Source organism: Somniosus microcephalus, chromosome 10, assembly GCF_052327205.1.
Source record: "Somniosus microcephalus isolate GS21.2 chromosome 10, FLI_Smic_1.0, whole genome shotgun sequence".
NCBI classification, from domain to species: domain Eukaryota; kingdom Metazoa; phylum Chordata; class Chondrichthyes; order Squaliformes; family Somniosidae; genus Somniosus; species Somniosus microcephalus.
The window spans coordinates 67597283-67885640 of NC_140996.1; the positions used below are offsets into that span (position 1 = coordinate 67597283).

Genomic DNA, 288358 nt, shown 5'->3' on the forward strand with positions numbered 1-288358 from the left:
GGTGGGGGAGGAGAGAGAGAGAGGGTGGGGAGGAGAGAGAGGGGGAGGGGAGGAGAGAGAGAGAGGGTGGGGGAGGAGAGAGAGAGGGGTGGGGAGGAGAGAGAGAGGGTGGGGGAGGAGAGAGAGAGGGAGGGGGAGGGGAGGAGAGAGAGGGAGGGGAGAGGGTGGGGGGAGGGGAGAGAGGGTGGGGGGAGCGAGAGGGTGGGGGAGCGAGGGAGGGTGGGGGGAGAGGGTGGGGGGAGGGGAGAGAGGGTGGGGGGAGCGAGGGTGGGGGAGCGAGGGAGGGTGGGGGGGAGGGGAGAGGGTGGGGGGAGGGGAGAGAGGGTGGGGGGAGCGAGAGGGTGGGGGAGCGAGAGGGTGGGGGAGCGAGGGAGGGTGGGGGGGGGGAGCGAGTGGGGGGAGGGCAGGGAGAGGGGGGGAGGGAGGGAGAGAGTGTAAAGCAGGGAGAGACGGGGAGGGAGAGAGGGGGAGGGAGGGAGAGCGTGAGGAGAGGGGGAGGGAGAGTAAAGCAGGGAGAGACGGGGGAGGGAGAGAGGGGGAGGGAGGGAAAGAGTGAAGGGGTGGGAGAGCTTACCTTCTTCCTTCGCAGGGGTCCATCGGGCCACCTTCCCCCCCCCCCGTCGCGCTCTCTCTCTTCCCCCCCGTCGCGCTCTCCCCTCTTGCCCCCCGTCGCGCGCTCTCTCTTCCCCCCCGTCACGCTCTCTCTTCCCCCCGTCACGCTCTCTCTTCCCCCCCATCGCGCTCTCTCTCTTCCCCCGTCACGCTCTCTCTCTTCCCCCCGTCGCGCTCTCTCTCTTCCCCCCCGTCGCGCTCTCTCTCTTCCCCCCGTCGCGCGCTCTCTTCCCCCGTCGCGCTCTCTCTCTTCCCCCCGTAGCGCGCTCCTCTCTTCCCCCCCGTCGCGCTCTCTCTCTTCCCCCCGTCGCGCTCTCTCTCTTCCCCCCGTCGCGCTCTCTCTCTTCCCCCCCGTCCCGTCGCGCTCTCTTCCCCCGTCGCGCTCTCTCTCTTCCCCCCGTCGCGCTCTCTCTTCCCCCGTCGCGCTCTCTCTCTTCCCCCCGTCGCGCTCTCGCTCTTCCCCCCCGTCGCGCTCTCTCTCTTCCCCCCGTCGCGCTCTCTTCCCCCGTCGCGCTCTCTTCCCCCCGTCGCGCTCTCTTCCCCCCGTCGCGCTCTCTTCCCCCCGTCGCGCTCTCTTCCCCCCGTCGCGCTCTCTCTCTTCCCCCCGTCGCGCTCTCTTCCCCCCCGTCGCGCTCTCTCTCTTCCCCCCGTCGCGCTCTCTCTCTTCCCCCCGTCGCGCTCTCTCTCTTCCCCCCCGTCGCTCTCTCTCTTCCCCCCCCAGTCGCTCTCTCTCTTCCCCCCCAGTCGCTCTCTTTCTTCCCCCCCAGTCGCTCTCTCTCTTCCCCCCAGTCGCTCTCTCTCTCCCCCCAGTCGCTCTCTCTTCCCCCCAGTCGCTCTCTCGCTTCCCCCCCCAGTCGTTCTCTCGCTTCCCCCCCAGTCGTTCTCTCTCTTCTCCCCCCAGTCGCTCCCTCTCTCTCTTCCAACAACATGCCCTCAAAAAAGCCTCTGCACCGCCCCCCCCCACTCGCTCTCTCTCTCTCTCTTCCCCCCCCCACTCGCTCTCTCTCTTCCAACAACAACATGCCCTCGAAAAAGTCTCTCTCCTCTCTCTCCCCCGTCTCTCTCTCTCTCCCCCATATCTCTCTCTCTCCCCCAGTCTCCCTCTCTCTCTCCCTCAGTCGCTCTGTCTCTCCCCCCTCAGTCTCTCTCTCTCTCCCCCCTCAGTCTCTCTATCTCCCCAGTCTCTCCCTCTCTCTCTCTCCACATCTCTCTCTCTCTCACCCCTCAGTCGCTCTCTCTCTCCCCCTCAGTCGCTCTCTCTCTATCTCCCCATTCTCTCTCTCTCTCCCCAGTCTCTCTCTCTCACACTCCCAATCTCTCTCTCTCACACTCCCAGTCTCTCTCTCACACTCCCAATCTCTGTCTCTCACACTCCCAATCTCTCTCTCACTCCCAATCTCTCTCTCTCTCTCTCTCTATCTCCCCCCCAGTCTCTCTCTCTCACACTCCCAATCTCTCTCTCTCTCACACTCCCAGTCTCTCTCTCTCACACTCCCAATCTCTCTCTCTCACACACTCCCAATCTCTCTCTCACACTCCCAGTCTCTCTCTCACACTCCCAATCTCTCTCTCTCACACACTCCCAATCTCTCTCTCTCTCACACTCCCAATCTCTCTCTCACACTCCCAGTCTCTCTCTCTCACACTCCCAATCTCTCTCTCTCACACTCCCAATCTCTCTCTCTCACACTCCCAGTCTCTCTCTCTCTCTCACATTCCCAATCTCTCTCTCTCACACTCCCAATCTCTCTCTCTCTCACACTCCCAATCTCTCTCTCTCTCTCTCACACTCCCAATCTCTCTCTCACTCCCAATCTCTCTCTCTCTCACTCCCAATCTCTCTCTCTCTCACTCCCAATCTCTCTCACACTCCCAATCTCTCTCTCTCTCACACTCCCAATCTCTCTCTCCTTCCCTCTCTCTCTCTCTCTCTCTCCTTCCCTCTCTCTGTCTCTCCTTCCCTCTCTTTCTCCTTCCCTCTCTCTCCTTCCCTCTCTCTCTCCTTCCATCTCTCTCTCTTTCCTTCCATCTCTCTCTCTCTCCTTCCCCCTCTCTCTCTCTCTCTCCTTCCCCCCCTCTCTCTCTCTCCTTCCCTCTCTCTCTCTCTCCTTCCCTCTCTCCTTCCCTCTCTCTCATTCCCTCTCTCTCTCTCTCCTTCCCTCTCTCTCTTCCCCCCAGTCGCTCCCTCTCTCTCTTCCAACAACAACATGCCCTCGAGAAAGCCTCGGCACCGCCGGGCTCCCCCAGCTAGTATCTTTATGTAAGGGATAACCAGTGGTACTGCCACATGGGCCCCCCCAGAATTCGCTTTAACGAAAGTCCAAGGATGAGATGGTCTGACGAGCTGGTGGTCACGGCGGTCGTGCTGTCTCGGCTTGGCGAGCAAGGTCCGAAGATGCTGCTCGTGAGGAGATCCGTACGCGCGTCGTGGCGAATAAAATGTATCCGTCAGGCGAAGGACCGTGCAGACGTGCGAAACAGCAGGCCTTGTCAGCGTGACGGGCAGGTTGGGCGAACGCGGGCGATGACTCTGTTGACGTTGGAGCAAGTCCTTGTTACGACGAACTCTGCAGGAACGCCAAACGAACGTTCCAGAAGGACTTGACAGGCGAGGTGAGTGAACTCGCCGACAGGTGAGCGAAACCTTCAGGAGGCTGGAACATGCGGAACGGTGCGCGCCATAGTGCTACGACGATAACACAACAGAGGGTGAAGAGTTGCTGCGTTGATCAGTGATCGGTGAGGCCAGCAACTTTCACGTGGCTGATCGTGGCCGCAGGATGCCCGTTGGACCCGTCCTCGATGTGTGCAGCGTCAGTAGAGGTTTGTGTTTGTTAAAGGGAAAACTGGAGAAAGGGCGGCAACGTTCCAGGTTGTTGTTGCTTTCAGGGGGTCAACTCTGCCTGGAGGGCAGCAACACTTGTAACTGTTGTAAATTTAGGAGAACACAGCCGGGAGGGCGGCACGCTTTTTGTTCACGCCAAATCATGTAGTAGGTAACACAACCAGCAGGCTGAAGGGCTGGTGCGTCATCGGCGGAGAAGGAGTTGTTGTTTTTCACGAGGAATAGGTCCTCGTGGTTCGCGAGGGACGGGTCCTCGTGCGCGAGGAGTGCGTCTTCGTGTGTTTCATGGGGGTGAGTCCGCGTGGGATCCCCGCAGGGCGCGCTCCGATTTTGTGGGCCCGAACATGCTGTACCCCGCGCTTGGAGAGATGTATACTTGCTGTTGCTTTGGACATAGAGGCGGACGATCCGTGTGGTGGTAGGAAAGACGAGTACGGGGACCGTAAGCAAGTGCGTGGTCGGCGCCGCATCGATGTTCTCGTCAAACGGGGCTTCCAACTTTATAAAGCACGAGGGAGACTGTGGCTCCCTGGATTGCAGTAGCGACAGCAAAACGGCTGGTGCTTCCATGGAATTGATGAGCTCCCGTACTCACGTCGTTGGGTCACCAATGTAGCGGTTCGTGTTCGTCGGTCGTCTTCTGTGAAGACGAGGGTCAGGCTGCGCGTTGCTTCCGTGAAAATCGTTCACGGATACGGGGTCACCAATTGTAGTGTAGGAATTGATGAGCTCCCGTACTCACGTCGTTGGGTCACCAATGTAGCGGTTCGTGTAGATCGCCACTAAATAAGAGAGTTTGACTTCAACGAACTATTAACAAGTTATTTATTTACAGGAACAGACTAATTACATCAGGTAAGATGGCAAGTAAGATGGCTGACTGTAGGAGCACCATGGTATAGGTCTTGTCCCAGCGGGGACTCCACGAGGACTAACTAGAAGTTTCCCAGCTCAACTGGCAGCAGGTTCCGAGCTCAACTGCCAGCAGGTTCCGAGCTCTGACATCATGATGTCATGACGCAGAGTATAGGAGAGAAGCCTGAGTATAGTAACAGACACATACAGTAAGGTGTGGCGGATCGCCACCTAAACGGGCGCAATCCACTTTTCCGTCCGTGGACAATAAATCGGGCACCTTGCCTTTAAGAAGCATGCTGCCTTTAAGGCATGACAAAGGAGCGGGCGTCGCCCTCAGTGTGTACTCAAAAGCGCGGGTGTCGCCCTCAGTCTTTTTTCGGGTTTAGCAGAGAGAGGAGCTGGGGCAGCCATCTCTCAAGAGAATGTAATAAAAGCCATGTGTTCCTCAGATCGGTTCGGCCTCCATTCGTGTTCCGCGGCAGCCGCAACATTAGTGACCCCGACGCTCAGAACGTATTCCGAGCACTGCAATGGCGGACACGAACGCAGTTTCCGTGAAACTGCCGGAGTTTTGGGAAAACCAGCCCGAAGCCTGGTTCCTCCAAGCTGAGTCCCGATTCCGGCTGCGACACATCACCACAGATGGGACGAAGTATGACTACCTTGTCGCATCACTCGGTAGCTCCACAGTCACGAAGGTCTGGATAGCGCTGCAGAACTCACCAGAGGAGGGCAAGTACGCACATCTTAAGGCCGCGCTCCTTAAAAAATTTACGACCTCGACATACCAGCGAAACTGCCGCCTCCTCGACCTTCCAGGCCTCGGTGACGCCTCACTGTCAGACCTCCTCTCCCACATGCTCTCACTCACCGACGAGAGCCCACCCGGGTCCCTCTTCCGCACGCTGTTCATCCACCAGCTACCTCCCAGCATCCGCCCAGCGATCGTGGCGTCCGGCCTCACGGACCTAGAAGCCCTGGCCGACGAGGCCGACAAGCTGCTGTCTGCTCACTCCAGCCACGACGTTGCTCCGGACCTGGCAGCCACAGCCTGGGCGCGCCCCTCACCGGCCACCACGCGGCCACAAGGCCCAGCCACGGGGCCCACGGGGCCTTCGCGCCCCACAAACCCGGGCTACTGTTACTACCACGCACGGTTCGGCGCCAGGGCACAACGGTGCACACCTCCCTGCTCCTTCAAGTCCGCCCCCGTACCAGCCCCCGCGATGGCCGTGGGCCCCGCGGGCTCCCTGCTGTACGTCACGGATGACAAAACCGGCCGCCGGTTCCTGTGCGACACTGGAGCTCAGCACAGCATCATCCCGGCCTCCGCCCTCGACATCCAAAAGGGCGAACGAGGACAGGCGCTGGCTGCCGCTAACGGCTCGGACATCCAGACGTACGGCACCCGCACAGTCACCCTCGACCTCGCTGGTCGCCGCTACCGATGGGAGTTCATCACTGCCAAGGTACTCTCCCCTCTCATCGGCGCAGACTTCCTGTGCGCCCACGGCCTACTGGTAGACATCCCTCGACACCGCCTCGTGGACATGAACACCATGTCCCCCATCCTGGACGCCATGGCCCCCCGTCAACCCGCCGACATGGCGTCACAGTGCCACGCCCGGGCCACGGATGACTACTCGGCATTCCTGGCCGAATTCCCGGCCCTCACCAACCCGACCTTCTCCGCGGAGGTCGCCAAACACGGGGTGGAACACTTCATCCCCACCACAGGCCCCCCAGTGTACGCCCACGCCCGCAGGCTGGACCCGGCCAAACTGGAGATCGCGCGGACCGAGTTTGCCACTATGGAACAGCTTGGCATCATCCGCCGCTCCAACAGTCCCTGGGCCTCCCCACTCCACATTGCCCCCAAACCAGGCGGGGGTTGGCGCCCCTGCGGGGATTACCGCCGCCTCAACGATGCCACCACCCCTGATCGGTACCCCGTGCCGCACATTCAGGACTTCTCGGCTAGACTGGCCGGCCGCTCAGTCTTTTCCAAAGTCGACCTGGTGCACGGCTACCACCAAGTCCCCGTCCACCCCGCGGACGTCCCCAAGACGGCCGTAATCACCCCCTTCGGGCTTTTCGAGTTCCTGCGGATGCCCTTCGGCCTCAAAAATGCGGCCCAGGCATTCCAACGGCTCATGGACTCGGTCCTTCGGGACCTGAAGTTCCTGTTTGTCTACCTGGACGACATCCTGGTAGCCAGTTCCTCCAAGCAGGAACACCTCGAACACCTTCGCATCCTGTTCAGGCGCCTCAGCGACCACGGGCTCATCCTCAGCCCAGCCAAGTGCCAGTTCGGCCTGGACAAGATCGACTTCCTCGGCCACCACATCACCCATGCTGGGGCCATTCCCCTGCCCACCAAGGTGCAGGCCGTCCAGCAATTTCCCCGCCCCACCACCATCAAAGGACTCCAGGAGTTCCTCGGGATGGTGAATTTCTACAACCGCTTCATCCCCAAAGCGGCGTCCCTCATGAGGCCCCTGTATGAAGCCCTCCGGGGCAGGAGCGGCAAGGTGGCGGTCGAATGGACGGCAGACGTATCAGCCGCCTTCAACTCCACCAAGACCGCGCTCACCGACGCCACCCTGCTCGCGCACCCACGGCCCAATGCCAGAGTAGCGCTCACCACAGACGCCTCCGACCACGCGGTCGGCGCCGTGTACGAGCAGTGGGTCGACGGCGCCTGGCAACCACTTGCCTTCTTCAGCCGCCAACTACGCCCCCTGGAGGTCAAGTACAGCACCTTCGACCGCGAGCTCCTCGCGCTGTACCTGGCGGTCCGCCATTTTCGGTTTTTGCTGGAGGGCCACCCCTTCACTGCGTTTGTCGACCACAAACCCCTGACATTCGCAATGGCAAAGACAACCGACCCCTGGTCCGCCAGGCAGCAGCGCCAGCTCGCGGCAGTGTCCGAGTTCACCACGGACATCCAACACGTCTCCGGCCGAGACAACGTGGTAGCCGACTGCCTCTCCCGCCCCGCCATCCACGCCGCACACCTGGCAGTCGACTACGCTCAACTCGCAGCAGACCAGCTCACGGACCCTGATCTGCTCTCCGCACCTACCAACCTACCAGGGCTACGCCTGGCCGACGTCGCCTGCGGCCCGACCGCAGTCACGGTCAAGTGCGACATATCCCTATCTCAACCTTGGCCCGTCGTCCCAGCGTCGCCGCCGGGTATTCGAGATTCTCCACAACCTCTCCCACCCCGGCGCCCGCGCATCCATCAAATTGGTAGCCAACCGCTTTGTCTGGCGCGGCCTTCGCAAGGATGTGCGTACTTGGGCCAACTCCTGCCTAGCCTGCCAATGGGCCAAGGTGCAACAACACACGAAAGCACCCCTTGAGGAGTTCACTGTCCCTTCACGTAGATTCGACCACATCCACGTGGACATCGTCGGGCCCCTGCCGCCGTCGCAAGGCCACACGCACTTGCTGACGATCGTCGACCGCACCACGCGCTGGCCCGAGGCAATTCCACTGACCTCTACCACCACCGCCGACATCGCCAGAGCTTTCGTCAGCACCTGGGTCGCACGGTTCGGCGTCCCCTCCGACATGACGTCGGACAGAGGTCCGCAATTTACCTCTGAACTCTGGACCGCCATCGCACGCAATCCCGGGGTGACCATTCACCGCACCACAGCGTACCACCCCCAAGCCAACGGACTGTGTGAGCGGTTCCACAGATCCTTGAAGGCATCTCTTCGAGTCAGCCTCCAGGACGGCGCCTGGACCGACCGACTCCCGTGGGTCCTCCTCGGCCTGCGCTCCGCGGTTAAAGAAGACCTCCACGCATCGGCAGCAGAGCTCGTGTACGGCCAGCCGCTGCGCGTACCCGGCGGGTTCCTGCCCACCGCCACGACACCCTGGTCAGCCGACCAGCAACGCCACGACTTCGCCTCACCGGTGCTACAGTTCGCCCCGGTGCCCATTGCCCGGCACGGCGAATCCACCTCACACATCCCGCTAAGCCTGCACCAGGCACGGTTCGTTTTCGTCCGGCACGATGCCCACCGCGGACCCCTTCAACCCCCGTACGACGGGCCCTACAAAGTACTACAGGCTGGGGACAAATTTTTCGACCTACAAGTGGGCGACAGGACTGAAAAAGTGTCGGTTGACCGACTCAAGCCAGCACACTCGGAGCCCAGTGAGCAGGTCCCAGTAGCTCGTCCACCGCCATGCGGCCGACCTGCCCTCAAGCCAGTACACCCGGCTGCTCCACGCCCGGCCGTTCCACGTCCACCGGCGTCCTACAAGAGCCGCTCCGGCCGGCCCATCAGACCGCCGCACCGTCTCGTCCACACCTCCTAAGCGGATTCTGGGGGGAGCTGTGTGGCGGATCGCCACCTAAACGGGCGCAATCCACTTTTCCGTCCGTGGACAATAAATCGGGCACCTTGCCTTTAAGAAGCATGCTGCCTTTAAGGCATGACAAAGGAGCGGGCGTCGCCCTCAGTGTGTACTCAAAAGCGCGGGTGTCGCCCTCAGTCTTTTTTCGGGTTTAGCAGAGAGAGGAGCTGGGGCAGCCATCTCTCAAGAGAATGCAATAAAAGCCATGTGTTCCTCAGATCGGTTCGGCCTCCATTCGTGTTCCGCGGCAGCCGCAACAAAGGTAAGTTAAAGGGAATTATGTATATCTTTATGTAAGGGACAACTGGTGGTACCGCCACAACATCCTTGTTTTCAAATCCCTCCATGGCCTCGCTCTTCCCTATCTCTGTAACCTCCTCCAGCCTTACAACTCTTTGAGATCTCTGCGCTCCTCCAATTCTGGCCTCTTGCGCATCCCTCGTTTTCATCAGTCCACTATTGGTGGTCATGCCTTCAGCTGCCTAGGCCCTAAGCTCTGGAATTTCCTCCCTAAACCTCTCCACCTTTCTCTCCTCCTTTAAGACGCTCCTTAAAACCTACCTCTTTGACCAAGTTTTTGGTCACCTGCCCTAATATCTCCTTATATGGCTCGGTACGTTCCTGTGAAGCGCTTTGGGATATTAAACGCACTATATAATTACAGGTTGTTGTTGTTGCTCCATGTAACTGAGGAGCATTCGCGGGAAACTAAGCGGGTGACTTCCCCTCCGGAGCACCAGGAACAGGCAATGAGAGGGACAGGCTGCGGCCTTGCAGCTGTGATGATCGCAGAGCAGGGGCCGCCAAGGAATCATGGGCTTAGAACTCATTCTGGAAATGGAAACGCTTTTACAACATGTTCAAGAGAATGGTGGAATTAAAACCTGACTCCAATGAGAGAGTGAAGGTCATACTTGGCTTACATGCCCATAATTCATCTTGTATCAGCCGTGGCTCGGTGGGCAGCACTCTCGCCTCTGAGCCAGAAGGTCATGGGTTCAAATCCCACTCCAGAGACTTGAGCATAAAAATCTAGGCTGACGCTCCAGTGAAAAACTGAGGGAGCACTGCACTGTTGGAAGTGCCATCTTTTGGATGAGACATTAAACCGAGGCCCGGTCTGCCCTCTCAGGTGGACGTAAAAAATTCCATGGCATTATTTCAAAGAAGGTAATTACAGACCTGTAAGCCTTACATCAGTTGTGGGCAAAATGCTGGAGTCCATCATTAAGGATGAAATAGCGGAGCACTTAGCAAATGGGGACAGGATAGGACAGAGTCAACATGGATTTACAAAGGGTAAATCGTGCTTGACTAATCTATTGGAATTTTTTGAGGGAGTAACTGGTAGAATAGATGGGGGAGAGCCAGTAGATGTGGTGTACCTGGACTTCCAAAAGGCCTTCGATAAGGTCCCACATAAAAGATTAGCATGGAAAATTGAGGCTCATGGGATAAAGGGGAAAGTTTTGGCGTGGATAGGGAACTGGCTGTCAGATAGAAAACAGAGAGTTGGAATAAACGGCTCATTTTCTGAATGGCAGGCAGTAACAAGTGGGGTACCACAGGGATCTGTCCTGGGCCCCCAGCTGTTCACAATTTACATTAATGACCTGGATCAGGGAGTCGGATGCAGCATTTCCAAATTTGCAGACGACACTAAACTAGGAGGGGGGGTGGGCTCAGAGGAAGAGACCAGGAAGCTCCAGAGCGATTTGGACAGACTGGGCGATTGGGCGGATAAATGGCAGATGCACTATAATGTGGACAAGTGCGAAGTTATCCACCTTGGGTGCAGGAACGGGAGGGCAAATTATTATTTAAATGGCAATAGATTGGGAGAGGGGGAAGTACAGAGAGACCTGGGTGTTCTTGTACACCAGTCACTGAAGGCGAGCATGCAGGTGCAACAGGCGGTCAAGAAGGCAAACGGTATGCTGGCCTTCATAGCAAAAGGGTTAGAATACAGGAACAGGGATACCTTGCTGCAGCTGTACAGGGCACTGGTGAGACCACACCTCGAGTACTGTGTACAGTTTTGGTCGCCTCATCTGAGGAAGGATGTTCTTGCCATGGAGGGGGTGCAGCGGCGATTCACCAGGCTGATACCAGGAATGGCGGGAATGACCTATGAGGAGAGACTATGTAGCTTAGGGATGTACACACTGGAGTTTAGAAGATTGAGAGGGGACCTCATAGAAGTGTATAAAATTCTGACAGGTCTAGACAGACTGGATGCAGAAGGAATGTTTCCCTTGGCGGGTGAGAACAGAACTAGAGGACATAATTTAAGGATAAGGGCTAAACCATTTAGGACAGAGATGAGGGGGAATTTCTTCACTCAGAGAGTGGTGAACCTGTGGAACTCATTGCCACAGAGGGCAGTGTATGCCAGCTCATTAAATATATTTAAGAGGGAATTAGATATATTTCTACGGGCAAAAGGGGTTAAGGGTTACGGAGAGAAGGCGGGGACGGGATACTGAATTAAAGGATCAGCCATGATCTCATTAAATGGCGGAGCAGGCACGAAGGGCCGAATGGCCTACTCCTGCTCCTATCTTCTATGTATCTATCTATGTAAGAACAGGGGAGTCCTCCCCGGTGTCAATGTTTATCCCTCAATCAACATCAGAGTATCTGATCATTATCACATTGCTGTCTGTGGGAACTTGCTGTGCACAAATTGGCTGCTGCGTTTCCTACATTAAGAACATAAGAACATAAGAAATAGGAGCAGGAGTAGGCCATACGGCCCCTCAGGCCTGCTCCGCCATTCAATAGGATCATGGCTGATCTGAATCTAGACTCACGTCCACTTCCCTGCCCTCTCCCCGTAACCCCTAATTCCCTTATCTGCTAGGAAAATGTCTATCTCCATTTTAAATTTATTTAATGTTGCAGCTTCCACAGCTCTCTGGGGTAGCAAATTCCATAGATTTACTACCCTCTGAGTGAAGAAGTTTCTCCTCATCTCAGTTTTGAAAGGGCAGCCCCTTATTCTAAGATTATGCCCCCTAGTTCTAGTCTCACCCATCAGTGGAAACATCCTCCCCGCATCCACCCGATCAAGCCCCCTCATAATCTTATATGTTTCGATAAGATCGCCTCTCATTCTTCTGAACTCCAATGAGTAGAGTCCCAACCTACTCAACCTTTCCTCATACGTCAACACTTCACATTTTTCTGCATTAAATTTCATCTGCCACATGTCCGCCCATTTCACCAGCCTGTTTATGTCTTCCTGAAGTCTATCACAATTCTCCTCACTGTTGAGTATACTTCCAAGTTTCGTGTCATCTATAACTTTTGAATTTGTGCCCTGTACACCCACGTCCAAGTCATTAATATATATCAAGAAAAGCAGTGGTCCTAGAACCGACCCCTGGGGAAGACCACTTGGTGTATCATAAGTGTGTGGGTCAGGTTGGATGGAGCAGAGGGTCTTTTCCTGTCCGTCATTGTTCATATGTTCAAAGGACGGCCTCCCCGTTCTCAGAACTTCTCGCGTGACAGCTTGTGGCACAAAACCATGAACAAAGACATTCAACTACAGGGGACCCAACCTTAGAAACATAGAAAAATAGGAGCAGGAGTAGGCCATTCGGCCCTTCGAGCCTGCTCCGCCATTCAATATGATCATGGCTAATCCTCTATCTCAATACCATATTCCCGCTCTCTCCCCATACCCCTTGATGCCTTTTGTGTCTAGAAATCTATCTATCTCCTTCTTAAATATATTCAGTGACTTGGCCTCCACAGCCTTCTGTGGTAGAGAATTCCACAGGTTCACCACCCTCTGAGTGAAGAAATTTCTCCTCATCTCAATCCTAAATGTCCTACCCCGTATCCTGAGACTGTGATCCCTCGTTCTAGACCCCCCAGCCAGGGGAAACATCCCCCTGCATCCAGTCTGTCTAGCCCTGTCAGAATTGTATTCGTTTCATTGAGATCCCCTCTCATTCTTCTAAACTCTAGTGAATACAGGCCTAGTCGACCCAATCTCTCCTCAGACGACAGTCCTGCCATCCCAGGAATCAGTCTGGTGAACCTTCGCTGCACTCCCTCTATGGCAAGTATATCCTTTCTTAGGTAAGGAGACCAAAACTGCACACACTACTCCAGGTGTGATCTCACCAAGGCCCTGTAGAACTGTAGTAAGACATCCTTGCTCCTGTACTCAAATCCTCTTGCAATGAAGGCCAACATACCATTTGCCTTCCTAACTGCTTGCTACACCTGCATGTTTGCTTTCAGTGACTGGTGTACAAGGACACTCAGATCCCTTTGTACATCAACATTTCCCAATCTACCTTTATAAGATATATGCAGTAACATTTGCAAACTGTGGGTGTAAAGTCTGTGGGTTGTTTAGTTAATTAATGCACAGACTCCAAGAGTAACTTAAAACAGGACTTTACTATTCGAAGGTGTGGTAAACCACTTTTGTCGTTCACTATCGTTACACTATAGTTATCACTGTTATATCGTTATCACTGTTCACACTGTTGTATCACTATACGAGGTCGCCTCTTGTCACGCTGTTATACCTGGGCTGAACACTGCTGACTCCGCCCATGGCTCCACCTACCTGCCCAGGTATAAAGGTGGTCGACTGGCTGGTATTCCTCCTTGTTGGATCCGATCACCCACGAGGGTGGGCTCTGTTATTTAGCCAATAAAAACCTATAGTTACTTTCTTAACTCGTCGCTTTTCATTGGATGAATTGATAGGTATATCAATTTTATTGGCTAAATTTTAAAATGTCGACACTTGAGCAGTCAAACGACCAGCCAAGCGACCAGCCAGACGCCCAGCTACAACAGCCACAGCAGCCGGCCTGGCTGCGAGCCCTCAGACCACCGTACCTGGACCTAAACCCACAGGCAGCAAACTCAGCCCTCGACTTCGAACACTGGCTGAGCTGCTTCGAAGCCTACCTGGGAGAATCCGGCGTGCCTCAGAAATCCATGCTAAGAGTTCTGAACGCCCAAGTGAGCCCTAAAGTATTCGCACTCATCCGGGACCTTAAAACATACGAGGACGCCATCAACCGGCTGAAAAGACAGTACCAAACCCCGGTAAATTCCATGTATGCCAGACACCTCCTAAGATCCTGCCCGCAACAGCCAGGAGAGCCCGTGGAGGAATTTTTACGGGTGCTACAAGCACTCGGCAGAGACTGTAACTTTAAAGCGGTAACGGCGGCAGAAAATACTGAAGACAATGTCCGCGATGCCTTCGTGAAAGGCCTGCGGTCCGACTACCCACGGCAAAGACTACTGGAAGCAAGGGACCTAGACCTGGACAAAGCTGCAGCCCTCGCTCTCTCTCTAGAAGTGGCCCATCGGGACCTCGAGGCATACTCAAGGTACTGTAACTCGCGACCCTGGGACTTGGGACCGACCCCGACCGCGATACCCCCCGCAGCAACCCCCCTGGGACCTACCTCAGCGTCCCGGACCCGATCGAGACCGCCACCCCCGGTACCGGCTCCGACATCGGACCCCCGCGATCGGGCCGCCGGCTGCTTCTTCTGCGGCCAGGCGAAACACCCGAGGTCGCGCTGCCCAGCCAGGAACTCTACCTGCTCAAACTGCATGAAGAAAGGCCACTTCGCTAAGGCCTGCAGAGGTGGATCATCAGAGGCCAGCAGTGCCTCATGCGAGCTGTGGGGGCGGCCATCTTCCTTCAAGGCAACAGAGGCCAGCATCCCCACATGTGAGTCATGGGGGTGGCCATCTTTGATACAGGCAACCGACACCAGCAGTGCCTCATGTGAGTTACGAGGGCAGCCATCTTCTCCGCCATTTTGTCCAACCTCGTGGGAGACGCCATTTTACCCACCACGCTCGACCACCACCGTGCCTCTAGACCCGACTACCGCCTCACCCGCAGACTACAGCAACTTGCTCAGCTATACACTAGCCTCCGTCTCACTGGACCAAGCCCGCCCGCATCACCTGTCCAAGTCAATGATGGACATCAGAGTAAACGGCCACGCCACGACCTACCTGTTCGACAGCGGAAGCACGGAGAGTTTCATCCACCCAGACACGGTGAGCCACTACTCCCTCCCTGTCCTGCCAACGCGCAACCGGATCTCGATGGCATCGAGATCCCACGCCACAGACATCAGCGGCTACTGTGTTGTGACCCTATCGGTTAAGGGTACGGAGTATAAAAATTTTAAACTCCTCGTCCTCCCCCAGCTATGCGCCGCCGTCCTACTAGGGCTAGACTTCCAATCCCACCTCCAAAGCGTCACGCTAGCATACGGCGGACCCCTCCCCCCACTCACAGTCGACAACCAACAGATTTTAAACCGCCCACCGCGTAACACCTGCGGCCTATCCACCCTCAAGGTCCTGCCACCTTCCCTGTTCACTAACCTCACCCCCGACTGCAAACCCATCGCGACCAAGAGCAGGCGGTACAGCGCCGGGGACAGAGCTTTCATTAGCTCTGAGGTGCAGCGTCTCCTGAAGGAGGGCATCATCGAAGGGAGCACCAGCCCCTGGCGTGCCCAGGTCGTGGTAGTTAAGACGGGCAATAAGAACCGCCTGGTCATCGACTACAGCCAGACCATAAACAGGTACACCCAGCTGGACGCATACCCCCTTCCCCGCATATCTGATATGGTCAATCAGATCGCACAATACCGAGTATTCTCTACCATCGACCTTAAGTCGGCCTACCACCAACTCCCTATCCGCCCTGAGGACCGCCAGTATACCGCCTTCGAGGCGAATGGCCGCCTCTACCACTTCCTTAGGGTTCCCTTCGGCGTCACCAACGGGGTTTCGGTCTTCCAAAGGGAGATGGACCGGATGGTTGACCAGAACGGGCTGCACGCCACGTTCCCCTACCTAGATAACATCACCATCTGCGGCCGCGACCGGCAGGACCATGACGTTAATCTGGAGAGATTCCTCCGTACGGCCCAACGGCTGAACCTCACCTACAATAAGGAGAAATGTGTGTTTAACACCTCGCGCCTTGCCATCCTCGGCTGTGTAGTAGAGAACGGAGTCATCGGCCCCGACCCCGAAAGAATGCGTCCGCTCATGGAGCTACCCCTCCCCCACTGTCCAAAGGCTCTGAAGAGAACCCTGGGGCTCTTCGCCTACTATGCCCAATGGGTGCCCAATTATGCAGACAAAGCCAGACCCCTCATGAAGTCCACATCCTTCCCCCTTATGGAGGAAGCGTGCGCAGCCTTCTCCCTCATTAAGGGAGACATCGCCAAGGCCACAATGCACGCAGTGGACGAGTCCATCCCCTTCCAAGTGGAGAGCGATGCATCCGACTTCGCCCTAGCCGCTACCCTTAACCAGGAGGGGAGACCAGTGGCCTTCTTCTCAAGGACCCTACAGGGCCCTGAGATCTGACACTCGTCGGTCGAGAAGGAGGCCCAAGCGATTGTGGAGGCGGTACGACGCTGGAGGCATTACCTGGCAGGCAAACGATTTACCCTCCTCACCGACCAGCGTTCGGTCGCCTTTATGTTTAATAACAAGCTGAGGGGCAAAATCAAGAATGACAAGATATTGAGGTGGAGAATCGAACTATCCACCTATGATTATGATATCTTGTACCAGCCAGGTAAGCTGAACGATCCCCCTGATGCTCTGTCACGAATTACATGCGCCAGCGCGCAAAGTGATAGACTTCAGACCCTCCACAACGACCTCTGCCACCCCGGGGTCACCAGACTTTACCACTTCATTAAGGCCCGCAACCTGCCATACTCCATCGAGGAGGTCAGGACCATGGCCAGGAACTGCCAGACCTGTGCCGAGTGCAAACCGCACTTCTTTAGGCCGGACAGAGCAAGCCTGATCAAGGCCACCCGCCCCTTCGAGCGCCTGAGCATCGACTTTAAGGGGCCCCTCCCGTCCTCTGACCGTAATGTGTACTTCCTCAACATTGTTGATGAGTACTCCCGTTTCCCCTTTGCCTTCCCCTGCCCAGACATGACCAGTACCACGGTCATTAAATGCCTGAACGACCTCTTCGCCTTGTTCGGGTTCCCAAACTATATACATAGTGACCGGGGCTCCTCCTTCATGAGCGAGGAACTCCGTCAGTTCCTACTAGCGAGAGGTATTGCTGCAAGCAGGACCACCAGCTACAACCCCCGAGGGAACGGCCAGGTGGAAAGAGAGAACGCGACGGTATGGAAGGCCGTCCTCTTAGCCTTAAAGTCTAAGGGCCTCCCAGCCTCCCGCTGGCAGGAAGTCCTCCCGGCAGCGCTGCATTCCATCCGGTCACTACTCTGCACTGCCATTAATGCCACCCCCCATAAACGAATGTTTGTTTTCCCCAGGAAGTCGACTACGGGAACCACACTACCAACCTGGCTGACCTCCCCGGGGCCCGTCCTGCTGCGAAAGCACGTGAGGGCCCATAAAACGGACCCCCTGGTCGAGAAGGTGAACCTCCTGCACGCCAACCCCCAGTACGCCTATGTGGCTTACCCAGACGGGCGGGAGGACACAGTCTCCTTACGGGACCTCGCACCCTCGGGCATTCCGGAGACACCACCTTTACCCCCCCCCACACCCCCCCCCCAATTCCAGCTCAGGTAGACGGCACGCCGGAACCCCACGAGCCTTCGCCGACCACGCAGACACCAGCATCAACACCGGAGAATGCAACACCGCCGCTGCGACGATCAGAAAGGCTTACGAGGCCTCCGGACAGACTGACTTACCAGAACTGGTAGTACACTTCACCCCGCCGGACTCAAATCTAAACAAGGGGTGAATATGGTAAACCACTTTTGTCGTTCACTATCGTTACACTATAGTTATCACTGTTATATCGTTATCACTGTTCACACTGTTGTATCACTATACGAGGTCGCCTCTTGTCACGCTGTTATACCTGGGCTGAACACTGCTGACTCCGCCCATGGCTCCACCTACCTGCCCAGGTATAAAGGTGGTCGACTGGCTGGTATTCCTCCTTGTTGGATCCGATCACCCACGAGGGTGGGCTCTGTTATTTAGCCAATAAAAACCTATAGTTACTTTCTTAACTCGTCGCTTTTCATTGGATGAATTGATAGGTATATCAGAAGGTCAGGGCGAATCTGCCAAATAATCCTGACACAGCACTTATATACCGGTGTGGTCACCGTCGGTATTACAGCATACAGAAGCCAACAAAGTAGTGCCACACCTAAAATAGTTCTCTTAAAGGTGAACGGTTACATAAAATGGTTTTCTTAAAGGTAGACGGATACATACACTACAGTGGGCAAATGTCATGTGATTGGAAGACACATCATCAAACCTACAGGAATACATCCAACGAGAGTTGGCAGTCCCATCAGGTTCCCTGTTTGAATTTTCAGATTTAGAAAAGGCTTTTGTGAGTTCTGTTTGCTCCCCAAGATCTGTTAGTGTTAGCAGGTCAAGGGCCCTGTTAACCACAATGGAGGGGAATCCTTGGCTGAGGGAAAAGGAAGACATTTCAGAACAGATGCGATGGAGACGGAGAAACTGTGAAAATGAAATAGAGTGCTTACAGGAAACGGGGATGAAGTATAATCAAGATAGCTGTGGGAGTCGGTGGGCTTGTAGTAGACATTGGTCGGCAACCTATCTCTAGAACGATAGCAAAATACTGCAGATGCTGGAAATCCGAAATAACAACAGAAAATGCTGGAAAAACTCAGCAGGCCAGGCAACATCCGTGGAGAGAAATTAGAGTCAACGTTTCGGGTCAAAACCCTTTATCAAGACTAAAGAGACACAGGGAATGAAATAGAGTAAGAGGCCGGGCTGGGAGAGAACAAAAGAGAAGAGACATTAAGAGGTATTCAAAACGAGACGAGATGGTGATAGGACTAGTGGAGTCAAAAGACAGCTCTAGATTAGGTGTGAAATGCGCTGGCAGAATGGGAGACAGCTGCCATGTGGGAGAGAGAAAAAAAAGGAAATGGGGGTGGGGGGGGCTAACAAAACAAAGGTGTGGATGAAAAATATAAGTAAAAATGTAATGGGGCCGAGGTTATGATCTGAAATTGTTGAACTCGATATTGAGTCCGGAAGGCTGTAAAGTGCCTAATTGGAAGATGAGGTGCTGTTCCTCGAGTTTACGTTGAGCTTCCGTGGAACAATGCAAGAGGCCACGGACGGTGAGGTCCGAGTGGGAATGGGGCGATGAATTAAAATGACAGGCGACCGGAAGCTTGGGGTCACCCTTACGGACTGAACGGAGGTGTTCCGCAAAGCGGTCACCCAATCTGCGTTTGGTCTCCCCAATGTAGAGGCGACCACATCGTGAGCAGCGAATACAGTATACTAGATTGCAAGAAGTACAAGTAAATCGCTGTATCACCTGGAAGGGGTGTTTGGGGCCCTGGACAGTGGGAAGGGGGGAGGTATAAGGGCAGGTGTTACATTTCCTGCGCTTGCACGGGAAGGTGCCAGGCGAAGGGGAAGGGGTGCTGGGGGCGATAGAGGAGTGGACTAGGGTGTCTCGGAGGGAGCGGTCCCTACGGAATGCTAAAAGGGGAGGGGAGGGGAAGATGCGTTTGGTGGTGGGATCACTTTGGAGGTGGCGGAAATGGCGGAGGATGATCCGTTGAATGTGGAGGCTGGTGGGGTGAAAGGTGAGGACAAGGGAACCCTATCGTGGTTCCGGGAGGGAGGGGCAGGGGTGAGGGCAGAAGTGCGGGAGATAGAACGGACACGGTCGAGGGCCGTGTCAACCATGGTAGAGGGGAATCCTCGGTTGAGGAAAAAGGAAGACATGTCGGAAGCACTGGTGTGGAAGGTGGCATCGTCAGAGCAGATGCGGCAGAGACGGAGAAACTGGGAGCATGGAATAGAGTCCTTACAGGAGACGGGGTGGGAGGAAGTGTAGTCCAGGTAGCTGTGGGAGTCAGTGGGCTTGTAGTGAATATTGGTCGATAACCTATCCCCAGAGATGGAGACGGAGAAGTCGAGGAAGGGAAGGGAAGAGTCAGAGATGGACTTTGTGAAGGTGAGGGAAGGGTAGAAATTGGAGGCAAAGTGAATGAAATTGTCTAGTTCAGGGCGAGAGCAGGAAACGGCACCGATACAGTCATCAATGTATCGGAAAAAGAGGTGAGGGAGGGGACCCGAGTAGGACTGGAACAAAGAGTGTTCCACATATCCCACGAAAAGGCAGGCACAGTTGGGACCCATGCGGGTACCCATAGCAACACCTTTGATTTGGAGGAAATGAGTGGAGTTAAAGGAGAAGTTGTTCAATGTGAGAACAAGTTCAGCCAGGCGGAGGAGGGTAGTGGTGGATGGGGACTGGTCGGGCCTCTGTTCAAGGAAGAAGCGGAGCACCCTCAGGCCACCCTGGTGGGGGATGGAGGTATAGAGGGATTCTATCCCTAGACATGGAGATAGAGAAGTTGAGTGTTATGTTCATTAATAACTAGACATTCTTATTATGAACACAGCTAGCTTCTAAGCTAGTCATTTATTCAGTACACGTTCTCTAGGTACAGCATCTGTAGAGATTCAGCATATGTACTTCTGTGTGCAGGCCGCCATCTTGACTACTGCCTTGTGGGTAGCCTAGTGCATTGTGGTTAATGTAGTCTTAATATACATACAGCTGGGTAGTGTAGTCTTGTATACATACAGCTATATACAGCTCTACACAGCTCTACGGCTCCACCTAGTGTCCACTATAGAATGACATGTTATTGATCATTACATTGAGGAAGGGTTAACATTGAATTTAACAACTTTAGATCTTAACCACTGCTCCCATTCTCTCTCAGACAGCATGGTACTGTTAATGGAGGATGGCTGCACCAGAGCCACTGGGAGTGGAGGAGGTGTGGGCTGGTGCTTGGGGTGGGGATCCCCTATTGATACACGGCCTGCGGGGTGGTTCGCACCCCTGGGGTCTACCTGCCTTTCTTCCACCCATTCCAGGGCCACAGCGACCCTGTTTTCCCAGATTGTCCATGCTTCCCTCCTCCTCTGTTGTTTTTATACTTGTCCCATTACCACCCCTTTTGCCTTGCACTGTCATCCCTTTTGTCATATAATCTCTCTTGTCCTCCATCGTATCATAGACCTTTCCTTTGTTTTTTTTCTGCCCTCCCCCTTTTTCCTGGCTCTGCATTTGCTTGAAAACTGTTCATCTCTAACATTTTCCAGTTCTGATGAAAGGGAATCAACCTGAAACCTTAACTCAGTTTCTCTCTACAGCATTTTTGTTTTAATTTTATCTATGATCCCATAGGCTCTGCAGCCCATGAAGACAAAATACTGAAGGACCCTTGGCGTCAAGATTATTTTTGCCAATGTATAGAAATTGTGCCTTTATAACAACAAGTTGCATTTATTTAGCACCTTTAATGTAGTAAAACATCTCAAGGCGCTTCACGGGAGCGTTATCAGACAAAAATTTGACATCAAGCCACATACGGGGATATTAGAAATAAAAACATAAAATACTGGAAATACTCAGTAGGTCAGGCAGCATCTGTGGAGAGAGAAACAGAATTAACGTTTCAGTTCTGTGACCTTTCATTAGAACTGGAAAATGTTACCTTTTTAAGCAAGTGCAGGGGCAGGGAAAGGGGGGAGGGGGGAAGTACAAAAGGGAAGGTCTGTGATCGGGTGGAAGGCAGGAGTGATTAAATGACAAAAGGGATTATGGTGAAAGGCAAAAGGGGGAACAAGTAAAGGAACAAAAGATGGATCTAGGGGAGGTGTAAATGGCAACAGCAGAACCATTACCAGCACCTGCAGTCCGAAAAAATGGAAGCAGTGGTTAAGATCTGAAATTGTTGAACTCAACACTGAGGTTGTAAAGTGCCTGATCGAAAGATGAGATGCTGTTCCTCGAGCTTATGTTGAGCTTCATTAGTACAGTGTAAGAGGCCGAGGACGGAGAGGTCAGATTGGGAGTGTGACTGAGTATTTTGCTTTTGTGCAAGGGGATATTAGGACAGGTGACCAAAATCTTTGTCAGAGAGGTAGGTTTTAAGGAGGGGCGGAGAGGGAACTCCTGAGCTTTGGGACTCGGCAGCTGAAGGCACGGCTGGTGGGGCGATTAAAATTGGGGATGCTCAAGAAGCCAGAATTGGAGGAGCACGAAGATCTCGAGGGTTGTGGGGCTGGAGGAGGTTACAGAGATAGGGAGGGGCGAGGTCATGGAGGGATTTGAAAACAAGGATGGTAATTTTAATATCGAGGCGTTGCTGGACCGGGAGCCAATGGGTGATGGGCGAATGGGACTTGGTGCGAGTTAGGACATGGGTAGCCGAGTTTTGCCTGGGTGGCCCTGGAGATGGAGCATGCGGTGTCCGCCGGCACGCTCCAGGCCTTCCGCGACCGGTGGGCACCGCAGGGACTGGAGTGCATCATCACCCCACCGGCAACCACATTTTAATTTAATTTGTTAAGTTTAATTTAATGTGTTTTTGCTAAGTTACAGTTTATTATTTACACCAAAGAGTACACCAAGAAATGTATTTTTAAATCCCTCATTGATTATTTTGTGTCCCGAGCCGGCGCCGAAGGGGTTACACAGCCTTTGCCCCCGGCCCTGATTGGTCGGCCCGCACAGGCGCCGCGGGACGGGGAAGCGCATGCGCACGGCCAGCGAGCGCAATGGCGGCGGGAAGGCGGCGCACCGTCCCGCTCCAGTTACTGATCGCCGCGCTCCTGGCGCACGCCGCTACCTGCCAAAAAGGCACCAAGAGCGGGGAGCAGCAGCAGGAGGAGGAGTGTCACCACTACGCGGGAGGCCATGTGTATCCAGGGGAGGCTTTCAGAGTGCCGGGCTCCGACCACTCGCTGCACCTCAGCAAATCCAAGAGTGAGTAGTCAATGGCCGTGTTCTCTCTGTCACTGGAGCGCGCGCTGACCCGCGGCTCGCGCTCTGCAATGCCGGGCTGCATTTGAATTGCAACCGTCGCGCGGCACCGCCGCACGTGAGCGGAAGGAGGCGCGCCCCCGTCCGTCCCCTGCCCGCCCGTCCCCCTGCTCGCGCGCCCCCGCCCGGGGTTGGGCTGGAGTTGCTGCTGTTTTTGAGGTTTATGAGCGGGCGGGGGAGATTAAGACCTAAAGAAAAGGGGAAACAATGGCTGGGGTGTGAGCAGCTCGGGGCCCGGTGCTGGCCGTTAGTTTTAGTTTGCGCTTGTTTGCCGAGGCGGGGCTGTGCCCGCCCACTGAGTAACGGCGCTGCCAAGGACACGTTGCACATTGTTCAGTGGTCGCCTCCCTCCCAGCCAGCGGCTCTGCAGCACAGCTCCAGGTCCAGTCCATGCCGGTGCCTCTGCTCCGCCCGAGCCTCCACCCGGCCTACTTCATCTCACCCTGTCAGCATATCCTATTCCTTTCTCCCTCATGCACTTATCTAGCTTCTCCTTAAAGGCATCCCTCTAAGGTTCCCCTTGTCCTCACCTTTCACCCCACCAGCCTCCACATTCAACGGATCATCCTCTGCCATTTCTGCCACCTCCAGCGTGATCCCACCACCAAACGCATCTTCCCCTCCCCTTTCAGCATTCCGTAGGGACTGCTCCCTCCGCGACGCCCTGGTCCACTCCTCAATCACTCCCAGCACCCCTTCCCCTTCGCCCGGCACCTTCCTGTGCAAGCGCAGAAGATGCAACACATGCCCCTATACCTCCCCCCCCCCCCCCCTTCCCACTGTCCAGGGCCCCAAACACCCCTTCCAGGTCAAACAGCGATTTACTTGTTGTACTTGTAATCTAGTATACTGTATTCGCTGCTCACGATGTGGTCTCCATTGGAGAGACCAAACGCAGATTGGTGACCGCTTTGCTGAACACCTCCGTTCAGTCCTTAAGGGTGACCCGGTCGCCTGTCATTTCAATTCACCGCTCCATTCCCACTCAGACCTCACCGTCCGCGGCCTCTTGCATTGTTCCACGTAAGCTCGAGGAACAGCACCTCATCTTCCGATTAGGCACTTTACAGCCTTCCGGACTCAATATCGAGTTCAATAATTTCAGATCGTAACCTCGGTCCCTATCATTTTTATACATTTTTTTATCCACCCCTTTGGTTTGTGCCTTTTCCTTTTTTTTCTCTCCCACATGGCAACTGTCTCATTCTGCCAGCGCATTTCACACTTCATCTAGAGCCATCTTTTGTCTCTTTACCTGTCCTATTACCATCTCGTCTCTTCTTGAATATCTCTTAATGTCTCTTCACCTCTCAGACCTTCCCTTTTGTTCTTTCATTCCCCTCCCCCATTTCCCAGCCCCCAAACTGGCCTTTTAATCTGTTTCATTTCCCGCTTTTTTCTCAGTTCTGAAGAAGGGTTTCAACCTGAAACTTTGGCCCAGTAATTCCGGGCACAACGCGCGAGTACGGACGGGGTACTCACGCGTGTGCCCGGAGGAATTGCCGGTTTTCAGCATGCGCTGAAAACCGGCATTTCCTGTCCTCTGACCCAAGGGGTTAAGAGGCAGAACGTGTGCGACTGCACAGGCAGCGCGTGCGCAGTAAAATTCCTTTTTTTTCCCCAGAGTTGCGCGCGTGTAAAGGCCTCCGGTCTTTACGCGTGGAAAAACAAGACGTAAGTATTTCGTTTTTCAGGTAAGTGGGCTTTTAGTACAATGTAGAATTTTTTTTTCCACAGGTTTGTTATTTTTAAAGAATTTACAGGATGGTAAGTTTAGTTTTAGACCCTATTTTTTTTTTTTTTTCCCAAAAAATTGATTGTTTAAAACATTGTATTAACTATAAATAAGTTTTTTTAAATCAGTGGGATGTTTTTTAAAATTTTATTTAAAGTTAAAGTAGTGTTTTGGCAGCCCATACTTTTCATGAGTTTGACAGCTCTTACTGTCAAACTCATGAATGAGTTTCCCCTCCCCTGATTGGCTGCACAGTGCTCACCTGATCCCAGCCGGCACATCGCACTAACTACGCCGTTGGATCAGGTAAGCACATCACGCCGACATCGGAACCGGGCCTGTGACAGGAAATGCAAGCAGGCCCGGGCTTCAGATGTCGGCGCGCAGGGTGAGTGCAGATCGGGGGCTTGCACACGCGGCAAGCCCCCGATCCTAATTTCTGGGCCGTTAACTCTGTTTCTCTCTCCACCGATGTTGCCTGGCCTGCTGAGTTTTTCCAGCGTTTTCTGTTGTTGTTTCGGATTTCCAGCATCTGCAGTATTTTGCTATCCTCTAAGGTTTAAAATTGGCCAACTTCAGACTTTTTCAACCAGAGACTGGGCTCTTGGAAAAATTGATTTTTTTTAATTCCTGGGATGTGGGCATCGCTGGTGAGGCCGGCATTTATTGGTGGTCATAGAGTCATAACGGCACAGAAGGATGCCATTTGGCCCATCGAGTCTGTGCCGGCTCTCTAGAGCAATCCAGTCAGTCCCATTCCCCTGCTCTATCCCCGTAGCCCTGCAAGTTTATTTCCCTCAAGTGCCTATCCAGTCTCCCCTTGAAAACATTGAGTGTCTCCGCTTCCACCACTTCCGTCGGCAGCGAATTCCAGGTCCTCACCACTCGCTGCGTAAAAATATTTTTCCTCACATCCCCCCTGTATCTCTTGCCCAAAACCTTGAATCTGTGTCCTCTAGCCCTTGTAACATCAACTAGTGGGAACAGCCTTTCCCCGTATAGCCTATCCAGTGAGCCGCCGCCTTGAACCGCTGGTATGGTGAAGGTACTCCCACAGTGCTGTTAGGGAGGGAATTCCAGGATTTTGACCCAGCGATGATGAAAGAACAGCAATATATTTCCAAGTCAGGATGGTGTGTAACTTGGTGGTGGTGGTGTTCCCATGCGCCTGCTGCCCATGTCCTTTTAGGTGGAAGAGTTCGTGGGTTTGGGAGGTGTTGCTGAAGTAGCCTTGGTGAGTTGCTGCAGTACATCTTGTGGATGGTATACACTGCAGCCACAGTATGCCGGTGGTGGAGGGAGTGAATGTTTAAGGTGGTGAATGGGGTGCCAATCAAGTGGGCTGCTTTGTCCAGGATGGTGTCAAGCTTCATGAGTTGTTGAAGCTGCACTCATCCAGGCAAGTGGAGAGTATTCCATCACACTCCTGACTTGTAGATGGTGGAAAGGCTTTGGGGAGTCAGGAGGTGAGACTCTCGCCACAGAATACCCAGCCTCTGACCTGCTCTTGTAGCCACAGTATTTATGTGGCTGGTCCAGTTAAGTTTCTGGTCAATGGTGACTCCACAGGATGTTGATGGTGTGGGATTCGAAGATAGTAATGGCATGTATACATTGTGTTCAAATCTCTCGTCATCATCCCCTGCTCAAAAACCCACCCTTGATCCCTCTGACCTTGCAATCTCTCGCTCGTCTCCAACCTCCCTTTCCTCGCCAAAGTCCTTGAACATGTTGTCACTTCCCAAATCAGTTCCCCTCTTTCCCGCAATTCCATGTTTGAATGTCTCCAATCAGGTTTCCACCTCTGCCACAGTACTGAAACGGCCCATTTCAAAGTCACAAATGACATCCTATGTGACTGTGACCAAGGTAAACTATCCCTCCTTGTCCTTTTCGATCTGTATGCAACCTAATGACACGGTTGACCACACCGTCCTCCTCCAACGCCTCTCCATCGTCGGCCAGCTGGGTGGAACTGCACTTGCCTGGTTCAATTCTTATCTATCCAGTCATAGCCAGAGAATCACCTGCAATGGCTTCTCTTCCCGCTCCTGCATCGTTACCTCTGGTGTCCCCCAGGGATTTATCCTTGGCCCCCTCCTATTTCTCATCTACATGCTGCCCCTTGGCAACATCATTCAAAAACACAGCGTCAGTTTCCACATGTACGCTGACAATACCCAGGTCTACCTCACCACCACCTCCTCTGTCAACCCCTCCACTGTCTGATTTGTCATGCTGCTTGTCTGACATCCAGTACTGGATGTGTGTTTCCAACATTTTATGTTTTTATTTCAGATTTCCAGCATCTGCAGTATTTTTTTTAACTATCATCTAGCAACCAGGGTTGACATGGCAGAAATACCCATGAACTCTCAGCTCATCTTTGATTGCATTTATGTTGTTTTTTTGGTTCATTGAAGACTATACTGCTGCCAGCTGGATCTAAAAAGATTTGCACACTTGCATTGCACTTTATCACATCTGTAAAACATCTCAAAGACTTCATACACAATGAATTCTTTTAGTGTAGTGACTGCTACATAGATGATGTGGCAACGATGTTGACACGATCACAATGTGCACTAAGAATGCCCTGAAGTCTGTCTGAACTCCTTTTTCCTGAATAACGACCTTGAATCTAATTGTCTCTTGGAGAGTTCAGTGACCCTGCTTCAACCATTCATTCTGGCAACACATTCTGGTTGTTGATTCTGCCCCCGATCTCTTCCGATCTGTTGCTGATGCCTCATCCATGCCTTTGTCACGTCCAGACTAAATTATTCCATTGCTTTTCTGGCCAACCTTCCGTCCTCCACCTTTGGATAAACTTCAGCTCATCCAAAACTCTACTACTCGTATCCTATCCCATACCAAGCCCCATTTACTGATCACCCTTGTCCTTGTTAACCTATGTTGGCTCCTAGTCCTCAATGCCTCAAATTTTAAATCCTTGTCTGTGTTTAGATCCCTTTTATGCCCTTGCCCTTCCCTATCTCTAACACCCAGCTCCATAATTTCCCCCCTCCCACCGCCAAACTTTCTCTACCTCCTACTCTGGCCTTTTGCCCATCCATTCCCCTTTTTTTCTCTGCCGCCCCCCCCCCCTTTTTGCCCCACCATTGGATGCCATGCCTACAGCTGCCTCGGCCCCATACCCTGGAATTGCCTGTCAAAGCCTCTTCACCTCCCTCTTCTCCATTGAGTCTCCTTATTGTCACCTGTTTGACCAGCTTTTGGTTAATTCTCCTTTTGAATGGCATTCATTTATTTCTGATTACGGTTCTGAAGCGCATTGGGACCTTTTTCTACACTATAGGTCACTATATAAATGCAAGTTGCTGTTCATCACCCTCTGTAAAGATGGTGTGGAGATGCCGGAGTTGGACTGGGGTGGACAAATGTAAGAAATCACACAACACCAGGTTATAGTCCAACAGCTTTATTTGAAATCACAAGCTTTCGGAGCGCTGCTCCTTCAGGTGAAGTGGAGAAATGCATAAAGACACAGCTTATATAGTCAGAGAATCATGTCAGATGTTTACAGGTAACCTTTCCAACTGCCATTTATCGCACCTCGGCAGAGAGATAATCACAGCAGTCAAAGGTGTGAATGGTGTCCAAACAGGTCAGTCAGGGAAACATTACATCAAAGAACAATGAGGTGGGGTCACAAGGGGTCAAATATTGCAGATGCTGGGGTCTGTATGAAAAACAAAAAAAGACAAAAAACATTTTTTTTGGCTGGAAATCACAGCAGGTCCAGCCGCATCTGTGTAGAGAGAACAAGCCAATGTCGACTCGAGTCTGGATGACCCTGCATCAGGTGGGGTTACATGTAGCGTGACATGAACCCAAGGTCTCGGTTAAGGCCGTCCTCATGGGTGCGGAACTTGGCTATCAGTTTCTGCTCGACGATTTTGCGTTGTCGTGTGTCTCGAAGGCCACCTTGGAGAATGCTTACCCGAAGATCGGAGGCTGAATGTCCTTGACTGCTGAAGTGTTCCCCGACTGGGAGGGAACACTCCTGCCTGGTGATTGTTGCGCGGTGTCCGTTCATCCGTTGTCGCAGTGTCTGCATGGTCTCGCCGATGTACCATGCTCCGGGGCATCCTTTCCTGCAACGTATGAGGTAGACAACGTTGGCCGAGTCACATGAGTATGTACCATGTACCTGGTGGGTGGTGTCCTCACGTGTGATGATGGTATCTGTGTTGATGATCTGGCATGTCTTGCAGAGGTTGCTGTGGCAGGGTTGTGTGGTGTCGTGGTCGCTGTTCTCCTGGAAGCTGGGTAATTTGCTACGAACGATGGTCTGTTTGAGGTTAGGCGGCTGATTGAAAGCGAGTAGTGGAGGCGTGGGGATGGCCTTAGCGAGGTGTTCGTCGTCATCGATGACATGTTGAAGGCTGCGAAGAACATGGCGTAGTTTCTCCGCTCCGGGGAAGTACTGGACGACGAAGGGTACTCTGTTGGTTGTGTCCCGTGTTTGTCTTCTGAGGAGGTCTATGCGATTTTTCGCTGTGGCCCGTCGGAACTGTCGATCGACGAGTCGAGCGTCATATCCCGTTCTTACAAGGGCGTCTTTCAGTGTCTGTAGGTGTCCATCGCGTTCCTCCTCCTCTGAGCAGATCCTGTGTATTCGCAGGGCATGTCCATAGGGGATGGCTTCTTTAATGTGGTTAGGGTGGAAGCTGGAGAAGTGAAGCATCGTGAGGTTGTCCGTGGGCTTGCGGTAGAGTGAAGTGCTGAGGTGTCCGTCTTTGATGGAGATTCGTGTATGCTCAAGCTGTCAGGAGATGCATCAACGCCAGATTCATCAGCCGCACTCACAAGACAGTCCAGAATGTCACCCGAGCACAACGCAACGCCATCCACGCTCTCAAGACCAACCGCAACATCGTCATCAAACCAGCAGACAAAGGAGGTGCCATCGTCATACAGAACAGAACGGACTATTGCAAAGAAGTATACCGACAACTGGACAACCAGGAACACTACAGACAGTTACCCACAGATCCGACCAAAGAACACACCCGCCAACTCAACAGACTGATCAAAACCTTCGATCCAGACCTTCAAAGCATCCTACATGCTCTCATCCCACGTACTCCCCGCGTGGGAGACTTCTACTGCCTCCCAAAGATACACAAAGCCAACACACCTGGACGTCCTATCGCATCAGGCAACGGAACCCTATGTGAGAACCTCTCTGGATATGTCGAGGGCATCCTGAAACCCATCGTACAGGGAACCCCCAGCTTCTGTCGCGACACTACAGACTTCTTACAGAAGCTCAGCACCCACGGACCAGTTGAACCAGGAACACTCCTCGCCACGATGGACGTCTCGGCACTCTACACCAGTATCCCCCACGATGACGGCATCGCTGCGACAGCCTCAGTACTCAACACCAACAACAGCCAATCTCCAGACGCCATCCTACAACTCATCCGCTTCATCCTTGACCACAATGTCTTCACCTTCGACAACCAGTTCTTTACCCAAACACACGGAACAGCCATGGGGACCAAATTCGCACCCCAATACGCAAACATCTTCATGCACAAGTTCGAGCAAGACTTCTTCGCTGCACAGGATCTCCAACCAACGCTATACACCAGATACATCGACGACATTTTCTTCCTATGGACCCACGGCGAAGAATCACTGAAAAGACTACATGATAACATCAACAAGTTCCATCCAACCATCAAACTCACCATGGACTACTCCTCAGAATCAGTCTCATTCCTGGACACACGAATCTCCATCAAAGACAGACACCTCAGCACTTCACTCTACCGCAAGCCCACGGACAACCTCACAATGCTTCACTTCTCCAGCTTCCACCCTAACCACGTTAAAGAAGCCATCCCCTATGGACAAGCCCTGCGAATACACAGGATCTGCTCAGAGGAGGAGGAACGCGATGGACACCTACAGACACTGAAAGACGCCCTTGTAAGAACGGGATATGACGCTCGACTCGTCGATCGACAGTTCCGACGGGCCACAGCGAAAAATCGCATAGACCTCCTCCGAAGACAAACACGGGACACAACCAACAGAGTACCCTTCGTCGTCCAGTACTTCCCCGGAGCGGAGAAACTACGCCATGTTCTTCGCAGCCTTCAACATGTCATCGATGACGACGAACACCTCGCTAAGGCCATCCCCACGCCTCCACTACTCGCTTTCAAACAGCCGCCTAACCTCAAACAGACCATCGTTCGCAGCAAATTACCCAGCTTCCAGGAGAACAGCGACCACAACACCACACAACCCTGCCACAGCAACCTCTGCAAGACATGCCAGATCATCAACACAGATACCATCATCACACGTGAGGACACCACCCACCAGGTACATGGTACATACTCATGTGACTCGGCCAACGTTGTCTACCTCATACGTTGCAGGAAAGGATGCCCCGGAGCATGGTACATCGGCGAGACCATGCAGACACTGCGACAACGGATGAACGGACACCGCGCAACAATCACCAGGCAGGAGTGTTCCCTCCCAGTCGGGGAACACTTCAGCAGTCAAGGACATTCAGCCTCCGATCTTCGGGTAAGCATTCTCCAAGGTGGCCTTCGAGACACACGACAACGCAAAATCGTCGAGCAGAAACTGATAGCCAAGTTCCGCACCCATGAGGACGGCCTTAACCGAGACCTTGGGTTCATGTCACGCTACATGTAACCCCACCTGATGCAGGGTCATCCAGACTCGAGTCGACATTGGCTTGTTCTCTCTACACAGATGCGGCTGAACCTGCTGTGATTTCCAGCCAAAAAAAATGTTTTTTGTCTTTTTGTTTTTCATACAGACCCCAGCATCTGCAATATTTGACCCCTTGTGACCCCACCTCATTGTTCTTTGATGTAATGTTTCCCTGACTGACCTGTTTGGACACCATTCACACCTTTGACTGCTGTGATTATCTCTCTGCCGAGGTGCGATAAATGGCAGTTGGAAAGGTTACCTGTAAACATCTGACATGATTCTCTGACTATATAAGCTGTGTCTTTATGCATTTCTCCACTTCACCTGAAGAAGGAGCAGCGCTCCGAAAGCTTGTGATTTCAAATAAAGCTGTTGGACTATAACCTGGTGTTGTGTGATTTCTTACATTTGTCCACCCTCTAAAGGAATACTTCCTGACATCTGCCCTAGATTTGATCAGATTCCTCACTTGCTTCATCACGTGCAAGTTTGACTGGCTGTTCTTTGGGTTTTTCTGCAAAGAAGTTAGAATTGGGGATGTGAAGAAGTTCTTGATCAGCCATATTCTTCCATTGCTGTCAAACTGAGACAAAGTGTTCCTGTAGGAATTGCAGATGCCAAGTGATGGTGCTTTCACTAGTAAAACAAAGGCTACACTACTGGATGATGTCTTGGGAATATTTTGATGCCATTAATAAACACGTAAGGAAGTAACAGCTTTTGCCAGAAGGACGCTGCTTGTTTGCTGAGGCATATTAAGTCAAGGCATTGCAAAAGGGTATTCAGTTGTTCAAAGGAAGTCCACCATATAGGAAAGTTTAGCCAACAAGGTTGCCTTTTTAAAAACAATCATTCTCGGGAAATGGGTATGACTGGCATTTATTGCCCATCACTAATTGCCCTCGAGGATGTGGTAGTGAGCCGCCTTAAACCGCTGCAGTCCACGTGGCAAGGTACTCCCATGGTGCTGTTTGGTAGAGAGTACCAGGATTTTAACACGGTGACGTTGAAAGAACAGCGATATATGTCTAAGTCAGGATGGTACGTGACTTGGAGGGGAAGTTGGAGGTGATGGTATTTCCATGCACCTGCTGCCCTTGTCCTAAGTGGTGGAAGTCGTGGGTTTGGGGAATGCTGTCAAAGAAGCCTTGGCGAGTTTTTTGAGAGTACTGCTGCATAACTGCAAGTATGGAATGATAGCAAAATACTGCGGATGCTGGAAATCTGAAATAACATTTCATCTGTCTGAATCATAGCCTTCACACTTTCGCAGGCAGCCCATTAGCTGATTCTGGATTTCTCTCGATGTGGTTTTAATCCTGCGTGAGATGGCATTGTTGAGTGGATGCTACTTGATTTGAAGCACAGGCTGCTGTGTTGAAGCTTGGAAGCAAACCGCTCCAGAAGATTGGTCCCAACAGTAGTACTGATAAAGTGGTTAGCTTCTTTCTGATCACAATACATGGAAGTCGAGCACTCAATGGAGCAGGTTGCCTTGCAACAACCATTTAACCTAGATGTGATGCAGGAGTCTTTGCTGCTGCCTCTATACGCCATGTCTGTAGATAAGGTCATCAGTGTGCTTAGCATAGTGTGTACCTTGCACCAATGGCAGGGACATGCTGCATTGGCATGAAGTTCAGAATAACCAGGGGGAAGAAGAGAGGGGAAGGAACCGCAAGCTGCCAGTGGTATGTTCCAGATTTTGACTTGGTTGAACTCCATGCCAGTGACCTGGTCAATCCCAGTTTGGAAACATGTGCTGTATATTAACCGTTTTATGACTGATTCAACTCTCGAATTTGATGTACCATTATCTGTAGTAAAGGAGAATTGTGTTGAAAAACCTAATCTGAAGCTCTCGTGGCATTATATAACTTGGGGTTAATGGATAGTAAGTGTAAAACATAACTCCATTCAAGTTTCCATGCATCCCACTTTGAAACTGAGATGTTTCTGCACAAAGCAGTCTTGTCCAAATGCCAGCAGCTTATAGGCCATCGGTCAGTTGAAGTGAGACAATAAAGAGAGCGCCTGATGGACACTAACCAGAAAGGTCCCTTGGAATACCGAATTATATGAAAATAAAGTCTGATTGGTGATGACCATCATTTGTAAGAAATCACACAACACCAGGTTATAGTCCAACAGCTTTATTTGAAATCACAAGCTTTCGGAGCGCTGCTCCTTCGTCGGGTGAAGTGGAGAGATGCATAAAGACACAGCTTATATAGTCAGAGAATAATGTCAGATGTTTACAGGTAATTTTTCTAACTGCCATTTATCACACCTCGGCAGAGAGATAATCACAGCAATCAAATGTGTGAATGGTGTCCAAACAGGTCAGTCAGGAAAACATTACATCAAAGAACAATGAGGTGGGGTCACAAGGGATCAAATGTTGCAGATGCTGGGGTCTGTATGAAAAACAAAAAAAGACAAAAAACATTTTTTTTGCTGGAAATCACAGCAGGTCCGGCCCCATCTGTGTGGAGAGAACAAGCCAACGACGACTCGAGTCTGGATGACCCTACGTCAGGTGGGGTTACATGTAGCGTGACATGAACCCAAGATCTCGGTTGAGGCCGTCCTCATGGGTGCGGAACTTGGCTATCAGTTTCTTCTCGACGATTTTGCGTTGTCATGTGTCTCGAAGGCCGCCTTGGAGAATGCTTACCCGAAGATCGGAGGCTGAATGCCCTTGATAAATGGCAGTTAGAAAGATTACCTGTAAACATCTGACATTATTCTCTGACTATATAAGCTGTGTTTTTATGCCTCTCTCCACTTCACCTGACGAAGGAGCAGCGCTCCGAAAGCTTGTGATTTCAAATAAAGCTGTTGGACTGTAACCTGGTGTGTGATTTCTTACATTTGTCCACCCCAGTCCAACACCGGCATCTCCACACCATGACCATCATTTGGATTGCTGTTTGTGCAAACATCCACTGTCCCTACAAATCCCATCTCTGACTGTTTGGGAGTAATTTTGAATTTGTGCGATGGTGTAAAATGGATAAACTGGATTCAGCCACCTGTTCTACATCTCTCCCGATTTTAATTTCTATTGTATAACTGGCAGCTGAATCAATATTACCCGTTTTACACTGTTGCCCAAAGTCAAAATTCCCCCTTGTCTTGAGGAACAGGGGTTTTACTCTAAACCCATGTTTTATAAAATGTCATATGTACCTGGGCCCACTGCCTTTATGCAGTTTGACATCCACATGTCACAGGTCAGTGTCCTCTCAAATCTCTTTTGCCCAAACCTGGGTAGACTGATTCCTCCCAAAATGGAACAAGATGACTTTGGAAGATCCCCAAGAAGTTAAATTCTTACGGTAAGGCATAGCTGAAAGATTTTGACTGTACACCAGCTCAGACCAGTCCAACAGGGACTGAGGCTGAGATCTGAGTCTGGAATTAGATGTATTTCTTACCTCTGTGATTCTTGAACTTTTTCTGGGTACGTCCCACGAAATGGTTCTCGTGTGCCTACACGATAGGTCAGCGAGGGATGGCATCAGAATATGAACAGAGTCGAGGAGGAATACAAACTTCTACTCTTTTCCCCCCTTCTTTCAATATAGCCACATGTCGTGGATGATCAACCCCAGACCTAACAAATTGATTGCAGAGCTTCAGCCATTGGAGGAGGACAGGCATCCTGTTATTTTGATAATTCCAAAAAATTGTACGTGATCAATTCTTGCATCCCCTCTGTATTTCTTGCCCAAAACCTTAAATCTGTGTCCCCTAGTCCTTGTACCATCAGCTAATGGGAACAACCTGTCTAGCCTATCCAAACCTGTCATAATCTTGTACACCTCTGTCAAATCTCCCCTCAACCTCCTTTGCTCCAAAGAGAACAACCCCAGCTTCTCCAACCTAACCTTGTAGCTAAAATCCTTCATAAGAACATAAGAAATAGGAGCAGGAGTAGGCCAATCGGCCCCTCGAGCCTGCTCCGCCATTCAATAAGATCATGGCTGATCTGATCCTAACCGCCAATCCACTATCACAGAACCATCTCCTGAATCTAACAGAATTAGACACACGAAATAGGAGCAGGATCAGGCTACACGGCCCCTGGGCCCGCTCCGCTACCCACCGGGCCATGACCGATCCGAACCTAGACTCGTCCAAATTCCTGCCCGCTCCCTGTAACCCTTAATTCCTTTTACTTCTAGGAAACTGTCTATTTCTGTTTTAAATTTATGTAATGATGTAGCTTCTACAGCTTTTTGGGGCAGCATATTCCATGGACCTACCACCCTCTGAGTGAAGTAGTTCCTCATCTCAGTTTTGAAAGAGCAGCCCCTTATTCTAAGACTATGACCCCTAGTTCTAGTTTCACCCATCATCGGGAACATCTTCCCTGCATCCACCCGATCCAACCCCTTCACAATCTTTTATGTTTCAATAAGATCGCCTCTCATTCTTCTGAACTCCAATGAGTAGAGTCCCAATCTACTCAACCTCTCCTCATATGTCCATCCCCTCATCCCCGGGATTAACCGAGTGAACCTTCTTTGTACTGACTCGAGAGCAAGTATGTCCTTTCTTAAGTATGGACACCAAAACTGTACGCAGTATTCCAGGTGCGGTCTCACCAATACCTTGTACAACTGAAGCAATACCTCCCTATTTTTATATTCTATCCCCCTAGCAATGAAAGCCAACATTCCATTGGCCGCCTTAATCACTTGCTGCACCTGCATACTAACCTTTTGAGTTTCGTGCACCAGGACCCCCAGATCCCTTTGTACTTCAGTACTTTCCAGTTTCTTGCCATTAAGATAATAACTTGCTCTACGATTTTTCCTGCCAAAGTGCATAACCTCACACTTTCCAGTATTGTATTCCATCTGCCAAATCTCTGCCCACTTACTTAGCCTGTCTATGTCCCCTTGCAGGTTTTTTATGTCCTCCTCACTCACTACTTTCCCCCCCCCATCTTAGTATCATCTGCAAACTTTGACATGTTACACTCGGTCCCCTCCTCCAAATCGTTAATATAGATTGTAAAGAGTTGGGGACCCAGCACTGACCCCTGCGGAACACCACTAGTTACTGATTGCCAGTCTGAGAATGAACCATTTATCCCAACTCTCTGCCTTCTGTTAGATAGCCAATCCTCTATCCATGCCAGAATATTACCCCCAATCCCGTGATTTTTTATCTTAAGCAATAATCTTTTGTGTGGCACCTTGTCAGATGCCTTTTGGAAGTCTAAATACACTACGTCCACTGGTTCCCCTTTATCCACCCTATATGTTACTTCCTCAAAGAACTCCAGCAAATTTGTCAAACATGACTTCCCCTTCATAAAACCATGCTGACTTTGTCCTATTAAATTATGATTATCCAAATGTCCTGTTACTGTCTCCTTAATAATGGACTCCAAAATTTTACCTACCACAGATGTCCAGCCTTCTGTCTACTGCCCTTTTTAAATAAGGGTGTTACATTAGCAGTTTTCCAGTCTACCGGGACCTTTGCCGAGTCCAGGGAGTTTTGGAAAATTATTACCAATGCATCCACAATCCCTACCGCCACTTCCCTCAAGACCCTAGGATGTAAGCCATCAGGTCCAGGTGATTTATCCGCCTTGAGTCCCATTATTTTACCGAGTACCACTTCCTTAGTGATTTTGACCGTGTTTAGCTCCTTCCCCCCCCCTTTAGCCCCCTGTTTGTCCAGTGTTGGGATATTCTTAGTGTCTTCTACTGTAAAGACTGATGTAAAATATTCATTCAGTGTTTTTACCATCTCCATATTTCCCACCATTAATTTCCCGGTCTCATCCTCTAAGGGACCAACATTTACTTTAGCCACCCTTTTTCTTTTTATATAACTATAAAAACTCTTACTATCTGTTTTTATATTTTTTGCTAATTTACTTTCATAATCTATCTTCCCTTTCTTAATCTTTTTGTTACTTTTTGCTGTCTTTTAAAGTTTTCCCAATCCTCTATCCTCCCACTAGATTTGGCTACCTTATATGCCCTTGTTTTTAGTCGAATACTATCCTTAATTTCTTTACTTAGCCACGGATGGCTGTCTTTTCTTTTACACCCTTTTCTTCTCAGTGGAATATATTTTTTTTGGAAGTTGTAAAATAACTCCTTAAATGTACACCACTGATCATGTATCGTCTTACCCTTTAATCTATTTTCCCAGTCCACTCTACTCAATTCCGCTCTCATACCTTCATAGTCTCCTTTATTCAAGCTTAGCACACTTGTTTGAGAGCCAAGCTTCTCACCCTCTAATTGAATATGGAATTCAACCATGTTATGGTCACTCATTCCAAGGGGATCCTTTACTAGGACATTTTTAATTAATCCCGTCTCGTTACACAGGACCAGATCTAAGGTTGCTTGCCCCCTGGTCGGTTCAGTTACATACTGCTCAAGAAACCCATCCCTAATACACTCAATGAACTCATCCTCAAGGCAGCCCTGCCCAATTTGATTTGTCCAATTAATATGATAGTTAAAATCCCCCATAATTATAGATGTTCCCTTATTACAAGCCTCAACTATTTCCTGATTGATACTCCGTCCAACAGAGTTGCCACTGTTCGGAGGCCTATAGACTACGCCCACTAGTGTTTTTTTCCCCTTTATTATTCCTTACCTCCACCCAAACTGTTTCATTATCCTGATCTTTTGACCCAATATCATTTCTCTGTATTACAGTGATTCCTTCCTTTATTAACATAGCCACCCCACCTCCCCTTCCTTCCTGCCTGTCCTTCCTGATCGTTAAATAACCTGGTATGTTTAATTCCCAGGCATTGTCACCCTGCAGCCATGTTTCTGTAATGGCCACAAGATCATACCCATATGTAGTTATTTGTGCCATTAACTCGTCTATTTTGTTACGAATGCTACGTGCATTCAGATAGAGAACTTTCAAATATGTTTTGTGACACTTAGTTCCTGCTTTTGCCCTTTTTATTATTTTACCTTTTACTCCATACCTTCTGCCCCTTCCTGACACGCTCTGGTTTTTAATTTCCCCACTGCTACCTAAGTCTATGACCTTCTCTGTTGTCATTTTTATTATTTGCTCTCTAGGAACCTCCCCCCCCCCACTAGTTAGTTTAAAGCCCTCTCTACAGCCCTAGTTATATGATCCGCCAGGACTCTAGTCCCTGGAACAGTTCTGGTAAATCTTCTCTGCACCCTCTCAACGGCCTTCACATCCTTCCTAAAGTGTGGTGACCAGAACTGGAAGCAATATTCTAGTTGTGGCCTAACCAGAGCTTTATAAAGGTTCAGCATAACTTCCCTGCTTTTGTACTCAATACCTCTATTTATGAAGCCCAAGAACTTTGCTAACTAATCTCAATATGTCCTGCCAAAGATCTATGCACATGATCTGTCCCTGCACACTCTTTAGAACTGTGCCATTAAGTCTATATTGCCTCTCCCTATCCCTTCTGCCAAAATGCATCACCTCACACTTCTCTGTTTTAAATTCCATCTGCCACTTGTCTGCCCATCCTGCTAGCCTATCTGTCCTGTTGCAGTTGATTGGTATCCTCCTCACTGTTTGCCACACCTCCAAGTTTGGTATCATTAGCAAATTTTGAAATGTTATTCTCTATTCCAATATTCAAGTCATATAATATATATATAAAAAGCAGTGGTCCCAGCACTGACCCTTGGGGAACACCACTGTCTACCATCCTTCAGTCTGAAAAACAATCATTTACCATGACTCGCTGTTTTCTATCCTTAAGCCAATTTCTTATTCAAGCTGACACTGACCCTCCTATTCCATGAGCCTCAATTTTGTCAACCAGCCTTTTATGTGGTACTTTGTCAAACGCTTTCTTAAAATCCATATAGGCAACATCCACTGCATTCCCTTCATCACCCTTCTCTGTTACTTCATCAAAAAATTCAATTAGATTAGTCAAACGCGATCTGTCTTTTACAAATCTGTGTTGGCTCTACTTAAACCTCATCAAGTGCCTGTTAATTTTTTCCCTGATTTATTGTTTCTAAAACCTTACCCGCCAGTGATGTTAAACTGATCGGCCTGTAGTTACTAGGCTTGTCCTTACACCCTTTCTTGAACAAGGTTGGCACATTTGCCACTTTCCAATCCTCTGGCATCTCCCATACAGCCATTTTTATAGTGATTTTCTAGGAGACAGAACAAGAAGCAGTTTAAAGAAGACGTCTATGAAGAATTAACCCCTCAGTCTCCCAGAAGAAAGGAGTGAACAGCCTTGTTTCTGAGTCGTATTCCTGGATACTGCAAGCACTTTTATCTGTAAAACTATTGCGTCTTAATGGCAATAAAACCAATTATTTAAAAAAAAAAAAAAAAAAAAATTCGGCTTTGGTTGATTCATAACCTCTCATACCCTGCTTTGGCTGAGATTCTCTTTCCCCTCCTCCTTTAGTCAAATTGCCTGTCCCCTTGGTCCATTGAGGTTCAAACATGGTTCATGGCCACTCTAAATGAGATACCAGAGGACCCTGGGCACACATGGAACTATTTTAGCCAGGCATCAAAGCAAAGAGGAAATTGAGGCATTCTTTGTGTACATTGCATTGGATTCTGTAAGTTCATTTCTGGGGGAACAAAAGTTGAATGTGAATTTTCCACTGAAGTGCAACATAATGACTATAAATTGTGTGTTGAATTTTTGAAATTCCACTAAAGCGGTTAACCTGTGCAAAATGTAGCAATTTTTTTTTTAATTTCAGTTTCAAAACCAGCACCAGACTGGGAAGGGACAGCAGTAATAAATGGAGAATTCAAAGAGCTGAAGCTTACAGATTATCGCAGCAAATACCTTGTCTTCTTTTTCTACCCGCTTGATTTGTAAGTATCAAAATTAATACTCAAGGTAAGTGAATCGGTGATAACTGTAGCGAAGGGACATTCTGATCATGTCATTGGTTAAGTACAGTTTATAGCAGGGGTTCGCAACCTTTTTGCTTCTGAGGCACCCCTCCTCTGTTCTAAAAATTCCATGGACCCCTGTGTAAAAATTCTCTATGTGCCATTCCCACTCACCATGTTGTTGCTGCTGCTATCCCGGCACCGCAGAAAGTACTGGTCCCCACGCCCATCCCACTCCCTCTTTTCCCTCCACAAGAGCCCAATCACCTGACCCTCTCTCCTGTCCCCAGTCTCCCTCTTTCCCCTGCAACCCCTGACTCCCTCACCGAGTGTTCCTGACACATAAGCTGGTCCTGATTCTCTGCTTGATTGTCAGTCAAACAGCCTTTCTCCCCAGCTCCAATATTTTCATAACTAAGGCACAAAAGTGTACAATGAAAATGAAGAAAAAATTTAAGGCCCATATGATTTTTCCCAAATTGCTCGCAGCAGTGTCCAGATTAATGTTTTATTTCTGGTGACACCAACAGAATCCTGGAAGGTTGAAATCCAAGCTGGAGGCCAACATGGGGGGTGAACAATCGGGTCTGCCTGTGATGCCCTCCTTGGTAGTGCAAGACTGCTAAAACTCAAGTTATAGGCGCATAGGCGAAGAATGAATGAGGTTAGGCACCAAAGGGCAGCCAGCACCCTTGTAACTATACTACAGTGTGAGTCAACACTCTTGCTAAAATCTATCGGCTAACCGGGAGGTTCTGATACTGCTCAGAATAAGTTAAGGGTGCAGTCGGGCGCTTTTGGTCGTGAGTCTAGAAGTCGAATCGGTTGGGCACGCAGGTGGTTCCGGAAGTTGTACTGCAACTGTTCGGCCAGCAGGCCTATCCATCTGTATATACAGCAGGGTCTGGCGAGAGGAGAGAGGAGGACAAAGAGCTTGTACTGGGAAATATGTGCTCAGTGACCTGTGACCGTTGTCTCTCTTCCTTCTCAGCTAGCAAGGGCCTGGGCTCTGTGGCAGCTGCCACTGTCATCGCACAGACGTTTGGGAGGGGGGAAACAAGGTCCTAGTTGGGGCCAGAGGCCCCCAGTTTGCTCAGCTCGATTCCACCTTTACGTGTGGTGTATTTTTCTTTTTTTTTTAATCCCGGAGGTTATTTATGGCGGAACCCTGAAACCTGCTCGTGGATACCCGGTTGAGAACCCCTGGTTTAGAGCTCAGTCCATACTGCTGTCTTGTACGGTCTTAATCCAGCAGTGATGTCACTTTTTCTGCCTGGCTTGTAATTGTTTGGAGTGAGTACTTGACTGTGTATTTTCAATTCCCAAGCATTTTTGCCAGCTTGTACAAATGGTTCCTGGGCTTGAGCAGTCACTCATGCTGTTTTTCTGAGGTTTCTCAGATATACTTGGATGTTTTCTGTTCTTGATGCCATCAGAGCAGCCCAGTAGGGAAGGAGAGTGACGCCTGAGGAGGATAGTTATTTGTTTTTTTTTAAAAAGGGGGTGCAGAAGAAAGGAGATACTTTGAAGCACTCCTCTCCTCTTCCTCCCCATCTCCCTCGGGCCTGCCTTCCACTTTATGATCTGCTGATTGGTGGTGACAGACAAAAATAGAAACCCATGTTCCCTCTGATTTTTTGGGGTACGCGGTCCCTTTAAGTGGCTGCACAGCCCATTCAAATTTTCGCACATGTGTGGTTTCTCTCATTTAAAAGCACGGGACCTCCAGACCGCTGCGCAGCTTAGCGAGAACATTGGTCACCACTCCAGCCATCAGTATTTAGAAACTCTGGTTCAGAAAGCTTTGCTGTTCACACTGGAGTTTTAACCCCACCAGCCCCCCTGAGAGCGACTACAAGGTAGGAATCAATCAAGGTCTTGGATTTTATAACCCTATGCCTCCTCTTGCATGTCCTCAAGCATGAGAAAAGATTTTCTTTCCCCTTCTCATAACCCACCTCCATCCAGTTGCCAACACTTTTACTTAAATTCTTCTGGGCAGCGGGGGAGTTGGGAGGTGCGGAGATGGTGGAGTGATGTGGGTGATTTTCCCAAACTCTCCAGTTTCTTAGTTAGGTTTTAGTCTGTAGCTGAGTCATTACCTGGAAGGCTACTTTTCTGGTCTATGCACGGATTTGTGTGTAAAAGTCAGAAGTGTGTATCTCGGGTGTTTTTTTGTGTGTGGATATTTACTTGGGTATGGGGAACACAATCTCAGTTTGCTGATGGAATGAAAGTTGGAGGTTTGACGAGGACTGTAAAGGATTTAAGATGTAGACACGTTAATGGAGTGGGCAGACTCTTGGCAAATGCAACTTATTGTGAGTAAGTGTCAGGGAATAGATTTTAACAGAAAAAAATATGGAATGGGAGTATGCACTTAATGGAAAGATATTGAATGGTGTGGATTAACAAAGGGACCCAAAGATTCAAATACATCATTCTGGATGTGTTGAGTGCAAGTAGACAAAAGCTTTTTAAATAAGGACACCATGTAAAGAAGCAATGATGAACGTACATAGAAATTACAATACAGAAACAGGCTCTGACCTCGGCCTCGTACACTGTTCCAACGTAGCATTTGAAAGGGAGAAACGCGAAACAGCTACTAAGATTCTAGATTTAGGTACGGCTGACTTCAACGGGATGAGGCAGAGACTGTCCACAGTAAACTGGGTAAATCTGTTGATGGGTAAAACGACAGAAGATCAGTGGGAGATGTTTAAAAAATAATTTAATTGATACAGACCTGTTTATACCCCTGAGGGGCAAGAGCTCGACTTGCCAAAAAAACAGCCACAGACAACTAAAGAGGTAAGTGACAGCATAAAACTAAAGGAAAGGACATACAACAATTCAAAAAATAGCACAGATCCTGGCAAATGAGAAAGATACAAAGAACAACAAAGGGTCACAAAACAGATAGGAAGAGCTACAAAAAGGGAGTATGAAATAAAACTTGCAAAGGACATCAGAATCAATATGAAGAATTTTTAGTTACATTAGGAAAAAGAGGGTGGTCAGGAACAATGTTGGCACCTTAAAAAGTGAAAGTGGTGATATTGTCAATGACGGGAAATGGTGGACATGTTGAATAATTACTTTGCGTCAGTATTTACAGTAGAAGAGGATAGCATGCCGGAAATCCCAAAGAAACTAATATTGAATCGGGGACATGGACTCAATAAAATTAACGTAAGTAATATAACAGTAATGAAGAAAACTAAAGAGTGACAAATCCCCAGGGCCAGATGGTTTCCATCCCAAGGATTTAAAGGAAGTAAGTGAGCACATTGCAGATGCCCCAACTATAATCTTCCAAAGTTCTCTCGATTCAGGAACCGTCCCTTTAGATTGGAAAATTGCGCATGTCACTCTGCTTTTTAAGAATGGCGAGAGGGGGAAACCAGGGAATTATAGACCAGTTAGCCTAGCATTTGTTGTCGGGGAAATTGCTGGAGTCTATAATTAAGGATTGGGTGACTGAGCACCTCGCAAATTTTCAGTTGATCAGAGAGAGCCAACATGGATTTGTGAAAGGTAGGTCATGCCTGACAAAGCAGATTGAATTTTTTGAAGAGGTGACTAAAGTAGTGGACATGGGAATGTTATTTATATGGACTTATAAAGGTAGAAGCCCATGGAATTGAGGGCAAATTACTGACCTGGTTAGGAAATTGGCTGAGCCACAGGAGACAGAGTGTAGAGATAACGGGTAGGTACTCAAATTGGTAGGATGTGACTTGTGGTGTCCCGCAGGAATCTGTGTTGGGGCCTTAACTATTCACATTATTTATTAATGTTGGGGTGGTGTGGGGTAATCAAAAAGGATAATGGAATGCTGGCCTTTATTGTAGTGTCCGTGTGTAGATAAAGACACTGAAGACAGGAGTTGGTTCATAGGTATTTACTAAGCAAGTCTGGGGGGGGGGGGTTCTAAAGGATATACACAATACACAGGCTTATATAGCCCAAGTGGCAATTACCGGCATTACGCACACCTGGGGCTCTTAAAGGCACATACACCATAATTGCTCTTAAAGGCACATACACCACAATTCCTCCCCTTCTAGCTAACTAGTACATCATATTTTAAGTAATTATTAATTACATGTTATATGCAAAATAATATACATTGCTGTATTAATTAATTATAAGTTAGTCTCTCGGGAGGCTTCCTGACTCGGTCCGGATAACGCCTCGGGGGTGTAGTAGTTTCTGGTGGTGTAGTAGGTTCTTCTGGCAAGGCTGATTCGGCTTGAAGGCCAGTGTCGGGTTCATCGGGCTCCAGTATCACCGGATCGGAGGTAGATACGGGTATCTCTACTTCATCGTTAGATGTATAGAGTGGTGGTGTAGGTTGTCCCTTTTCGGATGACTTGATGATTTGGTCAGCATGGCGCCTTATTATGCTGTCTCCGATGTCCACGGTATACATCGGTGGTCCTAATCGTGTGCAGATAGTTCCAGGCTGCCATTTCTCGGTACGGTAGTCCCGGGCCAAAACCGGTTGGCCTATCTGGAAGGCCCTAGTTGGCCTTTCATTCATGCCCTGAAACTGCCGGTTCTCCACGTCCCTTCGGATGTTGGGCTTGACCAAATCCAGCCGGCATCTTCGGTTTCTATTGTAGAACATCATGGCGGGAGTTTGGTTAGTAACCATATGCGTTGCATTCCTATATGCAAATAAGAAGTTATCCACCTTGTGCTGAAGTTTTATGTCTTCATTACCCATGGCCTTGATGGCCTTCTTGAAGGTCTGGACAAACCTTTCAGCCAATCCATTGGTGGCGGGATGGTATGGGGCGGACGTGTAGTGCTTTACCCCATTGTTCTTTAAGAACTTTCTGAATTCTTCGGACACAAATTGCGGTCCATTATCAGAACATATCTGCTCCGGCAGCCCATTCCTGGCAAATATGGTCCTTAATACTGTGATGGTTTTTTCCGTGGTGGTGGAGGACATCTTTATTACCTCCGGCCACTTGGAGTGTGCATCAACTGCGATTAAGAACATTGAGTCCATAAATGGACCAGCAAAGTCGATGTGCACCCTTTGCCAGGGAGATGAGGGCCACTCCCATGGATGTAGAGGGGCCTGTGGCGGAGCATTTTGGACCTTCTGGCATCCTAGGCAGCTCTTGGTCATGTCTTCGATGTCTCCATCGATACCTGGCCACCATACAAACGCCCTAGCTAGGTTCTTCATTTTCACTCCACCCAGATGCCCCTCGTGAAGCTCCTTTAGCACTTTATCCTGGAGTTTGGGTGGAATCACCACTCTGGATCCACACATCAAGGTTCCTCGGCACACTGACAGCTGTTCTCTTCTTTGCGAGAATGCTGGCAACAGTGGTTCGCCATGTGCTGGCCATCCCTTCACTGTTAAATCGTAGACCCGTGAGAGAGTAGGGTCATTTCTTGTCTCCCTTTCAATGGCAGAATTTGTCACCGGTAGACATTCCACTATGGTAGAGTGGAATATCTCTACTGGGTCTACTGTAGGTGCCTCTTCTATCGTTGGCAACGGTAGGCGTGATAAACCGTCAGCATTCCCATGCTGTTTTGACCCTTTGTATTCAATGTTGTATTGGTGTGCCCCTAGAAAAAGGGACCACCTCTGTAGTCTTTGTGCCGTCATAATGGGGACACCTTTTTTAGGGTTGAATATGGAGATGAGGGGTTGATGGTCAGTCAGCAAGGTAAATTTTTGTCTGTGTAGGTAATGGTTGAATTTCTTCACTCCCCATACCAGGCTGAGTGCTTCCCTGTCTATCTGGGCATAGTTACGCTCAGCTGAGTTCAATGAGCGTGACGCAAAAGCTATTGGCCGTTCCGAGCCATCAGGGAATCTATGGGACAATACCGCTCCTATGCCGTAAGGGGATGCATCGCATGCCAGTCTGATTGGTAGTGATGGGTTGTAATGAGCCAAAATTTTCTCGGATGTGATTAAGTCTTTACATTTATGGAAGGCACGTTTACAGTCTTCGTTCCATTTCCAAATCACTCCTGTCTGTAGAAGATCATTAAGAGGGCGTAGAATAGTTGATAAGTTCGGTAAAAATTTATGATAGTAATTTATTAATCCCAGGAATGACCTTAATTGTGAAACATTTTCAGGTGCTGGGGTTTTTATAACTGCTTCAATTTTTTCAGGTGACTTATGCAACCCTTCCTTATTAATTATGTGGCCACAATATGATATCTGATTTTGGAAAAATTCGCACTTGGGGCGATTTGCTCGTAGGCCCCGTTCTTTCAGCCTAGTGAGCACCTGCTCCAAATTGGCAAGGTGCTCGTTGTCGTTTTCTCCTGTTATAAGGATGTCGTCTAGGTAGCATTGAGTCCCCGGAATCCCTTGCAGGACTTGCTCCATAGCTCTTTGCCAGATAGCTGGAGCTGATGCTATTCCAAAAAGAAGAGGATACTGTACCGTGTGAAGGACCGGGTTTACAGTCACCTTAAAGTCCCCACAGATGCGAATTTTTTCCTGTTCCTCAGAGTTATTTTTCAATGTTTTTTTCATGACTGGAACGATGGGTGTTGCCCATTCGCTCCAATCTATTTTGGATAATACGCCTGCCTTTTCCAAATTCTTCAGCTCTGCCTCGACTGCCGGACGTATTGCGTATGGCACCGGTCTTGCCTTAAAAAATTTTGGAATTGCTGTATCTTCCACTTTTATTGAGGCGGTGATGCCTTTCAAGGTTCCTAGTTTCTCTTGAAACACTTCTTTGGCGTTGGCCAAGATGACTTTTAATCGTTCAGGTATGATGTCATCATTGTTTTTTTCCTTACTGGTCACCGTCAGTGCCTGAATGGAGTGCCAGTCTAAACGTATCTTCCTTATCCATTCACGTCCCAACAACGGTGGACCACCATCTTGTAGAATGTATAAATACAACTTTTGTATTTCTTTGCCGTTGTATACCACAGGCACCCTTATTTTTCCTTTGGGGTAGACTTTCTGCCCCGTATATGTTTTTAAGATAATGGATGTGTCTTTTGGAGGTATATGCGAAAATAGCCTCTCGTAATCTCGTCGATTTATTACGGTTAGAGCTGATCCTGTATCTAGCTCCATTTTAACTGGGGACCCTGCTATTGTGAGGGTAACCCAAATGGTTTGGTAATCCTCTTTGGCAAGTACATTATGTAATTTGAGACAGCTTAGTCTCTTGTTTCCGGAGTCGCTATCGCTATTCTGGTCTTCGGAGCTATTGTCCGTCGTCATTTGTACCTTCCTGTACTTTTCTTTATTGATTTTTTGTTTTTTGTCAGTGGATTTATTTTGTCCAGATTGGCATACCCGTGCAATGTGTCCAATCTTACCACATTGCCTGCATGCTTTGCCCTTGAACCAGCAGTCCCTCTGGTTATGGGTGGATCTGCCGCAGCGATAACATCTTCCGAACTCCTGTGTCATTTTATGGGTGCCGAAGTCCTGTGTCTCTTGTTGTATCTCTGCAGCTCCTTTTGCTGCTGCTTCGTATGATACAGCCATACTGAAAGCTTTGTCCAATGTTAAATCTTTTTCAGAAAGCAGTCTTTTTTGTGTTCCTTCACTTAAGAGACCGCAAACAAATTTGTCTCGAAGATAATCCGATAGTCCTGCTCCGAATTGGCAGTACTTTGATAGCTTTCTTAATTCGGTTAGGTAATCAGCGTTACTTTCATTCTTGTGTTGATTTCTCGAAGAACTTGAATCGTTCCGCTATCAGCAGCGGTGTTGGGTTTAAATGCTCCTGCAGGGTATCAACAATTTCTTTAAAAGTCTTGTCCTTTGGTTTGGCTGGAGTGATTAAATTTCGTAACAGCCCGTATGTCTTCGCGCCCATTAAGTTCAGAAGTACTGAAGCTTTTTTTTCATCTGTTATTCCATTTGCAGTGCAATAAACCTCTACTCTTTCCACGCATGTGGTCCAATCTTCTATTTCGCCATCAAAAGCCTCAATATTACCAGATTTAGGCATTTCAGAAAAGATATGGCGCTTCCCGCGCTTTTTTTTTCTCTGTAGCAACGATATGGCGCTTTCCCGCCGCTGCTACCGATAACAACGCTGTTTTACTGTGGTTTCCGTTTATTCACTGTTGGAGACTCGTTCCCGACGGAGGTCTAAACGCTGACCTGCTTGCCGCGCCGGCCGTCTCTCGAGTGCACCCTCCCAGTCCGTTATTGCTTGCCTCCGATTTCGCTGCCTGTCTCAGCTGTAGAGCCCGCCGCTGGAGCTCCAGCCTGACGCCCAGGAAGGATTAGCGCAGTACCTGTCACCAGCTTGGCCAGCTGGTGAAACCACAGTTTCTCTTACTTCCTTGAGTCTTCTGGACGCTGGAGGAATCGATGTCCTTGAGGTGCTGCCGAATTGCAGGTAAGTCCGTTTCCACTTCGTCGCCACTGTAGTGTCCGTGTGTAGGTAAAGACACTGAAGACAGGAGTTGGTTCATAGGTATTTACTAAGCAAGTCTGGGGGGGGGTTTCTAAAGGATATACACAATACACAGGCTTATATAGCCCAAGTGGCAATTACCGGCATTACGCACACCCGGGGCTATTAAAGGCACATACACCATAATTGCTCTTAAAGGCACATACACCACAATTATATCTAGAGGACTAGAATACAAGGGGGCAGAAGTTATGCTGCAGCTGTACAAAGCCTTGGTTAGACCACACCTGGAGTACTGTGAGCAGTTCTGGGCACCACACCTTAGGGAGGCTATATTGGCCTTGGAGGGAGTGCAGCGTAGGTTTACCAGAATGATACCTGGACTTCAAGGGCTAAGTTACGAGGAGAGATTACACAAATTAGGGTTGTATTCCCTAGAATTTAGAAGGTTAAGGGGCGCTCTGGTCAAAGTTTTCAGGATATTAAGGAAAACAGATAGTTTCTCTCTACCCTATCTCCACAGAGGCTGCTTGACCGGCTGGGTATTTCTAGCATTTTCTGTTTTTATTACAGAAACAGGTCGACCTAAGTGGTCCATTTTGTTATTTATCCTCCATGAACAGTAGTACTAATTTGATGTGTTTGCCCTGTACCCGTATCTCTTTATTCCCTTCTCCTTCAATCACCTATTTAACATTCTTAAATATTGACCGTCTCTGGATCAATCACTAACTCTGGTAGTGTTCCACAGCCTCACAACCCTCTTGGAAAAAAAAAAATGCATTTTTCTAGCTCTCTGTCCAAAACCTTACGTTTAATCTTGTATCAATACCCCCTTGTGCTAGACCTCTCAAATCACTGGAAATAGTCTGTTTATATTCACTCAGTTCCATACCTTCATAATTCTTAATCAACCTCTATCAAATTGCCCCATATCTCCTCTGTTCTAAAGAAAACAGTCCCAGTTTTTCAATTCTTTGTATTTGTATTTCCTCAAACTAGGCAGTATCCTAGTGAATCTGTGCTGTACCCTCTATTGCTTCAACATCCTTCCTATAGTGCAGAGCCCAAAACTGCATGCAGTACTCCAACTGTGGTTAGCCATTGCATCTCGACTTTTATATTCTATACCTCTTGCCATAAAACACTATTCCAATAGCTTTATTATGGCCTTATCCATTTATCGCGCTACTTTTAAGGTGTTGTGAACATGAACTCCCAAATCCCTCTGCTCTTGCACATCAACCAACTTTCCCTCATTCAGTGTATAATTATTTATTTAACCAAAATATACCATCTCACATTTACTGACATTGAATTCCATTTGCCTCTTTTTTGCTCATTCCACCATCTTATCAATATCCCTTTGTAGCTTCCTTTTGGTCCTCAGAATAATTCACTATGCCTCCTATTTTAGTATTGTCTGAATATTTGGACACCACTCCCACTAGACGTAATATCCGAATCATTGATGCACAGAGAGCAGAAGTGATCCCAGAACAGAACCCCATTGGGGATCTCTACTCACTTCCAAACATTGAGAAACTGCCCTTAACGCCAATGGTTAGGCAGTTTTAGGAGCCCCATACAGAAAGGATGTTTAAACCAGAGAATGTACAGTGTAGATTCACCGGAATGATGCCAGGGATGGAAATCTATCTATAGTTATGCGCTGAGACTGAATACTGGAACTGTGTCTACTGGAACAGAGAAGGCTAAGAGGAGAATTTGGTTTTTTAAATTTATGATAGGTTACCCACAATATTTTTTTGAAAATGAAATTTACTGTACATGTTTTGTCAGCTGGCAATTTTGTCGTCAAATTGAGAATGCAGTACTATATTCTTGCCAGCAAAGTGTGCTGTTGCATTTTGTAGCTGTTTTACTGAGTTACCAATAATGCCAATGCAGATTTCTGATTCTGTTTTTAAATGCTGTAACATGACATACTGATTTGGTAAACTTGTCAAGGCTTTTAAAACATGCCTCCTTTGAGTTGGCACTGTGATGCCAACCAAAATAAACTCAATGCAATAGTAGTTTTCTTTTTGCCCAGTAATTGAGTGCTTTTCACATGGAGTGTTTTTCAAAGCCTTGTCTCCCTTTTTTGTATTTTTTTTTGCAAAAGGTAATTGGCTGCTGTGGATACACCTTGGGTGCAGTATTCTTAAGTTGCTGTCTGTGACATCTTGCCATTTAGGTGTGTTTCTTAAGCAAAGGTCTGAATCTATAACTGATCCATTATTCACAACTGCTTTGTTTCTTTTATTTACAGCACATTCGTTTGTCCCACTGAGATAATAGCTTTCAGCGACAGAATTAAAGAGTTCAGATCTATTAATACCGAAGTAGTGGCCTGTTCAGTTGACTCTCAATTTACACACTTGGCATGGTAAGTAGGGCAGTACTTGATACAATATAAACTTCATGCTTTTAGAACGACATTAACTCAATTCGTCAAATGAATTGTTTTACTTTTTTTTACAATAAGTAATCAGCTAGATTCTTGTCTTTTCATTTCAGTAAATTTACATTCATCAGCTAATACAGCTGATTTTATTACATACCCATTTTATTATTCGTTTATGGGATGTGGGCGTTTATTGCCCATCCCTAATTGCTCTCGAAGGTGGTGGTGAGCCGCCTTCTTGAACTGCTGCATTCTGTGTGGTGGAGGTACTCCCACAGTGCTGTTAAGGAGGGAGTTCCAGGATTTTGACCCAGCGACGATATACTTCCAAGTCAGGATGGTGTGTGACTTGGAGGTGGTGGTGTTCCCATGCGCCTACTGCCCTTGACCACCTAGGTGGAAGAGGTCACGGGTTTAGGAGGTGCTGCTGAAGAAGCCTTGGTGATTTGCTGCAGTGCATCTTGTAGATGGTACACACTGCAGCCACGGTACGCCGGTGGTGGATGGGGTGCTAATTAAGCGGGCTGTATTGTCCTGGATGGTGTTGAGCTTCTTGAGTGTTGTTGGCGCTGCACTCATCCAGGCAAGTGGAGAGTATTCCATCACACTCCTTACTTGTACCTTGTAGATGGTGGAAAGGCTTTGGGGAGTCAGGAGGTGAGACACTCACCGCAGAATACCCAGCCTCTGATCTGCTCTTGTTGCCACAGTATTTATGTGGCTGGTCCAGTTAAATTTCTGATTAATGGTGACCCCCAAGATGTTGATGGTGGGGGATTCGGTGATGGTAATACCGTTGAATGTCAAGGGGCGGTGGCTAGACTCACGCTTGTTGGAGATAGTCATTGCCTGGCACTTCTGTGGCGTGAATGTTACCTGCCACTTATCAGCCCAAGCCTGAGCGCCGTCCAGGTTTTGTTGCATGCGGGCATGGACTGCTTCATTATCTGAGGAACTGTGAATGCCGCTGAACACTGCAGTCATCAGCAAACATCCTCATTTCTGACCTTATGTTGGAGGGAAGGTCATTGGTGAAGCAGCTGAAGATGGTTGGGCTTAGGACACTGCTCTGAGGAACTCCTGCAGCGATGTCCTGGGGCTGTGATGATTGACCTTCAACCACCACAACCATCTTCCTTTGTGCTAGGTATGACTCCAGCCAGTGGAGCGTTTCTCCTCCGATTCCCATTGACTTCAGTTTTACTAGGGCTCCTTGATGCCACGGTCAAATGCTGCCTTGATGTCAAGGGCGGTCACTCTCAGCTCACCTCTGGAATTCAGCTCCTTTGTCCATGTTTGGACCAAGGCTGTAATGAGGTCGGGAGCCGAGTGGTCTTGGCAGAACCCAAACTGGGCATCAGTGAGCAGGTTATTGGTGAGTAAGTGCCGCTTGATAGCACTGTTGATGACCCCTTCCATCACTTTGCTGATGATTGAGAGTAGACTGATGGGGCGGTAATTGGCTGGATTGGATTTGTCCTTTTTGTGGACAGTAACAGAAACAGGCTATTCAGCCCAACAAGTCTATGCCAGTGTTTATGCTCCACTTGAGCCTCCTCCTACCTTCATCTAACCCTATCAATATCCTTTTTTCTTCATCAGGTACTTATCTAGCGTCCCCTTAAATGCATCTAAGCTCTTCGCCTCGACCACTCCATGTGGTCGTGAATTCCACTTTCCTACCACCAACCTTAGCTGAACTTGTTCCACCTCCCTTTTTGAATATTGAAATAACCTTAGCTGTCCCTGGTATTTAAGTTTGTCTAGTTTATCAGTTATCTCCCTCCTATCTATATAATGATTTTAATGATCCCTAATTATCCTACACTACCTGTCGGGCAGGCTCACCAACGTTCCTGTCCAGGAGTAAGCTCTGTGTGTGGTTTGGTACATGCCTGCACAGAGCTCATTTCTGCTTTTTGAAGTTAACTGCGGTAGGTTTAAAAAGAGATCCCCGAGTACCTCTTAAACCTGGTTTGACACTTAAGGGAGTCCACGCAGGTCAAATAGAAGTGGAGTGAGATTTTATCCCCTTCAGAGAATCTCATTTCATTTCTCCAATCCGTAGTTGAGTCTCTACTTCATAATTCTAGGTGCTTATCTGCAGATATAAACCATTTGTGTAAATGTTTGTTCAATCTTGTCATGTAAGTAGAGTACACTTCTTAAGGAGATCCTTTTGTTTTATAAAGGATAAATACACCAAGAAAACAAGGTGGACTAGGACCAATGAAGATCCCGCTACTCTCAGATCTTACACACCAAATTGCAAAGGATTATGGTGTGTATTTGGAGGACCAAGGGCATACACTTAGGTAATGCAGAAAACCCATGCTCGAAAACATAGCATCAATTTGCCATTTATAGCTATAGGTGTGAAAACTGCAAATCAGAATGGATCTGAAAAATACCTGTAAATGCAATAAAACTTCAAATATTTTTATTGTATTGTGGTGCAGGTATGTTAGAGATTTGTTGTGCAGTTTTGAATTTTTTTTTGCTTGTAGTACATGAATATCTTTGGTTTTCTTTTGCTAAAGTGTTTCCATTTTGCTTACCTTTTCAACTTCTTAACATTTAACCCAGGACTTCAGTGATTAATTTGTTAATGGATTTGGTAATAACATTACTGTGATTTTAATTGCAACATGTAAGATCATTCTCTTCAGCCTGTATAACTGATGTTTGTCTATTCAATGTCAGCAGGTTTGCAGGGAGACAGGTGAAATAGACTCTACAAATTCTGACTATGCAGCAAGTTGTATTTATATTACACCTTTAACATAAGGTAATGTCCAAGACGCTTCATAAATAGGCTTTAGGAGATGTGACCAAAAGCTTGATTGAAGAGATTGGTTTTAAGAAGATTTTTAAAGGTAGAAAGAAGTGGCGAGGTTAAGGAGGGCAGTTCCAGACGGTCAACAGAGGCAGCTGAAAGCTTAGCCACCATCAGTGGTGGGGTGATCGGAAGGGAGCATTGGACTGGGTACTGATGAATGGGGTGACTGGAGGAGATTGCCGAGGTCGGGTGAAGTGAGGTCATGGAGGTTTTATAAACTAGAATGAGGATTTTAAGTTGAATACATTGAGGACAGGGCACCATGTAGGCCAGTGAGGGTGATGGGCGCGCAGGACTTGGTGAGAGACAGGATATGTGTGGCAATTTTAGACAAGTTGAGTTTATGGAGGGAGGAGTTTGGGAGACCAGGGTTTGAATAGTTGAATCTGGCAGTGACCAAGGCATTTATAACCGTTTCATTGGTGGAGGACTGAGGTAAGGGTGGAGGTGGGTAATATTGTGAAAAAATGTTTTTTAATTCATTCATGGGATGTGGGCGTCACTGGCAAGGCCAGCATTTATTGCCCATCCCTAATTGCCCTTGAGAAGGTGGTGGTGAGCCGCCGCCTTGAACCGCTGCAGTCCCGTGTGGTGAAGGTGTTCCCACAGTGCTATTGAGGGAGTTCCAGGATTTTGACCCAGCGACGATGAAACTAAGCGATCTTGGTGATGGTTAGGATGTGAGATTTAAAGCTCAGCTCAGGGTAAAACAGGATGCCAAAATTGAGAGACCAGAGTGTGGCCAGGGAGGGAGATGGGGTCAGTGGTGAGTGGAGTTGTGGTGGGGCCCAAGACACTGGCTTTAGTCTTAAGCTGGAGGAAGTTGTGACTCAACCAAGACTTGATGCTGTCAGCCTGCTGGTCAGACAAGGCGGCAGTCGAGGGCTCGAGAACTGCAATGGAGTGATAGAGCTTGGTATCATCGGCATCTATGTGGAAGCTAGCCCTGTCCCTGCAGATGATGTCATTGAGGGGGGCAGCATGTAACCAAGAATTGTAAAGGTGTTGAGTGAAAATGTATGAGCAGGAAGAGCATGAGTTACGACTATCATCAGTGGCAGTTTAATTTAGTCAAAATATGAGATTTTCCTTTAGTGTGCTGGTTCTGATCGTTGGGGTATGCCATTGGCAGTTACTTGTAGTCTTCTACAAACTTCTATTTACAAATTTCTTCCTCCTTCAAGCTTCTACAGTATAAAGCAAAAATCTTCCCTTTTAAGGTAGTTTAATAAGTACCTTATCTAGATTAAAACACTATTTTATGAAATTTGTCATCAGTAGGCATTTCCATTAAAACTGCAAATACCCGCCCACACTATCACTGTATTTTACTCCTGAAAGTTACCATCGTACCTATTAATAAAAACAATGTCCAAAATCTCCATTATCAGCTCGGGTTCTTTGTTTCATCATAAAGCAGAGGTACTTAAATTCTTACCCAATCAGTTTTCCAAGATTTGCATCTTGTATGAAGAAGGGCTTTTAGAAAATTAATTTAACCATTTGCTTCTTATAGTTTCCAAATTGAGGTCTCTACCATTTTAGGGAGCCCACTTCTGTCTGGGACGAGGAAAATATTTTGCTACTTTGAAGAAAGGACAGGGATTCTCGGGAGTGTCGCTCTTTGCAGGGGATCCCCCCGCAGAAAGGTTTGAAAACCCCTCTTTTTTTGGCAGGGGAAAGGAGAGCGATAAGGAATGTAATATTTCTATGCTGATTCAATGGGTCTGTCATCGGTTAAGTGGAAGTCTGTTAGCAGTTTTATCTTCCAACTTTGCAGAAATATTGAGCCTATGATTTATGGCTTCCTACAGTTCCTGCTATACATTTGTGTTAGGCATGAAGCTTTGCCCAGGTGTAGCATATGCAGATGAGTTGATCGAGCTATACACTAGCATACAGTGTGTATAAGTTACTATTGCCTGCAAATCTGCTGAGTATTGCCATTTCAAATGCATTCCTATGCCTTCAAACCAATTGGCTAACTGAACAAAATTCAAGAATTCAGAATTTTAAGATTTTTGCTTTATACTCAATTTTAATATTTGCATCTGGTGAGTTTCATTTCTAGCCCGTAGTAACCCTTTGTGTGAATATTCAATCAAAAATGTAAAACTAAACAGGTTAAATGTTACGCAGGTGTTGTAGCCACTAGTTTGCGAGGAATGTGTGATGTTCTCGCTTGCTCTACTATCTATGCATACTGGATCACAACTGTTGTTTGATCCTGTGCTAACAGCACTAGATGATCAAAAAGAACTTTTTTTTAGCAGCAATTATACATTTACGCTTGCCCATCTACTCTGATTAGAATTTATAGTGCTATATTTACTTCTGAAAGAAATTCAACATGTCAGGACTAAAGCTACATTTTGCCTTGCGATGTTTTTATGTTGCTATTGGGATAGCAGGAGAGGGTGTTGAGCTGAGACCCATTACTGGGCTCCTCTTCCAGCATGCTTGTAGAATCCCGGTGTTCCTAATGTTGGCTCATTGGAGGCTCATGTTTTGTGCCTTTGATGGCTGCTCTCGGAACCCATGAAAATTCAAATCTAGGGTTCAGTTGGAGGTATGGAGTTAAAGTTCATTTATGCTTTGGAAGTGGTTCATAATTAAGGTGTTTGTTCTGTTGCCAAATCTGCCCCATGGATAACGCCCTAGTGTCTAGATGGAGCACATCTAATGGTATAATTGGAACTGCTTGGGTGCAAGAGGAGCTGTGAAATGGTGAGCTGAATAGGTTATGGAGGATTTTAATGCCAAAACACCTGATCGCTACCGGAGAGATTTTGCCCAATTTTATAATTGAATTTGGAAGAATTTGTCCCAATATCTCCTTATGTGGCTGTCAAATTTTGTCTGACGCTCCTATGAAGTGCCTTGAGATGTGTTACTATGTTAAAGGTGCTATATAAATGCAAATTGTTGTTGAAGTAGTATACTGAGAATGGCACTTTTATAGTTTACCACTGCCTTTTCTCAAACCTATTTTGTATATGTAAATTACATTAAACATGCAGCCTCTTCCATCATGGAGAATAAAGTTGACACTAAGAAAAACAGTGTGTGTATTTCAGAGGCCTTTTTATTATTGATGACAAAGGAGTACTGAGACAAATTACAATGAATGATCTCCCAGTGGGCCGGTCAGTGGATGAAACACTTCGTTTAGTTCAAGCATTCCAGTATACTGACACACATGGTGAAGGTACGTATGAATATTATTTGAGCTAAGTGCATGAGACTTATTTCAGTCATCATTTCAGTTAAATTGGCAAAAATAAATAACTTGGAATAAAATAAAATAGTGCCGAGTGAATAGTGACACTTTATTGCTCAGCTGCAGCCCGAATTCATGCGCATTGTTTTGATGTTTGGTCTTCGGTTTTTATAGTTTGCCCGGCTGGTTGGAAACCTGGAAGCGATACGGTAAGACTGTCATTTAACTTAAAACCTTTCCTGACCTCGTCTTTATGAAAAAGATTTCATTTAACATACATTTGCTACAACTATTAAATTACACTAAAATATTAACGTCCCTTTATGTTGCCTTTATCAAATCTATGGTGTTATCGACTTTAGATATAGCCCAATTTGAAACTTAAAAAAAAAGTCAAAGCACATTAACATCTGTAATCATGCTGCTGATATATTTTAATCAGATCAAACCAGAAGATGTCATGAAAAAGTGGTGGCCACGAGAAGACTTGTAAGTAAACTCACTGGCAACAGGTGTGATTACAGGTGTTAAATTGCTGTGGACTTTAAAATTGATGGTTTGTAAAGTGAGTATGTACCCAATAACAGAAAATGCTATTGTGCTGATGTAGCTAATAGCTTATCCTTTTAACGTTATCCTTACTGTCAGCAGATTCCTCCACACTGAACTAAGCAGAGCTGACAACTTTTAAATATGCTGCTTAGATTCTCTAGTAAAGTGGGCAGTTCCTGTCCTATCAGCTCTGCAGACTAGATCACTGGAAGCAAGCTACCCTCTAACTGAGACTTCCTGTTGGAATTGGGAATGATTTGGGCAGGTTGTTCTGCATCTGACAGGTCAGGTGGTTGGAGTCACAGGAGGGTGCATAGAGGATCTGTGAGCAAGATTTAAACTTATTAACTGAACATCATCATTTTGATGGCAATCACAAGTAAATATCTCTAATAGTTTTTCCAAACTAACAGTATATCAACTGGCTTGATGTTTATTTCGGCATACAGTGCTCAATCTACTGGATGGAGTTATTACTTTCTTAGATCTTTTACAAGATATTCATTCTACAACTTCACAATGTTGCCCCAGCGTTCAACCAGATACTTGCTTTCAGGATGTGTGTTCCCTTTTAAAGTTTGGGCTTTCATTAATTAAAAATTGCCAAAATCAAAACTTTGAGCTTTCGTTACAAAATTACATGGAATGTGAAGCATGCTGCTTGGCTCAAATATCCAGATCAAAAAACAATAATTTGCTAACTTATCTTTCCATTCACTAAAGAGCAACTGCCATAAAATCAAAGAAAAAAAGTCAAACTTATTTGTAATAGCCATGTTCGTTCCCCAACCACCTCACTGCATGCCCTAAAATTTATACCTGACACTTAAATCTGAAATAACTTTAGAGCTGATCATCCCATATTGCAAATCCATCGGAAAACTCCCGTGTGGTCTCTCTGGCCTCAACCTGGTGTGTTGATGCACTCTTGGAACTACCTTTTTTCCAGTAAAAGCAGAGTATTTCATGATGGGCAGTGTTGCATGCATGCCTTTTGGATGCTTAATGCCTCTATTTTAAGGTGTCCTGCACATGCTTGTTTGTGCATGTGAATGTCTGTACTCCAACTCTCCCTTCACAAGTGTCCCCAAACTACGTGAACACTCCCAAGCCCCAACCATCTCTGCTTGGTGTGTCCCACAACTTTCTTTTTTTGTTTATCTTTTGTTCCATTAGTTCCCACAAAGAATCTCTTTCCCCCCCCCCCCCCATACACATTGGGTGACATCTTGCTGAATATCTTGGGTTTGTGTGTTTTATTTATTTTTTATTAAAATTTATAACATCACTAAAGTAATGCATCAAAGCACTAGAGATTGAGACATCCAAAGAGAGAGGAAATGGGGAGAAAATGACAAGATAGGTTCAGATAAAGGCCCTTTTGTTCACGCATCCTGGACAAGGAAAGGCTATTGTGCCCATATGCCCCTGTCTCCCCCTAGCGCGCCCCCCCCCCCCCCCCTGTCCTGGTCCCCCATCCCTACGTTTTTGTATCCTGTACATTAACATCCCTGATCCCCTTCCTCAGCACTCAATGTCCTAGAAGAGTCTTGCAAAATACCAGAGATCTGTGGCTCGTTCAAGTCCTCTGACAGAAATTCCTCCTGTTCCCACGTGAGCGATCAGGAGGTCCTGGAGCCATTATTTTATTCATTCAGGAATGATTTACTATTGACTTTCATGTAACGTGATGTCCTCATTGTGCAAACATTCATATAAGGCATTCTTGAAGGACTGTATTGAATCAGTATTTAATACATCCTCCAGTATCTTGTTCCACAGATCAATCACACTCTGGCGATAAAATTCCCCATGATGTATGTACCTTTTTAATAGTCTTACATTCCTGGATTAGATCTCTCTCCAGTACATACAAACCCAAGGCATAAAGTCTATCTTAGCTTAGGGGGGTGGGGGTCACCCTTGTTTTTTCTGTACCTTCTTCAGTGTTATCCTATCCATTCTGATGTGGGAAGAACCAAAATTGGACGCAGTATTCCAAATGTAGTTATGACAAAGTCTTGTATATCCCTATTATTGTGGTCCTAGTTTTGTAATGAATAATCTGGGTAACTTGGCAAGTTGGCTTTGGCTGAAGCTTCCTGACTGACCACTCCCAAATCTTTTTCCAAGTGTATCTTTAACCAATACCTACTCTTGTCATTGTGTGTTCTTATTTTGTGTACTTATGTGAATAGCCACACACTTATCCATATTGGAGGACACTTGCCACTCTTGTGCCCACTTCCCCAATCTATCTAAATCCAGTTGCAATCTAACTTTGCCACATAATTTTGTCATTCACTGGCAGGAGGGTCAGTATCCAGAGGGCACAAATTTAAGGAATGAACTGCCTGAAAAGTTGGTGAATGCAGAATTCAATAGTAACTTTCAAAAGGGAATTGGATAAATAGTTGAAAAGGAGAAATTTGCAGGGCCCTGGGGAAAGAGCAGGGGAGTGGGACTAATTGGAGAGCTCGTTCAAAGAGCCGGCACAGGCACGATGGGCTGAATGACCATCTCCTGTGCTACTGTATATGATTTTACAATTTTAATGTGTTTATGTCCTCCTAGATCATTAATAAATATATTTAACAGAAGGGACACATATTGATTGGACTACCCAAATTAGTAAAAATTCTGAGGAGGAGGAATTCCTGGAATGTTTTCGGGACGGTTATCTGGACCAATATGTCGAGGAGCCGACTCGAGATCAGGCCATTTTAGACTGGGTATTGTGCAATGAGAAGGGACTTATCAGCAATCTTCTTATACGAGGCCCCTTGGGTCAGAGCGATCATAATATGATCGAGCTCTCAGTCGAGATGGAGAGTGAGGAAATTGAATCAGAGACTAAGGTCCAGAACTTAAATAAAGGGAATTACGAGGGTATGAGACGGGAATTGGGTAAGATTGATTGGGTGGTGTTTCTGGGGGGATTGACAGTGGATAGACAATGGCAAGCATTCAAAGATAGAATGGAAGAATTCCAGAACATGTTTATACCGGTTTGGCATAAAAATAAACCTAAAAAGGTGACTCAACCGTGGATAACGAGGGAAATTAGGGACAGCATAAAATCAAAAAAAAGGGCATATCAACTGGCAAAAAAAAGCACCAGACCGGAAGATTGGGGGCAGTACAGGATACAGCAAAAGAGGACAAAGGGATTAATCAGGAAGGGGAAAATAGAATACGAAAGTAAACTTGCAGCAAACATAAAGACAGACTGCAAAAGCTTTTATCGGTATATCAGGAGGAAAAGACTGGTAAAATCCCAAGTCGGTCCCTTGCAGTCCGATTCGGGAGAATATATAATGGAGAATAAGGAAATGGCAGACCAATTAAACTCATACTTTGGTTCTGTATTCACAAAGGAGGACACAAATAACCTCCCAGGAATATCGGCAAACATAGGAACTAATGAGAGGGAGGAGCTGACAGAAATTAGTATCTCTAGGGATATGGTGTTGGGTAAGTTGAGGGGACTGAAGGCCGACAAATCCCCGGGGCCTGATAAACTACATCCTAGGGTACTTAAGGAGGTGGCCCTGGAGATAGCAGATGCTCTAAGGATCATCTTCCGGAACTCCATTGACTCGGGAACAGTACCCGTGGATTGGAGGGTAGCTAATGTTACCCCAATATTTAAAAAGGGGGGTAGAGAGAAAGCAGGGAATTATAGACCAGTAAGCCTTACATCGGTTGTGGGCAAAATGCTAGAGTCCATTATTAAGGATAAAATAGCGGAGCACTTGACAAATGGGGAAAGGATCGGACAGAGTCAACATGGATTTACAAAGGGTAAATCGTGTTTGACTAATCTGCTGGAATTTTTTGAGGAAGTAACTGGTAAAATAGATGGGGGAGAGCCAGTGGATGTGGTGTACCTTGACTTCCAGAAAGCCTTCGATAAGGTTCCACACAAAAGATTATCATGCAAAATTAAGGCTCATGGGATTGGGGGCAAAGTATTAACGTGGATAGAGAACTGGCTGGCGGATAGAAAACAGAGAGTTGGAATAAACGGCTCGTTTTCGGAGTGGCAGGCAGTGACCAGCGGGGTGCCGCAAGGATCTGTCCTGGGACCCCAGCTGTTCACAATATATATAAATGATCTGGATCAGGGAATTGGATGCAATATTTCCAAATTCGCTGACGACACTAAACTAGGAGGAGGGGTGGGCTCTGATGAGGATGTCAGGAGGCTACAGTGCGATTTGGACAGGTTGGGGGAATGGGCGGATACGTGGCAGATGCACTATAATGTGGATAAATGCGAGGTTATCCACTTTGGGGGTAAAAACAGGAGGGTAGATTATTATCTAAATGGCAATAGATTGGGAGATGGGGAAGTGCAGAGGGACCTGGGTGTTCTTGTGCACCAGTCACTGAAGGAGAGCATGCAGGTGCAACAGGCGATTAAGAAGGCAAATGGTATGTTGGCCTTCGTATCAAGGGGGTTCGAGTATAGGAATAGGGATACCTTACTACAGCTGTACAAGGTGCTGGTGAGACCGCATCTGGAGTATTGTGTACAGTTTTGGTCGCCCCATCTGCGGAAGGATGTTCTTGCCATGGAAAGAGTGCAACGGCGATTCACCAGGCTGATACCTGGAATGGCGGGAATGACCTACGAAGAGAGATTAAATAGTTTGGGCTTGTACTCACTGGAGTTTAGAAGATTGAGAGGGGATCTCATCGAAACATATAAAATTATGGCAGGCCTGGACAGGCTGAATTCAGAGAGAATGTTTCCAATGGCCGGGGAGCACAGAACCAGGGGCCACAGTCTAAAAATAGCGGGCAAATCATTTAAAACAGAAATGAGGAAGAATTTCTTCACTCAAAGAGTGGTGAGCCTGTGGAATTCCCTGCCACAGAGGGCTGTGAAGGCTAATTCAATAAATATTTTCAAGAGAGAATTGGATATATTTCTGAAGGCTAAGGGGATTAAGGGTTACGGAGAAAAGGCGGGGACGGGGTACTGAACTGGTAAGATCAGCTATGATCTCAGACGAAGATCAGCCATGATCTCATTGAATGGCGGAGCAGGCTCGAAGGGCCGAATGGCCTACTCCTGTTCCTATCTCTATGTTTCTATGTTTCTATCACTGACCCTTGGGGCACACTACTTGTTACCAGACTCATTGGGAAGCTATTCCATTTAAAATCACCCTTTTAACTCCCTCCCTGTACTCCATTTGCCAATTTCTAATCCATCTTCCCATTTCTTTGCCCCCTTCCCTCAAACACAATGAGACCTAATTTGCTCAGACAATTTCTCTGTGGATGTTTATCGAGGTTTTTTTAAAAATCCAATTAGGTATCTACTGTTCCAGTTACCTCTTTAAATTGGATCAGGTTTGTGAAACACTTTATTCCTGAAGCTGTGCCAGGTATCCCCTATGCCTTCATTTTATAGCATCACGATATTTTCCATCACTTCCCCACCAGAGGTTAGACTCATTGGTCTATAATTCCTGGGATCAGACTTTTGTCCTTTTCTGAATAGGGGAACCACATGTTGTTTTCCTCCAATCATCTGGCGCTACACCAGTTTTGAGCTATTGAAATATCCCCATGGAATCAGATAAAATGGCAGAGACTTCTGCTATTCCGTTAAGCACCCTGGGATATATGACGTCTGGCCTTGCTTTTCCCACCTTGAGTCCTTTTTAATTTAGCTAGCACCATTTTCCTTGTGATCTTTATTGACTAGTCAAGGAGCAGGTGCAACCTTCTGTTTAAAAAAACTAAAAAAAAAAACTATCTGTTCAGCAGTTGTACCATGCCTTTTCGTCACTTCTAATCCTCCCCAGTTTATCCTGCAATGGTCCTCTTTATTCCCTAACTGACTATAGCATGCCATTGTCCTGAATACGTTCTACTATTCTCTTTAGATTCTTTTTCACTTACCTAATACTTTGTGAAAACTGTTTGTTGTACCTTTCTTTACCTAAGGCACTAATACTTTATTTATAAAGCTTAAAATATCTCTTGTGCCGGTGCTGAATTACTTCCATCTAATCATTGTGGCCTCCTCTCATCGTATGTTTCCCTTTTCATAAGGCTATAGATGTATACTTATTTCCTCTAAAGAATTAGGTCCTATGGGTTTCCCCTCTCAACTTGGGATGTTGCTTTTTTATTTGGGGGGAAAAAGAAGCAAGGTTAGACAAGATCTACCACTTCTAACGTTGTGTGGGCTGTCATTTATTAGGTATTTTCCTACATGTACTCATTAATTTTTGTTTCTAAATATAGATTCAATTTTTCTAATGATTGAAATTGGGCTAATGGGTCTGTAGATGCCAGGTATGGCTCCTGTCATTTTTTAAATATGGGAACTATAATTACCTGTGTTCAGTCTCTGGCCTTCCCAGTGGTCATTGACTCCTTCAAATGACAGTCAGTGCTTCACAAATCTTCTCCCTTGTGTGTCTACCCTCCTGTATAATTCATCCATCCAAAGAGATATGTTAGGTTCTAGATAGACTGAAACTTACTACAAGAAAAAGGTCTGCCAACAGCAGTCTTGATTTATGAATGGTGTGCTATTGTCTTTTTTAAATTAAACGGAAAAAAACCCCACTTCCAATAGTCAGTTAGCATGTTAACTATTAGGCACTTTACAACCTTCCGGACTCAATATCAAGTTCAACAATTTCAGATCATAACCTCAGCTCCATCATATTTTTTATCCACACTTTTGGTTTGTGCCTTTTCCTTTTTTTTTCTCTCCCACATGGCAGCTGTCTTTCATTCTGCCAGCGCACTTCACACTTCATCTAGAGCCGTCCTTTGTTTCTTTACCATCTCGTCTCGCCTTGAATATCTCTTAACCTCTCCCAGTCCTTCCCTTTTGTTCTTTCATCCCCTCCCCCATTTCCCAGCCCCCAAACTTGCTTGTTAATGTTTCATTTCCTGCTTTTTTCTCAGTTCTGACGAAGGGTCTTCGACCTGAAACGTTAACCCTGTTTCTCTCCACGGATGTTGCCTGGCCTGCTGAGTTTTTCCAGTGTTTTCTGATATTAACTATCCTGTTCAGCTCTATTTTGTCTTGGGATTTCCTGTTCAGCTGTTTGAAATTTTTTGCCATTCTATTTTGTATCTGCACCTTCCAGGTTTCTCTTGACCCCTGACCTTTTTTTGACTTGCACCCAGTTCTATATAATTTTGTACATGGCCACTCTTGCCAACAAGCTTTGTATGTCTTTTTCCTAATCTCTCCTTTGCTACACTGAGACTGTTGATTCTATCTCTGACTTTCTGCTTCTTTTACATTGTTAGGGGCCATCTTTGTCCACTAAAAATCTGCTTGTGCCACTGTGCTCCAGACCTTTCAAATCTGGCAATAATTATTTCTCTCAAATGACACGCTTTACAGTTGAGTGTTATAATTTATCAGTTAAGTAACAGCTTGAAATGTTAAAAGGATCATTTGCAGGTGTGTTGTGATTAGCAATTTTTCCCCATTTAAAAAATAATTCTCAGGCATTGCATCTCTAAACCATGGTCTGTTTTGTATAAAACAGGAAATAAATGCTCCCAAGATTTTTTTTTAAAGGAAACCCTTTCATTTACTGGGTGAATATGAAGTCAAATTGTGATTAGGGGAATAATGGTATCACTTAAACATGAAGCCAACTGTTGCCTTTAGGTTTAGTAGTTTGCACACCTGTTTATCAGCAGCTAACCCGAAGTTGCTAATACTTAGCAGTTGTTTTTGCTAAATACCTTAAATTTGATTTCTGCTTTTTATGCTCTTTCCTTCAGATAATTCCGGATCCAGCTGGAAAACTGAAGTATTTTGATAGAGAACATCATCAAACCTAATTACATTGGTGTTTTATAATATCTGGCTATTGACTCAAACAATAAACTGAATTCTTTGTGTGTGGTATGTTTTCCAGCAGTTATTATTACAACTGGATTTGATAACTTTTTAAAAAAACATTTTTTCCCTAGCACAGGAGAGCAAGAAATGTGACTAAGTTGTTCCCCATTGCTGGAGATGGCATTATATTGATGCTGTACATTCTACCAGGCCAGCAAATTATAACCTTGTCAGTTTGGCTTTGAACCTTTTTTAGTTTTCATAAAAATGCTGATTCTATTGACATAGCAACAATATTTTTCTTTGCTGAAGCAATTATCAAATGCCTTCTGAAAAGCCACTAAATTATATCTATTGGATAACCCTTGTGCACTAGTTTAATTCTTAAAAATGTTCAGTGAATTTGTGAAGCATGACTTCAGTTTCTAAATCTATGCTGACCATCTTATTGGCTCTATGCTGTTTAAATGAGCATTACTGTCACCTAAAATGTTCTTGAGCATTTCCCCCAATATTGATGTGGGTTAACTAATCTCATGGTGTTGGCAAGGTGTCGCACTCTGGCACCTGGAGTTAAGAGTTTTACTTTTTCTTTGGAGCTCATTCTGATTCTTCCCTGCTGATATGCCTTGCACTCTACAATTTCATAAGATCAGTGGCCCTCAATTCCTCTTGCACAGAGCACCAGTATGCACACTGGCACAACTGTCAGGGTGGTGAAGTGTTCCTGATTAAAACTTATCCTTGGTTTCTAGTACTGTATATTCATCAACTAGCATTTATATAGCACCTTTTAATGTAATAAAAACAGCACCTGGTGCTTCACAGGAGTGTAGACACAAAATTTGACCTAGATTAGGACAGACGATCAGAAGCTTGGTTTAAAGTGGTAGATTTTAAGGAATGTCTTAAGGAGGCAAGCAGTTTAGGGAGAGAATTTCAAAGCTTCAGGTCTAAGCAGCTGCAGGCATAGCCACCAATGTTCGTGAAGGAAAGCACATGGGCAAGACACCAGAATTGGAGGAACGCAGAGAGAGGGTTATAGCAATGTTGCCTGTATTTTGGGGGGGGGGGGGGGGGGGGGGGCGCGCGCGTGCATGTGGTTCCTTTAACAGGCTGTGCAGCCTATTGAAAAGTCTGCACGTGTTTTTTCCCAAGTTAAAAGCCAGCTGTGCAGGAGCCTAGGTCAGTTTAAAGGAACATTGATTGTAAGCAATGTTCCCTTTAATTTTTTTTGGTTGTGTGGCCCAATCAAAATCCTGTGTATTTTTCCTATTTAAAAGCCGCTGTGCAGCTGCTTAAAGGGAGTATTGGTTGCAAGGCTGGAGGAGGTTAGAGGTGGGAGCCCCTGGAGAGATTTGAAAACAAGGATGAGAATTTTTAAATCATGGCATAGACAGACCAGGAGCCAATGTAGGTCAGTGAGCACAGGAATGAATAGACCCAAACAGAGCCCCAATCAGATCCACTCTTAATAACCACCTGCTTACATGATTTCATGCAACTGTCCTATAATCCTGAGAACTCACTTTTACAAACAGCCACTGTTATCAAATGCAGCTTTATGGACAGCTCAACAGCTTCTGTAACTCCTTCACTTACCACCAGCCAAGAGGTCAGTGCCTACAAATCAAAGAATAGAGGCAAGAGTTGCATTACAATATAGGGTCCAAGTCACATTATCCCTTGCAGAATGGTTTAGCAGCTAGTCTGTTATTTTTAGGTTTCAGAGAAGTTGTGTGATTTGTGATGATCTAGCTGTTTACATAGCCCACAGATCTTGAGCCTGATCAACTACATTTAGTTCTCATGAATAGGGAATTTAAGAAATCATTAGGCAGTAGATTACTCAACATTGAGCTCTCAATTTCAAAAAACTGGGAGGTTAATCTTGTACTTGTTAAGATCAGACATCTACTGTTAGTATGTGTGGTTATAGGTCCCAATGAGTGCTCAGATGGATAATTGGAATATGGGATAATGTTTTGGATTTAAGAGAACATTTTGTAAACAGTTGCAATGTAACTATTGACCTAGAAAAATCAAATCAGATTTTATGCATGTCACTCTTCCATGATGGAATAACACCTTTATTCATTCAAGTTCCATATACAAAAAGATAAACCATTGTCCCTCTTCTGACACCATACAGAAACCCTTAACTATTAAAAGGCACCAAGTTCTAGCTTTGGAAACTAAACCAGGGCTCTGGTAAAATGTGCATACGGCAAGATTGGGTTCTACTCAAAGGCACCAGTCATCACATCTGACAATGAGAACTGAGGTTTGTGAAAATACGACAATTGGCATCTACATTTTTTATGTGCTTGGCAGGTTATGGGATAGGGAATGCACCAATATAGTGGGCTGTAAGATCAGGTGCTATACAGAGGCAGAGTAAACTTCACTTTGATCTCTCCAACCTCCTGATCTCAGAAGAGCACTTTCTGCTGTACCAATCGTTCCTCCAGCCATCTCAATTTAGTGTTTTGTGGGATGTTTTGCATCAATCACCAAGTTGAGAGGGCCCTTACACATTTTTATTTGACTGGATTCAAACCCAGATCCCAGAAATGAAAATAGTTTAAAAAAAATCTAATTTAAGTGAAAAGACAGAACCCTAGAAACTTTCACTAATTCATGGGAGCAGCACAGAAGCAACTAATAATTTAAACTTGATTTCCTTACAGAATCATTAAGTTGTGACTGAAGAGCACAAAATCTTTTAAGGGCAGGTTTGTAGGACAGCCTGCATTACTCAACCCAAGTAGGTTTACAGTGGAAACGTTTAGGTGAATTTCACAATCTACAACACAATGTATTGCATTTTACACAGGGACGTTTGAAGCTATTGTAGGTGCTATAGGCAGTGTTTCAAACCATTAAGACAGGTAACCCTAAATATCCCAGTCAGCATTACTTTGACACTGGAGACAACCCATTCATTTTAAACGGGTTATTGTGGCACTAATATAACACCAATCTCTTTTTAAACTCTACCTGTGCAGGGAACTTCTTTTTCCCATGACACCTGTACAAAGCTAGCAAAGAAAATATTTCATGCAAATATATTTGGATACAAAGAGAAGAGCAAAAAAACCCCAGCAAGCTTATATTTCAGTTCCTATGCATTAATTCACTCCGGCTAAACACAAACTAAAGTTTTTACAACAAATACATTTTTGATACATGGGTTTGATTTTCAATAAAATAAAAAACAATTCTTGTCCATTTTGCCCATGCACATTTAACAGACATTTAATGAAACTAAATAGTGCACTGGTATCACACGTGACACGGCTTCTCCCACACCCAGCAGTGGCCCACGCAGCCCAATGGTACCTGGACGAATAAACTTGGCCAAGGGACTGAAAGGACTAAAACATTACTGTTACAGATATTGGGTGAACAGATACCTAATGTGTTCATACTGCAGTCCTCTCATACAAACACATTAGGCTCTCATGCACTGTGATCACCAACAATCATTTCTACTCTTAAGCGACACTCTAATGGAGGTTTAGTCACAGAACTATGTAGTTAAATGCATATGTCTACTATAAATTGTATACAGCAAATAAAAACAATGTTAAGTATTGTCGTACAATTAAAGCTAGTGGAGTAACTGACACTAGAAGTTCTTTGAATATTTTTAGAAAAGTATAAAAGCACATCTTTATCACCAAATACGCAGAAACCAAATAACTTTAATATTCACGGACATCTGACGTTTCAGAATGACACTATTTTATGTCTAATTGGCTGCAGGTAGGTTGACCAGACTTTGGTCCATGCTGAGTCTTGCTTTAAAGTGTCGTTTTCCATCCAAGTAAAGCATAGATTCTGTAAGTAGAAACCAGAACATCAGACTACTGGGTATATTTTTAATAACAGATGCTCAACATCTTCACATCTTTATAAAAACAATTGAACAGGAAAGAAAAGTTACAGCCACAGGAACCTTTTTGTTGGTAGCTGGATGACATCACTATAAGGTCAGTCCTTTATTCATTATTATTTTAGAATAAACTCCATGTATTTTCCTGCTCTGGTCACACAACCCAACGTTGCGAGTGCAGTTGAAGTGATTGGTAGCCAGTGCTGCCCTGGACTGCACATTCTGTTGTGCATGAGAGCAAGCCCGGGGTTACTCTTCTGCTGCTGTGTGAGGAAGCTCCTGGTTTTTTTGTTCATTACCTTCCAGCAGGCACCCATCAGTGTGGTGGAATTCCTGATATTTGAATCCTGCGTGGTACATGTAAAGCCCTTCTCATGCCATCTGAACCCTCTGGAGCTGAATACTTCTGGGAGCATCAGACTATGCAAGTCCAGACAGACTTTGGGGGTGGGGGTGTCTTGGTGTGGTCTTTTTTGAGAGGTGGGGGGGGTGGGGGGTGGTGGAGTCTATGAAGGGTAGATTTTGTATAGAAGCTGGCAGAGAAATGCTGGGTCATAGCCTGGAACCTGGCCTCCCCAGAAAACCTATGATCTGTTCCCTCTACTGCCCGGTAATAATGTCAGGAGATTCAGGAAGTCAAGTTTCCCTTCCTATGTTGGCAGCTGTAAGCATTCAAGATGTATTCAGGCCCACTAGTCAGTTCAGAGGAACACAAAGGTTGCTTCAGTCCCATACTATGTTGTTGACTCAATGCCCTCTGAAGTGGCCTAGGAAGCACAATGTTGTTAAGGATGGGGAATAAACATGGTCTTGCCAGTTTCACCTATGACCAGACATCAGGAAAAGACTTTATATAATTATAATAATGAATATAAAGTCACTTAACACCATTTATTTTATTTATAAAGGAAATTGATGATGCATTACTCATGAGGTATACTGTCCCAACCCATTTCAGAAAAAAAAGTATTTAATTCCATGTCTGGTATTTCCTGAATATTCTCTCACTACTAGATAGCACACTGATGTACATGCAGCATGGATTATACCCTGAAGTAAAGTCCCCACCGTTTATAGCGGGCGTGTTGGTGCTAATGCAATTTGCCTGCTATTCGCAGTGGGCGGTAAAACCTAAACATGTAAGTAACCAACATATTTAATAAACAGGAAATCTCACTTGGCAACTGCCTCCTAATTGTGAGCAGTCGGGTCGAGAATCGCATCACTAAGGTAATCGCACTTTAACCAGGTGCGAACAGCTGAGCTTCTAGACCGAACCCTGGCTGAAATCGGAAACTCTAGAAATGTGTTACCTCCGTAGGTCTTTGGGATAACCTGCCCCACATTTTTCTCTGAGCCAAAGGTGAAATGGAAGATATTGGTGGTGCTGTGCTCTTTTGTGAGTGGGTCCACAACCTCACTGTGCACTCTGACCTGGATATAGTTGCCTTCAGTGTAACAAACCTGTAGTGAAAGGAAAGGATGCTGTTAATAAAACACAAAACAGTTGGTTCATCTTGTAAGGCTTTAAATTCCTTAATCTTAAAAGTTACTAAATCATTTCATCAGATCGCTGGAGTAGGTAATACAAAGAGACTACAGCACAATAAGGAAACGAGCAGCACAAGTTGACAACTAAGTACACTGCTTCAGTGCAGAGACGGCCCTCTTAGATGTGCAATCAAGCACGTTTTTCTATTGCTCGATTATGAAATGGATACCCAAGGGACAACTTTATGGATGCATTGCTGCCAGCCATGCATATCTGGAGATGGTAGAAGTGCTGCCAGCGTGTTTCTGCCCATTCTGGATACAAGCGGCCAGAGGCAGCATACATTTGTAAAAAAAAAATCAGCCCTCCAGCTTACATTCCTTCAGAATTTTCAATAACAAAATGTTATGAACAACCAGCAGCTCTCTTGTGGTGTTGCTCACTGGTAGTCTGGAACACAACCTCGGACCAGATCAGCTGGGTGGGAAAGGTCACATCGTTTTACAGCAAAACTGAGCAATCACAGAACGTGCCAGGACTTACAGCTTGTAAGTGCTGCAAGGGAGAGGGTGGGTGAGGGCGGGCGGGCGGGCAGGGGAGCACAGTGGTCGAGTAGGAAACGCAACACAGGGCTAGAGAGCAAAGCAGCTATGTCCATGTCGAAGCACTGATGGAATAAACTCAGTGTCCTGTTACTTGGCAACTGGGAGTGACAAAGTGGAGGGCCTGAAGCAGGCAGAGGCTGGAATGGGACTAGAGGGTGGGTAAGAGCTGCATTATTGTTCATCAAGCATTATAAGCCTTATGCATGGTCAGTTACAGTATATGGTTTTACTGTCAATTTTACCCCAGTTACCACTTCTGCTTTACAGCTCCCTTCAAAGGAGATAAACTGCTCCCAATGGTGGCTCGTGCTGTATTAATTACACTCGGGGAGGGAAGGCAGCCAAACTCTGCAGCTGGGGAGCTTTAGTCCACACAGCGTTTGCACAGGAGGACAGTGATGCCCTTGGAAGTTGTAGCCTACATCCTGGTCGAGGCTGGTCATTTAGGGTAGCTGGTAGCTGACCGTTATAACTGTGGGAAGCCTGGAGAACAGAGTCCCAGCACCCGAGATGGAGTGCGGTCACCACAGGGAAACAATGTAGGCGAGATTTCAAATACAAATAGAGCACTGATTGGGAAAGTTTAATCATTTGGTTGTGAATTATGTATTTAAAAAAATACATATTTATTTTATTGCAACACTTATTTTAGCATTACGAGCTCTGGTTACTGGCAAAACAAGACGGTAGACAAAAGCATTTTCAAAATATACATCAAGTCATTTCATTGATTCTTCACCTCCTTGCTCTTTTTTGGTAGCTGTTTTCTGACTGGATTTTTGATGCATTGGTTTTCTACTTCCACTATTTGCTTCTCAGAGTTTAACCGTTATTTAGTCAGGAGACTGCTGCAGATTGGCTTGCACTCGCTAGTTTCAGGCCCAGTAGCTCCGAACATTTTTTTACGTCATCTGGTGTCTGCTAGATGTACCTTTTAAAATATATTAGTGGATCTCCCATGTCATTGTGTGAAAGGAGGAGAGGGGAGGATAGGAAAGGAAAGACTTGCATTTCTATAGCGCCTCAGGGTGTCCCAAAGTGCTTTGCAGCCAAAATGCAGCAGCCAATCTGCACACAGCAAGCTCCCACAGTGATGTGATAATGGCCAGTTAATCAGACAAAATAATAAGAATGAAACCAGATGGGCCACTTGGCATCAACCTCGGCACCGGCACACCCAGTCCAGTCGACCCTGCAAAGTCCTCCTCACCAACATCTGGGGACTTGTACCAAAATTGGGAGAGCTGTCACACAGACTAGTCAAGCAACAGCCTGGCAGTCATACTCTCAGAATCATACCTTTCAGCCAAAGTCCCAAACTTCTCCATCACCATCCCTCGGTACGTCCTGTCCCAGCGGCAGGACAGACCCACCAGGGGCGGCGGCAGAGTGGTATACAGTTGGGAAGGAGTGGCCCTGGGAGTCCTCAACATTGACTCTGGACCCCATGAAGTCTCATGGCTTCAGTCAAGCATGGGCAAGGAAACCTCATGCTGATTACCATCTACACCCTCCCTCAGCTGATGAATCAGTACTCCTCCATGCTGAGCACCACTTGGAAGAAGCACGGAGAGTAGCAATGGCACAGAATGTACTCTGGGTGGGGGACTTCAATGTCCATCACGAAGAGTGGCTCAGTAGCACCACTACTGACCGAGCTGGCCGAGTCCTGAAGGACATAACTGCCAGTCTGGGCCTGTGACAGGTGGTGAGAGAACCAACACAAGGGAAAAAAACCTACTTGACCTCGTCCTCACCAATCTACCTGTCGCAGATGCATCAGTTCATGACAGCATTGGTAGCAGTGACCACCGCACAGTCATTGTGGAGAAGAAGTCCAGTCTTCACACTGAGGACACCCTCCATCGTGTTGTGTGGCACTGCCACCGTGCTAAATGGGATAGATTCAGAACAGATCTAGCAGCTCAAAACTGGGCATCCATGAGGCGCTGTGGGCCATCACCAGCAGCAGAATTGTATTCCACCACAATCTCTAACCTCATGGCCCAGCATATCCCTCACTCTACCATTACCACCAAGCCAGGGGACCAACCCTGGTTCACTAAGAGCATGCCGGGAGCAACACCAGGCGTACCTAAAAATGAGGTGCCAACCTGGAGAAGCTGCAACACAGGACTACATGCATGCTAAAAAGCGGAAGCAGCATGCTATAGACAGAGCTAAGCGATCCCACAATCAACGGATCAAATCAAAGCTCTGCAGTCCTGCCACATCCAGTCATGAATGGTGGTGGATCATTAAACATCTAATGGGAGGAGGAGGCTCCATGAATATCCCCATCGTTTGCAAACATCTTCAGCCAGAAGTGCCGAGTGGATGATCTATATCGGCCTACTCCAGAGGTCGCCACCATCACAGAAGCCAGTCTTCAGGCAATTTGATTCACTCCACGTGATATCAAGAAACGGCTGAGCGCACTGGGTACAGCAAAGACTGTGGGCCCCGACAACATCCCGGCTATCGTGTTGAAGACTTGTGCTCCAGAAGTAGCTGCGCCTCTAGCCAAGCTGTTCCAGTACAGCTACAACGCTGGCATCTATTCGACAATGTGGAAAGCTGCCCAGGTATGTCCTGTCCACAAAAAGTAGGACAAATCCAATCTGGCCAATTACCACCCCATCAGTCTACTCTCAATCATCAGCAAAGTGATGGAAGGTGTCAGCAACAGGGCTATCAAGCGGCACTTACCAATAACCTGCTCACTGATGCCCAGTTTGGGTTCCGCCAAGACCACTCGGCTCCCGACCTCATTACAGCCTTGGTCCAAATATGGGCAAAGGAGCTGAATTCCAGCGGTGAGGTGAGAGTGACTGCCGTTGACATCAAGGCAGCATTTCGACCGAGTGTGCCATCAAGGAGCCCTAGTAAAACTGAAGTCAATGGGAATCAGGGGGAAAATGCTCCACTGGCTGGAGCCATACCTAGCACATTCTGGAGGGGGAGGGTGAACAACCAGTTGTCGTGGTGCATATAGGTACAAAACGGGATAGATCCTAAAAGCTGAATATAGGGAGTTAGGAGGTAAATTAAAACATAGGACCTCAAAGGTAGTAATCTCAGGATTGTTACCAGTGCCGCGTGCTAGTCAGAGTAGAAATAGAAGGATATTTCAGATGAATACGTGGCTACAGGAATGGTGCAAGGGGGAGGGATTCAAATTCCTGGGACATTGGAACCGGTTCTGGGGGAGGTGGGACCAGTACAAACTGGACGGTTTGCACCTGGGCGGGACCGGGACCGATGTCCTAGGGGGAGTGTTCGCTAGTGCTGTTGGGGAGGGTTTAAACTAAAATGGCAGGGGGTTGGGAACCTGTGCAGGGAGACAGAGGAAAGGGAAGCAAGGATAGAAACAAAAGACAGGAAGGAGAAAAGCAAAAGTGGAAGGCAGAGAAATCAAGGGTGTAAATCAAACAGGGCTACAGTAAGTAATAATTCTAAAAGGACTAAGAGTGTTAAAAAACAAACCTGAAGGCTTTGTTTCTTAATGCGAGGAGCATTCGTAATAAAGTGGATGAATTAGCTGCGCAAATAGATGTAATTGGAACTACGGAGACATGGCTCCAGGGTGACCAAGGCTGGGAATTCAACATCCAGGGGTATTCAATATTCAGGAAGGACAGGCAAAAAGGAAAAGGAGGTGGGGTAGCATTGCTGGTTAAAGAGGAGATTAACACAATAGTAAGGAAGGATATTAGCTCTGATGTGGAATCTGTATAGGTAGAGCTGAGAAATACCATGGGGCAGAAAACGTTAGTGGGAGTTGTATACAGACTCCCAGACAGTAATGCTGAGGTTGGGGATGACATTAAACGGGAAATTAGAGATGTGTGCAATAAGGCCACAGCAGTTATCATGGGTGACTTTAATCTACATATAAATTGGGCTAACCAAATTAGTAACAATACTGTGGAGCAGAAATTCCTAGAGTGTATACGGGATGGTTTCCTGGACCAATATGTCGAGGAACCAACTAGAGATCAGGCCATCTTAGACTGGGTATTATGTAATGAGAAAGGATTAATTAGCAATGTTGTTGTGCGAGGCCCCTTGGGGAGGAGCGATCATATGATGATAGAATTCTTCATTAAGATGGAGAGTGAAGTAGTTGACTCAGAGACTAGGGTCCTGAATTTAAATAAAGGAAACTACGATGGTATGAGGCGCGAGTTGGCTAGGATGGATTGGGGAATGTTACTTAAAGGGTTGACGGTAGATAGGCAATGGCAAACATTTAAAGATCGCATGGATGAACTACAGAATTTGTTCATCCCTGTTTGGCATAAAAATAAAACAAAAAAGGTGACTCAGCTGTGGCTAACAAGGGAAATTAGGGATAGCATAAGATCCAAGGAGAGGACATATAAATTGGCCAGAAAAAGCAGCAAACCTGAGGATTGGGAGCAGTTTAGGGTTCAGCAAAGGAGGGCAAAGGGATTAATTAAGAGGGGGAAAATAGAGTAAGCTTGCAGGGAACATAAAAACTGACTGTAAAAACTTCTATAGATATGTGAAGAGAAAAAGATTGGTGAAGTCAAGCGTAGGTCCCTTGCAGTCAGAATCAGGGGAATTTATAATGGGGAACAAAGAAATGGCCAAACAATTAAATACATACTTTGGTTCTGTCATCACAAAGGAGGACACAAATAACCTTCCAGAGATGGCGAGGAACATAGGGCTAAAAATTCAGTTTGGGGCGCCAAGCTCGCCTGGGCGCCGGAATTACCGCTGCGTGCGGAGCCACTTGCGCCATCGGGATATTCAGTTTCTGCGCCCCAAATGGAAGCGGGCCGCTAAACGAGGCTTCCTGCGCCCCGCTTGGGGCGCTGAAACTGAATATCGGCGCGCAAAGTGCCGCAGCGCCACCCGCTGCGGCACGGCACGCTGCGGTACTGCAGGCCTTCCTCCCACCGTTAAGGGGGAGGTGCCTGCAACAGCGCGATCCCCGCTCGCGAGTGCCGGCAAATGAGCCCGGCACCAAGGAGAAGTGCCGGGCTCTCGGGAAACAGCCGGCAATGCCGCGGGGGGGGGGGGGGGGGGGTGTCGGAGGCCAGGGACGGAGGTGCGGGCAGGCGGCTGCCGAAAAAGCGGCCGGCCGCACCTCCACCTTAACTAGCGCCACTACCGCCACAGGTTGGCCCATGTACCGGTCGCTATTTGCGGCCGGCGCGGAAGAGGCGGGCGCGACCTAATATGGCGTTCGGGGCGGTAGCGGGGCGCTGCGCACACCGATGACGTCATCGGTGGCGGCGCAGCGCTACAGGCTAACGCCGCCATTAGCGCCCCGCTAAATATCGCGGTGGTTGTGGCCAGTGGCGCTAAAGCCTCTGAGTGGCCTCTTTGGGCGCAAACTGGTGGCGCAAGCAACTGAATTTCTAGGCCATAGTGTCTAATGAGAGGGAGGAATTGAATGAAATCAGTCTTTGTAGGGAAATGGTGTTAGGGAAATTGACGGCATTGAAGGCCGATAAGTCCCCAGGGCCTGATAATCTACATCCTAGGGTACTTAAGGAAGTGGCCCTAGGAATAGTAGATGCATTGCTGGTCATCTTCCAAAATTCTATAGACTCTGGAACAGTTCCCATGGATTGGAGGGTAGCTAATGTAAAACCACTATTTTAAAAAGGTGGTAGAGAGAAAACGGGGAATTATAGAGCGGTAAGCCTGACATCGGTAGTGGGGAAAATGCTAGAGTCCATTATAAAAGATGTACTTGCAGAGCACTTGGAAAACAGTGACAGGATTGGACAAAGTCAACATGGATTTACAAAAGGTAAATCATGCTCAACTAATCTACTGGAATTTTTTGAGGATGTAACTGGTAGAATAGATAGGGGAGAACCAGTGGATGTGGTGTATTTGGACTTTCAGAAGGCTTTCGATAAGGTCCCGCATAAGAGATTGGCGTGCAAAGTTAAAGCACATGGGATTGGGGGTAAGGTACTGTCTTGGAGAGAGAACTGGTTGGCAGACAGGAAGCAAAGAGTTGGAATAAACGGGTCTTTTTCCGAGTGGCAGGCAGTGACTAGTGGGGTACTGCAGGGATCGGTGCTAGGACCCCAGCTATTCACAATATATATTAATGATCTAGACGAGGGAACTAGATGTAATATCTCCAAGTTTGCAGACGACACAAAGCTGGGTGGGCGTGTGTGCTGTGAGGAGGATGCAGAGAAACTCCAGTATGATTTGGACAGGTTGGGTGATTGGGCAGATGCAGGCGGTTAAGGCAGCAAATGGTATGCTGGCCTTCATAGCGAGAGGATTCGAGTACAGGAACAAGGATGTCTTGCTGCATTTGTACAGGGCCTTGGTGAGACCACACCTTGAGTATTGTGTGCAGTTTTGGTCACCTTATCTGAGGAAGGATGTTCTTGCCATGGAGGGAGTGCAGCGAAGATTCACCAGACTGATACCTGGGATGGCAGGAATGACTTTTGAAGAGAGATTGGGTCGATTAGGCTTATATTCGCTAGAGTTTAGAAGAATGAGAGGGGATCTCATTGAAACTTATAAAATTCTAACAGGACTAGACAGACTAGATGCAGGAAGGATGTTTCCGATGGCGGAGGAGTCCAGAACCAGGGGTCACAGTCTAAGGATAAGGGGTAAGCCATTTAGGACTGAGATGAGGAGGAATTTCTTCACCCACAGTGTGGTGAACCTGTGGAATTCTCTACCACAGAAGACAGTTGAGGCCAACTTATTAAATATATTCAAGAAGGAGTTAGATATATTTCTTAAGGCTAAAGGGATCAAGGGATATGGGGAGAAAGCAGGGACAAGGTACTGAATTTGGATGATCAGCCATGATCTCATTAAATGGCGGAACAGGCTCGAGGGGCCGAATGGCCGACTCCTGCTCCTATCTTCTGTGTTTCTATAAGATGGTTGTGGTGATTGAAGGTCAATCATGACAGCCCCAGGACATCGCTGCAGGGGTTCCTCAGGGCAGTGTCCTCGGCCCAACCATCTTCAGCTGCTTCATCAATGACCTTCCCTCCAACATAAGGTCAGAAATGGGGATGTTCACTGATGACTACACAGTGTTCAGTGCCATTCAAATCTCCTCAAATAATGAAGCAGTCCATGCCCGCATGGAACAAGACCTGGACGATGTTCAGGCTTGGGTTGCTAAGTGGCAGGCAACATTCGCACCAGAGGTGCCAGGCAATGACTATCTCCAACAAGCGAGAGTCTAACCACCTCCCCTCGACATTCAACGGTATTACCATCACCGAATCCCCCACCATCAACATCCTGGGGGTCACCATTGAACAGAAACTTAACTGGACCAGCCACATAAATACTGTGGCAACAAGAGTAGGTCAGAGGCTAGGTATTCTGCGGTGAGTGTCTCACCTCCTGACTCCCCAAAGCCTTTCCACCATCTACAAGGCACAAGTAAGGAGTGTGATGGAATACTCTCCACTTGCCTGGATGAGTGCAGCTGCAACAACACTCAAGAAGCTCGGCACCATCCAGGACAAAGCAGCCCATTTGATTGGCACCACATCCAGCACCTTAAACATTCACTCCCTCCACCACCGGCGTACCATGGCTGCAGTGTGTACCATCTACAAGATGCACTGCAGCAACTCGCCAAAGCTTCTTCTCCCAAACCCGCAACCTCTTCCACCTAGAAAGACAAGGGCAGCAGGCGCAAGTGTTAACACCACCACCTCCAAGTTCCCCTCCAAGTCACACACCATCCTGACTTAGAAATATATCGTCGATCCTTCATCATCACTGGGTCAAAATCCTGAAACTCCCGACCTAACAACACTGTGGGAGTACCTTCACCACACGGACATCAGTGGTTCAAGAAGGCAGCTCACCACCACCTTCGAGGGCAGCTAGGGATGGGCAATAAATGCTGGCCTTGCCAGCGACGCCCACATCCCATAAGTGAATAAATGAAAAAAAAAAATCTGTTTTAGAGCTGTTGATTGAGGATGAAATGCTGCTTTATAATTAAAAAGGAATATTACACCCCATAATACCTAATGTATTATTTTGGTGCTAAGGTGTTTACACTGACCTGTCCAATTAAGGCCAGAAAGTTTTCATTGTTAAACGTAAAAACAGCCTGAAGTCACTCAGAGTTTAACTGTTTGGTCAGGCACAAATGCTATTAGTATACTCAGTGCTGTGTGGATCCAGGGTACACCTTGGGAAAGGATAAAAAATTGGCTGAAGGGTAGAAAACAAGTATTATGTCGGAGTGGGAAGGGGGAGGGTACCTAGTGAGGTGCACCAGAGCTCAGTCTTTCTAGCTGCATCAACTAAAATGAGCTGAATTATGTTGCGATCAGCAAGACACATTGGGCCAGAAATTCAGATCGGGGGCTTACCGCGCGTGCAAGCCCGATATGCACTTACCCGACGCGCTGGCCGTTGACCTCCAGGGACGCCTGGAATTCGATTTTGAAAAAGAAGAATCCGGGGCAGCGTATGACGTGACGCTGCCCAGGAGTGCAGCCAGCGCGAAGCCTGTAGCGCGCTGTGCAACTGAGACACGCCCCTTGAGGTCTCAGTTTAACAAGACATGCCCCCAATATTTCTGCCAAGCTGCTAAGCATTTTTACATGCAAAGCAGCAGTTTAAATAGGTTTTTGGAAGTTTTTTGAAGATTTTGGTAACTTTTATAAACTTTTAAAAACGTTTACATTATTTTGAAGAATCTGAAGTAGTTTTAAAGAGAATTAAAGCAATTTAAAGACTTTTAAAAGCCCTAAAAGAATTTTTTAAATTCCATTTATTTATTTAGCAATGTCGTCGTCATACGTGTCTTCACACTGTTCCCTTTGGGGAACTGTATGAAGTGGTGGAAGGATTTATGGCCATGATTAACGCTCATTCCGTGACCGTAACCATCTTTGAACCAGCCATTAGGGCGGTTAGTCCTATGGCGGGAGGGTTTTACGGGCTCCCACAAGCTATACAAGGAGGGGGGGGCCACCCACACCCACGGACGCAAACATCCCACTGGATGTCAACCCAGAATTTAGAGCCGGAGCTCCGACTCCACTTGCCGGGACTGTCTGGAGCGGGGTTCGAAACCCTACCCTGATCTGGCAACAGCGGCGGGGATCCTACCGCTATGCCAAAGGCCCAATCCGATTAGCAAAGTGAAATGGCTGGAATGAGCACAATTCACGGCATTAAAAGAACTCACAATTGAACTGATGATGACCTCAGCAATCTCCTCAAGGAGGTGGAGGCGCAGCGCCTGCTCATCATTGGTAATGAGAAGTCAAAGGCGCCGCAAAAAGGGCAGATGATAGCTTGGTCTTTCAAGTGGCAGCATAGGGCTCCAGTCACGGGGAGGGAAAAGGCGCAGGAAACGTATGGGTGTCACCTTTTGTGCGGAGTGGGCCTTTTGCGTAGCAGTAAGCATCCCTGCCGCTGGGCCAGAAGGAGTAGGGTTTCGAACCCCACTCCAGACAGTCCCGGCAAGTGGAGTCGGAGCTCCAACTATAAATTCTGGGTGGATATCCAGCGGGATACTTGCGTCCGTGGGTGTGGGTGGCCCCCCGCCTCAGATGGGTTGTGGGAGCCCGTAAAACCCTCACGCCATAGGACTAACCACCCTAATGGCTGGTTCAAAGATGGTTACGGTCACGGAATGAGCGTTAATCACGGCCATAAATCCTTCCACCACTTCATACAGTTCCCGAAAGGGAACAGTGTGAGGATACGTACGACGATGACCTCTTGCGCAATGCACCTCCTTGGACCCTCAGTCGCAGATGCGAGGGGGCAAATCGTGCAATTGTTAAATTTTTCATTTTATTGACATGTAAAATGTTGGCCCAGTAATTCCCTTCCAAATGCGCGAGTACGGTCGGGGTACTTACGCGTCTGGCCGGAGGAAATGCCGGTTTTCAGCATGCACAGTGCATGTGGGGAAAACCGGCATTTCCTGTCCTCTGAACGAAGGGGTTCAGAGGCAGAACGCATGCGACTGCACAGGCAGCGCGTGCGCAGTAAAATTCGCCGCTTTCATTCATGCTTTCAGTGAGGTCAAGTCCTTACAACTTACACATGAAAAAAAGCATGGGTACAGTTGCTCCAGAGGCTGCGGAGGAAGATATTTCTTATCGTGGAGCTTCTGAAAGTATGTATGTCTGTATATATTCCTTTGCGTGTTATGTATATATTCCTTTACTTATGTGTATGAATGTATTATTTAATTATGACTTTCAGAGAAAGTAACTTATTGGAAAATCATAATTAAAAACATACATTCATACACATAAGTAAAGGAATATAAAACATACATACATATACGTAAAGGAATATATGCGGACATACATACATAATTACTTATTACTGATGAAAAGTTTCTTTCTTAAAAGTGCTGGAAATGTTACATTACTCATTTTAGAACACTCATTTTCACATTCCATTCACACAGCCACAATTGCTCCTTCTACCTACCGTTCTGAAAACCCGTTTAAAAAAAAAAAAAAATTTAAACTTTAAAACTTACTTAAAATTTCTTAAAATAACTTCCCTCCCTTTCCCAAACAAAAATATTGCCTTTCAGAAGCTCCACGATAAAATATATCTTCCTCCGCAGCCTTGGAACAACTTTACACATGCTTTTTTCAAGTGTAACTTGTAAGGACTTACCCTCACTGAATCCATGAATGAAATCGACGAAGTTCACTGCGCAAGCGCTGCCTGTGCAGTCGCACGCGCTGTGCCTCTGAACCCCTTCGTTCAGAGGACTGGAAATGCCGGCGTTCCCCGCATGCGCTGTGCATGCTGAACGCCGGCATTTCCACCGGCCAGATGCGTGAGTACCCAGACCGTACTCACGCATTTGGACCCGAATTTCTGGCCCATTAAACTAATACTGACACTTCATACTGTAAATGCATACATTACCTGTGATGAAAGGTACAGCAAGGAACCAATCTCAACTGGTTTCTGAAACAGGATGTCATCTACAGCGATCACGTAAGGCCTTGAACCCCTGAAAGCAATCAACAAGGATTTGAGAAAGTTCCAGATATAAAACAGAGGACTTCAGCAACAATGTATTTAAAAATCGAATTAAAGACATATTAACCCGTTATGTTCATACATGCTCCCTTAATTTCTTCCCTGCCCTAGTTTCTCCGTTGCCACACACTATGTGGTCAAGGGGGCGAGCTATTCCCAGGCCTCGTTCAAGATCACACTGAACCAACTGTTTGGAGAAACACAACTGCGATGGCACTGAGCCAGCGAGCATGGACACCTGAAACATTAGATACCAAGAGGGGTGTGTTGTGTATGTAATGTGTGTGCTACTTTGAACCTATGGACAGGACTGCACTACTTGTAGGGCGTAGTGATACGCAGTACCACTCCTGGCCATGGGGTATAAGTAGTACTGTGGGTACTGATCTCCCCTCAGTTCCCGCCTGTGGGCATGAAGTAAAGACCTACGTGCAGTCCCTACCTCCAACCAGTAAAGACCTGTTTGAGTTATACGTTTAAGTCTTTGTGTTAATTGTTCAATACAATACACATACTTAACACTGGCGACGAGTCGGTTCGAACCCTGCGGCAGTTATTCCACGGCGGCTTCGTCCAAAGACAGGACGTTGAAGAGAGGTTTCAATCCTCAACACCCCACTCAAAACTGAAGGGCAGCAGAAATCCTGACAGCTTCCAGCGACTGGAAGCAACAGGCATTAGGACCCTGAAGCCTCCATAACCTCGTGGGTAAGCCAGAGCCCGGGAGGGAGCGAGCAAGAGCCGCGCGAGCGGGTGAGCCAGAGGCCGGGAGCCGCTTCAAGTGCGAGGCGCAGCGCGGGCCAGCGATCGGGACCAAAGGGCCGCACTCGGGCGATCGCGGCGAAGATAAGGGCCGCACTCGGGGGCTGAAGGGAGACGGCGTCGGGGACGGGTGAAGACCGCCAAGCGCGGGAAAACCGCCATTTTGTGGGCGGAGGACGACGGCAAGAGCGGGAAGCCGCCATCTTTGATAACAAGTAAAGAAAATAAAATCTGAGAAATTGCAAATCTACAATGCCTAAACACGGGAATATTAGCACCTTTGATAGTGACCTCGAAGATTGGGCCATATATGTTGAAAGAGTAAAAAATTATTGTAAGGCCAATAAAATTCGTGACCAAGATAAAGCTCTAACATTATTAAATTTAATGGGTGCGAAGACATACGGGCAATTGAAACACCTGTTATCACCAGATGAACCGGCGGATAAGACGTTCGATGAGATTGTTACTGTCCTGAAAGATCATCTAAACCCCACGCCGCTGATGCTAGCGGAACGATTTAAATTTTACGACAGAAGGCAGCTACAGCATGAAAGCAATGCTGAATATTTGCTGGAATTGCGTAAATTAGCGAAATATTGCCAGTTTGGAACGGGACTGACAGATGCACTACGAGACAAATTTGTGTGTGGTTTATTTAAACAGGATACACAAAAGCGACTGCTCGAGGAGAATGAGCTGACGCTTGAGAAGGCGGTCACTATGGCAGCAGCACACGAAGCCGCAGCGAGAGGCACGGCAGTAATGCAGCTACGGTCACCGGAGCTCAGTGCACACAAATTGGGTGTGAGTTTTGGCAAATGTTATCGTTGTGGAAAGACAACGCATGATCAGAACCAGTGTTGGTTTAAAAACCAAGAATGTAGAACTTGTGGTAGGCTTGGACATATAGCTAGAGTATGCAGGTCAGGGAAGAAGACCAGCAACAAGAAGTCACCGCAAGGAAAATACGCAAAGGTACACAAGGTGACCGAACAGGAGTCCGATTCAGACGCTAGCAGTAATGAACTGGCTAGCTTAAGAGTACTCAACGCTGGTAAGGGTGCAGACCTCCAGACAATTTGGGTCACTCTTCAGATAGAAGGAGTCCAAGTAAAACTGGAATTGGACACTGGATCGGCATTGACGGTCATAAATAAGAAAGATTACGGAAAGTTATTCCAACATATTCCCCTACAGGATACGGGGATTATATTGAAAACATACACGGGGCAAAGAGTGTACCCCATCGGGAAAATAGAGGTTGCAGTGGTCCACAAGGGCGAAGACAGTCAAATAATGGACTTATATGTGATATCTGAAGGAGGTCCTCCACTACTAGGACGGGAGTGGATTAGGAAAATGAATATGGACTGGCATTTCCTACAAACAATAACGAGTGAGAACTCGGTGAAGATAGTCGGCCCAGACTCTGGAACGGATGATGGTAAGCCCAACTCAGGTGCAAAAGACAAAGTTTCAGCACAGAATTCCACTGAGCAACAACAACATAGTTTAACTGTGGATTCTGAGTCTGGCAAGTCTACTGATGTGCCCATTTCTGAGGGACACCGGGCTCGAACTCAACTCCATTTCAAACTACAACAGCAATTAGAACAAATGCTTCGCCGTTTTGAGCAAGAGTTGAATGCAACGAGAGTTCTTTGATATAGAGTTGGAGAGTCTGGAAAGACAACAGAAGCAGCTGATGGAGAAAATGGAGCAGGAGCACACAAAACGTCTGATGTCAGAGGAGTTAACGGTCAGCCAACTCCTGCATATGCTGAAGGACAGGACTCTGAAATGGGAAAAACTTGAACACGAACTTCAATATTCAAACGAAAGGGGTTCGGAGCTCTCAAAGGTTATTGGAAGAGCTGAGGTGGCAACACAGACTGAGATGACTGCAACAGAGCAGCCCTTGGATGCCAAAAGTACGCTGACTCACGTCAACGTAGAACAACAGACCATTGAAACAGCTGCTCCGGTAGAGGGATTGAATAGTCCGATCAATCAATCTCCAAAAGAAGTTGAAGTAGTAAAATCTCAAATGAGGTCATTAGTAAACGACTTGCTGAAAGCCCAGAAAAAGCTGGATGAAGAGGTACGCATGAAGAAGTCTCTTCAGGAAAGATGTCTGGACTTGGAACAAAAGCTGGCTAACGCCCAGCTGGGTATGGAGGAAATAGAAGACCCTCTCGCTGGCCTAGATCAGGACGACACCGAATATTACTATGTCCTGTCCTGCCCAACTTGTAACTTCGACTCCCACCATACAGAAATCATGGAGGAGCACCGAAAGTCTACGGAACATCGGGAGAAGGTGGCTCTACTACGGAAAAAGGAGGAAGAGAAGGAGGAACTGCGCATGCAGCTGGCAGCTGACAGTGGAGCCCAGAGAGTCTCCAAGAAGCAGAAAAGGAAAAGTCGAAACAGAAGATGACCCATCTGAACCATTATTACCTCTACCAGATCACACACGTGGTCCCTCCGAACGGAGCCAATTCAGTTCGGAAGTTCAAACTGTTAAATCCATGGAAGGACTATTGAATGAGTCACTCCAGCAACGTGAACCGACTACACCACAGAGATTGAATCTGTGAACTGTTTTCCGCAGAGACTGAATCTGTGATCTGTTTTGACATGAAGTTATCTATGTATCTATGTTATTCTGTTATGTAAACCTGAAGTTATATATGTATATAGGTTATTACGTTATGTTAAATGGGGAGATGACTGTAAAGCTAAGAAGGGAGGAATGTTGTGTATGTAATATGTGTGCTACTTTGAACCTATGGACAGGACTGCACTACTTGTAGGGCGTAGTGATACGCAGTACCACTCCTGGCCATGGGGTATAAGTAGTACTGTGGGTACTGATCTCCCCTCAGTTCCCGCCTGTGGGCATGAAGTAAAGACCTACGTGCAGTCCCTACCTCCAACCAGTAAAGACCTGTTTGAGTTATACGTTTAAGTCTTTGTGTTAATTGTTCAATACAATACACATACTTAACAGGGTGCACTAGTTATCCTGGCACCAGTGGACAGGCCCTTTTCACTTGGCACTGTAAGCTTCTGGAGATGCAGACGGGCAAACAGAGCCAATGAGTGAAATCTGCCCATAACATTTCCTAGATTACAACAGTGACTCCACTTCAAAAGTACCTCATTGTCTGTAAAGCACTTTGGGACATCCAGTGGTCGTAAAAGCTATATAAATGCAAGTCTTTCTTTTTTAACTTTCATAAAGACGGATTACCTACCCAGGGTTAGACTTTTTGAAAGACTACTGATAATGTAGGGTCAAGGTTAAATGAGTAGAGGGAAAGCAGGCAAATCTGGGCTGCCTGGAAGCACTTGAATTACAGCAACCCATTTAATTGTCTGTCTAAAGCCTGGGAGCAAGGTTTTGGAGAAACAAGGTCAAAATCAGTCGAAACTATCAATGAAGGAGAAGTGCAACTAGAGAGTTCTAATTCCCAAACTCTATCAGTACATATGCACAATATACACAAAATATAAGGTTCTTACCCATAGACACAAGCATTTGCCCATGCCAAATCAAAGGCTTTCCTCATCAGAAACCCACCAAAGATTTTGTTGAAAATATTACGTTCCTGATGTTAAAAAAAAGACAAGTTACTGTACTGTTCACCTATAAAGTGCACCAACAGTTCAATCATAGATCTGCACCGCTTTAATAAGCATACACTTCAATGTAAAGAGAAACATCTTCACTTTCAAATGAGCGGAAAGGAAATTTAATAAAAACTTTATTAAAAAAAAATTGGTTGAGACATTTAGTGTTCCTCAATAAATGGCTGAATAAGAACATGACTCAAACACCGCCAGAGATAAAAACAGAATTATTAGTAATATATTAAGGGCGTTATCTAAAGGAATGGCATTGAAAAATTAAGCAAAAATATCAAGCTAGGGTTGGAAATTATGAGAAATTTGGGTACAGTTCACAAAATCCCTCTATTTGAGAAAATTGTGTAAATCATTCCAAAAGCAAGAAGCATGTAAGCACAGAGCTGCAACTAATACAGTAGACTTAAAGGGCTTACTATCTTTGTAATGCTAAATTTGATGACTTCCTCCTCCACCCCCCAGTTTGCGAAATAGTAAGAGCTGGCTTCCGCCCTGTGTGCAGATGTAAAGGCCTTTTGACAAGCAAACCACAGTTATAGTGGAGCCTTAAAAATACTCGATTACTTTCATAGTTCAGCCCCCATTTACAACACCCCATTCTGTCCTGTAGTTTCTCACCCTAATCAGCACCACTTGAAGCTCATCACTTATTGTCTGTGCACTTATCCATTTTTGCTCAGCCTCCACTACCTCCTCCTTCAATAGGACTGAGGTATAGTTCTAAAAGGGAGGCCTCAAATACAGTGTGTGCTGGAAGAAACAAAGTGGCTCATATAACAGCTTACATTTATATAGCGCCTTTAACGTAGTAAAACGTCCCAAGGCCGTTCACAGGAGCATTTTCAAACAAAATTTGACACCGAGCCACATAAGGAGATATTAGGACAGGTGACGAGGTGGGTTTTAAGGAGCGTCTTAAAAGGAGGAAAGAGAGGTAGAGGGGTTTAGGGAGGGAATTCCAGAGCTTAGCGCCTTGGCAGCTGAAGGCACGGCCACCAATGGTGGAGCAATTAAAATCGGGGATGTGCAAGAGACTTGTAGGACTGGAGGAGGTTACAGAGATAGGGAGGTGCGAGGCTATGCAGATTTGAAAACAAGGATGAGAATTTTAAAATTGAGGTGTTGCTTAACTGGGAGCCATTGTAGGTCAGTGAGCACAAGGGTGATGGATGAACGGGACATGGAACAAATTTGGATACAAGCAGAGTTTTGGATGAGCTTAAGTTTATGGACGGTAGAAGATGGAGGGGCAGGCCAGGAGTGCGTTGGAATCGTCACGTCTAGAAGTAACAAAGGCATGGATGAGGGTTTTAGCAGCAGATGAGCTGAGGCAGGAGCGAAGTCGGGTGATGTAATGCAGGTATAAATAGACGATCTTAATAATGGCGTGGATATGTGGTCGGAAGCTCACCTTGGGGTCAAATACGACTCCAAGGTTGCGAACAGTCTGGTTCATCCTTAGCTGCCTGGGAGAGAGATGGAGTCGGTGACTAGGGAACAGAGTTTGTGGCGGTCTTCCCAATATTTAGTTGGAGGAAATTACTGCTCATCCAATACTGATGTCGGACAAGCAGCCTGACAAATCAGTCAGTGGAGAGATTGAGAGAGGTGGAGCTGAATGTCGCCAGAGTACATGTGGAACCTGATGATGTGTTTTCAGATGATGTCGCCGAGGGGCAGCATGTAGATGAGAAATAGGAGGGGGCCAAGGATAAATCCCTGGGGGCCACCAGAGGTAACAGTGCAGGAGCAGGAAGAGAAGCCATTGCAGGTGATTCTCTGGCTACAACTGGATAGACAAGAATGGAACCAGGCGAGTGCAGTCCCACCCAGCTGGACGACGGTGGTGAGGCGTTGGAGGAGGATGGCGTGGTCAATTGTGTCAAAGACTGCAGACAGGTTGAGAAGGAAGAGGAGGGATAGTTTACCATTGTCAGTCACATAGGGTGTCATTTGCAATTTTGATAAGAACCGTTTTGGTACTGTGGCAGGAGCAGAAGCCTGATTGGAGAGATTCAAACATGGATTTCCAGGAAAGATGGGCATGGATTTGGGAGGCGACAGCACGTTCAAGGACTTGAGAGGAAAGAGAGGTTGGAGATGGGGTGGTCGTTTGCAAGGATAGAAGGGTTAAGGGTTGGTTTTTTGAGAGTAGTGATGACGGCAGATTTGAAGGGGAGGGGACAGTGCCTGAGGAGAGAGAACCATTAACATTAAAAGTTCAAGTCTGCGTTCCTTGGACTTAAGGATGAGGGCTGTACCAGGGAGGCTGACCAGGATGAGAGTAATGGTTTTAATGGGGGCAAGGGCATCTAAGGTGGAGGTGATTGGTGCGATTGAGTAGAACTGTTGTAGTGAATGGAGTACGAAAGGCTAGACAGTGGGATTTTGAAAGTGCTGTTGTAAGTGACTTGAGGCAGAGTTTTTTCCAGGGGTGGACACAGATGGAAGTGGGGTTGAGAAGAGGAAGGGGATGTGGGTGGACAGCGATACAAGGAAATGATCAGAGATATCATGGATATCCTCTTTGGTAAAAGGTTGCAGTTAACATTGGGATCGCGGACTGCAGAGAATGGCTGAATGCTTATACGGTTTCCTACCTGTGGCATGCAGCTTGGATGTTGAATGGTGTACTCCTGCTTTTTCTAGCTCTATGTCCCTGCCTTGAGCTGCTATTTTACAACCTCTCCTAGCTTACAAAGCTTTCTTGGATCAAGACTCACTGGATTATATCTACACTAGAGGGCTGACAAATTTCACTTCAATCCCTTTCAGAAACATAGAATAGTACAGCGCAGGAGGCCATTCAGCCCATCGAGTCTGCGCCGGCTCTTTCAATGAGCAATCCAGTCAGTCCCACTCCCCCACCCTTTCTCCATATCTCTGCAATTTTTTCTCCTTCAAGTATTTGCCCAATTCCCTTTTGAAGGCTACTATTGAATCTGTACCCACCGCCCTATCACTCAGTGCATTCCAAATCCTAAACACTCGTTGCGTAAAAAAGTTTTTCCTCGTGTCGCTTCTGGTTCTTTATCCAATCACATTAAATCTGTGTCCTCTGGTTATCGATCCTTCAGCCATTGGAAACAGTTTCTCTTTATTTACTCTATCAAAACCCTTCATGATTTTAAACACTTCTATCAAATCTCCTCTTAGCCTTCTCTGCTCGAAGGAGAACAATCCCAGCTTCTCCAGTCTATCCACATAACTGTAATCCCTCATCCCTGGAACCATTCTCGTAAATCTCTTCTGTACCCTTTTCAAAGCCTTCACATCCTTAACAGGTGTCTGAGCAAAGATTTTCTCCCAATTAAATATTGGGAAGACGGAAGCCATTGTTTTCGGTCCCCACCACAAACTCCGTTCCCTAGCCACTGACTCCATCTCTCTCCCTAACATCTGTCTGAGGCTGAACCACACTGTTCGCAACCTTGGTGTCATATTTGACCCTGAATTGAGCTTCCGACCACATATCCGCAGCATAACAAAGACTGTCTATTTCCACCTCTGTAACATCGCCCATCTCCGCCCTTGCCTCAGCTCATCCGCTGCTGACACCCTCATCCATGCCTTTGTTACCTCTAGACTTGACTATTGCAACGCACTCCTGGCTGGCCTCCCACATTCCACCCTACGCAAACTTGAGGTCATCCAAAACTCGACTGCCCGTGTCCTAACTCGCTCCAAGTCCCCTGTGCTCGCTGACCTACATTGGCTCCCAGTTAAGCAGCGCCTCGATTTCAAAATTCTCATCCTTGTTTTCAAATCTATCCACAGCCTCACCCCTTCCCATTTCTAATCCCCTTCAACCCCACAACCTCCACCCCCCAATCAATGACTATACTAAAGGAGTCTCCAGGGCTTTCGCCTAAAATATCGCTGTGATCATCCACGCAAACATTTTTGCGGCCTTGAGAGAGAGAGAGAGGGAGAGGGAGGATCGGAGGGGAGAGGTGGTCAGGAACACAGGTTTTTTGGGGGGGGGGGGGAAAAGAGAAGAGGAACGAGCATGGAGGGCACAGTGGGGATGGGGGAAGAACGTGATCCAGGTCTAAGGGGGGGGGGGGGGGGGTGGGAAATGAGAGTGAGAACGTGATCCAGATAGTAAGATGTATCGCGTTCTTCCAACCCCACCCCCTTTACACACGCACCACGTTCTCCCTCTCCTGCCCCCAGGCCTGGTTGATTTCCCGGAATGTAGTCACTATTCACTTCATACTCCATAAACCTGTTAGCAATCCGTGACCCACGCACAATGTCCCTTCTATGGGGGTGGTGGGGGAAAGTCAGGAACTTGTTGGGGGGAGGTCAGAAAATTGGATGGGGGGAGGTCAGGAACTCGGTGGGCGGGGGCAGGTCAGGCCCTTGGGCAGGGGGGAGAATGGCAGAAACTTGGGGGGAGGTCAGGAACTTGGGACGGTGGGGGCAGGATCTTGTTCGGGGGTGGGAGAAGGTCTTAACCCACGAGGGTGAGCCCCGTTTGTTCCAAGTGAGCTCTGTTCTGTCTCCTGGAGTAGGCAGTCAGAATGGCTCGAATTACACTTTGCAAATTAACTGATGTCGGCAGGGAAGATTAATTACACATTCCAGAAAAAGTGCTGGGTGTGTCTTGCCCTCCAAGGGGACCAATCAGTAATCAGGCCTGGTCATCCAAGGGGACCAATCAGAACTTTGGTGTCCATTTAAATACCACAACACCAGAGGGAGCAAGAACATGCAGCTGACAGCAACAATTACTGAGAAAGAACAGAGAAAAGGTGGGGGGGGGGGGGGAGGAAGAATTTCAACCTGCTGCTCTTCGAAATAGTACCATGGGATCTTTTACATCCACCTGAGAGCGCAGACGGGGCCTCGGTTTAACGTCTCATCTGAAAGACGGCACTTCTGATAGTGCAGCACTCCCTCAGCACTGCACTGGAGTGTCAGCCTAGATTTTTGTGCTCAAGTCTCTGGAGTGGGACTTGAACCCACAACCTTCTGAGGGTGCTGCCCACTGAGCCACGGCTGACACACGAGCAATGCAGATAAATTGAAGTCTTAAATTCTACAAAGAAAATGAGTTGAATTTCTCCCATCGATAGGTCACCTTGTAAATGCACCAGTTCTGGCGAAAGGTCATTGACCTGAAACGTTAACTCTGTTTCTCTCTCCACTGATGCTGCCTGACCTGCTGAGTATTTCCAGCATTTTCTGTTTTTATTTCAGATTTCCAGCATCCGCCGTATTTTGCTTTTGTAAATGCACCACATTGGTAGTGAGCCATAGAAACAAGGAAGGTTCAATCCTTGGTTTGAACAAGAGTCTGCTGGTGCAATCAGCAGAGCACTTGGAGCAATACTGACAGGGAAAAGAAGCATCAGCTTGGGTACTCGACACTGATCAGAAAACCCTGTAGGGAGGTGTACATTTCTGGATGCCTGGTAAAGGTTGGGTTTAACGATTGTGGCCCTCATGCTCATACATGAAGAATATGATTACCTGGGTGAAATATTGGAGGGATACCAACACCCATTGAACTTTACCTAGTATGAGTCACTGCTTTCAGAAGGGACATAAAGGGGAAAAACCAGGGAGAGGGAAAAGAATTATAAGGAAAGGGGTCATTTTTTCTATTAGCTTTTAACTTATGCCAGTCAAGTAAATTTCTGTTAGAAGGCTGGAAATGTCACATTTCAGTTTCATTTCCAGTGAAATGAAAAGCAAAGACAGGAACATGCAGCTGATAAGATAAATACCACAGATACTGTGGCTACAAGAGCAGGTCAGAGGCTGGGTATTCTGCGGCGAGTGTCTCACCTCCCGACTCCCCAGAGCCTTTCCACCATCTACAAGGCACAAGTCAGTAGTGTGATGGAATAATTTCCACTTACCTGGATGAGTGCAGCTCCAACAACACAAGAAGCTCAGCACCATCCAGAACAAAGCAGCCCGTGTGATTGGCACCCCATCCACCACCTTAAACATTCACTCTGTCCACCGGCACACCATGGCTGCAGTGTGTACCATCTACAAGATGCACTGCAGCAACTCACCAAGGCTTCTACGACAGTGCCTCAGACCCGCGATCTCCACTGAGGAGGACAAGGGCAGCAGGAACTCCACCACCTCCAAGTTCCACTGCAAGTCACATACCATCCTGACTTGGACATTTCTCGCCATTCCTTCATTGTCGCTGGTTCAAAACCCTGGAGCTCCCTCCGTAACAGCAATGTGGGAGCATCTTCACCACACTGATTGCAGCAGTTCAAGGCGGCCCACCACCACCTTAAACATTCACTCCCTCCACCACCGGCGTACCGTGGCTGCAGTGTGTACCATCTACAAGATGTACTGCAGCACTCGCTAAGGCTTCTTCGGCAGCACCTCCCAAACCCGCGACCTCTTCCACCGAGAAGGACAAGGGCAGCAGACGCATGGGAACACCACCACCTCCAAGTTCCCCTCCAAGTCACACACCATCCTGACTTGGAAGTCTATCGCCGATCCTTCATCGTCGCTGGGTCAAATTCCTGGAACTCCCTCCCTAACAGCACTGTGGGAGTACCTTCACCACACGGACTGCAGCGGTTCAAGAAGGCAGCTCACCACCACCTTCTCGAGGGCAATAAATGCTGACCATGCCAGCGACGCCCAGATCCCATAAACGAATTTAAAAAAAAAGTTAATTGGATGAGGTAATGTGGAAACCTCCAGAGTGAAAGAATGGTTTAAAAGGTGGATGTTTAGAATAAATACTTCAGAATTCAAGTAAGGTCTGACCAACCAACTGCACCGATATCAGCGCTGCAAGTGTGCTGTTAAGTGTAGTATGAGTAATTACTATCAATAACAGTTTGCACTCTATGCTTAATACTCTGTAAACATCAATAAATGCCTTTGAACAGTACTATTTTGAGGAGCAACTTATAAACTTCTAAGAACAACCATTCCCCAACAGAATCAGCAAACCAAAGTGAGAGTAAAAGCATCAGAGTATTTTTCAATAAACAATGAAACTGCCTAAAAGATCATTCTGAGCATTCATCACTCTGCATAAAGAGGGGTGTCATCATTTTTGGGTTTCGTGCTAGATATTCTGTCTGATTCAGCTTCACCTGCAACTCCTAGAAACATTCCATGTGTCCCCCATTATCTGGAGTGGTTCTTCACTGCCCAATATCTGGTTAAAAAGTATAGTTCCTGGGGATTATAACGGAACACTTGCTCCCCATACCCGCAACTGGAACACTGCATGTGCAATCTCCTCTTTTTACAGACGGAAACCGTGCTCCACTTTTGGCACTTCGCTGCACAATGGAAATACCTCAGCCAATTTTCCTTGCCCTCTGTGAAGAGACACTACCTGTCTCCTTAACCTCCTGAGACCCCAAAACCCAGTCTAAGGGGGGGGCCTCAGACTCTGGCCCTTCCACTCCATACAACTAAGAAATGGCTCAACAGCTAACGAGGGAGAATGATTTTCGGTATCTAGCTGTCTCAGGCCCAGGGTAATCACATCCAGAGAAACATAGAAGATAGGAGCAGGAGTAGGCCGTTCGGCCCCTCGAGCCTGCTCCGCCATTCAATGAGATCATGGCTGATCATCCAAATTCAGTACCCCGTTCCTGCCTTCTCCCCATATCCCTTGATCCCTTTAGCCTTAAGAAATATATCCAACTCCTTCTTGAATATATTTAATGAATTGGCCTCCACTGCCTTCTGTGGTAGAGAATTCCACAGGTTCACCACTCTCTGGGTGAAGAAATTCCTCCTCATCTCAGTCCTAAATGGCTTACCCCTCATCCTTAGACTATGACCCCCTAGTTCTGGACTCCCCGGCCATCAGGAACATCCTTCCTGCATCTAGTCTGTCCAGGCTTGACAGAATTTTATAGGTTTCGATGAGATCCCCTCTCAATCTTCTAAACTCCAGTGAGTACAAGCCCAATCAACCGAATCTCTCCTCATACGTCATTCCTGCCATCCCAGGTATTAGCCTGGTGAATCTTCACTGCACTCCTTCCATGGCAAGAACGTCCTTCCTCAGATAAGGTGACCAAAACTGCACACAATACTCAAGGTGCGGTCTCACCAGGCCCTGTACAACTGCAGCAAGACATCCTTGTTCCTGTACTCGAACCCTCTTGCTACGAAGGCCAACATACCATTTGCCTTCTTAACCGCCTGCTGCACCTGCATGCTTACCTTCAGCGACTGGTGCACAAGAACACCCAGGTCTCTTTGCACTTCCCCTTCTCCCAATCTATTGCCATTCAAATAATAATCTGCCTTCCTGTTTTTGCCACCAAAGTGGATAACCTCACATTTATCCACATTATAGTGCATTTGCCATGTTTCTGCCCAATCACCCAACCTGTCCAAATCGTACTGGAGTTTCACAACATCCTCCTCACAGCATACCCTCCCACCCAGCTTTGTGTCGTCTGCAAATTTGGAGATACTACATCCAAGTCCCTCGTCCAGATCATTAATATATATTGTGAACAGCTGGGGTCCAAGGACCGATCCTTGCGGTACCCCACTAGTCACTGCCTGCCACTTGGAAAACGACCCGTTTATTCCAACTCTTTGCTTTCTATCTGCCAACCAGTTCTCTATCCAAGTCAATACCTTGCCCCCAATCCCAAGTGCCTTAATTTTACAAGCTAATCTCTTATGCAGGACCTTATCGAAAGCCTTCTGAAAGTCCAAATACACCACATCCACTGGTTCTCCCTTATCTATTTTACCAGTTACATCCTCAAATAATTCCAGTAGATTAGTCAAGCATGATTTACCTTTTGTAAATCCATGTTGACTTTGTCCGATCCTGTCACTGCTTTCCAAATGCTCTGCTATTACATCTTTTATAATGTACTCTAGCATTTCCCCCACTACCGATATCAGGCTTACCGGTCTATAATTCCCCACTTTTTCTCTACCACCTTTTTTTGAATAGTGGGGTAACATTAGCTACCCTCCAATCCATGGGTACTGTTCCAGAGTCTATCGAGTTCTGGAAGATGACCAACAATGCATCTACTATTTCTAGGGCCACTTCCTTAAGTACCCTAGGATGTAGATTATCAGGCCCTGGGGATTTATCGGCCTTCAATCCCGTCAACTTCCCCAACACCATTTCCCTACAAATACTGATTTCTTTCATTACCTCTAGCTGGTTGGTTCTTGTAATGACAAAAACTCTCATTCCTCAGCTAAAACTAGTTCAGGAACACTTTCATTTCTAGAGTACCTTTAATGTAGATAAACACCCCAAGACATTTTACAGAGAGGGAGAAAATGGAAATAGATGAATAGAATGGACCTGTAAGCAGCACTCGGGATAGCTATAGTTCATTGAGCAGATTTAACAGATGTCTTAACAAGAAATAAGTTTTAATATCCATAAAATGATCACATTGAATTCTTACAGTTGTCACATACCTGTGGATGACATATCTCCAGACTTTTAAGCTTTGTTTGTTCCATCCACACTGAATTCTCTGGTAAGATCCGACTGCGGAAGCTTACTGTCCTAAAAAAATATCAGTTAGTGGCTAGTTTGTGAAGAGGAGCAACTAAATATTTGAGTTCTTTCTTCTTTCAATCACCCATCTCCACATCAGTCTGCTATGCTTCCAAAGTCAGTGCCACGCTAAACTCAGCACAATAATGGTGGCCTAGGCTAATGGATGCTTAGCTTTGGATACCCCATTCAAATTTAAAAGCCAGCAAAAAATTGCTACAGAATTTATCCCAGAACAGGCATCAGCCTTGGCTCAGTGTCGCAAGGTCTTGGATTCAAACCCACACCAGGACTTGAGCACAATCAAGACTGACTGTAGGTTTCAGGGATAATTAGAAAAATGACTTACATTAGGATAACGTGATAGGAGCAGAAAGCTTCACGGGTTAACTAGTATAGAGGGTATAGCATGTTGTCGAAAACATCTCTTTTGTATTCCTTCAGGCACTAGACCCTTAGATGAGAATTGTATTACATGACTTTAGGAGTGTATAAATTTAGTTAGCAAGGTTATCATGGATACAGAAGTATAATGGAGAAAGTGCTGAACAGAGAAACCTTAAATGAGTTTAATGACGAGGTCTACTTTCTGAAGTACAGAGCCAGACAAAACCAGTTTCTACCATTTTTCAAACAAAGAGAATCAATCGCACGTGGTGCTGTGGTTACATCATATCCGGTGACCAGAAGTAAAGGTGCTGGGGGAGAAGTATAAAGGTTGGTGTATTCTAGTAGCCTGGTGGATGCAGCTTGGACTTGAGACACTGGAGATCAACCTCAAGGCATCTAAAGTTCCATCCAATGAGCTGACCTGATGTAAGTTACTGTCAACATGCAGGAATTGCATGTTTACTATGATTAATATATAAATGCAAAGATAAGGCAGAAGCTAAGTCTTGTATTTCCTAATAACTATAGACTAGTCAGCTTAACATCAGTGGTAGGAAAAAATAATGGAATCCCTACTAAAGGAGAAAATTAAAGAACATCTAGAAACCAAAAATATAATAAATAGTCAGCATGCATTTCAAAAGGGGAAGTCTTGCTTGACCAGCCGAATTGAATTTTTGAAGAGGTAACAGAGAGTAGACACGGGTAATGTAGTAGATGTAATTTGTCTAGATTTTCAAAAGGCCTTCAATAAGGTACCACATACAGGAAACTTTGTGATATCCGGCACCAACGGGACCGGCGTGTTGCCGATCTATCAAAACTGCCGAACATACAAAGTTAACGTTGAAGCATACGGAGGTTTTCATCTCCGTATCTGACAACAAACACTGTTGCTTAGCAACAGCTTCTAAAGAGTCGGCTGCAGCTGCAAGCGTCTCTAGCTGAAGCTGTTGCTATAGCTACAGACCTTGCAGTGGCTGACTGGGAAAAAAAAAGAACGAGATCTAAAAAAACTTACAGAAAACGGCTCCTGATTTTTGCCGTTAGATCGAGTATTCCGGACATACAACCTCCGGATAAACCAAAGTTTCCTGTAATAGACTAATGAATGAGGTCAGAGAACGCAGAGTCAGGGGACAAGTAGAATGGATAGTTAGTTGGCTTCAGGACAGAAAGCAGAGAGTAGGGGTAAAGGGTACATAAGAACATAAGAAATAGGAGCAGGAATAGGCCACGAGGCCACTCTAGCCTGCTCCGCCATTCAATAAAATCATGGCTGATCTTGGGCTCAAAGCCACTTCCCTGCCCGCTCCCCATAACCCTTCACTCCCTTATCTTGCAAAAATCTGTCTATCTCCACCTTAAATGTATTTAATGACCCAGCCTCCACGGCTTTCTGGGGCAGAGAATTCCACAGATTTACAACCTTCTGAGAGAAGAAATTCCTCCTCATCTCAGTTCTAAAAGGGAGATCCTTTATTGTGAAACTATGCCCCCGAGTTCTAGATTTCCCCACGAGGGGAAACATCCTCTCTGCATCTACCTTGTCGAGCCCCCTCAGTATCTTATATGCTTCAATAAGATCACCTCTCATTCTTCTAAATTCCAATGAGTATAGGCCCAACCGGCTCAACCTATCTTCATAAGCCAACCCCCTTATCTCTGGAATTAACCTAGTGAATCGTCTCTGAACCGCCTCCAATGCAAGTATATCCTTCCTTAAATAAGGAGACCAAAACTGTACGCAGTACTCCAGGTGTGGTCTCACCAATACCCTGTACAGTTGTAGCAGGACTTCCCTGCTTTTATACTCCAACCCCCTTGTAATAAAGGCCAACATTCCATTTGCCTTTTTAATTACTTGCTGTACCTGCATGCTAACTTTTTGTGTTTCATGCACAAGGACCCCGAGGTCCCTCTGAGCTGTAGCATTTTGTAATCTCTCTCCATTTAAATAATAATTTGCTTTTTTTATTTTTCCTGCCAAAGTGGATAACCTTGCACTTTCCCACATTATACGCCATCTGCCAAATGTTTGCCCACTCACTTAGCCTGTCTATATCCCTTTGCAGATTCTTTGAGTCCTCTGCACAACTTGCTTTCCCACCCATCTTCGTATCATCCGCAAACTTGGCTACATTACACCCTTCATCCAAGTCATTAATGTAGATTGTAAATAGTTGAGGCCCCAGCACTGATCCCTGTGGCACCCCACTAGTTACCGTTTGCCAACCGGAAAATGACCCATTTATCCCGACTCTCTGCTTTCTGCTAGCTAGCCAATTCTCTATCCATGCTAATATATTATCCCCAATTCCGTGAGCTCTTATCTTATGCAGTAACCTTTTATGCGGCACCTTATCGAATGCCTTCTGGAAATCCAAATACACCACATCCACTGGCTCACCCTTGTCCACCCGGTTCGTTACATCCTCAAAGAACTCCAGCAAATTTGTTCAACATGATTTCCCTTTCATAAAACCATGAATGCAGTCTGCTTGACTGCATTATGATTTTCCAAATGCCCTGCTACTGCTTCCTTAATGAAGGACTCCAGCATTTTCCCAATGACAGATGTTAGGCTAACTGGTCTATAGTTTCCTGCTTCCTGTCTCCCTCCTTTCTTAAATAGGGGTGTTACATTTGCGGTTTTCCAATCCGCTGGGACCTCTCCAGGGTCCAGGGAATTTTGGTATATTGCAACCAATGCATCCACTATCTCTGCAGCCACTTCTTTTAAGACCCTGGGATGCAGGCCATCTGGTCCAGGGGACTTGTCGTCTTTTAGTCCCATTATTTTACCAAGTACTTTTTCCTTAGTGATAATGATTGTTTTTAGTTCCTCCCTCCCTGTGGCCCCTTGATTATCCATTATTGGGTTGTTAGTGTCTTCTACCGTGAAGACAGATACAAAATGATTTAAGAAAACTACTAGGCACTTGGTCTAAGCGTTAAACAAAGCTTTAATCAACTGTTTTACAACATGGCGGTCTAGTTGTGTCCTTCACTAGTTCCTGTTAAGAATGTCCTGCGCAAGCTGGGCCCGTGCCCGAGTATTTATACTCTCCCTGGACAGCGCCACCTGTAGGCCGCTCAGTATTATTTCATAAGTCTTTCTTTCATGAATGACTGATTCATGTCACAAAATATTTGTTCAGAATCTCTGCCATTTCCCCGTTCCCCATTATTAATTCCCCAGTCTCATCCTCTAAGGGACCAACGTTTACTTTAGCTACTCTCTTCCTTTTTATATACCTGTAGAAGCTCTTACTATCTGTTTTAATATTTCTTGCTAGTTTACTCTCATAATTCATCTTCTTTCTCTTTTTTGTCATCCTTTGCTGTTTTTTTTTAAATTTCCCAATCCTCTGGCCTCCTACCAATCTTGGCAACATTGTATGCCTTGGTTTTCAATTTGATACCATCCTTTACTTCCTTAGTTAGCCACAGATGGTGCTCCCTTCTCTTAAAATCTTTCTTTCTCACTGGGATATATTTTTGTTGAGAGTTATGAAATTCAGAGTAGCAGAAGATGGGAAGTGGTGTTCCACAAGGATCAATGCTGGGACCACTGTTGCTCACAATTTATATTAACGATTTAGACTTTGGAATCAAAAACACAATTTGCAGACGACATCAAATTGCGGGGGGGGGGGGAAAGATAGTCAATACTGAGGAGGACTGCAACAAATTACAAGACATTAATAAACTTGCAGAATGAGCATATAATTGGCAAATGAAATTCAACACAAACTTGAGGTATTACATTTTGGTAAGAAAAATAGGGAGGTCATATATCACTTGGAAAATAAGAATCTAAATAGGGTAGAGGAGCAAAGGGACCTGGGAGTACAAATACACAAATCACTAAAAGTTGCGACACAGGTTAGCAAGGCCATAAAAAATAGCAAACCAAGCACTAGGGTTTATTTCTAGAGGGATTGAATTGAAAAGTAGGGAAGTTATGCTAAACTTGTATCAAACCTTGGATAGACCACACTTGGGAGTACTGCGTACAATTCTGGTCGCCATATTATAAAAAGGATATAGAGGCACAGGAGAGGGTTCAGAGAAGACTTACAAGGATGATACCAGAAATGCGAGGGTATACCTATCAGGAAAGGATGAACAGGTTGGGTCTTTTCTTTTCAAAAGAGAAGGCTGAGGGGTGACCTAATAGAGGTCTTTAAAATCATGAAAGGTTTTGATAGACAGAGAGAGTGTTTCCACTTGTGGGGAAGAGCAAAACTAGAGGCCATCAATACAAGATAGTCACCAAGAAATCAAATAGGGAATTCAGAAGAAACTTCTTTACGCAAAGAGTGGTGACAATGTGGAACTTGCTACCAGAGGGAGTGGCTGAAGTGAATAGTATCGATGCATTTAAGGGGCGGTTAGATAAGCATATGAGGGAGAAGGGAATAGAGAGTTATGCTGATAGAGTTAGATGAGCAAAGACGGGAGGAGGGTCAAGTAGAGCATAAACGCCGGCATTCGGTTAGGCCGAATGGCCCGTTTCTGTGCTGTATACCCTATATAATAAAATATTAAAGCTGCTGACATGAGACTCTTGGACCCAATGTGTATATGGACTTTCAAAAGACGTTTGATAAAGTACCACATATTAGGCTTGTTAGCAAAATTGAAGCCCATGGGATAAAAGGGGCAGTAGCAACATGGCTACAAAATTGGCTAAAGGATAGAAAACAGAGTTGTGGTGAATGGCTGTTTTTACGACTGGAGGGAGGTATACAGTGGTGTTCCCCAAGGTTCAGTACTAGGACCACTGCTGTTTTTCATATACATTAATGACTTGGATGGACTTAGGGGTTACAGGGCACAATTTTGAAATTTGCAGATGACACAAAACTTGGAAATGTAGTAAACGATGAGGAAGATAGTAATAAACTTCAAAAAGACAGACAGGATGGTGGAATATGCGGACACATGGAAGATGAAATTCACTGCAGCAAAGTGTGAGGTGATACATTTTGGTAGGAAGAATGAGGAGTGACAATACAAGCTAAACGGTACAATTTTACAGGGGGTGCAAGAACAGAGACACCTGGGGGTGTTTGTGCACAAATCTTTGAAGGCGGCAGGACAGGTTAACAAATCATTTAATAAAGCAGATGGGATCCTGGGCTTTATAAATAGAGGCATAGAGTACAAAAGCAAAGTTGTTATGATGAACCTTTATAAAACACTAGTTTGGCCTCAACTGGAGTATTGTGTCCAATTCTGAGCACCACACTTTAGGAAGGACGTGAAGGCTTTGGAGAGGATACAGAAGAGATTTACTCCAATGGTTCCAGGGATGAGGGATTAGTTACATGGATAGACTGGAGAAGCTGGGGTTGTTCTCCTTCGAGCAGAGAAGGCCAAGAGGAGATTTGATAGAGGTATTTAAAATCATGAGGGATTTAGATAGAGTAAATAAAGAGAAACTGTTTCCAATGGCTGAAGAGTCGGTAACCAGAGGGCACAGATTTAAGGTGATTGGCAAAAGAACCAGAGGCGACATGAGGAAAAGCTTTATGCAACTTGTGGTTAGTATTTGGAATGCACAGCCCGATAGGGTGGTGGATCCAGATTCAATATTAGCCTTCAAAAGGGAATTGGAAAAATACTTGGAGAAAAAAATTGCAGGGATATGGGGAAAAAGCATAAGAACATAAGAAATAGGAGCAGGAGTAGGCCATTCGGCTCTTCGAGCCTGCTCCGCCATTCAATGAGATCATGGCTGATCTTCTGCCTCAACTCCATTCACCGGCCCTATCGCCATATCCCTTGATGCCCTTACTAGTCAGAAATCTACCGACTTCTGTTTTGAATATACCCAATGACTGAGCCTCCACAGCCCTCTGGGGTAGAGAATTCCAAAGATTCACCACCCTCTGTGTGAAGACATTTCATCTCATCTCCGTCCTGAATGGCCTACCCTTTATCCTGAGGCTGTGGCCCCTGATTCTAGACTCCCAAGTCATGGGAAACATTCTCCTGGCATCCACCCTATCAAGCCCTGTAATAATTTTGTATGCTTCAATGAGATCCCCTCTCATTCTTCTGAATTCAAAAGAATACAGGCCTAGTTTACTCAATCTCTTCTCATACGACAGTCCCGCCATCCCAGGAATCAATCTCGTGAACCTTCGTTGCACTCCCTCTGTGGCAAGTATATCCTTCCTTAGGTAAGGAAGCAGAGGAGTGGAACTAACTGGATTGCTCTTTGAAAGAGCCGGCATAGATTCGATGGGCCGAATGGCCTTCTTCTGTGCTTTACCATTCTATGAATCTATAACAACTTGTATTTGTCCCATTTTTTTCGTCTTAGAACACTCCTGTGAATCACCTTGGGACGTTTTACTATGTTAAAGGCGCTATATAAATGCAAGTTTGATTGATCAATAAGATTAGTCCGAGTGGCTAAAATCTGACAAAAATGGTGAGTGAAGCCAGGAGTCTAAAAGTGACTCTAAGTGTTCTGTACCTGTTTCAGGAAGATCATCCTTGGTAGACAGAAGATTAATCACAAGTAATTATTGCTGCTATTAACTATCGACTAAAATGTAAGATCTGGGAACAAGTCAGCAAGTATTTCGGTCGACATTGGGGGAAATCGGTCCTAAAAGCAGAGGAACTACTAGGATCAGCAAACCCAACTGACGCCATGATGGAGGAATGCCTGCTCAGTGACAAAGTCCGCTATGATTTGGGGTCTATTCTTGGTGCTGCAGAGGGCAAACAATGGAAAATACAGTGTGACCAAGGAAAATAGCGAACTTAAATCTCAGTGTAGAGAGCATTAGCACAGGGTTAAACAGCTGCCGGAAATGAAATGCAGGAACTTGGGGACTGGTCAGAAGATCTACTTAAAAGTTCCTGTAGAAAAGGACCCTCTCATACATTCTGTGAGGGGAAGGGGAACAGCTAGAAGTCGTGGTTCATGTTGGAACCAATGACATAGGTAGAAAAAAAAGTGTAAAGGTCCTTCAGGCAGAGTTCCAGGAGCTAGGAAAAAGATTAAAAAACAGGACCTCAAAAAGGTAGTAATCTCAGGATTATTCCCAGTGCCACATGCTAGTGAGTATAAAAACAGCAAGATAGTGCAGGTAAATGCATGGCTGGAGAGGTGGTGCAGGGGGGAAAGTTTCAGATTCTTGTACAGGTGCCCCATCCCCCAGAACAAGATGGATGGGTTGCACCTGAACAAAGTCGGGACCAATGTTCTCACCGAGAGGTTAACTAGTACTGTTGGGGAGGGTTTAAACTAATTTGGCAGGGGGAGGGGAACCAGAAAATAGCAGAAAGGAGCAGAAATTAGATTGGAGGACAGAAAGATATAAACAGCAGTAAAATTAGAAATATCCCAAAAATTGCAGGGACCAGATTGAGGAAAATAGCAAACGTGACGAAGGAGGTAGTAAATTGTACTTTTTTTTTTAAACTTCGTTTATGGGATGTGGGAGTCGCTGGCAAGGCCGGCATTTATTGCTCATCCCTAATTGCCCTCGAGAAGGTGGCGGTGAGCCGCCCTCTTGAACCGCTGCAGTCCATGTGGTGAAGGTACTTCCACAGTGCTGTTAGGGAGGGTGTTCCAGGATTTTGACCCAGCGATGATGAAGGATCTGCAATATACTTCTAAGCCAGGATGGTGTATGACTTGGAGGTGGTGGTGTTCCCATGTGCCTGCTGCCCTTGTCCTTCTAGGTGGAAGAGGTCGCGGGTTTGGGAGGTGCTGCCGAAGAAGCCTTGGCGAGTTGCTGCAGTGCATCTTGTAGATGGTACACACTGCAGCCACGGTACGTCGGTGGTGGAGGGAGTGAATGTTTAAGGTGGTGGATGGGGTGCCAATCAAACGGGCTGCTTTGTCCTGGATGGTGTTGAGCTTCTTGAGTGTTGTTGGAGCTGCACTCATCCAGGCAAGTGGAGAGTATTCCATCACACTCCTTACTTGTGCCTTGTAGATGGTGGAAAAGCTTTGGGGAATCAGGAGGTGAGACACTCACCGCAGAATACCCAGCCTCTGACCTGCTCTTGTTGCCACAGTATTTATGTGGCTGGTCCAGTTAAGTTCCTGGTCAATGGTGGCCCCCAGGATGTTGATGGTGGGGGATTCGGTGATGGTAATACCGTTGAATTACAAGGGGAGGTGGTTAGACTCACTTGTTGGAGATAGTCATTGCCTGGCACTTCTGTGGCACAAATGTTACCTGCCACTTATCAGCCCAAGCCTGAACGTCGTCCAGGTCTTGTTGCTTGCAGGCATGGACTGCTTCATTATCTGAGGAGTTGTGAATGGCGCTGAACACTGTGCAGTCATCAGTGAACATCCCTATTTCTGACCTTATGTTGGAGGGAAGGTCATTGATGAAGCAGCTGAAGATGGTTGGGCCTAGGACACTGCCCTGAGGAACTCCTGCAGCGATGTCCTGGGGCTGTCATGATTGACCATCAACCACCACAACCATCTTCCTTTATGCTAGGTATGACTCCAGCCACTGGAGCGTTTCCCCCCCCCCCGATTCCCACTGACTTCAGTTTTACTGGGGCTCCTTGATGCCAGACTCGGTCAAATGCTGCCTTGATGTCAAGGGCAGTCACTCTCACCTCACCTCTGGAATTCAGCTTCTTTGTTCTTGTTTGGACCAAGGCAGTAATGAGGTCAGGAGCTGGAACCCAAACTGGGCATCTGTGAGCAGGTTATTGGTGAGTAAAATTGTATGTATGTCCACAGTGGAACTAATAAGGTTGGTGAGCTGCAGGGACAAGTTGCCACATGGAATTATGACGTGGCTACATTAACAGAGTCATGGTTTAAACCGGGTCTGGAATGAGTTCTTAATATTCGTGGTTACCAAGTATTCAGAAATGATAGAGAAGGAGAGAGGAGGGGTTGTGGCAGTATTGATTGAGGATGATGTTGCAATTCTAAATAGAAAGGATATACTAGATGGTTCTCGGACTGAATTTATTTGGCTTGAGTTAAGGAACAGAGAGGGAGCAGTTACATTGCTGGGAGGTTTTTTTTTTTTTTTTAAAAAGAGCTCCAAACACTGAAGATAGATGAGCAAATTTCAAAGGCACGTAACAAAAAATTTGTAATATTAGGAGACTTTAATTACCCTAATATTGACTGGGAAAAACTAAGGGTAGGGACATGTACACAGGAGAACTTTCTTGATCAATAAGTCTCCAGTCCAATAAGGACGGAAGCAGTGTTGGATCTGGTTCTGGGAAATGAAGTACGGCAAGTGGAGGGTGTTACAGTAGGAGATCATCTAGCTAACAGTGACCACAACATAATTTGGTTTAGAGAAATTATATAAAAAGAGACCAAAAAATATCGAAGGTAAAAATGCTCAACTAAGGAAGAATTAATTTCAGTGATTTAAGAAGGGACCTGGCACAGGTAGACTGGAAAAGGCGATTGCAGGGTAAAGCAGCAACGGAGCAATGGAAGGCATTCAGGGAAGAGATAGATCAGGTAAAAACTAGGCAAATTTCTTTGAAGGGAAAAGGTAGGGCATCCAAAGCTAATGCGCTCTAGATGACAAAGGAAATAAAAATCAAAATAAAACAGAAAAAGAAGCCTTCTGACAAATGTCAGGAGCAAGATTCAGTTAATAACCAGGAAGATTATGGAAAGTACAGGAGTGAATTGAAAAAGTTAATATGGAGGCAAAGAGAGGTTACTAGAAAAGATTAGTAGGCAACATTAAATTGAACCCCAAGACATTTTGGGGCAGAATTTATGGTCAGTGTGAAATACTGCCCTTGAAATTGACTGCAAGTTTGGGATTTCTGCATGAGCTAAATCCCGAACTTGCGATGTCACGTTCCAAATAGGAAAATTATCTGCTGCGACTTTCAAATCCTCATTGCTGGCGATAAGTTGGGCTAATTGCCCACCAACTGCGCATCAATTACGCTGGAAATGTTACGGGTGGTGCAAACAGGCGCAGAAGTCTGTTTGCACAGTGTAAGGTGGTGCTGGGGGGGTGGGGGGGGGAGGAAATGAGAAAATTGTACAAATAATTAAAAACGAACACATAACAGCGAAGCTTATTAACTTACCAGGCCGCTGTAAAGGATCGGTTTGAGGGATGAAATCGTTTAAAATATATATTTTTTAAGTCTTTCAGTAAATCACTACTTACCCCAAAGTATTCCCTGTGCTTTTTAAAGCCAAGTATTGTACTTGTCAAATAAATATTATCACCGTTTAATTTACAATTTGATTGATGTCGGGCATCGGAGATTTCTGTTTCCTGATTGGCTAGCGAAAGGAGCACCGGCCCACGTGATCCCAGGTATGCTTACGCACAACGGTGCACCCCTGGGATCCGTGGGTCACTACGCCGCGCATAACTCCGCAGCATTTCAAAGCAAGTTTTCATTTGGGGCCTCGCACCAGGTAAGTGCGGATTTCGTTCGGAGGTCGGCGGCGAATTCCTTAGCTACGCCGCTGACCACATTTCAAATGAACATATAAAGTGTAAGTGGTTAGCTAGAGAAAAAGTTGGGCCTATTAAGGACCAAAAGGGAAATCTTCATGTAGAGGCAGAGGACATAGCTAAAGTATTAAATGAGTGCTTTGCATCTGTCTGTACAAAGGAAGCAGATGATGTTAAGGTTATACTAATGGAGGAGGGGGAAGTTATGGACAGGATAGTAACAGAAGATGTACTAAAAAGATCAGCATTACTGAAAGTTGGTAAGTCACCTGGTCTGGACAGAATACATCCTGTGTTGCTGAAAGAAGCAAAGGTAGAAACAGCAGAGGCTCTGGTCACAATCTTTCAATCCTCATTGGATACAGGAGTAGTGCCGGAGGACTGGGGGGATGCTAATGCTATACTATTCAATGAAGCGGAGAGGGATAAACCAGGAAACTACCGGCCAGTCAGCCTCACATCGGTGGTGGGAAGTTATTGGAAACCGTTATCAGGGATAAAATAAGCTTTCTTTTGGAAAGGCATGGGTTAATCATGGAGAGCCAGCATGGATTTGTTAAAGACAAATTGTGTCTGACGAACTTGATTGAATTCTTTGATGAGGTAACAGAGAAGGTTGATCAAGGTAGTGCAGTAGATGTTGTATATGTGGACTTTCGGAAGGCATTCGACAAAGTGCCAGAGGAAGCTTGTTAAGAAGATGGAAGCCCATGGAATTAAAGGAAAAGTGATGATATGGATATGGAATTGGCTCAGTGACAGGAAGCAGAGGGTGGCGATGGATGGATGTTTTTCAGACTGGGAGGTGGCTTGCCGTGGTGTTCCCCATGGGTCAGTTTTGGGTCCATTACTGTTATTTTTTATATAAACGACCTAGACTCGGGTGTAGGGAGCGACTTTATAAAGTTTGCAGATGATACAAAACTTGGCAATGTAGTAGTGATAAGGATAGTTGTAGACTTCAAGATGACAGACAGGATGGTGAAATGGGCAGAAGCATGACAGATGGAGTTCAATGCAGAGAAGTATGAAGTGATTCACTTTGGAAGGACTAATATGGAAAGACAGTTTACTATAAATGGCACTATTCTGAAAAGTGTAGATGAGCAGAGAGACCTTGGTGTCCACATACACATATCCTTAAAGGTGGCAGGGCAAGGTGATACGGTGGTTAAACAAGCATATGGGTTACTGGGGTTTATAAATAGAGACATAGAATATAAAAGCAGAGAGATCATGTCAGAACTTTATAAATCACTGGTTAGGCCTCAGCTGGAGTATTGTGGATAATTCTTTGCCCCAAACTTCAGGAAAGATGTAAAGGCCTTAGAAAGATGTAAAGGCCTTAGAACGGGTGCAGAGGAGGTTTACCAGGATGGTACCAGGGGTGAGGAGAGGTTGAAAAAGTTGTGACTTTTCTCCTTCGAACAGAGAAGTTTAAGAGATGACTTAATAGAGGTTTTCAATATGATGGAGGTTTGATAGAGTAGAAAGAGAAAGGCTGTTCCCTCCGGCAAGTGGGTCAATAACCAGAGGTCATAGATTTAAAATAATCGGAAACAGATCTAGAGGGGCGATGAGGAGAAATGTTTTCACTCTGTTGTCGGGATCTGGAAGGCTCTACCTGAAGAGGTGGTGGAAGCCGATTCCATAAATAATTTTAAAAGGGAGTAGGAGAGGTAGTTGAGGATGAGGAACCGACAGGGTTACAGACACAAAGCAGGGATGTGGGACTGAGCATGACTGCGCTTTCAAAGAGGCAGCACCGGCACGACGGGACGAATGGCCTCATTCTGTGCTGTAAGTTTCTATGATTTCAAAATGAATTTTAAACTTGAAAATGTTTTGTTTCTGATGGACTGCTAAAGACAGGTCAAGTTAATTGCATTATTAACACATCACTGTAGTAAAACAAATATATTCTGAAAGAAAACCACTGCACGTAAATTGGAAAAGTTAAACAGGAAGAATATTTTTCTGTACAGAATTTGATATCTAGCTGTACCAAGCCCAAGGTAATCACCTTTTGCTGGAAGTTTTCATCATAATGAAAATCACTTTCATCCTTCCATTACAACGACTTGTATTTATATAGTGCCTTTAAAGTAGGAAAGCCACTACGGCATTTTACAAATAAGGGAGCAAAAAGATGAAAAGGATGAATGCCAAGCCACGGTAAGGAGAGCTTAGGAGGGGGTCACCAAAACCTTACCTGAAAACATGGATTCTCAGATGGTTCTTAAAAAGGTGGAGAAGGAAGTTGAGAACCAAAGAGATTTTACAGAGGAAGCTCCAAAGAGCGGGACCAAAGCAGCTGAATGGTGTGGTGATAAGGTGGGGAATGCACACAAGATCAGAATTGGAAGACTGAAGGGTGTGGGAGGGAATACAAGGCTGTTGGGATTGTGAAAACAGGGCGACAGGAGGCTGTAAAGGAGGCTGGCAGTTTACCTGGCTAGAAACTCCACTTACTTGCTATCCAGAGTCTCCAGGAACATTTCATGTATAATTTTTCTTTCTTCTTCATTTGGCGCAGTCTTCAATAACGAGATCTCCTTCAGCTTAGCTCGTTTTGTTTTGTTCACTGGAATTTTAACATAAAAAATTTGATTTTGGTAAATTCACTGCCAACTTTAAAAGATGAGAACATAAAAATAACCTTTTCCCCTTAAACAAGCAGACGATAAGTCTTCTCCAGATAATGGAAGGTGAGGGAGAAAACTTGTACATCACGATGAGAAATCAAATTTTGTTTGCTAATGCTTCTGTGAAGCACCTTGGGACGTTTTACTATGTTAAAGGTGCTATATCAATGCAAGTTGTTGTTGAGAACATGGGGTGGGGGTTAGTAACTTAATGTGGAAATAGAAAGAGTTCACCCCAGGCAATGAGCAACGAACATCAGAAAATAACCCAGATGAATGATGAGCAATGCCACACGAGATTAACAAGTTTATTTTTGCCAAAACCGGACAAGAGGTTGTGGTAAACCACTGTTTGTATTCCACTGTGTACATGCCTGGACATGCCTCGGCTGACTCCTCCCACAAGTCCTAGTATAAAGGTGACTGCTCCCCAGCCCTTTGTATTTCTGGACCGGTCGACCACTCGAGGCAGACCTTCATTCTTTTGTTAATAAAAGCCTTTAGTTACTCTCTTAACTCTCAGTCTTTTATGAGTAATTGATAGCGCATCAGAGGTGAAATTGATCCACGAAATGTGTTAAACTACAAAAAAAGGATTGGTTTAAACAAAGTTTAAAAACAGAGATAACTTCTAACTATATTTCTCACCATAAATGTGTTGTACAAATAGAAGACAAAGAACACATGCACAACCACTGGACTGCTCTGTTCTTATTTTCCATTTAAACCACGATAAAACAAGCTTCATTTGAAATAAAATCCAATTGCCATGACAGATTTGTATTCCAACAAGTACAAAGACATAACAGAAATCTGTCACACAGTTTGCTCTTGAATCTCACACACAGGCACAAGGCACAAAACACAAAACAAACTGTGTAGACAAATTTTTACTCAAAGTTTACCTGGCATTGGGACAAATACAGAGATTTCAAAATTAGTCATAGAGTCATAGGCCTAGAAATTCGGTGGCACCCAGCTCACCTGGGCACCGGAATTACCGCTCCAGATGGAGGCGCTTGCGCCAGCCCGATATTCAGTTTCAGCGCCCCAAACGGAAGCGGGGCGCTGCTCGAGGCGCCCCACGTCCCTCTTGGGGCGCTGCAACTGAAAATCGCAGCGCTAGGTGCCGCAGCGCCACACGCTGCAGCACGGCGCGCTGCGGTACTGCAGGCCTTCCTCCCCTTCTTAAAGGGGAGGGGCCTGCTGCAGCGCGATCGGAGATCGCGAGTGCCGGCAAAAGAGCCCAGCACCGAGAAGTGCCGGGCTCTTGGGACACAGGCGGCACTACCCGGGAGGGGGCTCAGGAGGCCGGGGACGGCAGCGCGGAGAGGTGCTGGCAAGCGGCCAACAACAAAAATGGCCGCCCCGCACCTCTCCTTTAATTTGCGCCTCTACCGCCGCAGGTAGGCCCCCCTGAACCGGTCGCAAATTGTGACCGGCGCTACAGCGGGGGGCGCAACCAAATATCGCGTTTGGAGCGGTACACACACCGATGACGTCATCGGTGGCGACGCAGCGCTACAGGCTAACGCCGCCATTAGCGCCCACCTGAATTTCGCGGGAGGCGTGGCCAGTGGCGCTAAAGCCACTAAGTGCCCTCTTTGGGCGCTAACTGGTGGCACAGCCCACCGAATTTCTAGGCCATAGAGTTACACAGCACAGAAAGAGGCCCTTCGGCCCATCGTGTCCGTGCCGGCCATCAAGCCCTGTCTATTCTAATCCCATTTTCCAGTACTTGGTCCGTAGCCTTGTATGCTATGGCGTTTCAAGTGCTCATCTAAATGCTTCTTGAATGTTGTGAGGGTTCCTGCCTCTACCACCCTTTCAGGCAGTGAGTTCCAGATTCTAACCACCCTCTGGGTGAATTTTTTTTTCCTCAAATCCCCTCTAAACCTCCTGCCCCTTACCATGAAACTATGCCTCCTGGTTATTGACCCCTCTACTAAAGGGGAAAAGTTCCTTTCTATCTATCCTATCTATGCCCCTCATAATTTTGTACACCTCAATCAGGTCCCCCCTCAGCCTTCTCTGCTCTAAGGAAAACAATCCCAGCCTGTCCAGTCTTTCTTCATAGCTGAAGCGCTCCGGCCCAGGTAACATCCTGGTGAATCTCCTCTGCACCCTCTCCAATGCAATCACATTCCTCCTACAGTGTGGTGACCAGAACTGCACACAGTATTCCAACTGTGGCCTAACTAGCGTTTTGTACAGCTCCATCATAACCTCCCTGCTCTTATATTCTATGCCTCGGCTAATGAAGGCAAGTATCCCATATGCCTTTTTAACCACCTTATCTACCTGTCCTGTTGCCTTCAGGGATCTATGTACATGCACACCAAGGTTCCTCTGATCCTCTGTCCTTCCTAGGATCCTACCATTCATTGTATATTTCCTTGCCTTGTTTGTACTCCCAAAATGCATCACCTCACACTTTTCAGGGTTAAATTCCATTTGCCACGGTTCTGCCCATCTAACCATTCTGTCTATATCGTCCTGTAGCCTGAGGCTTCCCTCCTCGCTATTTACCACTCCACCAATTTTCATGTCATCTGCGAACTTACTGATCATACCTCCTACATTCATATCTAAATCATTAATGTACCCTACAAACAGCAAAGGACCCAGCACCGATCCCTGTGGTACACCACTGGACACAGGCTTCCATTCACAAAAACAACCTTCGACCATCACCCTCTGCCTCCTACCACTAAGCCAATTTTGGATCCAATGTGCCAAATTGCCCTGGATCCCATGGGCTCTTACCTTCTTGACCAGTCTCCCATGTGGGACTTTGTCAAATGCCTTGCTGAAGTTCATGTAGACTACATCAACTGCACTACCCTCATCCACACACCTAGTCACCCCCTCGAAAAATTCAATCAACTTGGTCAGACATGATCGCCCCCTGACAAAGCCATGCTGACTATCCCTGATGAATCCCTGCCTCTCCAAGGGAGCCTAATTCTGTCCCTCAGAATTTTTTCCAATAATTTCCCTACCACTGATGTTAGGCTCACTGGCTTGTAATTCCCTGGTTTATCCCTTCTACCCTTCTTGAACAATGGTACTACGTTAGCTGTCCTCCAGTCCTCTGGCACATCCCCTGTGGCCAGAGAGGTTCTGAAAATTTGTGTCAGAGCCCCTGCAATCTCCTCCCATGCCTCACACAGCAGCCTGGGATACATCCCATCAGGGCCTGGGGATTTATCCACTTTTAAGCCCGCTAAAAATGCTAGTACCTCCTCCTTCTCAATACTAAATTGTTCAAGTATATCACAATCCCCCTGCCTGATTTCTATGCCTACATCGTCCTTCTCCATAGTGAACACAGATGCAAAATATTCATTTAAAACCTCACCTACATCTTCCGGCTCTACACACAGATTGCCACTTTGGTCCCTAATGGGCCCTATTCTTTCCCTGGTTATCCTCTTGCCCTTAATATACTTATAAAACACCTTGGGATTTTCCTTTATTTTGCCCACCAGTATTTTTTCATGCCCCCTTTTCGCTCTCCTAATTTCTTTTTTAAGTAGCCCCCTGCACTTTCTATACTCCTCTAGGGCTTTCACTGTTTTTAGTCCTTTGTATCTGCCAAAAGCCTCCCTTTTTTTCCTAATCCATTCTTGTATATCCCTTGACATCCAGGGTTCCCTGAGCTTGTTGGTCCCACCCTTGACCTTCACAGGAACGTGTTGGCATTGTACTCTCTCTATTTCCTTTCTGAAAGACTCCCACTGCTCTGATGTGGATTTTCCTACAAGCAGCCGATCCCAGTCCACTTTGGCCAGATCCTGCCTCATCATATTAAAATTGGCCTTCCCCCAATTTAGAACCTTTATTTCCGGTCCATCTTTGTCCTTTGCCATGACTACCTTAAATCTCACCGAATTATGGTCACGGTCACCAAAATGCTCTCCTACTGACATTTACCACTTGATCGGCTACATTCCCTAGAATTAGGTCCAGTACCGCCCCCTCTCATGTAGGACTTTCTACATGCTGGCTCAAAAAGCTCTCCTGGATGCACTTTAAGAATTCCGCACCTTCTAAGCCTTTCACACTCTGACTTGCCAAGTTAGTTTAAACCCTCCCCAACAGTACTAGCAACCCTCCCCGCAAGGATGTTGGTCCCGTTCCGGTTCAGAATTACAGAAACTAAAACTATTCTAACTGTCTTTGGCCCTTCCGGTGACTGTAACAATGGTAGAAATAGGAGTTGTTAAACCATGAACAAATTACTGGGCTTACTTTGGCATAACGCCATCTGCACATTTAATTTTGTCAATTTCTACCCCCAAGGAAAGTCAGAAAATGCAGTTTTCAGTGTTCTACCCCTACTCAAGAGAAGAACTACACCCACTGGTTGCCTTCTCTACACCCAGCAATTCATAATCTAGGCTGACTCTTCAATGCAGTCACTTCAATCTTTTGAATGAGATGTTAAACCAAGGCCATGTTTGCTGATGAGGTGAATGTAAAAGATTTCACATCACTATTTATCCCTCAACCAAACAATTAAAAAAATTAACTGGTCATTTATTTCATTTCTGTCTCTTGGACCTTGCTGTGGACAAATTGGGTGTGTTTGGCTACAAAATAGCAGCGAGTACACTTCAAAATAATGCATTGGCTGGGAAATGCTTTGGGCAGCTTAAGGACATGAAAGGCACTGTATAAATGCAATTTCTTTCTTCCATTGGGATAGTTTAGGTAGTGATTGCTCGTCACGACTTACAGTTTCCTTGTTCAAAGAGTTTCTCCTCCTCTGGACCTTCAGGTTTCAATGGATTAATAAAAGCTGCACTGTGAGAAAAAACACAATTAACTATGGCTTTCATCTATTAGCAGCACTTTTTATGCCTATATTACATAGGATATATGGCACAGAAACAGGCCATTCGGCCCAACCAGTTCATGCCGGCCTTTATGCTCCACTTGAGCCTCCTCCCATCTTTCTTCATCTAAATATCAGCATAACCCTCTATTCCCTTCTCCCGCATATGCTTATCTAGCCTACCCTTAAATGCATCTATACTATTCACCTCAACCACTCCCTGTGATAGTGAGTTCCACATTCTCACCACTCTCTGGGTAAAGAAGTTTCTTCTGAATTCCCTATTTGATTTCTTGATGAATTTCTTGATATATTGATGGCCTCTAGTTATGCTCTTCCCCACAAGGGGAAACATTCTCTCTGTATCTACTCTATCAAAACCTTTCATAATTTTAAAGACCTTTATGAGGTCACCCCTCAGCCTTCTCTTTTCAAAAGAGACGCAGCCTGCTCATCCTTTCCTGATTAGTACCAGAAATGCGAAGTTATATCTATGTTCCCTTTATCTGGAGCTCCTGCGAAACCAGCCCATTGAATTTTAAATGGGAAACGCTGCACATGCGCAGTATTTTGAATGGGCCACACAGCCCCTTAAAGGGGCCGCACACCCCCAAAAAAATTAAAAAGGGAACATTTCTGGTATCATCTGTGTAAATTTTCTCTGCACCCTCTCTAGTGCCTCTATATCCTTTTTATAATATGGCAACCAGAACTGTACACAGTACTCCAAGTGTGGTCTAACCAAGGTTCTACACATGTTTAGCAAAACTTCTCTACTTTTGAATTCTATCCCCCTAGAAATAAACCCTAGTGCTTGGTTTGCTTTTTTATTGCCTTATTAATCTGCATCACTACTTTTAGTGATTTGTGTACTTGTACTCCCAGATCCTTTTGCTCCTCTACCCCATTTAGATTCTTATTTTCCAAGTAATATGTGACCTCCTTATTTTTCTTACCAAAATATAATGCTTCACACTTATCTATGTTGAAATGCAGTTGCTAATTATATGCCCATTCTGCAAGTTTATTAATGTCTTCTTGTAATTTGTTGCATTCTTCCTCAGTATTGACCATTCCCCCCAATTTGGTGCAGTCCGCAAATTTAGAAATTGTGTTTTTGATTCCAAAGTCTAAATCGTTAATATAAATTATGAACTACAGTGGTCCCAGCACTGATCCTTGTGGAACACCACTTCCCACCTTCTGCCACTCTGAATAGCTACCCTTTACCCCTACTCTCTGCTTTCTGTCCTTCAGTTAGCTATCCATTCTGCTACTTGTCCCCTGACTCACATTCCCTGACCTTATTCATTAGTCTATTATGTGGTTCGTTATCGAAGGCATTTTGGAAATTTAGATATATTACATCTACTGCATTAACCTTGTCTATTTTCTTGACAAAGGCTTAGTGGGCGAGTTTCAAAGCAAAGGCTGTTAAAGAAGGTTGCAGTGCTACTTAGAGGCATGGGAAGAATGAGCAGCAAAAAAGATTTGAATGAGTGGTCAATAAACTTGTGTATGCAGATAGTAATTGAGTTTACAGATAACAGGAATTTTCAGTGAAGAGAAACTTGTACAGGAAGTTAGGTCTGCATATAACTAGAAAGGGAGCTAAGATGTTGGGATAAAACAGAGTAACTGGGATTCATTTGAACTAGAAGAGCATTTTTAAAATCCTGTACCAGGAGCTCCTCCAGCTTCCATCACTTCCTCCATTGATCCTCTTGGGTCCCTCGCTATGGATCTCACTGAATAGTACTTACTAAATCCACCATCTATAATCAACACGAAGGGACAGATTTCCCATCCTGGGCAGGAAGTCATTCTAACCTTGGTGGAGGGAACCGCTGCCTGACCCAATGGCCCACCTCTGACCCTGGCTGATTGCTTGTGGTCGTTTAAGTATTTTTGGTGGGCGGCCAGCAGAATAACTTCCTCTGTTGGAGAGACTGCCTCAGGGGGTGGCGGAGGAAGGAAAATTGTTGGGCAGGCCTCAGGTCTCTACTTGTATCCTCCAAATACCAGGCCAGTACTAAGCAACAGGAATGCACCAAGGTCTTTGCATCCAGCAGTGCTAAGAAAGAAAGACCGAAAGACAGACTTGCATTTATATAGCGCCTTTCATGACCACTGGACATCTAAAAGCGCTTTACAGCCAATGAAGTACTTTTGGAGTGTAGTCACTGTTGTAATGTGGGAAACGCAGCAGCCAATTTGCACACAGCAAGCTCCCACAAACAGCAATGTGATAATAACCAGACAATCTATTTTTGTTATGTTAATTGAGGGATAAATATTGGCCAGGACACCGGGGAGAACTCCCCTGCTCTACTTCGAAATAGTGCCATGGGATCTTTTACGTCCACCCGAGAGCAGACGGGACCTCAGTGTAAGGCACAAAGGTTGCCTAATTAACATTGCTTGTGTCTAATTAAAATAAGTACACCCATTCCACCCACATCTGAGTAAACATATTGCAGGCCTGAAGTCATTTCTAGCTGGGTGCCCCCTGCCTAATTTTCCTCTCCTGCCTGCCTCAAAGCAGCCCAAAGTCAGGTGGAATGACTAAACAAAATTCTGCCCCTGTCTAGGACTGCATTCCATAAGCAAAAGCCAAGCTCAACTACACTGAACGTTGCAGAAATTACCTATTTTGCTTTAAATTGGAATTGGGTGGGGGAGACACCCATGATGCAATGTAAATAACTGCGAGTTTTAAGGGTTAATCTCTTTTAAAATCTAGTGTTAATTGCTAGTAGCTCTTAAGTAAGATCAACTGTTTAAGTTAAAATTTAAACTTAAAATTTTTAAGTTCCTTCAGGCTTAAGCAGAGATCTCCTGCTAGAGAGCTGCTGTAGTTAGTTAATTAGCTAACTGGATTAAACTGGTTCCTGAAACAGTAGCAGAGCAGTGGTGACTCATCTGAGTCACAAACAGTATAAATACAGGGGCCTGAGTGCAGCAGCAGAGAGTGAACAACTGGGAGTTTGGCAAGTGTGGGAAGGAAGTGCTTGCTTTTCTTAACTTCTCCCGCAGAGCGGCGGCGGTCGTAGACCGAGGCCCAAGAGCGGGGATAAAAGCAGCATCAACAAGAGAAAATGGCAGTGTGACCTTACAGGTAAGGCAGGTAAGTGATTGGTAGTGACTGTGGGCTAAGTGTTAAGATAGTTTTAAGTTAACATATAACATAACTAAATTTTAAAAACTAAACTTAATTTAATTAATTTAATAAACTAAATGAGGTAAATCATTTGATTAATACTAAATTAATTAAACAAATAAAATAATGGGAGAACAGGAGATGTGTTGCTGCTGCAATATGTGGGAGCTTGTGGACATTTTTGTCCAGGGCGACTACATCTGCGATAAGTGTCTGCGGCTCGAGGAACTTCTGCTCCGAGATGAGGAGCTGGAGTCCGAGCTGCAGACATTGCAAGACATCAGGGAGGGAGAAGGTTACCTGGACCTTTTGCTCCAGGAGACAGCCACACCCCTTAGATTAAATACTTTAGAACTGACATGTGGTCAGGGACAGGAGGGTGTGACTGCGAGTGAGGCAGGTACGGGGATCCAGGAGGTAGTATTGCAGGAGCCTCAGTCCCTGCACTTGTCCAATAGATACGAGGTTCTTGCAACCCTTGTGGACCAGTGTGGGGACTTGCGGGGAGGATGAGTAAACTGACAATGGCACTGTGGTACAGGAAGCCGTTGAAGTGGGGGGAAGTAAAAAGGAAGGTGGTTTAGTAGTGGACAACATAGTTAGGGGGATAGACACTGTTCTCTGCAGCCAGGAGCGTGAGTCCCGAAGGCTATGTTGCCTACCCGGTGCCAGGGGAAAGGACATCTCCGGGCTGGAGAAGAACCTGGAGTGGGAGGGGGAGGATCCAGTTGTCATGGTCCACATAGGTACCAACGACAAAGAAAGAGGTTCTGCTGAGAGAGTTTGAGCAGCTAGGGACTAAATTAAAAAGCAGAACCACAATGGTCATAATCTCTGGATTATTACCAGAGTCACGAGCAAATTGGGATAGGGTCAATAGGATCAGGGAGATGAATGCGTGGCTCAAAGATTGGTGTGGGAGAAGTGGGTTTCGATTCGTGGGGCACTGGTGGGAGTTGTCTATAGGCCTCCAAACAGTAGTGGTAATGTAGGGGACGGCATCAAACAGGAAATTAGAGATGCATGTAACAAGGGTACTACAGTAATCATGGGTGACTTTAATCTACATATAGACTGGCCAAACCAAATTAGCAATAATACTGTGGAAGATGAATTCCTGGAGTGCGTACGAGATGGGTTTTTAGACCAGTATGTTGAGGAGCCAACTAGGGAACAGGCTATCCTAGATTGGGTATTGTGCAATGAGAAGGGGTTAATTAATAATCTGGTTGTGCGGGGTCCTTTCGGGAAGAGTGACCATAACATGATAGAATTCTTCATTAAGATGGAAAGTGAAGAAGTCCAATCTGAATCTAGGGTCCTAAATCTAAACAAAGGAAACTACGAAGATATGAGGAGTGAGTTGGCTATGATAGATTGGGGAGCTTCATTAAAAGGCATGACGGTGGATAGGCAATGGCTAACATTTAAGGAATGAATGCATGAATTGCAACAGTTATACATTCCCTTCTGGTGCAAAAACACAAAAGGAAAAGCGGCCCAACCTTGGCTAACAAAAGAAATTAAGGATAGTATTAGATCCAAAGAGGATTCATATAAAGTTGCCAGAAAAAGTAGCAAGCCTGAGGATTGGGAGCAGTTTAGAGTTCAGCAAAAAAGGACCAAGAGATTGATTAAGAGGGGAAATATTGAGTATGAGAGTAAACTTGCAAGGAACATAAAAGCAGATAGTAAAAGCTTCTACAAGTATGTCAAAAGAAAAAGATTAGTGAAGACAAATGTAGGTCCCTTACAGTCAGAAACGGGAGAATTTATAATGGGGAACAAGGAAATGGCTGAGTAATTAAACAAATACTTTGGTTCTGTCTTCACGGAAGAGATCACAAATAACTTCCCAGAAATGCTAAGGAACCAAGGGTCTAGTGAGAAGGAGGAATTAAAGGAAATTAGTATCAGTAAAAAATAGTGCTGGAGAAATTAATGGGACTGAAAGCTGATAAATCCCCAGGGCCTGATAATCTGCATCCCAGAGTACTAAGAGGTAGCCATGGAAATAGTGGATGCATTGGTTGTCATCTTCAAAAATTCTATAGATTATGGAACAACTCCTGCAGATTGGAGGGTGGCAAATGTAACCCCACTATTTAAAAAAAGGAGGGAGAGAAAACAGGGAACTACAGGCCGGTTAGCCTAACATTAGTATGGAAAATGCTAGTCTATTACAAAGGATGTGATAACAGGACACTTAGAAAATATCAACAGGATTAGACAAAGTCAACATGAATTTATGAAAGGGAAATCATCTTTGACAAACCGACTCGAGATTTTTGAGGGTGTAACTGGTAGAATAGATAAGGGAGAACCAGTGGATGTGGTGTATTTGGATTTTCAGAAGGCCTTTGGTAAAGTCCCACATAAGAGGTTAGTGTGCAAAATTAAAGCACATGGGATTGGGGGTAATATACTGGCATGGATTGAAAATTGGTTAACAGACAGGAAACAGAGAGTAGGAATAAATGGGTCTTTTTCGGGGTGGCAGGCGGTGACTAGTGGGGTAACCACAGGGATCAGTGCTTGGGCCCCTGCTATTCACAGCATATATAATGATTTGGGTGAGGGAACCAAATGTAATATTTCCAAGTTTGCTGACGACACGAAACTAGGTGGGATTGTGAGTTGTGAGGAGGATGCAAAGAGGCTTCAAGGTGACTTAGACAAGTTGAGTGAGTGGGCAAATACATGGCAGATGCAGTATAATGTGGATAAATGTGAAGTTATCCACTTCGGTAGGAAAAACAGAAAGGTAGAATATTATTTAAATGGTGATAGATTGGGAAATGCTGATGTACAAAGGGACCTGGGTGTCCTTGTACACCAGTCACTGAAAGCAAACATGCAGGCGCAGCAAGCAGTTAGGAAGGCAAATGGTATGTTGGCCTTCATTGCAAGAGGATGAGTGTTCAGGAGCAAGGATGTCTTACTACAGTTGTACAGGGCCTTGGTGAGACCACACCTGGAGTAGTGTGCGCAGTTTTGGTCTCCTTACCTAAGAAAGGATATACTTGCCATAGAGGGAGTGCAACGAAGGTTCACCAGACTGATTCCTGGGATGGCAGGACTGTCATATGAAGAGATATTGGGTTGGCTAGGCCTGTATTCACTAGAGTTTAGAAGAATGAGGGGAGATCTCATTGAAACGTATAAAATTCTGACAGGGCTAGACAGACTGGATGCAGGGAGGATGTTTCCCCTGGCTGGGGAGTCTAGAACGAGGGGTAGGACATTTAGGACTGAGATGAGAAATTTCTTCACTCAGAGGGTGGTGAACCTGTGGAATTCTCTACCACAGAAGGCTGTGGAGACCAAGTCACTGAATATATTTAAGGAGGAGAGATAGATTTCTAGACACAAAAGGCATCAAGGGGTGTGGGGAGAGAGCAGGAATATGGTATTGAGATAGAGGATCAGCCATGATCATATTGAATGGTGGCGCAGGCTCGAAGGGCAGAATGGCCTACTCCTGCTCCTATGTTTCTATGTTCTAGAAGGGTTAGAGTTTTCTACCGGACAGACAAACCTATTTTTTGCTTCGATACATAAGTAAGCTTAGAGGCACATCCAACATTCAAAGTTTAGAAAACGCGTTTCTCCACAGCCTACCTTTCGTGAACCACATCACTCAATTCCCATCTTCTCCCAAATAAACATTAGGATACAAAGAATATCCAAATGGTGGCAGTATTTGGTACTACTTTCATAAATGTGCAAGACCTTTAATTTGTGAATTGTGTTTTACATAAGTAAATGAAAGCTTTTCATATACTGGTGAAATATTCTTTGGATAAACAGCAAAATCCCAAGCTTATATCGGTCCAACATTCTATGCCTTACTTTAAACCCTGAATTTCGAGTAATTTGTGATTTTGATATGTATGAAGAAACGGAATTGCTCTTGCACATGGTGACACTATAAAGTATGGCCACAAATTAAATAAAATAAATTTGCTCAATGTACATTCAGAAATCAATTCCAACATTGGTTACCTTTTATTTCCAGCATCTCGTGCTACCATCACAAAAGTAGCCTTTAAGACGGGAGTGTAGATGCCATCATGATACTTGAAAGTCAAAATTCACAGTTAAATTAAATGCACTATACAAGCTCATGCTACTGAACCAATTTAATTCATGGCAAGATTTCTTTAGTTTTTGGACTCAGGAAATGTGAGGTTAAATTAATATCCCTGCTGTGAATCATGCTGAACCTTGTACAAACCAGTGAATGAGAACCTTTTTGCAGCAGTGTTCAGCCACTATCATACTGTTGGATGGTTGCCCATTTGCCTTCAGTGAAAAATCAGTCAACTTGTGATGTCCCAGAACAATTGTCTTAGTGCATAATAACACGGGACCAATAACCATTGTTTCCTGCACCTCCAATGTAGTGGGGGGGGGGGGGGGGTGGGTGTGTGTGACATTCCAGTTTTGTTGAGAAGTTTTTTTTTTAAATGTATTCGTTTTTATGGGATGTGGGCGTTGCTGGCAAGGCCAGCATTTATTGCCCATCCCTAATTGCCCTAAGGTGGTGGTGAGCCGCCTTCTTGAACTGCTGAAGTCCATGTGGTGAAGGTACTCCCACTGTGCTGTTAGGTAGGGAGTTCCAGGATTTTGACCCAGTGACGATGAAGGATCGGCAATATACTTCCAAGTCAGGATGGTGAGTGACTTGGAGGGGAACATGGAGGTGGTGGTGTTCCCACGCATTTGCTGCCCTTGTCTTTCTAGGTGGAAGAGGTCGCAGGTTTGGGAGGTGTTGCCGAAGAAGCCTTGGCGAGTTGCTGCAGTGCATCTTGTAGATGGTACACACTGCAGCCACGGTACGCCGGTGGTGGAGGGAGTGAATGTTTAAGGTGCTAGAGGGGGTGCCAATCAAGCAGGCTGCTTTGTCCTGGATGTCGTCGAGTTGGTCTCACCACTTATCTTGTCAGTTGGTAAACAGAGCACATTTTTTTTGGAGGAAATTTAGGGACAAATCATCGTCTTTAGCGCTTGGGGTGAAGCAGCACATGGGAGGGGTATACATAGGAAAATCCGACGGCGATTACACGTCCGTAACACAGTCCACCCTAAAATGGACAAAAGATTGGGCAGGCTGCATTACAGGCGTGTAATCCTTCATACCACACTTTCCAATATGTGTTCCACCCATACAAAGCTTTACACCCAAGTACTGAAGAGGTAAATCTGCCCCTACATCTGATCATGACAAATCGATATTCATCATACCATTCAACACTAGGGCCTAGGACCCTATAAAATCTCAGTTTTGTGGCACATATTGTCCACAATGATGTTCCAAGATTGTTAAATCCCCATCCAAGGGGCAAGAAGTGAACAATCACTGCCCTAAGACCAATATTATCTACATTTGCATGCAGACAAATGATAATGGCACTTTCAGGGTTGAGAAAACGAAATCACCAACTCTCTTATTACCCACCATTTTTATACAAGGGTATCAGATGCTCTTCAGTCACATATTTAACTCCTTGGCTTAGTAATCACATAAATTGGCATGTGAATCATCAAGAAACTTCAACTTCAGTTGTCTACAAAGCGAAGGATTACATCAGCCTTGTTTTGACAGGCTGTAGAGAAACCTCTCGCGTCCAGTATAGTCAAAGCCATATTGACTATTGCAATTTAGAAGAATGACCTACTCCATACTAAAGTCCATCTTGAACAACAGAAATGGAACCTGGCTGCCATGACTTCTACATCAGGAACAAAGCAGCACGAGAATTGCTTGCAGTCAAGCCAGGATTCCATGTTTCCACTAGGAACACAATAGATGTTGCGTTGCACCATTACTTTCCTCATCAATCCAAAAACTGCATGGAATATCAGCAAGTAAACTCCAACTTCTGCCTGTGTCATCAGCTCCCAGATACTTTTACTGCCTGGCATCCCATCCCTTGTTTATAAAACTTCCAGTGCAGAAAGAGCCATTACTTGCTGAACTCTAGCATTGGTTGGGCCAATTCATCAGACAGTGAGAAATCTTGAGTTGTGCTAGGATAATCAAAGGCAATTTCAAAACTTTGTGCTCCCAACAACCATCAGAGTGAATTTCATGAGGCATTTGTGTATTAGCTTCTGTTGGCTGCACCCTCCGATCAGGCCATTTCAAAGATACAATTCAGAAACATGAACAGAATGACCTAGAAAATCCGCACAGTTGGGACACAAGAACTTCCAATTTAGAGTCCGCCGCCTACATCGATGGTCTTGTAGGGGCAGGCAGAGACTCCACCCTACTGGGGGTGGGGGGGAGATAGCTTGGGAAGAGAGAAACTGAAAATCTCACCCTGTGGCTGGGGCCTTGCATGTCTGGGTCCCAGCAGAGTTTGTGGCCATTCCAAAGCTACAACAGGAGTTTGCCAGAACAATTTTATTATTATACATCTAGCAGCTAAAGGTAAATTAAATTAACTCTTCTAAATAAACTCGTCAACTACCAATGGGGCAATTGACACATTTTTAAGAGTGATCTAACCTGAGCTATGTGCATCTGGACTTCCATGGAACTTTTTCCTACCCAGGTGACATTACCAGTGAATTTCAGGTCACAGTCCGGCCGTATCATCTTTTTGACCAGATCTAGAGAGAAAAAAAATGATTTTACCAGACAACACGAGATCCCTGACAACACTCACTGAACCTTCCACATGCCCATTACACACACGATCACGTTAATGTTTTGGCATATACTTCATTACATTAATCTCTAAACAATTAATATTAATTACCACTGGTAGAAGTGTCATGGCAGACTATGATGGACAGCTATGATCAAATGCTGTGATTTGAAAAGGAGTCATGTTTTGCCCTGTTGTTTGAACTGCACTGATGAGAGGTTTATTTCAATGTATGTCCCAGGGTAATACGAAGACTTCTAATTATTATAACACTATTCACTGCAGATTTACTCTCATTCAGGAATATCTAACAGAATATGATAGTACAAGAAAAGTTGTTAAGACAGCCTGTACATAAACTAGGTTCACCATCGCCAGACTGACCATAACAAGACTCTCCTCTTCCAGCTCCCACAGCTATCTGCCGGTTACTCTTGCATTTAGATCTGCTGGAATCTCAGCTTTTATATTCCACATGGTCTCACCTGGGACTCATTCCATCAACTTTCAACAGCACCAACCTTTAGCCAAACAGCACGCCCTCTCAATCCTCTCACAGTAACAGCCTTCTTCGGCAACACCTCCCAAACCTGCGATCTCTACCACCTAGAAGCACAAAGGCAGCAGGTGCATGGGAACACCACCACCTGCAAGTTCCACTCCAAGCCATCCTTAATTGGAAATATATCGCCGTTCCTTCATCGTCGCTGGGTCAAAATCCTGGAATTCTCCCCAACAGCACTGTACCTTCACCACATGGACTGCAGCGCACCACCATCTTCTCAAGGGCAATTAGGGATAGGCAATAAATGCTGGCCTTGCCAGCAACACCCACATCTCAGGAATGAATTTTAAAAATGCTCTGTTGCTGCACACAAGTCATTCTCTCTCATTACTTTAGGATGGTCACTTTCCTTCCAGCTGATACTGAGTGAGCTCCCAGCACCATACACGAGTGTTGTGAGCTAGATCTAAAGCCAACTGCTAGTCTAGTCTCAGCAAATCAGATACTCTGCAGCAATATGCAAGCCATAAGGAGAGAAAATGCAGTTACAAAGATCTTATGAAATTTGCATCATTGGGGGGTGGGGCTGGTTGTGCACCCAAATTCCTGATGTGTCATTAGGCCTGTCGAAGCTCATCATTTGTGCTTTTCACATCTCATCTCTTCCCTTAGGCAGCGACCTAAAGGAGGAGAGAGAGTTGGAGAGGCAGAGGGGTTTTGGGGGGAATTCCAGAGTTTATCGCCTTGACAGCTGAAGGCACGGCCGCAAATGGTGGAGCAAAGGAAATCAGGGATGCACAAGAGGCCAGAAATGGAGAAGCCCAGAGATTTGTGGGTTGTAGGACTGGAGGATGTTACAAAGAAAGGGAGGGAATGAGGCCATGTGGAGGGGATTTGAAGATAAGAATGAGAATTTTTTAAAATCGAGGCGCAGCCGGACTGGGAGCCAATGTAGGTCAGCGAGCACAGGGGTGATGGGTAAATGGGACTTGGTGCACAGAAACATTTAGGGTTAAAGCATTCCATGCAGCCCAATGGACAGGCTGGTGTTATACAACATGAGCTACAAAACATAAGGAGTGTGCAATTCACTACCTGTTGGAAATGGTCTCAATTCAGCACTTAACATACTCAGCAGTCAGATCCCCAACCTGACTCTTGAGTTCGACTATCACTGACACAGTATGTCAAAAGTGACTTTGTATCATTGTGAAAGCTGTAGGACAACATGGTAGGGTGATCTAATAGGGGTGCACCAGCTCCCCGCCAACCCGTATCATTTATTTTGGGAAAAGGTGAAGATTTTTATTTTCTCCCAAGTGGAGAAGTCGGTGCTGACTACAGTACATTATATTACAGAAAACATGTTGGTGCAATGAAAACATTTCTGGACACCATAAGACTTCTACAAACAGTATTCATACTTCCACAATTTTGAGAAAAATGTAAACGTACCTATTTCATCAACAAGTGCAGTAACAATAGAAAAAGGGTTTCTTGGACCATCAGTTTTGGCATGGGTATAACTAATTAAAACTGCAAAACAAAAAGGAAATGTTAATTATACCACACTGACTTTTCAACAATTAACACTCTCAAACATTAACTTTATTGAAATGGGAACTATTTCTAGTCCTCTGCACAAAACACAGCGGCACTGCTACAAGTCCATACTTGCTGATGTAAGAAAAAGGAGACTTACCATCAAGTAACTTTAAAGTAAGCTTTAAGTAGCTTATAAACACACTATATACACAAGAGAGGTCTTTACCATGCTTCTGGTAGAAGCCTCTTACAATACTGAACAGACCAGTATTTATACCAGTCCAACAGGAAGTGACATATGACAGGAAGTGAGGTATGTACACAGTTCATAGTTCATAGTTCACAGGAAGTGATGACATAACTTCCCAGATGTTATCATTTTTATCACATTCTTCCCTCCTGCAGGATTAGGAGGCTGTGGTCTACCTTTTGGTCCGCAGCCGCCGAACAAGGAAGAGTCGCACCCGTTTGGATTCCCGTCGTAGAGGGTCGCTGGTCCGCTTACATGCGGTTGGCCATTGGTCAGAGTCTGTGTGGCCTGGATTGCCCTGTGAAGGGTCGGGGAGATCATGGCTTCGAGTACGAGCCCCAATAGGTTCAAAGTCGGACTGCCTCTGTTCAGAGGGAGGTGCAGAGCTGGTCTGTGGCGGATCAGTACTTTCATGCGCGGTACTGGGAGGGTCGCAACCTTGAGCACGGGGTTCTACCGGCACCAAGCTAGTTGGTGTCCGATCAGGATCCTGGAGAGGGGTACCCGATAGGTCCCAAGAGTTTCCTGGTGAAATGCCATCACCCGATGTCCCACTAGGTCCTGGTGGGCAGGGAGCCAGATCCCGTAATGATACGGTAGATTCTCGGCCGTCGGAATATCGTATGTTTGCATAGGTGGGGTTGGCATCGGTTAGTTCGACCTCGTCTACAAGAGGGTCATTTTTAGACGTCCGAACGTATCTTCGGAGTAATACAGGTCCAGGAGTAGTTAGCCATGACGGGAGTGATGTCCCATGAGATGAGCGACGCTGGAATCCAAAGAACCGCTCATGAGGTGTAGTATTTGTGGCTGTAGAAAGCAGGGACCGTATAGAGTGCAATGCATCCGGAAGCACTGTTTCCCATTGCTGGTCTGGTAGGCCCCGAGATCTTAAAGCGAGACGTACGGAATTCCAGATGATACCGTTATACCTCTCTACCTGCCCATTTCCGATGGGATGGTATGGTGTTGTTTTGCTTGTAGCAATTCCCCGTTCTGAGAGGTAGTCCTTGAGTTTCCTTGACATAAAGGATGGACCCCGATCTGAGTGAATATAAGCCGGCATGCCACAGAGAGAAAATACCTGCTCAAGGCAGCAGATTACTGTGGACGCCAGCATATTGGAGCAGGGGAAGGCAAACGGAAAACGTGAATATTCGTCGATCATGGTGAGCAAATATGTGTTCCGAGTTGAAGAGGGCACTGGGCCCTTAAAATCGATGCTAAGTCGTTGCATCGGTTGGGTTGCATGTATGAGTATACCATCTGAGGGGCGGAAGAACTGAGGTTTTAATTCCGCACAAAGCCGGCATTCTGAGCATATTTTCTTTACATCTCCAGTGGAAAAAGGGAGATTCCGTGATCGTACGAAATGTAGCATGCGCGTAACGCCAGGATGACACAAACCATTGTGGACATCCATGAGAGTGGAGGATGACATAGTGGAGCAGAATGCCCGTGTGAGGGTGTCCGGGGCCACATTCTCCTTGCCAGGCCGATAGAGAATGGTATAACCAAAAGAGGCCAGTTCCATCCTCCAAAGTTGTATTTTATTATTCTTAATTTTGGTTCGTTTTCGATTATCGAGCATGAAGGCGACTGATCGTTGGTCCGTGATCAATGTAAAGTGCTGGCGAGCTAGAAAATGGTTCCACTTCTGTACTGCCTCTATGATGGCTGTGGCTTCTTTCTCAACCGGAGGATAATGTAGCTCGGCACCTTGTAAGGTCCTGGACATAAATGCTACAGGACGACCTTCCTGATTCAGAGTAGCCGAGATCGCCACCTCCGAGGCATCACATTCAACCACGAAAGGGAGATTCTCATCAATGGAGTGAAGAGCCGCTTTCTCCAACTGTTTTTTGAGAAGGTTAAAGGCTGCAACAGCCGCTGTTCCCAGTGGAAATGATCTAGCATGCAGCAAGGGTTGGATTTCGTCCGAAAAATGAGGAATCCATTTAGCGTAGTATGCAAACAGACCGAGAGCCCGACGTAAAGAAGCCGGAGGTGACGGGAGCTCTTGGAGCGGGCGAAGTCTTTCTGGGTCTGGCTTAATGATACCATTGCCTACGCAGTAGCCAAGGATGTTGATGGTCGGTTGCGACTCAACAGATTTGGATTCATTCAGGGTCAAATTACGGCGATGGAGGGCATCCCGAAATTTTTGGAGGTTGGAGTCGTGTTCCTGTTGATCGTGACCTGCAATGGTAATGTTATCAAGATAGGGAAAAGTGTCCCTTAGGTTTTCCTGCTTAACCAGGCCATCCATTGCCCGTTGAAAGACAGCCACTCCATTAGTAACCCCGAATGGGAGGCGACGAAATTGGTACAGCCGTCCATTAGCCTCAAAGGCTGTGTACTGCTTATCTGAGACCTTCAAGGGTAACTGATGATAGGCACTTTTTAAATCGTAAGTTGAGAACACTTTGTATTCGGCCAGTTTATTAACCATATCATCAATGCGTGGCAATGGGTAGGCGTCCAAGTCGGTATATTGATTGATGGTTTGCGAATAATCGATGCATAGTCGCTGTTTGTGAGGTTTTAGAGGGTTCTTGACAATGACGACTTGAGCCCGCCAGGGCGACGAACATGGTTCAATGATATCCTCTGCTAGAAGTCGAGAGATTTCAGCCGCAATAAAAGATTGGTCTTCCTGATTAAAGCGCCGCGATTTCGTTATTATCGGTTGGCATTGAGGCGGAATACTGGCAAATAATGAGGGTTCATCAAGTGAAGCTGCTGATAATGCACAAAATGGTAATTTAGATGGTATATTAGAAATAGTAAGTCCGGGTTTGGATCCACCAAACTCAATGGTGAGTTTCTTATGCTGTTTTTGGAAGTCCAGCCCTAAGAGGAGATCACTACATAAGTCTTTGAGCACCGAAAGTCGGGTGGAGGGATACATACGACCATGAAGTGTCATATCAACAACACAAAAGCCGGAGATTCTGGTATTAAGTGATGACTGGGCCATCGCAATTGCCTGGTCCGATGGGAAGACATGTAGTTTCAATTTCGCAACAATCTGTTCCTTAATGAAACTATCAGTACTTCCTGAGTCAATTAAGGCATCTAAGGTATGCCCTTTAATTGAAATTTTTGTGGCTGCCTGAGACAGGTTCTGTGGGCAAGCAGCTGTAATTGGTGTCGTTGCACAGAGAGTGGCTAAAACTCTCGGTGTGCTTCTTCGGGAGAGAGCTCGAGAGGAAGCTTGATAGGTCCTAGCTGGAGCATCTTGATAGGCCCTAATTGGGGCAGTTCGGTAGGCCTTAGCTGGATTGGCCCTCGTAGAGGCCCTTGATAGGCAAACTTTAGCAAAGTGTCCTTTTTTCCCGCAATAACTGCAGATTGCATTGCGAGCAGGGCAGGTTTTCCTAGGGTGAAAAGCATCTCCACAAAAGAAGCATTCCTTCCTAGATTGCCAAGAGGCTGCTAAAGTGGGGTCGTCCTCCTCTTCTTCATCAGAATTATCAGAATTAGATTCCCCCATGATAGGGTTCACCTGAGACCGCTTGAATTGTCTGGTTGCAGCTACAGCAGCAGATCGAGATCTGGGCAGCTGATAGAGGTCTGCATTTCTCTTTGCCAAATCCAGTGAACAAGCTAGGTCAAAAGCTTTTTGTAGCTCAAGTGTTTTACTTTCTAGTAGACGCTGGCGTATAAATGGAGAGGCAATCCCGCAGATGAAAGCATCACGAATCATTTCTTGGCGGTACAGCTCAGCTGAGGCTGCCTGAAAGTTACAATCTACGCTGAGCCTGCGAAGTTCTTGCAGGAATTCGTCAATTGATTCCCCTGGCCCTTGTCGGGCTGTGGCCAGTAGATGTCTAGCATAGACCTCATTTGGGGTCTTCGCATACAGTTTCTTAAGTGCCCGAATCACCTCTTCGTAACTATCCCAGTCATCAACATATTCGAACGCTTTTGGGGTCACATAATTGACAAGTATCTTCAATTTAGCAGGAGCATCCGCTTTACATTCATCCAGAAAATTCTCAAAAGTACGATACCAATGCTTCCATACCCTGCCAGCTGCTGGTGTATTCGGGTCCAAGTCCAGACGAATAGGTCTAAGGATTTTCTCCATGATGGGTGGTTCCCTGGATCCTTAACTTCCGAGTTTGTCTGAAGGTCTAGTATTTGTCAGTGTAAATACTAAGTTACTTAAATTGATGTAAGAAAAAGGAGACTTACCATCAAGTAACTTTAAAGTAAGCTTTAAGTAACTTATAAACACACTATATACACAAGAGAGGTCTTTACCATGCCTCTGGTAGAAGCCTCTTACAATACTGAACAGACCAGTATTTATACCAGTCCAACAGGAAGTGACATATGACAGGAAGTGAGGTATGTACACAGTTCATAGTTCACAGGAAGTGATGACATAACTTCCCGGATGTTATCATTTTTATCACACTTGCCTTTCCATTATTAGCCACTCACCTTTTGCTCCTTTGTTTATCTTTCACCTTCTCTTAAAATGCCTGCTCCACCTATGGATCGCTCGCTCTCCAGGCACATTCTCCACCCAAATGTCAGTCGTCTCCTCCTAACCCCATTTCTCCAAATTTTCCCAACCTTCCAAACTATTAAAACCTACAACTGGCAAAATGTTTTGTACTTCACTGAACCCTCCACCCTGAGATATGGAAGCACATAAATTAAACTATTCTGGGAACCTCGCTACCAAAGATGCTTCCAACAAGCTCTTTTTTGCCAAATGCATCATCTCCCACCAAGAGTCTCAACTCTTTGTAATGCCCAAGCTCACCTAAAAATCCAATATAGCAATGGGCTCATTGATACTTCCATCACATTCCTTGACTGGAGACATGAAAAGCTCGTCTCCAGCTAGCCTCCAACTAATAACACTCTTCATCCCAACACTTCTCGTTTCTCACTCTACTTTCTCAATACTGCTATGGTCAGTGCTCCTCTGAACCTTGACCACCTGATCCTCCAAAGCTGCAAAAAGGTTTCCTACTGTAATTCATTCTATCCCAGGACTTTGAAACTTACTTCCTTCAGTCTTGCCTTCCTCCAACAACAATCCCAAACTTTGTCACCCAATCATTGTGTCCTGATATACCTCATCATCTACTCATTTCAACCTGGGCCTTGGCCTCTCATACATTCCACACTGACTAGATAGAACTGTGGTGTTTCTGCATTCAGAATCAACATCCCCCAATACTGCTCTACACACACCTCCCGTGTAGTGTTCAGTATATTTCCAAGTTTGCCAATTTAAAAAATGACCATCATGGAGCAGGATAACAAGCCAATAATTGGGATTTAGGATCTGAAGATACAGTATAGGATGCCATGTACCCTCGACTTCTGTATTATCTTCTTCATTTGTCATCACCTTTACTACCCTTTCATACATTTCACACAATCTTTGCCGTTCTTGGTATGCCTCTTGCTTAAGCCAAAAAAAGTTCAATAGCTTTTTAAACTGTTGTATACTGGAGTTTTACCTCCAAATGAGTCAAGGTCTTCAAGGATCCTGCCAAATCTGCGTAAGGAAGAATACACCGAGATTCAATATAAAAATATTGTATATAATTTGAGAAAGTTTGATGCCAAAGTTAAAAGGTAATTGAAACTATAAATCATAATTGATCAGCTGTTGTACCTTACATAATTATGTACATTCAGGTACTTTTCTCTTAAGTGGCGCTGGCTTCCCAATGGTAGATATGCTTCCAGATAACTGTCCTTCATTCGTCGATATGGCAAGTCGTCCTGGTGGGTTACCATTATAAGACTTAATGAAGCTCTTTCCTTTAGAGATTGGAGATGTTCACTGGAAAAGTGTTAAGAGAAACCTAGAAATGTAACCAGTGTGGGATATCCAATGAAGGCTGAATGGAAAGACATGGGGATAAGAGTGTGGGAGACAAGGGAAAGGTTTAAAAATAGAGGGGGAACTGGAGCAATAGTGGGGGGAGGGACGGGGATGGGAGAATATCTCCCCTCAGAACCCACAGCTATCAAATCCCCTTCTTTCCTCCATTCTCAATTGGGCCTTTCACCAGATGCAACTGCTCTTGCACTGGTTGGTGGTTGTGGGGGAGGAAGGGTAATGGGACAGGGATTGAGGGAATGGGACAGGGAATGGGAGAGGTGATAGAGGGGAGGATCTAGGCCTGGAGGGGTGGTGCAAAGTGGCAGGGATAAGGAAGGCAATGGGCCGGGATATGGAGGAAGCTGCGTGGATGGGACGGTAGGTGAGAGGGAGAGGAGGAGACAAGGGAGCAAGGGGCAGAGGAAGCAAGTTAGGATGGAGAGGAGATGGGGTGCGTGGCTTCTGAAGCAGATACGGGGCAAGGGGACGGGGTACTGCCTGAGTTGCATTGCGTTCCAATGTTGCCTTGTAGACCTCTTACCCATCAACCCCAGCCTGTGCCCTGGGCAGATCCCTCTCCAACTGCAATTAGAAACCAGCCTACAGCTCTGAGCAGCTTTCCTCTTCCCATCAATGAAAAGAAAATGAAAAGAGAGAGAGGGGGCAACAGGACAGAGAGCATGAAAATTGGGTCAGAAAGGGTCTCTTCCACCCATGCACCCCCCCACCTCTTTCTCCCCCCCCACACCCATCCTCCATCTCACCCTCCACCCCACCAGCCTCCGTCTCCCTCCATCTCACCCTCCACTCCACCAGCCTGTCTCCCTCACTCTCCCTTCTCCCCCACCGTCCTCCCTCACCCTACCGTCCTCCCTCTTCCCCCCCCCCACCGTCCTCCCTCTCTTCCCCTCTTAACCCACCCCCACCCACCCTCCCTCCCTTCTCCACCGTCGTCCCTCACCCCCCCACCAGCCTCCCTCCCTCCCCTCTTAAATAGTTGAGGCTATCATCATACCTCCAGTGTTTAGACGCACCAACGATATTCCGTAGTTCCACTCGTACTGAACAAAGAGGGACTTAGTTAATGTCAAATCAGATTTGCACTTTATTTTGAAAATGTATTTTTCCTTCAAATACATTTTGCTATTTGCTATTGCTGAACAGACAACTGCGAAAACAGACAAAAAAAAGTAACATCTTGAAACTAATTTCTTAGATAAAAGAAAGCAAAATACTGCAGATGCTGAAAATCTGAGCAGAAAATGCTGGAAACACTTAACAGGCCAGGCAGCATCTGTGGAGAGAGAGAGAGAGTTAACGTTTCAGGTCGATGTGTTCTGATGGTCATCGACCTGAAACGTTAATACTGTTCTCTCTCCACAGATGCTGCCTGACCTGTTGAGTACTCCCAGCATTTTGTTCTTATTTCTATAGATAAGAGGCTCATTCGCTCTAAAGATACAGGTACAATATAAATGAATGCACTAAATATTAAGAACCTGCATTAGCAGATATGGTGCTCTTGGTAACTTTAAGTCATTGTATTCTACCGATCTTCAAGCTGTGCCACTCACCATCATTCATTAACTTTTTGGAATGTCCTGTGGAGGGAAAATACAAAGAAGCACTGAGCTTTGCAGCAGGTTTCTAAAAGGCCCCTGATCACAGTTTTACAACTAAAACTGAATACAAGCTAAATGTTGTAATACAACTAAACACTAACCAAATATTTTAATCTGCCTTTTAACACATTAGAGAGTTTATTTTATAAAGTAAATGTTGACAAAAACTATGTTATCAGCAGTGTGCAACTTATGGCTGAAGGTGATGTGTCCAATTATCACCTATGGTCTGTTTAATGCCACATTCTCAGAGAAGCCCAGTAGTACTGACTTCAGCTACTTCCATTCTTCCTCAGGAAATAAAGCCCAAAAGCAGGCACTGAGCAAGAACAGTGTGAATAGACTTTGTTATGGGTTATGTCTTCTTCAGACTGAACATCTTTGGTGCTTCACAATCTAAGTTGGTCAATGACACAACTGAAACGGTCTCATTGGAGACATCCAATGGCAGCTCTCCAACAGAAGATGAATTTAAAACAGGATTTTTAAATATATAATTACACTTTTTCTTTAAATGTAGACATTGAGAAATTACAAAAACAAAATACTGCAGATGCTGGAAATCTGAAATAAATTGCTGGAAATACTCAGCAGGTCAGGCAGAAACTGTGGAGAAAGAAACAAAGTTAACGTTTCAGGTTAATGACCCTTCGTCAGAACTGGATAAAGTTGGAGATAGAACAGGTTTTTAAGCAAGTGTAGGGGCAGGGAAAGGGGGGGAGGGGAGGAAAGAACAAAAGGGAAGGTCTGTGATAGGATGGAAGGCAGGAGAGATTAAGAGACAAAAGGGATGATGGTGCAAGGCAAAAGGAGATGGTAATGGGACAAGTTAAGAAACAAAAGATGACTAGATGAAGTGTAAATGGCAATGGCAGAATGATCAGACAGCTGCCATGTGAGAGAGAAAAAAATGAAAAAAGATAGGGTCAGAGGTTATGGTCTGAAATTGTTGAACTCGATGTTGAGTCTAGAAGGCTGTAATCGAAAGATGAGGTGCTGTTCCTCGAGCTTGTGTTGAGCTTCATTGAAACAGTGTAAGAGACCGAGGACAGAGAGCTGAGTGGGAGTGGAGCAGAGAATTAAAGTGACAGGCGACCGGAAGCTCGGGGTCACCCTTACGGACTGAACGGAGGTGTTCCGCAAAATTACTTTGAACAAAAAGCCTTTCTTTCCCCTGTAAGAACTCGTTGATATTTGGGTTTTGGACTTCCCCTCTCATTAGCTTGTGGAAATGAGTCATGCCTCAAGATATTCCCGTATAGCTACAGTAGGCTGGCTGGTTGTTATAATCTTGAATGCATCAAGAATTAAGTCATCTGTGACAGTTTAAAAAAAACTGCTGATGCAGAAGGGTCGGTAACCAGAGGACACAGATTTAAAGTCATTGGCAAAACAGCCAGAGGCGAGGAGAATTTTTTTTTTTTTTTTTTTTTTAACACAGCAAGTTATGATGATCTGGAATGCGCTGCCTGAAAGGGTGGTGGAAGCAGATCAATAGTAACTTTCAAAAGGGAATTGGATAAATACTTGAAGGGGAGAAAATTGCAGGACTATGGGGGAAAGGGAAAAGGAATGGGACTAATTGGATAGCTCCGCAAATAGCTGGAACAGACACAATGGGCTGAGTGGCCTTCTTCTGTGCTGTAAGATTCTATTCTATGATGCTGTTATCCCCCCACAGCTACTCATGACGCAAGATAAACCTTTTTAGCAGTGGCCGGTGTCAAACTAAATCACCCTCCCCTCCACCATGCACGCCATTACTTTGACTGAATAATGGTTCTGCCAGTTACTTGATGAATGGATGGATGGATACAACGGTTTTCTAGAACTGTAAGGGGCACAGTATGCTCTTACATTAACAAGCAATGTGACGGAAGCTGGCGGTAGGTGAGAATGCTACCAAGAAAGCCAAGGCAACACCTCAGCTCTAGTGCCAAAATAGCTTTGCAATAGGGAAGAAAAAGGCCCATCATCTACCAGCTCTACAACCTGTTGCCATTTTTAATGCTGGCAAAAATGCCTCAAATGTCCTCCACACTGCCACTTTCCCCCACCTGGCCTGCATTTACCAGGATTGTCCCAGAGTTCTTGTCAATCAAAATAAGAATAATCAGGTTGGTCATGTGCTTATCAGCAACCAATAAAATTGCTAGAAAGTGGCATGAATAGAACGGTCACGTGACAACAGTTGGCAGAGGTCACATGATCTTTACTGGCCCACAAGATGACTGAAAAAGGAAAGATATCAATGTTTATTACACAAGACGATGAGACATTTAATTATTAATCTCACAGAAAACCTCTGTGGTAGTTCAATACCTTCAGTCAGTTCTGGGGAACATCCCTCAGAATGCAAACGGGCAGAGAGCGAGGGACATTGTCTGACAAGAATGGAAGAAATACTCCGGAGCAGCCAATACCTTTCAAAACAAAAAGAGCATTTTGCAGTTTTAGAAAAATCTGAAGTTTTAACTTCACTCCTTAAAAGTCCTACATTACCTGTCCTAATGTCTCCTCCTTTGGCTCGGTGTCAGTTTTTGGTCCGATTACATTCCTGTGACGCACTTTGGAACGTTTTACTACGTTAAAGACACTATATGAAGGTAAACTGTTATTTTTTTGGGTATACATTGCAATTGGCATTGTAAGATACCCTAGTTGTGTATACATATATGCGTAGGGTTAGGATTTGGTTTACACTCACGATTAAGGTTTTTACTTTCGTTTTACTTATAAATGGCTTGTGGATTTGTACTGTAGCTGGAAATAATGAGTGTTAAAGTTGGGCATTCCCAGGATTCTTTAGGGTTTAACGCGTCAGTAGCTGAATGTGCGGTTTAGCTTCTACCGACATGCAGGATGTGGGTTGCAGGATGTGATTTGTGCCTGTTGACATATTTGTGGCTGCATTGTGAAACGAGATAACCAAGGCAGTTGAGACAGGGAGTGAGACAATGGAGCTCAAGGTGATTGGTTACATTCCAGATGGTAAACAAGTTTACATCTGGTGTTTTGAAGGAACTCTCATATTTCTGGGGGTCTTGTTCACAATACTTGTTAGGCCATAATAAAACAGTGTGCGTGACTAGGGGCCTATAAAGATCTTGAGCTTTCCTTAGCAATTTGTAGAGTCAGGGTCAGAAGGATTGATGAAGGTTACATCTCTACCCAGGGAAAAACGGGGTAAGTGCATTTATTTCTCTATGTCTACTGCTCAAAAACACTGCGTGTGTCTGTACTTGATTTTGTTGCAATCATTATGGTGTCTGATTCGAATTTTCTTACAGCATCACAGTACTGGATATCAATCTTCGCCAAAATCCTGAAAAGGTGTACGGCATTTTATGAGATCAATCTCACCCTCCAAAAAAAAGGGAGTTGTATATAGGTCATTTACCCTGCCTGGCTTCAAATACTGACCGAAGACACCACAATATAAAAAGCAAAGACTTGCATTTATTTATTGCTTTTCATGACCTCCGGACATTTCAAAGTGCTTTACAGCCAATGAAGTACCTTTTGAAGTGCAGTCACTGTTGTAATGTAGGAAACACAGCAGCCAAAAATGCACACAGCAAGTTCCCACAAACAGCAATGTGATAATGACCAGATAATCTGATTTTTTAGTGATGTTGGTTGAGGGATAAATATTGGTCAGGACACTGGGGAGAGCTCCCCTGTTCTTCTTTGAAATAGTGCCATGGGATCTTTTACATGCACCTGAGGGGGCAGATGGGACCTCGGTTTAACGTCTCATCCAAAAGATGGCACCTTCGGCAGTGCAGCAGTCCCTCAGCACTGCACTGGAATGTCAGCCTGGATTTTGGGCTGAAGTCAAGATCTTAAGTGGGACTTGAACCCACAACCTTCTGACACCATCTGAGCCACAGCTGATAATATATGCAGGAACTATCTACAGCACGAAAGAATTTCTGTCCAAGCATCTGAAGATTGGTACAAAATGGAAGTTAGTTGCCTGGCAAAGTAATACCTCCAGCAAAAGCTGAAAGGAAAAACTAAAAAAAGACATTTAAAAACAGATAGCGTCTGCATCTGGACTACTGTAGTCAGGGGATGGCTCCCCACACCATATAAAATGAGCACCGAGGCCCTCCAAAAAAAAAAGTTAAAAAAAATAGGGTCCTTGTGACCACAAATGAAGTCAGCACAGTAACAGACTCCACCCGCTTTGATCACTCAAATATTTGTGTGTCTCAACGCAATGCCAGTGTGTGGTAAACACAAGAAACTGGCCTGATACCAAGGCTAAGGCAAGCGTGCCAAAGAAAAAGGAGCAACAGCCAAAACAAACAGCATAAACAAAAAGCAACTGCAGATGCTGGAAATAAGTTTTTTTTTAAAAACAGAAAATGTTGAAAACACTCAGCAGGCCAAGCAGTATCTGTGGAGAGAAACAACATGCATTTATAAAGAGCCTTTTACAACGTTCCAAAGCGCTTCACAGACAATGAAGTATTTTAAGTGTAATCACTGATGCAATGTAGGGAAATACAGCAGCCAAATTGCACACAACCAGGTTCCATAAATATGAGACAAATGACCAGATAATCTATTTTAGTGATGACAGATAAATATTGGCCAGGGCACCAGGCGCTCTTTTGGTTGAACCAAACATAAACAAATAGACTGTAACTAATTAAACTTTAAATAAACCTTAACAAATCAAATTAAAATTTGGTTGTCCAAATCAATTATGCACTCCAGTCCCCCCGGCGCCCACCGGTCACGGAAGTACTCGAGCGAGCCGGCGGACACCGCGTGCTCCATCTCCAGGGCCACCCGGGCGCGAACATGGCCGCGGAAGAGAGGGAGGCAATCTGGCTGGACGACCTCCTCAACCGCCCGCTGCCTGGACCAATTGATGGTTTTTTTAGCCAGGCCCAGGAGCAGACCCACAAGGAGGTCCTCCAACCTGCCCGCTCCCCTCCGCACCGGGTGACCGTAGATCAAGAGCGTGGGACTGAAGTGCAACCAAAAATCGAGGAGCAGCCCCTTCAAATAATGGAAGAGGGGCTGCAACCTCTCACACTCCGTGTATAAGGGCACCAGGCAAACTCCCCGTTCTTTGTAGTGTCATGGGATCTTTTACATCCACCTGAGGCAGATTTGGTTTAACGTCTCATCCACAAGACGGCAGCTCAAATAGCGCAGCATTTCCTCAGTACTGCACTGGTGTATGTGCTCAAGTCCTGGAGTGGGGCTTGAACCTATGACCTTCTGACTCAGAGGTGAGCGTGCTACCCATCACTATCAAAACTCAAGAGGGTCTACACACAACATAGTTACCTCATCTGTTCGCTCCACAAATGTTCCCAGACTTGCCGAGTGTTTCCAGTATTTTCTGTTTCAACAAAATCATGTTTGATTACTCTTTCCAGGTTTGCCTAGGACTAATCATGCACTCTAATTTTTCTAAGTGGAGGCTGTTGCAAAACTGGCTGTATACTGCGTGATATGCATTGCGAGTGCCTGTGTCTCTGGAATGGGTACTGATCCATTGGCTGTGGACAAAAACAGCCTGCCTCTGTGTCTGGACATTATTTAGGAGAACCCTGCAAACTCAACAGTAACCGCACCCAGTTTAGATTACGAGCCAATGCACAATCCAAAAAATGTTGAGAATCAAGTATTTATTTTGACTCATTTGTTGACTGCAGAGTGCCAAACGCAAATAGATTTTTGCTTGAAAAAGAGGAACGTTAAAGGTATAGGGAGCCAGCAGGAAAGTGGGAATAGACTAGGTGGCTTATGGTGAAACACTGGCACAGACTTGATGAGTTGAATGACCCATTTCTGTGCTGCAGCATGAAGTACTGGGCCAGTTATTGCTGTCAAAAAAATGGTGAGGTCAATGGCGATTGCTGTTATTTATGCGCAAATGGTACAGTAACTTCAGGCGAGAAGCAGATGTGCGGTTAAACACAGATATTCAAAAGTTTCTGTCCGAGTTGCACTGCTCCTCCATTAGCTTTGTGAAAACGGCATCTTGCTGTCTGACTCACCATTGAAATGCATTGAACGCGAAGTTGCTGTATTTGCATAGTAGTGAAGAGATTAAAATTGAGCGTAACAGGACACGTTTAGTAGAACGCAATTGCAGCCACAGAATGTTTAAAGATGAAATGTACTAATTATTCGTATGTTTAATTGCAGAAATGACCATACCAGTTTAGAAAGATGAAACTTACAAAAAGAGACACTGACATAACCCTTTTCTGGAAAAACGAAACTTAGTAGTGGTCAAGAGAGAGAATGACTCGTTTCTCAGAAATCACATGTCCTGGATGACTCATTTCCAAGAAATCAGAGGGTCTACAGGCCCCTTCAGTGAAAAGTGAAACTTATGTTATAGGCTACTTTGTAGGGGGGATTGACAGTGGATAGACAATGGCAAGCATTCAAAGATAGAATGGAAGAATTCCAGAACATGTTTATACCGGTTTGGCATAAAAATAAACCTAAAAAGGTGACTCAACCGTGGATAACGAGGGAAATTAGGGACAGCATAAAATCAAAAAAAAGGGCATATCAACTGGCAAAAAAAAGCACCAGACCGGAAGATTGGGGGCAGTACAGGATACAGCAAAAGAGGACAAAGGGATTAATCAGGAAGGGGAAAATAGAATACGAAAGTAAACTTGCAGCAAACATAAAGACAGACTGCAAAAGCTTTTATCGGTATATCAGGAGGAAAAGACTGGTAAAATCCCAAGTCGGTCCCTTGCAGTCCGATTCGGGAGAATATATAATGGAGAATAAGGAAATGGCAGACCAATTAAACTCATACTTTGGTTCTGTATTCACAAAGGAGGACACAAATAACCTCCCAGGAATATCGACAAACATAGGGACTAATGAGAGGGAGGAGCTGACAGAAATTAGTGTCTCTAGGGATATGGTGTTGGGTAAGTTGAGGGGACTGAAGGCCGACAAATCCCCGGGGCCTGATAAACTACATCCTAGGGTACTTAAGGAGGTGGCCCTGGAGATAGCAGATGCTCTAAGGATCATCTTCCGGAACTCCATTGACTCGGGAACAGTACCCGTGGATTGGAGGGTAGCTAATGTTACCCCAATATTTAAAAAGGGGGGTAGAGAGAAAGCAGGGAATTATAGACCAGTAAGCCTTACATCGGTTGTGGGCAAAATGCTAGAGTCCATTATTAAGGATAAAATAGCGGAGCACTTGACAAATGGGGAAAGGATCGGACAGAGTCAACATGGATTTACAAAGGGTAAATCGTGTTTGACTAATCTGCTGGAATTTTTTGAGGAAGTAACTGGTAAAATAGATGGGGGAGAGCCAGTGGATGTGGTGTACCTTGACTTCCAGAAAGCCTTCGATAAGGTTCCACACAAAAGATTATCATGCAAAATTAAGGCTCATGGGATTGGGGGCAAAGTATTAACGTGGATAGAGAACTGGCTGGCGGATAGAAAACAGAGAGTTGGAATAAACGGCTCGTTTTCGGAGTGGCAGGCAGTGACCAGCGGGGTGCCGCAAGGATCTGTCCTGGGACCCCAGCTGTTCACAATATATATAAATGATCTGGATCAGGGAATTGGATGCAATATTTCCAAATTCGCCGACGACACTAAACTAGGAGGAGGGGTGGGCTCTGATGAGGATGTCAGGAGGCTACAGTGCGATTTGGACAGGTTGGGGGAATGGGCGGATACGTGGCAGATGCACTATAATGTGGATAAATGCGAGGTTATCCACTTTGGGGGTAAAAACAGGAGGGTGGATTATTATCTAAATGGCAATAGATTGGGAGATGGGGAAGTGCAGAGGGACCTGGGTGTTCTTGTGCACCAGTCACTGAAGGAGAGCATGCAGGTGCAACAGGCGATTAAGAAGGCAAATGGTATGTTGGCCTTCATATCAAGGGGGTTCGAGTATAGGAATAGGGATACCTTACTACAGCTGTACAAGGTGCTGGTGAGACCGCATCTGGAGTATTGTGTACAGTTTTGGTCGCCCCATCTGCGGAAGGATGTTCTTGCCATGGAAAGAGTGCAGCGGCGATTCACCAGGCTGATACCTGGAATGGCGGGAATGACCTACGAGGAGAGATTGAATAATTTGGGCTTGTACTCACTGGAGTTTAGAAGATTGAGAGGGGATCTCATCGAAACATATAAAATTATGGCAGGCCTGGACAGGCTGAATTCAGAGAGAATGCTTCCAATGGCAGGGGAGCACAGAACCAGGGGCCACAGTCTAAAAATAGCGGGCAAATCATTTAAAACAGAGATGAGGAAGAATTTCTTCACTCAAAGAGTGGTGAGCCTGTGGAATTCCCTGCCACAGAGGGCTGTGAAGGCTAATTCAATAAATATTTTCAAGAGAGAATTGGATATATTTCTGAAGGCTAAGGGGATTAAGGGTTACGGAGAAAAGGCGGGGACGGGGTACTGAACTGGTAAGATCAGCTATGATCTCAGACGAAGATCAGCCATGATCTCATTGAATGGCGGAGCAGGCTCGAAGGGCCGAATGGCCTACTCCTGTTCCTATCTCTATGTTTCTATGTTTCTATGTATAAGTTAGACACACCTAGGTAGTGATTAATGTATAGACTTTTAAATCGATTGGACCTCTGGAGTAGGAGGTCTTGGAAAATGTGTATAACTGTGTGAATCTCAAGAGATTCGGTGGAGTCGGAGCCTTGTGTTGGGACGCAAGAGCCATAGCTCCCCAGGCCTGAATAAACCGTTTTGACTTCAATTATTGGGTCTGTCTTTCTTACAACAAGCCGGTATCGTCGACCTTGTATGTCACTTGGTCCGCACTTTGGGGGTTTACATCAGTAGTCACAAACTAAACTCGCCACAGAAAGTTAAGTCTTGTCCATTCCAGTCCAAGTACCCTTAACGATGTGATAGGTGTTATTTATCACAGAAATCACAGAAACACCACAGTGCAGATAGAGGCCATTTCGGCCCATCGAGCCTGCACCGACACATATCCCACCCGATCTCCGTAACACCTACACCAACACATATCCCACCCTATCTCCGTAACCCCACATATTTTAATCCCCTAACACTAAGGGTCAATTTATCATAGCCAATCAACCTAACCCGCACATCTTTGGACTGCCAGTCAATCTCACTGGCACTGAAAATTAACTATTACAAGTGTGGAGTTGCACTCCTTCAGGTTATAATTGTGTTGGAGATTTAAAAAATGGAAAATTTTAAAAGTAAAACGTTTTTAATACTTTTAATGTGTCTTTTTTTTCTCTCTCTGAATCTAATCTTTCTTCCCCTCTCTTTCTCTTCCTGTACCTGATTTGACATTGAATTGACCCACTAATTTACACTTCCTTCTCAAGTCCTTGCGCTGTTTATTTCACAATCATTCCATCTGCTTGGTTAATGAGAAACCCTGTTGCTTCCCCTTTTTCACTCGGGTCCCAGATGTCCTATTTCCCTCACTGCAACATTACCAGCTTGCACTTTCAGCAACTTGCCACGCAAGAATTGTAAAAACCCAAGTCTAACTAAGGGTGTTGATGCAATGCTACTGCAAATTATGGCCCATAAACTATTTTTTGCTCATTAATCTGAGTATACTTTAATGTTCTCATATCTTCCTCTTACAGGTACTATTATAGTACTGGAAAAACTTATTGTGCTTACCGCCTGCAGCGATTCTCAATTCCAGGCTGCTCTTGTTTTTTGACATGCTTTTGAGCTCCGTGCATTCTTTGCAGTGGGCTCTCACCTTTCTGCCTCATGCTTTTCTTATTTTATATCGTCTTGTAAATTCATTTAGGGGCCTGTTCTTTTAAAGGCTGGGCTCACTAGTTCTAAATCTATGTTGATCCTTTATGCATTTGAAGCCATTTGTCCTCAAATGGAAGATTTAGTTCTCCCCTTGCACACACAAAACTGAACAAAGTCTTACAAAGTTGCATCTGTTTTCATTAGAACAGAGGAGATTTGATAGACGTGTTTAAAATGATAAAGGAATGAGACAAGGTAGAGAGAAACAGACTGTTTCCAGTGGTTCAGGGGTCGAGAACATAGATATAAGGTTAAATGCAAGAGATTTAGAACAGAAAACAGGAGAAACCTTTTTATACAGTGCGTTGAGAGACTGTGGAATGCAATCAGTTAGTGATTGAAGCAGACACCTTGGACTGCAAATGGATGGCAAATTGCCACAAGTTGCTGGACGATTTGCCATCGTTAGCTCCATGAAAACAGCATCTGCACTTAACCTCCCCATGAGTTTCATGAAGTTGCTGCATTTGCACATTTATTGCTCATTAAACTCCTCACAGAAAGGCCAACTCTAGTAAATAACAGCCCAAGTACCCTTTCAATTATGAGATAATTGTTAATGACTGCCAGTCAATCTCTCTGCCCCAGAATAATTGAAAGTATAGAGTCTCATTCCTTCAGGCAGTGAATTGTTGGAAATTTTAAAAATGTCAAATTTTAATGTTCCGTTTACTTTTCTGTCTTTTTTTTCTCTCTTTCTGTACCTGATTTGACATGAAATTCACCCACTGTCATTCCTGTTTATTTCTCAATCCTTGAACATCACTGGTTAAGGAGATACACTGTTGGTCCCGCCGTTCACCAAGGTCCCAGATGCCCCAATGCCCTGTTATCAGCTCGCACTTCCAGCAAATTACAGGGCAAAAATATTGAGCTGAAGGGTGCAGTCAAATTAATCGGGCACGCCACAAGATACCCCGCTAAAGCATATTCCGGCCCCATGACAACAATGATCGCGGTAATGGTGTAAAGTAACTGATAAACCTCTCCACAAGCAGGGCATGGAGGGGGTGCAGCAGAGATTCACCAGAGACTAAAACCAGGGCTAAAAGGGTTAAATCATGAGGACAGATTCCATAGACTAGACTTGTGTTCCCTTGAGTACAGAAGATTATGGGGTGAACTAATTGGTGTTTAAGATGATTAAAGGAGCTGATAGGGTAGAGAGAGATAAACTATTTCCTCTGGTAGGGTAGAGAGAGATAAACTATTTCCTCTGGTAGGGTAGAGAGAGATAAACTATTTCCTCTGGTAGGGTAGAGAGAGATAAACTATTTCCTCTGATAGGGTAGATAGAGATAAACTATTTCCTCTGGTAGGGTAGAGAGAGATAAACTATTTCCTCTGATAGGGTAGAGAGAGATAAACTATCAGAGGAAATAGTTTATCTCTCTCTACCCTACCAGAGGAAATAGTTTATCTCTATCTACCCTACCAGAGGAAATAGTTTATCTCTCTCTACCCTATCAGAGGAAATAGTTTATCTCTCTCTACCCTATTTCCTCTGGTAGGGTAGAGAGAGATAAACTATTTCCTCTGGTAGGGTAGAGAGAGATAAACTATTTCCTCTGATAGGGTAGAGAGAGATAAACTATTTCCTCTGGTAGGGTAGAGAGAGATAAACTATTTCCTCTGATAGGGTAGAGAGAGATAAACTATTTCCTCTGGTAGGGTAGAGAGAGATAAACTATTTCCTCTGGTAGGGTAGAGAGAGATAAACTATTTCCTCTGGTAGGGTAGAGAGAGATAAACTATTTCCTCTGATAGGGTAGAGAGAGATAAACTATTTCCTCTGGTAGGGTAGAGAGAGATAAACTATTTCCTCTGGTGGGGTAGATAGAGATAAACTATTTCCTCTGGTAGGGTAGAGAGAGATAAACTATTTCCTCTGGTGGGGTAGATAGAGATAAACTATTTCCTCTGGTAGGGTAGATAGAGATAAACTATTTCCTCTGGTAGGGTAGAGAGAGATAAACTATTTCCTCTGGTAGGGTAGAGAGAGATAAACTATTTCCTCTGGTAGGGTAGAGAGAGATAAACTATTTCCTCTGGTAGGGTAGAGAGAGATAAACTATTTCCTCTGGTAGGGTAGATAGAGATAAACTATTTCCTCTGGTAGGGTAGAGAGAGATAAACTATTTCCTCTGATAGGGTAGAGAGAGATAAACTATTTCCTCTGGTAGGGTAGAGAGAGATAAACTATTTCCTCTGGTAGGGTAGAGAGAGATAAACTATTTCCTCTGGTAGGGTAGATAGAGATAAACTATTTCCTCTGGTAGGGTAGATAGAGATAAACTATTTCCTCTGGTAGGGTAGAGAGAGATAAACTATTTCCTCTGGTAGGGTAGATAGAGATAAACTATTTCCTCTGGTAGGGTAGAGAGAGATAAACTATTTCCTCTGATAGGGTAGAGAGAGATAAACTATTTCCTCTGGTAGGGTAGATAGAGATAAACTATTTCCTCTGGTAGGGTAGAGAGAGATAAACTATTTCCTCTGGTAGGGTAGATAGAGATAAACTATTTCCTCTGGTAGGGTAGATAGAGATAAACTATTTCCTCTGGTAGGGTAGATAGAGATAAACTATTTCCTCTGGTAGGGTAGATAGAGATAAACTATTTCCTCTGGTAGGGTAGATAGAGATAAACTATTTCCTCTGGTAGGGTAGAGAGAGATAAACTATTTCCTCTGATAGGGTAGAGAGAGATAAACTATTTCCTCTGGTAGGGTAGAGAGAGATAAACTATTTCCTCTGATAGGGTAGAGAGAGATAAACTATTTCCTCTGGTAGGGTAGAGAGAGATAAACTATTTCCTCTGGTGGGGTAGATAGAGATAAACTATTTCCTCTGGTAGGGTAGAGAGAGATAAACTATTTCCTCTGGTAGGGTAGATAGAGATAAACTATTTCCTCTGGTAGGGTAGATAGAGATAAACTATTTCCTCTGGTAGGGTAGAGAGAGATAAACTATTTCCTCTGATAGGGTAGAGAGAGATAAACTATTTCCTCTGGTAGGGTAGAGAGAGATAAACTATTTCCTCTGATAGGGTAGAGAGAGATAAACTATTTCCTCTGGTAGGGTAGAGAGAGATAAACTATTTCCTCTGATAGGGTAGAGAGAGATAAACTATTTCCTCTGGTAGGGTAGATAGAGATAAACTATTTCCTCTGGTAGGGTAGATAGAGATAAACTATTTCCTCTGGTAGGGTAGATAGAGATAAACTATTTCCTCTGATAGGGTAGAGAGAGATAAACTATTTCCTCTGGTAGGGTAGATAGAGATAAACTATTTCCTCTGGTAGGGTAGAGAGAGATAAACTATTTCCTCTGGTAGGGTAGATAGAGATAAACTATTTCCTCTGGTAGGGTAGATAGAGATAAACTATTTCCTCTGGTAGGGTAGAGAGAGATAAACTATTTCCTCTGATAGGGTAGAGAGAGATAAACTATTTCCTCTGGTAGGGTAGAGAGAGATAAACTATTTCCTCTGATAGGGTAGAGAGAGATAAACTATTTCCTCTGGTAGGGTAGAGAGAGATAAACTATTTCCTCTGGTAGGGTAGAGAGAGATAAACTATTTCCTCTGATAGGGTAGAGAGAGATAAACTATTTCCTCTGGTAGGGTAGAGAGAGATAAACTATTTCCTCTGGTAGGGTAGAGAGAGATAAACTATTTCCTCTGATAGGGTAGAGAGAGATAAACTATTTCCTCTGGTAGGGTAGATAGAGATAAACTATTTCCTCTGGTAGGGTAGATAGAGATAAACTATTTCCTCTGGTAGGGTAGATAGAGATAAACTATTTCCTCTGGTAGGGTAGAGAGAGATAAACTATTTCCTCTGATAGGGTAGAGAGAGATAAACTATTTCCTCTGGTAGGGTAGAGAGAGATAAACTATTTCCTCTGGTAGGGTAGAGAGAGATAAACTATTTCCTCTGATAGGGTAGATAGAGATAAACTATTTCCTCTGGTAGGGTAGATAGAGATAAACTATTTCCTCTGATAGGGTAGAGAGAGATAAACTATTTCCTCTGGTAGGGTAGATAGAGATAAACTATTTCCTCTGGTAGGGTAGAGAGAGATAAACTATTTCCTCTGATAGGGTAGAGAGAGATAAACTATTTCCTCTGGTAGGGTAGAGAGAGATAAACTATTTCCTCTGGTAGGGTAGAGAGAGATAAACTATTTCCTCTGGTAGGGTAGATAGAGATAAACTATTTCCTCTGGTAGGGTAGATAGAGATAAACTATTTCCTCTGGTAGGGTAGAGAGAGATAAACTATTTCCTCTGGTAGGGTAGATAGAGATAAACTATTTCCTCTGGTAGGGTAGAGAGAGATAAACTATTTCCTCTGGTGGGGTAGAGAGAGATAAACTATTTCCTCTGGTAGGGTAGAGAGAGATAAACTATTTCCTCTGATAGGGTAGAGAGAGATAAACTATTTCCTCTGGTAGGGTAGAGAGAGATAAACTATTTCCTCTGGTAGGGTAGAGAGAGATAAACTATTTCCTCTGGTAGGGTAGAGAGAGATAAACTATTTCCTCTGGTAGGGTAGAGAGAGATAAACTATTTCCTCTGGTGGGGTAGATAGAGATAAACTATTTCCTCTGGTAGGGTAGATAGAGATAAACTATTTCCTCTGATAGGGTAGATAGAGATAAACTATTTCCTCTGATAGGGTAGAGAGAGATAAACTATTTCCTCTGATAGGGTAGATAGAGATAAACTATTTCCTCTGGTAGGGTAGATAGAGATAAACTATTTCCTCTGGTGGGGTAGAGAGAGATAAACTATTTCCTCTGATAGGGTAGAGAGAGATAAACTATTTCCTCTGGTGGGGTAGAGAGAGATCAACTATTTCCTCTGGTAGGGTAGAGAGAGATAAACTATTTCCTCTGGTAGGGTAGATAGAGATAAACTATTTCCTCTGGTAGGGTAGAGAGAGATAAACTATTTCCTCTGGTGGGGTAGAGAGAGATAAACTATTTCCTCTGGTAGGGTAGAGAGAGATAAACTATTTCCTCTGGTGGGGTAGAGAGAGATAAACTATTTCCTCTGGTGGGGGAAAGTCCAGAACAAGGTGTCCTAACCTTAAAAAGTTAGAGCTAGGCCGTTCAGGGGTGCTGTTGAGGTTAGGGGTCTTGAAAATTTAAAAACTGAGATTGATAGATTTTTGTTAGGCAAGGGTATTAAGGGATATGGAACCATGGTGGGTAGATGGAGTTAAGGTACAGATCAGCCATAATCCTAATTAAGAACATAACCTAAGAAATAGGAGCAGGAGTCGGCCATTCAGCCCTTTGAGCCTGTTCCACCATTCAATGAGATCATGGCTGATCTTCTGCCTCAACTCCATTCACCGGCCCTATCGCCATATCCCTTGATGCCCTTACTATCGACTTCTGTTTTGAATATACCCAACGACTGAGCCTCCACAGCCCTCTGGGGTAGAGAATTCCAAAGATTCACCACCCTCTGTGTGAAGACATTTCTCTCATCTCAGTCCTGAATGGCCTACCCTTTATCCTGAGGCTGTGGCCCCTGGTTCTAGACTCCCAAGTCATGGGAAACATTCTCCCAGCATCCACCCAATCAAGCCCTGTAATAATTTTGTATGCTTCAATGAGATCCCCTCTCATTCTTCTGAATTCAAGAGAATGCAGGCCTAGCTTACTCAATCTCTTCTCATACGACAGTTCCGCCATCCCAGGAATCAATCTCGTGAACCTTCGTTGCACTCCTTCTATGACAAGTATATCCTTCCTTAGGTAAGGAGACCAAAATTGTACACAGTACTCCAGGTGTGGTCTCACCAAGGCCCTATATAATTGGAGTAAGACTTCTTTACTCCTGTACTCAAATCCTCTTGTAATGAAGGCGGGATTGGATAGCTCTTTCAAAGAGCGGGCACAGGCATGCTGGGCCGAATGGCAACTTCCGTGCTGTATGATTCTCTGAACATTCTCTGAACAGGCTCGAGCGGCTGAATGGCCTACTCCTCTGCCTAAAATAGAAACAGAAAATGCTGGAAACACTCAGCAGGTCAGGCAGCATCTGTGGAGAGAGAAACAGAGTTAACGGTTCAGGTCGATGACCTTTCACCAGAACCGGTGCCTAAGCACAGATTGAAAGGCAAAAAAGCTGCCAGTTTGGAACCATCACTTATACCTGGGTTTACAACCGTGAAAGGTTGCAGTGATGTCAACCCACTGGTCCCCAACCAGACAGAGAATGGGTCAGGACAGGACCGAAAGAAAGACTTACATTTATGCAGCTCCTTTCACGACTACTGGACGTCCCAAAGCGCTTTACAGCCAATGAAGTATTTTTTGAAGTGTAAACACTGTTGTAATGTAGGAAACACAAACTGCACACAGCAAGCTCCCACAAACTGCAGTGTGACATTGACCAGATAATCTGCTTTAGTGATGTTGGCTGAAGGATGAATATTGGCCAGGACACCGGGGATAACTCCCCTGCTCTTCTTCAAAATAGTACCATGGGATCTTTTATATTCACCCGAGAGGGCAGACAGGTTCTCGGTTTAACATCTCATCCGAAAGACGACACCACCAACAGTGCAGCACTCCCTCAGTATTGCACTGGAATGTCAGCCTAGATATTCTATAGACTCTGGCACAGTTCCCATGGATTGGAGGGTAGCTAATGTAACCCCACTATTTAAAAAAGGTGGTAGAAAGAAAGCAGGGAATTATAGACCAGTAAGTCTGACATCGGTAGTGGGGAAAATGCTAGAGTCCATTATAAAGGATGTAATAGCAGAGCACTTGGAAAACAGTGACAGGATCGGACAAAGTCAACATGGAATACAAAAGGTAAATCGACCTTGACTAATCTGCTGGAATTTTTTGAGGATATAACTTGTAGAATAGATAAGGGAGAACCAGTGGATGTGGTGTATTTGGACTTTCAGAAGGCTTTCGATAAGGTCCAGCATAAGAGATTAGCATGTAAAGTTAAAGGACATAGGATTGGGAGTAAGGTACTGACTTGGATAAGAACTGGTTGGCAGACAGGAAGCAAAGAGTTGGAATAAACGGCTCTTTTTCCAAGTGGCAGGCAGTGACTAGTGGGGTACCGCAGGGATCGGTCCTTGGACCCCAGCTATTCACAATATATATTAATGATCTAGACGAGGGAACTAGATGTAATATCTCCAAGTTTGCAGGCGACACAAAGCTGGGTGTGCTGTGAGAATGCCGAGAAACACCAGTATGATTTGGAAAGGTTGGGTGATTTGGCAGATGCAGTATAATGTGGATAAATGTGAGGTTATCCATTTTGGTGGCAAAAACAGGAAGGCAGATTATTATCTGAACGGCAATAGATTGGGAGAAGGGCAAGTGCAACGAGACCTGGCTGTCCTTGTGCACCAGTCGCTGAAGGCAAGCATGCAGGTGCAGCAGGCGGTTAAGAAGGCAAATTGTATGTTGGCCTTCATAGCGAGAGGATTCAAGTACAGGAGCAAGGATGTCTTGCTGCAGTTGTACAGGGTCTTGGTGAGACCACACAGAATCACAACAGTGCAGATAGAGGCCATTTCGGCCCATCGAGCCTGCACCGACACATATCCCACCCGTTCCCCATAACCCCTACACCAACACCAACACATATCCCACCCTATCCCTGTAACCGCACGTATTTAATCCCCCTAACACTAAGGGTCAATTTATCATAGCCAATCAACCTAACCCGCACATCTTTGGACTGTGGGAGGAAACCGGAGCACCCGGAGAAAACCCACGCAAACACGGGGAGAATGTGCAAACTCCACACAGACAGTCGCCCGAGGCCGGATTCGAACCCGGGTCTCTGGCGCTGTGAGGCAACAGTGCTAACCACTATGCCACCGTGCTGCCCACCTTGAGTATTGTGTGCAGTTTTGTTCGCCTTATCTGAGGAAGGATGTTCTTGCCATGGAGGGAGTGCAGCGACGATTCACCAGACTGATACTTGGGATGGCAGGAATGATGTATAAGGAGAGATTAGGTTGATTGGGCTTATATTCCCTGGAGTTTAGAAGAATGAGAGGGGTTCCCATTGAAACTTATAAAATTCTAACAGGACTAGACAGACTAGATGCAGGAAGGCTGTTCCTGATGGCGGGGGAGTCCAGAACCAGGGGTCACAGTCTAAGGATAAGGGGTAAGCCATTTAGGACTGAGATGAGGAGGAATTTCTTCACCCAGAGAATGATGAACCTGTGGAATTCTCTACCACAGAAGGCAGTTGAGGCCAATTCATTAAATATATTCAAGAAGGAGTTCGACATATTTCTTAAGGCTAAAGTGATCAAGTGGTATGGGGAGAAAGCAGGAACAGGGTACTGAATTTTGACGATCAGCCATGATCTCATTAAATGGCGGAGCAGGTTCGAGGGGCCGAATGGCCTACTCCTGCTCCTATCTTCTATGTTTGTGCTCAAGTCTCTGGAGTGGGACTTGAACCCACAACCGTCAGACTCGGAGGCGAGGGTGGTGCCCACTCAGCCACAAAAACAGGACGGTCAGGTCCATTCCCCCACTCACTCAGCCCTGTGCAGATTGCTCGCCCCACCTCACCTGACAGGGAGCTCGGGGCCTGTCACCCATCCACCGCCACCGGCCTGGGCACAGCACCGCTGACCGGCTCCCGCCTCCTGGAATGGGGAGGGAGGGCCCCATCCATCCAGGCCTCGGCCTCCCAAGGCACCCACCTGTGTCTCAGAAACATGCTGCCGGCCACACTCCGGCTCTCTCTCCCCGGTCTCCACGACTACCAGGCCGGGTGGGCGGAGCGCCGGACCTGCGTGCTGACGTCAGCGCGCAGCCCGGGAGGCTGTCAATCATGGCTCAGGGGAGGAGGCTCAGGAGCAAAGCTGCTGTCCTGTCCTGTCCCGGACAAAGCTGTTGTCCTGTCCTGTCCCGGCCAAAGCTGCTGTCCTGTCCTGTCCCGGACAAAGCTGCTGTCCTGTCCTGTCCCGGACAAAGCTGCTGTCCTGTCCCGGACAAAGCTGTTGTCCTGTCCTGTCCCGGACAAAGCTGTTGTCCTGTCCTGTCCCGGCCAAAGCTGCTGTCCTGTCCTGTCCCGGCCAAAGCTGCTGTCCTGTCCTGTCCCGGCCAAAGCTGCTGTCCTGTCCTGTCCTGTCCTGTCCCGGCCAAAGCTGCTGTCCTGTCCTGTCCCGGCCAAAGCTGCTGTCCTGTCCTGTCCCGGCCAAAGCTGCTGTCCTGTCCTGTCCTGTCCCGGCCAAAGCTGCTGTCCTGTCCTGTCCCGGCCAAAGCTGCTGTCCTGTCCTGTCCCGGCCAAAGCTGCTGTCCTGTCCTGTCCCGGCCAAAGCTGCTCTCCTGTCCTGTCCCGGCCAAAGCTGCTGTCCTGTCCTGTCCTGTCCCGGCCAAAGCTGCTGTCCTGTCCTGTCCTGTCCCGGCCAAAGCTGCTGTCCTGTCCTGTCCCGGCCAAAGCTGCTGCCCTGTCCTGTCCTGTCCCGGCCAAAGCTGCTGTCCTGTCCTGTCCCGGCCAAAGCTGCTGTCCTGTCCTGTTCCGTCCCGTCCCGGCCAAAGCTGCTGTCCTGTCCCGGCCCGGCCAAAGCTGCTGTCCTGTCCTGTCCTGTCCCGGCCAAAGCTGCTGTCCTGTCCTGTCCTGTCCTGTCCCGGCCAAAGCTGCTGTCCTGTCCTGTCCCGGCCAAAGCTGCTGTCCTGTCCTGTCCCGGCCAAAGCTGCTGTCCTGTCCCGGCCCGGCCAAAGCTGCTGTCCTGTCCTGTCCTGTCCCGGCCAAAGCTGCTGTCCTGTCCTGTCCTGTCCCGGCCAAAGCTGCTGTCCTGTCCTGTCCTGTCCCGGCCAAAGCTGCTGTCCTGTCCTGGCCAAAGCTGCTGTCCTGTCCTGTCCCGGCCAAAGCTGCTGTCCTGTCCTGTCCCGGCCAAAGCTGCTGTGCTGTCCTGTCCCGGCCCGGCCAAAGCTGCTGTCCTATCCTGTCCCGGCCAAAGCTGCTGTCCTGTCCTGTCCCGGCCAAAGCTGCTGTCCTGTCCTGTCCTGTCCCGGCCAAAGCTGCTGTCCTATCCTGTCCCGGCCCAAGCTGCTGTCCTGTCCCGGCCAACATGCATCCATCCCTCCAGCCAACTGCTTCGTGGTTCACTCACCTCCCTCTCTGTGTAACTTGCATTTGCCTGCACATCATCACCAGCTGCGCTTCCAAAAAATAAACTCATTCATTGGCTGTCTATGGCTGGTTGCACTTCCTGAGGACCCGAAAGCCGCTAAACCAACAGGACTTTTCCATTCCTCCACTTTATTCTGCTTTTAAAATTTGTATTTTAAATGCTATATTTTATTGATGGGACCCCCGAGGGACAGGATAAATCTTCATTTAGAAAGCCACGGATTAATCCGTAATAACAACAGAAAATGCTGGAAAAACTCAGCAGGCCAGGCAACATCCGTGGAGAGAAATTAGAGTCGACGTTTCGGGTGAACCCTTTTTCAAAACTGGAAAGGAAATGTTGTGTCGGTACCTTTCTACCTAGACACAATTTAGGACTCAGAACTCAGAGATTCAAACATGAAGTGCTTTATTGGAAGGAAAGGAAGTTCTGGCAAGTTCCGAACAAACAGAGCTAAACTTAACCAAAGAGAACACCCCACCATTTATCTGCTGTGACAGCGCCACCACAGGTGGGCGGAGAACACACAATACATAACATATTCCTCCCCTCTTAAATGAAAGGTCCACATTATTCCTCAACAGGTAAGTTACTTTCAATGCACTCACTAACCAAGGGTAGAGGTAGACTGCCTCAAACCCTGACTTTACCCTGGGGTTTGTTCGGCCCCAGTCTTGTGGGTAAGTCACTAAGCCTACAGATCCAAGCGTCTTGGAGGCCGCCGCTCCCTGACAGGATACCGGCGGTCATCGCTGGCTTCCACAGCAGTAGGCATTGACACAGGCCTGGATGGAGAAGGTGCCTGTGTCAGTCGAAAGTCAGGAGTTTGCACAGGTGGAACAGTTTCTATGACTTCCTGTGTTGGAGAAGAGCACTGTGGCAAAGGATGCTGGTTTGCAGTATCATCCGTAAACAGTTCAGGCCAACCAGCCGTTGGAGCCTCTGTGGCTGTCTCTGCTCCTAGCAACAGTTGATCTGTGTGTCTTCTCCAGACGACGTCCTCGGCAGTCTCAACCGTGTAAGACACAGGGCCTGTCTGCGCGATCACCATAGCAGGAACCCATTTCGGTCCAGTGTTGAAGTTTCGAGCTAGGACGTGCTCTCCAGGGTGAAACCATCTCTCCTTGGCTCTTTTCTCTCTCTTTTCAACTTGAGCTTGTTGTTGACAATGGACAACCTGTTCTGCCCTTGGAGGTTTGAGTAAGTCAAAACTTGTCCGCAACTGCCTCTTCATCATGAGCGAAGCGGGGGAAGTTTTGGTTGTGGCATGCGGCTCGTTCCTGTAGGACAACAGGAAGCTGTTCAGACGTTGGTGGATTGAGCCCTGACCTTGCGATGCCTTCAAGGCATGCTTCAAAGTTTGCACGAACCTTTCTGCCTGGCCGTTAGTAGAGGGATGATAGGGTGCAGACCTGATGTGTTGGACACCATTCACATGCAGGAAGGTTGCAAACTCCTGTGATACAAATTGTGGACCGTTGTCACTTACGAGTTGTTCCGGTGAGCCATAACGGCTGAACATCTCACCAAGTTTCTCAATTGTTTTCTCTGCCGTGGTAGACCTCATCACAGCGATCTCCGGCCACTTGCTACGAGCATCCACAACCACCATAAACATCTTCTCTTCAAAAGGACCGGCGAAGTCCACATGTACTCGCTGCCACACTTCTGCAGGCCAATCCCAGGGGTGTAGGGTTGCCAGCTGTGGAACATTCTGGACCCTTTGACATGGGGAACATGTTTTGGCTTTCTCCTCAATATTCCCATCGAGACCTGGCCACCAGAAGTAGCTTCTTGCCATTTCCTTCATCCGAACCATCCCACTGTGGCCTGTATGAAGTTGTTGCAGTATAGGCTCCCTCAGAGGTGGCGGAATGATGACACGGCGTCCCCAAAGAAGACAACCTGCCTGGACGGAGAGCTCATTTCTTTTTGAAACGTAAAGTTTCAAACTAGGAGAATCTCCTATAGCTCTCCCTCGAATGACATTGTCCATTACCTCAGACAGGACTGGATCGTTGCGGGTGTACCTTCGCACCTGAACTGCCGTGACAGGTGCTCCCTCCACTTGTCTAAAGTAGAAGATGCCTATCTGACGAGGCTCTGGGGGAGTAACAGGCAAGGGTAGCCTCGAGAGACCGTCTGCGTTGCCGTGCAAGCCTGATTTGCGATATTTGATGTCATATGTGTGTCCTGACAACAGTAAAGCCCACCTTTGCATCCTGCTTGCAGCAAGAGATGGAATTCCGATGTGGGGCCCGAAGATTGAAGTCAATGGACGGTGGTCCGTCAGGAGTGTGAACCTTCTCCCATACAGGTACTGATGAAATTTTCGAATTCCAAAAACGATTCCCAAGGCCTCGCGCTCAATCTGTGCATAGTTACTCTCGGCCTTGTTCAAGGTGCGTGATGCGAAGGCGATAGGTTTCTCTTCACCAGAAGGCATGATGTGGGATATGACTGCTCCCACACCATATGGTGACGCATCACATGCTAGCTGCATGGGTAGCTTTGGGTCGAAGTGTGTCAGGACCTCCGATTTCAGCAATGCTTTCTTTGCTTGGGCGAAAGCTTCGTTGCACAGTTCAGTCCATTTCCATGTTTTGCCTTGACATAGCAATTGATGTAACAGCTTCAGCAATGTTGCTAAGTCTGGAATAAACTTCCCATCGTAGTTAAGCCCAGAAATGAACGTAACTGGCTCACATTCTGGGGTGCTGGGGCCTCCACGATCGCCTTGACCTTTGACGGTGCCTTATGCAGGCCAGTAGCGTCAATCACATGCCCCAGGTACTCAACTGAAGACTGAAAGAATTCACATTTGTCCTTACGAACTCTGAGTCCATACTCTTTCAATCGTTGTAGTGTCGCATCCAAGTTCAGAAGATGATCCTCCTCATTTGTCCCAGTGACAAGGATGTCGTCCAGGTAGCACTGGACTCCTGGCAGTCCACTCAAAATCTGATCCATTGCCCTTTGGAATAGAGCAGGGGCCGACGTAATTCCAAACGGAAGGCGGCAGTACCTGTATAGCCCCTTGTGTGTCACAATTGTCAGCAGCTCCTTTGATTTGTCATCGACATGCATTTGTAGATAAGCCTGGCATAAGTCTATTTTGCTGAACTTTTGCCCTCCGGCCAGGCCCATAAAGAGATCATCAATGAGGGGAAGAGGGTACTGTTCCGCAGACAGCACCGGGTTAATAGTCACTTTAAAATCCCCGCAGATTCGAATAGATCCATACTTTTTCAGGACGGGAACAATGGGTGTGGCCCATTTGCTCACGCTCACAGTCTCCAGGACTCCATTCTCGACTAAGGCCTCCAAGTTAGCCTCAACTTTTGGCCTAATTGCATAGGGTACAGGTCGGGCTTTGTGAAACTTCGGCTTGCTGTCAGGTTCAATGTCCAGTCTCACACCGATCTTTTTCATGCTCCCAAGTTCCCCATTGAAGAGTTCTGCATGTTTGTTTAACACTGCAGTCAGACCTGACTCCCCTTTTGACATCATGCGGACTGCAGGCCAGTCCAGTGTGATTTTCTCTAGCCACGCACGTCCCAGTAGCGATGGGTAATTTCCCTTTACCACATATAGCGCCAGTTTCGCAGTCTGTCCGTTCAATTTAACTGTCACCTCAATGGCGCCTCTCATGGCCACAGGTTCGCCGGTATACGTCTTTAACACAATGTTTGTTGGCTGAAGGGTAAGATGCTTTAGCATTTTGTTGTAGACAGTGTCTGAAACAAGGGACACAGCCACGCCTGTGTCCACCTCCATCCGCACTGATTGTCCCTCCACCAGTGGTGATACCCAGTAGCCGTTTGAACCACCTGCAACCGTCAGTATGTGCACCTCTTCCTCCTCAGAGGTGTCGCTCCCCTCCGTTTTGCTTGTTCCATCATACTGCACTGAATGAACACTCCTTTTCCTCTCTTGTCCAAATACAGACATTTTGCTTTCATGCTTCCCAGCTCTGTCTGTTCTTTTTTTACCTCTACAGGCGCGTTCAATGTGACCCTTTTTGCCACAATTTCGGCATTCCAGCCCCGTACACCAGCAGTCATTAGCGTGATGGCCCGTTTTCCCACAACGGTAACACGTGCCGTTCCGCGCACCTTTAGGCTCAGACGACACCTTGTGAACTCTCCCTGTTGAACTCAACTGGTGAGCCTCCTTTTCTGCCATCTCCATGGAGACACTAACTTCAATGGCCTTTTCAAGAGTAAGGTTGTCCTCAGTAAGAAGGCGCTTCTGTGTGGCTGCATTTTGCAGACCACACACCAGTCTGTCTCTAATGGTGTCCTTCAGCACCTCCTTGAACTGGCAGTGTTCTGACAACCTTTTTAAAGCAGCAATAAACATCGTCACTGATTCCCCCTCCTCTTGATTCCGTTTGTGAAATCTAAATCTCTCAGCAATAACCAGAGGTTTTGGTGAAAAATGTGCTCCAAGAATTTCCACTAGTTGCTTATATGTTTTAGTTCCTGGCTTATCTGGCTGCACGAGGCTGCGAAGTAAATTAAATGTTTTTGGCCCGATTACACTCAAAAAGGTAGGCACGAGCTTTTCATTTGCCACCGCATTCGCCAATACAAAATAGTCAAAACGTTCCGTATATGCGCTCCATTGCTCCACATTTTCATCAAAATCACCGATGTTTCCTAATATAGTAGCCATCTGTTTCAAATTAAAATTTCTGTTTACTCACTGCCGTAACGTTAATGTGATGCTGCAATCTCTGTTCCAAGTGTTTTGTAGTCGAAAACAAGAAAGTTCCCACAACACAGATTCATCCGATCCTCGTCGCCACTTGTTGTATCGGTACCTTTCTACCCAGACACAATTTAGGACTCAGAACTCAGAGATTCAAACATGAAGTGCTTTATTGGAAGGAAAGGAAGTTCTGGCAAGTTCCGAACAAAGAGAGCTAAACTTAACCAAAGAGAACACCCCACCATTTATCTGCTGTGACAGTGCCACCACAGGTGGGAGGAGAACACACAATACATAACAGGAAATGAAATAGATTGAAAGGCAGGGCTGCGATAGAACAAAAGAAGTAAAGAGACATTAAGAGGTATTCAAAACCAGACGAGATGGTAATAGGACAAGTGGAGACAAAAGACGGCTATAGATTACGTGTGAAGTGTACTGGCAGAGAGAGAGATAGCTGCCATGTGGGAGAGAGAGGAAAAAAAAGGAAAGTGGGGGGAGGGAAAACCCAAAACAAAGGGATGGGAAAAAAAATAAGTAAAAATGTAATAGGGGCCGAGGTTATGATCTGAAATTGTTGAACTCGATATTGAGTCCGGAAGGCTGCAAAGTGCCTAATCGGAAGATGAGGTGCTGTTCCTCGAGTTTACGTTAAGCTTCCGTGGAACAATGCAAGAGGCCAAGGGCGGTGAGGTCCGAGTGGGAATGGAGCGGTGAATTAAAATGACAGGCGACCGGAAGCTCGGGGTCACCCTTACGGACTGAACGGAAGCTCAACGTAAACTCGAGGAACAGCACCTCATCTTCCGATTAGGCACTTTGCAGCCTTCCGGACTAATATCGAGTTCAACAATTTCAGATCATAACCTCGGCCCCTATTACATTTTTACTTATTTTTTTTTCCACCCCTTTGTTTTGGGTTTTCCCTCCCCCCCACTTTTTTTTCTCTCTCTCCCACATGGCAGCTGTCTCCCATCCTGCCAGTACACTTCACACCTAATCTGAGCCGTCTTTTGTCTCCACTTGTCCTATTACCATCTCGTCTGGTTTTGAATACCTCTTAATGTCTCTTTACTTCTTTTGTTCTATCGCAGCCCTGCCTTCGATCTATTTCATTTCCTTTCCAGTTTTGAAAAAGGGTTCACCCGAAACGTCGACTCTAATTTCTCTCCACGGATGTTGCCTGGCCTGCTGAGTTTTTCCAGCATTTTCTGTTGTTATTACGGATTAATCAGGGACAGTCAGCATGGATTTGTTAATGTTAGGTTGTTTCTGATTAACTTGATTGAATTTTTTGAGGAGGTAGCAAGGAGGGTCGATGAGGGTAGTGCGTTTGATGTAGTCTATATGGATTTTAGCAAGACTTTTGATAAGGTCCCGCATGGTAGACTGGTCATGAAAGTAAAAGCCCATGGGATCCAAGGCAAAGTGGCAAATTGGATCCAAAATTGGCTCAGAGGCAGGAAACAAAGGGTAATGGTCAGAGTGTTTTTGTGACTGGAAGGCTGTTTCCAGTGGGGTTCCGCAGGGCTCAGTACTGGGTCCTTTGCTTTTTGTAGTATACATCAATGATTTGGACTTGAATTTAGGAAGTTTGCAGATGATACAAAAATTGGCAGTGTGGTTGATAATGAAGAAGAAAGTTATAGACCGCAGGAAAATATCAGTGGACTGGTCAGGTGGGCAGAACAGTGGCAAATGGAATTCAATCCAGAGAAGTGTGAGGTAATGCATTTGGGGAGGGCTAACAAGACAAGGGAATACACAATAAATGGTAGGACATTGAGAAGTGCAGAGGATCAGAGGGACCTTGGAGTGCATGTCCACAGATCCCTGAAGGTAGCAGGACAGGTAGATAAGGTGGTTAAGACAGCATACGGGATACTTGCCTTTATTAGCTGAGGCATGGAATATAAGAGCAGAGAAGTTAGGCTGGAACTGTATAAAACACTAGTTAGGCCACAGCTAGAATACTGCGTGCAGTTCTGGTCACCACATTACAGGAAGGATGTGATTGCACTAGAGAGGGTGCAGAGGAGATTTACAAGGATGTTGCCTGGGCTTGGGAATTTTAGCTATGAGGAAAGATTGGATAGGCTGGGGTTGTTTTCTTTGGAACAGAGGAGGCTGAAGGGAGACATAATTGAGGTGTGTAAGATTATGAGGGGCCGAGATAGAGTGGATAGAAAGGACCTATTTCCCTTAGCAGAAGGATCAATAACCAGGGGACATAGATTTAAAGTAATTGGTCAGAGGTTTAGAGGGGATTTGAGGAGAAATTTTTTCATCCAGAGGGTGGTGGGGTCTGGAACTCACTGCCTGAAAGGGTGGTAGAGGCAGAAACCCTCATCACATTTAAAAAGTACTTGGATATGCACTTGAAGTGCCGTAACCTACAGGGCTACAGACCAAGAGCTGGAAAGTGGGATTAGGGTGGATAACTCTTTGTCGGCCGGCATGGACAAGATGGGCCGAATGGCCTCCTTCTGTGCTGTAAATTTCTATGATTCTATGATTCATAAGTTCAAGGTGATTCTCTGCACTGCTGTAAGCAGAACCAGATTTCATTTACTCTACTAAATCTTTCTACCAAAATGCAGGACAACTACGAAAGCCGTAGCAAATCATCAGGTCTCAGGGCCATCTCAAAGCAATTCACATTCTCGAATTCCTTTCATAGTGAAGCAATTTTGCACACAGCAAGGAGATTAACAGAGTGAGATTAAACAAAGTTAAATGGGCGAATTTGCACAAAGGTTCTCTTGCTCGTCTCCCATCATTTCTTCGGAAGAACCCTCACGGAAATTTAGCCCATATCTGCTTTAGTGGTGTTAGTTGAGGGAAGAAATGTTACCATGCTCTTCAAATTATGCTATAGGGTCTTTTAACCAAAAAAGACAGACAGGTCCTCAGTTTAACACTCATTACTCCTTTAGAGTGTCAGCCTAAATGATGCATTGAAACTCTAGGGTGAGGCTTGAACCCACAACCTTCTGAGGCAAGAGAGCTACCAGCTGAGCCAAGCAGGCAACCATAAATGAACTATTGGTATATGTGAGTTTCTTTCTCAACATTGTATAGCATTACTGGGTTTCCAGATTAGAATTCTCTAATATAAGAACAATGAACTAAGGAAACAGCAATGAGATGAGTGACTAGTTAATCTATTTTTGGTGTTGGTTGAAGGATAAATTTTGGCCAGTGCACCTCCCTGCTCTTTTCTAGAAGCTTGAGCACAAAAATCTAGGCTGACACTGCAGTGCTGAGGGAGTGCTGCACTGTCAGAGGTGCCATCTTTTGGATGAGACATTAAACCAAGGCCCCGTCTGCCCTCTCAGGTGCTCGTAAAAGATCCCATGGCACTATTTTGAAGAAGAGCAGGGGAGTTCTTCCTGGTGTCCTGGCCCATATTTAAGCCTCAACTTACACCATTAAAACAGATTATCTGTTCATTATCACATTACTGTTTGTGGGAGCTTGCTGTGTCCAAATTGGCTGCTACGTTTCCTATATTATATTATTATTTCCTATATCTGATATAAGTGACTACACTTCAAAAAGTATTTCATTAGCAGTAAGGCACTTTGGGATGTCCTAGGGTCATGAAAGGCGCTATATAAATGCAAGTCTTTCTTTCTACTGGTGGAGATGCTGTTGCTATGCTCAGATAGATAAGCATGGAACCAAGCAAGGGCAGTCCCAAAGAACTGAACAACAGAGCAGAGGCACTGGGGGAAGATGGTGCAGTCAATCATGACAAAGGCTGCAGAAAGATCAAGGAGGAGGAGGAAGGATAATGTACCATAGTCATAGTCACACAGATTGTTGTTTGTAACTTTGGTTAGGGCCATTTCAGTGCCGTGAGAAGGATGAAAACCTGTTGGAGAGATTCAAACAGGGAGTTACAGGAAGGATGAGCATGGTTTTGGGAGGCGCTGGTGGAGGTCTCTATCTCTGTAACCTCCTCCAGCCCTACAACTCTCTGAGATCTCTGTGCTCCTCCAAGCCTGGCCACTTGCGCATCCCCGATTTTAATCGCTCCACTATTGGCGGCCGTGCCTTCAGCTGCCTACCCCTGAAATTCTTGAATTCCCTCCCTAAACCTATCAGCCTCTCTACCCTCCTTTAAGACGCTTCTTAAAACTTACCCCTCTGTCCTAATATCTCATGTGGCTCGGTGTCAAATTTTGTTTGATAACGTTCCTGTGACATGCCTTTTGATGTTTTACTATATTAAAGTTGCTATATAAATGCACATTGTTGTTGTTGTTGAGATTGCCCAAGGCGCCAAGAAGAAGTGACGTGGAAATGTGCAAGTGTGACACTAAAATTGTGACAGAAAAAAATGCAAGCTAAACACAAAAAGAAGCTTTGAGTGATTTAACTGGTTTAATTTCAGATTTTGCTTACTGGTGTAAGAATTTCTCCTAGTACCATTTGGATCCCGAGAATTACAAATAAGCGTAATAATGACAGATAAGTTTGTTATCAATAAAAATGGTCTTTATTCACACTACAGTTTACTAATTCATGCGTACATACAAGTACCCCAGCAATATATATGTTCTATGTCTGACTTTCATACATACATTCCTTCTCAGGTGATCAGTCTGAGTTGGTTGTAGGCTTCGACAGTCAACTGGCTGGTCAAGCACCTCCCTTTGTTCTGTTTTTTCACGCCATTTTCTCTTCTCTTTATAGTGTTCCCTGAATGGGCTGTGAGGGAATAAGCCATGTTTCAGACAGATACACCATAATATGAACAGAATACTGATATTATTAATACAGGATATACTGGGTTTAAAAGTCTGGAAAGCCTCGGAGACACAGGCTGCAAACAGAATACAGGCTCCTGAGATAAAGATCAGTTGTTAAACAAAGTTGTAAACAAGCTTTGAAATGGGAATTAGTTAAATATACTAAAACAATGAAAGATTGAAGCAAACCATTGGTGCTTCTGAAAGGTCTACGGTTTGCAACCAACACAATGAGAATGCCCAACTTAAGGTGTTACAAGCTAACACGTGAAACAGAAACACAAACATTAAAAGAGGCAAGTGCCTTTGAAAGAATGGCATCAAGTAAAAGAAACACCTACTGGTCAAATAGTTTTTATGTTAAACTTGGAAGACAGGAAACACGATTAAATATGCAACCAATTGAGATAGCTAGAAATGCATGAAACCACTCTGGTCAAAGTGTCTTTAATTTATAGGCATAATAAATATGATACCAACAAGGACACTTTGAAGATATAACTTCAATAGAGACACCAAGCAATTACTTTGTGTTTGTATTGAACTTGGAGCAGCACGGAGTCACAATGTCTGCTAAAAACCAGTAAAGCCAATATTAAGAATTGAATGAAAGAATCTTCGATAAGAATGATATCAAACAGAAACCATTGCTGTCATTGTTTTAATGATGGTTTTTGGAACACCTAAAGGTAGAGAAATAATTATGCATGCAATAGTTGAATTGATAGTAAGATAGAAAGCATTCAAAAAGAGGAATCAATAAAGACAATTAGCTGACATCAGCAGAGAACATCAAAGAAGAAACCAATGCAAAAAGAGTATAAAACATAGACCTTTTCAACAGAAAGGCAGAACTCACTGAACGGGCAAAGCGTTTCTCAACTCTTCAGAGGCATCTCTGTAAGTTTTTAACTGAGTCTCGGGAAGTCAAAGTAATTGATTTTGGTGGATGTTCTGGATTTAGAAATAAGTAAGAAATGTAACGAAGTAAAGATTTGAGAATAAGGATCACTGAGAAATAAGAAATGTAAGCTAATTGTATTTTGAATTGTTAATGTTGCGACTGATTCAACAGATGTTAACTGAATGTCGGCTCTTAAATAAAACTATATATTTTTAGAATTGTCTCAAAGAGTAATTCTGTATAAACTCGCGAACCCAAATTCTGTACACTCTTTGTAAGGAGTTGCAGAATTCTGGGGGAGTATTCCGGACCCTCATAATATCCGGAAGGTTACAGTCTAGTTCAACTTATTAAAAGTACTATCTGGAGGACGGTAACATCTTCAGTCATTCCTTTCCTTTAGGGAGAGATAGCCTGAACCTTTAGACCCATTTAAGCGTCTTATGGAATTCGGCTATCTCTAACTTAAGTTGAGGGTGAACATCTGGGGAATACACCTGATCTGGGATAGCCCAAAAGGGCAAGAACTTGTAATTATCCCTTCAGGGCCCCCTCATATTTTCTTCAGCTGCCGCCCTCTGATAGGTCAGTTTCACTTCCAACTTCCCCTGATTGTTCTTCCTGCATGATACACTCATGTTCCTGTGATGTGTGTGTGTGGGGGGGAGGAGGGCAGGACTTCCTCTTCACCCTCTGTGTTTCCCCCTGTCCATGTGGTTTTACAAACAAAGGATTACACACTGACCTCCTCTATTTTGAATCCATCCGTTAACATCTCAAAATTTGTTCGCAATTTTGATCTCCACACAGTAGCAGCAACTTTTATTACGTGTATAGCAGCTTACACTGGTTATAGCTGGAGTTTGCTGTTTAGGAACATGAAATTTGAGCTGAAATTTCAAATGCAAATTACATACAATATTTTCAAGTAGAAAAGTGTCGTGGACTAACCATGCATATAATATACTGTTTTTTATAATAGTTGATCTCTCATGGTATTACTTAGGTGGAGTCAGAGGAATTATGTCTTATATGAGGGTGTATCTTCTCTGCCATTGCTCACTGTAAGTGAGATGCTACGTTGTTTGGGAGAGGGGTGCTGGCTTTTGTAAGGATTTGGGAACAGTCAAACGGCCTGGGAAAGTTAACAGTTGTAGAGGGCTAGTGAGGAGTTGGAGAAGGAAAGTAGTGAGAATTTTGGGTTAGTGGGTACTTTGGGGCAGAGGGATGAACAGTGAAAGGGTAGTGAGGGGGCAGTAAGTAATTCAGGGAAATTGGGGTAGAAAGTACTTGGGGTTGGTTGCATAAGTGATGCGCTATCAATAACCCAAAAGACTGAGATTAAGTGAGTAACTAACAGGCTTTTATTAACAAGAGAATGAAGGTGTGCCTCGAGTGGTCGACCGGTCCAGAATACAGAGGGACTGTGGAGCAGTCACCTTTATGCCTGGACTCATGGGAGGAGTCAGCCGAGACATGTACAGGCATGTACACAGTGGAATACAAACAGTGGTTTACCACATTCACCCCTTGTTTAAAATTGAGTCCGGCGGGGTGAAGTGCATTAAAAGTTAGTGTATTGGAGTCTCTCCGGAGGTCGTGTCTGTCGCTGTGATCGACGTGGCGATGGCAGGGGTAGTGAAGCTTCCGGCGTCGAGTCCCGCGTAGGCTGGGGCACTGGCGTGTAGTCCTCGTAGGTGTCGAGCGGGTCGCGGGGCCCAGGCCTGCCGTCTGCTGGGGCTGGATATCGGATCGTGGGGGGGGGTGGTAGTGGGTAGTGGGTTACTGCGGCCCCCGAGGGTGCGAGGTCTCGTATGGCAACTGTGTCCTCCCGCCCGTCCGGGTACGCAATGTAAGCATACTGGGGGTTGGCGTGGAGGAGGTCGACCCTCTCGACCAGGGGGTCCGTTTTATGGGTCCTCACGTGTCTTCTCAGTAGGACCGGCCCTGGGGACGTCAGCCATGGCGGTAGTGATGTCCCCGATGTGGACTTCCTTGGGAAGACAAACATTTTCTCGTGAGGGGTGGCGTTAGTGGCAGTGCAGAGCAGTGACCGAATAGAGTGGAGCGCATCGGGGAGCACATCCTGCCAGCGGGAGGTTGGAAGGCCCCTAGACTTTAAGGCTAGCAGGGCGGCCTTCCAAACTGTCGCATTCTCTCTTTCCACCTGTCCGTTCCACCGGGGGTTGTAACTGGTGGTCCTGCTTGTGGCAATACCCCTAGCGAGCAGGTACTGACGGAGTTCGTCGCTCATAAACGATGAGCCCTGGTCACTATGGATATAGCTGGGGAAACCGAACAGGGTGAAGAGGTCGTTCAGACATTTAATGACCGTGGCACTGGTCATGTCCGGGCAGGGGATGGCGAACGGGAAACGGGAGTACTCATCAATAATGTTGAGGAAGTACACATTGCGGTCGGAGGAGGGGAGAGGCCCTTTAAAATCAACGCTCAGGCGCTCGAAGGGGCGAGTGGCTTTTATCAGGTGAGCCCTGTCTGGTCTATAAAAGTGCGGTTTGCACTCAGCGCAGACTTGGCAGTTCCTGGTCATGGTCCTGACCTCCTCAATGGAGTAAGGCAGGTTGCGGGCCTTGATGAAGTGGAAGAACCTGGTGACCCCCGGGTGGCAGAGGTCATTGTGGAGGGCCCGCAGTCTATCGATCTGCGCGCTGGCGCAGGTGCCACGCGATAGAGCATCCGGGGGTTCATTGAGCTTCCCGGGCCGGTACAAGATCTCGTAATTGTAGGTGGAAAGTTCGATTCTCCACCTCAAGATCTTGTCGTTTTTGATTTTGCCCCTCTGCTTGTTGTTAAACATAAAAGCAACTGAACGCTGGTCAGTGAGCAGGGTAAATCGTTTTCCGGCCAGGTAGTGCCTCCAATGACGCACAGCCTCCACAATAGCCTGGGCCTCCTTCTCAACAGCGGAGTGTCTGGTCTCCAGGCCCTGGAGGGTTCGTGAAAAGGCGGCCACGGGTCTCCCCGCCTGATTGAGGGTAGCGGCCAGGGCAAAGTCGGACGCGTCGCTTTCCACCTGGAAGGGGATGGATTCGTCCACTGCGTGCATGGTGGCTTTGGCAATGTCTTCCTTGATGCGGTGGAAGGCTAAGCGAGCCTCTGCCGTCACGGGAAAAGAGGTGGACTTGATCAGCGGACGGGCCTTGTCCGCATAGTAGGGGACCCACTGGGCGTAATAAGAGAAAAACCCTAGGCACCTCTTCAGGGCCTTGAGGCAGTGGGGCAGTGGGAGTTCCATAAGGGGACGCATCCGGTCGGGGTCGGGACCGATGACTCCGTGTTCCACAACACAGCCAAGGATGGCGAGGCGGGTTGTGCGGAATATGCACGTCTCCTTGTTATACGTCAGGTTGAGGAGTTTGGCGGTGCAGAGGAATTTTTCGAGGTTTGCGTCATGGTCCTGCAAGTCATGGCCGCAGATGGTCACATTGTCCAGATATGGGAAAGTGGCCTGCAACGCATTTTGATCGACCATCCGATCCATCTCCCTTTGGAAGACGGAGACCCCGTTGGTGACGCCAAAGGGAACCCTAAGGAAGTGATAGAGGCGGCCGTTTGCCTCAAAGGCAGTATACTGGCGGTCCTCAGGGCGGATAGGGAGCTGGTGGTACGCTGATTTCAGGTCAATGGTCGAGAAGATGCGGTACTGCACGATCTGGTTGACCATATCAGCTATGCGGGGGAGTGGGTAAGCGTCCAGCAGGGTGTAGCGATTTATTGTCTGGCTGTAGTCGATGACCAGGCGCTGCTTCTCGCCGGTCTTAACGACCACAACCTGGGCTCGCCAGGGGCTGGTGCTGCCCTCAATAATCCCTTCCTTCAGGAGCCGCTCCACTTCGGTTTTAATGAAAACCCTGTCCCCGGCACTGTATCGCCTGCTCTTTGTGGCGATGGGCTTACAGTCGGGGGTGAGGTTAGCAAACAGTGGGGGGGGGGGGTGACTCTGAGTGTGGAGAGGTTGCACCTGGTGCGCGGCTGGCAATTTGGAAGCTGCTGGCTGCGGACTGTGAGTGGGGGGAGGGGTCCACCGTACGCCATCGTAACACTTTTAAGGTGGCACTAAAAATCTAACCCCAGTAGAACGGCAGCGCAGAGGTGGGGCAGGACCAGAAGTTTAAAATTATCGTACACAGTCCCGTCTACTACGAGTGTCACCACGCAGTAGCCGCCAATGTCCGCCGACTGGGACTCGGAGGCCATAGAAATCTGCTGGTGCGCAGGCAGGACTGGGAGAGAGCAACGCCGCACCGTGTTGGGGTGGATGAAGCTCTCCGTGCTCCCAGAGTCAAAAAGGCAGATTGTTTTGTGACCATTTACCTTAATGTCCATTGTGGACCGGGCCAGCTGGTGCGGTCTCGCTTGGTCCAGCGTAACGGAGGCCAGCGTAGGGGTTGGTGTGTCGCTGCGGGTATCAGATGAGGCGGTGTTGGGGGCCTGCTGCATCCCGGCTGTCGTCCAAGATGGCAGCGTCCATGATCCCCATGTGGCTGGAGGCGTCCAAAATGGCTGCTGTTCCGGTGGTTCGCACATGGCTGGGGAGGCCCAAGATGGCGGCCCGCACGGCCCACACGTGGCGCTGCTGGGGTTCGGGGTGGCTTTGGCCCTGCAGACGCTGGCGTAGTGTCCCTTCTTCCCGCAGCCCGAGCAGATCGCATTTTTCACCGGGCAGCGCGCTCTGGGGTGTTTGGCCTGGCCACAGAAGTAGCATTTCTGGCCTTGGGGCACTGCTGTCTGGCCTTGGGACACTGCTGCGGTAGTTGGGCCGTTGCTGGGATGTGGCTGGGGTGGCACGGCACTATGAGACGGTCCTACCGTGTCCCAGGCTGTCGTTCCCCGCGGTGTCCACGGTGCAGAGGAGTAGGCATCCATGCCCCGGTAGGCTGCGTCCAATGATAGTGCGAGTTCAGAGGCCTTGTTGAGGTCGAGGTCACTCTGCTCCAACAGTCGCTGTCGGGTGTAATTGGACCTGTGGCCCGCTACAAAAGTGTCCCGGATAAGTTCCTCTGTGTACACGGCGGCCTTTACATCCTTACAACCACAGGCCCGGCCAAGCACGGACAGTGCCTGAAGGTATTCCTCGGTCGATTCCCCAGGTTGTTGTTTACGACTCCCCAGAAGGTGCCTGGCGTACACTTCGTTCACTGGGCGCGTGTACTGGTCCTTGAGGAGCTTGATAGCATCCGCGTACGAGGTCGCGTCCTGGATGACCGAGTACACTCGGTGGTTCACTTTGGAGGTCAGGATATCCAGTTTGTCCTCATCCGATTTGACTGTTGCAGCGGAGGCGATCAGGAATTTTTCAAAGCACCTCAGCCAGTGAGTAAACTTGGTGGATACGTCCGCCTCCCGATGGTCTAAGTCCAGGCATGCTGGTGTGAGGATCTTCTCCATTATAAAAATCTTGTTAATAAAATTGATGCGCTATCAATAACTCAAAAGACTGAGATTAAGCGAGTAACTAACAGGCTTTTATTAACAAGAGAATGAAGGTGTGCCTCGAGTGGTCGACCGGTCCAGAATACAGAGGGACTGTGGAGCAGTCACCTTTATACCTGGACTCGTGGGAGGAGTCAGCCGAGACATGTACAGGCATGTACACAGTGGAATACAAACAGTGGTTTACCACAATAAGCTGGTGAGAATTTGGGTTGGTGGCTTGGACAAGGAACACAGGAACAAGAGTAAATAGGAACAGGAGTAGGCCATTCAACCCTCGAGCCTGTTCTGGCATTCAATGAGATCATGGCTGATCTGTATCCTAACTCCATCTACCCGCCTTGGCTCCATATCCCTTAATACCCTTGGCTAGCAAAAATCTATCGATCTCAGATTTTAAATTATTATTTGAGCATCTACCGCTTTTTGTGGGAGAGAGTGCCACACTTCTACCACCCTTTGCATGAAGAAGTGTTTCCTAATTTCTCTCCTGAATGGCCTGGCTCTGATTTTAAGGTTATGTCCCCTTGTCCTCGACTCCCCCACCAGTGGAAAAGGTTTTTCTCTATCTACCCTATCAGTTCATTTCAAAATCTGAAAAACTTCAATCAAATCATTCCTTAACCTTTTACATTCCAGGGAATACAAGCCTAGTTTATGTAACCCTTGAAGCCCTGGTAACATTCTGGTGAATCTGCGCTGCACTCCTTCCAAGGCCAAAAAATCCTTTCTAAGGTGTGGTGCTCAGAACTGTACACAGTGCTCCAAAGGTGGTCTAACCAGGGCCTTGTATAGATGTAGCAAATCTTCCTCCTCTTTATATTCTAGCCCTCTAGATTAAAAGGCTAATATTCCATTAGCCTTTTAATTATTTTTTGTACCTGATTTTGGTGATCTGTGTACCTGAATCCCTAAATCTTTTTGGACCTCCACTGTTCCTAGCTTTTCACCATTTAAAAAAATACTCGTATCTATCCTTTTTTGTTCCAAAATGGATGACTTCGCAATTACCTGCTTTGAAATCCATCTGCCACTGTTTCGCCCACTCTCTTAATCTATCAATGTCTCTTTGTAATTTTAGGCTGTCTACACTACTTACTGTGCCAACAATCTTAGGCTGCGATTTCCCCTACCTCGGCGGGTTCATGGCGGCCGGGATCGGTGGCGGGTCCCAACCCCGCTGCTGGCTCCAGCCCACTGTGTAGAATGAATTTACCTTGATTGGGCTTGTTAAGCCTGCCCAGCGCATTTGCTAGCCAATTGAAGGAAGCGGGTCTGATGACATCACCCATCATCAGCCGGCTTTCTTAAAGAGACCATGTACAAATTGATTTTGACAGTTGTGCCATCAGTGTTCTACAGACTGAGGTGCTGCAAACACTGACAAGCGCTGCACAGAGGTGCACGGCTGCACCCATGGCTCCCTCCATATGCTTATGGAGGGAGTCACAGCACACAAGGAGGTCCTCTTCCCTTCCAATGGGCGGAAGAGACCTCTCCAGGAGACCAACATGCATTGCACAGGAGGGCACAAGCAGAGATGTCAGGAGGACCAGGCCGCAGTGGCGCAAACCTATCAATGATCTCAGTAGATCACAAAATGTTACTGCAAAGCCACATTCAACCTCATCCTGCTGTGCCACTCATCACATCCCTATCACTCTGCTTTCCCTACCCTACTCCTGCACATCCTTACTCACATCAACTTAGCTTGCACCTCCACCCATCCCTCTCTATCTACATTATCACTTCCCCATCTCACTAGCCACCCCTCGCACTCACCCTCATCCTAGTCCAATCATACCAAATAACAACACACAAGGGTAGGCACTTGGGTGTTTTATGCAATGTTCATGTAAAGTTTCTGTTAATGTGGTGTCAAACATTGAAACCTTTATTTTGAACACTTTGCGTCAGTGGATAGATCTGTGTACACCTTTGGAAGTGGCTCAGTGAGTTGCAGTGAATGGTGAGGCATTACAGTACCCCCACAATGGTGATGAGTGTGAAAGGAATGGCTTGGGCATTGTAGGGATGCTTTATGGTGTTGGTGTGGGGTGGTGCCAAGCTCGTGCATCATGTGGCAGCCAGGGTGTACAGCGTCAAGTGAAGTAAATCTGGCCATGGTGAAGCCATTCCCTGGCATCCCGGGCAGCAATGTGGTCGGGTGCTGATGCCCTGTGTCCTGTGCAGCATCAGGTGATTGCAGAGAAGGTCGGAGTGGTTGTTGGTGCTGCTGGTGTTGGGGTTCATCGTGGTCAGATTCTGAGGGCCAAGGTGACAGAGTGTAAATGGTTCCCATCCTGATGGAATAGATACCAGTTGAAGGTGAGATGACAGAAGCAGTCTGTCAATGGTGAGAGAGGTTGTTGCAATGAGGTGAGCCTGGCTGGAGAGTTTGCTACAAAGACTTGCAGCCTGCATAAAGCACAATCTGTCTTCTAAGGGGAGAAACCAAAGATTTTTAACTAAGTTTTAACACTGTCACCAATCATCTGCTTCAATGGCCACTCAACCTCCGCCTCAGATGAACAGACAGGGTCCAGGAGTAGCGTGAAATCGGTGGGCGACCTGGTAAAGTTAAAAGGTGAGTAAAATATCACTGTTAAGGGCTTCTAAACAAGCCAATAATTGGCTCAATTGCCTCCCCCGCCACTGCGTGTCGGGTCTGCTCAGCGCTGACAGACCCGGCATTTGGGAAAGGCGCGTGGCGGCGGGTTGACAGCAGGGTCCCGACCCGCTGTCAAAAAAACATTTTCCCACCCGACCCGCCACCAAACGCGGCTGCTGATCCGCCGAAAAATTCCCCCCTTAGTATCACCAGCAAACTTGGATATATAGCTCTATATTGCATTATCAGGAATTTTGAATGGCCCGCACAGCCCGTTAAAGGGGTCGCGTGGGCCAAAAATACATTAGAGGGAACATTGATCCCTGTCCCCTGGATCTACACAATTCTTAGCACTTTTATATGCTTTTTCCTTTAGTTTATGTTATCTCTCACCTCTTTTGTTGACCATGGCTGTTTTATTTGGTAAATTGCGCTTTTGCCCCTTAGGGTATTATACTGGTCATTTATTAAGCTCAATTATTTTTTTTAACACCTCCCACCAATGTTCTCTAATTTTGTTTGGGTGTCCAGCCCCTTTAACGGGCTGTGCTGTCCATTGAAAGTTTCACACATGTGCAAAATTTCAAATAGGAAAAGCCGGTCACGGGCTGCACAGGACCGGCAGACATCTGCACGGGACCGGCAGACATCTGCACGGCCGCATGGCTGCACAGGACCGGCAGACAGCTGCACGGGACCGGCAGACATCTGCACGGGACCGGCAGACATCTGCACGGCCGCATGGCTGCACAGGACCGGCAGACAGCTGCACGGGACCGGCAGACATCTGCACGGGACCGGCAGACATCTGCACGGCCGCATGGCTGCACAGGACCGGCAGACAGCTGCACGGGACCGGCAGACATCTGCACGGCCGCATGGCTGCACAGGACCGGCAGACATCTGCACGGCCGCATGGCTGCACAGGACCAGCAGACAGCTGCACGGGACCGGCAGACATCTGCACGGCCGCATGGCTGCACAGGACTGGCAGACAGCTGCATGAGACCGGCAGACAGCTGCACGGCCGCATGGCTGCGCAGCTTCAAGGGAACATTGCCTCCCACGTCATTCAGCCCCTCAAACCAGTTCCGCCATTCAATTAGATCTTGGCTGATCTGTATCTTAACTCTATTTACCCGCCTTGGTTCCATAACCCTTAATACCCTTGCTTTTCAAAAACCTATCAGTCTCAGTTTTGAAATTTTCAAATGACCCCCAACCTCTACAACTTTTTGGTTGCGAGAGTTCCAGATTTCCACTACCCTTTGTGTGAAGAAGTGCTTCCTGACATCACCCCTGAACGACCTAGCTCTAATTTTAAGGTTATGTCCCCTCTTTCTGGACTCCCCCCACCAGAGGAAATAGTTTCTCACTATTTACCCTATCAAATCCTTTAATCATCTTAAACACCTCGAAGGAAATGTCATTCAACTTTCCTATTGCTCCCCTTTGCTAGTATGCCATTGAAAAAACAATTCCCCCTTTAAGCTGCAATTTGCCATCCAGAAAGGACAAGCTCCAAATCAGAGGCATTGTTGAGCTGGGAGCTAGCCCAGTCTATTGGGATATTGTCAGAAATCTGGCTGGAGTCAGTACACCAATGATCAGGAACATGCTAACTGCACATCACCTATTTGGGTGGCCAATTTGAAAATCCACACTGATGCACAGTGGAGCCCTGCCTTCCTTTCTGATTGGTCTAGCCCATCCACATGGTCATGTGGTTAGGAGCCACCAATTAAATTTCAAAACCAAAAACAGAAAGCAGCCATGAGAGCTCACAAGGAACTTTATCTTCAAGAAGAACTTGCATTTATAAAGATCCTTTAACATAGAAAAATACTTCACAGAGGTATAAGGAAAAAATGGACGTCGAGCCAAAGAAGAAGATATTAGAAGGGTTGACCAAAAGCTTTGTCAAAGAAGTGGGTTTTAAGGAGGGTCTTAAAGGGCAAAAGAGAGATGGTGATGTGAGGTTGGTGGGGGTGGTGGGAGGGAGGAGGAGGTGCATTAAGGGAGGGAATTCCAGAAAATGTGGTCTAGACAGCTGAAACATAAACATAGAAGATAGGAGCAGGAGTAGGCCATTCGAGCCTGCTCCGCCATTCAACGAGATCATGGCTGATCATCCAAACCCTAGCACCCGGTCCCTACACCGACAGCCATCCCACCCAAGCCCTAGCCCCATAACCCCGTAACCCCACGTATTTAATCCCCCCTAACACTAAGGGCCAATTTTTTTATCATGGCCAATCAACCTAACCCGCACATCTTTGGACTGTGGGAGGAAACCCACGCAAACACGGGGAGAATGTGCAAACTCCACACAGACAGTCACCCGAGGCCGGATTTGAACCCGGGTCCCTGGTGCTGTGAGGCAACAGTGCTAACCACTATGCCACCGTGCTGAAGGAATGGCTGCCAATGGTGGAATTGATGGAGGGGGTTACACAAGAGGCTGATGTCAGAGGAACAAAAGGTTCAGAGGTTGGAAGCCAATCGGTTGTAGGGTTGCAGAAGATACAAAGATTAGAAGGGGCAAGGCCATGGAGGGATTTAAACATAAGGATGAAAATTTTAAATTTCAGGTGTTGGGGGACTGGGAGCCAATGTAGGTGAGGAAATATGGGGTGATGGGTGACATGCTAGGATACGGGCATTAGGGTATTGGACAAGCTGAAGTTTATGGAGGGTAAAGGATGGGAAGTTGGTCAGGAGAGCATTGGAATAGTTGAATCTGAAGATAAAGTAATGAATAGGCGTTTCAGCAGCAGATGGGCTGAGGTAGGGGCAAAAGCGTGCAATGTTACTGAGATGGAAGTAGGTGGTCTATGTGATCGAGAGGAATAGGGTGTCGGAAGCTCAGCTCATGGTTTGATAGGACACTGAGTTTGCAAACAGTTTGGTTCAGCCTGAGACAGCGGCCAGGGAGGGCACTGGAGTTGGTGGTTAGGATATGGATCTTGCAGCAGAGGATGAATATGATGACTTCAGTCTTCTCAATGTTTAACTGGAGGAAATAGCACCTCATCCAAGACTGGATGTCAGACAGATAGTTCAACAGCATAGCAGTAGTGGAGGGGTTGAGAGAGGCGGTGGAGAGGCCGAGATGGGTATCATCACCAAACATGGAAGCTGAGCCCATGTCTGTGGCTGTTGTCACCAAGGGGCAGCATGTAGATGAGGAAGAGGAGGAGACCAAGGAGAGATCATTGGGGGACTCCTTAGGTGGTGCAGGGGTAGGAAGAAAAGCTATTGTGGGAGATTCTCTGGCTATACCAGGATAGATAAGAGTCAAACCAAATGGGGGCAGTCACACTGAATTGGACAACAGAAGAAAAGTGCTGGAGGAAGATGATGTGGTCAACCATGTCAAAGATTTCAGAGAGGTTTCTACAGCTCTGCAGTAGCCCAAGAACCAAAGGTTGGGATATTTCTGACCATACTTCCACAGAAATGATTTGGAAAAAAGTTATTTCTAAATGTTGGATTCTTAATCCAAAATCCAAAATGTAAGAACTGAAATGAAAGGTGGTTAATATACTAATGGGGCTGGACATTGAAGCTATTTCCCCCAAAAATTGAAAATTACAAATAATTGTTTGTCTATCTCAGTAATTGGTGAATACTTTGCCCATTGTTTTGGGAAGTCTTCAATCCCGGAGTGATCAGGCAGGACTTCCCTTCTGACTATGAATTCAGAATGATAAAAACAGAGACGGAGACACAGGAATTCAGTCAGATATTAAAAACAGCGGCAAGGCTTAGAAGGAGAATGCAGGAGCGCAGTTAGCAATTATTTTAAGTCAAGAAGGTGACCCATGGGTGTAGGGAAGCATAGCATGTTTATTATTTTGTACATGCCTGATTTATGCTATCATATAAATAGTTTTTGGGCATTGTGACACCACTGAATACTTCCCTCCTGTCTGACAATCAACCGTTCACCACTACTCTGCTTTCTGTCCTTTAGCCAATTTCGTAGCCACGCTGCCACTGCCCCTTTAATCCCATGGAGTTCAATTTTGCTAACATGTCTAATATATGGCACTTTATCAAACATCTTCTAAAAGTCCATAATCAGAACATCAACTGCACTTACAGATGTGATTGACACCACTGAAACTGAAAAATTATCTATGACATACCCAAGTTTGTAAGGTATAAAATGGCTCACCCACCAGTTTAGTCTTCCACCAAACTGACAGTGGCCTCCGTGCAAGCTGGATGTCCACTAGCCATGCCCTCATTCCCTACCTACTCCCACCCACTCCCTTTATTCTTCCTTCTGTACATTACTCACACCAAGTCCCGCTCACCCATCACCAACGTTCCCTTTAAGCTGCATGGCCTCTGCAGTTCCCATGCAGCTGGCTTTTCAATAGGAAAAACTGTGCATGCGCAGAATTTTGAATGGGCCCGCAGCCACTTAAACGGGCCGCGCACCCAAAAAAATTAAAGGGAACATTTCCCATCACCCTTGTGCTCGCTGACCAAATTGGCTCCTGTCTGGTCTGGCAACACCTCAGTTTTAAAATTCTCATCCTTGTTTTCAAATCCTTCCATGGCCTCGCCCCTCCCTATCTCTGTAATCTCCTCCAGCCCTACAACCTTCCAAGATCTCTGCACTCCTCCAAATATGGCCTCTTGCCCTTCCCCCATTTTCATTACTTCACCATTGGCGGCCGTGCCTTCAGCTGCCTAGGCCCTAAGCTCTGGAATTCCCGCCCTAAGACTCACCGCCTCTCTAATTCTCTCTCCTCCTTTAAGATGGTCCTTAAAACCTACCTCTTTGCCCTGTCCTAATGTGGCTCAGTGTCAAATTTTTTCTGATAACATTCCTGTGAAGTGCCTTGGGACATTTTGCCACGTTAACGGTGCTATATCAATGCAAGTTGTTGGACAGAAAACTGGTCGAAAGCCTGCAGGCACAAAGTGGTTGTAAATGGATCTGGATCTGCTCAGAGACCAGTCACTAGTGGTGTCCCGCAGGGATCAGTGTTAGGACTGTTGCTGTTCACTATTTTTATTAATGATCTAGATCAGGGTGTTGAGGGAACGCTCTGCAAATTTTCAGACAATACTAAGATATAGAATCATAGAATCATAGAAAGTTACAGCACGGAAGGAGGCCATTTCGGCCCATCGTGTCCGCGCCGGCCAACAAAGAGCTATCCAGCCTAATCCCACTTCCCAGCTCTTGGTCCATAGCCCTGCAGGTTAGAGCATCCCAAGTGCACATCCAAGTACTTTTTAAATGTGGTTAGAGTTCCTGCCTCTACCACCCTTTCAGGCATGTGCGATATTCAGGACTGCAGAGGATGCTCAACTACTACAGGCAGATCTTGATGCGCTGGGGGATTGGGCTGGTGACTGGTAAATTATGTTTAACTTAGAAAGTGCAGTCAACCAGAAGCTGTTTTCCTAGAAGGGAAACAGGCTGTCAAAGTTATTGGTATACCAGTTGAATTTTTTTTAATGATTGTAGATGCACCTCCTCAATGGTAAAAGGAAACCACTGGTAGTAAACTGTAATCCCTTAAGCACTACCCAACTCTTTGAAGCGTGCAAACAAAATCAATACTGTTTACAGGCAAAGGAAACTCATTCAGCCTGGCTAAATTGTTTGGGAAAGTGTACAATTTTGTTTTTACTTAATTTTACTATTCCTGTGCAATGTAACAATCTGTCACGAGGTCAATCTTGAACATGCTTTTTATCCATTTAAATAAGGAGAACTGCCAAAGGAGTATACTTATAGAGTCATAGAGTCATAGAGTTATACAGCACAGAAAGAGGCCCTTCGGCCCATTGTGTCCGCGCCGGCCATCAAGCCCTGTCTATTCTAATCCCATTTTCCAGTACTTGGTCCATAGCCTTGTATGCTATGGTGTTTCAAGTGCTCATCTAAATGCTTCTTGAATGTTGTGAAGGTTCCTGCCTCTACCACCGTTTCAGGCAGTGAGTTCCAGATTCCAACCGCCCTCTGGGTGAAAAAGTTTTTCCTCAAATCCCCTCTAAACCTCCTGCCCCTTACCTTGAAACTATGCCTCCTGGTTATTGACCCTCTACTAAGGGGAAAAGTTCCTTTCTATCTACCCTATCTATGCCCCTCATAATTTTGTACACCTCAATCAGGTCCCCCCTCAGCCTTCTCTGCTCTAAGGAAAACAACCCCAGCCTGTCCAGTCTCTCTTCATACCTGAAGCGCTCCAGCCCAGGTAACATCCTGGTGAATCTCCTCTGCACCCTCTCCAATGCAATCACATCCCTCCTATAGTGTGGTGACCAGAACTGCACACAGTATTCCAGCTGTGGCCTAACTAGCATTTTGTACATCCCCATTATAACCTCCCTGCTCTTATATTCTATGCCTCGGCTAATGAAGGCAAGTATCCCATATGTCTTTTTAACCACCTTATCTACCTGTCCTGTTGACTTCAGGGATCTATGTACATGCACACCAAGGTCCCTCTGATCCTTTGTCCTTCCTAGGATCCTACCATTCATTGTGTATTCCCTTGCCTTGTTTGTACTCCCAAAATGCATCACCTCACACTTTTCAGGGTTAAATTCCATTTGCCATGGTTCTGCCCATCTAACCATCCTGTCTATATCGTCCTGTAGCTTGGGGCTTCCCTCCTCGCTATTTACCACTCCACCAATTTTCGTGTCATCTGCAAACTTACTGATCATACCTCCTACATTCATATCTAAATCATTAATGTACACTATAAACAGCAAAGGACCCAGCACCGATCCCTGCGGTACACCACTGAACACAGGCTTCCAGTCACAAAAACAACCTTCGACCATCACCCTCTGCCTCCTGGCACTAAGCCAATTTTGGATCCAATGTGCCAAATTGCCCTGGATCACATTGGCTCTTACCTTCTTGACCAGTCTCCCATGTGGGACTTTGTCAGAAGCCTTACCAAAGTCCATGTAGACTACATCAACTGCACTACCCTCATCCACACACCTAGTCACCCCCCTCGAAAAATTCAATCAAATTGGTCAGACATGATCTCCTCCTGACAAAGCCATGCTGACTATCCCTGACTCTCCAAGTGGAGATTAATTCTGTCCCTCAGAATTTTTTCCAATAATTTCCCTACCACTGATGTTAGGCTCACTGGCCTGTAATTCCCTGGTTTATCCCTACTACCCTTCTTGAACAATGGTACTACGTTAGCTGTTCTCCAGTCCTCTGGCACCTCCCCTGTGGCTAGAGAGGTTCTGAAAATTTGTGTCAGAGCCCCTGCAATCTCCTCCCTTGCCTCACACAGCAGTCTGGGATACAGCCCATCAGGGCCTGGGGATTTATCCACTTTTAAGCCCGTTAAAACCACTAGTACCTCCTCCCACTCAATACTAATTTGTTCAAGTATATCACAATCTCCCTGCCTGATTTCTATGCCTACATCGTCCTTCTCCATAGTGAACACAGATGCAAAATATTCATTTAAAACCTCACTTACATCTTCCGGCTCTGCACACAGATTGCCACTTTGGTCCCTAATGTGCTCTACTCTTTCCCTGGTTATCCTCTTGCCCTTAATATACTTATAAAACACCTTGGGACTTTCCTTTATTTTGCCCACCAGTGTTTTTTCATGCCCCCTCTTCGCTCTCCTAATTTCTTTTTTAAGTACCTCCCTGCAATTTCTATACTCCTCTAGGGCTTCCACTGTTTTTAGTCCTTTGTACCTGCCAAAAGCCTCCCTTTTTTTCCTAATCCATTCTTGTATATCCCTTGACATCCAGGGTTCCCTGGGTTTGTTGGTCCCACCCTTGACCTTTACGGGAACATGTTGGCGTTGTACTCTCTCTATTTCCTTTCTGAAAGACTCCCACTGCTCTGATGTGGATTTTCCTACAAGTAGCTGATCCCAGTCCACTTTGACCAGATCCTGCCTTATCTTATTAAAATCGGCCTTCCCCCAATTTAGAACCTTTATTTCCGGTCCATCTCTGTCCTTTTCCATGACTACCTTAAATCTCACCGAATTATGGTCACTGTCACCAAAATGCTCTCCTACTGACACTTCTACCACTTGCCCGGCTACATTCCCTAGAATTAGGTCCAGTACCGCCCCCTCTCTTGTAGAACCTTCTACATGCTGGCTCAAAAAGCTCTCCTGGATGCACTTTAAGAAATCCGCACCCTCTAAGCCTTTCACACTCTGACTATCCCAGTTAATATTGGGGAAGATGAAATCCCCTACTATTATTACCCTATTATTTCTACACTTCTCTGAGATTTGCCTACATATCTGTTCCTCTATCTCCCCCTGACTGTTTGGGGACCTATAGTACACTCCCAGCAAAGTGCTTGCCCCCTTTTTGTTTTTAAGTTCTACCCATATGGCCTCATTAGAGGAACCTGCTAAGATATCATCCCTCCTTACAGCAGTAATTGACTCCTTGATTAATATTGCAACGCCCCCTCCTCTTTTACACCCCCCTCTGTCTCGCCTGAAGATTCTATACCCCGGAATATTGAGCTGCCAGTCCTGCTCCTCCCTCAACCATGTCTCTGTGATAGCAACAATATCATACTCCCATGTGTTCATCAACACCTTCAATTCATCTGCCTTACTCGCAAGACTCCTTGCATTAAAATAAATGCCATCCAGCCTTGCCATACTCCCTTGTGCCATTACATATTTGCTCTGCCTTCCAGGCTGACTTGTTTTTTCCTCTATATTTGGCTGTGCATCACCCCCTACTATAGCTCCACTCCATATCCCATCCTCCTGCCAAGTTAGTTTAAACCCCCCGCAACAGTACTAGCAAACCTCCCTGCAAGGATGTTGGTCCGTTCCGGTTCAGGTGCAACCCGTCCGAATTGTACAGGTCCCACCTTCCCCAGAAGCAGATCCAGTGATCCAGGAAAATAAAGCCCTCCCTCCTGCACCAACTCTTTAGCCACGCATTCATCTGCTCTATCTTCCTATTCCTATACTCACTAGTACGTGGCACTGGGAGTAATCCAGAGATTACCACCTTTGAGTTCCTGCTTTTAATCTGCTACCTAGCTCCCTAAATTCTTGTTGCAGGACCTCATCCTTCTTTCTACCCATGTCGTTGGTACCAATATGAGCCACGACCTCTGACTGTTTGCCCTCCCCCTTCAGAATGCCCTGCAGCCGTTCAGTGACATCCTTGACCCTGGCACCAGGGAGGCAACATACCATCCTGGAGTCACGTCTGTGGCCACAGAAATGTCTATCTGTTCCCCTTACGATAGAATCCCCTATCACTATTGCTCTCCCACTCTTTTTCCTCCCCTCCTGTGCAGCTGAGCCACTCGTAGTACCACGGACTTGGCTCTTGCTGCATTCCCCTGAGAAACTATCTCCCCCAGCAGTATCCAAAACGGAATATCTGTTGGAGCAGGAGATGGACCCAGGGGACTCCTGCACTACCTTCCCAGTTCTTTTACTCTGTCTGGCGGTCACCCATTTCCTGTCTGCCTGTGCACTCTTTACCTGCAGTGTGACCACCTCGTTAAATGTGCTATCCATGAAGATCTCAGCTTCGCGGATGCTCCACAGTGATCCAGCCGCAGCTCCAGCTCCAAAATGCGGACTTCAAGTAGCTGCAGCTGGAGACACTTCCTGTATATGTGTTCATTCTGGACACCTAAAGTGTCCCTGACTTCCCACATAGCACAGGAGGAGCACTCCATGCAGCCAAGCTGCCCTGCCATGTCCTACCCTTAATTTACTCCCTTTACTTTCTTTAAATTAAAGAATATTAAATACACTGGGGACCCTACTTCCCTTTAAACACTACTTACTCTAAACTAGAGACCTTACTTTGACTTTAATGACTGGACTGTAGAAATACTCACCAGGTCCTACTTACCAATCAGCTCCTTCCCTGGTTGTGACATCACTTTAGTGGTTTTGCAGTTGTTGTTGTTTGACTGTTCCCGTTTGATGCGCCTCAATAACTTCAAGACTCAAAGTTAACTGAATAAAACAAGGCTTTTATTAGCAAAGAAAGATGCCTGTGTCTTCACCTAGCGTTCTGCTGTTCTGCTGCAAGACAAGCCTGGGCTTGTCTTAAGTAGGGCCAGGTATGGGCGGAGCCGACACATCCAATGGGGAGAAAGGGGGCGGTGCACTATATACAATACAAGGTGAAACACAGGAGCAGGCAATACAATATATGTAGTTAAATACAGAGTCTGATGAATGACATATTTCATCACATTCACCCCTTCTACAGATTTAGTCTGTCCGGGGGTGTGATAGTCCTCTGTGACCGACGTAACGGTTGCGGTGCCGCGGGTGCCGGCTGGGTGTCCCAGGTGACCTCCTGGGTCTCTGCCGGGGGCGCCACCGGGGTTGTTGAAGGAGTAGGTGGTGGGGGTACCGTTGGCTGGTGTTCTTCCGTGGGTGATGAAAGAATAGTGGGTGGAGTGGGTGGGTAGTAGTTGATGTGGTTGTTGTCGTTGTTGCTGTTGTTGTTGTAGTCGTTGTCGTTGTTGCTGTTGTTACCGGCTGGGGCGAGGTCTTTTATGGACACAGTGTCCTCCCGTCCGTCGGCGTGCCGGACATACGCATATTGTGGGTTGGCGTGGAGCAGGTGCACTGGCTCCACGAGAGGGTCTGTCTTGTGGCCCCTCACATGCTTCCGCAAAAGTACCGGACCTGGGGTGGAGAGCCATGACGGTATGGATACGCCTGAGGTGGATTTCCGGGGAAACACAAACATTAGCTCATGAGGCGTGGCATTAGTGGCGGTACACAATAGTGACCGTATTGAGTGGAGCACATCTGGGAGGACTTCCTGCCAGCGGGAGATAGGGAGGCCCTTGGTCCGTAGAGTTAGGGTGACTGCCCTCCATACTGTCCCGTTCTCTCGCTCCACCTGACCGTTACCCCGGGGGTTGTAGCTGGTGGTACGGTTCGTGGCAATCCCCTTGGACAGCATGTACTGGCGTAGCTCTTCACTCATGAAGGACGCCCCCCTATCCGTGTGGATATAGCTTGGCATACCGAACAGGCAGAACAGGCTGTTGAGGCATTTAATGACCGTGGCGTTGGTCATGTCTGGGCAGGGGAAGGCGAATGGGAAACAGGAGTATTCGTCCACAATGTTCAGGAAGTAGACATTGCGGTCGACGGACGGGAGGGGGCCCTTGAAATCTAAGCTAAGCCACTCAAAGGGCCGTGTAGCTTTGATTAGGTGGGCTCTATCAGGGCGGTAGAACTGAGGCTTGCACTCAGCGCAAGTGCGGCAGTTCCTGGTCAGGGACCGAACTTCCTCAATCGAGTAGGGTAAGTTGCGGGACTTTATGAAGTGGAACAGCCGTGTGACCCCTGGGTGGCAGAAGTCGTTGTGGAGGGTCTGTAGCCGATCCCCGGTGACGTTGGCACACATCCCTCGTGAGAGGGCGTCGGGGGATTCGTTAAGGGCCCCCGGCCGGTATATGATGTCGTACTCGAAGGTGGAGAGCTCGATCCGCCACCTAAGAATCTTATCATTTTTAATCTTCCCCCTCTGTTTATTATTGAACATAAACGCTACCGACCGCTGGTCGGTAAGTAGGGTGAAGCGTTTGCCGGCTAGGTAGTGGCGCCAGTGGCGCACTGCCTCCACGATGGCTTGGGCCTCCTTTTCTACGGAGGAGTGTCTGATCTCGGGCCCCTGGAGGGTCCTTGAGAAGAAAGCTACGGGCCGCCCCGCCTGGTTGAGGGTGGCCGCCAAGGCAAAGTCAGACGCATCACTTTCCACTTGAAAGGGAGTGTTCTCGTCCATTGCCTGTAGCGTGGCCCGCTCAATATCCTGCTTAATGCTTTTGAAGGCAGCATGGGCCTCAGCAGAGAGCGGGAAAGAGGATGCTTTCAAGAGGGGGCGGGCTTTATCGGAGTAGCTGGGGACCCATTGGGCATAATACGAGAATAACCCCAGGCACCTTTTCAGGGCTTTGGGAGTGTTGGGCAGGGGCAGCTCCCGTAGGGGGCGCAATCAGTCGGGGTCTGGTCCGATTTCCCCATTCTCCACCACGCTGCCTAGTATGCAGAGGCGCGTGGTGTTGAAAACGCACTTGTCCTCGTTGTAGGTGAGGTTGAGTTTTTGTGCGGTTTTCAGAAACCTCGCGAGGTTTGAGTCGTGGTCCTGTTGGTTGTGGCCGCAGATGGTGACGTTGTCGAGATAGGGGAAGGTTGCCTGCAAGTGGTGGTCATCGACCATGCGGTCCATCTCCCTCTGAAAGACTGAGACCCCATTCGTCACCCCAAAGGGGACTCTGAGGAACTGGTAGAGGCGTCCATTTGCCTCGAAGGCGGTGTACGAACGGTCCTCTGGTCTGATAGGGAGCTGGTGGTACGCTGACTTGAGGTCGATGGTGGAGAACACCCGGTATTGGGCGATTTGGTTCACCATCTCGGATATGCGGGGTAGCGGGTAGGCGTCTAGTTGGGTATAGATGTTGACTGTTTGACTATAGTCAATCACCATCCGCTTCTTCTCGCTACCCCTCACCACCACCACTTGGGCGCGCCACGGGCTGTTGCTGCGTTCAATAATGCGCTCCTTCAGGAGCCTGTCTACCTCGGTCGCGATAAACCGCCTGTCCTCCCAGCTGTACCTCCTGCTTTTGGTCGCTATTGGCCGGCAGTTAGGGGTAAGGTTCGCGAATAGCGAAGGCGGCTTTACCTTCAGGGTAGCCAGACCGCACACTGTGAGGGGCGGCTGGGTCCCACCGAAATTGAGCGTGATGCTTTGGTGGTGGCACTGAAAATCCAGGCCCAAGATCACGCTCACACATAAATCCTTCATAATTAACAGTTTAAAATTATTATATACAGTGCCTTTAACGGACAATCGTACCGCACAGTAACCCGCAATAGTCGATATCTGGGTTTTGTCGGCCATAGAGATCGTGCCCTGAGTAGGGACTATAGTTAGAGAGAGTCGTTGTACCAGATCAGGGTGAATGAAGCTCTCCGTGCTCCCGCTGTCAATTAAACATTTAACCTTGCACCCGTTTACCTCGATGTCCGCCATCGATTTGGATAGTGGGTGCGGTCTGGACTGGTCCACTGTGATCGACGCCACTGTAGGGCCCTGATCGGGACAAGATGGTGGGCCCCACGAGGCCGGGTAAGATGGCGTCCACGATGTCTGCTTGCGAGATGGCGGACCCCACGAGGTCGGACAAGATGGCGTCCAAGATGGCCGCTCCCACAGCGCGCATGCGGCGGTGGCAGTTTTGCCTGCGGGGTTCCCTCTGCACACCTTCCCAAAGTGCCCCTTCTTACCGCACTTACAGCAGGTGGTGCCTTTCGCCGGGCACAGGTTCCTGGTGTGCTTCAGCTGCCCGCAGAAGTAGCATTTGGGGCCCCGATGCGTCGCGGCGGTCGTAGGGCTTCTGGGGGGAGAGCAGGGCCCCGACGGTGTTGGGCTACCGGGCGGGGAAGCAGAGGCGGCGTGGGCCGCGCGGCCTGATGAGTAGGAGTCAGAGTTCTTCTGAGCCACATCCAGCGATTGCGCTGTGTCCACAGCCTGTGTCAGATCTAGGCCCGTTTTCTCTAGCAGTCTCTGCCGGATGTAATTAGAGCTAAGGCCTGCGATAAAGGCATCCCGAATAAGCTCGTCTGTGTATACCGTGGCTTTCACGTCTTTGCATTTGCAGTCTTTGCCAAGCACTTTTAGGGTGACTAGAAAGTCCTCTAGCGACTCTCCGGGTCGCTGTGTGCAGGTAGCAAGCAGGTGCCTGGCGTACACCTCGTTGGTAGGCCGCTGATAGTGGGCCTTTAGAATGTTGCAGGCATCCAGGTAGGTGGCGGCGTCTTGGATGAGTGGAAAAACCCGGTGGCTTACCCGATTCTGCAGGATCCCGAGTTTCACATCTCCGGTGGCTTTAGAGGCTGTGACGGCTTCGGAGTTGGCCATAAAAAATTCCAAGCACTGGAACCAGTGTCCAAACCGTGCCGATGCATCCGAAGCATGCGGGTCCAAATCCAAGCGTTCCGGTTTCAAAAGTTGATCCATCGTTAAAAGTTTGCTAATAAAATTGATGCGCCTCAATAACTTCAAGACTCAAAGTTAACTGAATAAAACAAGGCTTTTATTAGCAAAGAAAGATGCCTGTGTCTTCACCTAGCTTCACCTAGCGTTCTGCTGCTCTGCTGCAAGACAAGCCTGGGCTTGTCTTAAGTAGGGCCAGGTATGGGCGGAGCCGACACATCCAATGGGGAGAAAGGGGGCGGTGCACTATATACAATACAAGGTAAAACACAGGAGCAGGCAATACAATATATGTAGTTAAATACAGAGTCTGATGAATGACATATTTCATCACACCGTTCTCGGACTTTTTCCTTGGTGTAAAGTAAGAACCAATTCCTACAGGGTGAAAAGTTAGGAAAAACAAAGGCGAAGCAAGGGAGACCCTCCTTCCACTCCTCACCTAACTCCCTGACTCACCCAACTTGCAGCACTCTGTTTAAACCGCACTGCCCGCTTCCCCTCTGGCAGTCCACAATTCAGACAAGTAAACACATCCATTTCACTTGCAAATGATATTACATTTTACATTTACATGCAGTCACATAGTGCAATGAAAGTGGTTTAAAAAGCACTGCACATAAATTGTACTTCATACACTGTTTCATAAGCCTTTAAAATCTCTAATCTGCGTATAGAAATTCCTGGCAAATGAATTTCAACAGATAAATGTGAGGCATTACATTTTGATAAGAAAAATAAGGAGGTCACATATTACTTGGAAAATAAAAATCTGAATAGGGTAGAGGAGCAAAGGGATCTTGAAGTACAAATACACAAATCACTAAAAGGAGTGCGTAGGTTAATACGGCCATAAAAAAAAAACAAGCACTCGAGTTTATTTCTAATGGGATAGAATTAAAAAGGAGAGAAGTTTTGCTAAACTTGTATTGAACCTTGGTTAGACCACACTTGGAGTACTGTGTACAGTTCTGGTTGCCATATTATAAAACGGATATAGAAGCACTGGAGAGGATGCAAAAAAGATTTACACAGATGATACCAGATCTGCAAGGTTATACATATCAGGAAAGGATGAACAGGCTGGGTCTCTTTTCTTTTGAAAAGAAAAGGCCTAAGGGTGACCTAATAGAGGTCTTTAAAATTATGAAAGGTTTTGATAGAGTAGACACAAAGGCCAGAATTTTCTGGGGTCCGTGCGGGCACGACTGGAGGCGGATCGGGTGGGAAATCTAAAATATCTTCCAGCGGGTCAGGAACCCGCAATCATCCCGTCCCAAGTGCCTTTCCCCTGAGCGTGGCAGCGCCTTGAACAGCAGAGGCAGGCGAGCTAATTTAAATCATTATGAGGTACTCGTCAGACCCTTAAGCACCTTTTTCACCCTACCTTTCAAATTTCCCTAGATGAGCACGGGAATTACGCAGCTTGGGAACCACGTCTGTGAACCTGAGGTGGAAGTTTAGTGGCCATTGAGCCAACTCATTAGTGCACAGCATGAAAAGTACAATAAAATCTCCCACCTCACAGCTGACCACTTTCATAAGGCAGATGCTGTTGCTGACTGCATTGTCAACACAGATTTACCTTTCTACAGGCTGCAAGTGTTTCCAGCAACATCGGCATCAGGTGTTACCTCACTGATAGAACCTATCACACCATTGCCAGAATGCTTCCGTCATTTCTACTTGACCTGCCATCTATTCCATCAGCATGGGTGCCGTTTATACTGTCTCACCTTGGTCCTCAGAATCAGAGCACGATGAGCCCCAACACCAGCAGCACTAACAACACCACCAATCTTCTCCTCAACCACCTGATACTGCACAGGACAGAGGGCATCAGTGCCAGAGGCAATACCCCTAACACAGGGTATACAGGCAGAGGATGAGCTTCCTCAACATGACTGAGCAGCAGTGCCACAGGAGGCTCAGGCTATCGCGCCAGGTCATCGCAGACATTTGCACATTGCTGGAGGAAGACCTGCAGCCCAGAGGAGCGGGTGGATATGCCTTACCAGTGGCTGTCAAAGTCACCAGTGCCCTCAACTTCTTCACCTCAGGCTCCTTCCATGGATCTGCAGCAGACATTTGCGGCATCTCGCAGTTGGCCGCCCACAGATGCATCACACAGGTCACCGATGCCCTGTTTGACAAGTCAGCCAATTATATTAACTTTGCCACTGATGAGGCCAGTGTTACTGAGCGGGCGCTCAGCTTTGCCGCTCTGGCTGGCTTCCCACGGGTGCAGAGCTTCATCGACTGCACACATGTGGCCATCAGGGCACCCCATCAGAACCCAGGAGTCTTTGTCAACCGCAAGGGCTTCCACTCCCTCAATGTGCAGCTGGTCTGCAACCATAGGAAGATCATCATGCATGTGTGCGCAAAATTCCCTGGCAGCTGCCATGACTCTCGTCCTACACCAGGCCATCCTCCCTCAGCTCGACTCCTCCAAACAGACTTGCTGGCTGCTTTGAGACAAGGGCTATCCACTGAAGATGTGGCTCATGACACACTTGAGGAGGCCAAGTACTGAGGCCCAAGAGAGAAAAGAAAGAGACTTGCATTTATATAGCGCCGTTCATGACCACAGGACATCCCAAAGTGCTTTACAGCCAATGAAGTATTTTTGAAGTGGAGTCACTGTTGTAATGTGGGAAACGTGGCAGCCAATTTGCGCACAGCAAGCTCCCACAAACAGCAATGCAATAATGACCAGATAATCTGTTTTTGTTATGTTGGCTGAGGGATAAATATTGGCCAGGACACCGGGGAGAACTCCCTTGTTCTTCTTCAAAATAGTGCCATGGGATCTTTTACGTCCACCTGAGAAAGCAGACGGGGCCTCGGTTTAACATCTCATCCGAAAGACTGCACCTCCGACAGTGCAGCACTCCCTCAGTACTGCACTGGAGTGTCAGCCTAACTTTATGTGCTTAAGTCCCTGGAGTGGGAATTGAACCCACAACCTTCTGACTCAGAGGTGAGTGTGCTACCCACTTTTTTTTAATTTTTTTATTCTACTTTATTGAACATTAAGAACATTTACAACATCGTGATCATTACATTGTATGATACAAATCAATTCCACCGCCCTGCACAGCCATTCCGCCACCACATTTTAACATCAAAACCTGAAGTTTAATTTATCACCTGTAACATATATTAATCGATTGTACTTTAAAAATTGGTTGTAAAATACTGTCCTTAAATTCCTTTCTGAATAAAACATCCACAGAGCCTTATAATGGTCTTTTAGCTTATATTTAAAATACTCTTTTAGATTGATTCTCCTCCCCTTAAAAAACAGAGCATTCCTTCTTTGCACAATCACGAATCTAGCCAAACAGAACATTAAATTAATTGCCGCTCCGCTAGACTCTGGCAGACTCTCCTGCAATCCCCATCTCAAAATTGAGTCCCACGGGATTCCCATTCTCGCTGTTCGGTCCCCACCCAGCAAAAAAGCTTCACACAACTGTCGAACATAGTACTTAAAGTCATTTAACTGCGGACATAACACCAGTAAATGGGACAAAGTCTCATCCTGTGTCCCACACATTGGGCAAGTTGCCGCCTCCACTCGTCCAATCTTGCACAAGACCGTCATGGTAAAAATCCGGTTATGAGCCAATTTGAAATCCAGTTCAATCCATTCTGGGCATTTAAAATTCGCCCACACTCCCTTCCAAATCCTGTTGAAGTCCAGCTGTGGGTATATACTCTGCCAAAACTCCTGACCTGCAGGTGTCTTGAATCTCCATTCTCTGAATACCTCATAGAAATCTCGAGTATTACAGTTGTCAAATTGGACCAACTCTCCCCCTTTCTCCAGTACAAAGCTTGGAAAAGCAGGACACATTTTACTTCCTTTGGAGATTTCCGCATTTATTTCTTCCATCCAATCCTGTGGCATTGCCCTCACAATCTTCTCATACATGATTCCTATTGCTTTTCCTTCTACCTCTTGATCCTCCTCCCACACCATGTCCCTCACTATCGCTTCCGGCAACCAACCTGGAATCACCTCGTATAATACATCTTTCACAGATATAATCCCAGCTTTTATAAAAGCTTGATTAAATAAAACCTCTCCTTCGATGTTGATCCACCTGTTCAAAAATAAGGGCTGTTCTAAAAATTCCTCAGCCCCCTTGGGCATAAACTGCACACTTTTTAAAAATTGAGCCCAAGTCTCTACAACCCCCTTATAAAACCTAGGGAGAAGCTTAATCGATTTCAAAAACATATTATTGTATTCCATATACAATATCCCCTGCCCTCCTATCCCACTTCGTTTAAAAAAATGCTCAAAACTCTTCCAAAAACTTGAATTTGACTTCTGAAGAAATTTCTTCACCCATTTGATTCTAAAGGATTTTTTCTTCAAATCAATATCACAGAATCACAGAAACCCCACAGTGCAGATAGAGGCCATTTCGGCCCATCGAGCCTGCACCGACACATATCCCACCCGATCCCCGTAACCCCTACACCAACACATATCCCACCCTATCCCTGTAACCCCACGTATTTAATCCCCCTAACACTAAGGGTCAATTTATCATAGCCAATCAACCTAACCCGCACATCTTTGGACTGTGGGAGGAAACCGGAGCACCCGGAGAAAACCCACGCAAACACGGGGAGAATGTGCAAACTCCACACAGACAGTCGCCCGAGGCCGGATTCGAACCCGGGTCTCTGGCGCTGTGAGGCAACAGTGCTAACCACTATGCCACCGTGCTGCCCTGGGAAGTTGAGTCCTCCCTGATTTCTCCGTCCAATGATGGTATTGTAAGCCACCAAGGCTGGTTTCCCTTCCCATAAAAACCTCACACAAGCCTCTCGGATGGACTTTTCTGCCCACTCAGGAATATCCTCCACCGTCAATAAGTACCATAGCTTAGATAGCAGGAGAGCAGACACCACTGTCGCTCTTCCTTGCACTTTCAACCACCTTCTTTCCCATCTTCCCAAAATCTTTTTAATTTTCATAACCTTCGGTTCCCAATTTAATCGATCCACTTCTTCCCTGTCTTTCTTGCACCCCATATGCACCCCCAGAACTTCCAAAACCTCCACCACCTTAAAGGGACATTCCCCCAACCATTCCCCCCTACCCCTCCCTGCAACCAGGCATTGGGACTTACTATAATTCACTCTGGCACCTGAAGCTCTACAATATTCCTCCACTACCTCCATAGCTTTCCTCACTGACTCCCCATTTCTCAATGTTAAGGTTGTGTCATCTGCATATTGGTGTATCACCGACACCAGCCTGGAACTGGGTACCACAATCCCAACTACACCTTGTTTCTTTTGCATCATGTAACCTAATGGTTCTGCTACCAATGTGTACAGCAGTGGGGACAGGGGACAACCCTGTCTCACTGATCTCTGTATCGGAAAATACTTAGATAAAAAACCATTACATTTAACACAGCTAAATATGTTTGAATAAAAAATTCTTATCCACTGAATGAAATTTTTCTTGAAACCAAATGCTTCCAAAACCTTCAATAAAAACTCATGAGAGACCCTATCAAAGGCTTTCTCTTGATCTATCTTTAATACATAAGCCTCCCTCCCACTCTCTTCCATGAGCTCTATCGCATCTCGGATTGAGACCACAGAGTCTGCGATGTCCCGGCCTATGACTCCATAGGACTGAGAGGGCCAAACTATCTCCGGTAACACCTCCTTCAAACGATTTGCCATAACCCTCGCCAAGATCTCATAATCCACATTTAATAGTGCGATGGGCCTCCAATTCTTCAGATCCCGTCTATCCCCTTTAATTTTATAAGCTAAGCTTATGATACCTCTCCTCATAGATGGGGCCAGGCTTCCCTCAATTTTAATTTCCTTAAAAACTTCTAAGAGCAATGGACTTAAAATCTCAAAAAATTCCTTATAAAATTCTGCACTTAGTCCATCGGACCCTGGGCTTTTCCCCCCCTTCATTCCACTTATTGCTATTTTTATTTCCGCTAATCCTACTTCTTTATCACACATGCTTCTCTCATCCTCCTTTAAACCCCTTTCAATAAAAGCAGTAACCTTCTCCATCTCCAAATTGGAAATGTCTTCTTTTGTATATAGCTCTTGATAAAAGCTGCTAGCCGCCTCCAAAATCTCCTCACTTTCATGAATGATCTTCTCCCCAACCTTCAACTCCTCAATTAACGGTAATCTCTGTCGCAGCTTCTCTTGCTCTAGAAAATATCTAGTGCATCTTTCGCCCTCCAATGCATCTCTAGCCTTTGCACGGAGAATGGCCCCCTTGCATTTTTCAGCTTGCAATAATTCCCACTCTTCCTTTAGCACCCGGAACTTAGTCTCAGCTCCCTTATCCCCTCCGTCAACTGCTTTACAGACATCCGTAAACCTTTTGTTTATATTCTCTTCTCGATGCCGGTTAGCTGCTGCCCTCTTTTTCCCATAACGTACCGAAAAAACTTTTACCTCATATTTGAAATTGTCCCACCAAACTCTTCTTTCTTTCAAGAATAAAAGTTCCTTCCGAGCATTCTTTATTATATTTATAATCCCTTCTTTATAAGCACTTTCCTTCAGCTATTGATTGTTTAAAATCCACACCCCTGAACCGATCTGAACTCTGCTGTTCCTAATTCTAAGAACCAAAGCCGAGTGATCACTAAAAAATACTTTTTTATAATAAATCTCCATCACCTCCGAACTTAGCCCTTCCCGCATTAACACAAAATCTATTCGGCTCTGTTTTAAAACATCACCCACCCAACCTGCTCTGGAGAACTCCCTTTTTATGGGGTTCCGGTCCCTCCATAAGTCTCTCAAATTTAAATTTGCCATCATTTTTATAATCATCCCTCTGGAGTTATCATCCTTAAAGGTCATCTGGGCTGAAATGTCCATCCAAGATAAAAATACATTAAAATCCCCCACTATACAAGGATTTTCCACCTCTGCCACTTCAGTGAATAACCCCCGAAAAAACTCGCGACGCTTGCAATGGTCGTTCGGTGCATAGATATTAAAAAGATCACAATTAAATCCCTCCAATTTTACCCTTAGCCGTAAAAATCTCCCCTCAGTGTCCATGTCCACCAAGGCAACGTTCTCTTCTATGGATGGACTCACCAAAACAGCCACCCCTCTACGGTTATTGTTTGCACAACTTGCAAACACCTCTCCCTTCCAAACCTTCTGAACTCTTTCTAGAATATCCTCATCCCAAAAGGTTTCTTGCAGATACAACAAGTCCGTGCCTTTAAAACCCTGCAACAACTGCTGCAATTTCTTCTCACCCCTCAGTCCGTTCACATTGATCGAGACCAATGTAATCATGGCTCCAAAGAAGGGAAGTATGCCCAATAATCTCCCCATCATTTAATCTCTGGCTCTTCCCTCCTCTCATGCTCCTTCTCAACTTTTCGGGCAGCTGTTGCTTTTTCCTGCAGCCTCCGGCTCTTTTTCCCCCTCCTGTTTGACCCCTCCCTGCTGTTTCAGCCTCTTCCTTGCCTTAAGTTTGGACCCAGGAGCTGCCCTTTCTCCCTCCTTCTGCCCCTCACTAACCTTTCCCTTTCCACATGATGCCACCCCATCCCCGACTTCCATGTCTCTGTCCCCCTCTAATTCCTCACACTCAAGCTCTTCTGCAACCCCCTGTGCCTGCTCCGTCAGATACATAATCCTGCTCCCCGTCAGATACTTCATCTCCCATAGAGAGTCTTCCTGCTATCGCAGTTTCTCCCACTGTGCCGCCCCCTTCGACCCCGTCTCTACCTCTGACCCTTGCACCTTGTTCCCTCACTCCATGGGACAATGGCGCACCTAAATTGTTCCGTTCTGACATCTCTATCTCACCGATCCCATTCTGCTATCCTTTTAAGGCTCCTGCCTCTTGCACCCTCTCCCCACCCTGCCCCCTCCCGCTCACCAAAATATCCGACTCCCCGCCTCTCCCCGGAGCACTCACTTCCACCACACACCCCGCTCCTGCCTCCTCTCCCCCCCGCAGACACCAGACTCCCCAGGGGGAGCCGAACTGCACTAAGGCTCGAGTCTGCACTCGACCCTTGCTGCCCGCTGCTGTCTTTGTTCCCCTCCATAGCACTCGCCGTGTTTTGTGCCATCTCCATCTCCGCTCCGCCAACCTCTGCCTCTTCCTGTGCTCCTTTTTCCTTCATTTTACCGGCTGTGTCCTCCGACTGCACCGCACCTCCGGCCGTTCCACACTCCTCTCCTGCCCCTTCTCCCATCTCCTCATCGCTCATTTCGCTCCCTTCTGCCACACACTCACAGCGGGCGGGGCCTTTACGACACACCCCACAGCTCTCCGCCTTGCAGCTCCGCGCGATATGTCCCGACTCACCGCAATTGTAACAATGCAAATAAGGACAGTTTCTTACGAGATGGTCATGTCCCAGACAATAGTAACACACCTTTACTTGGTTATCGTGCAGCACACGAAAGTACTGTACTCCTTCCAGTGTCTCGAACTTCATACTGTAAGGCAAAGACCTCACCCCCTCTGGGAACCGCACCTTTACATACCGGGTTCCATCTGCTACCCGTGTTCCCGGATAGTACCTCCTCTTTATTTCGGAACAGATTTTAATGTCCCACGACTCCAACTTTTTGCTCAGCACCTCGTCCTCGATGTACACAGGCAAGTTCAAAAATGAAACCACCACCTCCTCTGAATATAGCAGAGTCACCTCCAAAAATTTCTCCCCAACTTTCAGACTGAGCAGCAGTTTTTCCACCTCCTCACGGCCACTGACCGTCACCTCAAATCCCACATTTGGTTTTGGTCGGCAGGCAAAACAGCTTCCCTCACCGCAGTCCTCACGAACCGCCTGGATTATATCCCAGGCTCGAATCTTCTTATCTTCACATTGCACCACCACCGTATTTTCTTACCAAACCTCCTGAGGTCCCTGCCCAAATCTTTGGGCCCTTTTTTTCCCCTTCCCACCACAGTTTCTTCCCTAATAAAATTCCTCTTGGGAATATTGTCCTCTGAGGGGCCCAGCACTCCGGACCCCTCAGCAGCCATCTGGCTGTTTTTTGTGGGCCAAAAAGCCCCTAAAACCTGAAAACAACACCCTAAAACCCACCACCAACTTTTTACAAAACTTCCTCCAACACCCAGCTGCAATTAGGCAACCAGTAACACCTGGCTCACTCCTAGCCCCTCCCACCTAGAGAGTGCTGCCCACTGAGCCACAGCTGACACTGGAAAGATATAATGAAAGCCACATTTCCACCAGATGTGTCATAGAGCAGATAATAGACATGCTGAAAATGCGCTTCAGATGTCTTGACAGATCTGGAGGAGCCCTTCAGTACGCGTCAGCCAGGGTCTCCAGAATCGTCGTGGTCTGCTGCGCCCTGCAGAACAAAGCACAGCAGTGAGGATTAGTGCTGCATGAGGAGCAAGGCACTGAGCGCACAGCCTCTTCAGAGGAGGAGGAGCATCAGTTGGAAGACGAGGAGGAGGAGGTGCAGCAGGAACCTGCGGTTCAGATCCCAACAGCACCAGAGCACATTGCTGCCTGGGAGGCCAGGGATGGCCTCGTCATGGCCAGATTTATTTAACTTAGCACCGTACTGCACAGTAGTACACACATATGGCTGCCACATGCTGCGCCAAGTTGGCACCACCCCACAGCAACACCATAAAGGATCCCTACAATGACCAAGCCATTCCTTTCACACTGACCACCATTGCTGGAGGTAACGTTACGCATCACCATTCACTCCAACTCACTAAGTCACTTCCAAAGGTGCACACAAATTTGTCCATGACCGCAAAGTTATGAAAATAAAGATTATTATGTGACATCACAGTAATGGAAACTTTACAGAAACATTTAATGGAACACCCAAGTGGCTATCCTTGTTAATCTACTTATGCTTCATCTTTCTCGTAAGCGTGCTTCTATGAAGTGCTACCCCTGTGGCTTCAGCAGAGGTAGAGGCAGCCTGCTCACTTCCCTGCTGCAACTGCAGACCCTTTTGGCGGACGTCCTCGGGGTTTTGGAGCCTGTGATGGCCCCACCAAAGTCTGTTCCTCCTGTGATTGTGCAGGGGAAGACTTGGCCATCGTGATCCGAGGAGGCACCTGGGGCTCTGACTGAGTGGGGACAATGGGAGAGAAGTGTGAGCACATTAAGAGGAGCCCCCACTTTCATGTCCCCTCTCACCATCATCCCTCTCATGGGCCACCCGCATTTCCCTGCTAGCAAGGAGCTGGCGAGCACCTTACTGCACAGTAGTGGGGCCATGAGGACCCACTTCTATGTTGACATCCCTCCTAGAGAGAACATCTATGAGTCTCTCCTATCTATTCTCCATAAATAGCCATCTATTCTCCATAGAGACCATGTGCTCCTGTGAGTGGCGCATTAGCTGCTCCATGCAGGTGGCCATCCTATCCATGGAAGAGCCTATAGACGCCATCGCCTGCGACACCGTGGTGCTCATGTTGGAGATGGACTCCTCCATTCTCTGGACATTTGCAGACATCGCGGTCGCAAAACTTGTCAGAGCTCCCTGCACTTCTTGCTGCACCTCTGGGATCGCCCTCTTTCTGGATGGCCCCCAAGGCTCAGCGTCTGCATGCAGCTGAGCAAAGCTGGGAGCGTCCTGCGCCCTCTGGCGAGGTGTCTCCACTGCTGTCCTCGTCTCCACCATCTGCTCTTGCTCACTTGTGAGTTGTGAGACACCAGGTGACAACACTACTCTATCTCGCCACTGAGGTGTGCATATCTGTGCTGGTGCTGGGTGCGCTTATTTCTGGTGACGGTGCACCCTCAGAGGCTGGAAGCTCCTCCGAGGAGTCGTCTTCGTCTTCCTCCTGGATGGTGGGGGGGGGGCGGGGGGGGGGGTGCGGGTGGGGCAAAATGATCGGCCTGTGAGAGAGTAAAGAGATGAGTTATATGTCATATGAAGAATGGGTACAGATACCATTATGCACATGATGAACATTCACTGGCTTCTGACATCAGCCCCCATATGAGTGACTGCTGTATGCCATGTGGCTGTATGATATGTAATTCTGTCACCAGGTTGCTGAGATGTCTCCCTTTCTCCATCTCCCACCTCCAGCTGCTCAGCGACTCCAGAGACTTCCAAGGCAGCCTCCTCTGCTGATGTTAGGGTGGCCAACGATGGAGTACCACCTCCGGTTCTCTTCCTCTCCCTCTTATTGTGGACTCTCTTTTCCTGCAAGGAGGGAAAGAGAAGTTTGAGTGAGAGTGATGGAATGAGTGTAAGGAATGAATGGGTTCTTTAGAGGGTGACTATGATGAAGTGGGGTGGCAATGCCAAGTGGCCCCCTTGTTAGTTGGTATGATTGCATTAAGATGAGGGTGAGTGAGAGAGGTGGCTAGTCAGATGTGATAATGTAGATAGAGAGGGATGGGTGGATGTGCAAGGTGTATTGGTGTGAGTAAAGATGTGCAGGAGTAGGATTGAGAAGGCAGAGTGATGGGGATGTGATGAGAGGCACAGCAGCATGAAGTTGAATGTGGCTTTGCACTCACCATTCTTGATCTAATGAGATCATTTAAATGTTTCTGGCATAGCACCAGGCCCTCTTGACCACATGCTATTTGGAGCCAGGCTCCTTTTGTCTCCTGGGGAGGTCTCTTGTGACCATTAGAAGGGAAGAGGACCTCCCTGTGTGCTCTCACTCCCTCCACAAGCGTATGGAGGGAGTCGTCGGAGAACCTTGGTGCAGCCCTCTGCCTCTGTGCTGTCATGTTTGGCACTCTTTGTAGCAGTCCAATTCTGCAGTGTGCTGCCTGCACACTCCTAGATGAGCCTTCAAATGCAGTGTGGCCATCAGACCTGCACCATTTAATTGGGCTGGGAAACGCACAGGGCGGCCTTAATAAAAGTCGATCTCAGGAGCGGCATGGTATGAAGAATGGGGTCGCAACCTGCCACGGCAACCGCCCGCACCCAACCCGCCCAGGTACAGAAAATTCCGGCCAGAGTGCTTCCACTTGTGGGGGAAGAGCAAAACTTGAGGCCATCAATATAAGATAGTCACCAAGAAATCAAATAGGGAATTCAGAAGGAACTTCTTTACCCAGAGTGGTGAGAATGTGAAACTCGCTACCACAGGGAATGGTTGAGGTGAATAGTATCGATGCATTTAAGGGGCGGCTAGATAAGCATATGAGGGAGAAGGGAATAGAGGGTTATGTTGATAGAGTTAGATGAGGAAGGACGGGAGGAGGCTAGAGTAGAGCATAAATGCCGGCATGGACTGGTTGGGCCGAATAGCCTGTTTCTGTGCCGTATATTCTATGTAATTCTATGTAAAACTTCTTTATTGCAATAGTCCATAGTTGAATGCAGCCTTTTCTTTGAAAGTAGCACCTACAAACTTCTTACTCCAGTTAAAGAAAGAAAAGCTTGCATTTATATGGCGCCTTTCACAAGCTCAGGACATCCCAAAGTGCTTTACAGCCAATGAAGTACTTTTTGAAGTGTAATCACTGTTGTAATGTAGGAAACACAGCAGCCAATTTGCAAACAGCAAGTTCCCACAAGCAGCAATTAATTAAATGACCAGATAATCTGTCTTTTAGTGATGATAGCAAAATACTGCGGATGCTGGAAATCCGAAATAACAACAGAAAATGCTGGAAAAACTCAGTAGGCCAGGCAACATCCATGGAGAGAGAAATAGAGTCAACGTTTCGGGTCGAAATCCTTCGTCAGGACTGCCGAAGGGTTTCGACCTGAAACGTTGACTCTATTTCTCTCTCCATGGATGTTGCCTGGCCTGCTGAGTTTTTCCAGCATTTTCTGTTGTCTTTTAGTGATGTTGGTTGAGGGATAAATATTGTCTAGAAATCCCCTGCTCTTCTTCAAAATAATGCCATGGGATCTTTTACGTCCACCTGAGAGGGCAGACGGGGCCTCGGTTTAACGTTTCATCCAAAAAACTCCCTCAGTACTGCACTGGACTGCCAGCCTAGGTTATGGGCTGAAGGCTCTTGCGTGGGATTACTGTATGAGTAATGTACGATTGCACATTGTTTTCAAATTGTCCTCTTTATCTTCACAAATAAGCCACCAGCAGCTTCTACCACCACTCCAGAGACTGTAACCATTTCTGATGGTAACAAGAGGCCCCAAGCAGCAAACCCACTGTTGAGACGTTGTGCAAACACTCAGTAGTATACTCCTACACTATTTGCTGTTGAGCAGTAGGAAGACCAATCGGCTGTTGCTAGACATAGATCTTCTTTGGGAACTTCTCTTCCAGCAGATGAGTGGACACAATCACAGGCGTCAGTTCTTTCACCCTCCTTAGCAACACCCCAGAGCCATGGAGAGGAGAGATGCAGTACCGAAGAGGACCATGGACTAGGTCATGTTTGTGTACCGCCTGGAAACATCCAATGCCACACTCACAAGAATCACCTCTTGTGCATCCCCGGGGTGTTATGATCGAGGTGTTTAAAATGTTAAAAAGTTTTGATAGGGTAGATACAGAGAAGCTATTTCCTCTGGTGGGGGAATCCAGAACAAGGGGCCATCATTTTAAAATTAAAGCTAGGCCATTCAGGAGTGTTCCAAGGCCCACTCCAGAGAGTTGAGCACATAATCTAGGGTGACACTCCACTGCAGTCATGAGGGAATGCTGCACTGTCCAAGGTAGCGTCTTTCAGACATTAAACTGAGGTCCTTTGTGCTCTATCAGGTTGATGTAAAAGATCCCATGACAATTCAAAGAAGAGAAGGAGAGTTCTCCCAGTCCTTAACCAACACTCCAAAAGGGTTCTAAAAGAGGTGGCTGCAGAGATAGTGGATGCATTGGTTGTGATCTTCCAAAATTCTCTAGATTCAGGAAAGGTCCCAGTGGATTGGAAGGTGGCAAAAGCAACCCTGCTATTCAAGAAAGAAGGGAGAGAGAAAACCGGGAACTACAAGCCAGTTAGCCTGACATCAGTCATCGGGAAAATGCTGGAATCCATTATTAAGGAAGTGGTAACGGGGCACTTAGAAAATCGTAATATGATTAGGCAGAGTCAGCATGGTTTTATGAAAGGGAAATAGTGATTGACAAACTTATTAGAGTTTTTTGAAGATGTAACTAGGAGAGTAGATAAAGGGGAACCAGTGGATATAGTATATTTGGATTTTCAAAAGGCATTCGATAAGGTGCCTCATAAAAGGTTGTTAAGCAATATAAGGGCACATGGGATTGTGTGTACGGTATTAGCATGGATAAGAACATAAGAAATAGGAACAGGAGTAGGACATTTGGCCCTTCGAGCCTGCTCCACCATGCAATAAGATCATGGCTGATCTTCTACCTCAACTCCACTTTCCTGCACAATCCCCATGTCCCTTGATTCCCTTAATATCCAAAAATCTATCGATCTCTGCCTTCAATATACTCAACGACTGATCCTCCACAGCACTCTGGGGTAGAGAATTCCAAAGATTCACCACCCTCTGAGTGAAGAAATTTCTCTTCATCTCAGTCCTAAATGGCTGACCCCTTATTCCGAGACTGTGACCCCTGGTTCTAGACTCCCCAGCCAGGGGAAACATCCTCCCTGCATTTACCCTGTCAAGCCCTGTAAGAATGTTGTATGTTTCAATGAGATCACCTCTCATTCTTTTAAACTCTAGAGAATATAGGCCTAGTCTACTCAATCTCTCCTCATAGGACAATCCCCCCATCCCAAGAATCAGTCTGGTGAATCTTCGTTGCATTCCCTCTATGGCAAGTATATCTTTCCTTAGGTAAGGAGACCAAAACTGTACACAATACTCCAGGTGTGGTCTCACCAGGGCCCTATATAATTGCAGTAAGACGTCTTTACCCTTATGCTCAAATCTTCTTGTAATAAAGACCAACATCCCATTTACTTTCCTAATTGCTTGCTGTACCTGCATGTTAACTTTCAGTGATTCATGTACAAGGACGCCCAGGTCCCTCTGAACACCAACATTTCCCAATCTCTCACCATTTAAAAAATACTCTGCTTTTCCACTTTTCCTACCAAAGTGGATAACTTCACATTTGCCATGTTCTTGTCCACTCACTTAGCTTGTCTCTATCCCCTTGAAGCCTCTTTGCATCCTCCTCACAACTTACATTCCCACCCAGCTTTGTATCATTAGCAAACTTGGATATATTACATTTGGTCCCCTCATCCAAATCATTGATATACATTGTGAATAGCTGAGGCCCAAGCACTGATCCTTGCGGCAACCCACTAGTTACAGCCTGTCAACCTGAAAATAACCCATTTATTCCTACTCTCTGTTTTCTGTCCATTAACCAATCCTCAATCCATGCTAGTATATTACCACCCATCCCATGAGCCCGAATTTTGTTTAATAACCTCTTGTGTGGCACCTCATCGAATGCCTTCTGAAAATCCAAATACACCACATCCACTGGTTCCCCCTTATCTATTCTGCTAGTTACAACCTCAAAAATCTCTAACAGATTTGTCAAACACGATTTCCCTTTCATAAATCCATGTTGACTCTGCCCAATCCTATTATTATTTTCTAAGTGCCCTGTTACCACGTCCTTAATAATATTCTAGCATTTTCCCTACTACTGATGTCAGGCTAACTGGTCTGTAGTTCCCCCTTTTCTCTCTCACTCCTTTCTTAAATAGTGGGGTTACATTTGCTACCTTCCAATCCGCGGGAACCATTCTAGAATCTGTGGAATTTTGGAAAATGACAACCAATGCATCCACTATCTCTATAGCCACCTCTTTCAAAACCCTAGGATGTAGGCCATCCGGTCCAGGGGATTTATTGGCTTTCAGTCCCATTAATTTCTCCAGTACTATTTTTTTACTAATACTAATTTTTTTCAGTTCCTCATTCTCACTAGACCCTTGGTTCGCCACTATTTCCAGGAAGTTTTTTGCGTCTTCTTCCGTGAAGACAGACACAAAGGGCTCGATTTTCCAAGCCCCAAGGAGACGGGTTTGGAGGCGGGAGTGGTGGAAAAATTGCAGAATCGGGGGCAGGAACCCATCCCGCCTCCGTGCCAATGTCCCAGGAGGCGGGTAGCTGACCTGTGCTGGGAGCTGCCTCCCCAAGGCGGGAAGGGGATTAGTGCCAATTAACTGCCTGTTAACAGGTAGTTAACAGGCAGTTTTTCGCCTAATCCCTATTTTTAGCCCTGAAGTGTGGGCTTCCCGACGGCTCCGAACCACGCCAAGTTAGCGAGGCGGACTGCCGGTCTGCAGGGGTTGGAGGGATCGAGATGTCCGTTGTGCAGGTGAGTGATGGGTGCATGCGTGCAGAGGTAAGTGTGTGAGGTAAGTGTAAAGTGTTTTAATAAATTTTACTTACCTTTACTTTCTCCTGCAGGCTTCCTTCCTTCAGTTCTCGGGAGTCCCTCATCTCATCGGCACAGAAAGCAGAATGGCCGCTGAAATGTCAAAAGCTGCAGCCTCTGCTTTCTGGTCTGGAGAGATCTCTAACTGAGTCTGAGTAGAAGGACTCAAGTTAGAAGACAGATTTGTCTGTGTTTGACAGCTTCACAGAGCTGTCAAACACTGATTTTTCATCTGTCAAAAGCTCTTGACAGATGAAATGTCAATCACTGACGTCACCAGTAACCAGGTGTCCCTTAATTGGCCTGCTGAGCCGGCTGGGCGGGCTTAACAAGGTCAATCAAGGGAAAGTAGCGTGGGTTGGCCACAAGTCGATGGAAGCGGGACTACAACCCAAAAAGTGGGAGTCCCGCCTCCAAAAGCTCCCCATTGACAAAATCCAGCCCAAAGTATTTGTTTAATTTCTCTGCCATTTCCTTATTCCCATTATAATTTCTCCTGTCTCAGCCTGTAAGGGACCCACATTGGGATGGCAGGACTGTCGTACAAGGAGAGATTGGGTTGACTAGGCCTGTATTCACTAGAGTTTAGAAGAATGAGAGGGGATCTCATTGAAACGTATAAAATTCTGACAAGGCTAGACAGACTGGATGCGGGGAGGATGTTTCCCCTGGCTGGGGGGTCTAGAATTAGGGGGTCACAGTCTCAGGATACGGGGTAGGACATTTAGGACTGAGATGAGGAGAAATTTCTTCACTCAGAGGGTGGTGAACCTGTGGAATTCTCTACCACAGAAGGCTGTGGAGGCTAAGTCACTGAATATATTTGAGAAGGAGATAGATAGATTTCTAGACACAAAAGGCATCAAAGGGTATGGGGAGAGAGCGGGAATATGGTATTGAGATAGAGGATCAGCCATGATCATATTGAATAGCGGAACTGGCTCGAAGGACCGAATGGCCTACTCCTGCTCCTATTTTTCTATGTTTCTATTTACTTTCGCTAATCCTTTCCATTTTACATACCTATAGAAGCTTTTACAGTCTGTTTTTATGTCTCTCGCTAGTTTACTCTCATATTCTATTTTTCCTCTTTTTCAATTTCTTGATCCTCCTTTGCTGAATTCTAAAATCCTCCCAATCCTCAGGCTTAATACTCTTTTTGGCAACATTATAAGCTTTTTCCTTTGATCTAATACTATCTTTAACTTTTCTTGTTAACCACGGTTGGACCACTTTTCCTGTGGGGTTTTTGTGAATTAAAGGAATGTATATTTGCTGTAAATTATGTATTAATTCTTTAAATGCTAGCCATTGCTTCTCTACCATCATACCTTTTAATGTAGTTTCCCAATCTACCTTAGCCAAATCGCCCCTCATACCTACGTAGTTTGCTTTGCTTAAGTTTAAGACCCTAGTTTCGGATTTAACTAAATCACTTTCAAACTCAATATAAAATTCCATCATATTATGGTCACTCTTCCCTAAAGGCCCCTTTACTACAAGGTTATTAATTAACCCTTTCTCGTTGCACAATACTAGATCTAAAATAGCCTGTTCCCTAGTTGTTTCCTCAACATACTGATCTAGAAAACTATCTTGCATACCTTCCATGAATTCATCCTCCACACTATTACTACAAATTTGGTTTGCTCAGTCTATATGTAGATTAAAGTCCGCCATGATTACTGTATTACCCTTGTTACATGCGCCTCTAATTTCCTGATTTATACTCTGCCCTACATTACAACTACTGTTTGGGGGCCTATAAACAACTCCCACCAACGTTTTCTGCTCCTTGCTGTTTCTTAGCTCCACCCAAACTGATTCTTGATTTTCGGAGCTAAGATCCTTTCTCTCTACTGTCTTTATCCCATTCCTTTATTATCAGGGCTACCCCTCCTCCTTTTCCATTTTGCCTATCTCTTCTAAAAGTTAAGTATCCTGAAATATTTAGTTCCTAACCATGGCCACATTGCAACCACGTCTCGGTAATGGCTATTCGATCAAACCTATTAAGTTCTATCTGCGCTAATAATTCATCTATTTTGTTGTGAATGTTTCGCGCATTCAGATATAGTGCCTTTAGCTTTGACTTATTTCTATTTTTCCCTGATGTCACCTTAGTCACGGATGCCTTATTACCTTTGTTACTCTCTCTGTCCAAAACTCTACACTGCTCTAGAGCCTTGACATTTCTCTCGCTGCGTTTAAATTTACTCTTTCCTGAATCCTCCCACCCCTGCTTCATTATTTAAGAGCCCTGTTACTGCACTAGTTATTCGGTTCGCCAGGACACTGGTCCCAGCCTGGTTTAAGTGGAGCCCGTCCCAATGGAACAACTCCCTCTTTCCCCAGTACTGGTGCCAGTGCCCCATGAACTGAAACCCCTTCCTCCCACACCACTCTTTGAACCACGCATTTAAACCTCTAATCTGTTTGTCCCTATGCCAATCCAGAAATTATTACCTTTGAGGTTCTGCTTTTTAATTTGGATCCTAGCTCCTCAAACTGCCTCAGCAGAACCTCATTCCTAGTTCTACCTATGTTGTTGGTTCCTACGACGACCATGACAACTGGATCCTCCCCCTCCCACTCCAAGTTCTCCTCCAGCCACCAGGAGATGTCTTTAACGCTGGCACTGGGCAGGCAACACAACCTTCGGAACTCTCGGTCGCGGTTGCAGAGAACAGAATCTATCCCCCTGACTATACTGTCCTCTACCACAACTACATTCCCTTTCACTCCCCCCACTTGAGTGGCCTCTTGCACCATGGTGCCATTATCAGCTTGCTCATCCATCCTGCAGGCTTTTCCCTCATCCACACAGGCAGCAAGAACCTCATACCTGTTGAACAAGGGCAAAGGCTGAGGCTCCTCCAGCACTGCACCTGGGGTCTCCTTACCTGCCTGAGTTGCAGTCACACCCTCCTGTCTCTGACCACTAACCAGACCTGTACCACTACCTAACCTAAGGGGTGTAACTGCCTCCTGGATCAAAGTGTCCAGGTAACTCTCCCTATCCCTGATGCCCCGCAATGTCTGCACCTCAGACTCCAGCTCAAAAGCTCTGAGCTGAAGTTCCTCAAGATTCAGGCACTTACTGAAAACGTGGTTGTCTGGGATCACAATGCTCTGCACAAACTCCCACATGCTGCGGTTGTGGCACACCACCTGTACTGCCATCCCTATATGACCTTGTTTTATTTAATTTAATTTAATTTAATTTGTAATTAGGTTACAGTGTAGTTTCTTAACTACTTACTTGATCTAGATTAAGTTATGGCTACTGAAATTAAATATCTGCCTGTAACACAAGCACTACAAGTAGTGTCGGCAAAAAGCAGCAACTCCTTCCCCCTCTTCTCTGAATTCCCAAATAAAACACTCTGTTTAAATACACTCCGTCTTAATCCCGCTCTGGTTAACAGACAGAAAACAGAGGGTAGAGATAAATGGGTCATTTTCAGATTGGCAGGCTGTAACTAGTGGGGTGCCTCAAGGATCAGTGCTTGGGCCTCAGCTATTTACAACCTATATTAATGACTTGGATGAAGGGACCGAGTGCAATGTATCGAAGTTTAATGACGATACAAAGGTAGGTGGAAAAGTAAGATGTGAGGAGGACGCAAAGAGTCTGCAAAGGGATATAGACAGGTTAAGTGAGTGGGCAATAAGGTGGCAGATGGAGTATAATTTGGGGAAATGTGAGGTTATTCACTTTGGTAGGCAGAATAGAAAAACAGATTCTTTTTTAAATGGTGAGAAACTATTAAATGTTAGTGTTCAGAGAGATTTAAATGTCCTCGTACAGGAAACACAGAGAGTTAGCATACAGGTACAGCAAGCAATTAGAAAGGCAAATGGCATGTTGGCCTTTATTGCTAGAGAGCTGGAGTACAACTGTAAGGAAGTCTTGCTACAATTGTACAGGGCTCTGGTGAGGCCACACATGGAGTATTGTGCAGAGTTTTGGTCTCTTTATTTAAGGAAGGATATACTTGCCTTAGAGGCAGTGTAACGAAGGTTCACTAGATTGAACCCTGGATTGAGAGGGTTGTCCTATGAGGAGAGATTGAGTAGATTGAGCCTATATACTCTCTGGAGTTTAGAAGAATGAGAAGTGATCTCATTGAAACATATAAGATTCTGAGGGGGATTGACAGGGTAGATGCTGAAACATAGAAGATAGGAGCAGGAGTAGGCCATTCGGCCCCTCGAGCCTGTTCCGCCATTTAATGAGATCATGGCTGATCATCCAAATTCAGTACCCTGTCCCTGCTTTCTCCCCATATCCCTTGATCCCTTTAGCCTTAAGAAATATATCTAACTCCTTCTTGAATATATTTAATAAGTTGGCCTCAACTGCCTTCTGTGGTAGAGAATTCCACAGGTTCACCACTCTTTGGGTGAAGAAATTCCTCCTCATCTCAGTCCTAAATGGCTTACCCCTTATCCTTAGACTGTGACCCCTGGTTCTGGACTCCTCCGCCATCGGGAACATCCTTCCTGCATCTAGTCTGTCTAGTCCTGTTAGAATTTTATAAGTTTCAATGAGATCCCCTCTCATTCTTCTAAACTCTAGAAAATATAAGCCTAATAGACTCAATCTCTCTTCATACGTCATTCCTGCCATTCCAGGTATCAGTCTGGTGAATCTTCGCTGCACTCCCTCCATGGCAAGAACATCCTTCCTCAGATAAGGTGACCAAAACTGCACACAATACTCAAGGTGTGGTCTCACCAAGGCCCTGTACAACTGCAGCAAGACATCCTTGCTCCTGTACTTGAATCCTCTCGCTATGAAGGCCAACATACCATTTGCCTTCTTAACCGCCTGCTGCACCTGCGTGCTTACCTTTAGCGACTGGTGCACAAGGACACCCAGGTCTCGTTGCACTTCCCCTTTTCCCAATCTATTGCCGTTCAGATAATAATCTGTCTTCCTGTTTTTGCCACCAAAGTGGATAACCTTGCACTTATCCACATTATACTGTATCTGCCATGCATCTGCCCAATCACCCAACCTGTCCAAATCATACTGGAGTTTCTCTGCATCCTCCTCACAGCACACACGCCCACCCAGCTTTGTGTCATCTGCAAACTTGGAGATATTACATCTAGTTCCCTCATCTAGATCATTAATATATATTGTGAATAGCTGGGGTCCTAGTACCGATCCCTGCGGTACCCCACTAGTCACTGCCTGCCACTCGGAAAAAGACCCGTTTATTCCAACTCTTTGCTTCCTGTCTGCCAACCAGTTCTCTATCCAAGTCAGTACCTTGCCCCCAATCCCATGTGCTTTAACTTTGCACGCCAATCTCTTATGCGGGACCTTATCGAAAGCCTTCTGAAAGTCCAAATACACCACATCCACTGGTTCTCCCTTATCTATTCTACCAGTTACATCCTCAAAAAATTCCAGTAGATTAGTCAAGCATGATTTACCTTTTGTAAATCCATGTTGACTTTGTCTGATCCTGTCACTGTTTTCCAAGTGCTCTGCTATTACATCTTTTATAATGGATTCTAGCATTTTCCCCACTACCGATGTCAGACTTACAGGTCCATAATTCCCCGTTTTCTCTCTACCACCTTTTTTAAATAGTGGAGTTACATTAGCTACCCTCCAATCCATGGGAACTATTCCAGAGTCTCTAGAATTTTGGAAGATGACCAGCAATGCATCTACTATTTCTAGGGCCACTTCCTTAAGTAGATTATCAGGTCCTGGGGATTTATCGGCCTTCAATCCCGTCAATTTCCCTAACACCATTTCCCTACAAATACTGATTCCATACTGAGAGATTGTTTCCCCTGGAATCTAGAACTAGGGGGCATAGTCTCAGGATAAGGGGCCAGCCTTTTAAGACTGAGATGAAGAGGAATTTCTTAGAGGGTTGTGAATCTTTGGAATTCTCTGCCCCAAAGTGCTCAGTCATTGAGTATATTCAAGGCTGAGATAGATAGATTTTTGGACTCAAGAGGAACTAAGCGATATGGGGATAGTGCAGGAAAGTGGAGTTGAGGTTGAAGATCAGCCATGATCTTATTTGTAGTGTATGTAACCGTTCCACCTTTAAGAGAAACGTTCCACCTTTAAGAGAACTATTTTAAGAGTTGCACTACTTTATCTTGGCTGCTGTATACTGTAATACCGGTGGTGACCACACCGGTATACAAGTGCTGTGTAAGGATTTATTGGGCAGTTCCGCCCTGACCTTCAACCAGTAAAGACCTGTTAAAGTTTACTCTTGTGGTCTGTGTAGTAATTCTCAATATAACACACAGACTTAACATTATTGAATTGCAGAGCAGGCTCAAGGGGCCATATGGCCTACTCCTGCTTCTAATTCTTATGTTCTTACAATATCAGGTCACTTATCTCATTGCTGTTTGTGAGACCACACTGTGTTAAAATTGGCTACTTTACAACTACATTTCAAAAGTACTTCATTGGATGTGAAGCGCTTTGGGATGTTCTGAGGTTGTGAAAGGTGCAAGTGTTTCTTTCTTTCATAGTACTTTGCACACAGCAAGCTCTCATAAACAGCAATGAGATAACCAATAAATTGTTTCAGTGGTGCTGATTGAGGGATATTGGGCAGGACACTGGGTGATAATTCTCCTGCTCGTCTTCAAAATAGTGCGATGGGACCACTTACGTCTCATCCGGAAGACGGCACCTTTGACAGTGCAGCACTGCACTGGAGTGTCAGCCTCGATTTATGTGCTCACAACCTTCTGACTGTGCTACCAACTGAGCCACGGCTAGAAGTGGAACATAAATGCAAGTGCTTTCGGTTATTGAATGATTGATGGGCTGAGGTTGCCGCCTGCACAGTGTCTTGTCTTGGTGTGGTGGGAGTGTTGGAGCAGACGCTGTGTGGAGGGAGGAGCCGCTCGGTGGCTGCCGCTGTTTATAAGCAGCGGGGCGGCGGCGGCGCTCACACCCGGAGCGGAGCGGGAGCAGAGCCGGACCCGGAGGCAAGCTGACTCGCGGGACGCGGATGAAGAAAAGCCTGCTCCTACTTTACAAGTACCGGGGCCTCCACAGAAAGGGAAAGAAGAGCAAGAGGCGAAAATGGCCAGTTTCACTATCCGGCCGGCCGCTCCGCGGGACTGTGCCGACATCCTTCGCCTCATAAAGGTGCCGCCCTCCGCCGGGTCCCCGACCCCCGCCCTGACCCTTGACCTCCGACCCACGGCCGGGTCCTCTCCCTGACCCCCAACCCACCTCCGGCTCGCGGTGCTGTAACCACCTTGATCCGGTTCGGTTCAGTCCAGTCCTGTTGGAGCCGCTCTAAACCGGGCCAGGGCGGCCTGAGCTCGGTGCCCAGAACACCGCTCGGCCCTTCAGTATACCCGACTGGAGAGACCCCGACTCTCGACATCAGAGACAGAGGGGGAGAGACAGACAGACACCCGAGACAGAGGGGGCGAGACAGACAGACGGACACCCGAGACAGAGGGGGCGAGACAGACAGACGGACACCCGAGACAGAGGGGGCGAGACAGACAGACGGACACCCGAGACAGAGGGGGCGAGACAGACAGACGGACACGCGAGACAGACAGACGGACACCCGAGACAGAGGGGGCGAGACAGACAGACGGACACCCGAGACAGAGGGGGCGAGACAGACAGACGGACACCCGAGACAGAGGGGGCGAGACAGACAGACGGACACTCGAGACAGAGGGGGCGAGACAGACAGACGGACACCCGAGACAGAGGGGGCGAGACAGACAGACGGACACCCGAGACAGAGGGGGCGAGACAGACAGACGGACACCCGAGACAGAGGGGGCGAGACAGACAGACGGACACCCGAGACAGAGGGGGCGAGACAGACAGACGGACACCCGAGACAGAGGGGGCGAGACAGACAGACGGACACCCGAGACAGAGGGGGCGAGACAGACAGACGGACACCCGAGACAGAGGGGGCGAGACAGACAGACGGACACCCGAGACAGAGGGGGCGAGACAGACAGACGGACACCCGAGACAGAGGGGGCGAGACAGACAGACGGACACCCGAGACAGAGGGGGCGAGACAGACAGACGGACACCCGAGACAGAGGGGGCGAGACAGACAGACGGACACCCGAGACAGAGGGGGCGAGACAGACAGACGGACACCCGAGACAGAGGGGGCGAGACAGACAGACGGACACCCGAGACAGAGGGGGCGAGACAGACAGACGGACACCCGAGACAGAGGGGGCGAGACAGACAGACGGACACCCGAGACAGAGGGGGCGAGACAGACAGACGGACACCCGAGACAGAGGGGGCGAGACAGACAGACGGACACCCGAGACAGAGGGGGCGAGACAGACAGACGGACACCCGAGACAGAGGGGGCGAGACAGACAGACGGACACCCGAGACAGAGGGGGCGAGACAGACAGACGGACACCCGAGACAGAGGGGGCGAGACAGACAGACGGACACCCGAGACAGAGGGGGCGAGACAGACAGACGGACACCCGAGACAGAGGGGGCGAGACAGACGGACAGACAGCCGACACCCGAGACGGGGGGGGGGGCAGAGACAGACGGACAGACAGCCGACACCCGAGACAGAGGGGGAGAGACAGACAGACTCCCGTTTTATGAAGGGGAAGTCATGTTTGACAAATTTGCTGGAGTTCTTTGAGGAAGTAACATATAGGGTGGATAAAGGGGAACCAGTGGACGTAGTGTATTTAGACTTCCAAAAGGCATTTGACAAGGTGCCACACAAAAGATTATTGCTCAAGATAAAAAATCACGGGATTGGGGGTAATATTCTGGCATGGATAGAGGATTGGCTATCTAACAGAAGGCAGAGAGTTGGGATAAATGGTTCATTCTCAGACTGGCAATCAGTAACTAGTGGTGTTCTGCAGGGGTCAGTGCTGGGTCCCCAACTCTTTACAATCTATATTAACGATTTGGAGGAGGGGACCGAGTGTAACATATCAAAGTTTGCAGATGATACTAAGATGGGAGGGAAGTAGTGAGTGAGGAGGACATAAAAAACCTGCAAGGGGACATAGACAGGCTAAGTAAGTGGGCAGAGATTTGGCAGATGGAATACAATACTGGAAAGTGTGAGGTTATGCACTTTGGCAGGAAAAATCGTAGAGCAAGTTATTATCTTAATGGCAAGAAACTGGAAAGTACTGAAGTACAAAGGGATCTGGGGGTCCTGGTGCACGAAACTCAAAAGGTTAGTATGCAGGTGCAGCAAGTGATTAAGAAGGCCAATGGAATGTTGGCTTTCATTGCTAGGGGGATAGAATATAAAAATAGGGAGGTATTGCTTCAGTTGTACAAGGTATTGGTGAGACCGCACCTGGAATACTGCATACAGTTTTGGTGTCCATACTTAAGAAAGGACATACTTGCACTCGAGTCAGTACAAAGAAGGTTCACTCGGTTAATCCCAGGGATGAGGGGATGGACATATGAGGAGAGGTTGAGTAGATTGGGACTCTACTCATTGGAGTTCAGAAGAATGAGAGGCGATCTTATTGAAACATATAAGATTGTGAAGGGGTTGGATCGGGTGGATGCGGGGAAGATGTTCCCGATGATGGGTGAAACTAGAACTAGGGGGCATAGTCTTAGAATAAGGGGCTGCTCTTTCAAAACTGAGATGAGGAGGAACCACTTCACTCAGAGGGTGGCAGGTCCATGGAATATGCTGCCCCAAAAAGCTGTAGAAGCTACATCATTACATAAATTTAAAACAGAAATAGACAGTTTCCTAGAAGTAAAGGGAATTAAGGGTTACGGGGAGCGGGCAGGAATTTGGACATGAGTCTAGGTTCGGATCGGTCATGGCCCTGTGGGTAGCGGAGCGGGCCCAGGGGCCGTGTAGCCTGATCCTGCTCCTATTTCGTGTGTCTAATTCTGTTCGATTCAGGAGATGGTTCTGTGATAGTGGATTGGCGGTTAGGATCAGATCAGCCATGATCTTATTGAATGGCGGAGCAGGCTCGAGGGGCCGATTGGCCTACTCCTGCTCCTATTTCTTATGTTCTTATGACATCAGAGACAGAGGGGGAGACAGACAGACAGACAGACACCCGAGACAGAGGGGGAGACACAGACAGACACCCGACATCAGAGACAGAGGGGGAGAGATGGACAGATAAACACCGACATCCGAGACAGTTCCTCCTCATTTCAGTACTTTTAATTATCGTTGGAGATTAAAAAAAATTTTTTTTTTACTTTTTCTTTCTGTCTCTTATCTTTTAATCCCATCTTTCTCTTTTTGTTTTGCTTTCTGTACATGATTTTACATTGACTTAAATATTTGAACTTACTCTTCCTCATTTGGACTCTGTCTCAGTGAGGATTCTTCAGTCTGATTGGTTGAAGAGTCATTCTGTTGCTGGAAATGATCTGTAATTCCTGTAAGTTGCCATGCAAAAGCCCCTAAAAGTCTGTGGGCAGCTGTAAGCATGATGAACGGCGAGCGGCCGTTCCTTTGCTGCTGACTGCAAAATCCAGGCCAATATATGCAAGTGGGCAACACTATAGCAGATAAAATTCAAAACAGATAAGTGAAAAATGTTACATTGTGGAAGAAAAAATTGAGGGCGTATAATATAATATATGGTGTTGAGAGGTTGAAAAAAATTCTGAGTTGTCAGTACAGAGCAGCAATATTTTTAAATGAGTACAGTTTTAAATCTGAGGCTGTCGTACCGAAGCTATGTAGTGCCACCCCTTGAATATTGTGTTCAGTTCTGGTTACCGAAGTTCCCAAGCCCTTGGAAATGGTGCAAGAAGGACCACAAGTGTGGTTGCTAGCCTCGCTTTAATTATGAAGAAAAGTTAGAAAATTTGTGTCAGCTATGGCTCAGTGGGTAACACATATTGCTTCTGGGTCAGAAGGTCATGGGTCCAAGCAATGTTCCTCTTTAATTTTTTTTATGGCCCACAGGCTGTGCGAGCCGGTCAAAATTTCATGCACACGTGGTTTTTCTATTTAAAAGCTGGCTCGCCGGCTACGCAGGACCTGCAGAGCGCTGCATGGCCGCACAGCTCAAAGGGAACTTTGGGTCCCAGTCCCAATCCAGAGACGTGAGCACAAAATCTAGGCTGATACTCCAGTGCAGTACTGCCCTCTCAGGTGGGCATAAAAAAGATGCCATGACACTATTCGAAGAGGAGCAGTGGAGCTTTCCCCGGTGTCCTGGTCAATACTTACTTCTCAACCAAAACCTAAAAAAAGATGATCTGGTCATTATCACATTGCTGTTTGTTGGATCTGACCGTACACAAATTGGCTGCCCCGTTTCCTACATTACAACAGTGACTATACTTCAAAAATACGTTTTGGGACGTCCTGAGGTCGTGAAAGGTGCTGTAGAAATGCAAGTTTCTTTCTTGAGACTTGAGAGAAAATGAATTGAGTGGGGACCTTTTATAGAGGGATTTAAAAAAAAAAAAAAAAGTTAATCCCAAGCATGTGTAAGATCTTAATGCTCGCTGAGTTCTTGGACAAGACACCAATAGGCAGCAGCCAGTATGTTTGAGCAATAGATCAAGATTTGTTAAGCTTACAGCGTAATCAATACTTAACATTAGGCGATAGTTTTAACGAGTAGCTCGCAGCCCTAGGTCTCTGGAACCTCTCGGACACAGATGACGTTGTCTTGAGTCTGTTCGTTTGTCCTCGCAGTACGTCTGTGTAAAGTTGTTCTTTGCGTATCGAGGTTTTAACCCTTTTCTTATTAACAGTTCGTTTGGACAGTGTCCATATATGGTCTTTAACAAAATCACCTTCTTTAATTAGTTCTAATGGTCAAAATACCACTGTCACTCAGACTAAGGTAGCATCCCGCCTTTCCAGTATTTTTCCGTCAACCCTATTCTGCTGTCTTATCTTGTTTATAGTTTTTCACCCCATTGGAATTTACCATATTTCTTTCATTTCATAGCCTCCCTGGTACAAGGCCTTTATACCAAGGGCCCATATCAGCGCTGTTTCACTAGTCGTGAGGTATCCAGACTATCTCACTTTAATCTACCAGATAAATACCTTGACTTCCATGATCTCTCTCATGTTATGTCCTTATACTAATTATCCTTTAAATATTGTTGCAATTAGTTTTGGTAAGCAAATTCTAATTTCTACTTGGCATCATAATTTTCTTAGCAATTTAACTTTAACTCGCAGTCTGTGACTGTTTATCAAAACTTAGTCAAAAGTGCTTTTGACTGTCTTTGCAACTGCATTCTGAACAAGTCTTAGCTTTTTAGTTACCCAGGAGTAATTATGGGTAATATTATTTGGTCAGTGGCTGCACTTGAATTTATATGTATGTGATTCTCGTCTACTAAATATCAGCTTTTCATACACATGATTTCAAATGAAACCATCATTGCATAATAAGGATGCAGGCTGTAAGTAACTAATAGAAAAGTTCAGGACTGATGTCAGAAAACACACCAGTGACTAATACCTAGAACAATGTTACAGGCAGGACAGTGGTTGTTAAATCTTTGAAATTATTCAAAGGGGTCTTAGATGCTGCGCTGGTGGAGAAATTGTAGGTTTTCATTGAAAGGACTAGCAAGATGGGCTGAATGGCCTCCTGGTGAAACTGGAACTTGCTAACCCATAAGTGGAGAGATATAGGGGGAGAAATTCGGTATCACCCCGTTTGGGGCGCAATTATCGGCCGGGCGCAAAGTTTCGTGCCTGGCGTTAATTATCGCCTCCGATTGCAAACTTGGCTTCTATCGCCCCTGGAGGTGATTGGAGCGCTAAAGCAGGCGCTTCACACCTGTCTTAAGGCGCAAAGGCTGAGGAGCGAGGCGCTACCTCGGAGCGCTGGCGAAGCAAGGAAGGGCAAATCAAAATAAACCTGCAAAGTGCTGCTCAGTACTCAAAACTCCTTGACGCAGCGTTGAATCTCTCCAGAAGTCTCGCGCTCTCTCTCTCTCTCGAATGCGTGGTGCAAAAATGTCACCGACAAAAAAAAGGCAGGAAGCGGTCGCCTTTAAATAGCGCTCCCCTAGTCCCTTTCTGACCGTATAACGCTCCCCTCAACCTGTCGTTGCAGGCGGTAAGGCAAGGGCGCCACTCAATATCCGGTCCGGGGCGCTAACGGGGCGTTGTGCACTTGACTGACGTCACAATCTGCCGGCGCAGGAGATCGTGGCGGTAGTGTTTAGCGCCGCCGCAAAATGTCTAGTTAATTTCGCGAGCGGCGCAAACATCGCCGCGCACGGGCGCTAGTTGCTTTGCGCCCCATTAGCGCCCTCTTAAGGCGCGAACAACTGAATTTTCCCCCCCATAATCTGTGTTTGGCACTAGTTAAAACTAAATTCACAGTTTAGCTACATTGATTAGCAAGGCTAAGTGCACTTGTATTGTGTCTGGCCTCTTGCGCGCAGCCCTGATTTTCAGCTGCCTAGGCCCAAAGCTCTGGAATTTCCTCCCTAAACACCTTTGTCTCTCACCTCCTTTATAGGACGCTCTTTAAAATCTAACCTCTTTGACCAAGCTTTTGGTCACCCATCCTAATATCTCCTATGTGGCTCAGTGTCAAATTTTGTTTGATAAAGCTCATGTGAAGCACTTTGGGACGCTTTTACTATGTTGAAGGTGCTATATAAATGCAAGTTGTTGTTGTTGTTGGACACGGGTTCCCAAACTGGGGGATGGGTGGGAGGGGGCAGTGTGCAGCACACCAAGATTATCAGGGGCCACAAAGAGCACATAGTGTTTTGGAAATTCCTCGAATCTGCTCCCAGTTCGCCGGTAACTTTAGATTTGTGTTGGCTATCTTCAAAACCAAATTATTAAAAAAATAACTCTGCAAGACTAGCAGGTAGAATACAGGAAGGAGTTAGAGATAGTGGCAGAATAAATAAATTATGACCATACTTTTGAATGTGACCAATCCCTTACCATTGTGCTACGCTAGCTACCTACAAGTCATTCCTCAAAAATGAAAATCTGAATATAAACCCAATGTCTGCCTTTTCAAAATAGAATAATTGAGGCGTTTGGGGTTAAATATTCACCCTTTTTGTGGTTATTTTCTAGGAACTTGCAAAATATGAAGAAATGGAAAATCGGGTGAAGTTGACTGAAAAAGGTACAGTAATCGAGTATAAAATATCTTGCGGCATTTTCCCTATAAAATCATTGATGCATTGTGAATATGCCGACAATTCATTTTGTAGATTTACTTGAAGATGGCTTTGGGGAACATCCATTTTATCACTGCCTTCTTGCAGAAGTGCCAGCGGAACATGTGACTCGTGAAGGTAGAATTTACTTTTGTTTTGCTGCTTAGCACAGCTTTGGAGTTTTGTGCTTTTGATTTGGCCTTTGTATTTCTTTGCTTATCTGTTTGAGTAAATGCATAAAGGAAGCATGACTTCATCTAACCTTGGTGCAAAACATGTATTAACAAAAAGGCTTCGAGATATTTGTGTTGACGTCAATATTGGATACGCTGTTTTGCTGCACTCATGCTGGCTGTAAGTGACATTGTAAAGGTTATCATTCTAACATTGTTTCCAAAAAGGTTCCCAAGTGCTGTGTATCAAACCAGTACTTGATATTTTTTATTAACAAGAACTGTTTTCCTTTGCAGAGATGTACACAAAGGATAGATAAATTTAATGTAATAAAGGAAATTGTTTGGTTAACCGGTTGAGAGGCTACCAATTTTATTAATGCATTAGTAGACCAGTGGAGATAAATACTGTTGTATCCTGACCATTCCTAGTAATGGTGTTAATTTTCTTTTGTAAACATGTTGGGGCCTTTCATACTGATCTTTCAAGTTAGCATCTGGATCCAGTTTCCATGGCAGCCTTGAAGGACTAGTTTGAGCTGGGTCTACAAGTCTGCCGCTGGATTAAGGAAACCGGATTTAGCAGTATAAATGCGGCGTGCCAACTTCTGAATCCACCTTAAGACCAATCTGAAAGCAACTTTGGGTAGCAGCAGAAGATTCCTCTAAAGGTTTGAGAGCTTGCTGTGTAATCGGTGTATTATCAAGTCAAGTTGATTGGTCCAAAGGATAAGCTTGATGAATTGAAATTACTTAAATGTGACAATTACCTTTTTTAATATCTATCTGGTTCTTGTTTTTAATAATGTTGAATGTATTCTCTTTTAATTTATCCCCAATCTTCAGGTTACAGTCTTTAGCTTCGCCATGTACATGGCCCTAGGCGTGTACATGGGTGGGCGGGCTGGTAACTGAAAGATCCATTAAACATTAGATGATCTTGATAATGGAGGTAAGGCCCAGAGGGACATGCTACTTGCAATTTTTTTTTTTTAAAAAGAGGAAGAAGGATAGTGAAAGCATGGTAGATCAGAACTGTTGCATGCATTGCCCTTACAAAAGTGCTCTTTAAAACGTTGGCAATGATTGTAAAGTGTTAAATGAGCTGTTCTGCTTTTTGTGACATTAAGCTGAAGTGGCTAATTTACAGTTTTACCAAAGGGTGAGGGGCTCTGTGATTGGCAAAATCAAGACTGATTTGAGATGGACTCATGATATCCTTCTGATCTGCCGTGTTAAAACCAAAACGTTAGTTCAACAATAGTTTTACATGCTTGTTTAAATAATGTAGTAGTTTAATCCATGGTTGAACAGTATTTGTTGACTCATTTTGCTGGCTTGCATGTGCCAGAACTACGCTTGTCACAGGTTTCGAGCTGTTGTTCCAGGAACTAGTCACACCTTGATATATATCTGCTGAGATGCTAAAATTTAATTTTGTCTGTTGTTTAGCAGTTTCTAAGCATATGTTTTAAAACTAATTTAGGGTACGGTAGTGTAATGGTTATGCTACCGGACTAATAATCCAGAGATTTCAAATCCCACTGTGGCAGTTTGAGAAATTGAATACAATTCATATGTATCTTTAAAAAAATCTGGAAATTAAAAAACCGGTATCAGTAAAAATGGCCACAAATCTGTCTGATTGTTGTAAAAACCCAAATGGTTCGTTAATCTCTTTTTAGGAAAGGAAATCTGCTGTCCTTGCCTAGTCTGGCCTATTTGTGACTCCAGTCCCACACCAACATGGTTGACTCTTAACTGCTCACTGAAGTGGCCTAGCAAGCCACTCAGTTGTATCAAACCTCCAGTCAACTAGGGATGCGCAATAATTGCCGGCCTTGCCAGCAACATTACATTCCAAGAATTAGGTTTTTAAAAAGCTTTTGAGGTTGAGACCGAATAAAACAGGATGCGACATTTAAAATGTCTGCCCTCTCAGGTGGATGTAAAAGATCCCATGGCATTATTTGAAGAAGAGATGGGGAGTTCTGGCCAATATTTATCCCTCCAGTAAAAACAGATAATCTGATCATTTATCTCACTGCTGTTTGAGAACTTTGTTTGCACATTTGGCCGTGTTTCCTACATAACAATGACTATACTCATTGGCTGTGAAGTGCTATGGGATGGCCTGAGGATGCGAAAGGTGCTTTAAAATGATCATCATGGTGTTTAAATCCCTCCATGGTCTTGCTGCTCTCTTTCTTTGTAGGCACTTTAGTTCTACAACATCCTCCCTGCTTTTCCCCCCCCTCCCCACCAAACTGTCCATTACTCTGTCTCTGGCCTTTTGTGTACCCCCCCATCTCTTCGTTCCCCCATTGGCGGTTGTGCCTTCAGTCACCTAGACCCCATGCTCTGGAATTCCCTCGCTAACCCTCTCCATCTCTCCTCCCTGTCATCCTTTAATACCTTCCTTGGAACACACCACTTTGACCAAGATTTTGGTCACTCCTCCTAATGACTCCTTCAACTTGACATCCACAGTTTTTTAAAATTATATCTCTGTGAAGCTGTTTGGGTCATTTTTCTATGTGTTAAAGGTGTTCTATAAATGCAGGTTGTTGAGGGCTAAAGGAGGTCAATGTGATCCAGTTTGAAAGGTGTTTCTTTGCATTATTCAGTTTCTCTAGTTTTATTAAAAAGATAAAATATTTAGATGACTTTATACATGTATAAAATGTTGAAGAGGATGGGTAATTAATGCAAAACCTTTTCATATGGAGATGAAAGATCCATTTGTCAGATTTGTATAAGGAATCATTGGCAAGCAAACCGTTTCATGGTGCCAAGTGAACACATTATTCCCGAATTTAAGGTGTCTGCCTTGGCTCTGTGGTAGCACTCTTTTCTGAGTCAAAAGGTTATGGGTTCAAGTCTGACTTGAGCACATAATCTAGGCTGACACTCCAATGTAGTGCTGAGGGAGTGCTGCACTGTCGGAGGTGCCGTCTTTTGGATGAAACGTTAAACCGAGGCCCCGTCTGCCCCCTCGGGTAAAGATCCCGTGGCACTATTTCGAAGGAGAAGTTCTGGTGTCCCGGCCAACATTTATCACTCAACCAATTTCATGAAAATAGTTTATTTGGTCATTTATCACTTTGCTGTTTGTGGGAGCTTGCTGTGCGCAAATTGGCTGCCACGTTTCCTACATTACAACAGTGACTACATTTCAAAAGTACTTCACTGGCTGTAAAGCGCTTTGGGACTTCCAGAGGATGTGAAAGGTGCTATAGAAATGCAAGTTTATTTATTTCCTAAAAGCTGCATATACTTGACTGAGTGTATACAAAGAGTGTAGAGACTCGATGCAGTGTTTTGGGGATGCATTATTCAACACTTGAAACTCATGTATCTGATATCCTTTTTCAGGACACAATATTGTGGGATATGCTATGTACTATTACACATATGATGCTTGGATTGGAAAACTACTATATCTTGAAGATTTCTATGTAATGGAAGAATTCAGAGGTAAAACAAAAATTCTATCTTATTTTTAAAAAGAGGCTTGCTAAGGTTAACGCTTGTTTGCAAAATGTGGATACTTTTAATCTTTGTATGTCAATCGAACTGATTTAGCTAACTTCAACAACAACTTGCATTTATATAGCACCTTTTTAATGAATGATGTTCACAATACAGTGCAGGTACTTGTACCATTTCCTAGTTCTAGATCCCAAAAGCCTAGCAAGGAAAATGGGTTGCTGTGTTTGTGGTACACTTGCCTCTGAGTCAGAAGGTGGTGGGATCAAGTGCCATTCCAGGGTGTGAGCACGTAATCTAAACAAATGCTTCAGTGCAACACTGAGGGAGTGCTGCACTGCTGGAGGTGCTGTCTTTCGGATCAGATGCTAAACAGATGACATCTGCCTGCTCTGATGGACATGAGAAAAGTCCCATGGCACTATTCAAAAGAGCAGGAAATCCTGGTCGATACCACCAAAAAACAGATTAACTGCTCATTCAACTTATCTTGCTGTTTGTGTGCAAAATGACTGCCTTGTTTGCCCTACGTAATGGTGCCTACACTTCAAAAATGATTCATTGGCCATAAAATCCTTTGGGTCATCCTGAGGACACGTTTAGGTGCTATATAAATGCAAGTTTGTGTGGCAATAGTTGAACTGTAGACTTTTGATGGAGGCTTGCTCTTGTTCATAGTCAAGGTTTCTGAATGTATAATAACAGGACATACTTCCAGTAGAGTGCTATTTTATTAATTCTCTAGCAGGTATCCCAGGGAAGACTAGAAAGTAAATAAAATAACACTTGAGATTTACAGAGGACAAATGACAAAAGTCCCAATGTGGCCAACAGTTTACGCATTCCCTGTTTAGTAAACTTTATTCAGACATGTTGCCCGGCTCCTGATGATGTTGTTTTGGATTCCCTCGCAGGGTATGGAATTGGTTCAGAGATTCTGAAGAAAATAAGTCAGGTAAAAAAAAAAATCCTATTTTTATATATCTTAATCACTAATAATGAGAAAGGCAGTAGGAAACTTCAGACTTGCCTTTCCCTCCCATGTACTTTCAGCTTCTCTTGCTGGCTACTTTTTGCTTCAAGGCAAGAGAAGGCACAAACAGTGCTGTTGGGAACTGCGGCTATCCAAACCGCCTTTTTGCTGTGAGAGCAGTCTGTTGTCCTTTTTGAGTTTAGACCGATTTAACATTAGCAAGGAAGACTGGCATATCTTTGCCAGTAGTAGGTAGTAGCAGAAAATCATCACTGTTCTGGAGGTGCACAAACAGCTGAAATGAAGACGTATTAAGTAGAATGGGAGATACGCTGGGAGTGCAATAGGTGGTATGAGGAGTGCTGCAAACCAGAAGCATGGAATATTGGAAGTCGATGGGGGAGGGAAGACTGGAGATGGGGCAGAATAGTGAGTCAATTTTCTCCTCCTTTGCACCTGCTTTCCCCCCCCCCCCCCCCCCCCCCGCCAACCAATCAAATGAAATGTCAGGGTTCAAATAGAGCTTTGGATACTCTTGGGATAAGACAGCACTGCCTTTAATATATGAGCTTGACTTTTTTTTTTCTCCCAGTGTTAATTTTCCAAAGTGCTGGTGTTGGGCGACTGAAAGCTTGGCATGCCGTTGAGCTTCCCTGGGTGGAGTATAACTTTGGATAACTGCGGAGTAAAACTCTGTCCTATCTACCTCTGTGTTAATTATCACTGTGATGCAGTCCATTTCGACCATCTTTGTGATTGAGCAAGGTTGCCAATTATGCGGTGGACCCAAAGACACCACGGGCCAGATTGAGACCAGGTGGGTCCTTGCATCTGGCAGAGAGGCTTCCATCCCATCATTCTGGATTGAAGTGTTAACCCATTGTGCTACCCAGTCCTCCTCACTCACTACTTTTTATGCGAGATTGGCATTTGGTCGTATTACCTTTGATCAGCAATCGCCTGAAGTGCATGTTTTTTTTTATATAACTGGGGGTGAGGGGAGAAAGTGATAATACATGAAGGATGGAAGAATGAGGAGAGACAATATAAACTAAATGGTACAATTTTAAAGGGGGCACAGGAACAGAGCGATCTGGGGGTGTATGTACACAATTCTTTGAAGGTGGTAGGACAAGTTGAGAAGGCTGTTAAAAATGCATATGGGATCCTGGGCTTTATTAATAGAGGAATAGAATACATAAGCTAGTAAGTTATGCTAAACCTTTATAAAACACTGATTTAGGCCTCCTAGAAACCTATAGAAACATAGAAAATAGGAGCAGGAGTAGGCCATTCTGCCCCTCGAGCCTGCTCCGCCATTCAATGCGATCATGGCTGATCATTCAAATTCAGTACCCGGTCCCTGCTTTCTCCCCATACCCCTTGATCCCTTTAGCCTTAAGAAATATATCCAACTCCTTCTTGAATATATTTAATGTATTGGCCTCTACTGCCATCTGTGGTAGAGAATTCCACAGGTTCACCACTCTCTGGGTGAAGAAATTCCTCCTCATTTCTGTCCTAAATGGCCTACCCCTTATCCTTAGACTGTGACCCCTGGTTCAGGACTCCCTGACCATCGGGAACATCCTTCCTGCATCTAGTCTGTCCAGTCCTGTCAGAATGTTATGTTTCAATGAGCTCCCCTCTCATTCTTCTAAACTCCAGCGAGTACAAGCCCAATCGACCCAATCTCTCCTCATACGTCATTCCTGCCATCCCAGGTATCAGCCTGGTGAATCTTCGCTGAACTCCTTCATGGCAAGAACATCCTTCCTCAGCTAAGGCGACCAAAACTGCACACAATACTCAAGATGTGGTCTCACCAAGGCCATGTACAACTGCAGCAAGACATCCTTGTTCCTGTACTCAAACCCTCTTGCTACGAAGGCCAACATGTCATTTGCCTTCTTAACCGCCTGCTGCACCTGCATGCTTACCTTCAGCGACTGGTGCACAAGGACACCCAGGTCTCGTTGCACTTCCCCTTCTCCCAATCTATTGCCATTCAGATAATAATCTGCCTTCCTGTTTTTGCCACCAAAGTGGATAACCTCGCATTTATCCACGTTATATTGCATCTGCCATGCTTTTGCCCAATCACCCAACCTGTCCAAATCATCCTGGAGTTTCTCGGCATCCTCCTCACAGCACACACGCACACCCAGCTTTGTGTTGTCTGCAAATTTGGAGATATTACATCTAGTTCCCTTGTCTAGATCATTAATATATATTGTGAATAGCTGGGGCCCAAGGACCGATCCCTGCGGTACCCCACTAGTCACTGCTTGCCACTTGGAAAAAGACCCGTTTATTCCAACTCTTTGCTTTCTGTCTGCCAACCAGTTCTCTATCCAAGTCAATACCTTGCATCCAATCCCATGTGCCTTAACTTTACATGCTAATCTCTCATGCGGGACCTTATCAAAAGTCTTCTGAAAGTCCAAACACACCACATCCACTGGTTCTCCCTTATCTATTTTACCAGTTACATCCTCAAAAAAATTCCAGTAGATTAGTCAAGCACGATTTACCTTTTGTAAATCCATGTTGACTTTGTCCGATCCTGTCACTGTTTTCCAAGTGCTCTGCTATTACCTCTTTTATAATGGACTCTAGCATTTTCCCCACTACCGATGTCAGGCTTACTGGTCTGTAATTCCCCGTTTTCTCTCTACCACCTTTTTTGAATAGTGGGGTAACATTAGCTACCCTCCAATCCATGGGTACTGTTCCAGATTCCATCGAATGCTGGAAGATGATCAGCAAAGCATCAACTATTTCTAGGGCCACTTCCTTAAGTACCCTAGGATGTAGATTATCAGGCCCTGGGGATTTATCGGCCTTCAATCCCATCAATTTCCCTAACACCATTTCCCTACAAATACTGATTTCTTTCAGTTCTTCCCTTTCATCAGACCCTATGTTCCCCGACATCTCTGGGAGGTTATTTGTGTCCTCCTTTGTGTAGACAGAACCAAAATATGTATTTAATTGGTCTGCCATTTCTTTGTTCCCCACTTAAAAAGTCCCCTGATTCTGACTGCAAGGGACCTATGCTTGACTTCACCAATCTTTTTCTCTTCACATATCTATAAAAGCTTTTACAGTCAGTTTTTATGTTCCCTGCAAGCTTACTCTCATATTCTATTTTCCCTTTCTTAATTAATCCCTTTGTCCTCCTTTGTTGAATCCTAAACTGCTCCCAATCCTCCGGTTTACTGCTTTTTCTGGCCAATTTATATGTCCTCTCCTTGGATCTTATGCTATCCCTAATTTCCCTTGTTAGCCACGGTTGAGTCACCTTTTTTGTTTTATTTTTATGCCAAACTGCGATGAACAAATTCTGTAATTCATCCATGAGGTCTTTGAATGTTTGCCATTGCCTATCCACCATCAACCCTTTGAGTGACATTCCCCAATCAATCCTACCCAACTCGCGCCTCAGACCATCGTAGTTTCCTGTATTTAAATTTAGGACCCTAGTCTCTGAGTCGACTACTTCATTCTCCATCTTAATGAAGAATTCGATCATATTATGATCGCTCCGACCCAAGGGGCCTCGTACAACAAGATTGCTAATTGATCCTTTCTCGTTACATAATACCCAGTCTAAGTTGGCCTGATCTCTGGTTGGTTCCTCGACATATTGGTCCAGGAAACCATCCCTTAAACACTCCAGGAATTCCTCCTCCATAGTATTGTTACTAATTTGGTTAGCCCAATCTATATGTAGATTAAAGTCACCCATGATGACTGCTGTGCCCTTATTGCACGTTTCTCTAATTTCCCTTTTAATGCCGTCCCCAACCTCCGCATTACTGTTTGGAGGTCTATATACCACTCCCACTAACGTTTTCTGCCCCTTGGTATTTCTCAGTTCTACCCATACAGATTCCACATCATCAGAGCTAATATCCTCCCTTACAATTGTGTTAATCCCTTCTTTAACCAGCAATGCTACCCCACCTCCCTTTCCTTTTTGCCTATCTTTCCTGAATATTGAATACCCCTGGATGTTGAGTTCCCAGCCTTGGCCACCCTGGAGCCATGTTTCCGTAATCCCAATCAAATCATATTCGTTTACCTCTATTTGCGCAGCTAATTCATCCACCTTATTATGAATGCTCCTCGCATTAAGACACAAAGCCTTCAGGCTTGTTTTTTTTAACACTCTTACACCTATTAGAATTATTATTTACTGTGGCCATGTTTGATTTAAATCGTTGATTTCTCTGACTGCCACTTTTGTTTTTCTCCTTCCTATCTTTTGCTTTTATCCTAGTTTCCCTTTCCTCTGTCCCCTTGCTCAGGTTCCCAACCCCCTGCCATTTTAGTTTAAACCCTCCCCCAGAGCACGAGCAAACACTCCCCCTAGGACATCGGTCCCGGCCCTGCCCAGGTGCAAACCATCCGGTTTGAACTGGTCCCACCTCCCCCAGAACCGGTTCCAATGTCCCAGGAATTTGAATCCCTCCCCCTTGCACCATTCCTCTAGCCACGTATTCATCTGAAATATCCTTCTATTTCTACTCTGACTAGCACGTGGCACTGGTAGCAATCCTGAGATTACTACCTTTTGAGGTCCTATTTTTTAATTTACCTCCTAACTCCCTATATTCTGCTTTTAGGACCTCATCCTGCTTTTTACCTATGTCGTGGTACATATAGGTACCAACGATAACTGGCTGTTCACCCTCCCCTTCCAAGATGTTCTGCAGCTGCTCTGAGACACCCTTGACCCTTGCACCAGGGAGGCAACACACCATCCTGGAGTCTCGTTTGCAGCCGCAGAAACGCCTATCTATTCCCCTTACAATAGAATCCTCTATTACTATAGCTCTACACTTTTTCCTTCTGTCCTGTGCAGCAGAGCCACCCCTGGTGCCAGGAAGTTGGCTGCTGCTGCCTTCCTCTTGTAAGCCATCCCCCCCAACAGTACTCAAAATGGTGTATCTGTTTGAGAGGGGGATGTCCACAGGGGACCCCTGCACTACCTGCCTGTGCCTAGTACTCTGTCTGTTCGTCACCCATTCTCTTTCTGCCTGTCCAACCTTTGCCTGCGGTGTGACCAACTGTTCAAACGTGCTATTCACGACCTCTTCAGCCTCGCGAATGGTCCAGTATGAATCCCACCAATTACACTACCGTTAAATAGTATATTTAAGGGCCCTGGTTTATAAACAGTCCCCGCTACACCACAGAGACTTTAGAAACTATAAACCACAGAGTTAAAGTTTATAAAGAGAGAAATACTCACCAACCAATCACTTACCTGCTTTCTGGTGACGTCACACTTCGATTACTTTTGACTTCTTTCCCTCTGAGATTGGAGTATTGGATTGTGTCCAATTCTGGGCGCTGCACTTTAGGAAGGATGTCAAGGCCTTGGAGAAGGTGCAGAGGTGATTTGCCAGAATGGTACTGGAGAACAGTGACTTTGGTTATGTGGAGAGACTAGAGAAGCTGGGATTGATCTCCTTGGAGCAGAAAAAGGTTAAGAGGATATTTAATACAAGTGTCCAAAATCATGAAGGGTTTTAAGTAAATAAGGAGAAATTGTTTCTACTGGCAAAAGGGTTGGTAACCAGAGGACACAGATTTAAGGTAATTGACAAAAGAGCCAGAGGCAAGAATGAGGAGAATTCTTTTATGCAGAGAGTTATGATGATCTGGAATACAATGCCTGAAAGGGCGGTGGAAGCAGATTCGATAGCAACTTTCCAAAGGAAATTGGATAAATACTTGAAGGGGAAAAAATTGCAGGGCTCTGGGGAAAGAGCGGGGGAGTGGGACTAATTGGAGAGCTCTTTTAAAGAGCCGGCACAGGCACGATGGGCTGATTTGCCTCCTGTACTGTAAAATTCTATGAAGAGTTCTCCAATGGATTTCTGAGTGAATCCATTGAATAAATTGCCAGATGATTGCGCTTGAGGAAGGAATCTAATGTTAAGAGTAAGCTTTGCTGTGTTTCCAGACTGCTGTGCAGGACCGCTGTGGCAGCATGCATTTCATCGTAGCAGACTGGAACCAGCGGTCAATTAACTTCTACAAGAAGCTTGGTGCTGCAGATCTGTCCAAAAAGGAAGGATGGTGTCTGTTTGAGATTCAGAAGAAGCACTTGGTTAAAATGGCAACTGAGGAATGAGCACCTGTTTGAAGAGTAAAGTCCAGATTTCTTCCCAAAGAACCTTAATTGAAAATTGTGTGTTTTTGTAGATTTAAAACCTCAGTTTTAATTGTTTTTACGTGTAATATAGACTCACTTACTGTACGATAATCATTTAGCAATATTCCTGCCTCCAGTAGCTTTTCTGTCGTTGAACCAGAGCTATTTAAACACCAGCTATCTTCTGGTGCGATATGGTGTATTGTTACATTGTTAATATTCTGTAAGAATTAGTAAATAGTAGGTCAATACTGCTTATGCCAATCAAACTTTTTCTGCACTGTTCAGGAATGACCTGCTATGATATAGGCCATGTTTTATTGTATATACAGCTTCATATGGATACAATGTCAATATGGAGGAATGCTGTCCATTTCTCTGTGTGTGTGTATATAAATAAAAATATTGGCTTATGTTTTACCAAACTGCTGCTTGCCTCACTTGCTCTTCTTTCTCTCTTTTCCCCCCCCATTATTTTAATTGTAATTAAATTATCTTTTTAAGGGGCTCTAGTATGGAAAATTAGTGTAAAATGTCACTTGGCTCAGTCGCACACTCGCCTCAGCCAGAAGGTTGGTCGTATGTTCAAACCCCACTCCAGGGTTTGAGCACATATCCAGGCTCGCGCCCCAGTGCTGCACTGCCTGATGAGAGGCTAATCCAATAGATGATAATCTTTGTTTGATGATGTTGGCTGAGGGATAAATATTGACCAGGACACTGGGGAGAACTCCATCTGCTCCTCTTCAAAATAGTGCCATGGTATTTTTTTACATATACCCGAGAGGGCAGATGGGGCCTCGGTTTAATTTCTCACCCAAAAGACGGCACCTCAGACAGTGCAGCCCTCCCTCAGTACTGCAGTGGAGTGTCAGCCCAGATTTGTGCTCCAGTCTCTGGAATGGGGCTTGAACCCACGACCTAACCCAGTTGCTACCAACTGGGCCATGGCTCACTGTTGGGTTTCAGTTTGACTTGTGGGTTTCTTAATGTTTGTGTTGAGGCTTTGATGTGGTATAAATGCATTGATGCTAACAGCTACTTGCCTAGTATTGAGTAACTATATGAAGATTGCACTACAGTATATCAGTTTGCAGTATATAAGTGATGCTACATCACTGCTTTAAAGCCTATTTCAGAAACTAATGCACTGAAAAACCTCTTAAAAGTATTTTGTATTGGGCATAGAATTCTCTCCCATCCCATACTAAAAATCCAGTAGTAAAATGTGTTGTACATGCAGGCATTGCATTGAAATAGCCATATCAAAATAACATGGTGAATGTTAACAACTTGCATTTATATTTGTACAGTGTAATAAAACGTCCCCAAGTGCTTCATAGGAGCGTTGTCAGACAATATTTGACACCCAGCCACATTGAGATATTGGGACAGGTGAGAGAGAGAAAGGAGAGTGGCTTGCAACAGCACAGGTGCCAGCCTGTGGAGAGAGGTCACTGATATGGAATTGCTGAGCTCTCTTGTACCTCGTGAAAATAAGGAACAAGTTTTCTGATATTGGGAGGAAGATAGCAGTTACATGTGCACTGTGGCACCAAGCCCAACTTGTGAATTGTATGTTTTAGTGGTGCATTGAAGACTTAGGACCACTACAAAAGTATTTCGTGAAACAGAAAAAATTTAAGATCTGCCACTCTCAAAAAAAGGGTACAGGCTTTGGCTTACGGCTGCTTATGAAGCTAAGTATTGGTAGCAAGCATAACCTTAACATGCCTCTGATTTGCCACACTGCTTGTCTGACATCCAGTATTAGATGAGCAGAAATTTTCTCCAATTAAATATTTGGAAGACCAAAGCCAGCGTCTTTGGTCCCCGCCGCAAACTCCATTCCCTAGCCACCGATTCCACCCCCCTTACTGCCCAATGCCTGAGGGTGAACCAGACCGTTTGCAACGTTAGTGTTGTATTTGACCTCGATGAGCTTTTGACCACACATCCACGAAGACTGTCTACTTCCACCTCTAACATCGCCCGATTCTACCCCGCCTCAGCCCATCTGCTGCTGAAACCCACATCCATGCCTTTATTACCATCTATTCCAATGCTATCCTGGCCGACTTTCCACCTCCCATCATCTGTAAACTTGAGATTATCCAAAACTATGCTGCCTGTATCCTAACTCGCACCATGTCCCATTCACCCATCACCCCTGTGTTTGCTGACCTGCAATGGCTCAATTTTAAAACTCTCATACTCGTGTTCAAATCTTTCCATGGCCTCGCCCCTTCCTATCTCTGTAATGTCCTCCAGCCCTACAACCATCAGAGATCACTGCGCTCCTTCATTTCTGGCCTCTTGCACACTCCAATTTCCTTCACTCAAACATTGGTGGTTGTGCCTTCAGCTTTCTAGCCCCTAAGCTCTGGAATTTCCTCCCTAAACCTCTCCTTAACATCTCCCTTTGACCAAGCTTTAGGTCACCTATTCTAATATTTCCTTATGTGGCTCAGTGTCAAATTTTGCTTGGGAACACTCCTGTGAAGTGCTTTGGGATATCTTGCTACATTAAAGGTGCTATATAATCACAGAAACCCCACATTGCAGATAGAGGCCATTTCGGCCCATCGAGCCTGCACCGACACATATCCCACCCGATCCCCGTAACCCCTACACCAACACATATCCCACCCTATCCCCGTAACCCCACGTATTTAATCCCCCTAACACTAAGGGTCAATTTATCATAGCCAATCAACCTAACCCGCACATCTTTGGACTGTGGGAGGAAACCGGAGCACCCGGAGGAAACCCACGCAAACACGGGGAGAATGTGCAAACTCCACACACTGCATATAATGCAAGTTTCCCAAAGAGCTTGGGCTGTAGGTGTCAGCTGTGGCTCAGTGAGCAGCACTCTCGCCTTGGAGTTGGGGGCTTGCATTTCTGGCAGCTTTCCGGGAGGCCAACAGTGTTTGTGGGCCAGTAAATCAATGGGTGAACTCCATTGCAACAATTGAAAATGACCTGTGATAAAATCTCTCTTATCTGCATTCATGTCATAAACAAACTAAATAATCGATAAACAGTAGGTGGCAACTAATATTTTTGGAGGAAGTACAGCAACTGTTCAGGTCGCTCCTTTCTTCCCTGCTCCCTTACACTGCGAGTGGGAGACCAAGGCACCCATTAACCTCCTTCTGACATTAGCACTGCAAAGAGAGCATTGCACTAGCAAATCACCCTCACGCTGATAATGAGCAGGCAGTACCAAAATGCAGGTGCTGCCTGCGCTTACTCAGCCAGCGGCCGTTATCCTTGGCTGCCAATGTTAGCCGCAGGTTTCCAGCGTTGTCCAGTTTCTAGGCTGCTGTATTTTATATAGTACCTTTCACACCCTCAGAATATCCTATCAAAGACGGCAGACAATTTATACACAGCAAGGTCCCACAAGCAGCAATAACATAATCTGTTGTTTAGTGATGTTGGTGAGGGATAACTATTGGCCAGGACACCGGGGAGAACGCCCCTGCTCTTATTCCAATAGTGCCATGGGATCTTTTACATCCACCTGAGGGGGCAGCTGGGGCCTCAAGTTTAACTTCTCAGTTGAGAAATGACACCTCCAACAGTGCAGCACTCCCTCAGTAGATTATAGGGGCAGAATTTGCAGTCGGTATGATGTATTTTCAGAGTACGCCGTCATACTGCCTTTAGAATGGACAGCAAGTTTAGGATTTCCGCACGTGCATGCGCTAAATCCCAAACTTGCGATCTGTCAAGTTCCAACTTGACAGATCATCTGCTCTGACATTGAAATCCTAATTGCTGGTGCAGAGTTGGGCTAATTGCCCACCAAATGCCCAGCAATTATGCAGGAAAATTTTACGGCTGGTGCAAACAGGCACAGGAGCCTGTTTGCACAGCATAAGGGGATAGCTTTTGGTAATGGTACAGGAGCCTGTTTGCACAGCATAAGGGGATAGCTTTTGGTAATTTTTTTTTTTATTCATTGATGGGATGTGGGCGTCGCTGGCTAGGCCTGCATTTAGTGCCCATCCCTAATTGCCCTTGAGAAGATGGTGGTGAGCCGCCTTCTTGAACCGCTGCAGTCCATATGGTGTAGGTACACCCACAATACTGTTATGAAGGGAGTTCCAGGATTTTGGCCCAGCGACAGTGAAGGAACGGCGATACAGGTCCAAGTCAGGATGGTGTGTGGCTTGGAGGGGAACTTGTAGGTGGTGATGTTCCCATGCGTCTGCTGCCCTTGTCCTTCTAAGTGGTAGAGGTCGCTGGTTTGGAAGGTGCTGTTGAAGGAGCTTTGGCGAGTTGCTGCAGTGCATCTTGTAGATGGTACACACTGCAGCCACAGTGCGCCGGTGGTGGAGGGAGTGAATGTTGAAGGTGGTGGATGGAGTGCCAATCAAGTGGGCTGCTTTATCCTGAATGGTGTTGAGCTTCTTGAGTGTTGTTGGAGCTGCACTCATCCAGGCAAGTGGAGAGTATTCCATCACTGTGGTAAACCACTGTTATTCACAGAAATCACAGAAACCCCACAGTGCAGATAGAGGCCATTTCGGCCCATCGAGCCTGCACCGACACATGTCCCACCCGATCCCCGTAACCCCTACACCAACACATATCCCACCCTATCCCCGTAACCCCACGTATTTAATCCCCCTAACACTAAGGGTCAATTTATCATAGCCAATCAACCTAACCCGCACATCTTTGGACTTATTGTTGTTGTTGTTGTTGTTACACACTGTTGTACCTATGCATGCCTCAACATGTCTCGGCTGGCTCTACCCACAGGCCCAGGTATAAAGGTGATTGACCTGCAGCCCCCTGCCTTCTTGGAACCCAGTCAACCACGAGAGGCATGCTCTGTTCTTTGCTAATAAAAGCCTTTAGTTACTCTCTTAACTCTCAGTCTTTTATGAGTAATTGATAGCGCTTCAATTTTATTAGCAAAAACAAAATGTCGACATTTGCTGAACAGCAGGCTGCTGCACCAAACGCGGAACAGCAGGCTGCTGCACCAAACGCTGAGCAACAGGAGCTGCTGCGAGCCCTCAGACCAACATGCCTGGACCTAGACCCCCAAGAAGCGGGTTCGGCTACCAAATTCGCGCATTGGCTGCGTTGCTTCGAGGCCTACCTGCAAGCCTCAACTGTGACCCTGGACGAAAACAAGTTGGAAATCCTGGCCTCAAAGGTGAGCCACCAAGTTTATACAATAATCCAGGACGCGACGGCCTACGCGGCGGCTATCGGTCTGCTAAAAGGGCAATACGCACGCCCGGTAAATACGGTCTATGCCCGGCACCTCTTAAGATCCCGCAGACAGCAGCCCGGGGAATCGGTGGAGGCCTTCCTACGGGCACTACGGATACTCGGCCGAGACTGCGATTGCAAAGAAGCATCAGCCGCAGCACACACGGAGGGACTGATCCGAGATGCTTTCGTTGCGGGTCTAAGGTCCGACTACTCCCGGCAGAGACTGTTGGAAAAGGGAGAAATGGACCTGAGAAAGGCAGTGTCCCTCGCGCTCTCGCTCGACGCGGCCCACAGGAATATGGACGCCTTCTCCCCTAACCGCTCCGCAACGTGGACGCCACAAGCTTGGGTCATGGGACCGCCACCTTCAACTGCTGCTGCGACGTCCAAGGCACAGAAATGTTATTTTTGTGGCCAGGCAAAACACCCCAGAGCACGCTGCCCGGCGAGAAACGCTACCTGCTCCGGCTGCAGGAAGAAAGGACACTATGTCAGCGCCTGCAAAGGTAAAACCGCTAACGCCAGCAGCGCCGCGTGCGAACCGTGGGGGCAGCCATCTTGGGCTCCCCCAGCCGCGTGGGGATCGGGACCATGGGCGCTGCCATTTTGTCCGCCATCTCGGACGTCTCCAACTTCAACCACGGGGGACCCGGACTCAACCACCGCCTCATCTGACGACCACATCGACTCGCTCGACCATACGCTGGCCTCCGTGACGCTGGACCAATCTCTCCCTCATCAACTGTCCAGGTCCATGATGGACATTAAGGTAAACGGCCGCGCCACTACCTGCCTTTTTGACAGCGGGAGCACGGAAAGCTTTATCCACCCCGACACGGTGCGCAGTTACTCCCTCCCGGTACTGCCGACGCGGCATCGGATCTCTTTGGCTTCCAAAGCCCAGTCAGCGGACGTCGGTGGCTACTGTGTAGTGACCCTTTCAGTAAGGGGCACAGAATACAAAAATTTTAAACTCCTGGTCCTGCCCCATCTTTGCGCTGCCGTTCTACTGGGGTTGGATTTTCAGTGCAACCTTAAGAGTGTCACATTAGCGTACGACGGACCCCTCCCCCCACTCACAGTCTGCAGCCAGCAGCTTTTAAACCGCCCGCCGCGCACCATTTGCAGCCTCTCCACCCTTAAAGTCCCCCCCCCCTCCTTGTTCGCTAACCTCACCCGCGACTGTAAGCCCATCGCTACCAAAAGCAGGCGTTACAGTGCCAGGGGTAGGAGCTTCATTAAATTCGAGGTAGCAAGACTCCTGAAGGAAGGGATTATTGAAAGTAGCACCAGCCCATGGCGAGCACAAGTGGTGGTAGTGAAGACTGGCGAAAAACAGCGCCTAGTTATTGACTACAGCCAGACGATCAATCGCTACACCCAGCTAGATGCATACCCACTCCCCCGCATATCTGACATGGTCAATCAGATAGCACAATACCGGGTGTTCTCGACGATTGATCTGAAGTCGGCATACCACCAGCTCCCCATCAGGGCTGAGGACCGCCAGTACACAGCTTTTGAAGCTGACGGTCGTCTCTACCACTTCCTCCGAGTCCCCTTTGGCGTCACCAACGGGGTTTCAGTCTTCCAACGGGAGATGGACCGGATGGTCGACCAGAACGCGTTCCAGGCCACTTTCCCCTATCTAGACAACGTCACCATCTGCGGCCGCGACCAGCAGGACCATGATGTTAATCTAGAGAAATTCCTCCGTACGGCCCAGCGGCTGAACCTAACATACAACAAGGACAAATGTATGTTTCGTACCAAGCGCCTTGCCATTCTTGGCTGTGTAGTGGAGAACGGAGTCATTGGCCCCGACCCCGACAGGATGCGCCCCCTTATGGAGCTCCCCCTCCCCCACTGCCAAAAAGCACTGAAGAGATGCCTCGGGTTTTTCTCGTACTATGCTCAGTGGGTGCCCAACTATGCGGACAAAGCCAGACCCCTCATCAAGTCCACCTCCTTCCCCCTGACAGCAGAGGCCTGTGCAGCCTTCACTCTCATAAAAGGAGATATTGCGAAGGCCACAATGCACGCAGTGGATGAGTCCATCCCTTTCCAAGTGGAGAGCGACGCATCCGACTTTGCCCTAGCTGCAACCCTTAACCAGGCGGGGAGACCCGTGGCCTTTTTCTCAAGGACCCTCCAGGGCCCCCGAGATTCGACACTCCTCTGTCGAAAAGGAGGCCCAGGCCATTGTGGAAGCTGTGCGACATTGGAGGCATTACCTGGCCGGAAAACGATTTACCCTGCTCACTGACCAGCGTTCAGTAGCTTTTATGTTTAATAATAAGCAGAGGGGCAAAATCAAGAACGACAAGATCTTGAGGTGGAGAATCGAACTCTCCACCTACAATTACGATATCTTGTACCGGCCCGGGAAACTCAATGAGCCCCCAGATGCCCTATCACGTGGTACATGCGCCAACGCGCAGGTCGATAGACTGAAGACCCTCCACAATGACCTCTGCCACCCGGGGGTCACCAGGTTTTTTCACTTCATCAAATCCCGTAACCTGCCCTACTCCATCGAGGAGGTCAGGACCATGACCAGGAACTGCCAAATCTGTGCCGAGTGCAAACCGCATTTTTATAGGCCAGACAGAGCAAGCCTGATCAAAGCCATGCGCCCCTTTGAACGGCTGAGCGTCGATTTTAAAGGGCCCCTCCCCTCCTCCGACCGCAACGTGTACTTCCTCAACATAATTGATGAGTACTCCCGTTTCTCGTTTGCCATCCCTTGCTCAGACATGACCAGTACCACGGTCATTAAATGTCTGAATGACCTCTTCGCCTTGTTCGGTTTCCCTAGCTATATTCATAGCGACAGGGGCTCATCCTTTATGAGCGACGAACTCTGGCAGTACCTGCTCTCGAGAGGTATCGCTACAAGCAGGACCACCAGCTACAACCCCCGGGGGAATGGCCAGGTGGAAAGGGAGAATGCGACGGTCTGGAAGGCAGTCCTTTTAAACTTGAAATCTAAGGGCCTTCCGACCTCTCGCTGGCAGGAAGTCCTCCCTGCGGCGCTCCATTCCATTCGGTCACTGCTCTGTACAGCCACCAATGCTACCCCTCACGAGAGAATGTTCTCCTTCCCCAGGAAGTCCACATCGGGGATCTCGTTACTGACATGGCTGACTTCTCCAGGACCCGTCCTACTGCGGAAGCACGTGAGGTCCCATAAGACGGACCCCCTGGTCGAGAGGGTGAGCCTCCTCCATGCCAACCCTCAGCATGCTTATGTGGTGTACCCGGACGGGCGGGAGGACACAGTCTCCATACGAGACCTCGCACCTTCGGGTGCTCCCGAAACACCTCCCTCGCCACCCACCACTACCCACGCCTACCCCCAGTACGCTTACGTAGCGTACCCGGACGGGCGGGAGGACACAGTCCCCACACGAGATCTAGCACCTTTGGGTGCCCCTGAAACACTACCATTGCCATCCACCACTACCCACAACCCAACCCCGCTAGACGGCATGCCGCAGCCCCAGGACCCGTCATTGACCACCCAACCACTCAATGAGACGCCAGATTCAACGTTGGATGCTGCACCATCACCGCCGCCACCACGACGATCAGGATGGCATACAAGGCCACCTGATAGACTTACTTACACGAACCTTTAGTACACTTCACCCCGCCGGACTCAATTTTAAACAAGGGGTGAATGTGGTAAACCACTGTTATCATTGTTGTTGTTGTTGTTACACACTGCTGTACCTATGCATGCCTCAACATGTCTCGGCTGGCTCCACCCACAGGCCCAGGTATAAAGGTGATTGACCTGCAGCCCCCTGCCTTCTTGGAGCCCAGTCAACCACGAGAGGCATGCTCTGTTCTTTGCTAATAAAAGCCTTTAGTTACTCTCTTAACTCTCAGTCTTTTATGAGTAATTGATAGCGCTTCAATCACACTCCTGACTTGTGCCTTGTAGATGGTGGAAAGGCTTTGGGGAGTCAGGAGGTGAGACACTCGCCGCAGAATTCCCAGCCTCTGGCCTGCTCTTGTAGCCACAGTATTTATATGTGTAGTGTATGTACCCGTCTACCTTTAAGGGAACTATTGAATGTAACCGTTCACCTTTAAGGGAACTACTTTAGGTGTGGCACTATTTGTTTGGCTTCTGTATACTGTAATACCGATAGTGACCACACCAGTATATAAGTGTTGTAGCAGGATTTCTGGGGCAGATTCGCCCGGACCTTCGAATAGTAAAGACCTGTTTGTTTGTTACTTCTGAAGTCTGTGTATTTATTAACTGCACAACCCACAGACTTTACAGTGGCGACGAGTCCGATCGTACCCTGCGGCAAGATTACCATAAGCAACGAAGAGCGTCGAAGAGAGACAACCGCCCTCGTCGTGCTACCAAAAGAAAACACGAGGCTGCAACAACAGAAAGCAGGAAGACTAACAACAAAAGCTGTATCAGCAACAGGCACTGACTACCCTTCTGCCACGGTGCGGAGTGAGCCGACCAGCAAGAAACGAGGCGGCCGAAGAGACTGTGAGTAGGGGAAGGTGTAGAAGCATCCGGAGGATAAGGGCAGAGCACTCGACCTCGGTCGAGGGGGAGCTGTGCCGGCCAAAAGTCGGGTCCAACGGCGTCGGGTGACAGCCGGACCGCGATCGGCGGGACAATCGGGGCAGCGACCGCAGCCACGAAGTGCTGAGCCTGCGAGTAGGCGCGGGAAGAGAAACCCAGCCGCAGCCGGGGAGGGAAACACCGGTCTGCGAGAGGGCTGGGGAGGCGAACGGGAACCGTGCGGGTGAGAGCCGGGTGCGGAGAGAGAGACTGCGAGGAGCCGGTCCAGCGGCTGAGCTGTTCTCCACCAACGGGGTACTCAGAGCCGGCAAAACCGAACGTGCGGGAGTGGGTGAGAGACACAGCCGAAAACGGGGTGAGAGACTGCGCGAGAGCCAGTCCAGCGGTGAGCTGTTCTCCACCAACGGGGTACCCAGGGCCGGTAGCATCGAACGTGCGGGTGAGAGAGACAGAGCCGGGTACGGAGAGAGAGACTGCGCGAGAGCCAGTCCAGCGGCTGAACTGTCCTCCGCTAACGGGGTGTACCCAGCGCCGGTAGAGCCGTGCGGGCGGGAGGGAAAGACGTAGCCGAGTAAGGGGAGCTGTGCGGTAGCCAGCCAGCGGCTGAACCTGTCCGCTGAGGGGGAAGCGTACCCCTTCCACCGGGAAGAAACGCGGGAAGCCGCCATTAGGCGGAGAAGACGCCAGAAGCGGGAAACCGCCATTGAAGTGGGCGGGGCGAGAAAGGAAGAGCGGGAAACCGCCATTTTCGCGGGAAAACCGCCATCTTGATTGACATACCGCCATTGAAGTGGGCGGGGAGAGAAGGAAAGAGCGGGAAACCGCCGATTTTGCGGGAAAACCGCCATCTTAGAAACAAATAAATAAATAAGAAATACTGGTGCTGCTCCCAAGGGAAGAAAGATGCCTAAGCGAGGGAATATTAACGACTTTAATTCTGAAATAGAAGACTGGGCCACGTACGTGGAACGCAGAGAGATCTATTGCGAAGCCAACAAAATAGAGGAAGACGACAAGGCGATAACATTGCTAAACTCGATGGGGGCAAAAACATACGGGCTCTTGAAGCATCTAATAGCACCAAATAAACCAGCGGATCAGACCTTCGAAGAGATTGTGGTTGTGCTGAAGGACCAGTTGAACCCCACACCGCTGATGCTGGCTGAACGATTCAAATTCTACGCAAGAACGCAGAAGAAAGACGAAAGCAATGCGGAATACTTGGTCGAACTGCGTAGGCTAGCGAAATACTGCCAGTTCGGAGGGAATCTGACAGAAGCGCTGCGGGACAAGTTCGTATGCGGATTGTCCAAAGAAGGGACGCAGAAGCGACTACTGGAAGAGAATGACCTCACACTGGACAGGGCTGTCCTTATAGCTGCATCGCACGAAGCCGCAGCGAAAGGAACGGCGGAAATGCAACTAAAGGCGGCGGCACTCGGGGTGGACCAAATTACTTCAAGCACAACAAAATGCTACCGTTGTGGGAAGACAACGCATGACCAGAATCAATGCTGGTTTAAGAACCAAGAGTGTAGGAAATGTGGCAAACTGGGTCACATCGCGAAGGTATGCCGGTCCGGGAAAAAGATCAATAATCAAAGGAAGTAACCACCAGAAAAGTACAAGGTACACAAGGTGGCTGAGAAGAGTTCAGACGAACAGAATTCAGACTCAGACCCAAACAACCAGGAGCTGGGTAGTCTGAGAATCCACAATGTGGGTAAAGAAACGGATCTACAGGCCATCTGGGTCATACTAAAAATAGCTGGAGTCCAAATAAGAATGGAGCTGGACACTGGATCAGCTCTATCAGTCATCAACCGAAGGGACTACCACCGGCTATTCTCTCACATACCTTTAAGAAATACCAAGTTCGTATTACAGACATACACGGGGCATAACGTGTACCCCGTGGGGAAAATAAGAGTCAAGGTGAGAGATAGGGGTAAAGAACACCCAAGAATGAGCTTGTACGTATTACCTGAGGGAGGACCACCACTTCTAGGACGGGAGTGGATTAAGAAAATAGACATGGAATGGCATTACCTAAAAGCCATAATGAGGGAGGACTCGGTGCAAGCTATTAGCTCAGATTCTGAAATGGATGATGATAAGACCAAGTCGAAAACGAAGACAGGCAGAAGGACTTATGGTACCAAGAAGAATAAAGCTGCAGAGCAGAACTCCAGGTTGACAGAGAATTCTGAGCCTGTTCAAGCAAAGGATTCATCCATGACGGAAGAACACCGAGCTCAGACGCAAACTTATGTCAAAGTACGACAACAATTAGAACAGTTGAGTGATCGTCTCGTACAGGAGATGAAAAATATGGAAAAGTTCTGGGACACCGAATGGGGGAACCTGGAAAGACTACAGAGACAGCTAGCTCAAGCAGAGAGCGACCATAGAGCCATCATGGTCAAATACCAATCACATTCCCCTGATGCTGTTCAGGAACTAGAATATTTACAGAATGAACCAAAGGAAGAGGAATCTTCAGGGAGCCAGGATTTTATTCCAGTTCTTCTTTACGACTCCTTACAAGCAGAGTGTGAGAAGTTGAAAGAACAGTATGAACAGGCCCAGGCTACAATTCAGAAGGGGGTTAACTCGGCAGCCTCCGAAAAGCTAGTTTCAGTAGAAGCATATGAACAACTAAAGGTTGAACATGAGCAAGAAGTCCAAAGGCTGCAGGAAATTCTTCATGAGCTCAAGGCCAAGACAGACTCATCGATAGAAGCTCCATCCATAGGTGAGCAATTAGAGGTGAAAATCATGGCAGAGCATGAAAGACAGGATGTCCAAGAACTTATAAAAACATTGAAGGACACCCAAGACAAATATGAGGTGGCAATGTCTGAGGTTCAACAACTTGAAGAACAGATTCAACTGGGAATCCTTGCAGTGGAAGAACAGGACACTGTAAGAATGGTCCCTGAACATGAACTAGAGAGCATCAAGGCGCAACTTTTCCGAGTGCTGAAAGCCAAAGTTCAAGAGGAACGTAAGGTGGAAGTATTGGAGAAAGAGGTGGATGAAATGGAGAAGACTCTGATCCACCGTGTTCCCAGGGAAGAGTTAACGGTCGGCCAACTCCTTCATATGCTGAAGGACAAGACTCTACAAGGGGAACAATCTGAACACGAGCTTCAATCTTCAGGGGGAACGAGTTCGGAGCTCTCAAAAGTCACAGAGATAGCTGAGGTGGCAACACAAATTTTACAAGGATGCCAAAAGTACGTTGAATCACGTCAAGGTGAATAGAAGAAGGTGGAAACCGTTACTTCAGTAGAAGGGTTAAATAGCCTGATAACGCAATTACCGGTGGAAAGGAAGGTATTGAACTCACAAATGAGGTCCGTCGTGAAGGAATGGCAGATAACCCAGGAAGAGCGGGATGAATATGAATGCACGAAGAAGGCTTTTCAAGAAAGATGTTTAGGGAAGGAACCACCGTCAGCTAACGTCCAGACGGGTGAGGAGGAAGAAGAAGTCTCTCTCGCTGGCCTAACTCAGGACGAACCTGAATATTACCATGACCTGTTGAGTGACACTGAATATTATGAGGATGTGGTCTGCCCAGCTTGTGATGAAAACTCTCAAAGTGCTGAAATCCGGATGAAGCACTTAAGGTCTAAGGAACATAGAGAGTTGGTGGCGCTACAGCTGGCAGCCGAGAAAGGAGCTCCGAGAGTTTCAAAAAGGCAGAAAAGAAAAAGAAGAAGCAGAAGATAATAACTGTCTAAAATATTAGCACTTCTACCATTCCAGGCGGGACATTACGAAAGGAGCTAAATTAGTTGAAAAACTGGTAAATGTCAAGACAGCCAGTTGGTTGTCAAAGTCCGCACTGCTGGTTCAACAGGACGAAAGTTCAAGCTGCTACGTCAAGAAAAAGGCTATGGAGGAGTCACGCTAGCCAGGTGAACCGGCTACCCCAAAGAAATGTTGTTCGGAACGAGTCAAGATCAGAGACTGAATCTATGAACTGTTTCCGCAGAGACGGAACCTGTGAACTGTTTCCACCGAGATTATATTTGTAAATTGTTTTATATGACATTGACTCCACCGAGATTATAGCTGTAATTTGTTTTATAGGAAGTTGAAGATATGTATGTTTAATGGGGACTCTGTAAGTAATAAGCTAAAAAGGGAGGATTGTAGTGTATGTACCCGTCTACCTTTAAGGGAACTATTGAATGTAACCGTTCACCTTTAAGGGAACTACTTTAGGTGTGGCACTATTTGTTTGGCTTCTGTATACTGTAATACCGATAGTGACCACACCAGTATATAAGTGTTGTAGCAGGATTTCTGGGGCAGATTCGCCCGGACCTTCGAATAGTAAAGACCTGTTTGTTTGTTACTTCTGAAGTCTGTGTATTTATTAACTGCACAACCCACAGACTTTACAATATGGCTGGTCCAGTTCAGTTTCTGATCAATGGTAACCCCCAGGATGTTGATAGTGGGGGATTCAGCGATGGTAATGCCATTGAATGTCAAGGGGAGATGGTTAGAGTCTCGCTTGTTGGAGATGGTCAATTGCTCACCACAATTACTCCTGACAAATCCAGGTAAATGTGTTGGGCTGACAATTTACTAGACAGAATTTCTGTGCCTGGGCTCAACCTAAAACCAAGTACCTCCCAGGTTCTGGCTTTTCATACTTTTATTTTGACAGCGTTATGGACTGCGGCACCAAGGAAGGAGTACTGTACTAATCGGCATCATGAACTATGTATCGGATCGGCACTTTTTTATTACAGAAGAAAAAGTATAATCGGAGACAAAAAACATGTTTCTGCACAGCACAGAAAGACGATCTCTAATAGTATTAATCGTTCATTCTTCCGGAAATGTACAGAAGACGATTCTGGAGAAAAATCTCAAGAATGTCCCACGATAAAAATTATACCCTCTTGGCTCGTGAGTGAGAGACTGGGGGAGTGAATGAGAGACCTTCCGTTTGTTGATTGGAGCACCGGCCCACGTGATCCCAGGTACGCTTACGTACACGGTGCGCCCCGGGATCCCTGGGCCACTATGCTGCGCTCAACTCCGCAGCGTCTGACAACAACTTCTCGAAGAAGGGTTCCCAGCAGGTAAGTGCGCATTCCGTTCAGATGCAGGTGGCGTAATCCTTAGTTACGCCGCCGACCGCAAAATCTGTGTTCAAGTCTTTGGAGTGGGACTCGAATCCATGGCCTTTTGATACAGAGATCACTGAGCCAAGACTGATACATTTGGCAAGCAATTGAGTTGTTACTATGCTTGTATTGGTTACTATGGAGCTGTGCAACACTGAAAGTTTTACCTAGGTTGTGTTACAAATTAAAGATGAACTCGTGGCAATCATCTAAATAAGACAATCACTGTTCAAACGTTTCATAGTTCGACAGAGAAGCTCTGTAACCATGAAATATTGCTATACCATTTTTGACTGCATTGCAAAATTTATCTTCACTGTATTTCCATACAATTAACCATATAAATGCTGATTAAGCCAATATTTTAACCTACTTCTCATTAACATTAAGGCCCTGATATTTCTCCGCTCGACACCTCTGCATGGGCACAGGTCAGGTGGGATGCATATAGGAGAGGAAGATCTACATCAATGCTCAGCTGTTCTTAGAGCTGAGAGTCGGGGAGGAAAGAAGATAAAAGTTTTTTTTATCATTCTTTGGGATATGGGCATCACTGGCAAGGCCAGCATTTATTGCCCATTCCTAGTTGTCCTCGAGAAAGTGGTGGTGAGCCTTCTTCTTGAACCGCTGCAGTCTGTGTGGGGAAGTTGCTCACACAATGCTGAAGGGTAGGGAATTCCAGGATTTTGACCCAGTGACGATGAAGGAACGGCAATATATTTCCAAGTCAGGATGGTGTGTGACTTGGACGGGAAGTTGCAGGTGGTGGTGTTCCCATGCGCCTGTTGCCCTTCTAGGTGGACGAGGTCGCGGGTTTGGGAGGTGCTGCCGAAGAAGCCTTGACAAGTTGCTGCAGTGCATCTTGTAGATGGTACACACTGCAGTCACGGTGCACCGGTGGTGGGGGGAGTGAATGTTTAAGGTGGTGGATGGAATGCTGATGAAGTGGATTGCTTTGTCCTGGATGATGTTGAGTTTCTTCATTGTTGTTGTAGGTGCTTTGGGGAGTCAGAAAGTGAGCCAATCACTGCAGAATACCCAGCCTCTGACCTGCTCTAGTAGCCACAGCGTTTATATGGCTGCCTCAGTGGTTCCTGGTCAATGGTGACCCCCCCAGGATGTTAATAGTGGAGGATTCGGCGATGGTAAAGTAATTGAATGTCATGGGGTGGTTGTTAGACTCTCTCTTGTTAAAGATGGTCATTGCCTGGCACTTGTGTGATACGAATGTTACTTGCCACTCATCAGCCCAAGCCTGAATGTTGTTCAGGTCTTGCTGCATGCGTGCATGGACTGCTTCATTATCTGAAGATTTGCGAATGAAACTGAACACTGTGCAGTCATCAGTGAACATCCCCATTTCTGACCTTATGTTGGAGGGAAGGTCATTGATGAAGCAGCTGAAGATTGTTGGGCCTAGGACACTGCCCTGAGGAACTCCTGCAGTGATGTCCTGGGGCTGAGGTGATTGGCCTCCAACAACCACAACCATCTTCCTTTGTGCTAGGTATGACTCCAGCCAGTGGAGAGTTTCCCCCCCCGATTCCCAATGACTTCAGTTTTACTTGGGCTCCTTGATGCCACACTCGGTCAAATGCTGCCTTGATGTCAAGGGCGGTCACTCTCACCTCACCTCTGGAATTCAGCTCTTGTGTCTTTGCTTGGACTAAGGCTGCATTAAGGTCTGGAGCCGAGTGGTCTTGGCAGAACCCAAACTAAGCATCAGTGAGCAGGTTAAGGTGAGTAAGTGCCGCTTGATAGCACTGTTGATGACACCTTCCACCACTTTGCTGATGATTGAGTGTAGACTGATGGGGCGGTAATTGATCCGATTGGATTTGTCTTGCTTTTTGTGGACAGGACATACCTGGGCAGTTTTCCACATTGGCGGATAGATGCCAGCGTTGCAGCTGTACTGGAACAGCTTGGCTAGAGGCACGGCTAGTTCTGGAGCACAAGTCTTCAGCACAATAGCCGGGATGTTGTCGGGGCCCATAGCCTTTGCTGTATCCAGTGCGTTCAGCCGTTTCTTGAGATCACATGGAGTGAATCGAATTGGCTGAAGACTGGCTTCTGTGATGGTGGGGACCTCAGGAGGAGGCCGATATGGATCATCCACTTGGCACTTCTGGCTGAAGATGGTTGTAAACTCTTCAGCCTTTTCTTTTGCACTCACGTGCTGGGCTCCACCATCATTGAGGATGGGGATATTCATGGAGCCTCCTCCTCCCGTCAGTTGTTTAATGGTCCACCACCATTCACGACTGGATGTGGCAGGACTGCAGAGATTTCACCGGATCCGTTGGTTGTGGAATCACTTCGCTCTGTCTATAGCATGCTGCTTCCACTTTTTAGCATGCATGTAGCCCTGTGTTGTAACTTCACCTTGTTGGCACCTCATTTTCAGGCATGTCTGGTGCTTGTCCTGGCATGATCTTCTACATTGGCCGTTGAATCAAGGTTGGTCGTCTGGCTTGATAGTGATGTAGAAGTGAGGGATATGCCGGGCCATGAGGTTACAGATTGTGGTAGGCTTGTTCAGGGGGAAATGTAAGGAGGGCAAATGGGACAAGGAGTTATGAAGGGAAAAAGGGAACAACAGGAAAGTTATAAAGAACAGATCAAAAGGAGGAGGGATTATGAGGAGTAAGAGTGCCAGACAGAGTCAGATTTGAGTTGTATGCATGTAAATGCACTGTAAAAAGCAGTATTGTGAATAGAAATGGTCACCTTGAAGCCCGAATTGTATGACCTGTGATATAATAGGATGAACAGAGATGTAGCTAAAGGAAGGGCTGGATTTAGCAGCTAGACATTCCTGATTACAAAATATTCAGGGATAGTGTAGGAAAAGGAGGAGGGGATGAGAGTGTTAGTCAAAGATTCCATTTACAGTGCTAGAAAATCGGGATAACATAGGAGATGGCGCAAAAGATGAATCTATTTGATTAGAATTAACGGGGGAGTGAATTTCTGCATGGGGTTCTCCCACTCATCCATTGTAACTTTGGCAGAAGTGCTGCGGAAACCCTATGGATAGAATGAATAAGGAAAGGCTATTTCCTCTGGTTGGATAGTCAGTGGTGAGGGGTCATCAATTTAAAATTGTCACTGAGAGAGTGAGGAGCGAGGTAGGAAAATTTTCTTTACACAGAGATCCTTTCAAGGGAAAAATTGATAAATATTTGAAGCAGCGGAATATATGGGGGAGGGAAGGTCATTGATGAAGCAGCTGAAGATGGTTGGGCCTAGGACACTGCTCTGAGGAACTCCTGCAGCGATGTCCTGGGGCTGAGATGATTGACCTCCAACAACCACAACCATCTTCCTTTGTGCTAGGTATGACTCCAGCCAGTGGAGAGTTTTTTAATGAAGCAGTCCATGCACGCATGCAGCAAGACCTGGACAACATTCAGGCTTGGGCTGATATATGGGAGAGAACGGAGCAATGAGATTAGTCTTGAATTACTGTAGCAAAGAGCCAGCACCAGACATAATGGGCCGAATGGCCTCCTTTGGTGCTGTAAACTTGTGTTGTTATGGAGAGGATGACTGGTTAGATGGCAATTTTTTTTCCTTGTGTCCTGTTGAAAACAGCAGGACATGTCTCCACAAGTGTGGGAGTAGTATTTAAGTCTTGGATAGCCTTGGGTTTCAGAGAGAGTTAATCATTATCAAGAAGAAAACAAGCTTTAATCAGAAAGAAGAAACTGAGCTTCTTGGAATCAGTTTGATATACTGATCCTTTTCATGAATCCTTGTTTAATTGCATCATAGATAATGCCAAACAGGACTGAGACAGCACAGCACATAGCATAATATAACCTTATCTGTCACACTTAAAATACCATGGAGCGTTAAGGCTATTGTGAATAAATCAGCAGGTTTTAAGATAGTATAGGGTAGAGAGTTAATTGCAAGATAAGGTGATAGCTAATGCCATGTAGGACAAAGGCCCAGAGGTGTCCGAATCCTTGCTGCTGAACTCTGCGAAAACAGAGAGTTAATGCTACGAATGGTGGGCACTCCAAGGACAGCCCTGCAAGGACAAAGGCTCTTTACAGTGTCAGCCGTGGCTCAGTTCTTAGAGGGAATGCTGGTACTGAGGGAGTGCTGCACTGTCAAAGGCCCTGTCTGCCCTCTTGGGTGCATGTAGAAGATCCCATGGCACTATTTTGAAGAAGAGCAGGGGAGTTATCCCTGGATCCTGACCAATATCCCTCAATCAACATCACTAAAACAGATTATCTGGTCATTATCACATTGCTGTTCGTGGGACCTTGCTCTTGGTGCAAATTGGATGTTGCGTTTCCTTCCTTTAAACAGTGACTACACTTAAAGAAAGTACTTAATTGTCTGTAAAGCGCTTTGGGACATCCTGAGGTCATGAAAGGCGCTATATAAATGCAAGTCTTTCTATTTCAAGTCTTTCTTTCGCAGCTAGTATCTGGTTCCCATCAAGATACATCCAATTAAAGTAATTGGTAGAAGGATTAGAGGGGAGTTGAAGAGAACTTTTTATACCCAGAGGGTGGTGGGGGTCTGGAACTCACTGCCTAAAAGGATCGTAGAGGCAGAAACCCTCATTGCATTTAAAAAGTACTTGGATATGTACTTGAAGTGCCTTAACCTACAGGGCTACGGACCAAGAGCTGGAAAGTGGGATTAGGCTGGCGAGCTCTTTTTCGGCCGGCAGAAACACAATGGGCCAAATGGCCTCCTTCAGTGCCATAAATTTCTAAGATTCCATGATTCTATAAGTTTGTCCAGATTGGATAAGAGAGCATATTTATTGAACAAGCTAAGAATTGCCTAGAGTGGCCGGACCATTGTGCCATTATTTATGAGCAGACAAAGCAAAAGGGGTCTTGCAATTCAACCTGGGACTGACCAAATTCTTATCTAGATTGTCTTACTGATATTATGTAAGGTCAGACAAGTGAAAGAAATTTGCAACGAATAAATGTATCGCTTGTATATAAGAGATCTCTACACTCCTTCAATTCTGGCCTCTTGCGCATCCATGATTTTAATTGCTCCACCATTGGCGGCCGTGCATTCAGCTGCCTGGGATCGAAGCTCTAGAATTCCCTCCCTAAACCTCTCTGCATCTCTACTTCTCTTTCCTCCTTTAAGACTTGGGAAACAAAAATGGGCAACAATATTGGCAAACAATGATGTAGAACAGCAGTGGGAAACATTTAAAACGGTGGTCAACAGAGTCCAGGAAAAATATATTCCGCTAAAAGGAAATAACAAACTAAACAATAATGAGACTCCATGGATGAATAAAGCCATAAGGGAACAATTGAGGGTAAGGAAAGAGGCATACATTAAGTACACAGACAGCAGGGGCGTGCATGATAAGGAAGAATATGAAAATATTAGGAGAGAAGTCAAAAAAACAATTAGGGATGCAAAGAGGAACTATGAAATTAAATTATCAAGGAACATAAAATAGTAAAATATTTTATAGGCACACCAATAAAAAAAGGAAGGTTGGGATGGGAATAGGGCCATTAAGGGATAGTCAGGACAATACCACAGGTAACAATAGAGAGATGGTAGAAATATTAAATATTAAATAATTATTTTGCTTCAGTATTTACCAGGGAGATAGAACAGATAGACATGATGTCGGATGATGAGATTAGTAATGAGATAAGTGCATTTAAAATAAAAAAAGGGGATATATTAAATAAATTAATCAAACTCAAAGAGGGTAAAACCCCTGGTCCAGATGGACTGTATCCACGCATTTTAAAAGAATCTAGATAAGAGCTAGCAGAGGCATTACTACACATATTTAATGATTCATTAGAAATAGGTGCAGTGCCAGAGGACTGGCAGACAGCTAACGTAATACCTATAGTTAAGAAGGGGGATAGAACATGTCCAGGTAATTATAGGCCAGTCTGCTTAACATTGGTGATAGGAAAAATAATGGAATCCCTATTAAAGGAGAAAATAGAAGAACATCTAGAAACCAAAAATATAATAATGAATAGTCAGCATGGATTTCAAAAGGGAAAGTCTTGCTTGACCAACCTTATTGAGTTTTTTGAAGAGGTAACAGAGAGAGTAGACAATGGTAATGCAGTAGATGTAATTTATTCTGATTTTCCAAAGGCCTTCGATAAGGTCGTAGACTGATGAACAAGGTCAGGGAATGAGGAGTCGGGGACAAGTAGCAGAATGGATTGCTGGCTGGCTTCAGGACAGAAAGCAGAGAGTGGGAGTAAAGGATAGCTATTCACAGTGGCAGAAGGTGGGTAGTGGTGTTCCACAAGGATCAGTGCTGGGACCACTGCTGTTTACAATTTATATTAATGATTTAGACTTAGGAATCAAAAAAACAATTTTAGGACTGGATGAATAGGCTGGGTCTCTTCTCTTGAAAAAAGAAGGCTGAGGGGTGACCTAATAAAGGTCTTTAAAATTATGAAAAATTATGATAGAGTAGATACAGAGAGATACAGCACTGATCCTTGTGGAACACCACTTCCCACCTTCTGCCACCCCGAATAGCCATCCTTTGCCCTTACTGTCTGCCTTCTGTGTTGAAGTCAGCCAGCTATCCATTCTGGAACTTGTCCCATGACTCTGCATGCTCCGACCTTATTCATTAGTCTATTATGTGGTACCTTATCTAAGGCCTTTTGAAAATCTAGATAAATTAGCAGAGTGTTCTTGTCAGCATACAGGTATGGGAGAAGTTTGGAGGCTTTCAAATGGCCACCAGCAGAATGGAAGGGGCCATGGATATTTCTGACACCACATCGGATGAGGAAGTCAATCACCATCCCCGGCAGCGACGACGTGCTGTGGTGGGATCAGCAGGTGCACAGGGGGAGGGGTTCAGGGGCACAGGGGGAGGGGGCAGGAGCATGGGGGGAGGGGCACAGGGGGAGGGTGCAGGGGCACAGGGGGAGGGGGCAGGAGCATGGGGGGAGGGGCACAAGGGGAGGGGGCAGGAGCATGGGGGGAGGTGCACAAGGGGGAGGGTGCAGGGGCACGGGGGGAGGTGCACAAGGGGAGGGGGCAGGAGCATGGGGGAGGGGCACAGGGGGAGGGGGCAGGGGCATGGGGGGAGGTGCACAAGGGGAGGGGGCAGGAGCACGAGGGGAGGGACACGGGCAAGGGGCACAGAGGGAGTGCCACGGGGGGAGGGTCATGAGGGAGGGGCACAGGGGGAGGGGTATGGTGGGAGGGGCACAGGGGGGAGGGGCACAGGGGGCATGGGGCGGGGCTCGGAGAGTGGGGCACGGGGGAGGGGCACAGCAGAGGGTCACGGAGGGTGGGGCACGGGGGAGGGGCACAGGGGGAGAGGCACGGGGAGGGGCACGGAGGGTGGGACACGGGGGGAGGGACATGGGGTGGGGCACAGGGGGAGAGGCTCAGAGAGTGGGGCACGGGCACGACAGAAGGGCACGGGGAGGTGCACAGAGGGTGGGGCGCGGGGGGAGGGACATGGGGGAGGGGCACAGGGAGCGGGGCATGATGGGAGGGTCACGGGGAGAGGCTCGGAGAGTGGGGCACGACGGAGGGGCACGGGGGGGAGGGGATGGAGGGTGGGGCATTGGGGGAGGGGCACAGAGGGTGGGGCACGGAGGGTGGGGCATGGGGGAGGGGCACAGAGGGTGGGGCACAGAGGGTGGGGCATGGGGAGGGGCACGGGGTATAATCATAAGTGTGTTGATAAAGGAATGTTAGTCTATGATTTCATAGTCTGACTTCTCTTTTGATGACTTTGATAAGAGAAGTTTAACTCAGTTGCTCAGTTATATGTATCCTAGTCGGGGTTGGTGGTGTAAACATCAATATAATTTGGAACAGTTGATGTAAGTCGGTTCAAGTGAGCCAAATTCAGGCATCTCGCACTTTCCTAGGCAGGGATGGTGTTTCTCAGACAATTCTTTACTGCTGCACAATAGAGAGCATCCTGACGAACTGTATCACAGTATGGTATGGCAGCTGTAGCTACTATGACCGGAAAGCCCTGCAGCAGGTAGTCAAAACTGCCCAACACATTACCGGCACCCGGCTACCGACCATAGAGCACATATACCAGAAACGCTGTTTACGGAGGTCACGGTCCATCATCAAAGACCCTACCCACCCCAGCCACAGTCTGTTCGCCCTCCTGCCATCTGGGAGATGCTACAGATGCATTCGCACCCGTACGACCAGATTTAGGAACAGCTTCTTTCCCAGGGCTGTCATCCTACTGAACTCCACAAATAAACTCTAAAGCCTGCACATCTGCCAATGCACTTAATTAGGGTTATGTTTATGTTAATGTATTACAAGCCAAATGTATGTTGAATGTTTAAATGTCTTAATCTAAATGTACACTCTCGGGAGCCGCAAGCCTACATTTTGTTGTACTGCACTTGTGCACTAACAATGACAATAAAAGTTGATTTGATTTGATTTGATTTGAAGGGGTTAAAGAGTTATCTGGTGTTCTTTGATTAATATTTATACAGCTCCTTTAATGCATTAAAACGTCCCATGGCGCTTCACAGGAACGATATCAGAAAAAATTTGACACTGAGCCATGTATGGAGACATTAGGACAGGTGACCAAAGCTTGGTCAAAGAGGTAGCTTTTAAGGAGTGTCTTAAAAGTGAAGAGAGGTGCGGAGAGGTTTAGGGAGGGAATTCCAGAGCTTAGAGCCTAGGTAGCTGAAGGCCGCTAATGGTGGAGCGATGAAAATCGGGGATGTGTAAGAGGCCAGAATTGGAGGAGCGCAAAGGTCTCGAAGGCTTGTAGGGCTGGCGGAGGTTACAGAGATACAAAGAATTGCATTTCTTTATAAATGTGTTTTAAAGCAACTGTGTCTGATGCAGCTGAAATAAGTAACATGGAGTGATTGAACACAAAGATGAGAATTTTAAAATTGAAGCGTTGCTGGACCAGGAGTCAATGTAGGTCAGTGAGCACAGGGGTGACGGGTGAACGGGACTTGGTGCGAGTCAGGACACGGGCAGCAGATGTAGGTCAGTGAGCACAGGGGTGACGGGTGAACGGGACTTGGTGCGAGTCAGGACACGGGCAGCAGATGTAGGTCAGTGAGCACAGGGGTGACGGGTGAACGGGACTTGGTGCGAGTCAGGACACGGGCAGCAGATGTAGGTCAGTGAGCACAGGGGTGACGGTGTGAACGGGACTTGGTGCGAGTCAGGACATGGGCAGCAGAGGTTTGGATGAGCTCAAATTTATGGAGGGTGCAAGGAGGGAGGTCAGTCTGGAGAGCGTTGGGATAGTTGAGTCGAGAGGCAACAAAGACGTGGATGAGGGTTTCAGCAGCAGATGAGCCGAGGCAGGGGCGGAAATGGGAGATATTATGGAGGTGGAAGTAGGCAGTCTTGGTGATGGAGCGGATGTGGGGTCAGAAGCTCTATGCCAGTCCAACATAAACTAATTCGATACACAGTCAGGAATTTCCTTATGGGGTAATTTTCCCTGTTTACATACAAATAGGAGCAGGAGTAGGCCACTCGGCCCTTCGAGCCTGCTCCGCCATTCAATAAGATCATGGCTGATCTGATTACTCCACATTCCCGCCTCCCCCGATAACCTTTCACCCCCTTGCTTATCAAGAATCTATCTATGTCTGCCTTAAAAATATTCAAAGACTCTGCTTCCACTGCCCTCTGAGGAAGAGTTCCAAAGACTCACGACCCTCTGTGAGAAAAAATTTCTCCTCATCTCTGTCTTAAATAGGCGACCCCTTATTTTTAAACAGTGACCCCTAGTTCTAGATTCTCCCACAAGAGGAAACATCCTCTTCACATCCACCCTGTCCAGACCCCTCAGGAGCTCATATGTTTCAATCAAGTCACCTCTTACTCTTCTAAACTCCAGCGGATACAAGCCTAGCCTGTCCAACCTTTCCTCATAAGACAACCTGCCCATTCCAGGTATTAGTCTAGTAAACCTTCTCTGAACTGCCTCCAACGCATTTACATCCTTCCTTAAACAAGGAGACCAACACTCCAGATGTGGTCTCACCAATGCCCTGTATAACTGAAGCATAACCTCCCTACTTTTGCATTCAATTCCCCTCGCAATAAACGATAACATTCTATTAGCTTTCCTAATTACTTGCTGTACCTGCATACAAACCTTTTACGATTCATGCACTAGGACACCCAGATTGCTCTGCATCTCAGAGCTCTGCAATCTCTCACCATTTAGATAATATGCTTCTTTTTTATTCTTCCTGCCAAAATGGACAATTTCACATTTTCCCACATTATACTCCATTTGCCAGATCTTTGCCCACTCACTTAACCTATCTATATCCCTTTGTAATAAAAACAGAAAATGCTGGAAATACTCAGCAGGTCAGGCAGCATCTGTGGAGAAAGAAACAAAGTTAACGTTTCAGGTCGATGACCCTCTGCCAGTTCTGACGAAGGGTCATCGACCTGAAACGTTAACTCTGTTTCTCTCTCTACAGATGCTGCCTGACCTGCTGAGTATTTCCAGAATTTTCTGTTTTTATTTCAGATTTCCAGCATCCACAGTATTTTGCTTTTGTATATCCCTTTGTAGCCTCCTTATGTCCTCTTCACAATTTATTTTCCTACCTATCTTTGTGTCATCAGCAAATTTAACAACCATACCTTTGGTCCCTTCATCCAAGTCATTTACATAAATTTTAAAAAGTTGAGGCCCCAGCACTGATCCCTGTGGCACACCACTCGTTACATCTTGCCAACCAGAAAACGACCCATTTATGCCTACTCTCTGTTTCCTGTTAGCTAGCCAATCTTCTATCCATGCCAATATGTTACCTCCTACACCATGAGCTTTTATTTTCCGCAATAACCTTTGATGTGGCACCTTATCAAATGCCTTCTGGAAATTTAAGTACAGTACATCCACCGGTTCCCCTTTATCCACAGCACATGTTACTTCCTCAAAGAACTCCAATAAATTGGTTAAACATGATTTCCCTTTCACAAAACCATGTTGACTCTGCCTGATTACCTTGAACTTTTCTAAGTGCCCTGCTATAACGTCTTTAATAATAGCTTCTAACATCTTCCCTATGACAGATGTTAAGCTAACTGGCCTGTAGTTTCCTGCTTTCTGTCTCCCTCCCTTTTTGAATACAGGAGTTACATTCGCTATTTTCCAATCTAATGGAACCTTCCCCGAATCTAGGGAATTTTGGAAAATTAAAACCAACGCATCAATTATCTCACTAGCCACTTCTTTCAAGGCCCTAGGATGAAGTCCATCAGGACCCGGGGACTTGTCAGCCCGCAGCTCCAACAATTTGCTCAGTACCACTTCCCTGGTGATTGTAATTTTCTTGAGTTCCTCCCTCCCTCCCATTTCCTGATTTACAGCTATTTCTGGGATGTTACTTGTATCCTCTATAGTGAAGATCGATGCAAAATACCTGTTCAATTCAACTGCCATCTCCTTATTTTCCATGATTAATTCCCCAGACTCACTTTTTATTGGACCAACGCTCACTTTGTTAACTCTTTTCTTTTTAAAATATCTATAGAAACTCTTATTATCTGTTTTTATATTTCTAGCTAGCTTTCTCTCGTACTCTAATTTTTCACTCCTTATTAATCTTTTAGTCATTCTTTGCTGTTTTTTGTATTCTGTCTAATCTTCTGACCTACCACCCATCTTTGTGCAGTTATATGCTTTTTCTTTAAGTTTGATACTATCTTTAACTTTTTTAGTTAACCACGAATGATGGGTCCTCCCCGTGGAATTTTTCTTTCTTGTTGGAATGTATATATTCTGTGTATTCTGAAATATCCCCTTAAATGTTTGCCACTGCAACACTATTGACCTATCCCTTAACCTAATTTGCCAGTTCACTTTAGCTAGCTCTGCTTTCATGCCCTCATAATTGCCCTTATTTAAGTTTAAAATACTAGTCTTGGACCCACTCTTCTCTCCCTCAAACTGAATGTAAAATTCAATCATATTATGATCGCTGCTACCTAGGGACGCATTCACTATGAGGTCATTAATTAATCCTATCTCGTTGCACAATACCAGGTCTAGTATAGCCTGCTCTTGGTTGGCTCCAGAACATGCTGTTCTAAGAAACTATCCCGAAAACATTCTATGAACTCCTCATCTAGGCTACCTTTGCCCATCTGATTATTGCCGTACCTTTCTGACAAGCTCCCATTATTTCTTCCTTTATACTCCATCCTACCGTGTGGTTACTGTTAGGGGGCCTGTACACCACGCCCACAAGTGACTTCTTGCCTTTATCATTTCTCATCTCTACCCAAACCGCTTCTACATCCTGGTTCCTGAACTTAGGTCATCCCTCTCTATTGTGCTAATACCATCATTAATTAACAGAGCCACCCCTCCACCTTTTCCTAGCTTCCTGTCCTTCCTAAATGTCATGTACCCTTCAATATTCAGGTCCCAATCTATGTCATCTTGCAGCCATGTTTCTGTAATGGCTATCAGATCGTACTTATTTATTTCTATTTGCGCTATCAGTTCATCTGTTTTGTTTCGAATGCTACGTGCATTCAGATGCAGAGCTTTTAGTTTTGTCCTTTTATTATTTTTGTAACCTCTAGCCTTAACTGTTGATTTACTCTTAAATTTGTACTCTCTATCCCTTCCTGTCACGGTCTGTTTATAATTTCCCATATTAATACCTTTCTCTCTTGCCTTGTCTCTACTCTTTGATTTACCACATCTTCCCAAATTTGATCCCTTGCCCCCACTATTTAGTTTAAAGCCCTCTCTACCACTCTAGTTATATGACTCGCCAGAGTCCCAACGATACAGATCTCACTTTCCCCAGTACTGGTGCCAGTGCCCCAGGAATTGAAACCCATTTCTCCCTCACCAGTCTTTGAGCCACGCATTCATCTCTCTAATTTTATTTACCCTGTGCCAATTTTTAAATTTTTAAAAAATTCATTGATGGGATGTGGGCGTCGCTGGCTAGGCCTGCATTTAGTGCCCATCCCTAATTGCCCTTGAGAAGATGGTGGTGAGCCGCCTTCTTGAACCGCTGCAGTCCATATGGTGTAGGTACAACCACAATGCTGTTAGGAAGGGAGTTCCAGGATTTTGGCCCAGTGACAGTGAAGGAACGGCGATACAGGTCCAAGTCAGGATGGTGTGTGGCTTAGAGGGGAACTTGTAGGTGGTGATGTTCCCATGCGTCTGCTGCCCTTGTCCTTCTAAGTGGTAGAGGTCGCGGGTTTGGAAGGTGCTGTTGAAGGAGCTTTGGCGAGTTGCTGCAGTGCATCTTGTAGATGGTACACACTGCAGCCACAGTGCGCCGGTGGTGGAGGGAGTGAAAGTTGAAGGTGGTGGATGGAGTGCCAATCAAGCGGGCTGTTTTATCCTGAATGGTGTCGAGCTTCTTGAGTGTTGTTGGAGCTGCACTCATCCAGGCAAGTGGCTCAGGTAATAATGCAGACAATATCACCCTTGAGGTTCTGCTTTTTAATTTAGCCCCTAGCTGCTCATACTCTCTCAGCAGAACCTCTTTCCTAGTTCTACCTATGTCGTTGGTACCTACGTGGACCACGACCACTGGCTCATCCCCCTCCCACTGCAAGTTCCTCTCCAGCCCAGGGCAGATGTCCCGAACCCTGGCTCTGGGCAGTCAACACAGCCATCGGGACTCTCGCTCTTGGCTGTAGAGAACTGTATCTATCCCCCTGACTATGCTGTCCCCTATTACCACAACATTCCTATTAACTCCCCCCGCTTGAATGGCTTCCTGTACCTCGGTGCCATGGACAGTTTGCTTTCATCCATACAGGCCGCAAGAACCTCAAACCTGTTGGACAATTGCAAAGGCTGAGGCTCCTCCACCTCCTGGGTCCCCATACCTATAAGAACATAAGAAATAGGAGCAGGAGTAGGCCAATCGGCTCCTCGAGCCTGCTCCGCCATTCAATAAGATCATGGCTGATCTGATCCTAACTGCCAATCCACTATCACAGAACCATCTCCTGCATCTAACAGAATTAGACACACGAAATAGGAGCAGGATCAGGCTACACGGCCCCTGGGCCCGCTCCGCTAACCACAGGGCCATGACCGATCCGAACCTAGACTCATGTCCAAATTCCTGCCCGCTCCCTGTAACCCTTAATTCCCTTTACTTCTAGGAAACTGTCTATTTCTGTTTTAAATTTATGTAATGATGTAGCTTCTACAGTTTTTTGGGGCAGCATATTCCATGGACCTACCACCCTCTGAGTGAAGTAGTTCCTCCTCATCTCAGTTTTGAAAGAGCAGCCCCTTATTCTAAGACTATGCCCCCTAGTTCTAGTTTCACCCATCATCGGGAACATCTTCCCTGCATCCACCCGATCCAACCCCTTCACAATCTTATATGTTTCAATAAGATCGCCTCTCATTCTTCTGAACTCCAATGAGTAGAGTCCCAATCTACTCAACCTCTCCTCATATGTCCATCCCCTCATCCCCGGGATTAACCGAGTGAACCTTCTTTGTACTGACTCGAGAGCAAGTATGTCCTTTCTTAAGTATGGACACCAAAACTGTATGCAGTATTCCAGGTGCGGTCTCACCAATACCTTGTACAACTGAAGCAATACCTCCCTATTTTTATATTCTATCCCCCTAGCAATGAAAGCCAACATTCCATTGGCCTTCTTAATCACTTGCTGCACCTGCATACTAACCTTTTGAGTTTCGTGCACCAGGACCCCCAGATCCCTTTGTACTTCAGTACTTACCTGCCTCACTCGTAGTCACATCCTCCTGTCCCTGACCACTGACCAAATCAGAAGACCCTATCCTAAGTGGTGTGACTGCCTCCTGGAATAAAGTGTCCAGGTAACTTTCCCCCTCCCTGATGCATCACAGTGTCCACAGCTCGGCCTCCAGCTCATCAACTCTGAGCCGAAGCTCCTCAAGTCGCAGACACTTACTGCAGACGTGTTCGTCCTGGATCATACTGGCGTCCAGGAGCTCCCACATACTGCAGTCACAACACATCATCTGCCCTGCCATCTTTATTGAGTCTTAATTTATTTATTATTATTAATTAATAAACCCTACTACACCCAATAAGATTTATTACTGATAGTAAACTTTACTAATACTAATGAAAGCTTACAATTACTAACACATTTCCTGGGCTTTAAAAGATAAGAGAAGTGAACAAAATACTCACCAACCAATCACTTACCCTTTTCCCTGTGATGTCACCTTTTATTTTTCTCCGAATGCAGTTGGAGGGTTTCACAGAGCTGAACTCTCGCTGGTTCTCTGTCCCCTCTCATGCAGCTTTTTAACTCCTGCTCTCCTGGAGGCTGGCAAAGATAGATGTTTGTGCTACATGATCCCCCCAAGTAGTGATTTCCTGTTGCATGCGGCAAGTGGGAAAGACTCCCAGCCAGCAGTGCACATTCAGGCAATCAGCCCCTTTATTCATGTTCATTGGCATCATTGGAGATTCTCTTTGATTTTGCTTCAACAGCACCTCCCTCCCCTGCAACGTCTACCACTGAGAAAAGACATGCTCATGGAAACACCATGTCATACATCAACCTGGTGTGGAGGTACAGCAATGTTCCTTCATCATTACTCGGTCAGTATCCTGGAATTCCCAACCTAACACCATCGTGGGAGCACCGTCACTTCAGGGACTGCAGCAGTTCAAGGAGGTGGTCCACCAGCACCATCTCAGGGCAATCAGGGATGGGCAATGAATGCCAGCCTTGCCAGTGTCACCCACATCCTGAGAACAAACAAACACATCGCCTGTGGAGTGCTGGAGGTTGCCATGGTTTGAATCCATTATCAGCCAGTAGGGAATTTTATTTATGCTACAATTTTTATTGATGTAAAAAATGTCATTTAAAATTGAAAGCTTGGAGGTTCTACAGTTTTCTTCTTTTTTAAATTCATTCTTGGGATGTGGGCTTTGTGGCAAGGCCAGCAGTTATTGCCCATCCCCAATTGCATTTCTTTATAAGTATGTTTTAAAGCAACTGTGTAACAATCTGACGCAGCTGAAATAAGTATGTTCCACTGCCAAATGGTGAGCCTTGACAGCCCTGTTTGTGTTCTTCATGCTGAGAGCCTTTGGCACAAAGCTGGGCTGTGAATCTCGTTACATAGTGTTCCGTGCGGCCTGGAGGAGTCCGTGTTTCACATTTATACAGAGTTTGAGAGGTTGCAGCCCCTCTTTCACTACTTGAAGGGGCTGCTCCTCGATTTTTGGCTGCACTACAGTCCCACGCTCCTGATCTTTGGTCACCCGGTGCGGAGGGGAGCGGGCAGATTGGAGGACCTCCTCGTGGGACTGCTCCTGGGCCTGGCTAAAAAAGCCATCAATTGGTCCAGGCAGCGGGCGGTCGAGGGGGTCGTTCAGCCCGATTGCCTGCCTCTCTTCCACGGCCATGTTCGCGCCCGGGTGGCCCTGGAGATGGAGCACGCGGTGTCCACCGGTACGCTTGAGCCCTTCCGCGACCGGTGGGCGCCACGGGGACTGGAGTGCATTATCAACCCGGACAACCAAATTCTAAATTGATTTGTTAAGTTTTATTTGAAGTTTTATTAATTTACAGTCAATTTGTTTATGTACTTAATCAAAAGAGTACACAGTGTTCCGCTGCTTATGATCTCCTGCTTTGAGGGACAATCTTGCTCAACTGCCATTCCGGTTCCTTGAGTGCCTGGTATGCAGTTAAGCCCTTGGCACTGCTTAAATCTTCTTATTCCACACACAGACAAGAGGCTAATCAATTACATTGTGAAGTACTAGAAATGTGCGCTTAGCTCCCAACTGATTAACAGCACCAATGGACGGCTCTCTATGCAGGAGTCCTCCCCTGTACCGTTGGGGATCCGAAGTGGAGAGTGTTGCACGGAGCAGTCATGTGCAAGAGTTTTTTTACAACCTTCATGGACTCCCAGGCTGCGTATGATTTTTGCAGCCTGTAGGAGTCTGCTGCCCGTGTCGTGGATTCTGAGAGTTTGCAGCCCCTTAACAGTTACTTGAAAATAAGAACATAAGAAGTAGGAGCAGGAGTAGGCCATTTGGCCCTTTGAGCCTGTTCCGCCATTCAATAAGCTCATGGCTGATCTTCTACCTCATCTCCACTTTCCTGCACTATCCCCATATTCCTTGATTCCCTTAATATTCAAAAATCTATCGATCTGTCTTGAATATACTCAATGACTGAGCCTCCACAGCCCTCTGGGGTAGAGAATTCCAAAGATTCACCAGTGAAGGAATTTCTCCTCATCTCTGTCCTAAATGGCCGAACCTTTATTCTGAGACTGTGATCTCTGGTTCTAAACTTCCCAGCCAGGGGAAACATCCTCCCTGCATCTACCCTGTCAAGCCCGGTAAGGATTTTGTATGTTTCAATGTGATCACCTCTCATTCTTCTAAACTCTAGAGAATATTGGCCTAGTTTACTCAATCTTTCCTCATAGGACAATCCCCCCATCCCAAGAATCAGTCTGGTGAACCTTCGTTGCACTCCCTCTATGGCAAGTATATCTTTCCTTAGGTAAGGAGACCAAAACTGTACACAATACTCCAGGTGTGGTCTCACCAGGGCCCTATATAATTGCAGTAAGTTGTCTTTACTCTTATACTCAAATCCTCTTGTAATAAAGGCCAACATCCCATTTGCTTTCCTAATTGCTTGCTGTACCTGCATGTTAACTTTCAGTGATTCGTGTACAAGGACACCCTGGTCCCTCTGAATACCAACATTACCGACTCTCTCACCATTTAAAAAATACTCTGATTTTCTATTTTTCCTACCAAAGTGGATAATTTCACATTTCTCCACATTATATTCCATTTGCCATGTTCTTGCCCACTCACTTAGCCTGTCTAAGGGGATACCCTTGACACCTCCTTGCATCCTCCTCAAAACTTACATTCCCATCCAGCTTTGCATCATCAGCAAACTTGGATATATTACATTTGGTCCCCTCATCCAAATCATTGATGTAGATTGTGAATAGCTGAGGCACAAGCACTGATCCTTGCGGTACCCCACTAGTTACAGCCTGCCAACCCGAAAATGACCAGTTTATTCCTACTCTCTGTTTTCTGTCTGTTAACCAATCCTCAATCCATGCTAGTATATTACCCCCAATCCCATGAGCCCGAATTTTGTTTAATAACCTCTTGTGTGGCACCTCATCGAATGCCTTCTGAAAATCCGAATACACCACATCCACTGGTTCCCCCTTATCTATTCTGCTAGTTACAACCTCAAAAAACTCTAACAGATTTGTCAAACATGATTTCCCTTTCATAAATCCGTGTTGACTCTGCCCAATCCTATTATTATTTTCTAAGTGCCCTGTTACCACGTCCTTAATAATAGATTCTAGCAATTTTCCTACTACTGATGTCAGGATAACTGGTCTGTAGTTCCTTGCTTTCTCTCTCCCTCCTTTCTTAAATAGTGGGGTTACATTTGCCACCTTCCAATCCGCGGGAACCGTTCTAGAATCTATGGAAAATTTTCCGAACCTCGCTCCTCACTCTCAGTGACAATTTTAAATTGATGACCCCTCACCGCTGACTATCCAACCAGAGGAAATAGTCTTCCCTGAAGACAGACACAAAGGCTGCGAATTTAATGGAGGAGGCAAGATGGGGGCGGGAGAGCTGGTTTCCAGGTTCCGGTCCTGCTCCCAGCTGCAGCCACTTTGTAATCAGGATTTTCCCTTGATTGGCCTTGTTAAGCTCGCCCTGCGGGCTTCCCAGCCAATTAACAAGAAGCAGGTCTGATGATATCATTTGTTGACGTGTCATTAGCCGGTTTCCTTAAAGGGATCACGTCCACATGGAGTTTGACAGTTCTGTCAGTGTTTGACAGCATTGAGGTGCTGCAAACACTGACAATCACTGCACAAAGGTTGCCTTGCACCCAGACTCTGCAATGACTCCCTCCATATGGAGAGAGTTACAGCATGAAGGGAGGTTTTCTCTTCCCTTTGGAAGAGACCTCCCCAGGACACCAACGCAGCCTGGCTGCACATTGCACAGGAAGACAAAAGCAGGGATGTCGTCAGGGGTCCCTGGCTGCAGTGGTGCCAACCTTTCAATGATCTCAGTGGATCACGAAACGTTACTGCAAAGCCAAACTCAACCTCACCCTGCTGTGCCACTCAACACATCCCCATCATTCTGCCTTCCATACCCTACTCTTGCACATCCTTACTAACACCAACTTACCTTGCACCTCCACCCAGCCCTATCTACTTTATCGCTTCCCTATCTCAATAGCCACCCCTCACACTCACCCTCATCCTACTGCAAGCATACCAACTAACAACACACAAGGGTAGGCACTTGAGAGGTTTAGCCAATGTCCATGTGAAGTTTCTGGTAATGTGTTGTCATACAGTGAAATCTATTTTTCCAACACTGCCCCTTATTGGACAGATCTGTGCACACCTTGAGAAGTGTCTTAGTGAGTTCCAGTGAATGTTGGGACATAACTTCTCCCCACCCCCCCCCAAGCCCCCACCCCACTATAGTGATGAGTGTGCATGGAATGGCTTGGACATTAAAGGGCTGCTTCACGGTGCTGGTGTGGGATGGTGTCAACCTGGTGCATCATGTTACAGCCAGGGTTTACAGCATCAAGTGAAGAAAATCTGGCCATGGTGATGCCATCGCTGGCCTCCCGGGCAGCAATGTTGTCAGGGGATGATGCACTGTGTCCAGTGCAGAATTAGGTGATGGCAGAGAAGGTTGGTGATGTTGTTGGTGATGTTGGTGTACCTGGTGATGTTGGTGTTGGGGCTGATCGTGGAAGGATTTGGAGGACCAAGATCTGATTATTTCAATGGCTCCGATGTTGCTGCAATAGAGGGCAGCTGCAGGTGCGATGACAGAAGCGATCTGCCAATGGTGAGAGAGGTTCTCCAAATCAGATGGCACTGGATCTAAAAGCTTGTAAGCTAAAGAAATCTCATATGTATAAAAAATGCAGTAACCAACATTCTCTGCACTCTGAAACTCACCATCTGCAACATGGCATCCTTTACACCACTTCTGCAGCTGTCAGCTTATCAGAAACATCAGAGCAGACTCAACTCACACAAGGTTGAGCTGGCGTGTTCCCCGAACAGCGGGTAACCCATGGGGGAGAACGTAAAATTGGAAGGAAGCCTCAAAATAGTCTTAAATTGGCTCTTAACAAGCCATTTAACAAGCTGAATTGTGTCCCATGCCGCTTGGTGTCGGGTCAGTTCTCCGCTGACAGACCTGACACCTGGGAGACTCACGTGGAGGTGGATTGGCAGAGGGTTTCCTTCCCGCTGTCAATCTTTGCTATTTTGACAGCGGACCCGCCTCCAAACCCACCCTCTGAGCACTATTACATTCGTGGCCAAAGTATTTGTTTAATTTCTCTGACATTTCCTTATTCCTCATTATAATTGCTCCTGTCTCAGCCTGTAAGGGGCCCACATTTACTTTTGCTAATCTTTTCCTTTTTACATACCTATAGAAGCTTTTACAGTCTGTTTTTATGTCTCTCGCTAGTTTACTCACATATTCTATTTTCCCTTTCTTTATCAATTTCTTTGTTCTCCTTTGCTGAATTCTAAAATCCTCCCAATCCTCAGGCTTACTACTCTTTTTGGCAACATTATAAGCCTCGTCCTTTGATCCAGTACGATCTTTAACTTCTCTTGTTAGCCACGGTTGGACCACTTTTTCTGTGGGGTTTTTGTGCCTTAAAGGAATGTATATTTGTTGTAAATTATGTATTAATTCTTTAAATGCTAGCCATTGCTTCTCTACCATCATACCTTTTAATGTAGTTTCCCAATCTACCTTAGCAAACTCACCCCTCATACCTACGTAGTTTGCTTTGTTTAGATTTAAGACCCTAGTTTCGGATTTAACTAAATCACTTTCAAACTCAATATAAAATTCTATCATATTATGGTCACTCTTCCCTAAAGGCCCCTTTACTACAAGGTTATTAATTAACCCTTTCTCATTGCACAATACTAGATCTAAAATAGCCTGTTCCCTAGTTGTTTCCTCAACATACTGATCTAGAAAACTATCTTGCATACATTCCACGAATTTGTCCTCCACACTATTACTGCAAATTTGGTTTGCCCAGTCTATATGTAGATTAAAGTCTGCCATGATTACTGTATTACCCTTGTTACATGTGCTTCTAATTTCCTGATTTATACTCTGCCCTACATTACAACTACTGTTTGGGGCCTATAAACAACTCCCACCAACGTTTTCTGCTCCTTGCTGTTTCTTAGCTCCACCCAAACTGATTCTACTTCTTGATTTTCGGAGCTAAGATCCTTTCTCTCTACTGTCTTTATTCCATCCTTTATTATCAAGGTTACTGTCGAAATCTCGACTCTGAGTAAGACTCTAAAACACAAGCAGTACCGTCAGATTGTTAGTTTATTTTTACTTGCACAAGGGGAGAGCTGCCTGGACAAAGGCTAGGCCAACAACTCCAAAGAACATCAGCGAATGCAGCATATTTATACACTCAAACAAGCAAGCGTTCCATATATCACGTGTAATGGTATTGTATCATTTTGAACAAATTAAGAGTTTGCACAAGGACAATCAAAAGGTCAGCAGGACAGAAATATCTCCAGATAAGGTTAGTTAATCATATATCCTGTCAGGAGGTTCTGTCTGAATCTTGTTACCGAAATGATCAGCTTACTCATGTCTGAATCTTGTTACCAAAATGATCAGCTTACTCAATAGTTTTGCTTCTTTGTCTAGCGACAATCATTAATAGTTTATCTATTCTATAGCCTTATGCCTCCCTTGTGCTAGTGAGTCAATACAGCTGTTATCACATCATCAATGTGGGTGGGTATTTTGAAAGGTCTCTTGGTCCTAGACACGTTGTGACACATTTGCTTCTATGCTTTAGCTACAACCTAAGCAAGTTTGTTCTTTTAACCCCTTGATAGCTTATTTTTACTTGGCCATTTTATTCTACCCAGCATGTTAAGTATAATGTCAATTTCCACACTATCTCTGCTCCTTTTCCATTTTGTCTATCTATTGTAAAGGTTATGTATCTTGGAATATTTGGTTCCCAACCTTGGCCATTTTCCAACCACATCTCCATTATGGCTATTAGATCAAACCTGTTAATTTCTATCTGCGCTATTAATTCATCTATTTTGTTGCGAATGCTTCGCGCATTCAGATATAGTGCCTTTAGCTTTGACTTATTTCTATTCTTCCCTGGTGTCACCTTAGTCACTGATGCCCTATTACCTTTGTTACTCTCTCTGTTCCCTCCTGACCCACTCTACTCTGCTCTAGAGCCTTGACATTTCTCTCGCTGCTTTTAAATTTACTCTTTCCTGAATCCTCCCACCCCTTCTTCATTAGTTTAAAGCCCTGTCGACTGCCCTAGTTATTCGGTTTGCCAGGACACTGGTCCCAGCCCGGTTTAAGTGGAGCCCATCCCTGAAGGAGCTGCTTCTCAACTTTTGCCTATATTTTAGCTCCGCTCTGCTAATCTTTGGCTGCCCAGTGCAGAGCCGGGGTCAGTAAATCACAAGATCTTCTCGTGGACCTGCTCCTGCGCCTGGCTAAAGCAGTAATTTGTAGATCCAGGACAGGTGGGGCCCATAGTCAGGGGCGGCGGGGTGGGGTGGGTTGCTCCGTCTACCTGCCTCTCTTCTGCGGTCTTGTCCATGCCCAAGTGGCCCTGGAGAGGGAGCATACGGTGTCTTCCAGTACGCTTGATGCGTTCTGTGACCGGTGGGCACTGCAGGGTGTAGAGTGTCTTGTGGACATCAATAATAAAATCTTGATTTCGTTGGGAAGGTATCCTTTTGTTTTGGTGGCACTTGATGCTTATTTTGACATCTTTTCAGTTTGATTGGGCCATCCCGTATTAGTCATGCCCTAAAAGGGGCACTTGTTCCGATGATTCTTGTTTGGCAACCCTGGAGCAACCCAGTGTCACACTTATTGGTCCATCAGCAAAGGCCCAACTCATTAACCCTCTGATTGCAGAGATTGGGTAATTGTAGCAGATCTAAGATCAGCTAATTCTACACAGACTGTGGAACGTTAGGAACAGAAGGAGGCCATTCAGCCCCTCAGGCCTACTCCTCCATTCATTTAGATCATGGCTGATCAGCACCTCAACTCCATTTTCCCGCCTTTGAACCGTCCCGCCTTTGTCCCTTCAAACTCTTATCTAACAAAAATCTATCGATCTCATGGCTTCAGGTCAAGCATGGGCAAGGAAACCTCCCTACTGCCCTCCCTCAGCTGATGAATCAGTCCTCCGCCATGTTGAACACCACTTGGAAGAAGCACTGAGAGTAGCAATGGCACAGAATGTACTCTGGGTGGGGGACTTCAATGTCCATCACCAAGAGTGGCTCAGTAGCACCACTACTGACTGAGCTGGCCGAGTCCTGAAGGACATAGCTGCCAATCTGGGCCTGCGACAGGTGCTGAGTGAACCAACACGAGGGAAAAACCTACTTGGCCTTGTCCTCACCAATCTACCTGTCGCAGATGCATCTGTCTATGACAGTATTGGCAGCAGTGACCACCGCACAGTCATTGTGGAGACGAAGTCCCGACTTCACACTGAGGACACCCTCCATCGTGTTGTGTGGCACTACCACCGTGCTAAATGGGATAGATTCAGAACAGATCTAGCAGCTCAAAACTGGGCATCCATGAGGCGCTGTAGGGCATCAGCAGCAGCAGAATTGTATTCCACCACAATCTGTAACCTCATGGCCCGGCATATCCCTCTCTACCATTACTACCAAGCCAGGGGACCAACCCTGGTTCAACAACGAGTGTAGAAGAGCATGCGAGGAGCAGCACCAGGCGTACCTAAAAATGAGGTGCCAACCTGAGGAAGCTGCAACACAGGACTACATGCATGTTAAAAAGCGGAGGCAGCATGTTATAGACAGGGCTAAGCGATCCCACAATCAATGAATCAGATGAAAGCTCTGCAGTCCTGCCACATCCAATCGTGAATGGTAATGGACCATTAAACAACTAACAGGAGGAGGAGGCTCCATGAATATCCTCAATGATGGTGGAGCCCAGCACATGAGTGCAAAAGACAAGGCTGAAGCATTTGCAACCAACTTCAGCCAGAAGTGCCGAGTGGATGATCCATATCGGCCTACTCCCGAGGTCCCCAATTTCACAGAAGCCAGTCTTCAGCCAATTCGATTCACTCCACGTGATATCAAGAAATGGCTGAGTGGACTGGATACAGCAAAGGCCCCGACAACATCCCGGCTATTGTGCTGAAGACTTGTGCACCAGAACTAGCCGTGCCATTAGCCAAGCTGTTCCAGTACAGCTACAACACTGGCATCTATCCGACAATGTGGAAAACTGCCCAGGTATGTCCTGTCTACAAAAAGCAGGACAAATCCAACCCAGCCAATTACCGCCCTGTTAGTCTACTCTCAATCATCAGCAAAGTGATGGAAGGTGTCATCGACAGTGCTATCAAGCTGCACTTACTCACCAATAACCTGCTCGCTGATGCCCAGTTTGGGTTCCGCCAAGACCGGGGGCGGCAGCGAGGCGAGGAGGAGCTCGGGAGAAAAGCCGGCACAAGCAGCGAGGCCCGACCAGTTCGGGGGCGGCAGCGAGGCGAGGAGGAGCTCGGGAGAAAAGCCGGCGCAAGCAGCGAGGCCCGACCAGTTCGGGGGCGGCAGCGAGGCGAGGAGGAGCTCGGGAGAAAAGCCGGCGCAAGCAGCGAGGCATACCAACTCAGCAGGGGGAAGAGAGGTAAAAAGTAATCAGTGTGTGACGTCACCAGGGAGCAGGTAGGTGATTGGTTGGTGAGTATTTCTCTTTTTTCAATACAAGCTTGAATTCTGTGGTGTTAAATTTCTGTGGTGTAGTGGGGATAGTTGGTAAATAAAGCGCCCTAGAGTATACCTGTAACTGGGGTATTGAATAAATTTTTAAATTAATTAAAGGAGTAAGTCATGGCAGGAGAGTTCAGACCCGTGTTCTGCTCCTCTTGCTCCATGTGGGAAGTCAGGGATGCTACCAGTGTCCCTGACGACCATGTGTGCGGGAAATGCATCCAGCTGCAGCTACTTGTAGACCGCATTGTGGCGCTCGAGCTGCGGGTGGATGAATTTTGGAGCATGCGCGATGCTGAGAGGCTCGTGGATAGCACGTTTAGCGAGTTGTTCACGCCTCAGGGTAGCGCAGCACAGGGGGTGACCATCAGGCAGAGCAACAAAGGCAGGCAGGTAGTGCAGGGAACCCCTGCGGACATCCCCCTTTCAAACAAGTATACCGCTTTGGATACTGTTGAGGGGGATGACTCACCAGGGGAAGGCAGCAACAGCCAACTTCCTGGCACTGGGGGTGCTCCTGCTGCCCAGGAAGGGGGGAAAAAGAGTGGGAAAGCAATAGTGGTAGGGGATTCTATAGTAAGGGGAACAGATAGGCGTTTCTGTGGCCGTAGACGTGAATCCAGGATGGTTTGTTGCCTCCCTGGTGCCAGGGTCAAGGATGTCACTGAGCGGCTGCAGGGCATTCTGGAGGGGGAGGGTGAACAGCCAGTGGTCGTGGTCCACATTGGTACCAACGACATAGGTAAAAAGAGGGATGAGGTCCTGCAGCAAGAATTTAGGGAGCTAGGTGAAGGATTAAAGAGCAGGACCTCAAGGGTTGTAATCTCTGGATTACTCCCGGTGCCACGTGCTAGTGAGTATAGGAATGGGAGGATAGAACAGATGAATGCGTGGCTAAAGGGATGGTGCAGGAGGGAGGGCTTTAGTTTCCTGGATCACTGGGTCTGCTTCTGGGACAGGTGGGACTTGTACAAGTCGGACGGTTTACACCTGAACCAGAGGGGAACCAATATCCTTGCGGGGAGGTTTGCTAGCACTGCTGGGGGGGTTTAAACTAACTCGGCAGGGGGATGGGATACAGAGTGGGGCTATAGTAGGGGGTGATGTACAGCCAAATACGGAGGAAAAAACAAGTCAGCAGGGAAGGCAGAGCAAAGTTGTGAAGGCAAAAGGGAATATGGCAGGGCTGGAAGGCATTTATTTTAATGCGAGGAGTCTTGCAAATAAGGTGGATGAACTGAAGTTGTTGTTGAACACATGGGAGTACGATATTGTTGCTATCACGGAGACATGGTTGAGGGAGGGTCAGGACTGGCAGCTGAATATTCCGGGGTATAGAATCTTCAGGCGAGACAGAGGGGGGTGTAAAAGGGGAGGGGGTGTTGCAATATTAATTAAGGAGTCAATTACTGCTGTAAGGAGGGATGATATATTAGCGGGTTCCTCTAATGAGGCCATATGGGTAGAAATTAAAAACAAAAAGGGGTCAAGCACTCTGCTGGGAGTGTACTATAGGCCCCCAAACAGTCAGGGGGAGATAGAGGAACAGATATGTAGGCAAATCTCAGAAAAGTGTGAAAATAATAGGGTAATAATAGTGGGGGATTTCAACTTCCCCAATATAAATTGGGATAGTCAGAGTGTGAAAGGCTTAGAGGGTGCAGAATTCTTAAAGTGCATCCAGGAGAACTTTTTGAGCCAACATGTAGAAAGTCCTACAAGAGAGGGGGCGGTACTGGACCTAATTCTAGGGAATGTAGCCGGGCAGGTGGTGGAAGTGTCTGTAGGAGAGCATTTTGGCGATAGTGACCATAATTCGGTGAGATTTAAGGTGGTCATGGAAAAAGACAAAGACGGCCCGGAAATAAGGGTTCTAAATTGGGGGAAGGCCGATTTTAATAAGATAAGGCAGGATCTGGCCAAAGTGGACTGGGAGCAGCTACTTATAGGAAAATCCACATCAAAACAGTGGGAGGCTTTCAGAAGGGAAATAGAGAGAGTACAACACCAACATGTTCCTGTAAAGGTCAAGGGTGGGACCAACAAGCAAAGGGAACCTTGGATGACAAGGGATATACAAAAATGCATTAGGAAAAAAAGGGGGGCTTTTGGCAGTTACAAAAGACAAAAGACAGAGGAAGCCCTAGAGGAGTATAAAAGGTGCAGGGGCATACTTAAAAAGGAAATTAGGAGGGCGAGGAGGGGCCATGAAATAACACTGGCGAGCAAAATAAAGGAAAATCCTAAGATGTTTTATAAGTATATTAAGGGCAAGAGGATAACCAGGGAAAGGGTAGGGCCCATTAGGGACCAAAGTGGCAAGCTGTGTGTAGAGCCAGATGAAGTAGGTGGGGTTTTAAATGAATTTTTTGCCTCTGTGTTCACTATGGAGAAAGACGATGTAGACATAGAAGTCGGGCAAGGGGACTGTGACATACTTGAACATATTAGCATCGAGAGGGAGGAGGTACTAGCGGTTTTAGCAGGCCAAAAAGTGGATAAATCCCCAGGCCCGGACGAGATGTATCCCAGGCTGTTGTGTGAGGCAAAGGAGGAGATTGCAGGGGCTCTGACACAAATTTTCAGAACCTCTCTGGCCACAGGGGATGTACCAGAGGACTGGAGAACAGCTAACGTAGTACCATTATTCAAGAAGGGTAGCAGGGATAAACCAGGGAATTACAGGCCACTGAGCCTAACATCTGTGGTAGGGAAATTATTGGAAAAAATTCTGAGGGACAAAATTAGTCTCCACTTGGAGAGGCAAGGATTAATCGGGGATAGTCAGCATGGCTTTGTCAAGGGTAAATCATGTCTGACCAATCTGATTGAATTTTTCGAGGGGGTGACTAGGTGTGTGGATGAGGGAAATGCTGTGGATGTGGTTTACATGGACTTCAGTAAAGCTTTTGACAAAGTCCCGCATAGGAGACTGGTCAAGAAGGTAAGAGCCCATGGGATCCAGGGGGCCTTGGCGCGTTGGATCCTAAACTGGCTGAGTGGCAGGAGGCAGAGGGTGATGGTCGAAGGTTGCTTTTGTGACTGGAAGCCTGTGTCCAGTGGGGTACCTCAGGGATCGGTGCTGGGTCCCTTGCTGTTTGTGATCTACATTAATGATTTGGATGAGAATGTAAAGGGTATGATCAGTAAGTTCGCGGATGACACGAAAATTGGTGGGGTGGTAAATTGCGAGGAGGAAAGCCTCAGGCTACAGGATGATATTAACGGGTTGGTCAGATGGGCGGAAAAGTGGTAAATGGAATTTAACCCTGAAAAGTGCGAGGTGATGCATTTTGGACGGACAAATAAGGCAAGGGAATACACAATGAGTGGTAGGACCCTAGGAAGTACAGAGGGTCAGAGGGACCTTGGTGTACATGTACATAGATCCCTGAAGGCAGCGGAACAGGTAGATAAGGTGGTTAAAAAGGCATATGGGATACTTGCCTTCATTAGCAGAGGCATAGAATATAAGAGCAGGGAGGTTATGATGGAGCTGTACAAAACGCTGGTGAGGCCACAGCTGGAGTACTGTGTGCAGTTCTGGTCGCCTCACTATAGGAGGGATGTGATTGCTTTGGCGAGGGTGCAGAGGAGATTCACCAGGATGTTACCTGGGATGGAGCGCCTCAGCTATGAAGAAAGACTAAACAGGCTGGGGTTGTTTTCCTTGGAGCAAAGGAGGCTGAGGGGGGACCTGATTGAGGTGTACAAAATGATGAGGGGCATAGATAGGGTAGATAAAGAGGAGCTTTTCCCCTTAGTAGGGGGGTCAATAACAAGGGGGCATAGATTCAGGGTAAGGGGCAGGAGATTTAGAGGGGATTTGAGGAGGAACTTTTTCACCCAGAGGGTGGTTGGAAGCTGGAACTCACTGCCTGAAAGGGTGGTAGAGGCAGGAACCCTCACAACATTCAAGAAGCATTTGGATGGGCACTTGAAATGCCATTGCATACAAGGCTATGGACCAAATGCTGGAAAATGGGGTTAGACTGGACAGGGATTGATGGACGGCGCAGACACGATGGGCCGAAGGGCCTCTTTCTGCGCTGTAAAACTCTATGACTCTATGACCACTCAGCTCCCGACCTCATTACAGCCTTGGTCCAAACATGGACAAAGGAGCTGAATTCCAGAGGTGAGGTGAGAGTGACTGCCCTTGACATTAAGGCAGCATTTGACTGAGTCTGGCATCAAGGAGCCCTAGTAAAAATGAAGTCAATGGGAATCAGGGGGAAAACGCTCCACTGGCTGGAGTCATACCTAGCACAAAGGAAGATGGTTGTGGTGGTTGAAGGTCAATCATTACAGCCCCAGGACATCACTGCAGAAGTTCCTCAGGGCAGTGCCCTGGGCCCAACCATCTTCAGCTGCTTCATCAATGACCTTCACTCCAACATAAGGTCAGAAATGGGGATGTTCGCTGATGACTGCATAGTGTTCAGCGCCATTCACAACTCCACAGATAATGAAGCAGTCCATGCCCGCATGCAACAAGACCTGGACGACGTTCAGGCTTGGGCTGATAAGTGGCAGGTAACATTCGCGCCACAGAAGTGCCAGGCAATGACTATCTCCAACAAGCGAGAGTCTAACCACCTCCCCTTGACATTCAATGGCTTTACCATCGCCGAATCCCCCACTATCAACATCCTGGGGGCCACCATTAACCAGAAACTTAACTGGACCAGCCACATAAATACTGTGGCAACAAGAGCAGGTCAGAGGCTAGGTATTCTGCGGCGAGTGTCTCACCTCCTGACTCACCAAAGCCTTTCCACCATCTACAAGGCACAAGGAATGTGATGGAATACTCTCCACTTGCCTGGATGAGTGCAGCTCCAACAACACTCAAGAAGCTCGACACCATCCAGGACAAAGCAGCCTGCTTGATTGGCACCCCATCCACCACCTTAAACATTCACTCCCTCCACCACCGGCGTACCATGGCTGCAGTGTGTACCATCTACAAGATACACTTCAGCAACTCGCTAAGATTTCTTCGGCAGCACCTCCCAAACCCACGACCTCTTCCACCTAGAAGGACAAGGGCAGCAGGCGCATGGAAACACCACCACCTCCAAGTTCCCCTCCAAGTCACACGCCATCCTGACTTAGAAATATATCGCCAATCCTTCATCGTCGCTGGGTCAAAATCCTGGAACTCCCTACCTAACAGGACTGTGGGAATACCATCACCATAAGAACATAAGAAATAGGAGCAGGGATAGGCCACTTGGCCCCTTGAGCCTGCTCCGCCATTCAATAAGATCATGGCTGATCTAGGGCTCAAAGCCACTTCCCAGCCCGCTCCCCATAACCCTTCACTCCCTTATCTTGCAAAAATCTGTCTATCTCCACTTTAAATGTATTTAATGACCCAGCCTCCACAGCTCTCTGGGGCAGAGAATGCCACAGATTTACGACCCTCTGAGAGAAGAAGTTCCTCCTCATCTCAGTTCTAAAAGGGCGACCCTTTATTCGAGACTGTGCCCCAGAGTTCTAGATTCCCCATGAGGGGAAACATCCTCTCTGCATCTACCTTGTCGAGCCTCCTCAGTATCTTATATGTTTCGATAAGATCACCTCTCATTCTTCTAAATTCCAATGAGTATCGGCCCAGCCTGCTCAACCTTTCCTCTTAAGTCAAACCCTCATCTCTGGAATTAACCTAATGAATCGTCACTGAACTGCTTCCAATGCAAGTATATCCTTCCTTAAATAAGGAGACCAAAACTGTACGCAGTACTCAAGGTGTGGTCTCACCAATACCTTGTACAGTTGTAGCAGGACTTCCCTGCTTTTATACTCCAACCCCCTTGAAATAAAGGCCAACATTCCATTTGCCTTTTTGATTACTTGCTGTACCTGCATGCTAACTTTTTGTGTTTCATGCACAAGGACCCCCAGGTCCCTCTGAACTGTAGCATTTTGTAATCTCTCTCCATTTAAATAATAATTTGCTTTTTTATTTTTCCTGCCAAAGTGGATAACCTCGCACTTTCCCACATTATACTCCATCTGCCAAATGTTTGCCCACTCACCTAGCCTGTCTATATCCCTTTGCAGATTCTTTGAGTCCTCTGCACAACTTGCTTTCCCACCCATCTTTGTATCATCCGCAAACTTGGCTACATTACACTCGATCCCTTCATCCAAGTCATTAATGTAGATTGTAAATAGTTGAGGCCCCAGCACCGATCCCTGTGGCACCCCATTAGTTTGCCAACCAGAAAATGACCCATTTATCCCGACTCTCTGCTTTCTGCTAGTTAGCCAATTCTCTATCCATGCTAATATATTACCCCCAACTCCATGAGCTCTTATCTTATGCAGTAACCTTTTATGTGGCACCTTATCGAATGCCTTCTGGAAATCCAAATACACCACATCCACTGGCTCACCTTTGTCCACCCTGCTTATTACATCCTCAAAGAACTCTAGCAAATTTGTTAAACATGATTTCCCTTTCCCAAAACCATGCTGACTCTGTCTGATTGCAGTATATTTTTCTAAATGCCCTGCTACTGCTTCCTTAATGAAGGACTCCAGCATTTTCCCAACAACAGATGTTAGGCTAACTGGTCTATAGTTTCCTACTTTCTGTCTCCCTCCTTTCTTAAATAGGGGTATTACATTAGCGGTTTTCCAATCTGCTGGGATCTCTCCAGAGTCCAGGGAATTTTGGTATATTGCAACCAATGCATCCACTATCTCTGCAGCCACTTCTTTTAAGACCCTGGGATGCAGGCCATCTGGTCCAGGGGACTTGTCGTCTTTTAGTCCCATTATTTTACCGAGTACTATTTCCTTAGTGATAGTGATTGTCTTTAGTTCCCCACTCCCTGTGGCCCCTTGATTATCCATTATTGGGATGTTGTTAGTGTCTTCTACAGTGAAGACAGATGCAAAACATTTGTTCAGAGTCTCTGCCATTTCCCCGTTCCCCATTATTAATTCCCCAGTCTCATCCTGTAAGGGACCAACATTTACTTTAGCTACCCTCTTCCTTTTTATATGTCTGTAGAAGCTCTTACTATCTGTTTTAATGTTTCTTGCCAGCTTACTCTCATAATTCATCTTCTCGCTCTTTATTATTTTTTTAGTCATCCTTTGCTGGTTTTAAATTTTTTTCCAATCCTCTGGTCTCCCACCAATCTTGGCAACATTGTATGCCTTGGTTTTCAATTTGATACCATCCTTTACTTCCTTAGTTAGCCACGGATGGTGCTCTCTTCTCTTAAAATCTTTCGTTCCCACTGGAATATATTTTTGTTGAGAGTTATGAAATATCTCCTTAAATGTTCGCCACTGCATTTCAACTTCCTTACCCTTTAATTTGTTTTTCCAGTCCACTTTAGCCAGTTCTGCCCTCATACCATTATAATTGCCTTTGTTTAAGATCAGGACACTGGTTTGGGATACAACTTTCTCAGCCTCCAACTGAATTTGAAATTCAACCATGCTATGATCACTCTTTCCTAGAGGATCCTTTACTATGAGATCATTTATTAATTCTGTCTCATTACACAGTACCAGATCCAAGATAGCCTGCTCCCTGGTTGGTTCCATTACATACTGTTCTAGGAAACCATCCCGGATGCACTCTATGAACTCCTCCTCCAGGCTACCATGGCCAATTTGATTTGTCCAATCAATATGGAGATTAAAATCACCCATGATTATTACCGTACCTTTTTTACAGGCCTCTATTATTTGTTGATTTATACTCTGTCCAACAGCATTGCTACTGTTCGGGGGCCTGTAGACTACGCCCACCAGAGACTTTTTCTCCTTATTATTTTTTATCTCCACCCAAACCGATTCTACATCTTGATCTTCTGAGCCAATCTCACTTCTCACCACTGCACCGATCCCATCCTTTACCAACAAAGCCACCCCACCTCCCTTTCACCACATGGACTGCAGCGGTTCAAGCAGTTGGCTCCCCACCACCTTCTCAAGGGCAACTAGGGATGGGCAACAAATGCTGGACTTGCCAGCGACACCCTGATCCCATAAACAAATTTTTAAAAATTAAAAAAATTATCCCCCAGCATCCACAGCCTTCTAGGGGAGAGAGTTACACATTTTTACTATTCTTTCTATGAAAAAGTGCTTCCTGAATTTGTTTCTGGATGACCGAGCTCTGCTTTTAAGATTTTGGGGGAGAAATTCGGTATCGCCCCGTTTGGGGCGCAATTATCGGCTGGGCGCAAAGTTTAGCGCCTGGCGCTAATTATCGCCTCCGACTGCAAACTTGGCTTCCATCACCCCTGGAGGTGATTGGAGCGCTAAATCAGGCGCTACACACCTCTCTTAAGGCGCTAACGCCGAGGAGCGAGGCGAAGCTCATGTGATGTCAGTCAGCAATGGAACACAGACACAATGGCCAGTTCTTAAAGGGGTCGATCTTGCTCTCCATCCACATCCTGCTCATTGCAGCCTTGAATCTCAGCCTGGAGAGACCTGTACATCAAATCTGTTAGAAAGAACAATAGAGAGGCCCAGGGAAAGAGCTCAGAGTGCAGCTCCAATGGTCTCTTCTAAATCGAAGGTCAAATCAAAATGAACCTGTAAAGTGCTGCTCAGTACCCAAAACTCCTTCACACAGCGTTGAATCTCTCCAGAAGTCTTTCTCTCAGAATGCGTGGTGCAAAAATGTCGCCGACAAAAAAAGCCAGGAAGCAGTTGCCTTTGAATAGTGCTCCCCTAGTCCCTTCCCGACTGCAAATCATTCCCCTCAACCTGTTGTTGCTAGCGGCAGGCGGAAAGGCAGGGGGGCGCCACACAATATCCAGTCCGGGGCGCTACCAGGACATTGTACGCTCGACTGATGTCACGATCTGCGGGCTCAGGAGATCGTGGCGGTAGTGTTTAGCGCCGCCGCAAAATGTCTGGTCAATTTCGCCAACGGCGCAAACATTGCCGCGCCCAGGCGCCAGTTGCTTTGCACCCCATTAGCGCCCTCTTAGGGCGCTAACAGGAGGCGCAAAGCAACCAAATTTTTCCCCCTATGTCCCCTTGTTCTTGATTTCCACACCAGAGCAAATAGTTTCTCCGTATCTACCCCATCAAATCCTTTTTAACATTTTAAACACCTCGATCAGACCACCCCTTATTCTCCTATACTCAAGGGAATACAAGCCAAGTTTATACAACCTATCCCATAATTTAATTAAACCCCGGTATCATTCTGGTGAATCTGCGCTGCCCCCCCCCTCCAAGGCCAATATATCCTTCCTGAGATGTGGGGCCCAGAACTGAGCACAGTATCCAGATGGGGGTCTGACCGAGGCTCTGTACAACTGAAACATTACTTCCACCTCTTTATGATCCAACTCATTTGAGGTAAAAGCCAACATTCCATTAGCTTTTTTTGATTGCTTTTTGTATCTCTCTGTTGGCTTTTAATGATTTCTGAACTTGGACTTGGATAAATCTCTTTGCTCCTCTACAGTTCCTGGTTTCTCGATATTTACTTTGATTTATCTTTCTTGGGTCCAAAGTGGATGACCTCATACTTGCCCACATTGAATGCCATTTGCCATAGTTTTGCCCACTCACTTAATCTATCTTTGTCCCTTTGCAACTTTCTGCTCCCATCTAATGTCGTGTCATCCCGGGATCGAACTTGGGACCTTCTTGGGGGGGAAACAAACTCTTTAAAAAAAAATCAAAAACGAATGATGTTCAAGATAAGTCTGAGAATAAAACAGACTTATCTACGTTTGGAACAGTAAATATAATCTTTATAACCGTTAATGCTCAGTGTATTTATTATCTTTGCCCCTTTTTTCCGCAGTGCAATGTTTGCTTGTGTAAATCTTTAACCTTTTGTTCCAGATTCATGGGTGGTCTTGAGTAACTTTAGAACAAGGACAAACAGCAAACTGGAAACACAATACCCATCAATTGCTTTTATTTTTATCTTGTTGTTTACTATTCATAGAATCACAGAATGGTTACAATCATAGAATTGAGGCCATTCGGCCCATGCCAGCTCTCTGCAAGAGCACTTCAGCTAGTCCCGCTCCCCCGCCCTTTCCCCGAAGCCCTGCAAATTTTTTTCCTTCAGGTACTTATCCAATTCCCTTTTGAAAGCCACGATTGAGTCTGCCTCCACCACCCTTTCAGCAGTGCATTCCAGAACCACTAGCGGAGTAAAAAGGTTTCTCCTCCTGTCGCCTTTGGTTCTTCTGCCAATCAGCTTAAATCTGTGTCCTCTGGTTCTCGACCCTTCCACCAATGGGAACAGTTTCTCTCTATCTAGACCCCTCATGATTTTGAATACCTCTATCAAATCTCCTCTCAACCTTCTTTGCTCCAAGGAGAACAACCCCAGCTTCTCCAGTCTATCCAAGTAACTGAAGTTCCTCATCCCTGGAATCATTCTCGTAAATCTTTTCTGCACCCTCTCTAAGGCTTTCACATCCTTCCTAAAGTGTGGTGCCCAGAATTGGACACAGTACTCCAGCTGAGGCTGAACCAGTGTTTTATAAAGGTTCCTCATAACTTTCTTGTTTTTGTACTTAATGGGCAGGATTTTCATTGGGCCGTGGAGGCGTGATCGGAGGCGTATGGGGGGTTAAAATCTCGAGATCGGGGGGGCACGAACCCATTCCGCCCCCATGCCAGTTTCAAAGGAGGCGGATACCCGACCTGTGCTGGGACCCGCCTCCCCGAGGCGGGAAGGGGATTAGTGCCAATTAACTGCCTGTTAACAGGTAGTTAACAGGCAGTTTTTAGCCTAATCCCTATTTTTATTGCTGAAGTGTGGGATCCCCGACGGCTCCAAACCACGCCAAGTTAGCGAGGCGGACCGTCGGGCTGAAGGGCTTGGAGGGTTCGAGATGTCTGGTGTTCAGGTGAGTGATGGGTGCATGAGTGCAAAGGTAAGTGTGTTTGATGTGTGTAAAGTGTTTAAAGAAGTTTTACTTACCTTTACAGCCTTCCTTCCTTCAGGTCTCGGGAGTCTCTCATCTCACTGGCACAGGAAGCAGAATGGCCGCGAGCTGTCAAAAGTTGCAGCATCAGCTTTCTGTTCCGGAGAGATCTCTAAATCAGCCTGAAAGGAAGGAATTAACTTAGTGTACAGATTGTCAGTGTTTGACAGCTTCAAAGAGCTGTCAAACACTGATATTTCATCTGTCAAAAGCTCTTGACAGATGAAATGTCAATCTGTGATGTCACCTGTTGCCGGGTGGCCCTTAATTGGCCAAGGTCAATCAAGTGAAAATCGCGTAGGTTGGCCACAACTCGATGGAGGCGGGACTACAACCCCAAAAGTTGTAGTCACGCCTCCAATATCAAAATCCAGCCCTATGCCTCTATTTATAAAATCCAGGATCCCGTATGCTTTTTTTAACCGCTTTCTCAACCTGCAACGATTTGTGCACATATACCCCCAGGTCTCTCTGTTCATGCACCCCCTTTAGGATTGTACCCTTTAGTTTATATTGCCTCTCCTCATTCTTCCTACCAAAATGTATCACTTCGCAATTTTCTGCATTAAATTTCATCGGCCACATGTCTGCCCATTTCACCAGCCTGTCTATGTCCTCTTGAAGTTTATCACTATCCTCCTCACTGTTCACTATACTTCCAAGTTTTGTGACATCTGTGCTCTGTACACCTAAGTCCAAGTCATTAATATATATATCAAGAAAAGCAGTGGTCCAAGAACAGACACCTGGGGAAGACCACTGTATATGTTCCTCCAGTCTGATAAACAACCGTCCACCACTACTCTCTGTTTCCTGTCACTTAGCCAATTTCGTATCCATGCTGCCACTGTCCCTTTTATTCCATGGACTTCAACTTTGCTGGCAAGCCTATTATGTGGCACTTTATCAAATGCCTTTTGGAAGTCCATATACACCACGTCAACCACATTACCCTCATCAACCCTCTCTGTTACCTCATCAAAAAACTCTGTTGGACGGAGTATCAATCAGGAAATAGTTGAGGCTTGTAATAAGGGAACATCTATAATTATGGGGGATTTTAACTATCATATTAATTGGACAAATCAAATTGGGCAGGGCTGCCTTGAGGATGAGTTCATTGAGTGTATTAGGGATGGGTTTCTTGAGCAGTATGTAACTGAACCGACCAGGGGGCAAACAACCTTAGATCTGGTCCTGTGTAACGAGACAGGATTAATTAAAAATGTCCTAGTAAAGGATCCCCTTGGAATGAATGACCATAACATGGTTGAATTCCATATTCAATTAGAGGGTGAGAAGGTTGGATCTCAAACAAGCGTGCTAAGCTTGAATAAAGGAGACTATGAAGGTATGAGAGCGGAATTGAGTAGAGTGGATTGGGAAAATAGATTAAAGGGTAAGACGATACATGATCAGTGGTGTACATTTAAGGAGTTATTTTACAACTTCCAAAAAATATATATTCCACTGAGAAGAAAAGGGTGTAAAAGAAAAGACAGCCATCCGTGGCTAAGTAAAGAAATTAAGGATAGTATTCGACTAAAAACAAGGGCATATAAGGTAGCCAAATCTAGTGGGAGGATAGAGGATTGGGAAAACTTTAAAAGACAGCAAAAAATAACAAAAAGATTGATTAAGAAAGGGAAGATAGATTATGAAAGTAAATTAGCAAAAAATATAAAAACAGATAGTAAGAGTTTTTATAGTTATATAAAAAGAAAAAGGGTGGCTAAAGTAAATGTTGGTCCCTTAGAGGATGAGACCAGGAAATTAATGGTGGGAAATATGGAGATGGCAAAAACACTGAATGAATATTTTGTATCAGTCTTTACAGTAGAGGACACTAAGAATATCCCAACACTGGACAAACAGGGGGCTATAGGGGGGGAGGAGCTAAACACGATCAAAATCACTAAGGAAGTGGTACTCGGTAAAATAATGGGACTCAAGGCGGATAAATCACCTGGACCTGATGGCTTACATCCTAGGGTCTTGAGGGAAGTGGCGGTAGGGATTGTGGATGCATTGGTAATAATTTTCCAAAACTCCCTGGACTCGGCAAAGGTCCCGGCAGACTGGAAAACTGCTAATGTAACACCCTTATTTAAAAAGGGCAGTAGACAGAAGGCTGGAAACTATAGACTGGTTAGCCTAACATCTGTGGTAGGTAAAATTTTGGAGTCCATTATTAAGGAGACAGTAACAGGACATTTGGATAATCATAATTTAATAGGACAAAGTCAGCATGGTTTTATGAAGGGGAAGTCATGTTTGACAAATTTGCTGGAGTTCTTTGAGGAAGTAACATATAGGGTGGATAAAGGGGAACCAGTGGACGTAGTGTATTTAGACTTCCAAAAGGCATCTGACAAGGTGCCACACAAAAGATTATTGCTTAAGATAAAAAATCACGGGATTGGGGGTAATATTCTGGCATGGATAGAGGATTGGCTATCTAACAGAAGGCAGAGAGTTGGGATAAATGGTTCATTCTCAGACTGGCAATCAGTAACTAGTGGTGTTCCGCAGGGGTCAGTGCTGGGTCCCCAACTCTTTACAATCTATATTAACGATTTGGAGGAGGGGACCGAGTGTAACATATCAAAGTTTGCAGATGATACTAAGATGGGGGGGAAAGTAGTGAGTGAGGAGGACATAAAAAACCTGCAAGGGGACATAGACAGGCTAAGTAAGTGGGCAGAGATTTGGCAGATGGAATACAATACTGGAAAGTGTGAGGTTATGCACTTTGGCAGGAAAAATCGTAGAGCAAGTTATTATCTTAATGGCAAGAAACTGGAAAGTACTGAAGTACAAAGGGATCTGGGGGTCCTGGTGCACGAAACTCAAAAGGTTAGTATGCAGGTGCAGCAAGTGATTAAGAAGGCCAATGGAATGTTGGCTTTCATTGCTAGGGGGATAGAATATAAAAATAGGGAGGTATTGCTTCAGTTGTACAAGGTATTGGTGAGACCGCACCTGGAATACTGCGTACAGTTTTGGTGTCCATACTTAAGAAAGGACATACTTGCACTCGAGTCAGTACAAAGAAGGTTCACTCGGTTAATCCCGGGGATGAGGGGATGGACATATGAGGAGAGGTTGAGTAGATTGGGACTCTACTCATTGGAGTTCAGAAGAATGAGAGGCGATCTTATTGAAACATATAAGATTGTGAAGGGGTTGGATCGGGTGGATGCGGGGAGGATGTTCCCGATGATGGGTGAAACTAGAACTAGGGGGCATAGTCTTAGAATAAGGGGCTGCTCTTTCAAAACTGAGATGAGGAGGAACTACTTCACTCAGAGGGTGGTAGGTCCATGGAATATGCTGCCCCAAAAAGCTGCAGAAGCTACATCATTACATAAATTTAAAACAGAAATAGACAGTTTCCTAGAAGTAAAGGGAATTAAGGGTTACGGGGAGCAGGCAGGAATTTGGACATGAGTCTAGGTTCGGATCGGTCATGGCCCTGTGGGTAGCGGAGCGGGCCCAGGGGCCGTGTAGCCTGATCCTGCTCCTAGTTCGTGTGTCTAATTCTGTTAGATTCAGGAGATGGTTCTGTGATAGTAGATTGGCCGTTAGGATCAGATCAGCCATGATCTTATTGAATGGCGGAGCAGGCTCGAGGGGCCGATTGGCCTACTCCTGCTCCTATTTCTTATGTTCTTATGTTATTTTCGATCAAGTTAGTTAAACACGATTTGCCTTCAACAAATCGGTGCTTACTTTCCTTAATTAATCCACACTTGTCCAAGTGATTGTTAATTTTGTCCCTGATTATCATTTCTAAAAGCTTCCCCACTAGCGAGGTTAAATTGACTGGCCTGTAGTTGCTGGGTTTATCCTTACACCCTTTTTTGAACAAGGGTGTGACATTTGCAATTCTCCAGTCCTCTGGCACCAATCCGGTATCCAAGGAGGATTGGAAGATTATGGCCAAAACCTCTGCAATTTCCACTGTAACTTCCCTCAGCAGCCCAGGATGCATCCCATCCGGTCCTGGTGACTTACCTATTTTAAGTACAGCCAGCCTTTCTAGTACCTCCTCTTTAGCAATTTTTATCCCATCCAGTATCTCCACTACCTCCTCTTTCACTATGACTTTGGAAGCATCTTCTTCCTTGGTGAAGACAGATGCAAAGTATTCATTTAGTCCCTCAGCCATGCCCTTTGCCTCTATGCGTAGGACTCCATTTTGGTCCTTAATTGGCTCCACCCCTCCTTTTACTACCCGTTTACTATTTATTTTCCTATAGAAGATTTTTGAATTCCCTTTTATGTTGGCTGCCAATCTATTCTCATATACTCTCTCTTTGCTCCTCTTATTTTCTTTTTCACTTCCTCTCTGAACTTTTTAAATTCAGCCTGATTCTCACTTGTATTCTCAACCTGACATCTGTCATACGTGCTCTTTTTCTGCTTCATCTTACTCTCTATGTCTTTCCTCATTCAGGGAGCTCTGACTTTGGTTGCCCTACCTTTCCCCCTGGTGGGAATGTACCTCGACTGTACCCAAACTATCTCCTCTTTAAAGGCAGCCCATTGTTCTATTACAGTGTTGCCTGTCAATCTTTGATTCCAATTTATCCTGGCCAGATCCAATCCCAACCCACTGAAATTGGCCTTCCTCCAATTAAGTATTTTTACTCCAGATTGCTCCCTGTCCTTTTCCAGAGCTAATCTAAACCTTATGATACTATTCTGCCTGTGTCTCCGTGTAATGATGCAGGGCTATGTGCAATGGGGCAGCTCAGTTTTCCGAGTGGTAAGTAGGACGTTGTACCGAGGTTAGCTGCTTCATCCAGCAGTTTATCTAACATCTCCTCATTATGGTGACTGCCCATTGACGCTTTCAGTCCTACTGATTGCTTCATTATCAGTTTAAAGTAAGGGATTGGTTTGGGGAGAAAAAGAGACCCAGAGATTTTTTTTCTCCCCCCTTATCACGGTGGGAAATCAGAGTATCTCCTTGAACAAGGCCATTGACCTGGAGGGGAGCAGAGTCTGCAAGCAGGTTAGGGCAAGATCGATGGCCGGTATACACAGTGCAAGGAAGCATCGTCTGCCGAATGAGATTATCTGGTCATTTATCTCATTGTTTTTGTAATGTGGGGAAGGAAGAGTAGAGGGAAGTGTGACTATTCTAGATCTCCCCAGCTGAGCAAATATGAACTAGACAGCTGAAGTAAATTAGGGCCCATTACCAGGAGTATGGGTCACATCCCCATTGACAGAGTACCTTCATTTCTACTTTCAGCTGTAGCTTGCAGAGCTGGGAATACCTCCTTGCTCAGGTCTGCAATTACTAACAGGAACTCATGACCTCAAGCATTCTGTGGGAAGGGAATTTCTGATATGGGGTAATGTTGATCTCGGCACGTTGCTAACAGCCCTGGGAGTCTCTGGTTCACTGCATTGCCTTTTTTGGGAGGTCACGGGGGATTTCCTTCTGTTTCAGAACCTTTTCTTGGTGTAATCTCGGCGCTCAAAGTAGGTTTGGGAGGTGCTGCCAAAGAAGACTTGTCGGGTTGCTGCAGTGCATCCTGTGGACAGTGCACACTGTGGCCATGGTGCGCCGGTGGTGTGCATAGTTAATGTGGCGGATGGGCTGCTGAGAGTTTTGGCATTGAAACTCCACTGGTCCACATGGATTTTGGGATTTTCCTTCGCTTCTGCCCCTCGTCCCCAGCAGAATCCACTGTAATGTAGCTGTTCCAGTACAGCTACAACACTGGCATCTATCCGACAATGTGGAAAACTGCCCAGGTATCTCTTGTCTGCAAAAAGCAGGACAAATCCAATCCGGCCAATTACCGCCCCATCAGTCTGCTCTCAATCATCAGCAAAGTGATGGACGGTGTCAACAACAGTGCTATCAAGCTGCACTTACTCACTCATAACCTGCTCACTGATGCCCAGTTTGGGTTCTGCCAGGACCACTCGGCTCCCGACCTCATTACAGCCTTGGTCAAAACATGGACAAAGGAGCTGAATTCCAGAGGTGAGGGGGAAAACGCTCCACTGACTGGAGTCATACCTAGCACAAAGGAAGATGGTTGTGGTGGTTGACGGTCAATCATCACAGCTCCAGGACATCGCTGCAGGAGTTCCTCAGGGCAGTGTCCTGGGCCCAGCCATCTTCAGCTGCTTCATCAATGACCTTCCTTTCAACATAAGGTCAGAAATGGGGATGTTTGCTGATGACTGCACAGTGTTCAGCACCATTCACAACTCCACAGATAATGAAGCAGTCCATGCCCGCATGCAACAAGACCTGGATGGCGTTCAGGCTTGGGCTGATAAGTAACATTCGCACCACAAAAGTGCCAGGCAATGACTATCTCCAACAAGCGAGAGTCTAACCACCACCCCTTGACATTGAACGGCATTACCATCGCCGAATCACCCACCATCGACATCCTGGTGGTCACCATTGACCAGAAACTTAACTGGACCAGCCACAAGTGGCAACAAGAGCAGGTCAGAGGCTGGGTATTCTGCAGCGAGTGTCTCACCACCTGACTCCCCAAAGCCTTTCCACCATCTACGAGGCACAAGTAAGGAGTGTGATGGAATACTCTCCACTTGCCTGGATGAGTGCAGCTCCAACAACACTCAAGAAGCTCGACACCATCCAGGACAAAGCAGCCCACTTGATTGGCACCCCATCCACCACCTTAAACATTCCATCTCTCCACCACTGGCGTACCGTGGCTACAGTGTGTACCATCTACAAGATGCACTGCAGCAACTCGCCAAAGGCTTCTTCGGCAGCACCTCCCAAACCCCGCGACATCTTCCACCTAGAAGGACAAGGGCAGCAGGCACATGGGAACACCACCACCTCCAAGTTCCCCTCCAAGTCACACACCATCCTGACTTAGAAGTCACGCTCAATCAGCTCCGATGGACGGGTCACATTGTCCGCATGCCCGATACAAGACTCCCAAAACAAGCGCTCTACTTGGAGCTCCGGCACGGTAAGAGTGCCCCAGACGGGCAGAGGAAACGCTTCCAGGACACCCTCAAAGCCTCCTTGGAAAAAGTGCAACATCCCCACCGACACCTGGGAATCCCTGGCCCAAGACCGCACAAAGTGGAGAAGAAGCATCCAGGAAGGCGCCGAACACCTCGAGTCTCTTCGCCGGTAGTAAGCGGAAGCCAAACGCAGGCAGCGCACGTCAACCCAAGCACCCCACCCACCCGCCCCTTCAACCACTGTCTGCCCCACCTGTGACAGAGACTGTAGGTCCAGCATTGGACTCATCAGTCACCTGCAAACTCATTTTTAATGTGGAAGCAAGTCATCCTCGGTTCCGAGGGACTGCCTAAGAAGAAGACAACAGTGACTACACTCCAAAAAGTACTTCATTGGCTGTAAAGCACTTTGGGACGTTCTGTGGTGGTGAAAGGCGCTATAAAAATGCAAGTCTTTCTTTGAAACACCAACATAATATAAACCAATCTGGAAATACTCAGCAGATGCTGAATACAATGTACCTTCAACTGTGCGAGTGCAAAAACCCATCTACTCAGCTCCTATAAAAAAATCTCATTCCCGACTTCTGAGCAACAGCACCTCGGAAGAGGCAGTTTCACTGGCGCCAAAATAATCCGCCCGCTGGGGGCGGGACCAAGGAGCAGGGGGCGAAGGGGGCGGGTCCAAGGGCCAGGGCCAAGGGATCAAGAGGGCCAGCCCAAGGGGCAGGGCGCGGGAAAAGGGGCGGGACCAAGGGGGGCGGGACCAAGGGGGGGGGGGCGGAGAAAAGAGGCGGGACCAAGGGGGGCGGGACCAAGGGGGGGGGGCGGAGAAAAGGGGCGGGACCAAGGGGGGGGGGGCGGAGAAAAGGGGCGGGACCAAGGGGGGCGGAGAAAAGAGGCGGGGCCAGGCCTGCGCGATCAGGCTCTGGTTTCTCAGTGGGAATAAGGTGGCGGCGCTTTGTGACGGACTCAGGGACTGCCGAGCGGCGGCGATGTAAGTAAACGGGGCTCGGGGCGATAGAAGCTGAGCCGGCCCGCGGAGAATCTGCGACATCTTCCAGCCGCCATTGGAGCCGGAAAGTTCTGGAAGGTGCCGGGAGAGAGAGACCGGAAGAGCCCCCAACAAAAAAAACTCCCCCCCCTTTCTCTCTCCCCCCCCCCCTTTCTCTCTCCCCCCCCCCTTTCTCTCCCCCCCCCTCCTTCTCTCTCCCCCCCCCCCTTTCTCTCTCCCCCCCCCCCCCTTTCTCTCCCCCCCCCCCCCCTTTCTCTCTCCCCCCCCCCCCTTTCTCTCCCCCCCCCCCCCTTCTCTCTCCCCCCCCCCCCCCCTTTCTCTCTCCCCCCCCCCCCCCTTTCTCTCTCCCCCCCCCCCCCCCCTTTCTCTCTCCCCCCCCCCCCCCCCTTCTCTCTCCCCCCCCCCCCCCCCCTTTCTCTCCCCCCCCCCCCCCCCTTTCTCTCCCCCCCCCCCCCCTTTCTCTCTCCCCCCCCCCCCCCTTTCTCTCCCCCCCCCCCCCCCTTTCTCTCCCCCCCCCCCCCCCCCTTCTCTCCCCCCCCCCCCCCCCCCTTTCTCTCTCCCCCCCCCCCCCCCCCTTTCTCTCTCCCCCCCCCCCCCCCTTTCTCTCCCCCCCCCCCCCCCTTTCTCTCCCCCCCCCCCCCCCTTTCTCTCCCCCCCCCCCCCCCCTTTCTCTCCCCCCCCCCCCCTTTCTCTCCCCCCCCCCCCCCCCCCCCCCCTTTCTCTCCCCCCCCCCCCCTTTCTCTCCCCCCCCCCCCCCTTTCTCTCCCCCCCCCCCCCCCCTTTCTCTCCCCCCCCCCCCCTTTCTCTCCCCCCCCCCCCCCCCTTTCTCTCTCCCCCCCCCCCCCCTTTCTCTCCCCCCCCCCCCCTTTCTCTCCCCCCCCCCCCCTTTCTCTCACCCCCCCCCCCCCCTTTCTCTCCCCCCCCCCCCTTTCTCTCCCCCCCCCCCCCCCCTTTCTCTCCCCCCCCCCCTTTCTCTCCCCCCCCCCCCTTTCTCTCCCCCCCCCCCCCCCCCTTTCTCTCCCCCCCTCCCCCCCCCCTTTCTCTCCCCCCCCCCCTTTCTCTCCCCCCCCCCCCTTTCTCTCCCCCCCCCCCCTTTCTCTCCCCCCCCCCCTTTCTCTCCCCCCCCCCCTTTCTCTCCCCCCCCCCCCTTCTCTCTCTCCCCCCCCCCCCCTTTCTCTCCCCCCCCCCCCTTTCTCTCCCCCCCCCCCCTTTCTCTCCCCCCCCCCCCTTTCTCTCCCCCCCCCCTTTCTCTCCCCCCCCCCCCCCTTTCTCTCCCCCCCCCCCCCTTTCTCTCCCCCCCCCCCCCCCCTTTCTCTCCCCCCCCCCCCCCTTTCTCTCCCCCCCCCCCCCCCCTTTCTCTCCCCCCCCCCCCTTTCTCTCCCCCCCCCCCCCCCTTCTCTCCCCCCCCCCCCCCTTTCTCTCCCCCCCCCCCCCCTTTCTCTCCCCCCCCCCCCCCTTTCTCTCCCCCCCCCCCCCCTTTCTCTCCCCCCCCCCCCCTTTCTCTCCCCCCCCCCCCCCCCTTTCTCTCCCCCCCCCCCCCCCCTTTCTCTCCCCCCCCCCCTTTCTCTCCCCCCCCCCCCCTTTCTCTCCCCCCCCCCCTTTCTCTCCCCCCCCCCCTTTCTCTCCCCCCCCCCCCCCTTTCTCTCCCCCCCCCCCCCCTTTCTCTCCCCCCCCCCCCCTTTCTCTCCCCCCCCCCCCCTTTCTCTCCCCCCCCCCCCTTTCTCTCCCCCCCCCCCCCTTTCTCTCCCCCCCCCCCCCCTTTCTCTCCCCCCCCCCCCCCCTTTCTCTCCCCCCCCCCCCCCTTTCTCTCCCCCCCCCCCCTTTCTCTCCCCCCCCCCC

The 288358-nt window shown here is 46.6% G+C and overlaps 3 protein-coding genes across 13 annotated transcripts; 2 read left to right on the forward strand and 1 right to left on the reverse strand.

The window, feature by feature from the left end:
* The first annotated feature begins 22278 nt into the window (after positions 1–22278).
* prdx4 (peroxiredoxin 4) lies at positions 22279–65233 on the forward strand. Of its 5 annotated transcripts, XM_085998583.1 has the most exons (9): positions 22279–22523; positions 34638–34741; positions 39780–39897; positions 50584–50700; positions 52911–53033; positions 56635–56765; positions 56952–56986; positions 57220–57266; positions 65109–65233. In XM_085998583.1, exons 1-9 carry the CDS (start codon positions 22294–22296, stop codon positions 65110–65112), a joined length of 909 nt encoding a protein of 302 aa, XP_085854709.1. In that variant the 5' UTR covers positions 22279–22293; the 3' UTR covers positions 65113–65233. The 5 variants fall into 5 exon arrangements, with proteins under 5 accessions (XP_085854709.1, XP_085854708.1, XP_085854710.1 ...); XM_085998582.1 differs by lacking the exon at positions 57220–57266; XM_085998584.1 differs by lacking the exons at positions 56952–56986; positions 57220–57266.
* A 1999-nt stretch (positions 65234–67232) lies between these two features.
* Positions 67233–152676, reverse strand: acot9.1 (acyl-CoA thioesterase 9, tandem duplicate 1). Of its 7 annotated transcripts, XM_085998588.1 has the most exons (17): positions 152589–152674; positions 139363–139417; positions 136375–136475; positions 134005–134031; positions 133446–133491; positions 132218–132388; positions 132060–132097; positions 126231–126311; positions 124129–124232; positions 121617–121690; positions 114353–114420; positions 109439–109550; positions 96035–96125; positions 86489–86574; positions 82079–82166; positions 70381–70531; positions 67233–69012 (listed from the first exon to the last, which is right to left on the reverse strand). In XM_085998588.1, exons 2-17 carry the CDS (start codon positions 139365–139367, stop codon positions 68924–68926), a joined length of 1332 nt encoding a protein of 443 aa, XP_085854714.1. In that variant the 5' UTR covers positions 139368–139417; positions 152589–152674; the 3' UTR covers positions 67233–68923. The 7 variants fall into 7 exon arrangements, with proteins under 7 accessions (XP_085854714.1, XP_085854713.1, XP_085854715.1 ...); XM_085998587.1 differs by lacking the exon at positions 139363–139417 and having other exon boundaries at positions 152589–152676; XM_085998589.1 differs by lacking the exons at positions 139363–139417; positions 152589–152674 and adding an exon at positions 150137–150158.
* A 56799-nt stretch (positions 152677–209475) lies between these two features.
* On the forward strand, positions 209476–228173 carry LOC147111539 (diamine acetyltransferase 1-like). The gene is made up of 6 exons (XM_085998595.1): positions 209476–209939; positions 216856–216907; positions 216996–217079; positions 220490–220591; positions 221518–221558; positions 227554–228173. The coding sequence occupies exons 1-6, from the start codon at positions 209601–209603 to the stop codon at positions 227722–227724; spliced, it is 789 nt and encodes a 262-aa protein (XP_085854721.1). The 5' UTR covers positions 209476–209600; the 3' UTR covers positions 227725–228173.
* The last annotated feature ends 60185 nt before the right edge of the window (positions 228174–288358 follow it).

Excerpts from the sequence above, each read along its gene's own strand:
- LOC147111539 (XM_085998595.1), top strand. The coding sequence starts at position 209,601 with ATGATTGATGGGCTGAGGTTGCCGCCTGCACAGTGTCTTGTCTTGGTG. Across the intron at positions 209,940-216,855 it reads ACATCCTTCGCCTCATAAAG|GAACTTGCAAAATATGAAGA; the intron begins GTGCCGCCCTCC and ends GTTATTTTCTAG. Across the intron at positions 221,559-227,553 it reads TTCTGAAGAAAATAAGTCAG|ACTGCTGTGCAGGACCGCTG; the intron begins GTAAAAAAAAAA and ends CTGTGTTTCCAG.
- prdx4 (XM_085998582.1), top strand. The coding sequence starts at position 22,294 with ATGCGCACGGCCAGCGAGCGCAATGGCGGCGGGAAGGCGGCGCACCGT. Across the intron at positions 53,034-56,634 it reads GACCAAGGGCATACACTTAG|AGGCCTTTTTATTATTGATG; the intron begins GTAATGCAGAAA and ends TGTGTATTTCAG. Across the intron at positions 56,987-65,108 it reads GGAAACCTGGAAGCGATACG|ATAATTCCGGATCCAGCTGG; the intron begins GTAAGACTGTCA and ends TCTTTCCTTCAG.
- acot9.1 (XM_085998587.1), bottom strand. Across the intron at positions 114,421-121,616 it reads CGAGATGCTGGAAATAAAAG|TGCAGCTTTTATTAATCCAT; the intron begins GTAACCAATGTT and ends TTTTTCTCACAG. Across the intron at positions 69,013-70,380 it reads TATCCCAAAGACCTACGGAG|AATCTATGCTTTACTTGGAT; the intron begins GTAACACATTTC and ends TTCTACTTACAG.